Below are 288,358 nucleotides of genomic sequence, written 5' to 3' on the forward strand. Positions count from 1 at the left end.
ATTTGCTATAGAGATGCTAGGGTTTTGTGGGGGTTTCAGAACGTTGCTAAGAGGTTGCTAAGTGTTTGCTATTGCTGTATGTTTTGGTATGTGGTTGCTAAGTGTTTAGTATGATTGCTAGGGTGTTTCTATGCACTTGCTAAGTGTTTGCAACTCAAACAAGCCCACTCCTCAAGCCTATGTGCTATTAGGCTGCCTAAATATGGCTTCTCGTGTTAGCATATAGGATTTTTTTAAACAATTTATTGATAGTAAATCCGAGTGCAGTGTCGCTCTTTTAAAGTGATAGTTCACCCAAGACTTAAAATTGTGTCATCATTTACATACCCTCTTGTCATTTCAAACCTGTATGACTTTCTTCTGCAGAACACAAAATAAGATATTTTGAAACAATGTTGTTAACTTCAATTTGCTTGCATTGATTTTGTGTCCATAGAATGGGTGTCTGCGCTGTTCAGTTCCCAACTTTATTCAAAATATCTTCTTAGATGAACTATCCCTTTAACAATAATCGGATTTATCTGATCAGGTTGACGCCAGAATAATTTTTATATACAATAGTTATTCAAAGTAATTGCTTCTCACTCTTACACATGTACTTGTGCCTCAGAAAGATGTGAACGCGATAAACGAAACCAAAGGCATGTGATCAAATCAGATAAGAAGAGCAAAAGTGCAAGAAAGAGAGAAAGATTTCTGGTTGACCCCACTAGCACAACACAGAGAGCAAAGCAAAAACACACATGCATGTGCAGTTCACAGCACGACGCTGAGCTCTGGGAGCCAGAAACCAAAAAAAGCCCTCCTGGCAAAGCGTACTGTTTACATCCTTCTTTTGGACACATTTTGGGCCAATGTTAGACTGACTAACCGTCAGAGGTTGTTGCTCTTGCTGAAACAGGTTTGCAGTTGAACGGAGGACAGCTGAAACACATGACTGCTGGGCAAAGAGAGGCCACAAAAAAAAAACATTGAGGCTCATAAAACTTGCTTAAATTATTAACAATGCAAAGCAGATGTTAAGTTGTTTTTGCAAAATAAGATTGAGGTTCTCAAAGGTTCCGTTCCCAATGGGAAGGCCAAATAGGAGGTTACGCATAGCGCTGCGCAAAACCGTCTATTAATAGGACCAGCTGTAAACATTTTCCGATTTACGATATTTCTCCTCTCATTATCTGCAAGGTTGTTCAAATGATCCTTCAGCTAATTCCGGCCTGCAAATGTGGTGTTCGTTTGACAGGGTTGGAGTTAAGTTTGGCCCGCTGTTGTGCGTGTTGAGATTTGGGATTACATTTTAGCACATATCTAAGCGCTGATCTCAGAGATTAGGGCATCTGTAATTACTTGTGCATGAGCCAATGTGGCCGTGTAAATAGAGGGTAGTAAAGACGAGAGCGAAACACTAAACAATCTCCCATATCCGAAGTGAGGTCATCTCTGGCATTCATTTATTCGGTGCTGTGATATCATCCTCCCTTTTATGAGGTGCAGGGAGATACACAACTCAAGGTCAGGAGTTGAGTCGCTCACCTATCCTGCCAGCTGCACGGATAGATGTCTTAGCTGCAGCTTTTTTGTACTTCAAAAGGGCTTGGATCACTTCTCGGGGCCCATCATTTTTATTTATTTATTTATTTATTATAGCACAGATGTTTGTTAAAATCCTTAGATGGAGTTTTTTAGAAATGTTGTGCTTGTGAAGGGATTTGGCCGCACTTGCTTTGATGATACTTCTGACACTTGTCTTATAGGAACGCACAAATACATCTTTTTTTTGTCTTCCTTTAAACTCGTGTAGCATTGTGAAACAAGTTTTGTACACACACACACCTAAATTTAGGAATATAAAATAAAGTTTTAGCTTTGTAAAGCTTTTTATGTAGTAGGCCTACATATGTACACTGTGTAAAGTTTGATAAAATAAATGTATAGACTTATTTTAGATTTAGTTTTAACCCAATTAAGGTCAATTTAGCTAAAATGGTTTTTAAACGATAAGAAACCAATTGTTTCCAAACATTTTTCATATTGTATATTCTGTGTATAGACACTGCTCACATATTTACGTTAACTGTGCTTAAAAAGAATATTTTAACAAGTTTAGGAAAGACTTTATGTACCAATGCAGTCTGATTTGCACGCTAAACCTAGTATTGAAAGAGGCTCATAAAAGTTGCACCATGGAGGTTTGGTCTACAAAATATAAAATGTTTTCTTAAAATAGTAGTGGCTTCCAGAAAGTGTGTAACTACTACTGGCCATGATGCATTTAACAAGAGATAATGGCTCACCAACTAATCAGTTAAGCATGTAGCAGGTAAGGGCAAGCTTATTCATTTGTCTTGCCTTGGCAAAGTTGAAATCAGTTAAGCTATCAATTAAGTTTACTTAATTAAAGCCTCAGGATTTTTTCTTTGTTGGGTTTGATTTAAATAGGATGTGTTGCTTTGGCCAACTTTTTACCTCTAAAGGAAATCAGGAAAGATGATAAAAGAAATAATTTAGTTGGGTAACTATAATTTTAAATGAAAACCATACCGCTATCTTTGGGCACTTAATGGGCCAGTCGAGGGGATTGCCATTGGTGGTTTACATCTGTATGTGAATCCCTTTTAATATAATTACTGATTTTGTCAGCTTGCCACGGTTTTTATCAAGGCTCATGTTGTGGCATGCTGCCAGTTTAAGAGCTTGTAAAATGCAAACACTCATTGACTAGAGGTGTACAAAACAACTGTAGCATTTCTCAGAAACAGGGTTTTAGCATATTGGAAAAAAATGTTGTTTACTTTTGTGAGCTTTTTAATCAAAAGACAGATAGCTGTTTTGTAGAACAACATTTATTAGTTTTCCTTAAATACTTTTGCAAAGTTAGTGTGGTTTTGACAGTTTTTGTATAATTACAATACATGCTCTTTTATGTAAATTTAAACAAAAGATCTTAATAAAAGTCAGTTGACACGAATGCCAACCCATATTCTCTAAAAGTTTGTACACTCATTCTGTCTTCTTCATATTGTACAATTATAGTCACGTTATTAAAACTAAAGTTAGATGAAAATATGGGCATTACTGTATTTATGTTGTGACTAAAAGTCTCTAAAAATCTCAAATACACGCCTGCACACTGAGTATGCTTTATGTATTCTGGTCACACAGGGTAGTGCTGGTCTCTTATCTGCTGTCTTGACAAAAAAAGAAAGAGATTATAAATTGACACGTTTATGTTTTTCTCCAAAACCTGGACGCCATAATAAATAACGTATTCACGCACGCAAACGCACACATGTCATGTTGTTATAAACATTAGACAGCATAATCAAGAAGTGTTAATGTCTCTGCGCTTCAGCACCAAGTGCAAACTCTATTATATTATCAAGTAAACAGAGCACGAGTTGTTCAGTTAATGCACGTAAAATGCGACACTCGAGCGGTGCGCAGCTCGGGCATATGTGTGTTTCGTCATTTCATAGGCAGCCGTGATTTTCTACGAAGTCGAAGAAGGACGGGGGGGTTGAAAGATCCGTGCGCATTTAACCCTCGGGGCAAACTCACCTCTCCCTTCCCTTTCGCAAACATCAGCAAAATATCAATCTGACCAATGGCTTTATTCGGGGCTGCGATTTGCGAACAGAACACTCTGTACAAAACACACACTTACTCCAGCCCCAAGTGCGCCGAAAGCCATTCTTAGTGGCTACAGTAAGTGGTGTGTTTTTCTTAATAGTTATCTGATTGGACAAACCAAATGTCAGTATCTTGCCTTTTTTCCCCCTCTGCCTGGGACGTGTCCTTCTTTTTCTGAATCGGAGTAGGGAGAGATACGCAGGTTGTGTGTTCGGAAACGTTGCAAGCTTTGCGCGCAACTTGTTGCACGTTCAACAATAAATACAAATGGTGCACAACAATTAAAAATTATGGGAATAATTATATCATGTGTTTGTCGTAAACTATACTTTAGAAGCGTTATGTCCAATAACTTATATGCGATCACGCGCTCTTATATCTTGGTACGTATTTGAGTGAGGGCGTGTGGGTTTTCCAAACAAATTTTACACGCGCGACTAAACAAACTATAGTAGAGTTGACAAACACACACACACACACCTAAATTTTGGTTTCCAGTGATATATTTTCTTTAAATTAATGCGTATTTCGTAAACAGCTTTCCATACGGTGTATGCAGTTTAAAGCTTTTTCTGATAACAGTAGGATCAGTTAAGGTGTTTTAAAGAGTTGTGTTATTATTATTTATTTATAACTAGCATATATTCATATATATGCGATAATTTGCCATCTATAGTATATATTTTTGGTAAATATATTTAAATGAGATTTAGTGGTAGTACATACAGTATGTTACATATCATCTTATGCAAGTAATAACTTCCCTAATACCCTATTAAGTCACTAAATTATTTTCCTGTTTGTTACACATCTTTGTTCTGCCTTAAGGAGCTTGGAAATCCCTTCACTTTTGCCTGGGGCACTTTAAATTGAATAATACATGTGATGGAATTTATGTGTTTGTGTGTGCAGGTGCTTGTGTGACTATACCAGAATGCGTGGTGTCAGATTGCGGTACACGCTACACGTACAAGTGGTTTATTAATCACCACTAAATTGGTTTCTAACATTATCTTAAAACTGGTGTGGTGCAAATGATACAGGATGCAAGCATTGTATTTAAAATACACCTCAGGAGTGTATTTTAATTTATAGTGAATTTGTTAAAATTTGTAATAAAAATCAGATATGGGTGTTCATTTCATTATGGTTTAATCATCTCATTTAACAAGCAGTACACAAATCCACATCAAATTCTTTAAAGGCTCAGTTTGCAACCTTGCACAAATTTTAAAATGTGAAAAAACATGTATAAAAAGTACAGAAAATGCACAAATGCCACTTTGGATAGTCATAAACAACAAAAAGCTGGACATAAATAAGTTAGTATAATTTCCTCAGTGTTTTTTTCCTTTTCTCTTCTTTACAAAGCAGTTTGCACATGTACACTTCAAAGTTTTACACACATGCAGTGTAACGTCTTATTTTATTTTTTTCTGCTGTAGGTTTGTACATATTTTTTCATAGTGCCATGTCATGTTCAACATGAAAGCCAAATATATTGTGAAGAAACTGGCTTCATGGACTAATGATCTTAATTATATGGCCCAGTGTTAAAGAAAAAAAAAGAAAAAGTAAAAAAAATACAAATATATATTTTATATAAACAATATGCTACACAGCAATTAATAGAAATACATCAAATTGATTTAAGGAAATTAATTGGTCATTACTTTTTTGTTTTATGTATGTGTAATCAGTAGGATTTGTGGTTGATGACAACTTATAAGATTAAGCCAAAATTTCAAAAGATTTAAATAAATTAAAATAAACAAAACAAAATAAAATAAAATAAAAATAGTGGATTAACCCAGGGAAATAATAATACTGTAAAGAACTGTGAAAACCTTAATACCACATTTGGAGTCACAAACCCTTCAGAGACAAATAACCCACTACAAATGTGCTGTTATTTTGGCAGATAAAAGAATTCACTGCTTATGTTTTATGGCAAATATCAAAATTTATATTTTTGTGTCAATTTAGCCATATCAGATGAGGTGCAAAAAATACTTTTTTCAGACAGTGATACATTTATGAAAATGGTATATGGTGTTCAGCACTGAATTAGGTGTATTTTTTCTTTAAACAACCTGAGCCAGGCAAACTGCGACAATGGGGCTGTGTAACCCAATTAAAAGGTAATTGTGTGTGTGTGTGTGCGTGTGTGTGTGTGTATGTGGGTGTATTATATATTTACTTAAAAGGGAGCATTTTGGGGAGACGTTTTGAAAACTGCACAGCAATTCTTCAAGTCAAAAACGCTCCATTATAAACGATTGTGTTTTTTAATCTTAATATTACATTTAAATGTGCTACATATAAAATGAAAGTATATACATAGGTAGTAAAACAACAAATGAAGCAACTCCAATTGCACACTGCTACAATGTCTGCTTTTGAGGCAAATATATTCTGTTGAGTGCCAAAACTTTAGTGTAAAATTCAGTGCTTATACAGCCATTCCAGGGCTTAATTTATATTTTTTAACTGCTATCCCTGTTTACTTCATAAAGCTCTTGAAGTATTTGATGGAGAAATATAGGCTTCTTCATCTCTGTAAGGAAAAAGAAAACAAATATTACTTGAAAATGAAATAAAAGGATGCACGTGTGAATTTGTGCAGAAAAACACAACGCATACAATACAATATCTAGAAGACTCGTGACGAATTCAAATCAGTTTACAAAATCACATAAAACTCGTTTCAGCAAACGCCGAAGATAATAAAAAGTCAAGCAACGCACTGCGCATTAGACAGAGGAATTTTCTGCGCAAGTATATGCCTGCATTGTGAACCCGGGCCCCCTCCCACGCGCACACCCGCACGAGCCAGTACGCCCTACAAGAGACCTGCTGACGTGTTACTACAATGTTGTGCATTTGAAAGACATCTGACTTCACTGTCACCTTTGCAAAGTTAGAATGTCCAAACACTCCTTTGTTTTTACCCAACCCAATTTAAAAGTCAAACGCGAATGCCAATCGTTCATTGCAGTTAGATTGCCAAGACGTTAAGGAACAAACATTGTTTTCGGGAAGAACACGGCGATACGCTAATGCATGTCACAGGTCACAAACTAACAATTGCAATTCAACTTTTTCTTTATAGTAGGTGGTTTGTTTTGGGTAACTTTCTCGCGTAATTTGTAAGTTAGGGTTTAACTCCAGTTCGAAAAACTCACCTTTGCTTTAAAGACTTGTTTACGTTTTGGGGTCTGATTTGCTGGGCGCCTGTTCCACCGAATGTGTCGTATCTGGACAGCGGTTCGCCTCTGTTGTCTGGACGTTGGGTCTTTTACTTTGGCAAGGAGGATCTATTGAAAGAATGCATATGATGTTAGAAAGCCGAAAGGCGCAGAATTTTTATTCAGCTACTGCGTTATATATCAGTATATCAGTGGGGTGCTTAAATTCGGTCTGTCTTTACCGAGCATATTAGTTTCAGCACTGTGGCTGTGATGCGTGACTTAAAAAACAATGGTTGTCCTCTCCAGTATCACCGTATTAGATTTGTAATTTGTTATTATGCCATTATATTCGCCTGATTTTTAAACGTCTTCTGACGTAATTCGTAATGCCCGGTTGTCACGAGTTTGCAAACATTTACCCTGATCCTCTGTCGACGGTCTTTTCCTCGGTGTGGTTAGTGCTGTTCGGCAGTCCGACTCACTCCCAGTCTCTGAGTTTTCAGATTGTCCCTGTCCGTTCTCCAGGGAGGATGTTGGCAACAAATAATCGTGATTCCCGTTATGGTCCACAGTCCCGGTAGAGGTAGCCCGTTTTACGTGATGCGGTCTGGTGTAAAAATCCGGCAGATCTTTGCCATCCACCTCTTGCCACTCGTACTTGCCCAGCGCGAGCGGTTCGTTTTTGGCAAAATCGAAATTCCACTTTTCCTTGGATGCTTCCTCGATCTCCCGCATTTGCTCCCTAACATCCCTTCCGAGCTCTTCGCGGTCCGCGGACCCAAACAGATTTCTGCACACCGGAGGTCTGGTGCTGTCCGGCTGTCTCGCGTCCACCCTGTCCAGCGGCGGACTTCCATTAGAGACGCGCACTTTTGACATTTTTTCACATGAAACTTTGCCCAAGAACCGTACTTGCAATCGAGCCAAACGCACAAACTAAAAGTAATCGCTCCCAATGCCGAACGAATCACAAAGTGAACCAGATGCACGCATAACAATGGCGTAAAAATGCACGTAGAAAGGTTACGAAAGCGCGCAGGAAGAAATGCTCGCGAGCGCTCGTCAAAACAGCGCGCGGCACCGAGATGCGCTCCGATCCCGTCTCGTAGTAATTCCGAAGAAAAACAGACAAGTCATTCGAGTAGGCGAGCACCCAATATGGCGATTGCAAGTAAACGGAGAGGAAAAAAAGATTGACAGCGAAGGCTATTTAAACAGTAGACGAATTTCATTGGCTGTGGAGCGCAGGACCCCGCCCCCCGCTGAAAGAGCGCACGAAAGCCGAAGACCCGCACCGTTTGATTGACAGCAGAGGCTATTTAAACAGAACAGGCTTTTCATTGGCTGTTAGATATAGGTTCCGCCCACTAGTGGAAAAACTATACAAACAGTCGAGGCTCGAGCTCCCTGCAGTGTATGAAATACATTAACCAGACATTATTTCAAAATATCGACACTACTGGTCATTCATCCTGTTTTATACATGCATCGTTCAAAAAACGGCAAGTAATATGACAGAATATCCCGCGTCCATTCTGACGTTTCTTTAGTTGAGCTTTACACTCTGTCACTAAACCCTGGTGTGATTTGCTATCTCCCTGCCAAGTGTGAGGTCATTGTTGGCAGACGGCTTATCTCTGGCAGACTTTGGCATTAAGAATAATAAGTAGCTGAAATCTTCCACCACAGGCTGTTTCTTTTCAAGAGTCTACAATTGCGTGCACAAAGTAAATACGTTTATGATAAAAGCACTACATCTATGTGGCCTCCATTGCATTTCTTGTTACATTGTTTCAAATGCTAATTATGACATCATAATAATAAATATAATATGTTGCAGACGATACGTAAGGTTTTTTCGGTCACAAATAAATGTCACAATGTTTGCTACAGTATTTGTATTTTTAATATACGTTATATGTAATACCGGCGAGTTTTTCCCAGATGTTTATTACTGATGCATTTGCATACGTGTTCAGTTAGTTTTAGGTAATGTTGTATATTTTCTTTTTTCATTATCCGCGTGCGTCACTGAAAGTTGTAAATTTTTTTAAACAAACATGACTTTACTGCCATCTAGTGATTCCAATAAAAAAAATGTAATCCCAATGTCGAAATGAAGTACACACATTGTGCGTCTTAGTTGTTTAATAGTCACCTAAAAAGTGTTAGATGAAATGTTCACGCTTCATGCAAATATCTCATGCTAATGTCCAATAAGACGGCGTTAAGAAATTACATCTCTTTCTTTTAAATGTATAGTCATCAGTAGACAAATGTAGACAAGACTCGTCCTATTCTACCTCTGATTGGGTAATACTAGCTGCCATCATTGGTTTGATTGGTTTGTTTAACTCTATCAGGTTCAGGGCCAATCAGAGTTAGAAGAAGGCGGGTCTGTTGGCACATAGAGTCGACTCAAAACAATGGCGGAGACATAAACATACACACACACACCGTGTCTAGCTCTGAGAGTTTCGGAGCTGAAACATAAGCGGATGTAAAACGTATCTATGAAAATGGGAGGAATCAAATACTTGACTGGAAAGTGTCAACACCACAATTAGTTGGTGAGTGTTCTCTGTCATGCACGGTGGTCTGTCAGATGTGCTATGCAGAAATCAGAGTGTCTGAGTTATCCACACCCCAAGCATCTCCCGAGGCAGATCATGTAATGACAGTTAATCACCTCAATGATTTTCTGATTGATAACATTACATTTTATATGCTGCCTATTTGTTAAGAAGTGACAATAGGTTTACATTCATTTAGAGCTAAACAATAATTGTAGAATATACAAATGTTTACGAGTTATAGTATTAATTTTTTATGAAGGTTGAGGTGTACATTACAGTAAGACATTTATAAGCATTAAAGGGATTCTTCAGCCAAGAAACAAAATATCCCCAAGTTTTACTAAGCCATAAAGGCATCCTAAATATGACTTTCTTCTAGAAGAATGAGGCAGTCGGAGTTATAATAGCACATATCTTTTTTCTTCCAAGTGGTAGAATGGGGGGCATGTTTTTGAATCTTCAAAAAGTGCATCCATCGTTCAAAGAACTGCTGGACACGACTCTTAATAAAAAGGTCTTCTGAAGCGAATCGATGTGTTTGTTTAAGAGAAATATCCAGGTTGACAACGCTATAAACGATAATGTCTACCTTCCATTATCCCTTAGGCTGTGTGTGATAAAATTTTGTTTTTTGGCTGAAGTATCCCTTTAAGAGAGAGTCCCCAAAATATAGTGCTTATATGTGAAGAACTTAATCAACTTTGTGTGTTGCATAATCTAGAAATTTTCAATACTAAAGATTAACCAATAAACTATGTACAGTTGAGGTCAAAAGTTTACACCCCCCTTGCAGAATCTGGAAAAATGTAGAAAATTCTGGAATAAATTAGAGGAATTTTGAAAATTACGTTTTATTTTTAAGTTTTAGATTCTGCATGGGGGAGTAAACTTTTAACCTCAACTGTAAAAAAGTGAATAAAAACACAAATAGATGTACTCTTACCAGTAACCAAAATGGTTAATGTAAATGCATGGACGGAACTGAAATTGGTATCAAATTTTATTTAAATTTACTGAAAATATACTTTTACACGAAGCAAATTTCTTAATATTAATTATAAAATGTGTTTTAATGTCACTTTTGATAAGGATTGTATGATTTTTTAAAACTCTATCAGTCTTTTAATAAGGTATGTTTAATGTGTACCTGAAGTATACTTGCAATACTTTCTCTTTAGCACAATCAAATATACTTCAGTATTATCTTAAATTGGACCTCAGCACTACTTCTGCACAATTAAAGTGCATTAAGTACAAAGTTAGTCCAATTTAGCACAGTTTAAGTATACCAATTTATTAGGGATGCACAAGCAATTGTCGACCATATCAGTATCGGCCGATAAATGGTCATTCCTTAAGTTATCGGCATCTGCTGTTATTTAAATTTAGGCCGATATATTATAAATTATATATAATTTTCTCTGGCATAACCACTTCAGGTGTCAACCACTCCTCACAGTTAAAATCCTGTACAGCACTGTCTTTCTGTCATGATCATTCACTTACTGTTAGTAGCAAAACATTGTTGAAGTAGTATGTAGATATTTATGAATGTGTAAATTATGGTAACAAATGCATATTGTTTGAAGCCGACTGCTGTCTAAATGCTTTCTGTCTTGAGATCTGTTAGACTTGTGGCTAAAGTAAACACCTTTCTGGGTTGATTTGTGATTTTCAGAGGAAAACATTATGTTCAGTCTCAGAAAATGTTATATTAATATTTAGGTACTGTATATCGGCCAAAATATGTTATCAGTTTCCAATGTTAAAAAACGATCGGTTATCGTTCTCGGCCAAAATATACATATTGGTGCATCCATGCAAATTAGTATACCAAAAATACAATCGCATGGTGTCTTTATTAAGTATGTAAAAGCATGAAATAAATGTATTTGAGGCAGGTGTCCCTTATTTTAGAAGATGGCAACTCTACTTGTATCCCTGAACATCCTGGAAAAGTCTATTTTTCCCTTAGACTTATTCAACTGTTAAGACTAATACAACTGTCACGGTGGCAGAAAGGATCCATACGGCCAAACACCCAACTTGATTTTTTCTTATAACTATTCGTCTTATAGTTATAAAGAAAAAGTGTGGCTCAGAAATGTGAGAAGTGGCAATGAACTTGTTTGAATTTTCTGACTTTTTTTTGTGTTACAGGAGACCTGAACTGGAGGAGGAGCAGCAGCCTGTTTGAAGCAAAGGAGGTGTTGCAGCACCAAGAGGAGGAGCCTGACACCCGGGAGGCGGAGCCTGACACCAGGGAGCCGGTAAGTTGAGTCGCTAGTCGTGTGTTCGACTTCATGCGGCGTCGCAAGAACCGAAAGGCAGATGACATTACATTACTGTTGTGGTACTGATGTGTCATTTGCTGATCGGTTCGAGCGGCACCGCATGAAGACTTCAGGGGGGTAGGTAGGTTAAAAAAAATTTTTGGGTCAAATTTTTTTTTTTAGGGTCAAATTTAGAGATCTGCAGCATAACCCCCTGTTTACACGTTCGTGAATCTCGGGGAGATTCACTCTCTGGCGTCACCCCCCTTCCAGGTACCTTTAAGGCCTTTTTCCGTACTTCACACATGGTTCACCACCCCTGCGTGTTACGGCTTCCGCGTTTGATGTGCTGGTTGGCCACCTGGCCGAGAACCCTGAACCTTCTGGTTGAGGGACAGTGGTCAGACCGTCTGAGCCACTGTGACCTGCACGCTTGTGACAGTTCTCCTATTGTCTTAGTCTTTTGTTTTACATTTTTAGATAAATAGGGAAAATGCACAAGCATGCTTTCTCTCAACAACCTGGTCTTGAACCCTTTACCACCTGGTGTTTGGGGTCAAACTACCAACGTTCTATTCCTAAGCCACTGCGGCAGTGGAATGTTGCTGAAATTTTTGGGTAACAATCCCTTGTTTCATATTCCTAAAGAACCTTAAATGTAATGGGGTTTGAACCAGAACTTTCATGTTCACTGCACGAGAGTTCTACCACCAAGCCACTGTGGCAGTGGTTTTGCTGTGTTATTTTTGGTAACAATCCCTGTTTAAATTGCAAAATAAAAAAAAAGGGTTTAGAGTTCAAACTACCAAAGTTCTACCCCTAAGCCACTGCGGCAGTAGCATGTCGCTGAAATTTCTAGGTAACTATCCTTTGTTTCACATTCCTAAAGAACCTTAAATGTCCCGAGGTTTGAACCAGAACTTTCATGTTCACTGCACGAGAGTTCTACCACCAAGCCACTGTGGCAGTGGTTTTGTCGTGTTATTTTTGGTAACAATCCCTGTTTAAATTGCAAAATAAAAAAAAGGGTTTAGAGTTCATACTACCAAAGTTCTACCCCTAAGCCACTGCGGCGGTGGCATGTGTCTGAAATTTTTGGGTAACCATCCTTTGTTTCACATTCCTAAAGAACCTTAAATGTGACGGGTTTTGAACCAGAACTTTCATGTTCACTGCACGAGAGTTCTACCACCAAGCCACTGTGGCAGTGGTTTTGTCGTGTTATTTTTGGTAACAATCCCTGTTTAAATTGCAAAATAAAAAAAAGGGTTTAGAGTTCATACTACCAAAGTTCTACCCCTAAGCCACTGCGGCGGTGGCATGTGTCTGAAATTTTTGGGTAACCATCCTTTGTTTCACATTCCTAAAGAACCTTAAATGTGACGGGTTTTGAACCAGAACTTTCATGTTCACTGCACGAGAGTTCTACCACCAAGCCACTGTGGCAGTGGTTTGGCTGTGATATTTTGGGTAACAATCCCTGTTTAAATTGCAAAACAAAAAAAAATGTGTTTAGATTTCAAACTACGAGAGTTCTACCCCTAAGCCGCTGCGGCAGTGGAATGTTGCTGAAATTTTTGGGAAGGAATCCTTTGTTTCACATTCCTAAAGAACGTTAAATGTGACGGGGTTTGAACCAGAACTTTCATGTTCACTGCACGAGAGTTCTACCACCAAGCCACTGTGGCAGTGGTTTGGCTGTGATATTTTGGGTAACAATCCCTGTTTAAATTGCAAAACAAAAAAAAATGTGTTTAGATTTCAAACTACCCAAGTTCTACCCCTAAGCCACTGCGGCAGTGGCATGTGTCTGAAATTTTTGGGTAACTATCCCTTGTTTCATATTCCTAAAGAACCTTAAATGTCACAGGGTTTGAACCAGAACTTTAACGTTCACTGCATGAGAGTTCTACCACCAAGCCACTGTGGCAGTGGTGTTGCTTTGTTATTTTGTTAAACAATCCCTTTATACTATTGCTAATAAATGATTAATGTTTAGAGTTCAAACAACCAAAGTTCTACCACTAAGCCACTGCGGCAGTGGCATGTCGCTGAAATTTTTGGGTAACAATCCCTTGTTTCATATTCCTAAAGAACCTTAAATGTGACGGGGTTTGAACCAGAACTTTCAAGTTCACTGCACAAGAGTTCTACCACTAAGCCACTGTGGCAGTGGTTTGGCTTTGTTATTTTGGGTAACAATCCCTGTCTAAAGTGCAAAACTAAAAAATGTGTTAAGGGTTCAAACTACCAAAGATCTACCACTAAGCGACTGCGGCAGTTGCATGTTTGGGTAACAACCAGAACTTTCATGTTCACTGCACGAGAGTTCTACCACTAAACCACTGCGACAGTGGCATGTGGCATTTTTGGGGAACAATCCCTTGTTTAATATCCCTCAAGAACCCTTAATGTCACAGGGTTCGAATCAGAACTTTCATGTTCACTGCACGATAGTTCTAACCACTAAGCCACTGTTGACAGTGGTTTAGACTTGTTATTTTTAGAAAGAATAACTGTTTAATATTGCTAAAAAACTTTAATGTTTAGGGTTGAAACTACGAAGGTTACCAAAGGTAACAAGGTACCAAATTCCACAGGTCTAACTGCAAGACTAAACATTTTAGCAACGGGGGAATTGTTACATCATTGCAGACTAACACCTGTAGATAGGCTTGGGCTTCCAGCACACAGATTTTTTAAGTTTGGTCTTATTTTATATTCTTGCAAAGCACACAGAATAAATCAAGATTGTAGAACCATTGCCCTTTCTGTGGCCTGTTTTTTTATTTTGATTAGGTGATTTGCTGTATTTATGATATGTTAATATGTTTTGTGTATAGACTCCTAGATGACTCAAGACAGAGCCACTGTGATTGTATTTTGGATGTAAAAAACAGTGAACATCTGGATCCATCTACAAGAGCAGCCTATGGCTGTTTGATTTTCTTTTAAAATAAACCCTGTGTTTGGTGACGCTGTCATTTCCTTGTGCCCAAAATTAAAAACCAGGACGTGATGGAGCTTGTGGAAAGTATTTATAAATCTAATCTATCTGTCTATAGGAACTAGTTTAAAGATGTATTCCGATAACCTGTGTGTGCGCACGCATGTAAGGATGATGTGTACCTAAGGCAGGGTGATGTACGGTTCATTTCTTGTGCACTCTTGTTTCCATGGAGCTTGCATCCTTTTCTGCATACAGTAGCTTGTGTAACACTATTCAGTTATGTTGCAGTTCCCAGAAACCAGAAAGCCAGCAATGGAAAAATTGTGAGGAATGAACATCTAAAGAAAGGTGCACGATTCACCACGTGAAGAGAAGCGTCAGCGTTATTTCCTAAGTGTTACTCATCAGGTTTCCATTGACATTATAAAAAAATTATACCTCCGCCACTGCTGAATCTGACCCTGCAGTGAATTAGTAAGTCATTTGGTTATTTTCTGAGACTGCCTTGTTTGCTTTAGCTATTCTGCCCCGTGACTCTCCAATTACATGATAGCTGCTATTATAACATTGGATGGGCTGAAAATGTATATTTTGTAAAATTGCTTTATACGCAGTTCCTTCATGCAAATGTGTTTTATTAGGCATATTACTATGAAGTAATATATTAAGGTAGCTAACAATGAATTCTATATTTTATAGATTGTAAATTGCATTAATTGACAACCCCAACTACCAATTATTTAACAATGAAATAAAACAAGCTTGGGAATCATTTCAAGCTGTAGTTTTCTGACCGATAGTGTACAGTATGTGTCTGTCCAGTTTGTTCTGATGTTAGAGACTTATAGGAATACTACTGCAATTTTATTTAATATATTTGGTAGCTTGTGTCCCCTCTGTCTGTATAATGTGCAAACAGATAATGTAATGTAAACGGTACATAAAAGGAGAAAATTAAAACTTGACTAACAAAAACATTTACTAATATTTAAGGCGGGATGTCAGATTTCTCATAGCAGTTGTCAAAGTTCATAAACATTTCCACTAGGTCTTGTTGCTACGCATCTGCGGTCCATTATTAGCGAATAACTAACAAAATTCCATTTTATATTATTTACACTGCGTTTTTGAATGTTATCCCAAATAGTTAAATACTTAAAACAGTGTGATAAAAAATACATTTGGGAATAAAATTCTTAGCCAACAATGAAAGATTCAATTTTTTTTACCTTTTCCACAGTTTGCATATAATTGTATTTAAACCACATGTTAAATTCAAACAGCATTATTGCTCTTTGTCCAACAATGAAAAAAATATGCTCTGAAAGAAATCATACTCCGTTTCCTGGAAATGAGTTCTACCGAAACGACTCTAGAAGAAAGAATGGACATTTATTCAACGACTTATTAGTGACAAGGTGTGTATATGGTAAAATAGTTTTGGCAAAGGCCTGTCAAAAGCTCGCATCGAGAGGGTCAATTATTCCTTCACTTCCTGCCTGAAGATGAAGGCAGGGGCACAACCAACCCTGAGAATAGTTGTGGATTTGCCCCTGGAGCGGGCCAACCCGCAAACAACTGAAGAAATTTCTACCAACAGGTTTAAATTTGAGGTTCCTGAACAACGAGATTAAGAACAAAGTTGTTAGTAAGACATTTGTAAAATACACAGAGCCGTGAGTGAAGCTTGTAATACATTCATACTCTAGTAGTGAACCTTCATTGTGTGGAAGTGGGTGGTATGGTTTCTAGTAGAGGTCTAATATGAACCTCCCGTGAGGATTATAACTATTGAAGGCCACAACAGAGACGAGGCCACAACATAGAGACGAGGCCTTGAGAGGCCACAACAGAGACGAGGCCTCGAGAGGCCGCAACATAACTTTTGCATGCTGCGCAAACATTAATTCTCTGGCCAAGAGGCAACCACAGAAGACTGACCACAAGCTCAACAATGTAATGTAAAAATAGGAGACTTAAGTAAAAGTGTTTCCCCGTGTCTTGCAACAAATCTTTAATCATAATTAAACACTACAGGTAAATGGCAGGGAAGCATGACCGATTTTTCCTCCAATGAACAACATAGATTTGGAATTAATCATCATGCTATGACATTTTTGGAAAAGAGGTTTCACACTGTGATCAAGTGTCGCCACGCTGACCATTAGCTAAATGGCCGCCAAGAATGTAAATGAATGAAAGGAAGTATAACATCACCTGTTTCCAATATTATTAGCTGGTAAAAAAAACAAGCGAGAGTTATAAAACGGTTTACATTTCCCTGCGCTCCTCAGCGGTTCCGATGTAAACATGCGCTATGCGCAAGACCACTTGTGATCGTGTCCTATGCACGCTTCAAAACAAATCGAAATAAGTGTTAGCTTTAACGAACACGCTGCATATGAAGTTGGTTCATGTTAAAGATCTTCGAAACCTTTTACATATAGGCAGCATCTTCCATATAAACTCAGAGATGCGCTTTGACAGATTTTCAACACTGGTGTTGAATGAAACGTCTGCCATGCACTAGAAATCACTGAATCCCGAAAAAAATCTGGTTTAAAAAGCGGCAATATGAGCCGGATCGCAGCCGAATTAACCGAGCGTGATTTAGCAAATAGCCGTGTAGTCACAGCCATCACCTGTAACATCCTTAAATCACAACTGAACAGAGCGCGTGAATGTCGTCTGCTTCAACTGAGAACACAAACAGACTAAAGGTTAAGTGACGATCTTATATACTCCAAATGTTAGATGATGATTGGTTGGGTAATGATTGGTTAGGTCATACGTAGAAAGTGACGTATCATTGAGTCTTCCCGGCAGAACTTGCGCCGAAGCTTGATTATACAGAATATACACAAAATATAAACTCACATAGAATTGTTTTATGAATTTCATTGATTTTGGGGATAATAAATTCTAAAATATCTAAATTCTTTCTTACAGACTTGACATGGCTGAGAGTTTGTCTAACACAAGTTAAAAAACAGTTGCCTCTTTAAAACTTAGTTGAACCAAGAAAAATGTGAAAATAAACGCGAATGCGATCTATTCCATTGCTGACGTTTCCCATCGAATCGCGATTGGATTGAGAAGTGTCCGTATCTCCTGCGCTGTTCTCCCTCCTCGCCTTGTTGCAGTCGTCTTCTTCTTTTCTGGCGAATAAAGGCGCATTTCGAACAAGCTTAAACTGGCACTACAGTTTATTGTCATCGATGTGATCGAGCACGTCAGCAACTGAAGATCAAATGGTCTATTGGTGGAAGCGCTAACGTTAACCAATGCTAAAGAATAAACGTAACACTGTGGATACATTGATTTGGTTTTATTTTACAGATTTTCATGTAAATAATATAACGTAATTTTATTTATATATATAAATATGTACCTAGGTATTTCTGTACTTCTGTTTATGTACAATATATGCATTATGTGTTTGTGCAGTCCATATCTTTGTTCTCAGTGTGTGTTTTTATGTCCGTAGCTAAATTTTCGTTGTATTTAACTGTAAAATGAAAATAAAGACATTCTATTATCAAAATGTGATCCATAAATGTAAGCTTATATATAATAACTGATACAGAGAAATTCCATTCCATTTTCTACCGCTTATCCGAACTACCTCGGGTCACGGGGAGCCATACTGAGAAATTGTCAGATAAGATGCAAATACAAAAACTATTAAACACGTCAAACAAATGCTGGAGATTTAAATAAGGTTTTATATTTGAATATTGTAAAGGAATGAAAATGAATGTAAAATAATTAAAATTAATGGTCTATATGAAATTAACACAATCCACAGTAAAATGCTACTATATTAAAATATGTCCCTGTTCTTCAATGTCTCCTCTGTCATCTGATTCTGGCTGGGAGCTGAGAAAACACATACAGCACTTAGGCCTATTAAGGAATTGAAAATAAAACTCGTTACATAACAATGAGAGGTAAATGCGAACATTAACATGATAAAAAACATCAAAGTTATAATTCTTTCATTAAATTAACGTGATATAAAAACCGATTCAGTATTTAACAAATATTTATACCTTTTAAAAGCCAAGCGATGTCTGTTTTTTACAGCAATCCTGTATTTCAGAGCCACACGACAGATATAACCAAATGTGTCTTACCGGGAAATATGTTATTCATATCTGTTCAGATTCATAGAAATGTGTTATTTAAAGGTAAATGTATTTAAGTGATGAAAATCGTTGATAAACTCAGTGTCCAGTTATCCAGCTTTAACGTTACGTGCTAAATGCTAATAGCAATAGCATGCAAGCTGTACAAGTTTATTTAAACGGATAGTTTAAAGTACTTCTCAATTTTACTCGACATGAGGGCTGCTGACAGTCTCAAAATGCAGACGAACATCGTTAATCCGGCGAATTTTATGTGAGCAGCGAGTACAAATCTTAATCTTCTATTCTGTCGCGTTCACAGCTCTAGGTAGAGATGAATGACTTCCGGTCGGTCTGTCGCTTGCAGCGGATGTTTTCTCGCACCCTGAACGTAAACACGGAAGTGACATTGAATGGAGTTTTGTTGTCTGACACGAGCACAGTAGTACTAGGAATCTTGCAATGAAAGCTCACTGTAGGTGCGTATTTAAGCATTTATGGTTAATTATAATGGTGAAAAACTTGAGTGACTCAATGCTGTAAATGTGTCTGTCCAGTAGGTTACTAGATGTTTTGATATATGTATAAACATTGCAATTTCTTTTGGTGCCATATACATCCCTTTCCCCACTTTATATTTTATAAATTGTAATCTTGGAAATATAAGGTTCTATCATCATTCTGAGCAGTTTTGAGATACGGAGCCTCATGTTTTTACATTGCATGTAGCAAAAATAATATGGGGAACAAGTAAAGAGCCTCCGAGTGCCAAATGTCTTATCAAATTGGTGTTTACATCGGGCTCATATGTTTAGGTTCAGATTCTTGCAGTCTAATTGCAATGAATAGGTCCTCTTTCCCATTAAAGTTAAAACATATTTTAATATAAACATCAGAGCCAGATACAACATAATTTAGAGGATTTCAGAATGTCAGATGGCACTGAGAGTCTTTTGCTTCTGAACTCTGAGTCTCTTTCAAACTTTCATAATGTAAATAGGTTGTCACAGAAAAAGTGTGAATAACTCACTTTTGAAAAAAAAATCTGCAGAAAAATACTATTATGTGTAATAGAATTGTTGTGATAATTAATGTCATTTTTTAAATCCTACAAATATAATTAAAGTTGAAACATTTTTATTTAACATTTATAAGTGGTTATATTCAGTTGGTTGAACTTTGTTGAAACGTTGTTGCGTAGTGAAACTGGATGTTCTTCTGGACCATTGATAAACCAGCGTTGGTTAAGTCATTTGAAGTGGTCTATAGCAAACAGAGCAACTTGGCAAGCTGTAATTTTATTTGCTACGTATTGTCAGATATATTTGTGAAATTACAATGTGTAATTAGGATCTGTACAACTGTCAAGACTAATACAACCGTCACTGTGGCAGGAAAACCCTGTCACGAAAATAAAAATAAATCAAATTAATGCAATTTATGTCTATCGTCCCACTAAGGTCAAAATATACTGAAATACCTATTTATATGGAAAATTCACATCCCTGAATAATTACATTTCATATGACTATTAGGATCTATGTTGTCTAGCGATCTATTGACACATAAAACACAAATTTTCGCCACCTGCCAAAATAGTTACTGAACAAATCCATGTAGTGCCGTCGCAAGGGCGGTGCGACAGCTGCAGCTTTCATTGGGTGTCTGTATAGAAAGTGCTCTTTATCATTTCTTATAGGTTTAAAGAAAAAGTGTGGCTCAGAAATGTGAGAAGTGGCAATGAACTTGTTTGAATTTTCTGACTTTTTTTTGTGTTACAGGAGACCTGAACTGGAGGAGGAGCAGCAGCCTGTTTGAAGCAAAGGAGGTGTTGCAGCACCAAGAGGAGGAGCCTGACACCCGGGAGGCGGAGCCTGACACCAGGGAGCCGGTAAGTTGAGTCGCTAGTCGTGTGTTCGACTTCATGCGGCGTCGCAAGAACCGAAAGGCAGATGACATTACATTACTGTTGTGGTACTGATGTGTCATTTGCTGATCGGTTCGAGCGGCACCGCATGAAGACTTCAGGGGGGTAGGTAGGTTAAAAAAAATTTTTTGGGTCAAATTTTTTTTTTTTAGGGTAAAATTTAGAGATCTGCAGCATAACCCCCTGTTTACACGTTCTTGAATCTCGGGGAGATTCACTCTCTGGCGTCACCCCCCTTCCAGGTACCTTTAAGGCCTTTTTCCGTACTTCACACATGGTTCACCACCCCTGCGTGTTACGGCTTCCGCGTTTGATGTGCAGATTAGCCATCTGGCCGAGAACCCTGAACCTTCTGGTTGAGGGACAGTGCTCAGACCGTCTGAGCCACTGTGACCTGCACGCTTGTGACAGTTCTCCTATTGTCTTAGTCTTTTGTTTTACATTTTAGATAAATAGGGAAAATGCACAAGCATGCTTTCTCTCAACAATCTGGTCTTGAACCCTTTACCACCTGGTGTTTGGGGTTCAAACTACCAACGTTCTATACCTAAGCCACTGCGGCAGTGGAATGTTGCTGAAATTTTTGGGTAACAATCCTTTGTTTCACATTCCTAAAGAACCTTAAATGTCACGAGGTTTGAACCAGAACTTTCATCTACACTGCACGAGAGTTCTACCACTAGGCCACTGTGGCAGTGGTTAAGCGATGATATTTTTGGTAACAATAACTGTTTAAAATTGCTAAAAACTAATTAATGTTTAGGGTTCAAACTACGAGAGTTCTACCCCTAAGCCACTGCGGCAGTGGAATGTTGCTGAAATTTTTGGGTAACAATCCTTTGTTTCACATTCCTAAAGAACCTTAAATGTCACGAGGTTAGAACCAGAACTTTCCTCTACACTGCACGAGAGTTCTACCACTAGGCCACTGTGGCAGTGGTTTAGCACTGAAATTTTTGGTAACAATAACTGTTTAATATTGCTAAAAAAGGATTAATGTTTAGGGTTCAAACTACGAGAGTTCTACCCCTAAGCCACTGCGGTAGTGGAATGTTGCTGAAATTTTTGGGTAACAATCCTTTGTTTCACATTCCTAAAGAACCTTAAATGTCACGAGGTTTGAACCAGAACTTTCATCTACACTGCACGAGAGTTCTACCACTAGGCCACTGTGGCAGTGGTTTAGCGATGATATTTTTGGTAACAATAACTGTTTAATATTGCTAAAAACTAATTAATGTTTAGGGTTCAAACTACGAGAGTTCTACCCCTAAGCCACTGCGGCAGAGGAATGTTCCTGAAATTTTTGGGTAACAATCCTTTGTTTTACATTCCTAAAGAACCTTAAATGTCACGAGGTTAGAACCAGAACTTTCCTCTACACTGCACGAGAGTTCTACCACTAGGCCACTGTGGCAGTGGTTTAGCAAATATATTTTTGGTAACAATAACTGTTTAATATTGCTAAAAAATAATTAATGTTTAGGGTTCAAACTACGAGAGTTCTACCCCTAAGCCACTGCGGCAGAGGAACGTTCCTGAAATTTTTGGGTAACAATCCTTTGTTTCACATTCCTAAAGAACCTTAAATGTCACGAGGTTAGAACCAGAACTTTCCTCTACACTGCACGAAAGGTCTACCACTAGGGCACTGTGGCAGTGGTTTAGCACTGAAATTTTTGGTAACAATAACTGTTTAATATTGCTAAAAAATTATTAATGTTTATGGTTACAACAAGCACAGTTCTTCCCCTAAGCCACTGCGGCAGAGGAATGTTGCTGAAATTTTTGGGTAACAATCCTTTGTTTTACATTCCTAAAGAACCTTAAATGTCACAAGGTTAGAACCAGAACTTTCCTCTACACTGCACGAGAGTTCTACCACTAGGCCACTGTGGCAGTGGTTTAGCGATGATATTTTTGGTAACAATAACTGTTTAATATTGCTAAAAACTAATTAATGTTTAGGGTTCAAACTACGAGAGTTCTACCCCTAAGCCACTGCGGTAGTGGAATGTTGCTGAAATTTTTGGGTAACAATCCTTTGTTTCACATTCCTAAAGAACCTTAAATGTCACGAGGTTTGAACCAGAACTTTCATCTACACTGCACGAGAGTTCTACCACTAGGCCACTGTGGCAGTGGTTTAGCGATGATATTTTTGGTAACAATAACTGTTTAATATTGCTAAAAACTAATTAATGTTTAGGGTTCAAACTACGAGAGTTCTACCCCTAAGCCACTGCGGCAGAGGAACGTTCCTGAAATTTTTGGGTAACAATCCTTTGTTTTACATTCCTAAAGAACCTTAAATGTCACGAGGTTAGAACCAGAACTTTCCTCTACACTGCACGAGAGTTCTACCACTAGGCCACGTGGCAGTGGTTAAGCGATGATATTTTTTGTAAAAATAACTGTTTAAAATTGCTAAAAACTAATTAATGTTTAGGGTTCAAACTACGAGAGTTCTACCCCTAAGCCACTGCGGCAGAGGAATGTTCCTGAAATTTTTGGGTAACAATCCTTTGTTTTACATTCCTAAATAACCTTAAATGTCACGAGGTTAGAACCAGAACTTTCCTCTACACTGCACGAGAGTTCTACCACTAGGCCACTGTGGCAGTGGTTTAGCACAGAAATTTTTGGTAACAATAACTGTTTAATATTGCTAAAAAATGAATAATGTTTAGGGTTCAAACTACGAGAGTTCTACCCCTAAGCCACTGCGGCAGTGGAATGTTGCTGAAATTTTTGGGTAACAATCCTTTGTTTCACATTCCTAAAGAACCTTAGATGTCACGAGGTTTGAACCAGAACTTTCATCTACACTGCACAAGAGTTCTACCACTAGGCCACTGTGGCAGTGGTTTAGCACTGAAATGTTTGGTAACAATAACTGTTTAATATTGCTAAAAAATAATTAATGTTTAGGGTTCAAACTACGAGAGTTCTACCCCTAAGCCACTGCGGCAGTGGAATGTTGCTGAAATTTTTGGGTAACAATCCTTTGTTTCACATTCCTAAAGAACCTTAAATGTCACGAGGTTAGAACCAGAACTTTCCTCTACACTGCACGAGAGTTCTACCACTAGGCCACTGTGGCAGTGGTTTAGCACTGAAATTTTTGGTAACAATAACTGTTTAATATTGCTAAAAAATGAATAATGTTTAGGGTTCAAACTACGAGAGTTCTACCCCTAAGCCACTGCGGTAGTGGAATGTTGCTGAAATTTTTGGGTAACAATCCTTTGTTTCACATTCCTAAAGAACCTTAAATGTCACGAGGTTAGAACCAGAACTTTCCTCTACACTGCACGAGAGTTCTACCACTAGGCCACTGTGGCAGTGGTTTAGCGATGATATTTTTGGTAACAATAACTGTTTAATATTGCTAAAAACTAATTAATGTTTAGGGTTCAAACTACGAGAGTTCTACCCCTAAGCCACTGCGGCAGAGGAATGTTCCTGAAATTTTTGGGTAACAATCCTTTGTTTTACATTCCTAAAGAACCTTAAATGTCACGAGGTTAGAACCAGAACTTTCCTCTACACTGCACGAGAGTTCTACCACTAGGCCACTGTGGCAGTGGTTTAGCAAATATATTTTTGGTAACAATAACTGTTTAATATTGCTAAAAAATGAATAATGTTTAGGGTTCAAACTACGAGAGTTCTACCCCTAAGCCACTGCGGCAGTGGAATGTTGCTGAAATATTTGGGTAACAATCCTTTGTTTCACATTCCTAAAGAACCTTAAATGTCACGAGGTTTGAACCAGAACTTTCATCTACACTGCACGAGAGTTGTACCACTAGGCCACTGTGGCAGTGGTTTAGCACTGAAATTTTTGGTAACAATAACTGTTTAATATTGCTAAAAAATGATTAATGTTTATGGTTACAACAAGCACAGTTCTACCCCTAAGCCACTGCGGCAGTGGAATGTTGCTGAAATTTTTGGGTAACAATCCTTTGTTTTACATTCCTAAAGAACCTTAAATGTCACAAGGTTAGAACCAGAACTTTCCTCTACACTGCACGAGAGTTCTACCACTAGGCCACTGTGGCAGTGGTTTAGCACTGAAATTTTTGGTAACATGAACCGTTTAATATTGCTAAAAAATGATTAATGTTTAGGGTTCAAACTACGAGAGTTCTACCCCTAAGCCACTGCGGTAGTGGAATGTTGCTGAAATTTTTGGGTAACAATCCTTTGTTTCACATTCCTAAAGAACCTTAAATGTCACGAGGTTAGAACCAGAACTTTCCTCTACACTGCACGAGAGTTCTACCACTAGGCCACTGTGGCAGTGGTTTAGCGATGATATTTTTGGTAACAATAACTGTTTAAAATTGCTAAAAACTAATTAATGTTTAGGGTTCAAACTACGAGAGTTCTACCCCTAAGCCACTGCGGCAGTGGAATGTTGCTGAAATTTTTGGGTAACAATCCTTTGTTTCACATTCCTAAAGAACCTTAAATGTCACGAGGTTAGAACCAGAACTTTCCTCTACACTGCACGAGAGTTCTACCACTAGGCCACTGTGGCAGTGGTTTAGCACTGAAATTTTTGGTAACAATAACTGTTTAATATTGCTAAAAAAGGATTAATGTTTAGGGTTCAAACTACGAGAGTTCTACCCCTAAGCCACTGCGGTAGTGGAATGTTGCTGAAATTTTTGGGTAACAATCCTTTGTTTCACATTCCTAAAGAACCTTAAATGTCACGAGGTTTGAACCAGAACTTTCATCTACACTGCACGAGAGTTCTACCACTAGGCCACTGTGGCAGTGGTTTAGCGATGATATTTTTGGTAACAATAACTGTTTAATATTGCTAAAAACTAATTAATGTTTAGGGTTCAAACTACGAGAGTTCTACCCCTAAGCCACTGCGGCAGAGGAATGTTCCTGAAATTTTTGGGTAACAATCCTTTGTTTTACATTCCTAAAGAACCTTAAATGTCACGAGGTTAGAACCAGAACTTTCCTCTACACTGCACGAGAGTTCTACCACTAGGCCACTGTGGCAGTGGTTTAGCAAATATATTTTTGGTAACAATAACTGTTTAATATTGCTAAAAAATAATTAATGTTTAGGGTTCAAACTACGAGAGTTCTACCCCTAAGCCACTGCGGCAGAGGAACGTTCCTGAAATTTTTGGGTAACAATCCTTTGTTTCACATTCCTAAAGAACCTTAAATGTCACGAGGTTAGAACCAGAACTTTCCTCTACACTGCACGAAAGGTCTACCACTAGGGCACTGTGGCAGTGGTTTAGCACTGAAATTTTTGGTAACAATAACTGTTTAATATTGCTAAAAAATTATTAATGTTTATGGTTACAACAAGCACAGTTCTTCCCCTAAGCCACTGCGGCAGAGGAATGTTGCTGAAATTTTTGGGTAACAATCCTTTGTTTTACATTCCTAAAGAACCTTAAATGTCACAAGGTTAGAACCAGAACTTTCCTCTACACTGCACGAGAGTTCTACCACTAGGCCACTGTGGCAGTGGTTTAGCGATGATATTTTTGGTAACAATAACTGTTTAATATTGCTAAAAACTAATTAATGTTTAGGGTTCAAACTACGAGAGTTCTACCCCTAAGCCACTGCGGTAGTGGAATGTTGCTGAAATTTTTGGGTAACAATCCTTTGTTTCACATTCCTAAAGAACCTTAAATGTCACGAGGTTTGAACCAGAACTTTCATCTACACTGCACGAGAGTTCTACCACTAGGCCACTGTGGCAGTGGTTTAGCGATGATATTTTTGGTAACAATAACTGTTTAATATTGCTAAAAACTAATTAATGTTTAGGGTTCAAACTACGAGAGTTCTACCCCTAAGCCACTGCGGCAGAGGAACGTTCCTGAAATTTTTGGGTAACAATCCTTTGTTTTACATTCCTAAAGAACCTTAAATGTCACGAGGTTAGAACCAGAACTTTCCTCTACACTGCACGAGAGTTCTACCACTAGGCCACGTGGCAGTGGTTAAGCGATGATATTTTTTGTAAAAATAACTGTTTAAAATTGCTAAAAACTAATTAATGTTTAGGGTTCAAACTACGAGAGTTCTACCCCTAAGCCACTGCGGCAGAGGAATGTTCCTGAAATTTTTGGGTAACAATCCTTTGTTTTACATTCCTAAATAACCTTAAATGTCACGAGGTTAGAACCAGAACTTTCCTCTACACTGCACGAGAGTTCTACCACTAGGCCACTGTGGCAGTGGTTTAGCACAGAAATTTTTGGTAACAATAACTGTTTAATATTGCTAAAAAATGAATAATGTTTAGGGTTCAAACTACGAGAGTTCTACCCCTAAGCCACTGCGGCAGTGGAATGTTGCTGAAATTTTTGGGTAACAATCCTTTGTTTCACATTCCTAAAGAACCTTAGATGTCACGAGGTTTGAACCAGAACTTTCATCTACACTGCACAAGAGTTCTACCACTAGGCCACTGTGGCAGTGGTTTAGCACTGAAATGTTTGGTAACAATAACTGTTTAATATTGCTAAAAAATAATTAATGTTTAGGGTTCAAACTACGAGAGTTCTACCCCTAAGCCACTGCGGCAGTGGAATGTTGCTGAAATTTTTGGGTAACAATCCTTTGTTTCACATTCCTAAAGAACCTTAAATGTCACGAGGTTAGAACCAGAACTTTCCTCTACACTGCACGAGAGTTCTACCACTAGGCCACTGTGGCAGTGGTTTAGCACTGAAATTTTTGGTAACAATAACTGTTTAATATTGCTAAAAAATGAATAATGTTTAGGGTTCAAACTACGAGAGTTCTACCCCTAAGCCACTGCGGTAGTGGAATGTTGCTGAAATTTTTGGGTAACAATCCTTTGTTTCACATTCCTAAAGAACCTTAAATGTCACGAGGTTAGAACCAGAACTTTCCTCTACACTGCACGAGAGTTCTACCACTAGGCCACTGTGGCAGTGGTTTAGCGATGATATTTTTGGTAACAATAACTGTTTAATATTGCTAAAAACTAATTAATGTTTAGGGTTCAAACTACGAGAGTTCTACCCCTAAGCCACTGCGGCAGAGGAATGTTCCTGAAATTTTTGGGTAACAATCCTTTGTTTTACATTCCTAAAGAACCTTAAATGTCACGAGGTTAGAACCAGAACTTTCCTCTACACTGCACGAGAGTTCTACCACTAGGCCACTGTGGCAGTGGTTTAGCAAATATATTTTTGGTAACAATAACTGTTTAATATTGCTAAAAAATGATTAATGTTTAGGGTTCAAACTACGAGAGTTCTACCCCTAAGCCACTGCGGCAGTGGAATGTTGCTGAAATTTTTGGGTAACAATCCTTTGTTTCACATTCCTAAAGAACCTTAAATGTCACGAGGTTTGAACCAGAACTTTCATCTACACTGCACGAGAGTTGTACCACTAGGCCACTGTGGCAGTGGTTTAGCACTGAAATTTTTGGTAACAATAACTGTTTAATATTGCTAAAAAATGATTAATGTTTATGGTTACAACAAGCACAGTTCTACCCCTAAGCCACTGCGGCAGTGGAATGTTGCTGAAATTTTTGGGTAACAATCCTTTGTTTTACATTCCTAAAGAACCTTAAATGTCACAAGGTTAGAACCAGAACTTTCCTCTACACTGCACGAGAGTTCTACCACTAGGCCACTGTGGCAGTGGTTTAGCACTGAAATTTTTGGTAACATGAACCGTTTAATATTGCTAAAAAATGATTAATGTTTAGGGTTCAAACTACGAGAGTTCTACCCCTAAGCCACTGCGGTAGTGGAATGTTGCTGAAATTTTTGGGTAACAATCCTTTGTTTCACATTCCTAAAGAACCTTAAATGTCACGAGGTTAGAACCAGAACTTTCCTCTACACTGCACGAGAGTTCTACCACTAGGCCACTGTGGCAGTGGTTTAGCGATGATATTTTTGGTAACAATAACTGTTTAATATTGCTAAAAACTAATTAATGTTTAGGGTTCAAACTACGAGAGTTCTACCCCTAAGCCACTGCGGCAGTGGAATGTTGCTGAAATTTTTGGGTAACAATCCTTTGTTTCACATTCCTAAAGAACCTTAGATGTCACGAGGTTTGAACCAGAACTTTCATCTACACTGCACAAGAGTTCTACCACTAGGCCACTGTGGCAGTGGTTTAGCACTGAAATGTTTGGTAACAATAACTGTTTAATATTGCTAAAAAATAATTAATGTTTAGGGTTCAAACTACGAGAGTTCTACCCCTAAGCCACTGCGGCAGTGGAATGTTGCTGAAATTTTTGGGTAACAATCCTTTGTTTCACATTCCTAAAGAACCTTAAATGTCACGAGGTTAGAACCAGAACTTTCCTCTACACTGCACGAGAGTTCTACCACTAGGCCACTGTGGCAGTGGTTTAGCACTGAAATTTTTGGTAACAATAACTGTTTAATATTGCTAAAAAATGAATAATGTTTAGGGTTCAAACTACGAGAGTTCTACCCCTAAGCCACTGCGGTAGTGGAATGTTGCTGAAATTTTTGGGTAACAATCCTTTGTTTCACATTCCTAAAGAACCTTAAATGTCACGAGGTTAGAACCAGAACTTTCCTCTACACTGCACGAGAGTTCTACCACTAGGCCACTGTGGCAGTGGTTTAGCGATGATATTTTTGGTAACAATAACTGTTTAATATTGCTAAAAACTAATTAATGTTTAGGGTTCAAACTACGAGAGTTCTACCCCTAAGCCACTGCGGCAGAGGAATGTTCCTGAAATTTTTGGGTAACAATCCTTTGTTTTACATTCCTAAAGAACCTTAAATGTCACGAGGTTAGAACCAGAACTTTCCTCTACACTGCACGAGAGTTCTACCACTAGGCCACTGTGGCAGTGGTTTAGCAAATATATTTTTGGTAACAATAACTGTTTAATATTGCTAAAAAATGAATAATGTTTAGGGTTCAAACTACGAGAGTTCTACCCCTAAGCCACTGCGGCAGTGGAATGTTGCTGAAATTTTTGGGTAACAATCCTTTGTTTCACATTCCTAAAGAACCTTAAATGTCACGAGGTTTGAACCAGAACTTTCATCTACACTGCACGAGAGTTGTACCACTAGGCCACTGTGGCAGTGGTTTAGCACTGAAATTTTTGGTAACAATAACTGTTTAATATTGCTAAAAAATGATTAATGTTTATGGTTACAACAAGCACAGTTCTACCCCTAAGCCACTGCGGCAGTGGAATGTTGCTGAAATTTTTGGGTAACAATCCTTTGTTTTACATTCCTAAAGAACCTTAAATGTCACAAGGTTAGAACCAGAACTTTCCTCTACACTGCACGAGAGTTCTACCACTAGGCCACTGTGGCAGTGGTTTAGCACTGAAATTTTTGGTAACATGAACCGTTTAATATTGCTAAAAAATGATTAATGTTTAGGGTTCAAACTACGAGAGTTCTACCCCTAAGCCACTGCGGTAGTGGAATGTTGCTGAAATTTTTGGGTAACAATCCTTTGTTTCACATTCCTAAAGAACCTTAAATGTCACGAGGTTAGAACCAGAACTTTCCTCTACACTGCACGAGAGTTCTACCACTAGGCCACTGTGGCAGTGGTTTAGCGATGATATTTTTGGTAACAATAACTGTTTAATATTGCTAAAAACTAATTAATGTTTAGGGTTCAAACTACGAGAGTTCTACCCCTAAGCCACTGCGGCAGAGGAATGTTCCTGAAATTTTTGGGTAACAATCCTTTGTTTTACATTCCTAAAGAACCTTAAATGTCACGAGGTTAGAACCAGAACTTTCCTCTACACTGCACGAGAGTTCTACCACTAGGCCACTGTGGCAGTGGTTTAGCAAATATATTTTTGGTAACAATAACTGTTTAATATTGCTAAAAAATAATTAATGTTTAGGGTTCAAACTACGAGAGTTCTACCCCTAAGCCACTGCGGCAGAGGAATGTTGCTGAAATTTTTGGGTAACAATCCTTTGTTTCACATTCCTAAAGAACCTTAAATGTCACGAGGTTAGAACCTGAACTTTCCTCTACACTGCACGAGAGTTCTACCACTAGGGCACTGTGGCAGTGGTTTAGCACTGAAATTTTTGGTAACAATAACTGTTTAATATTGCTAAAAAATTATTAATGTTTATGGTTACAACAAGCACAGTTCTTCCCCTAAGCCACTGCGGCAGAGGAATGTTGCTGAAATTTTTGGGTAACAATCCTTTGTTTCACATTCCTAAAGAACCTTAAATGTCACGAGGTTAGAACCAGAACTTTCCTCTACACTGCACGAGAGTTCTACCACTAGGCCACTGTGGCAGTGGTTTAGCACTGAAATTTTTGGTAACAATAACTGTTTAATATTGCTAAAAAATGATTAATGTTTATGGTTACAACAAGCACAGTTCTACCCCTAAGCCACTGCGGCAGTGGAATGTTGCTGAAATTTTTGGGTAACAATCCTTTGTTTTACATTCCTAAAGAATCTTAAATGTCACAAGGTTAGAACCAGAACTTTCCTCTACACTGCACGAGAGTTCTACCACTAGGCCACTGTGGCAGTGGTTTAGCACTGAAATTTTTGGTAACATGAACCGTTTAATATTGCTAAAAAATGATTAATGTTTAGGGTTCAAACTACGAGAGTTCTACCCCTAAGCCACTGCGGTAGTGGAATGTTGCTGAAATTTTTGGGTAACAATCCTTTGTTTCACATTCCTAAAGAACCTTAAATGTCACGAGGTTAGAACCAGAACTTTCCTCTACACTGCACGAGAGTTCTACCACTAGGCCACTGTGGCAGTGGTTTAGCAAATATATTTTTGGTAACAATAACTGTTTAATATTGCTAAAAAATGAATAATGTTTAGGGTTCAAACTACGAGAGTTCTACCCCTAAGCCACTGCGGCAGTGGAATGTTGCTGAAATTTTTGGGTAACAATCCTTTGTTTCACATTCCTAAAGAACCTTAAATGTCTCGAGGTTTGAACCAGAACTTTCATCTACACTGCACGAGAGTTGTACCACTAGGCCACTGTGGCAGTGGTTTAGCACTGAAATTTTTGGTAACAATAACTGTTTAATATTGCTAAAAAATGATTAATGTTTATGGTTACAACAAGCACAGTTCTACCCCTAAGCCACTGCGGCAGTGGAATGTTGCTGAAATTTTTGGGTAACAATCCTTTGTTTTACATTCCTAAAGAACCTTAAATGTCACAAGGTTAGAACCAGAACTTTCCTCTACACTGCACGAGAGTTCTACCACTAGGCCACTGTGGCAGTGGTTTAGCACTGAAATTTTTGGTAACATGAACCGTTTAATATTGCTAAAAAATGATTAATGTTTAGGGTTCAAACTACGAGAGTTCTACCCCTAAGCCACTGCGGTAGTGGAATGTTGCTGAAATTTTTGGGTAACAATCCTTTGTTTCACATTCCTAAAGAACCTTAAATGTCACGAGGTTAGAACCAGAACTTTCCTCTACACTGCACGAGAGTTCTACCACTAGGCCACTGTGGCAGTGGTTTAGCGATGATATTTTTGGTAACAATAACTGTTTAATATTGCTAAAAACTAATTAATGTTTAGGGTTCAAACTACGAGAGTTCTATCCCTAAGCCACTGCGGCAGAGGAATGTTCCTGAAATTTTTGGGTAACAATCCTTTGTTTTACATTCCTAAAGAACCTTAAATGTCACGAGGTTAGAACCAGAACTTTCCTCTACACTGCACGAGAGTTCTACCACTAGGCCACTGTGGCAGTGGTTTAGCAAATATATTTTTGGTAACAATAACTGTTTAATATTGCTAAAAAATAATTAATGTTTAGGGTTCAAACTACGAGAGTTCTACCCCTAAGCCACTGCGGCAGAGGAATGTTGCTGAAATTTTTGGGTAACAATCCTTTGTTTCACATTCCTAAAGAACCTTAAATGTCACGAGGTTAGAACCAGAACTTTCCTCTACACTGCACGAGAGTTCTACCACTAGGGCACTGTGGCAGTGGTTTAGCACTGAAATTTTTGGTAACAATAACTGTTTAATATTGCTAAAAAATTATTAATGTTTATGGTTACAACAAGCACAGTTCTTCCCCTAAGCCACTGCGGCAGAGGAATGTTGCTGAAATTTTTGGGTAACAATCCTTTGTTTCACATTCCTAAAGAACCTTAAATGTCACGAGGATAGAACCAGAACTTTCCTCTACACTGCACGAGAGTTCTACCACTAGGCCACTGTGGCAGTGGTTTAGCACTGAAATTTTTGGTAACAATAACTGTTTAATATTGCTAAAAAATGATTAATGTTTATGGTTACAACAAGCACAGTTCTACCCCTAAGCCACTGCGGCAGTGGAATGTTGCTGAAATTTTTGGGTAACAATCCTTTGTTTTACATTCCTAAAGAATCTTAAATGTCACAAGGTTAGAACCAGAACTTTCCTCTACACTGCACGAGAGTTCTACCACTAGGCCACTGTGGCAGTGGTTTAGCACTGAAATTTTTGGTAACATGAACCGTTTAATATTGCTAAAAAATGATTAATGTTTAGGGTTCAAACTACGAGAGTTCTACCCCTAAGCCACTGCGGTAGTGGAATGTTGCTGAAATTTTTGGGTAACAATCCTTTGTTTCACATTCCTAAAGAACCTTAAATGTCACGAGGTTAGAACCAGAACTTTCCTCTACACTGCACGAGAGTTCTACCACTAGGCCACTGTGGCAGTGGTTTAGCGATGATATTTTTGGTAACAATAACTGTTTAATATTGCTAAAAACTAATTAATGTTTAGGGTTCAAACTACGAGAGTTCTACCCCTAAGCCACTGCGGCAGAGGAATGTTCCTGAAATTTTTGGGTAACAATCCTTTGTTTTACATTCCTAAAGAACCTTAAATGTCACGAGGTTAGAACCAGAACTTTCCTCTACACTGCACGAGAGTTCTACCACTAGGCCACTGTGGCAGTGGTTTAGCAAATATATTTTTGGTAACAATAACTGTTTAATATTGCTAAAAAATGAATAATGTTTAGGGTTCAAACTACGAGAGTTCTACCCCTAAGCCACTGCGGCAGTGGAATGTTGCTGAAATTTTTGGGTAACAATCCTTTGTTTCACATTCCTAAAGAACCTTAAATGTCACGAGGTTTGAACCAGAACTTTCATCTACACTGCACGAGAGTTGTACCACTAGGCCACTGTGGCAGTGGTTTAGCACTGAAATTTTTGGTAACAATAACTGTTTAATATTGCTAAAAAATGATTAATGTTTATGGTTACAACAAGCACAGTTCTACCCCTAAGCCACTGCGGCAGTGGAATGTTGCTGAAATTTTTGGGTAACAATCCTTTGTTTTACATTCCTAAAGAACCTTAAATGTCACAAGGTTAGAACCAGAACTTTCCTCTACACTGCACGAGAGTTCTACCACTAGGCCACTTTGGCAGTGGTTTAGCACTGAAATTTTTGGTAACATGAACCGTTTAATATTGCTAAAAAATGATTAATGTTTAGGGTTCAAACTACGAGAGTTCTACCCCTAAGCCACTGCGGTAGTGGAATGTTGCTGAAATTTTTGGGTAACAATCCTTTGTTTCACATTCCTAAAGAACCTTAAATGTCACGAGGTTAGAACCAGAACTTTCCTCTACACTGCACGAGAGTTCTACCACTAGGCCACTGTGGCAGTGGTTTAGCGATGATATTTTTGGTAACAATAACTGTTTAATATTGCTAAAAACTAATTAATGTTTAGGGTTCAAACTACGAGAGTTCTACCCCTAAGCCACTGCGGCAGAGGAATGTTCCTGAAATTTTTGGATAACAATCCTTTGTTTTACATTCCTAAAGAACCTTAAATGTCACGAGGTTAGAACCAGAACTTTCCTCTACACTGCACGAGAGTTCTACCACTAGGCCACTGTGGCAGTGGTTTAGCAAATATATTTTTGGTAACAATAACTGTTTAATATTGCTAAAAAATAATTAATGTTTAGGGTTCAAACTACGAGAGTTCTACCCCTAAGCCACTGCGGCAGAGGAATGTTGCTGAAATTTTTGGGTAACAATCCTTTGTTTCACATTCCTAAAGAACCTTAAATGTCACGAGGTTAGAACCAGAACTTTCACGTTCACTGCACGAGAATTCTACCACCAAGCCAATCTGGCAGAGTTTTTATATGTTATTTTTCTTAACAATCCCTGTTTAAATTGCAAAACAAAAAAATATGTTTTTATGGTTCAAACTATTAAAGTTCTACCCCTAAGCCACCGCGGCAGTGGTGTGGTGTTTTTTTTATTATTTAATTTTGCTTAAAAAAATTAATGCTATGGGGTTCCAACTAGAACTTTCATGTTTAATGCACAAGTGTTCTACCACTATGCCGCTCCCACTAAGCCTGTGGGGTTGAATTCTAGCTTTAAATTTGTTTATCCCATAATATTGGGATTAGATTAAAGTTTGCTTGTTAGTTTTTGGTAACAATCCCTTCTTTAATATTGTTAAAAAAATCTAAATGCTTTGAACATGAAACTTGCAGTTTGAACCCCAAAGCACGAAAGTTCTACCACTGCCTTAGTGACGCGTCAATGTTATTTTTTGTTTACAATCCCTTCCTTGTTTAATATTCCTAATGAATCTTAAATGTCACGGGGTTCAAAACAGAACTTTCAAGTACAACGCACAGGACTTCTACCACTAAACTACTGTGGGGTTGAATTATAGCCTTAAATTTGCAGTGCTTTGCTGAGTTTATTGCACAATGTTGGGATTAGATTAAAGTTTGCAGTTTCGTTTTTTTTTTTAATTTTGAACCAGGACTTTCAAGCATCCTGTGCACACAGTCAGTGTATATGTTTGTTCACCAACACCTTTATCACTGAGGCCTACACACAGATAACAGCTCCCCTGGGAGTAATAGGTTAAACACCACAATGTGAATTCAATGACCTTTTAATTTTACTTATGTTTTATTACAGATATCATCATTTCTTGGGGACTTTGGGAATTAACTACCAGCACTGTGCAAATAGTTGTCACGTACAAACGTGAATAGAATTTGAATCTGTTTTTTTGTGAGCCCTTTCATCACGGGTTTAATGAATCTTCTTTTTTGTAAGGGCAAGGTTATGTTATGTTATGTTATGAAAGAATCCGACTTAAATGGGAATCTTGCCACAAATTGTGGGTTTTGAACCCCTGAACCAATCAACTTGCAATGTTTTTTTTTCACCCAAGACTCAAAGCAAGACTTTAGGACAGACTGTTACAGTGTTTTCTATGCCAAACTGATAGAACTTGGAATATTGAACACCGTCTCGCATACATTCAGATCCTACTATCTATCAGTGGCAGGCTAACTGTAATATAATGAAAATATACAAATTATCCAGTTCAAAATGTCTGATTATTTTATTAGTATAGAGAATTATGAACTACATAAGGAAGACACCAAAGGCTCCCGGATGCAAAATGGAGAAACATGTTTTAGAGAAACAACATGATGTTTATATCCGGAAAAGTTTTGTTTATTAGTGTCTTTTGTTTATGTGACCAATGAGAGGCTGAACATTGTGAGGTGGTCAGGAGGACGTCTTCTGGATGGTCTTTTTCTTCGCCAGCTCAGCCTGAATCTGTTCTGGAAACTGATGGATGTTATCTCGCACACATGGCAAGCAAAAGCGTTTGGTGTAGAACAAGCTGCAGTCCTAAAAATAACAAGTGATATGAGATATGATTTGAAATGTTATATCCTATTAAACTATTAAAAAGAAAGCACATACCGCTCCAACACACACAGTCTTACTGCACAAGCTGCATTTGGATCCTAAAACCAGGAACTTTTCTCTGTCTGGACTGAAGGGGTCTTTCATGCCATAACATTCTTCCAAGAGGCTGTGTGACAAATCCAGATGATATTAAAATGAATTAAGACTTTAAAAACAATTCACAGATTATGTTGAATTGGTCGGTGTTAAACATGGGGTTTAAGACGCTGAAAATAATTAAATACATATCATGCAATATGGCAAGCAATATAAAGCTATGTTTAAATATTTCTACTTACACTATCGCTCTCGTGTTTGGTGGCTTCTGTCCGTAGAAAGTATACGGACTTGACAATTCACAGAGTTTGCATCTAAATACGCCCAGCGCCGATCCTTCGTTGAGGTCCATTCGTTTTAAATGTTCATGTCTTGCAAAAAAGCATCTAATGTTACAAAGTGTACTTTGGTTTCATTAAAGCATCATGTTTATTTTGAAAAATGACGTTTTTGTGGAAACGCCATGTTGATATAACGTCACTACGGGTCGCAAAGAAGGACAAATTTAGAACGTAACTTGTGCAATACTTACATTAGCCACAGGAGGGCGCCATCAGCGTAGTTAATTCACTCCGCACCACACATTCGTGTTAAAGACTTTTCTTTACAGACTACACACTCATTAAGTTTCATGTAACGCTACCTACTCCTATTGCAATCCACAATTACTCCACAACAATCCATGTTTTAAAAAATATAAATTTAATGAAATATAAGAAATGAAATTATTACATTATAACGATGATGATCAAAAGTGCACGTGTCAACAAGTTTGCTCTAAAGGTTAAATATGTAAGATAGTATTTTCCTTGATTCAACAACAAAGACATTCATAATCTACAGTAGTTTACCAATCAAGCAGTTTCTAAAAACAGATCTGATGTGCATGTGGTCATAGCCAAACTGTCCTGATCAAAACAAACAGTAAGAAAATGCAAACACTCATCCCAAATATAACCTTTTAGTCGTCTAAAATTAGTCTAATAAAGTAATTTTAGTTTCTAAAATACATTTTTAAGTCCATTATTGTACTATAATATTACATCAGGAGTGCTATACAGTGTACAATAATGTGTTTTATACAAAAGATTTTTACAAATGATGAGCATTTTAAATGAGGTAACAAACAATATGATTTCCATGGCTTTTTATACATCTTAAATTCTAATATTAAAATATCACATATACATTACATAACAAGCTGCACAGTTTTCAGAAAAGAAGCACTGAAAATCTCTCTATGTTTTTTCTAGCAGTTTCTAAAACCTGGTTTATTTGATAGAGGCAGTGATGTGCATGACTTTATGGCGTTAATCTTCATTAACTACACCTTAAGGGGGGCTTCCCGTGCATTATGGGATGCCGTCTAGTAGTAAATCGCGTGCAGTGTCCTTATAAACGTCAGTGCATTATTAATGAGCAGAAACCCATGAAGGTTTCCACTGTGCATGATGCAAAGCAGCTGTGCACCCCAAGGACTTCCTCACCAGACCCTCATTGTCTGAAAGCAGGTCTGTAATCCACCTACTCAAAGATTTCTTTTATCTCGTATCCCGTCGATAGAGGAGCGTTCCTGAGAACTTGAGATCGAGTCATCACCACAGGATGGGGAAGAGATCCTGTGCTCAGTACATATCTCTATAGATCTCCTGAAGCAGCGGATGAAGCGATGCATCCTCCGTATTCTTGATTTCCTGGACCAGCTCCGCGTGTTCCGTCACAAGCTGACGCAAGTCGGCCAGTTTCTGTAGCAGCTTGGGAAAGATTAAGGCATTATCAGGGTGGTTGGCCGACAAGTGGAGCTGTAGAGCGTGAACTATGCTCTCCTGTATTTTCTCGATCTGTGACACGTTGCTCAGCCCCGGACGGTCTGTAGACGAAAGACATGATGTAAATAAAAATGCTCCAAAATATGTATTAAATGTGTTTTTCTGGAGAGGGTTCTTCGCTAATAAAATCTCTCTTAAGCATAACGGTTAAGGAAAAAACAGCCCAAAAAAGCATCCCCTGGGAGCTGTGGTTTGTGGAACCATTTGAGTTTCAGGTCCCTGCAGCACAGTCTCACTTACAGCGGCTGCTGGAATCGACAGGGAAGGAAACTTTGGGTATTTTCGCAAGCCCTCAGGAGAAAAACTACCCAACTCAGTCTGACCATCATTATCTAATGTCTTTCAAAAGCTGCTGGCTCCAGGACTCCAGAGGTGGCAGACAAAGAAAAGTGGCCCGTGACTAACCTACTTAATGTCTTAAAAGGGATAGTTTGCCCAAAAATAAAAATTCATTCATCACTTATGCACCCTCATGTCATTACAAACCCATACGACTTTCTTTCTTTCTTCTTCAGGACACAAAAGAAGATATTTTGAAGAACGTTGGTCACCAAACAACACTGACCCCCATTGACCTCCATTGGTTGGACACAAATCAGCCGAAGCATTTCTCAAAATATCTTCTTTCAACAAGAGTCTTATACAGATTCTAAACAACCTGAGGGTGTATAAATGATGACAGAATTGATCTTTTTGGTTAACCCATCCCTTTAAATTCATCTCACCTCCGCAGCAGATAATAGCAGCCACAAACAGCGCCAGGTCGCTGTCGTCGAGCTCTAAAGCATTGAACTTCATGGCGAACTGAAATTTAGGCTCCATCATGTCACTGAAGGGTCTGCGCAGGCTCTTGAGAAACTCCCGAGTGACAAAGCCACCGCCACGAGCCACCAGCAGCCCATCCTTGTTCATGCAAGATGCCAACAGTGTAAAAAGTGCCTCGTACACGCCGTACTTAAGCAGCGTGACCTGGTCATTGAGGTCCAGGGCAGCAAATCCAGGCACGGCTTTGGCAAACTCGGTCAGCTCAGTGACCGTCTCTACCGAGGCGTACTGACAGAAGAGAAACAGCCGAGCTTCCACATCTCTTTCCTGCAGATCTGAGGTGTCGCCGATTGTCATGTTACCCAGCAATTGGGAGACCAGAGTCTGCTCGCCGTGCCGGAGGGTGTCTAGGTCATGGATGACAAAGGGCTTGAATGAAGGACAGAGGAAACAGAATCAGCATAAAGTTAATTACTTTTGATTTTTCAAACTACTAGAAAGCAAGGCAAAATTACTAAGTAAAAAAACGTTCAGTTCGTACTGCAAAACAAGACAGAAATACTAAGAAACTGATTTTCTTGCATGTTTCAAAACAACTTAATTAGTTTTTAGTTATTCCCCAGCATCGCTCTCACTCACCGGAGTGCTGGTCTTTCCCGTGAGATAGATACGGGCTTTGGCTTTGTTCATGTGGAAGTGTTTGAGGTAGGCTTCATGAATCAGCCTGACCAGACTCTTGGCATCAGGCTGCCGAGTCTCGTGTTCCTCCTCCCTGTCGATCACCTGCTCGGCTCTCAGCCTCTGCTTCTCTGACTGAGGCATCCGCCCGAAACGTATGGCTGCGAGACACACATAGTACTAATTTAAATCACAGACACCTAAGCTTGCGTATCCTGCCACATATAAACTGCACACGCAGATGTATGTTGCCGTCACCATTACAGGGGTATTACATCATCACACTGCCACACCATCAGCATCTGGACAAAGTTCAGGAGATGGTGGGGTGGTGTGATGTGATGTAAATCTGTCCCTCGTGTGGGGGGGAGGGGTGCAGCAGGCTACACTACCACAGACACAACACGATATTAGCTCACGCCTACAGAAAAGACTACAGGTCAAAGTCCTGGGTGTTATCAAGTTCATGTGTGTTTCAACATACAGTAGACAGGTCATGACGACATTACTTTACATTTTCCGAGAAAGCTAAAATACATATTATTTCGTTATTATTTAAATTTTGTTTCGAACAGGTTTACTGACGTTGATGCCGTCTATTAAACTAAGTGTTACAAAATATTATTGTTATGAAACAAAATATATCTTGATGACCACTAAAACAATCAAACATCTTGAATCGAGCCATAAAGTTTTTATAAAATTTCTGTTTGATGTTTTGAATACAGTGATAAACTGGCCGCACTAATGAATGTCATTGCATTGCGTAACAAAATACTGTATATCAAACCACGCAGCATTTATTTATTAAACTGTTTACACAAACATACAAATTTAGACATGTAGTGGTTAGTTAAACATTTCTATAGTTTATGTGATAAACTACGCCGTGTTTACACTGCTAGGACACTTCATACATTCACTAAAAGGACCTTGGGACCAGACGGCTAAAAGGCATTTGCTTGCATATGCCCGTTTGCTTCACATAGGCATTTTTAAGTATGACTTTCCAGATACTTTTCACGCATGCGTTACAAAGCACTTACCATTGTGGGACATGCCCACCGCAAGGCACTTATGGAAACGGCAATACTGGCACTTGTTGCGGTTCTTTTTCTGAATCCTGCACCTCCGTGCACACTTGTCGTACTCCAGTTTGAGTCGAATGGTTCTCCTGAAGAACCCCTGTGAAATATTATCAAATATTTAATCAATATCATCCCCTGTGAAACGTTCAAATAAAATGCGCCCGTTCAGTGGAGACTGTTATTATTGAAATTATAAAACATTATAATGTAAACATAAAATCAAGGACTTTAATCCCGGCAGCCTAATAGAGAGCGGAACCTTACACATCGTAGTAAGGTCGTCTTGATAAGCGTCTTTGTTAATTGCACGTTGTGATTAGATTAAGATACCACACTTGCTCTCTTGACCAACACACAGGTGTAAAAATAATATTTATTTTAGAAGAACAGTGTACATCTGCCAACAAATATAGTCATACTATGCGATGTGTAAACATCTCGTTGCAATGCTTTGTATATTTAAAGGCTCAGATATTAATGTTAAATCAGCAAAAATCTTTTCTAAATTATAAAAAGCTATAATTGTGTCATTTTTGGAGACAACATTTAAGCAACGGTTCTTGGATAAGATCGAATCAAGATAACAGTATTACATTTCTAAAAAAAATTCTGTTTACAACAACAGACTAGACCGGAGGGATTGTTAGGAGCTAGTCATGTAAGAACAACAGAAAGCGTCATTAAAATAACCTCTGCACTCTCAGGACACAGTGGACAGGGCTTGCTGCCCTGTCATCAAAGTCTGGTATGTGTGGCAGGGGTCACAGTTACAGCACAGACCGAAAATAATCCAGTGTGGACAAACCCAACACGTGACGGTCAGTGGAAACTGGTGTGAGACTACAGTTTGGTCTCATGATTTAATGTCACACAGCCCCCGCCCTAAAAAAATCTCCAATGACGCATCTCTACACACCGAACATACCAGACGATAAAACCTAAAATACCAATCAAGGACAGACAAACCTTCAAAAAATAGTGGATGGCCACATTTTACTGCCTATTAATTCCTACGTAAAATCTAGGAAAATATTTGCATGCTGCAAAATGGAAAACCAAATTTTGCACCACAAGCAGTTCTAAAAGAAATTTAGTTTATCTGTCGAAGAATGAAAATCCTATGTGATGCAACACAATCACAACCAATCAGATTACATTTATGTTTAATATAGATCTATGAGGACCAGGATTTTGGACCAATGAGATTCCGTGATGGTGGGGTTACCCATCTTAAAGCCACAGAAAAACAAACCAAGTAACTGATGTTTTGAGGTTGTCACTGGTTAAGACCAAAAGAGTAGATTTAAAATGGCGTGAAACTGGTTTTTGTTAAGGTGCGTCAGGTTAAACCAAATGAACATAAAACTTGAACCAGTGACCCAGGCAAACCGAGGTCCCGACACAACTCTGCTTTGACTTTTCAAGAATACAACAGTTTTGTAAAGTTTCAATTTAGATAAAACAATTTATAACTACCAAAACAGCCTTTGAATGTTTCAGCTGATATGTATGAAGAATAAAGTTGCCTTAGGGTCTTTATGCAAAAGCTAGCAAGCTAATCAAGGCAGCATAGCATGTGCTTTCATCTGACCCTGACGTGTGCGTTCGAGTGTTTCTTTTCCGACGTTTGCTTAAAGTGTAACTGGCAACTTTACATTCACATGCTGTGTGCACCAATGCCAAGCAGAAGAAAGGTGAGAGCGTTTTGGCAAGAAGCGAAGAATTTTCCACCGTGTGAGCGTGTGTGCTCACCTTGCACCCTTCGCAGGCATGCACTCCGTAGTGGAAACCCGAAGCACGGTCCGCGCAGACCCGACACTCGAGGGTGAGAGAGCCGGAGGTTTCATCCTGGGCAGGGTTGGTTGATAACACGACTGAGGCTGGACTGGAAGCCGGAGTTAAGACATCTAGAAGACAAATGGTTCGCATTTATACGATTAAATGAGACATTTCAAGATAAACTTACGCTACCCGTCTAGAGTTTGGACACAGGGTTATTAGTTTACTAAGACTAAATATGAAAAGATTTCAATTGATTGAAATCAAATCAAATATTGGCCCAAATATTTTCAGGAAAACCTCAACTCAATGAAAATGAGAAATGTTCCCTAAACTATACTTTAAAAATAGATTAAACGTATGAAGCAATATAAAAAAGAAATATAAAATTAATAATATAATTACAAAAGCTCATAACAAAATTGCTACAAATTAAACTAAAAAGTAATTATTTTAAATTTAATTGTAGTTATTTTTTATTAATTAATAACAATTGATCAAAACTACCAAAATAAAAAAGAAAGTTAATTTTTAGCAATATTAATAGAAACTACAATAAAACTATAAACAAAGCTATAATAACCCCGCGACACACCCCTTTTTCTGTATTATCAATATTTTTCTTCACATTTTTCAGTTGTATATTCATCAAAATTATTGAATGAGGCAAACCGAAATAATGTAAAGACAAATAAACATCATATTTTAGCTTACTTAATGTATCCATCTACAGTATTGCATTTTTTATCAAATATCTTTTTCAGATGTTTTTCACAATGAACTGAATGTGTTTGCATGTATTCTGTCCACCTGCTTTTCATTCTCAAGACATTCATGCGCCAACATCATTTCCTTTGATATGTTGGAGTATATAAAATAAATCAATAAAATAATAACTTGATGCAATTAGGCTTTAGTGTCAAGTCCAGATTGGTTTGGATTTGGGCAGTGTATGTCAACATGTAATCTACCTAGACCCGTAGAGCTGTCTAAAGCAGTGTCAGAGCTCTGGAAATCCAGTACGTGGAGTGAGCTGAGCGTATCTTCACTGAGAGACTGAGAGATCTCCTCTAGGTCCTGTATGTCACCAATGAGCTCTCCGCATAACGGGCTGTCCAGCATCGTATCGCCCAGCGGGGATAAAGGACTGTACAGACTCGGCATATCTACCATGGCGCTGGACCACGGCGAGCTTTGAATCAATCATCAGTCTGCTAAGATAAAGAATGAGGAAAGAAATTACTGATTAATTTGAAATGACTGTAATATTCCATTTCTAGATAACAGTTAGTGAAGCTTATATATAGGCCTGGTTGATAGTTTTGACATTATCTTATCGACCAATAACAGTCAGATTAACAAAAGTGGATCTCTAGCCACACCAACTGCCATGAAATAAGTGAAAATAATGATTTTTTTTATGTTCTGCTATCGGTTGAACTAACAGGGGGGAGTCCTGCCCCAAAATGGTTTAATAGCAACCGATATTATCACTGACCACCCTCTTCTATACATACCAATCTGAATCAACTAATAACACTTCAATTTGCAGTATGCACAATTTTGTATTTGGACTAGAGACTAAGCATGTATTTAGTATGCATTGCATACTCACTAAAACTGCAACCTGGACTCTGTAAAACAGTGACTAGAGGAGCTTGTTTAACACATGGCAGCATACGCTGTTGCCACGGGTGACAGGAACAGTTATCACTATGTATGCAGGCAAAAAGGCTGTTTCATGTTTTATCATGATAAAAAGATCTCCCACCATGTGAACTCTGGAGCGAGTCAAAGTGCAGGTGCCAGCAGGGGCGATATGAAAAATGGGTCTCTTTTTAACAGCAGCCATGGTGCCAAAAGCATTTAAGGATTTATTTAGAATAACACAGACTTGACTGGTCGTCAGGGTGTTGCTACGGCAAAGGGGGCGGTTTCCTGAACAGAGCTTAAGACTAGTCCTAGAGTAAAATAAATGCTAGAGCTGTCTAAACCGAAAACAGCTTACACTGACATATCTTAAAATACATAAGTGCCCTTGTTTTGTCTCAAGATGCAGAACAGTAAAGCTTTTTAGAAAGGCATGATTTTAAAAACTGCTTAAATATCCTAATTTAACTAAGGCCTAGTCCTGGCTGTAGCTAATCCCTCTCCGGGATACCAGCCAAATATGTCTGATTGGTTAAACACGCACACAGAGGCATTCATGTGCATCTTACAAACAGTGCAGTGATTCTTGCTAATAGAGCAAATCTAATAAAATTTGAAAAAATATAGATATAACCTTTGTTTATAGTCTCCATGCAAAGACTGCTCTAAAGTTACAACACGCATGCAACTTATTGGAGACATTATTGTAGCCAAATTCGAGGCAAAACAGCATCTCCCCTTGATGCAATAAGCAATCCCAGAATGCACTGCAACAAGTAAGGAATTGAATCCCAAAGGTGAACGCAAGCCAACCGGTCAGCAGATTTGTACCGATTTTTGTATTTATTCACACACATCGCCAGACATATCCACCCAGAGCACTGCTGAGCACCAGATAATGATGCTCTACAATAGAATTAACTACTCTAATGGTTTCAGCCAATCTCCGTGGAATTTTTATGGCAGCTCGAGGGGTCTTGTGGACAACGGTTCAAATGGCATTCCACTCAACCCCTTAATTTCTTACAGCGGTAACGCTAACCAATGCCAGACTCAACATTCAAAACCTTCTGCAATGGATCACTAGGTTTTGAAAGTAACCATACACTTGACCCTCAAGCAACAGCTGAGCCAAACATACCCGGTACCCCCTCTTGCTGTAATGTTAGACATCCAAAAGACAACTAAAGTTTCCGACACCAGAATTAAGTGGATCTAAAGTTTGATAAGATAAAATCCCAAAACTTATCACTGACATCAACCACTGACGGTCAACAAAGCCGCTTCTTCAGTCGCAAATCAGCTCTTGGCAGAGAAATCCCGTTTCCAACTCCGTCTGCGACGGGAATCTGTCCAGCTTTCAAAAATACCTGATCCCGATTCGCCACGGAGCAGATCGGCAGAAATCCTACCCAGCTGTTCACATCTGGCTGTCTCCAGCTGTTGAGGCTATCTGAAACATTAGCTGAAGAGATTCTTCAGTCGACCAACAACAGACTTGCTCTCAGTGCAACTCTTGAGTCTACCAGTTTCAAGACATGCACGGACAAGCATAGCAATGAGCGTTCCTATTGGAGAAATACACGGTGTGTCACTTAGTGAGTGGCTGCCAGTGGACGCATGTATGCTAAACAAACACTAAGAAACTAATATTATCATACCATCCGTGACATAGATATTGATATAATATTGTTAAGTCCCGTCTGGTTCCAATCTCTAGTATCAGAGCGAGGAGGAAACGAAGGTACTAAATTTATTCAGTGTGTAAACACATGCACACATGACTTCAGCCTTATGAAACAACACTGGGGCCAAATGAAGTGATGCTAGTTACTCATATAAAGGAAACATGCCTAGCAAAAATAAACCCCATAAACGCTTCCAAACGTATCTATGCTCTCCACTTTGGAAACACTTAACGGATACATACGATTCAGCCCCTCCCTCTTTAAAATGTACATTGTTATATAAAGCAGTCCTTTTATATATCATTGAAGAAGCAGCAATACTGACATTTAGTGTAACAGCAATGCTTCACTGTTTGGCAAATATGTCGTTAAAATAAATAATAGTGGAAATAAATAATAAGTAATAATTAAAACAAATACATTAATTTTGTTCAGTGTTATAAAAAAATGAAGTATTACACAAGCAAGAGTGCCGTTTAACTGAATACCAGTAAAAAATATTTATTAGTTTATTGGTAAATCAATAATTAAAATCAATGGTTCTTCTAAATAAATCTGTTTAAAAGCACACTCACATGATTTGAAGACTCCATTCATATTAGAAGCCTAGTCAAAGCGCAACAGTCAACAATAGCACATGAACATGAGGATTTCTTATGGAGTTCCAATAAACAAATAAAACAAGCTGTGTGTCGTTGTGCCTGGATGCGGCCTACGTGCTAAAGAAGAGAGGTTCGGTTGTGGAGGGTCACAGCTGACAACTGTGAAACTGATACAGACTGATCAGCCCCCCACATACACACACACACACCCTCCCATGTTGTTCTGGACTGACTGTCTGGACTGACCGTGAAGAAACAATGCAGCGGGGTACATCAAAAAAAACAAATGATGACAGAACACAATGCCTTAAATAAACCTGGTTAAGTGTTTAACAGAAGAACATTTCCTACCCGGACAACCCAGGACACTCAAATCGATTGGGTTACTCGTCATTATTTTCAAACTGTGCGCTAAACACAACCGGCTTGGACTGAACACAGCACTGAATAAGGAAACAGATGGAAGCACAGAGGTCTGTGTATAATACTTTTCCACTGCCTGCGAGGAATGATGAAGCGTAATAACCTCTGCACTCCCAACGGAGACAATATATCTCAAGTCGAAAGATTAATCTGTGACCACATGCCAGTTGTTTAAGAGCAGGGATGAAAAGAAATATTGAGTTCAGGGATGATAAAACAAAATACTTTTTGTCAACTTCAAATGCAAAACTGAAAGATCTTCCGCAGACCGTATGTCCGGCAAGAAAAATAAAGACAAGTCTATCAGCTCAATAGAGGCATTTGCTCACAAGTCAAGGCCAAAGGGGCGCTGGAAAAACCAGGTACAACAAAAGCGCCATAAAGCCAGTTTAATATGATAAGGAAAACCACAGAGAAATACTTCACCCCTCAAAATGGCCAATAATACATTTGGAGGCCTCCATTCGAAGCAGACAACTCAACGGCAAATGATGTTAAAATCATCACCCAAGCACGGAGCAAAGTAGAATGAAATCAATGCTTACCAGATCACGATCCACCGTTCTCTTCCACCAGCTGCCAATAAATACATGCACGCTTTCAAGGGCCAAAGTCCAAATCCACACACACACCCTGCATGCCTGCTTCTCTCCGCTGTTTTGGCATTATACCAACAAATGGACACGTGAATGGAATGCATCAGATAAGAGAACCTTAATCTTAGGATGGATAAAATTATAAACAAGACAATGGGAAGGAATTTTTTCTGCACACACCCAAGAAACATCCTGTCTGTTCATCGCAATCATCCAACAGAGAGAGAACTCTAAACTTGTCCACCTCGAAAGTTCAGGTTTTCTATAATGCACCAAAATGCGAGATGGAAACAGGTGCATCCATTGACCAGGTGTCTGTCTGTCTACCAGTGTTTGACAAGTTACTCTGAAAAAGTAATTCATTACTAGTTACTTATTACATATTCAATAGTGTAATTACATTACTGTACACATGACACTGTCTAAAAAGTATTTCATTTCTTATCACTTTCTATATCATATATCAACCTTGATTAGTTAAGTGATTCAAGGACAGACACGAAAAGACTAAAAAAGATAAAATTACACAAAGTAGTATTAGCAACTGACCAATGCATTACCAATGTGAGAATTATTTATTAAAGCACGGATTTTAACGTTAGACTTTACATTTTGAAGTCAATTCCACTATTGCACACATATATCAACAGGTAGTGGTCTAGCTTTTGTTGAAACCAGTAACTTTGTATCGGCACCTATTGTATTATTGCTACTGTATGACATATCGCTTAGTGCTCCCTCACTCTTTTTAAGCCCTTTGAATAAAAGCGTCTGCTAAATGACTAAATGTAAATATATTATACGAAGCATTTAGTTTACTTACATGAGAAGTAACTGTAATTAAATTACAGAAAAATGAGAGCAATCCCTAACTTTGCTTAACAATTAACAGTTAATAGAACGATACATATTTGAAGTAATATCCAATATTTATGTTAAATTATATCTTTTAAAGTATTTTAACCCACTCAATGACGTCATGAGTGATTAAAATAGGCGTGAACCTTTAAACAACGTTCCATACCAGGACAGAATGGACCATGAGACCCTTTGGTACGTAGGCCAACACTTTCTCATACTTTGGATGAACTAAACCTTTGAAATGTTACTTTTTGCATGTTTTTAATCGCAACCTCAGACTTAAATTCTGTATTCATTTCTTATCACCATTGAATTTTTAATATAATTTATAGATGGAACTGCATTCCTAAAAACAACACAACTATAAAATGCATTTATATAAATTACATATGCTTGACAAAATAATTGTATTATGCATTTAAAATGTATTTAACTTGATGCAACGTTGATGTTTATAGATCTTGAAAATAGCCAAATATTATTTCTCTTAGACAACACATCTTAAAATACCAAAATCACTTAAAATAAGTGGTTATATGTTTGCACCAGAATAATAAGCAACTATACTAAATTAGAAAAACAACTAAAATCCATACATGAGTATAATAAATGGAACGCAACGTTAGTGATATAAATCTGCTTTGTTAGGCCGGATAAAAGCAAAGACATCTGTCTCTTACGTGAATGTTTACTTGCTTGAGTTTAAACGACAGTACTTAAAGCCATAAACCGGACCAAACATGATTATAATACTGCACAAGCGCGTTGTTTACAAAAGTGTCGCGTCTACCTCCCAGTTCCAGGCCGCCGTGCAGGCATGCATAAACACAAGAGCTTTGACACTGTCAAGACTCAGATCTGTTGAAGTTCTCCTTAAACGTCCTATTTAAAATTCACCGCAACCACTGCTGTCAAAAAGCTCCGAGATCTCCCGTTCCGGATACGACATGACACACCCCCCGACACACCTATAGATTCAGCCAATCAGTGCAGGGTTTAGTGGGAGAGGCCACGCCCACAGTCAATTTAATATCGAGTTGCTGTGCAACGCACCTCATTGCGAAGAGCCGCGTCTTTATATTAGCGTTTGCACCTGCCTTGGTTTGTTTGTGTTGTATTTGGCAGCAGAAGGAAGGCCATATACTGTTTCCTTGTAATTATTATCAGACATATTATCCACTAACGTACCTTATTTAAGATAACAGATTGAAAATCACCTTGGTGACGGATTCATTGATTACGTGGCCCCGCTCACAATAAAATTGCGTCTGCTGCCACCTAGTGGTGACTTTCTGCTATTCACCCCTGGATTTGTTGCCCTCTGGTTGAATAAGTATATTTAAGAATTGTTATTTGATTTATCTTAAAATATTATAAACATAACATATAATAAAAATATCATTTTCTTTATAATAGCTACTTATTTAACAACATTATTATACCAAGTTCACATTTCATGTGATTGACAGTTTCTGACATGAATGATGCGTTTAACTGGAAAAATAAAGGATCTTGTGAAGTGAAATAGCTTATATTTAGTGTTACATAAAGACGTTTTATAACAACAACAGTTACTGCACTTCCTCAGTTAACACTGACATATTATACATTCATATGACCCGTCTTCAGAAACAGCTTTTTTCAAGGTGACCTTGCCAGTGTGTGTGATTCCTCACATTTTGTACTCTTCCTATGCTATTATAACTTGTAAGTACGAGTCTAGGGGCTTCTGTGGACACCTGCCAGCTTGTGCCCATAAATTGTGCAGCAGTGAAAGGCCAGTCTGCCTACAGCCTTGTAGCTCTTAACATCAGCTAATGGCTGTCTGGGGGCCGAGGTCATGTTTTATTTACAATAGAAACAACCCTGGCTTTAGTATGGGAAAGTTCTACATTGCGTCTTTAATAAATAATGTCACAAACAACACAACTACATCTTAAAGTCCAGTCGTGTTATTTTCTGCAGTATACAGGATATACTCTTTATATAATACACACAGGAATCGTAAATATGGATCAAAGAATGGAAAGCAGACAATCGTTCAGACTTCTTTATTATCAAGAACAACATTCCTGTGTTCATTTTGAATATGAAATCAAATTTGCAAGCATGTCATTATAGAAAGCTCTGGATATTTTATCTTGGAAAAAAAGGAAATCATTCAATACAGTGGATGAAGTGAAAGCGTCTGGCGGTGTTTTGCTGCCCTTCAGGGAAGGCAGTAGGTTGTATAGTTATCTCCTGATGGGGTAAAATCACAACCCTGAAACCACACAACCTACTACCTCACCCTGTACGAACATCACTGCTCAATGTGCTGTGATAAAAAAGGCCACTCATTTTTACAGCTGGAATGGGTAGCCCAAACAATTGATGCCATCAATGTCAAGTGGGTTTGAATCGAATGCATGTTAATGAATCAGCAACAAAGATTGGATTCTGTTTTAAAATCATATAAAACAGAACATTATCTATCTGAATAATACTTGCAAGCACATTTGGTTTAAAAGAATTGTAAGTTCTGTATTGATACGTAAAAAGGGCTTACACACCTGCATAATGATGCAGAAAAGTCAAGGTGAATGTGTTTGTAAAACAAATTTCATTATATTTTTTGGTAATGCATTGCAGTATAGCATTAAATGTTTTGGTGTGGGGGGGTGAGAAGAAAATAATAGTCTTTAATACTTTGCAGCAAATTTTCGCAGCATAACTAAGAAAAGCACATCTTTCCGAAATCAAGTCATAAATATGTCAATCTGGAGATGAGTGTAAACCTGTGTTTTCATCCTTTGTTGTCGATGTCTGATCATTGTGAGTGAAGGCACTACGATCACTTCAGGAAAGACAGTACGTTGTATAGTTATCTGACAGCAAGGGTTAAACCCTCAAACTATACAACCTACTACCTCACCCCAAATGACATGATTCTCTCCTCCATCTTCTTGGGTCCATGTCTTCCGTTGACAATTTTGCTTTCTGCACGCCTTATATCACAAAAGCTGCTATATATCAAACAAATCCCCATCTAACTGACATAACTGGGTGATACTATGCATCATCAAAGTCTATGATTGCACAACACAGTGTGTGTTCTCAGAACCGGAAAGCTCTATTGCCTCCGAAAGGTTAAAGATGTTGCATAAAACAGCTTTTTACAAAACTCTTTGCTTTGTACCACATACACCCACTATCACCTCTGTCTGATAGCTTCAGTCGGAGATCCTTCAAATGTAGGTAGTCACCTTCTGGGTTTGCCATCTGTTAGAGAGAGGGCGAGAGAGAGAGAGAAAAGGATAGAATTACTCAGGCAAGAAAGTCACATACGATTTGACATCTGCTGTGTTGTATGTTGTTGTTGCGTGTATACCTGAGCGCATGAGAGGATTAGGATGGGGGTGTTTGGAAACCAGCGTGTGTGGTCAGATCGGGCCGGGTATAGTGTGAATGAGTAAGACTGTGGGCAGCAGTGTGGTTTACCTCAGGCACACTCACAGTGCTGACTCACACAGGCCACGAACCTCACAAGAGTGAGTAGTTATGTACACACACACACACTCACACACACATAAACAAGCAGTTCCAACACATCACACAGTTAGATGAATTGACCACACATTCCTCCCGTCACAGGATCAGTTTGACCTCATTGCAAGAGCGTAAAAAAAGCAAAGCACCACTGATCATGCCAAACATAAAAACCTTTTGCCGGAAAAAATTATATAAAAAAAAAACTCACAACATATATTAACAGACAGAATATCAGAAGACCTCGAGTTACTCTTCCAGAAAGCTTTTAATGGAATAACCAAAAGCCAAAAGGTGGCGCTGTCCACCAGATTTACTGTTTGTGAGAGACTCATTCAGTGAGACCCATTATGCACAGAGGGCACAAAAAGTCACTTGGATTCTTATTCTCATCTTTTGATTTCAAAGTCTACAGCTCACTACCAATTTGTTTATATTTCTATTTACTTTGAGTCAACATTACAGGTACAAACGAGTGAAGACAAAGAGACCTGTTGCATGATCTTTAATGCTGAATCAGAAATGGTTGGCTGACACTTAGGCTGTTTTTGCTCCATAAGCGAATATATCTGTTGTGTTTGTATTAGGCTTTATATCTGTTAATACTAATAACAAATACAGAAAGAAAACAACTTCAGGGTAAAGATATCACAGCGTGATAATGACAGGTTGTGAACTGAATGGTTTTCATGGACTTTGACCATAAACTTTGAACCTCAGATTACATGAGTGATAAGTATCCTAATATTATTCTGCGTAGTCTTGGCCCGCAGTGGCTTTAAATTTTTTGTGCTTTCGAAAAACTTTTGTTAGAAAACAACACAAACCATTTGCTGAATATGAATACGAGACAAAAAGCACATGCAAACACACTATCACAATTGTACAGTCCGAGCGTGAGGTATTTCTTAAACCGTAAGCGCCGGCTCTTGGTCATGGCATCATTTTAGCTGAACAATTACTCGGCTCCGCCCCACCCTTTGTCACCTGCCAATCAAGTCTGGCTCCTGTTTTACCCATGGGAAACGAGTTAGTTGTGAAATGCTATCCCTAAATGACCTCAGTCCCTATAGTGTTAAGAGGAGCTTACTGGCTAAGGATCTTGATTGTAACGGAATGTATGAGAACACGCCTGTCTTGTTTCTATTTTGGGTGTAGATTTCTGCCGCTTACTTCCATCTAGAATTACTAAAATAATTGCTACGAAATTATTATACTTATTCAAAGCATCTTAATTAGTATAATTGTTTAAAACAGTATTCAGACTTGAATACTTAAAAAAAACTTATTTTTTTATATTCTGGATGCACTTGATTTTTTTATTTGGTCTATGTTTTAGATAAGGACTCTACACTTGCTGTAGGATGGCCATGCAATTCAGGGGAAATATTTGATGTTTAAATCTAACGAATCAAAAAAAAAAGTTTTATTTTTAAACATAATAAATATTTTTGGGCCTGCTTCATTTAAAAATGGAAAGTTCCTTTATGTGTGTGCAGATGTTTATCTTAAATATCTGCAAACACATGCAGTCAAAGTTTGAAATAAAGAAAATTATCTCTAAACATGCAAAAGATACCTCATCATTATAATTAATCCCTATATTCAATCCATAACTCTTTAAAATACTGTTAATTACTTTCCAGGCTTTTTCTATAAAATTTACATTTATTTAATTATTATTAATAATTGAAAAAATATAAATTATTTATTAAAGGTTGTTTATTAAATAAATTGACATCAATAATGAAGCAAACCCTGATATTTTTCACATTCACATTGTAAAGTATAGGAGATAAACTTAAACACACACACACACACAGGTATGCAAATATCTGCCATGTTTTCTATTTTCTATTAGACCCGGGTAATAAAAATAAATATGAACTGTAAGGCAAATTTCTACTGCTCACAACAAAAACTTGGCTACCACAAATTAAAATATAACCAAAGTACTAACACACACATACACACACACTTTCTGGTTTAAATATTTTAACTGGAAATTCAATAATTACATTTCCACATTCTGATTAAACTAATGGATATATTTCCAAATACACTCCTTAATATTCGAGAGTAAACAAAACATGCTTTAGGCACTTCACACTATTTTTTTATGTAAATCACAAATTAATTGGTACTGAATTTATGGGTACACATCATTAATGTTGTTATTACAAAACTGTAGTTCAATTAAATTGCCATAAGATTAAGTACTCAAGGTTCGAAAAAAGATTCAGCATTAAGACTCACTTGATTTTATAACTAAAAAAATGCATTTCAATGGCAGTTATTGCAATCTATAGGGTTGTAAATAATAAATATAATTGTTTTATAACTTCAAACTTTTTACACCCTGCATCACATTGAAATTTGCCTAAAATCAACTGATTATCAATTTCCAGTGTGTAGCTGCTAAAATGCACATAAACAGAATGGAGACATCTTTAGTCTAGACTGTGTGTGTGTCTGTGTATGTGTGAGTACACAAGTATCTTTTGAAAAGGGTGGGGGGTGGGTGGTCTACACCCTTAACTATTACAGACACACACACTGAGGCGTGGGAACTCTATTCAGGGCTGAATCAGAGGTCTTTTATGGAGCACATGGCTGCAAGTGTGTCTGGGTGTGTGTGAGAGTGTGTGTGTGTGCATGTAAGTCTGTATGTGACAGCGAGAGTGGGTGTCTCTGTTAGTGCACGCATGCTGGCTGTTCTTTGGCATGTCTGGGAATTTTTCATCTTGGTTTGAAACACATGCAATTTTATTTGGCCGATGAAATTGTAAAATGCCAAAACACACACGCATGGACACCCACAAAAGCACATTTAAAAATAATGATAACTTTTAGGTCGTCTTTTAAATGTTGCATCCTAATCTGCAAGGTGGGATTAATACTTATAATTATAACATGCGTTAAAAACATATATATTCCACAAAACAAAAAATATTCACTTACGAATGACTAAAGGAGGTAAGTTGATCCTTTAAAATGAAATCTTCATCCCAACCCCCCTCTTATTCTTAAAATGATGCCACCTGCTCTGCTCTTTATACTATACATCATCTCTGGAACACTCCATTCACAACCCAAAAAAAGGGGTGGGGGAGGGCACTGCCAACCCGATGTGTAATTTCTGTGCCAACGCACATCATCAGCACTGGCCCTGATGTTCTCACACTCGCTACCAAACAGCCTATTATAAGCCAAAATCTTTTTATGAAAGAAGCAACCAAACTGTTTAATGTAAATCCTAGTACCACAAGGCGTTATGTATTGATCGATCATACAAGATCTTATTTAATCATGCTCAAATATCACCCTGTGGTCTGCTGTGATAGTCTCAAGTACTCACTAAACTTGATTTTACTTATAAATAACTCGATTTAAAAAGCGATTTCATGTGTGTGTAAGAAAGAGTGTGTGGAAAAAAAAGGTTACTGAGATGGCAATTTTTTTAACCATGCAAGTATAAACCCCAACACTCCAATCATTAAAAATGTATGTTTTTAAAACAAATATTACTTGAATCTTATTCCACATGACAACATTGATATACAAGATCAACTGAAAACTGTTTATAAATTATTACTAATGTTGTCCGCCAAATAAAAAAAGGCCAAAATTGACCTTTTATAAAACAAAATCTAATCTTTTAAAAACGTGTAAATTTAATATAATATTTCCACACGTTTAACACCATTTTGAGTGGATTTTGCCTGTGAACATTTCCATAGACGCCACTAAAAACAACCGGGCATTGAATATTACTAAAAACACAAAATTCAATATGTAAACATAAACAGAAAACTACTCTAACATAGAGATAATGAAAATGACGCAAAATGCAATCGAGTTTCTTTACATTTTAACAAATAACTGCACAAACTGTGCGTATCAAATACAATGCTTATATCCATACAATGCTTATATCCATTACTATTCTATGGGAACAAGAATTACATAAGTGTAAAAAGAGCAACACTAAGAATCATAATTTATTGACAATTTGTAAGAGGAACAACATCATACAGTCAAAATCACGACCACGAGGCCCTATGTATTTACAGTGCAACATCCATTCACTATGATAAAAGGCACAGGCACACCAAAATGTTGATAAATGAAAGATTTATAAGTAATAATCGTTTGCAGATTACATGTTATTACAGCTTCCGAAAACGGCCCCGAAAATCTTATCAAAAGCCTTTTTAAAACCTTAACCCCTAAAACTACGCCATGTGGAAGGTGGACTTCCTTACTAATCCTAGACGCCATTTGACAAAATTATTCTATAAGCAAAAATTTTTGCGGAACAAATTTCACCGTAAATCCCAGGCAAGCGAAAAGAACGCGTCAGATTTGTTTTAATCTAGTAATAAATGCACGTATGCCACGGAACCGAACAGCAAACGAAAATCTGCACAAATACCTCGCAAATAACAACTTACCTTATATATCGACAGGCGTCAGTAGACAGAAACATTCCGGACAAGTGCTGAAGGCCTTTTCTGCTCACTTCACCAGCCCTGTGTTACAGAAGAGAGACAGAGGAAGGAAAAGAGAGAGTAGGCAGTGAGCTTTCCACAGCAGTCACAGGGATTCAAGGAGGTAGGCCAGGGGGCCAAACCAACCCTCCCACCCGAGCTTCATGTCCCCAGAACCGGGCTACACGTATGCCTACCGTCCCCCGGTCTGGGACGACCAGGCTCATGCCACAATAGCAGCCTGAGAGACGCGTGTGTCGGCCCGTCTTGCAGTTAACAAGTCTTTGAATGAGGAATGTTAGCAAACAGACAAACAGAATGTCCGCTGCATGTTAATGTCCCAGCCAGTCGGATTGCAGCGTTGGCCCAGGCCTATGAATAATTCAGGAGCTTGAAAACCGAGACCCCTCCCCTCCTCCCCCAATGACTGAAATGCCTTTAGTGGACGATCAGCTCTAGAGGAGAGAGGGAGGCAAACATAAGAAAAGTATTTCAAATCGCAGCTCTCGCACTCATTCGCTCCCCCCATGCAGATGGACGCGCGGATGCGCACATGGTCACCAACAAACTTGTTCTTACATTTGAATCGTGCAACATATTTCTTGCTTTCGTTCGAGGCATCTCTCACTCATTGCCTTTTTATGTCTTTTGTTTAAAATTGGCACCTGTCCCAGAAAAAGCTCCAACACTGCACCGCCCTTCTGCACTCCTTTTAGAGAGAGGGAAAGAGCGAGCAAGAGAAAGAAGCACTGTATGTGCATGTATGCGAGAGGGAGGGCGAGAAAGAGAGAGAGAGACAGGGTGGTGCTAAAGTGATAGGACCCTTGGCACCTCCCTTTCCAGAGAAATGCAACAAGCAGGAGAACACGGCCATTTTCAAAAGCTCGGCGACGGAAAGGATCCTTTAACCCCACCGACGACAACAACTGCCGGTGCCTCACTGTTCTACACCACTCTCGCCCTGGAAACGCTGCTTGAAAGCGTCTCGAGGTGACACAACCGCGGAGGAACATTTCAGGGAAAGTCACGCTGTAAAATACTAAAGTGCCACAAAGAGGATCTACTTGCTAGAGCGCATCGGTTGTGCTACAGGGTTAAAATCCAGAGAGAAACTGAAATCCCGCCCTCTCTTGGCACAGCCTGGGTAAGGGGGCGGAGACTGTGCTGTGGAAACAGCTTTTTTGCTTCTATCCGCACAGAGAGAGAGCGCGAGAGAGAGGGGGGGAATTAGAGAAGAGGGAAAACTAAAGTGGAGGGAAAAAAGTTGATGATGAAACCGAGAGGCAGTGGAGTACGTGAGCAAATCGGTCTCTTTTTTATCTCATCGCTTCAGCCAGTGAGCGAGGGCTCCGGTTGGGAGGGAGGGCTGTTGTGAGGAGAGAAGCATGACACAGACTTCGGTTCACCCGGAGAGTGCACACAAACATACGCTGACACCAGTTAGCAACCACTCAAACACCATTTTTACTGATCATGCAGTCTTTTTACACTATATAATTCTGTCTTTAAAGCTTTACGTGGGCTTAAATGCATTTTACAACTAAACCATGCTAATAAACACACGCAAGGAAATGTTTCTTTTTCCTGTTGTTTGTGATTTCTTTCTAAAGATTGCATAGCATTTTTTATTGCCAGTGCATTTACAATATTCGCTATTTATATTTAATAAAATACTTTTAAGCAACTAGACACATTTATATATACGATAGAATTCCTGTTAAACTAGGCTTTTATTCATTTCTGTTATACGTATGCGGATTAATAAATAAAATGTTAAACATTATAATAACATTGCCTTTATGTATGGCCGTGGAAACCTTGAAGCAAGTACCTCGAAAAATAAAATGTGGAAAAACTATAAATCTGTGCGAGCAAACCTTCAAACTGAACAGTCCAGGACGTGGTATGACGGTCGAGCAAGGAGAATTCTGGGAAAATGGAGTGCGCAAACGTTAGAAGAACCTTCTCCCTCTGCCCTGAGTTGGAGTCAAGAACCGACAGGCGTATGAAGGGTGAAACATCTGTCACAATTTGCAACGAGATTTCATCTGCAGTGACCACATACACACACACGTACACGGCCTACCTGAGAACCCGACTGGTGGGGAGAGGTGGAGTTTCGTGGAGATATTAGCCGAGCTCGCTGCCAATCATGTTTTTCAATCTTTCAGGGCATACCTCCCTGGTGCCTCCCTCCTAAAACTGATTGAGGTTTTGACCATGCTTCAACGAGCAGCATGTTTAGAATTACAAGCACTTGCAAGCCACTTTGCTACATTATCGTGGCAACGATGCAGAAAACGCACTCAGCGTCTCATTCTGCTGCTTATTTCTACCAACAAACCTTTACGCAGCTATTGCAGTTACGCATTCACGGACGCGAGCCAGTACTGTTGCATGCATTTTTCAAACGGTTTTAAACCCATTTTGCGACAAAACAAGTACAAACAAAATATCTCCTGACTATGAATGATCCCCAAAATAATACGAAATCACATACCAAAACATGCAAATGTGCGGCCTTCTTCTGCGTCTGCTCCCTGAACTGCTCCTGCTGTTGTTGCATCACGATCCGCTTGTTGTTTTGTAAGCGCTTCCATATTTAGCAAACTAAAAAGTTGATAAAAGCATGCACGACGTTCAATGAACATGGCTGCACGGAGACTCCTGCTGCTCATCAGGCATTCACACACTCACACACAAACGTGGAGGAGGGACCGAAAAACCTGTTCCGCCCAGATCTCCCCGCCACACTCACGGCCTCCTCTTTCTGGTCTCTTCCCTCATGGCATTGACCTCTCGACAAACACACACACTCTTGATTCGTAGCAACCCACACACCACACCCTCAATCCAACACCAAATCTGGGCTGAGTTGTATCCGCATAAAACCGTTCCAGCTAAATCGATTCTTAAACGCTCAACCCTCTTACTTTTTCGAGTCCGATTCGCTAATGACAACAGGTCACACTCTGGCACAAGGTGCGAAGCGGCCACGTCACATTGCGCCACGTCTATCAGCCAATCACAAGAGCCGGTTGCAAAGAAGGTTCGCTTTTACATGAGAAATACCAGCGCATGGTCGACTGTGCAAGGAAATCTGTGCTTCCCATTAAAATCCAATCCCTCCGTTAGTGTTTTTTTTCTCTCGTATGCCTCTCAATTGTTCTCAAGCTTTTTCCTGTCTCCACGTGTCAGACGGTTTGTTTCTGCGTAAATTTTTCTTTGTGTTTACTAAAAAACGTGTAAACGAGGAGTCGGATTTTGGCACGCGTGCTGTGTTGTACATTGCATTAAAGTTCATATGAGGATACAATTTTGGTTTTGGGTCGTCTGCCAACTCCCAAACACCGAGCTGTTCTGTAAGGCCCCATCCTTCACAAGGCTCTGAGACAAACGCCAAATGATCAAACGCCAATCAAAACAAACTCTTTATGGTTCTTTTCAGGGCTCAACCTCAGAGCACTTTAATGCACCATCGCTGAGATCATTTTTAAAAGACTCTCATGTGATTTTAAAAGCTTGTATGTGTTCTGGGGTTAAAGTTACAAAAGAGCAATAATGACTACAGTGCGTTTTGGGTTACCGTCTTCGAAAGGTTAAAAAGGCAGAGGCGCAAATACGACATCGGCTATTTGCACAGCCAGCCTGTTCGCTTCTGCAAATGTCAGCATTTAATAATTATACCTTCTGAAATCCCAAATTATGTTAGCGCAGCGCATCCGACACAGTTTAGAGATATTCAAATAATACTCTTTTAGAACGAAACAGATTGCACAACAGCATACATTACTGCATGTGTTCTTCCACTTACCACAACATCCTTTGGGAAATGCAGAGAATAAAAAAAATGCGTATTAACCATTTCAACCCTGAACATCATATGTCTGAATAATAAAGTAATATGACATTTGGAAAGGCAAGCTAATGTTTGTTCAGCGCGCTCTGTTTTATATCACTGAAATGACAGATCTTTCACAACATTTTCTTTTCCTTCTGACTGATCAACAGGGTCTCGAGCACAACTGACTAAAACAACTTCAAGCATCAGAAGGAATCTGCAGCCAAACGCAGCCATGTGTTGCACACGCACATCACCAAGCTGCAATTTTCGCCGATAATAATGCTTTTGTGGAGAGGGGAATGAGTGAAAACTAATAACTTAAGCTTTTAACCACCAAATTTTCATCAGTGTTATAGGAGAGCAGAAAAACTGTGCCAACTGCATTAAAAAGGCAACATGACACTCCCATGAAGCACACAAAAAAATATGACAAAAGTAGACAAGCCCGGCTGAGATGAAAGATGTGAGAAGCAGGCTCAGACCTGGCCTAGTTTATCAGTGTTTATAAATAAACTTAAGATCTTGAAAGATGATCATTACCATAAGGCCATGTCAAACTCGACTTACACAAAAATGTGTATAAAGTTTATACAAAAATATCATTAATATCCAAGAAAAAAATGTGCCCTTTGCCCCAACAAACGCATATGAAAATGTCAAAATACTAGATTTCAGCGTGCCTGTTTCGCGCACACCATTTACCTTTCACACAACGAGACGCCTAATAAAACGTCAGGGAAAGTGAGTAACAAATCAAGATAAGATCTGCACAACCTAACTTTTTTGATGTCATCCATAAGAAAACACTCCACATTTTCAAACACCTTTTTTCCTGCCGGCACAGAGGTAGCTGTGAGCTTTCAGCGGTGGTGGTCTCTCCTGGGCCCCCATGGGCACGTGTCTACAGGACTCCTCAATTACAGAGGTGAAATCTGAGGTCAGCCTCTGTAGAGAGAGGAACAAAGGGCACGACCCAGAGGTCAGAAGTGCTAGGCTGGGAGCGGGCTGGTGCCCATTGAGAGGGAGTGGGCTGTTTGCTTTGTGTAGGTAAAGAGCACTAAAACACAGACAAACAGAGATTAAGATGTGAGCCCCTTAGGACTGTCACTCACAGGGCCCCTCCATCAACCCCGATTAACTCCCCTGACCTCCGCCTGCCTTTATGAGCCGCTAAATGACCCTTGCGCTCCGACATGGCCCTGACAGAAATTACAGCAGAGTAAAAGTGACAGTCTGACAGCAATTACTGATACCATTAAAATAAATAAATACAATAATATTAATAATATCGTCTTTTTTTGTATAACAAATAAATCAGCACATTTTTGTAGACAAGAGTGAGATCTTATTCCAGACTTTAAAAACATAATTATATTTATTAAAAGCATTAAAAGCACAATAATTAATTATAATTTATTAAATCACATTAATTGTCAAGAATTGATTTTTAAAACAAGGTGAAAAAATGTATTCACTCTTCGTTGAGTCAAAATTCCTAATGACACAATTGAATATGATTAAAATAAGTCTTTCAAAAAAACACAGAATTTAATTTTAAGAATATAGGCTACAACTATTTATAATTGGCTTATTAGGAGAGATTACAGTGTACAAATCAACAAGGACAATAATTGAATTTACAACATGTTTTACCTGATTCTTGGCTACGATTAAAGTTCATCAACTTTAAATATCTCATCATTTCAAACATATACACACACCTTATTTTTTCCTCTTATCTAAAAGTTATGCCACGTGTACTGCAGCAATTTTCATGTTGTCTTGTCAGCTAATGTAAGCACATCATCACTGCCGTCACAGAATCTACCACCCCTGCTTTACCGAGTGCTAGCAAACGAAATTATATTTAATAACTTTCATGTTTCGACATAACTTCTATCACATCTCCCTTTGAAGGAGTGCAAGCAACAATATTTCACAGGCAGCAAATAATGTTTATGTCCGTGAGGAAAAGTTTGTGAACATTATTATTGCAAAAGAAATTAGTTAGGATTAGCGTCAACTATCCGGATCCGTCGGGATATGGCGGCGTGATTTTGCAAGGGTGGGGCAGCTGTGCTGCAGTTAAGGTCTGAAATCACAAAATGGAGGACAGTTATACAACATGGCGGTCATCTCGATATGAAAATGTAGGGTCAGGCATTATGGACCTTTAGCTGTGCATATATTTATATTACAAATAAGAGTAATGTGTTTTGGTCTATGAAATCGTTGTATTTTGTAATGAATAAAATACACTGCGTTGCGTTTGTTGCAGCTTTGTTAGAGTGCGGGCGTAACCTTGAACGCATGTTCAGAGAGCCAGACCATTACATCAATGGCCAGCTCAGGCACTGATTCCAGAAAAAAAGGCAATGAGAATTTTTTTAATACATCAATAAAATACAGCAAAACACATGCTGGTTAACGATAATTTATATAAATAGGAAAAGGAGATCAAAAGTAATTTTTTACATACTGTGAATTTGTAATTTGACCTGCAGTTTGGGTATAAGTGTTATGCAAGGTTTTGATTGACATAAAACATTAAAATGCCACAACATTTCAAATAAAAGTACACATGACATTAAACCTGATTTTTTGTAATGAGAGCTGGAATAAAGCAAAAAAAAGACATTACAACGATACGTTTGAGAACTCAAGAATCAGAATGCTATGAGACTAACTCTTCAAGCATTGTTTGATACAATAAAAAAAAACAATTAAAAGATTTTGTACAGAAAAAAGTTTGCCATTTACAGCATTTATTAGATATTACTTTTATTTTGGCATTCTATAATCAACAGATTTGTATCAGCTTTTAAATCTTAATGAGCAAATGAGAAGAAATTAGTTGAATCAATGAGACATTTATCCAGGCAAAGAGGCAAAGCTGGTGAAAAAACACAGTGTCAAATGAAAATGTCTAAATGTTTTGTATTCATTATTTTAAAAAAGAGGAACATTTTTCATTGATCCGAAACACTATTTGAATGACAACATCCTTTTTTCTTTTTCATCTTATTTCTTTCCCGTTTTTTCATACCTCAACTGAATTGTATACAATTTTAAAATTTATGTCTTTGCTTAAATAGTTTAACGAAAGCCTGTGAACTTGATTTGTCCTCATTTTTCTTTTCTTGGCAGTATGTGAAGATTAAACAAAGCCAGAAGCTTGTTCCTATTAGCGTTTGAAGAGAAAAGGGTATAAAAAAATTGAAAGCAGCTTTAAATCATAAGTTAAAATATTTTGTAATAGATTTCTAAATTAGAAAAAGCTTTAAAGTAACAAACAGATACAAATTTAATACAATTGAGAAAATTACACCTGAATACCTCCATATCTGCAGTGCAACTCTTTATTTCAATTATTTTCTGTTGGTTAGCATTATAAACTGTATAAATGGAATAAAAGATAAATTCAGGTTTAATAGAAATAATCAATTAATTATAAAAATGCCTAAAAAGATTAAAACATGCAAACGTTTGTTATTTATTCCTTTTCTATGTACTTTTCTTAAAAATGACAGTGTCCCTCATTTATAATATTGAATAGGAAAAAAACGTTATTTTAATGAAAACAAATTAATTTTAAAATCAGTTTTGAATTAGATACCTACAGCAACTCACATAACATAGTTTATTATTTTGAGTGCTCAGAATTTTACACACTTATATTTAAATAAAAGTCTTGATTATATGGTTACTAAAATACAGAGCTAGTGTTAAAAATAGGTTTCTATACAGTTTTTTTTAAGTTCATGACTGCCACAATTTAACATTTTAACAATATTCAGGAACAACAGCCAGCAGTTGCATACTTCGGTAACTTAAATGAATACTTATAAAGGTCTTAGTTTTACATCCAAAGATACACTTGTATGTTTGACAGCTTATCTGACCGGTAAAAACACAGCTTTTCTAAAAGTAACTCACCTTATATATTTAACTTGTGAAAAAGAAAGACAACGATTAAAAAAGAATAAAAACTTGTCCACTTGACCTAGAGCTCACTCGTCCGCGGCTGCTAGCTGCCGCATGCTGGAACCTCCAAAACTTTCTGCTGAGCACTTTGTGTTTAGAGAGAGGAGCAGGATTCTGTGGCGTTATCCCACAATTTGATTAACTCTGAAACTTCCAAACACTCTTGAACAAACATGATTCAAGTGCGGCACGACAATAAAACTCAACAGGTGGATCGTTTATTAAGAGATGCATGCAGCTCTTGAAACCAAAAGGAGTGCTTTAGGCTGCAGGGGGAAAGTGCAAGAACACAAACCAAATGACCTGTTCTTCTAACAAATGACTAGCAAATATGTACCCACAAATTAACTTCAGCCACTCAGCGGTTACACCAAAAGCTTCAAACTTTACATTATCAATTACTTCTAATGCATGACATTTTTTTGTCAAACACTAATTTTAGGTCTTTAGAGAAATTAACAATACATATCAACACTTCAACCTCAAGACCAGCATGCTGCAAAAATTAATAACTATGCCAAATATCATTCAATGCTGTTTACTTCCTTCTAAATAACCAATGCAAGCTACGTTTCTTTCGTCACTCCAAATCGCTTCAATAACCATCCATCCTGGTTTGGTTCTATTAATAGGCTATATTTTAACGGTCACCGGTCTTTCTTTACTTCCCAGAGTGCAGAAGGTGTGTGTGTGTGAGGAGAACAAGGACAGTTCTGGCACTTAAATTGTTCTGGCTCTTAAAAGCCAGAGCAGCCTACTTTTGCATGTGCCACATCATTTCACCTCGAAACGAACAAGACCTCCAGGATCTGCCCCAGCTGAGCCTTCTACGCCCAAGTCAACCCTCAGCTCAGCCACCTTCAACTGCCGGAGCGAGGGATGTGCAAGGGCGTAATTCCTCGGGTGCACACGGAGCGCTCTGACATCTACACACACTAGAGCATGACATTCCTTACATATAAAATCTGCTCATTTTTGTTGGATATCAAGTAGAGACAGAGATTCGAGGTCTTCGCAATGCCAGTCAAAGATCATCAAATAAACGTTTCAGTGTCATTTCCTGAAAACAACCTAAAAAGAGAAAGCATGCAGCTGCAAAATTTTGCAGCATCACTGGTCTCAAGAATTATTTTGGCAAGACTAGCATCTGTCGATGGTCCTGCTTCATATTTTTTTATTTAATATGTTTTTATAAATATCATTTGTCAGACATCAAAGTCTGCAAGTTGAAAAAAAATCCTTACTATTGCATATGGTCAACATTCTCTCTTGGGAACGCAAATCTCTGCTTAGGTAATCACTGTAACAATAATAAAGGGCCCAGACGTCTCCTTCCAACTCCGTAATAACATTCACACATTTTTTCAGAAGTGCACAGAATGTGGCACTTGTCATTGCTGATATTCAAGGACGTTATTCTGGTTAAATTCATTTTAAAAGGATGATTATAGGTCAGCCGAGGCTCATTATCACAAACGTATTATCTTGTCACCTTTTTTTTCTTATTATTTTTCTGTTCCATTAATTGTCTGTGCGTGAGTGTTCCCCCGATGGGAATCCCACCCTTTAATAGGCTAAGGTGAACATGGTGCAATATCAGCCCGGTGGCTGCAAGGCGAGGTCTGCTTGATTTAGATCTAAGGCCTGTGTCTGTTGAAGCACGGCTGATGTAGAGTCGTTTAGATTTTCAGTTTTTACCTGGAATAATTACATTGCAAAAGATCTGTTTCGACTTATGCTGCATTACAAATGCAGAGGAATTCTATCTGATTCTCCTTAGGTACAACTATAGCTAAGAATTAAATAATGAATCTCAAACCAGACAGATTCACTTAAATCTGATCCAGAGTGAAACAAGATAAGACTTTATTGACCCCCAAGGGTACATAAGGAGGAAAAGGAGCTTTTGGGCTCATTTATTTATTTTGCTTTAAACTTTTATGGTTGTCAGCGTACAAGATTGAAATGAACTGTCCGTTCTCTCCGTAGGGGGGTTTCTCTACACAGCCCGGTAGTTTTAGGTTGGTTGGGGGTGGGGGGCTATAGATGCCAGCAGTCATGAGCGTGCAGGCCGTAACAAAAGCTGTCTTTATGTAGTATGCATGCTGATCCAGCAGCCTAGGTTTTGTGCTGTGTTTCACACGTCCAGCTCAGTGGGGAAGAGAACAGGCCGCATGGAGAGATGCAGAGATACTACTGCCTTCCTGCGGCCACGCTAAAAACACACTCACAAGAATGCAAATGCATACAGAGAAATGTGTCTTATGCCGTACCGTCTAAATGAACTGATTTGAATCCAGTTCAAAATATTGTTCAAATTAAACCAAATATATTTTTATAGATGAGGTAGTAAAAAGTATGGTTTTATATTTTACTGTGGAGACATGTGCGGGTTATTTGTATCCAACAAGCAACATTTAGTTCTTGGACAAAAGTTACTGTCCAAAATCACATTTCAAATTTAGATGTCTACAAAACATTTGAAGCACACATGCCTATAACAAAGCATTGCCATACGAATTAGTGTACTAACATAAAAAAATGACAATTTATATAAATATAAATATACAGTATGAGAGGTAATCCGCATCGCATAAGAAGGCAGAGGGAATGTAAACTAGATAAGCTGCTGAAAAAATTCACTGCATGAAACTTTAGTCAAGTAATCTAAAACATATCTTTAATATTTTCCTTGTTTCGTTTAAATCAGAAATATTATTTAATACAACAAAATGCATTACTACATTGCATTATGACACCATTTTTAAAGATTCAGTTATTAAAAATAAATGGTGCCTTTAGGTACTTTCCATTTTTTGTACTTTTTAAAGTGCAATAATTGCATTTAAAATCAAAATAAATTGAAAGTGACTACACTGGTACTCAGTAGTACCTATACATACATAAACATTGATTTTAATAGGGGAAGAAAGGCCACATACGTAGATGCGCGAAACTTTCTGGCTTAGTCCGGGGTCTATCCGTCCCGTCCTGTACGTGTGCATGTTCGCAGCAGTGTGACCAAGGGCATATGGAGAGTAGAGAGTTAAAGCTCTGAGGATTGGGTCGTGAGCTCACTCTGGGATTAATTATGAAGACCTGCTGCTTGCGATTCTGTGTATGTGTGCGCGACAAAGAAGATACGTGTCAGCAGCGCAGCCATTCAAACTTCTCCCAAACAATGGCCCTGAATGGGCTTCGTTCAATCAGGTACGCTGTATCGTCTTCTGCCTATATACACACGCACGCATGACCACGCACAGGCTAAACAAGCATGTTCGAGTGTGATAATCAAATTATTGTTGAAGCTAGCTTGAGTGCTACCAGGGGCCTCACTTTTGTCTTATTCCCAGCGAAGAATTAATCACTCGCCAGACATCTGAGGTGTTGCTACGCACTTACGCACATACGCACACATGCATGCACAAACACATTCCCGGGGAGACGGGCAGAGTTTATCATGACAACCAAGGAAGGGCAAAAGAAGGTTGAGAAACAGGAGAGAATAGAGAATAAGAGCAGAGAGCGTTCCTCTGCATGTTAGCTTGGTCTCTATTGACCTGTAAACCTTTGTGACTGGAACAAATGCAAATGGCGCTGACTTGCTCACACAAAATACTAAAGGGCTATTCAAATGAGCCACTGTCAACAATGCAACAGTGGTCTACCCACGGAGCAGCTCTCGTCTGGAGCTCAGAAACACAGTCAACAGCTTGGACCTTCAAAATGAACACTAATAAAATATAGATGATAAATTACAAAAAATGTCTTGACTTACAAATTATTATTTTCTTAATACAAACTTAATACAAAATATATCTGAAGAATTTTTAGGAGAGAATTTTTCATTGGAAAAATATGTTTTTTTAATATGAGTAGCCCAATAAAAGCTGATTTCTTGTACATGGATGCTCCAGTTACATTTCTGATTTACAAGTCATGGACGCTGCTGTGATGATGAGGTCACATGACCATTTATCTATTATCATCTCTGCTATTGGAAAATCAGTGCATATACCTCTTTTCTACAAAGTTAAGACCGAAAATTGCATTATGCTGTCTCTGTGCCACTAAGCTTCAGGATACGTCTAAGACGACTGCAATATCTTCCAAAGCAACAGAGACAGCTAAATACACCTTTCAAAATATCTGTTCTTTGCTATTCTGTGGCTTCGGAATATTACTTTATACAGCCATCTGAAAGTATTTTGTCTTGAATGCAATGTGGAGGAAACATATATGGCAATCCATCACACGACAACAAGAGGAACTGCTTAAGGCCAAGACAACAGTCACTTGGCAATGTCGCAAAAAAGTTCCTTACAAAAAATAACCTGAAACATCTTTACATAGTCATGCAAATCGAAGAGAAAACTATGTGATTAATTCATGACACGAACCAGGTCATACAATGAGATTTAATATCCAATACAAAAAGGCATTTTTCGACCTTTTCTACAATAGCTGACCTATCTGGACTGAGATCTCAAATAATTAAACATCTTCATTATATTAATGCAGTACGTACTACTCGGTAGTGCAAACTCTCTTACTCTAGTTACATTATGCCTTTATACTGGTTTATATAGGGATAATGCTGTCACGTTTGTACATACATTCTTTTTTTAAATCCTGTTTTAAAATGTTTCTATTTACTTATAGATAAAAACAAGATTTTAATTTTCTGCAATATCTATTACAAGGCCACTTTCTTAAAAACGTGAAAACTCATGCTTCTCTTTTTATTAAGCCTTTGAGAGCATGATTGTTTTTGCTAGACACTAGGAACATTTCTGTTCCTTGCTCGATCTACCAAAAAAGACATTAAGTGCTAGCAGAGGGAGCATCAGAACATGCAAGAAAACATCTGGATGACACCTGCAAACGGCACATGACCTGAGAGCACATCCACACAGCAGGAGACAAGGAAATGGGACTAATGTGTGAAAAAGACTGTTAGATGACAAGTGTCATCTCTCTATTTTCCTCTGCTATACCATGTATGCAATGAATATGTCCTTTTACAGTAGGGGAACACTGTAAACAAATCAGCTGGGATACTTTGCAAAACCAAAGACAATTTTTTTTTATGTCATTGGATTTCATGCACACAGAAAGCCGATTAACATCTCACATGTCAACATACACGACTACAAACGGATTTGGATAAAGAGATAAAGTCACCACATGAACAACTTTACAACTAAAGTACAAATAATGTTTGATCCGGATGGTTATGAGTACAGCGATACTAAAGTGATCATATTCATACAGCCTGTATATTGCAAACCATTCCTCTTAAATCTGCCTGTAATTTCAGTCAAGATGATGCAACGGGAGACTAACAGGTTGATTCTCATCATTTTTCTGCTCTGCCCACCATAGAAACAAGCTTTCAGAGACATGGCCTAGATTCTGAACAACGCCACAGCCCGGAGTAAAGTTGATCTCTGTCGCATCAGAACATTTGGGATTACGTAATACATCTATTCTAATATGGACAGAACATAAATATTACACCAGAGATCCTCTCTATAGAAATCAACATGAACAGCAATATCATGAGAAGAAATAGAAAGCTACCCATACATATCACAAGAGTAAATAGGCCAGAGAAAAAAAATGGGTTCAAGACGCAATCTAGACTTTATTAAAAAGAGTGCATCCGTTATAAATAAAATTAAATAATCATTACAACTTTAAAACTGTAAGTGTCTGACGGTGCAGTTAAGTGTCAAAGACGCACATAACATCAAATTGTTTACTAGCTGTGATTTTAAAAAGGGTCAATAATAAAAGGAAAGTAACATGTGACTTTTATATTAAGAATACATTTCAATTATTTACATATTTGTAAATAAAATAATTTCATTCAGATGGACAAAGAAAATGGTGGTGTGTCTGTGAAGTGCATCAAAAATAGAAATGGGGTCTAGGGACGTCGAATTGGATGCTTCTGATGTAGACAATTTATTAAATAAATTGTTTTTGTAAAAAATTATGCATTCATAATTCACCTAATATCTTTGAAATCATAAATACTTTAGATTACAGTATATACGCAATATTAAATAAATGAACATCCAGACCATTTACAAATAAATGAATCTGACTTTCTACCGTAAATGCCTAATGTTGCTTGTCCTAAAACCTGTATGTTATTCCAAAATAAAAGCTTTTTGCAATAACTCAAAATGTAATAACTTATTCTCTAAAACATTCTGATCCGACGTTGGTCGCATGGGATAATAGTAAATGAAAGCCAAATAGCTTTTAAGATCAATCTTCCATTTCTGCTTGACTATATTCTGGTATCAGACACACACTTTTCACAAGCCAGTCAATTCACAATACATAAAATGAAATGCTGCATTACCCTATATTATAGCATAACATTAGATGTGAACTGAGATTTATACTGTGACATGATTGAAAAAAATGTCTCCTTATTATGAACATGCTTTACAAACTGGATTGTTTTGATATGGATTTACCCCATGTGTTGAGGGTCAGTTTAGTTTTCAACATAGTCTCTCACCTGTATTCCTGTAAAACTCGAGTCTTAAAGCCCTTCTCGGTCTCTCCAATAGCTCCACGAACCTGTGAACAAAAAAATACATAAATCACAAACCCTTTCTCAAACTTAAAACAAGCGAGAACCCGGTAATTCATTTCAATAAGACCCAAGTTATTTCGATTCCGCATAAACTAGTCCCACCCCAGCATTTTCTGAGGTCACAACCCAGTCACCTGAATCTGAAATGTCCCACAGATTCATTTGCTTGCCGGATTAATTAACTTGTTTTTGACTTGAAATTTCAGATCTTGAAATTGTCTCTCGAGTAGTTTCATCTGAAATAAACAGAAAACCCAGCAGTATAAGGAGTCTAAAAACAAATGCCAGATTGCAGAAGGGCGATTCAGGGCCCTTGGCTTGTCTCCCCCCTCCAGAACGATCTACAGTGGAAAGAAAAGCCTTTTCCCTGTCCTCAAGTGAACTCAAACATGAGCTTCCTGTTAGACCCTGGGAGGAAACCCCCAGCACAGCAACCTCACACTAACAGAGGAAGGCCTTCACTACTGAATTCTTCTCTGCCTGCGAAATTAGGTCAAGTACTTAAGAGCTCCCTGCTTATACCCACAAAATCTCTCTCTAAAACTAATGCACACACACACTGTAACATACTTACACACAATCAAATAAAAACACACATGACCTCGGTCCTCCAATTCACACTCGCACAAAACAAACACGCGCAGATGCGCACACAATGTGTCACCTGATGTCTTCATGCATCATAGGTAACCGCAATCACCAGACTGCAGAATTTGTGTGTTTTTTTCTGGTTGTCCTTTGTTGCACCCTGATTCACAGAAGATTAACCTGCAAGCTAACTCTCTGCGATGCTCCCACAGGACAAGCATCTTCTAACGGCTCTCCTCCACATCTGTGCAACCTTTTAGTGCCAGTTTCAGACAGGCAACAGGCTAAAAGCTCGGGACACGCCCCTGACCTCAGCTGACACCACCGTCCACTCAAATCATCGGGCTGCTTCTGTCTTCGAGAGCCACACAACAGCGAGCGATTGATTGTGCGATTGCGTCAGATTAGAGGAGGCGCTTCTCCTCCCCTGGGACTCTTCATTTTTAATTTTGAATAATGTGTGCTTTTTTGGAGGGTTAACTGAGGTAAACCTGCCTGGATGCGGGCCAGAAGACGTAGGACTGTTTGCCTTATTGTAATCTCCGAGCGCTTGGTATGCTTTGCTTAATTATCTTGTGCTCTTCAAAGCGTTTCCAGCCAAAGATGGCGGCTGTCATTATAACAAAACGGACGAACCGAAACGCTCAGATTACAGAACTCAGGCCAGGTCATGTTGACACATTACAAGCTTGGCTTTAGGTCTTGCAGAGAAGGGGAGAAAGTCGAGAGCAAGCACAAAAGCAGAGGAGGGATAAAGCAAAGTTTGAGTGAAAAGAAAGGGCGAAAGAGAGAGAGCATATGACAATACCATACGCCAAATTTCTGTCATCTGTTGCAGAGGGTTTGGGGAGACATTCCTGTGGGATTGACAGTTTGGCGTGGCTATAGCACCAGGGGCCAGTCATGGAAAGACACTTCCAGTGTGCACACACACCGTACGAACATAGCCAGACGTGCCGCATGCGATCTGGTCTCGCTATCTGCATCGGCCTGGACCGAACGTTTGCGCCGGTTGCTTCGCTCTATGTTCAATGGCGGTTCAGTTATTTTCCCCGACGGGAGATGTCATTTGACGAGATAAATCCAGTGCTGAGTAACAACATTAAGACAAGTGGAAACAGATTGCCGAAAAGTCTGATGTCTTTTCTTGTTTTAATTGTTTTGAAAATATGACATCATCTGTGTTTAAATATCCGGCCTTTGTGAGGAGGCATGTTTAGAAAACTGATTGTGATAAAAGGAAAAGCACCTGTAAACAACATTGGCCGTTGTTTATCATAAGCGTGGGGTCACGGTTACAGGCAAAAAAAAATGCAAAACAGCTGAGCAAGCCATTATGTAAAACCTTAAAGTGACCTAAAACCTCACAATTTCCATATTCAAAAACCCTTTTCATTTTTTTTTTTATTTTACACAACAAAAGGATGACTAAAGTTATGCTTCTGGATTTTTCTAATGTACTGTGGCCGTGTTATTGGTACCTACTACCTAGCACAGTTACGAGTCTTTTACTCATTTACCACGATGACACACAAAGCACACTACTAAATCACAACCCTCAACAATCCGCCGTGCCTGCCAAAAAATACCACCAAACAGACTGACAAAGAATTCAAAACACACATTTTACAAATAACCATGGGCCAATAAATTAGGCAGTGAGAAAACAGCATTTCAAACTATGTTGAAGTTGTTTATGTTCCTTTTGAGTGAAAAAGTGGGAAAAGCTTCTTTCATTGTTTAGCAGAACGTTTGATTCATAAAAGGAAGTTAAGCAGGCCCGACTTGGTAATTGCACAATCAGCATAACAAATCTCATGGGTTAACATGTTATAGCATGTAAGCTATAATACGCAGAAGTGCTTGCCTGGTCAACAACCAAATGCAAACCTTTTAAAAATGCTTGAATATGTGCACTCTATATATATTCGTACAAAACGATTTATTTTTACTGCAAATATCCACCGATAGAAAGCAATACATATAGCTTGTTTTTCAGAAGGATTAATATTTCTGAAAGATGGTATTATTTTTTGCTCAATGCAACCAAAGTCTAAAGTACATGTAAATCTCAGTTCCATCATAGAAAAGATTATCATCATAAAATATGATAAGGACAAATATATTGAAATATATTTAAGGGCAAAATCCTACCCGGTAAAAGGTGGATGTACATTTCATCTCTGGGCCGACTCCGAGAGAAATGTTCACCATGTCAAGCAACACTGCAACACACAGACACACACACCGCATAACATTTCAGAAACAGCTCTCTTTTCTGCTGACTATTTGAGTCGCCTACAACAAAAGCAATGTGCATTTTAAGTAGACAATCCTGGTAAAATTACTTGTTTCTACATGAGTTGACTCTATGGCATTTACTTGAATAACTGTGTTATAATCTAGTGTAAACACCCTCTAAAAAAGGCATATTCTCTAGGGACATTCCAAGGATATCTCTATGTAGGCTATGCATATCAAGAAAAGATATCAGATATCAGTGCATGAAATGTCAACACAGCACGAGAAAAAAATATATATCATAACAATATCAGTTTACAATTCATTACGTTTTTGATTGTATCACTGCCTCACTTCAGTGATAAAATGGGGAAATTGCCGGTCTGCCTTTAAAAAAGACATAAAATGTCCTACACAAATAATTTAGTGAGGCAGGCCTATTCCAGTTATGAAATACACCATATTAATTTTGATGATAAGATAAGGCCAGATAAGACTCGGTGCTTTCAGTGTGCCTGCAAGAGAGGTGAATCTATAAAAAACCAACAGAGCAACACGGTCGATTATTAGAAAAGCGTGAACAAAACCGTCTGGCCATGAGAAACTGACCTCTTTTTCTTCGTCGAATGTGCCTATTACTCTCTTTCTCTTCAAACTGCACTAATAAAAAGAGCTAGTCCTCGTTTAACTCAATGACATCCGGTACGTGCGCGAGTTATTTTATACCCGATGCCAGGAAAATAACCCGTGAAAACTAGGCTATACGTCTCTGCCCGGCTCGACGCCGTCGCATATGCCAGCTCCATATGTTTATCGCATATAATTTCAAGTTTAGGCAAAGCCAAATGGCGAACTAAAAAGAAAGAATACGACAAAGACTGCCAACCTAAACGAAAACTTACGTGAAATAGCCCCGTTTTTCGTCCACGTCTCTTCATCTGGATCCGTAGTGCTGCCTTTAGTTCTCGTCAGACACGGAAAACGTCAAAGACAAACAAAGAAAGGAGAGAAACTTATCGGTGAGTAACTTTAAGCCGTAATGACCGTTTTTCTTATTATATAAGTTGCCGTTAAAGTGAAGGGATGTCAGGCGGACGCCTGTCGCGCGGATACTTCAGCGAGGTTCAAATAATACAAACGACCGTTACGTTCCTCCGCTTCACGCGCACAGACGAGCGCAACTGTCACAATCTTCCCATCTAAAAAGAAACGCGACGGTACACCGCGTCTTTTAACGCAGTTTCGTTTTTTTATGGTCAAGAATAACCGTTAATCCTCCCTACAGCCAGCGGACCGGACCTGCAGCCTCTCACTGCCGTGAACTAGATCACACAAGTTCAAGTAAGGTGAACTGTGATTCTCACACACACTGACACACAGCGACCGTTACAAAAGAGCCAGACAGCAGCCGCTGACCTATTTAATAGCAGCTCTAAATAACACACTGTTTGCTCATGTACAGATTATATATAATGGTGTCGGCTGGTGTTGAGTTCTTATTTTATTATTCGCAGTCCGTCGAGCTCGACCCGTTCGGCAGGTTTTACCCCAGGCTTATAGTAACTAACGTTAGTCTTACATAACGACGAATATTTAATCCGTTTTTTAAACCGACGAAAACAAAACGATTCGTCGCGTTGCATGGCGATCTGTACGGCGTTGGTATCCACATACGTTATAAATCTGAGGTGTTAGTTTCGAATTCGGTCTGGTCGAATTGATCAGCACACCGTGTGTAAAAAACACAGGAAATAAAAGCCACAATAAATGAACGGTGGCATCAGAAGCATATTGATCAATTAAATCAACATTTTAGAAGAGTATACATGGTGTTTGAAATTATGTTTGATCATTTTCTGGGTGATAAAAGATAAAAGAGACAAGACTACCTGTTGCTTTGCCGGGAGTTCAAGCAATTTTACTTACAGTGGACTACGTTCGTACTCATATGCATAACTGTGCAAAAGCATACCGGATGCTTAGCTAAAAAAATTGATCAAACAATTTTGCTTTAATGTGTCAGTAGGAAATGTCAAAATATTAGTATAAAGGTGTAATCCATACGAGTAGTGGCAGCACGTCCTGCATTTTTTGGTGAAGCATCTAATGTGTAAACTTTTGCACAGTATTATATTTAATATTTAAACGTGTTTTGCATTGATTTTTGTAGGTGTCAAGCGATGTAATTTAAAAGGCCATTTTTATCTGTTGGCTAGGCTATTTGTTTAACAATGACTGCATCATATTAAAAAATTTATTTTCGGATGCCTTTATTGTTATTGTTATATTAACACAGGGAAATAACTATTATCGAGGTTATTGTAAACTTTGTTACAAGAAATAAAGATAAGAATTACGGTACTGCTAATAACAGGTAAATCTGTTTTACCATAAGGCTCTATTAGAGTGAACTTCTTTAGTTTAAGGGATTTAAATAGTTCACAGTCAAGAGCAATGTCCCAAAAAAGAGTTTAAAAGCATTGCTTTGAAAAAGCACAAATATCCTTCACATTCTACTTATAACAGGCAAAATACAAATTAAACGTTTTTTTCAGGAATGCAAATAAAGTATTTGTAAAAAGTTCAATATTAATAACTGTAGTTCAGCCCCCAAAAAGGGGGAAATATTACAGAACACCCTCAGTAACTTATTTATTATTTATAAAAATACAAATAAAAGTGATGTTACTAATATTGAGTAGTCCTAATAAATATTGTCAGTGCATATTCATGAATATCTTCTGAACATTAAAGGAAAATATTAGTTCTGATACAAGATTGACTCGACCTGCAAAAATGTATTTCCGAGCTACCTTCTACTTTTTTCTCTGGATCTTGACATACAAAGTCAAATTTATATTCCTCTTCCTCCAAATACTGTACCACTGCTTCACCACTTAAAGAATGTTGATGTGTGACGTGTCGAAGAACCGAAACACGCCTGATGAACCCATAGGTTTATCCATACACACAGAGCTAATCAGATTAAAGGGCCGAATTGTGTCCTATGTGTGAACGCGCGTGTGTTTACGCCCTACACAAAGCGGCCTCATGGGACTTAACGGGAGTTGGTGGCAAGCAGATTATTAGCGAAAGGTTGTTGAGTTCACATGGCATCACATGTTTACATGAAGCTTACTCTGAAGCTTTTTTATCCACTGCATTACATGTCTCTCTGATAAATAAATGCAAACATACATAAAAAAATGAAACTAGGGCAAACATTTATGCCTGCAAGGGCTTCATACAGCAGCAAGCGAAGGGAAGATATGATTATATGACATTTAATATAGCATTTACGGCCTTGTACCGCATGGTTAGAAATTGCTTCCTAAGGCAACCGATTACCTCAAAGACAATTACATTTGGCCAGAACGGATTTAGGTCAAACGGTCTCATGGTTACGCTCGCATTCCCAACACGAAGGCAGCAAATTCTCACGCCAAATAGAGTCATCACATACAAGTTGCGTGCGATCTCCTGACGCGTGTCAATCACCCCGAAACGCGCCGAGAGGCCCACTCATAGAGTCCTGCGGTGCACCGGCTGCACCCTTTGTCTTACAGCTAATCAGAAATTCAGACTCACCCTCACTTGCATACTAAACTACCCCGAACGTCTCGGTCATACACAAGTCAGTTAAGAAAAAGCTGGCTGCTAATTATTTTTTTCTGTCCCTGACTGAAATGTGGCACTATTCAATAGAACTAAAAGGCGTAATGATCTTCAGCGGTGTTTAATGCCGAACTTTCTCCACGCCTCACACCGCCGGAGCGAGCGTGAGTGAGCGTACAGAGCATTGAGCCCTGGGCTGTGCTAATTTGCAATCAGACACTCTCTTTGAGTTCGCTCTCTATGCCCCCAGACAGTGTAAATGGCAGCTGAGACAAAGCTCCCATTCTCTCTGCGCAGGCCCTCGTAGTTTCATTTCAGGCCAGTGCTCTCAGACAGAGGGCATTCTGGGAAAGCCAAGAGATGGCAGTGGCAAAGGGGGCGGGATTTCGGGAGAGAAAGACACGCTGCAACAGCCCCCTCCGTCTGTGACCGGCGACCATGGGCATGCTGCAGTACCACACCCACAAGACTTGCACTCCGTCTCACCATTATTAGAACAAACATCAATTTGATTGAATAGATTTCGAATTATGTATAGTTTCTACAGTGATTAAACAAGAATTATTGCCACAATCTTAAAAAAGACGCCACTGCCTTGGAATCAAACGTGTTTTTCTCATCTCCCATTCTCTCTCCATTGCTAACAAATAATGTTTTCTTTTACACAAAGTCACGACATGTCTGTCTATCTATACCTACATGAAAACATTCCAGACTCATGGGTTTTGAAGTAACCACTCAGACATGGCAGGGTTTCTATAATTCAAGTCTATTATGCGAGATATTACTTTCTTCAAGAGTCAAGACAATGCCTGTCACAGGCGCATGGCCCAAGGCTACTAGTGAATGATTACTCAGGAACAAGCCATGTCCTCACACAGGGGTCACAATCTCAAGGTAACTATGGTACGATAAAACCCAGTGCGCAGCTGAAGGTACGGTACACCTATTACTTTATCAATAGGCCAGATAACATCCATTACACAGTCTGAATGGTGATGCCCATTTCTGCATAGTAAATCAAGTGCCCGGAGTAAAAAATCTGCCCGTCGGCTCTGTAAGGCCTCTTTGTTCGAGGTGAGAAATGGTGAGCCCAGCTCACCCGGACAGCTGTGTGTATCACTTTACATTAAGAGTGATTTCTTCAGTTTCTGGTGCTTTGATATGCTGTCTGTAGCGCTCTTAAAAATTCCTGAATCCCTCTTTGATTTGACAGGCGCTAAAAAGATGTCTCTTTTCCAACTGCTTATACTGCACACAAACCAACGTAATCACATGAAACAGTTTAGAATGAGTTCATATTTGCATCATCCTGGTCTGCTTCCCAGAAACAGATTAACCTTAGTCCTGTACTAAACTGCATTATCAACAGCGATTTTCCATGGAAAATCCATTTTATTCTGAGATTAGACTTAATCTGTGGCCAAGAAATCACATGTGTATGACATATGAGGCTCCCGGTCCATTCAGACTCTTTTGAAAGATTTACTTCCATGTACAGTGCATAGTTGCCCTAGAGACCTTTATTTCAAACCCACAAAATCTATAAATTATAAAAGTGAAAACATGGACACATGGTTAAAACATTCACATTACGATGGAGGCTACAGCAAATTCCAAGTGTAAGCCTGTCAATCTTTCTTTGCCTCCAATCTTATTACGGTACAATTCTTGGAAGTCCTTTTAGTCTTTTGGAGAAATCGTTTGATCCTGTTCACAAAACTGAATCGGAGGGATTCATTTAAGAATCATTTAAACTCACTGACTCGATTCGATCACAGCAGTTAACAAAACACTTTGGAGATGAAAATGATAAAATATTTTTGCTACCGGCAAAAAGCTAAAGTGAGATGGAATATAAAGTAGATACAATTTATATGCAGTGTTGGGTAAATTACTCTGAAAAAGTAATTCATTACTAGTTACTAATTACATTTTCAATAGTGTAACTAGATTACTGTACAAATTACTCTCTACAAATCTACAATATCAACCTTGATTAGTTAACTGATTCAAAGATAGACACGGAACGACTCTTCATTCATTCAAATCTTTATATAAAACTACATAAAATACTCTTAATAACTGACTAAAGTATTACAAAGTGGTAAAGATACATTTATTCGTGCATTTAAAAGTTAGACTTTGAATTGTAATGTCAATTCCACTATTGCATACATTACACAGTATTTAGTTCAATTATATCCAAGTAACTTAATAAATTACAGAAGAAATAAGAGTGATCCCTTACTTTACTTTTTATGGGAAAAGAAATTAAATTGCAGTATTTAACTACTCCGTAACTAGTTACACCTAACACTGTTTATATGTACTACTTTAGGATAAGCTCGTGTTTTTTGCTGTTATTTTTATGGGAGCATGCAAAGCATTCTTCAAAAATAGGTCATATGGGTTATGAGGGTTAATAGATTTTTCATTTTTTGCTAAACTTATCCCACATAAAATCTTGCTTTCCCATGTCAGCAAAATTCACTTGGAATAACGAAAGCTGAATGCTTGTCTCTGTAGGTTTTGTTGAAGTTAAAACTGTCAACGCGAAAAAGGTTATCATATTGTGGTAATTGCCACACACACACTGAGGAAAAGACAAGGGAATACATGGTGTGACAGGGAGTACTTTGGCCTTGGTGTGACCCTGCTGGGAAAGTGTAGTGCTGGCAGTACTGAAGTGCAGTTACTGTGTGTTCTGGCCTGTCTCTTTCTGGCTCCACACGATGACAAACAGCTATTGTCACGGCATACCGCAAGAACAATTGACTTGTTATGCCTCTCAGAGAGAGGCAGAAGACAGAGGCAAAAGTTTAACATTACAACCACAATTAAATCAGATACTCGCTCGGTCAGTGATCTATTACTGAAAGATAGTTGTGTGCAATGTGGCGTATGGGGACAGTGGGGTATGGAAAGGTAAATACCCTAGAGATGCACTCTCTGAACGGAGAGAGGCCGTTAGTGGTTGGCTGAGAAGTGTTGACCTTCACAGGTACAAGTAAGGCACAGAATTACAATACCACTCGTTCATGTCACAAATTGCACAGGCTCAGAGGTGAGGATCAAAACGCAGTATTATTAAGGGGGTAATCCACAGGCAAATCAGAGAGTACAGAGAGTATGGCACAGGTCATAACCAGAGAGACAGTCCAAACAATATAAAAATCCAGACCGAAACCAAGCAATGAATGACTGACAAAACCGAACTGAACAGATAACAAGAAACAGGTGTGAATGATTAAACAATGAGTCCAGGCAATGACTTATGGGAAGTATAGCGAATGAAAGTCCGGGTGATGTGGAGAGTGGCCTCTTTTGAATTTTAGAGAGCAGTGAAGCTGGTGACTGTGACACCCCCTCTAAAGGCAGAGTACAGACGCCCTTAAATGACAGTCCAGGAGGGTGGAGGAGCTGAGGCGGAACAGGGGGCATGATGGAGGGCCAGGCCCGTGAAGGGGAACAGGACCTGAGCTGTGGAGCAGAGGCGGACCTGGGCCCTGGTGCAGAGGCACAGACTTGACAGGCGGCCAGGGAGGTGCAGGCTAGGTAGGCGGCCAGAGAGGCGCATGCTAGGTAGGCGACCAGAGAGGCTCAGGCTGGTCAGGTGGCCAGGGAGGCGCATGCTGGGGAGGCGCAGGTCGAGTAGGCGGTTAGGGAGGCACTGGCTGGTCAGGCAGCCAGGGAGGAACAAGCTGGTCTGGAGGCCAGGGAGTGGCAGGCAGGGCTGTAAACCTGGACGAGCAGGAAGGGCTGTAAACCTGGACGTGGCAGGCAGGCAGGCAGGTAGGGATCTCTGAAAGATCATAGATGGCCATCTTGACCGAGGAAGGGATCTCAAGAAGATCATCGGCAGCCATCTTGACTTTTAACATGGAATTCGAGAAGATCATAGATGGCCATCTTGACCGAGGAAGGGATTCAAGAAGATCATAGGCAGCCATCTTGACTGAGGCAGGGATCTATACAAGATCTTCGGTGGCCATCTAAACTGAAATAGGGATCTCAGGAAGATCTTGCCAGCCATCCTCTCAATGGCCTCTGGAACGGGAGAGCAATGCACAGCCCAGAGACACTCAAATGCAGCAACCACCACCAGCAGAGCAGATTCAAAAGGAAGAGCTTCAATACCAGCTACTTCCGGCACCACCGGACTCTGGGCCTTGGGGACACCGGCCCTCCGAACAGACGACAGATGGGCTTCAGCCGGGCTTGAAACCAGACACCTGGACCTTGAAACCGCCATCTTACGAGTAGTCATTGGACTGGCAACCATCTTGCAAGCGGCCTCTGGACTGACGACGATCTTGCGAGCGGCCTCTGAACTGACGACGATCTTGCGAGCAGCCTCTGGACTGACAGCCATCTTGCGAGCAGGCTCTGGACTGGCGGCCATCTTGGGAGCGGGCTCTGGACTGGCAGCCATCATGGGAGCAGGCTCTGGACTGGCGGCCATCTTGCGAGTGGGCTCTGGATTGGTGGCCATCTTACGAGTGGGCTCTGGGCTGGCGGTCCCCTTGATGATCGGGCTGGCCACCATCAGCGTGGGGATGGAGGCTGCCATCCTGGGTCTGGCCAGTGGAGCCTGAGGCCAACTGCCCCCTCACGAAAAAAATGTAGGGGAAACTTCCTCCTCCACCTTGCGCCCGGTAAAGGGGGAGCCAAAGGACATAAGAGCAGCTCTATTAATATACAGTCCGGATATTTAGTATAATTGGTATAAAAGCCTGTACATGGTCCTCGAGGGAAACGTTACCTTGGTGGAGTCAGGGCCAAAAAGACTGCTGGATCCATTAGTGGCTTGGTTTTCTGTCACGAATTTCACAGGCTCAGAGGTGAAGATCCAAACTCAGTTTTATTGAAGGGGAGAAACAGGTGTGAATGATTAAACAATGAGTCCAGGCAATGACTTATGGGAAATGTAGTGATTGAAAGTCCGGGTGATATGGAGATTGGCCTCTTGTTAATTTAGAGGGCACTGCAGCTGGTGACTGTGACAGTTCAGCACCTAACACAAGCAACATTTTGCCAGCATATCCAGTGCTGGGTGTAACTAGTTACTTAGTAATTAGTTACTGTAAATTAATTACTTTTCCCTTGAAAAAGTAAAGTAAGGGATTTTTCTGTTATTTAATTACAGTTACTTCTGAGGTAATCATATACTTTTTGGAGGGAGTAATTTTTAAGGCCATCTAATTACACTGTAAAGTAATTCATCTAGTTACTAATCAAATATTCATACAGAGTAGGAAAGTAAGGTCTTGCACATACAGTCCGAAATTTTCATATGCGTTTTTTCGAATTTGGTGCTCGTTTGTACGGAGTCTCTGAATGGTCAAAATGCCTTTCAAAATGCTTGCTATGGATGCGAAAACAAGGGAAAATCTAACCCAGTCTGAAATTTTTATGACATATGAAAATATAGGAGGTAGTGTGTAAATGTGATTGACAACAACGTGAGGTCGTATTTATTTTTTAACGTGTAGAAATTTTGGACCCAAATTTCGCACTTAATGTGCAATGGCCTAACTTACAAAACAGTATAACTATAAGGGTCGGCAATACAATGCACAGTTTAAAGGGATAGTTCACCCAAGAATAAAAGTTATTTCCTCATTTACTCTGCAGGACACAAAAGAAAATACTTTTGAAAAAGTTGGTAACCAAACAACATTGGATCACATTGTGTGAAACTACAAGCACCGAGAATTTTTTCAAAATATCTTCTTTTTGAAAGACATGAAGGTGAATTTTTGTTCTGTGAACTATCCCTGTAGCTTTACTTCAGAAAAATCTGTCACGTTTCGTGTCTTCTAACGATTTTTACATCAGTTAGATGTACACATCAGTTAGATTTTATATCAGTTACATCAGAAAATTTACAGTGAGAAGTTTATCCAGGATAAAACTTTTTCTTAAATGCCACGTGGTGATACATATGCACATTATTCTTCGGTTTGAGCCAAGGAATGAATTAAAGATGTGTCTTCTACGTGTTACTGTGATGGGGGCCGTTTTACAAAGAAACAGAGACTTGCCTGGTATATGATGCTGTGAGTTAGACATTGGCCTGCACCATTAATATCACCAGAAAAATATCTATTTTGTCCCAATTCGCATGCTATCCGTCCTATATAGTATTAAAAAAAAATGAGTATGTCCCAAATCATAGTATGGTGAAATGAGTGTTCTCAAAGTACCCGAATGGTCTACTGTTTCTGGTTAAAATTTAAATGGTAAATCCATGGACACTCAACGGCTGCTATTAAAAACAACTCACTGTGAGAGGGTGGAGTTTAGTGATGCTACACTGCATTAATACAATTAAATAAATAGAATAAATAATTAAATTAATACATTTAATGCAGTAAACATTGCATACAATATAATGAGTGAATGAATACTTTAATGCAAGGAAGAGCTGTATTTTGATGTTCGTGAAAGTTAAGGATCACAGTGTCAACAAAGGCCACTTCAGTTTCGCGTTAGTATGTCCTAGTGCGTTCATACAGTTTTGCATAACAAAAGCAGTACATAGGTTACTTTGAGAGCATAGTATAAGTGGGCGGATTGGGACGCATCATAAATCTTACAAAAAAGTAAATTAAAAAAAGTAAAACAAATTCATGTTTTTTTTTTAAATATAATCCAAATATATTCTTATGATAAATACTCTTAAGTATAAAAGTGAAAAGTAAAAAAACATAACATTATAAAATGTGTCTAGTAATTTTTCCTAGTTGACTAGCCACTAGATGTGGAAAAACAGCGACAGTAAATTTATCCGAATGCTTAAGTCATTTACAGATAACATTTTTTTATGTATTTATTTCTTGAAGATGAAAATACTTAAGAACCTAGAAATCCGTATAGGTCATTTATTAAACAACAACTACAAAAAGAGCATGACTCACAATTTACACCATACAGACCAGAGAAGCTAATAAGGGCTCACAGGCCTGTCAGGAGTCAAGAGCCCAGTAATACCCCACCCTCCATCTTCCCTCTTATTGCTGGAATGAGTGCACTTTCCTAATGCTCCTCCCCATACACACACACATACACACAAAATGACATCACCACACATCTGTTGTCCCAACAGGCATTCATCACATGGGCAACAAAACGACAAGCCTCTCTTTTTTCTACCCATCTCTCCAGCTTTTTATCTTGCCTTCACTCCCCATCTTTCTCTCTCGACCAGTTTCTCCACTGTTCTATACGCGTCCTCTCAGTTCGTCTTATTTCTAAGTTTTTCAACAAAATAGAAAATATTTTAGTCATTCTTTGTAGGTAACAATCACAGACGACACCATGCGATAACTTCATGAATTCTGTTCAAGGTCAGTTCAACTTAGACTCCTACCAAACGTCCTTTCTTATCACATCACATTCATTGCTTTAGTAATACAATACTGATAACATCTTTCACAAAACCCAAAAGTTTTGAATGAAAATAGAATCTCAATATTAAATGACAGTATACTGACAGTAAATACAGTGTTAACAGCTCATGCATCATGATTTTTACGCCTTTGTCTTCTAAAAAATGGCGGCCTTGTGTCTGACCCAAGCCGTTTTGTTTCAGATCTAATCGACAGTAGATAAGTTTATACTTCGGAGGGCGGGAAACAAGATGGCGGGTGCAGTGAGGTTCGGATCCCATTTGGGTTCTTCATCTTCTGCAGAATAGGCTGTCAAGTAGAGCCCCCTTGTGGAGGTTTTTAGAAACAGCTTTAAGGAGGGCGTAGAGGGAGCAGGGAAGGGAATGCATAAGCTAAACCTGACATAGGGCATTTACCTCGATGGAGGGAGAGATAGGGTGGATATCCTTACACCAGTGAGGGGTGAAAGCCTGGTCAGGACATTGGGAGTGCAGGGGATCACTTGGTAGAACTCTGTCTCCCTCTTTTGGATAGTTTGAATACTGCACTTTCCATAAAAGTAATAATGCAATCATCACTTTTAAACTTTGATTTAATTCTTTACACTTAATTTCTACAAGCACGAAAACTATTTTAATATAAAGTTTATATAATGATATTAATAAATGTGGCCCGCATAAATACTCCATTCTGCACTCCATTTCAAAGGGGTGCACGCTCTATAATATAATATAATTTGGAGCGATTTGGACAGTTTTAGGATTATTAGCATGTGGCAAAATGTCATGTGGAATGTTTTATATATTAAATTACGCTGTCACTGCTTGCATGTCTCCAGCTGTTTCTGTGTCTGTTTGTGGGTAGCTGTACCAGCATCTGTTTTATGTTTTGGGAGAGAGAGAGAGAGAGAGAGAAACAGGGAGAGAATAAAAGGATAAATTCTTGAATAATTTACATCATGTGATTTACACAGACATTTATAAGCAATACATTAATGAAAGTACGCTGTTTAATTCTTTTCATTTGCTTGCATCTATTTGCAAGAAACTTACAAAAATAAGCACAGTAATCGAGGAGACATGTTTCTAAAAAAATATCCCCGCTAAATCCCCAGAGCTGGCAAAAGAAAATTGTATCCTTATGCACAGAGCATCATAATCATGATCGAATCAAACTTTGATTTACCAACTTGTTGATCGTGCACGCAGTTGGGCTCTGAGATGTCACAGGGTGCAAGGAGGGAGAAAACTATTCCAAAAGTAATTGCAGATGAAGAACTAAAGCTAATAGCACTGAAGGGGGGTTGAGGGTGTTCATGTCCATTCCTTGTAAGTCAGAACAAGATCGCTAAACAAGCCTGTTCTATCTGCTGTTTTCTGCTAGCTTAATAAAGGGCTCTCAAGCAAGGGGGTCATTGATAAAATTCAATGAGACAATAGGATATTCCCCCCAGACTCTTAAGAAAATTGTCCTCTTTTTCCCCCTGCAATCTTGAAGAAGCAAATGAAAAGAAACAGATTCCATTCGTGTACCCTTCCAAATAATGAGAGCGCAGCTAAAGTGCAGTTTTGGCTATGAGCTCCGTGGTCAAAAACACTAACAAAGACATTTGAAGGGATTTTTTCCCCTTTTTGCTTCCTACAGTATTGCGAATTTCGCTCTACCTCTTAGGGTCCTGAATGACGATCATCTATAATTGTATTAGTAGTTTGACAATGCCATGAACCTACAACCGGGTTAACTCCCTGACATACAGGCAAAAATCTCTTTTGGAGAGAGAGGGAGTCTTTGTTTAAATGGAAGATTTCAATTAGGTCTTTACACGTTGTCAGGCATATGTCACAGACATATTTCACATTTGACCTTCGAGGTAACTCAAATATGATTATGTTCTCAACTGACAGACTCCGACACATGATCCTCAACATATATTTATAAAGCCAGGTTTGCTTAATCAAACTTCTTAAACGTATAAGCTAGAGGTCATATGTAAATGTGGGCGGACTTGACTACTTTTGTAAGGATTTACCCTGAAAACAATTCAACAAAGCAAAGGGCAATTTATAGGCAGGATTTATGACAGTTTAAGGGGGCAGATTATTTATGAAAATAATCCATTATACTATCTTTAAGTAGAGCCTGGGATCCATTACATACACAAACAGAAGCAGATATTCAGAATAGGCTGTGCACTTTGATCTATGCACTAGCGAGGGACACAGGCTCATAAACATGTTTATCCTTTGAAGCTTTATGATGTTGTACAACCAAGTCTCCTCCTTCTACCCTGTCCATGCTGCCCTGCCTAAAGGCAAACAAACTGATGTTTGCTGAGAGCATCTTTACAAGTGACAGTACATTTGTTGGGTTTCGTTCGCAGACCTAGCCCAATTGCGGGGAATTTGTTCATTTGCTAATGCATTCCAGTTCGAAATCACACGTTTTTACATGTTCTCTGTCTTTTTTTTTTAACACGCAATCGAGTGCGGGCACATTTCTGAACCGCTGTTTTTGGCAGCGCGATTACATCACGTGCCACTAGAGGGCGCTTTTAACATCATTTGTCTATGGATGCGCGTCTACAGCGTTCATAGGTATAACTATTTGCTCTTTTGTAAGATCACAACTTTGGTTTGACAGTTGTGCACTGTAAGAAATGTCTATTAAATTTAAATTTAACGAAACTAGTAACATGTTTATCGTGCGTGCTGCTCTCATTTTTTTGGTTAGTTAGCATATTTGATAAGTGACCCATACCTGCCTTTAAAAGTGATGAGAGAAGCTACATGCATCATTTACAGAGAGGAATTGCGGTTTTACCTGCATAGTACACTTTATAAATCCTTGGTATTCACTTGCATTACATGTTTTTTTTCTGCACCTGACAACTTAACCAATATAAGCTATAGTGAAATAAAAAGTTTCAAGTCAATGATGCACCAAACTCTACAGCACAGAAAGGCGGAGATGTCACTCAACCGTGCCCGTAGAGGTGGGCGGACTGGAGCGTCCCCCACTCTGCCAATGGCAAAGCACCGAAATCCCTAAAATCAGCCATCAGCCCGCGGCGGGGAGCACACACTCTGAATCAGCCCGTATCGCGCAGGAGATGACGGATCGTGTCTCCGCGCCCGCAGCTCACGCACGGTCCGCGGCGCGCCGAGCAGCAGCGTAAACTTCAGCACGCGGTGGGAATTTACTCGTTCATTCGCGATCTCTTCAATGTCACCATGCGCAGCATCTCATCCTGCGGTGCGCTGCTGTCAATCTACTACCCCCAGATCTTCCTCATCCTCACCAGCGGCAGCTACCTGTAGGTTTGAACTACTGATTTTTTTATTCCTTGATCTTTAGTCTTCATCGGGGGTTGTTATTGAGAAATTACAGCATTTTCTTGAAAGCAAGTTGTTGGAGTGGCGTGTATTTTAAGATTGCATCTTTATTTCCACGTGTTGGAGATGACATAAATGCACCTGTGTGTATAAAGAGGGGATATGATGTTTGTGTGTTTAATAACATTTTCAGGGGACCGCACACAGGTATAACTTGAATGCACGTTTAAAAGCGCATGCCACGTGTGTAAATGTAAATGTAAATGTAATGCAATTTATAGAAGGCTACATATTGTTGGAAAATGTTCTAGACGGAGGACCAACAGTTGAAAAAGCGATCATGAATGTATAAATATGGATAATGTAAAAAATCTTTCTAATTCAATGAAGCAAGAACAAAAAATGTACTATGCATGCATTAACATTACATTTAGGCACCAAGAAGAAACTTTTATTTAAAGTGAGTTAGTAAACAGGTCAGGAAAACAGCAAATATCACTATTTATGTGTGTGTTTGTCGAAATAAAGTAGTTTTTAGTGACATTGAGGAAAGTGTCGTAAAACATACATTTGCAATGAAGTGTGGAGCATAAACATGCTTTTATATATAAAGACTCCGGTCACAGTTTCATGGAAACTATTATATAAAGCATTGAGTAACAGTTCAGAATATGAACATATTTTTCTGATTTGGTTGCGTTCCTTTTGTTATTGCTTTGGTATATTTAAGCATTTCAATTTAAGCGTAAACACGTCTCATGGATTTATATATAGAAATGTACTTATTGCTGCTCTGCTCTGAGATGGGACTTCATTTGGTCATCTGTGCATTAGCATCTCCCTCTTTGGCAGGGACATTTTAAACCATGTAAATACAACAGGTTTCTGGATTTTATAAGATCTACGAGATACTCTGCTGGGAACTTGGTTGAGAACCAGAGCAGACTAGACAGCTTGATTTAATGGAGTAATCCGTGTTTTATGCGTGTGGTTTCTTTTTAATTGGGCCGTATATCCTATGATCACATTGTTGCATAATGTCGTTGTCTGTAAAATAGCAGAGTTTTGCTTCGCTAATCTGTTTCGACATTGCTGGGGACCCCCATCCTTTTTAAATCAAGTTCAGGTCCACGTTTGCATGTACAGTAAAACCTTCATGAGAAGCTTCGTTTGTTGTTCTGTTTCATGAGATGCTCTTAAATTTTCTTTTTAGCAAACGCAATCATTCAAATGTGAAATTTCAGCATGTTTCCTGCGGCATAATATAAAGATGGAAATCTCAGTGAGGAAACCTTCTGGTAAAGTTTAACTTCTGTAAGAATCATGAGAGATGTCTGGAAATTTAGTGGTTCCATACAGACAGGGCAGTTAGAGGCCTTGTACATATATCTTAAAAATCTTTAACAGGTTTGTGCATTTCCTGTATACCTGGTCTACATCTGCTGCTGATGTCAGTGTGTATGGTCTCCTCCAAAGGGCTTTGTCTTCAGTTGTGGCGTTGGGTGCGAACATCATCTGCAACAAGATCCCCGGTCTGGCCCCCCGACAGCGTGCCATCTGTCAGAGCCGCCCGGATGCCATCATCATCATCGGGGAGGGCGCTCAGTTGGGCATCAACGAGTGCCAGTATCAGTTTCGCTACGGACGCTGGAACTGCTCTGCCCTCGGTGAGAGGACGGTCTTTGGGCAAGAGCTGAGAGTAGGTCAGTCCAATGCAGCCCAATGGGCTGTGCTTTGGTGCCATTGTTGTGTGTGTTGATTTGTAAGCACAACTGAGTTTTGGTTCCCATGGAAGTAAAGTCCTGTAAAACGGGAGACGAGAAAGAGGTTAATAAGCGCAGAACGCAGTTGCTTTGGGTAACAAATTCTATCTTGAGTAAAAGCTATTTTGATTTTGTCACTAGCAATTGCACTTAATTTGAAAAATCTCTTTTAGCAAAACATTGAGACAGTTCCAAACACATCCACAAATAACACAAGCGATCTAGTGTGGACCACAACCAGGGGGAGCCCGCAGTAATATGGGTTTAATATAGTATTCCATATAAATTGCCTTTCAGTCAGAAATGTTTTGTTTCGGTCGGAGTGCATTGCAGGGCTGTGTTTAATCCAATGGTCCTGGTAACAATCACTCTTTTGAGAGCTGGTAGGATCGACACAACACGCTCCATCTTATTTGATTCATTTTAGAAAACGGCCCCACTAGGTGTGTGTCAGGATTTAAATGTCTGTGAACTGCTTTCATGTTTGGTTGGGTAAATAGTGTGTTATTTGTGTGTCTTAGTGGATGTTCTATGGATAGTTCACCCAAAAATTATAATTATGTAATCATTTACTCACCCTCACGTCATTTTTAACCTGTATGACTTTAATATCTGCTGAACATAAAAGAAGATATTTTGAAGAATGTTGGTAACCGAGCAATGGCGGTACTCATTCGTGTCTATTGTAGAATTACAAAACCAATGCAAGTTAATGGGTACCGCCGTTGCTCAGTACCAAATCTTCAAATGATGATCTTTCGTCCTCTGTAAAAGAAAGAAAATCACACAAGTTTAAAATGATGTCAGAATTTCATTTTTGGGTGAACTATGCCTTTAACATTGTTCGAAAGATCAAAAAAATCTGTGGGAATAAATGGTAATGAATTTCATCGATAAGTCCAGGCATGCATTGCTGGTCCAAGAATATAAAGGCTTTGAGAAGACGGATCACAGTTTCTTTTTCTGGATTCTGTGCATTAATGCTCTGCCAGCCCAGTACAGACCGCCACGTATATTATCAAGCTTATTTAAGACAACAGAAATTTCAATACTTATTTACATTTTAAGGTAAATTCTTGTCAATTTATACTTAATTATTGGCATGAACAAAAAGTGTGAACGCCTCACTAAATGGTCGATTGAAATATTGTTGTAATAGCATACATGTAGAATGACAGAAGAATGACCAAGTATGTATACATCTCACTAAAATAGAAAATAACTACACAAACATGTTGTTTATAAAGAAAGATTTAACATAAATGCAAAGTTCAACACCATATTTTATGAACAAATTGAATTATTTGGTTGTTATCATTAAAACTGGTAATGTTGTACTTGGTAATGCATTAACTGTGAATGTCTCCATAAAAACGGTAAAGTATTGAGATCTTGGTAGTGGGTCATTCATTCCTACTAACCTCGGTGGTCTTTCCATAAAGGTCCACCAGCAGGGGTCAGTTTAGTCTCCTTGTATTATTCTTGAGATCAAGATGATGATGCAAGATTTACCTTCGTCCGCTTCAGCTTCATCACTACTCAAAGAAACCTGAAACAGCTTCTATGGTTAAATAAAAAATACAGTTTTCAATTGTAATTCACTCAGCAAACGCATACAGTATGAGTGTTATATTATATGGCCAGAGTTTACCATAATCCAATGGGTTGTCAATGATTTTAGATCATCTCAAATGATCTTGTCCTTTCTCCCTAGGCAGCAAGGAGGCTGCATTTACCTACGCCATCACCGCGGCAGGTGTCGCCCATGCTGTGACAGCAGCCTGCAGCCAGGGCAACATGAGCCACTGCGGTTGCGACAGAGAAAAGCAAGGCTACCATGACGAGGAAGAGGGCTGGAAATGGGGCGGCTGTTCAGCGGACATCAAATACGGAGTGGACTTCTCCAGGCGCTTTGTGGACGCCAGAGAGATTAAAAAAAATGCAAGGAGACTGATGAACCTGCACAACAATGAGGCTGGAAGAAAGGTATAGAAGCCGACTAAACTAATGCAGATGTGTATAAATATTTTAAACAATTTCATTGAACATGGAAATTATCCTAACATTTAATTTCTTACTTAACCACACCCCTTTTCCCCAAAACCCCGCACTAGTAACACTACAAAGATTGCGGCAACCAGAGCTGCAGCATGTTATGTAAATATTTTGAAAAACAAAACTATACATCACAACAAACTAACAGCAGCTCATCATGCCAAACATGAGTTTGTCAGCTTCCTGCTAGCCATATATGGGCTGTCCTGTTAATACACAAAATGACCTACGTAACTTGTTAATAAAAAAATTGCATCATTCACCGATTTAAACTGATGGACCAAACACTATATAAAAATAATAACTTCAGATATAACTACTTACAATTATTACCCATCGAAGGGAAACACTGGACTAAATGGGTTCAAGTCAACTGTCAAGTATGGCTGTCTGTTAAACATATCAGTAACACATCAAACAGCCGAACAGAACTGCCTCGAACTTAAATGTAACCATATACACAAATGGGTACTTGAGAATTACGGACATTTCTCTCGTTCTTTGATGTGGTCCTTCGGAAGGTAGAGAAAATTACAGGGTACGACTTGGCTGAAACATCTTTTTTCCTCTCAGGTTTGACAGATATCTGGCATTACACATCGCAACAGTGCGCAGGACCCATTGAATAATGGGGTATGGTTCAAATAGCTGAAAACAGTCGAAATAAAATGTCAAGAATTTCCCTTACGCATCAGCTGCGTGGATTCATAACCACAGAATGCGATGCCACTGATGAAGACATGCCGTAAAAGACTAGTTTTTGGGTTTTATTAAGGGGAAGGCTGAATAACATTCATTGTAATGTTGAACTTGCAAATTAGGATTCCCACAATTTAACTTTTCCAGTCCCTTTTGGTTACTGGAAAAGGAGTAACAAATTCCTTGCATTTTTTGTATCTTGGAAGAAATTACATTTCCAGGTGTGATCCTCAATTTTAAAGTTCCCCATTTTATTGGGAATATTGACAAATATTTGCTTCATTGACTTTAAAAGTCTAATAAAAACTTTGTGTCTAATGCACTATTTGGTAACACTAGGCTCTTCCAACCCCTGCAGGTTCTAGAGGAGAGCATGAAGCTGGAATGCAAATGTCACGGCGTCTCCGGCTCTTGCACCACAAAGACGTGCTGGACGACTCTTCCCAAATTCCGTGAGATCGGTTACGTATTAAAAGAACGCTATGCCGCCGCTGTTGAGGTGGAGGCCGTGCGAGCCACGCGATTCCGGCAGCCCTCTTTCCTGCGTCTCAAACAGTCTCGTGGGTTCATCAAGCCCACAGACACGGACTTGGTGTACTTGGAGCGTTCCCCCAACTATTGCGAGGAAGATGCTGCAACGGGAAGCGCAGGCACACGGGGACGGCTTTGTAACCACACGTCACCTCACACGGACGGCTGCAACCTCATGTGCTGCGGTCGGGGCCACAACACCCACCAATACACGCGCGTGTGGCAGTGCAATTGCAAGTTCCAGTGGTGCTGCTTCGTAAAGTGCAACACTTGCAGCGAAAAGACAGAGGTTTTCACCTGCAAATGAGCAAGTCGAAGAATAAAAAGGACAAGGAGAGCCAATGGAGATTGAAGCCAATGAAGAGTTGATCCAGAGGGTCTCATTTTCACACAGCTTCTTTTGCACATCAGGGAGTCTTAACATGAGAAGAGGCTGTTGGGTTGGGGATGAGGAAACTTAAGAGGAAAATGCATATGCAGCATTCAGACTTTGTTGTTTTCGGTTTCTTAAGACTTAAGGAAGGTCGCTTGAGGCCTATCCTGACTCAGAACTTGTATTAGCCCCTATGGGAGTTCAAGGGGAAAGACGTGCTGCGATTTTGCAACCCTGGATTCACACTGTATTTGTTTGAACACTGAAAATGACTTTTTTCCTTTTCTTTGGAGAAATAAGCTTGAAAATGCTACTGATATGTTGCTTCCAAAATTTGACCACATACGCTACATCATGCATGTAAAAACTGATTCCTCCCCTTAATTTTGTCTTATTCTGGAATACATTAGAGAATGCAAAATCCACAACAGTAAATCAAGAGAGAATCCATCATTTTGGTGAACACTGCCAATTGTTGCATGCAGACACAAAGCTTTACGGGATTTCTGTTGGGAAAAGCTTTGTTAGTCAGTTTAACCTGCTCATGGTATGCTGCATTGTTTTGTCTTGTAGATCTTTTGCGTCTAAATGAGCATGGGAGAAAGAACAAAAGCGTTTTTAGGCACCTCATTGAAATGCAACGTGACCGAACCAGGCACATTGTACTCCCATGAATTCCAGAAACGTGGAATTCCACATTACTGGTCCGGCATGCACAAGGTTTACTCGTCTAGATATATTCTGCTTAGCCAATGGAATTCACCTAACCAGAGCTGGGTCCGAATCGGTAAAAGGTCATTGGAGTTATTTTGAGCAGCAACCATTTTTCCATCTAAAGTGTTTATACAAGTTACATGGCTGGAAAATGTGTTAAAGTATATTTTTTTATGTAGAGAATATGGCACTTTATGTCAGGTATATCCAAAAAGAGTAATTATTGATACTATTTTCCATGTCATTCTTCTTTAGCATTTAATTGTTGGACTTTAATTTGTGTTTATTATGTACAGTTTATTGTTTTCTGAGCAGACTTATTATTTTCCAAGACATGAAACCAACTCATCTTTTTGTAGCCTGGTTGTATTTATACTTTCTGGCAAACCACTAGCGAAATAAATGAATCGAACAGTTTGGATCAAAACCATCAAACACTCACATGCGTAACAAATAACAACAAGACTCCAATTCAATAACAGCAGCGTATGTATTTAATAAAAAAATGTACAAATGCAGGTAACGCTAACAAGGATGGCAAACGTTCAAACAATTCACATCCCTTAAAATTTCTTCCCAGATGCGCTGACCGGCACACAGGCGTGGGTGCAGATATAGCGAAACGCTGATCTCAGAGTGACGGCAGAGATTCTCCAGCCCGCGTTTGAATAGGCTGCCTCATTTATTGGTCCGCCGTAGGCTCCCCGGTCTTTTTCCTGTGTGTGAAAAGCATAGCAGGCACCCATCGGAGCAGAAGTAAATGGGACCTGTTTTGTTAGCTGTCTGAACCGCTGGGTGCCGGAACCGTGTAAGCTCCCAACACTATACCCCGGATTGAGAGAAAAGTCAACCAGGATTGTTTCGCGCAAACATTTTGTCATTAAAAAATATGAGGCAGAGAAAACAGGGTGTGGCGGGGAGAGCAGAGGCCTCCGAAGAGGGGTATTAATGGAAGGGGGGCGGACCACTCAGCTCATTCCGGGACAGGATGGGGCGTGATCTGATTCCGCAAGCTAATACTTCTGGTCTGATTCACTTGGGACAAACTGACCCCCTTGAGAACTAGACGGGTACAAGAGGAAAAAAAGGATATGAAATTGAGAAAGAATAAGAGACATGATGACTGGTGTTTGGTAAGCCATTGAGAAGTTCCTCTAATGTAGATTAGGTTGGACAGCAAGCAAAGAAACCAGGCGATACATCATAACCAAGTGTCATCTACGCTGTAATCTCCATTTCCAGAAACATGTAAATGAGTTGGTTTGGTCAAAAAAATGTGCAGAAAACCTTTCCCATGCTTTGCTTACCCTCATGTCGTTCCAAGCCTGTATGATCTTACACAGGATGTTCATGGTGATCCTTTCCATGTGATGAAAGTGTGCAGTGACCGTGAACCAACATTTTTCACTTCCAAAAACGAAAACCATAAAGCAAGGCCGATGATGACAAGATTTGCATTTTTGGGCGAACTTTTCTTTTAGAGGGCTAATTCATCCAAAAACTCAAATTATTTCATTATTTGTTCACCCTCGTGTCTTTCCGAACTTGTATGACTTTTGTATGACTTTGAAGCGCATTGGTGACCAAACAACACTGGCCCCCATTGACTTCCATTGTACAGACACAAAACCACTGAGACGTCTCAAAATCTGTTCTTCTGCTTTCTGGTTTGAGGGTAAATAACACAATTTCTACTTTTGGGAAATTGCACAGCTCTGTTAAGAAATCGGAATTTAAAGCGAAGTCTCGCGGGTATTGAGACAAACTTTACACGCAAAGATCAAGAGGGCAGTCGGTCTCTATAAAACGCACTGAATTAGGGATTAACCTCTACTCCCCATTGGTCACCAGAGTCTCTTCAGCAGCTGAAAAGCCAGGAAGACACGGTTCTGCTTGTTTCATAGGATTTGAATTCCACATGGGGGGGGGCACAATCAAAGAGCACTAAATGCATCACAGATACCAGCATGGGTCCTTCTCAGATTAGCTCCTATGATTGATTTCCTCTTGTGTGGACGGCACAAAAGCACAGACCGGCCCCTTGTGTTCCCAAGCACTGATTGGAAAATGAAATGACCCCAGTGTGTTCTGTGGGCGTTTGAAGCCATTTTCAGAGCATATTATAACACAGTCAAGGAGTGTGGGGATGGGTTAGGGGAATCTTAGGATAGTGTCTCCTGGCCTAAAAATCCACTATGGGTCTTTCTTTAAGGGCCTGAGAAGACTACTGCCATCCCGTTCCTCCACTCTGAAGCCCATCTCTCTGAGCATCGTGTCGTCTGCCACACCTTGACTTCGAAGGTCTTGTATGAGCTTCTGATTCTCAGGGTTGTGTTCCAGAATGTTCCGGATGGCAAAAACAGCCCATTGGCTTATAACTGAAGAGTCAATGTTTAGGAAAAGTTTAAACCGAACATACTGCATGTGGAAAGCTATGAAGCCAAAGGTGGTTGCCAGGGTGTTGTTATCTGGTTGCTAGGGTGTTTTGCTTTGGTTGCTAACTGGCAAAAAAAAATCAAAGCTTGTCCCTAGGTCTGTTTAGACCGTTTCATCGGACACGTGCGCGCCTGACTCCCCAGTTAACTCACGTTTGTGTTTGGCTAGTGTCTAATTATGTAACTATTTATATTTTATTTTATTTTACATTTTTATTGTATAATAATTGTGTTAAATAAAACGATTTGTTGAATTTTGTTGTACATTCATTTTATTAAATCAAAACATTTTTGAACGGGTCCTGTAGTTCTGACGCATTTAAGAAAACCGTATGGTACATTGAAATCTAGCGGATGAGCTTGGTATAAATTCTAAATATTGGAGAGACAAGTTTAGTTTCAGTTGGGGTCACAAAAGTGCACAATGCGCAGTAACGTTTCTTTATGTTGTGAAGATGAAACCGTCTATTAACTTCCTTACATAAGAATTGTGTCCAAAATAATATTTTTGGACTTCCTTACTGTATCCCTTCTCAGAGCTGATCACTTACGAAAGTAACTTATAAGACATCTCACACGCTCAATGCTTACATCAGCATCCTCCACTAAAATCTTCAAACCATGGGAAATGTACATTCTGTAACTAGACTACGTAAACATTTATAATCCAAAACAATAAGCGAGTTAGTAGCGTCAAGGTGGACACAAGCTCAGCTTAGTGACTCATCCCCCATTAATAAAAGAGAAGCTGGCAATATGCCCCGCCTCTTCTATTACGGACCGGCAATTTTTGCGAGAACTGGATCGTTTTTTCAATCAAGGGCAAAAACAGTGCCAGCATCAATCATGGACGCTTTGGCATCACAGCTGAAACATATGAGAATGTCACATGATCAATGAACCATTTCATACCGACTTGGCAGGATCCGGGTCAACACCGTCGAAATGCGAGACGTCACTCGATTTCATTGAAGTGGTAACATCCCACCCAGTTTTTCAATCACGTTTGAAATTAAATGAATACATTTTTGTAAAACTCTGTCCACACCATAAAATTACTCATGTGAGCCATACCCACATTTAGCTTCATAAACTTTTACGACTAGATATTTTACACAATAAGAGCGGTGGCTCAGGGTTAGAAAATGATCTCCAGTCAGCTCCGAGGTTCCTCCTCTCAGCAGGGGACGCCGTTCATTTGGCCTCTGCCTTATTAAATGCAGGGAAGTGAAATCATTCAGCAAGACGTTGGTTTTGGTCTAATAACGTTTAAACTGACTTTTCGATTCCGAAATACCACAAATCTTTCAAACATCAAACAGTGCGGTAAACCCTTGATTAGTAATGGAAGCTATTACGATGCTATTTACACTTAAGACAGCAATATATTTGCGTTTCTCGTGGTGTATGCTAGTATTGCGATCATTATGAACGCCCCAAAAGCTTTGCGTGATGGAGGACGGAAGGAATCAGGACCAAGGATACAAGGGTTGTTGCTATCAAGGCTGCAGTTGTCCAGAATGAGCGCTATACCATCCAGTTCTCGTACCTATAGAAGACATATGAGGGAAAAATGAGGAGAAATAAAGGATATAAGCTGTAATAGAGACATCATATGCTAGACAGCTTGGGTCAACAAACTATTCCTTTCCATTGAGCCATGTCCATGTGGTTGAGCTATGGTTTGGATCAGTCATCTGGGTTTGAGCGGGGTTTTGTCACACAGTTCCTAACTATACGTTTCCCCAAGTGTGTGTTGGTTGGCCGTTAATCCCCTTGGTTGATTTAAGTACTAAAGCACTAAATAAAAAATGAGTCACAAGGTGATTGATTGATCGTCATTCTAGCAATGAAACTAAAAATGGGAGACTTATGTAACTGTGCGCTTCTGCCAGACACATGAAGAGGAGTTTCTCCACATACAGAACACTACTGTCCTATTACAAAATACAGTCATTTTAGAGCATCTTGAGCTTTTAAACGAACTTAATATAAGACGATAATGTAGTTATCATAATATCCCAATCCAATAACGCACGGCACAGAGCATAGTGGAAAAAATCCAAGATGGTGGAAAAAGTGACTAATAACAAATAATAATGATTGATGGCAAAAAGAATTACAAAACGGAGATACAAGGTTTTAGAAGGATAGCAACGTTATAAAAAAAAACTAAAATGTACATGAATTTAAATCCTAATTTCCCATATTTATGCATCTATATATATTTTTATTGAATTTATAATAATGATTTATGAGACAATATGGAGATAGGTTATAAGGTTTCAGAAGGACAGCAGTGATTTTGTTTATTAATAATTCATCTTTTTATTAATAACTGATGAATAAGTTCTTCTAATTCTTCTATATTAATAATTATTGTAATAAATTTGGGTTTGTGAATTATTTAGGCGATGAAAATCTGATATTGTGACTGCACTAGTGTGATTCACTGGCCAAAAAATAAAAAATAAACTAGACAAATTCATTTTAAAATGATATGTATTATAAACCAAAGCTATAAATACCGTTATAATATAAGAAAAGTGAATTATTTAGGCCATGATAACACTGTAGTGAAATTCTGATATTATGACAACACTAGTGTGATTCATTGGCCAAAAAAAGAGAAACCACAAAACAAAAAAACTACAAAATATAAAATATATCTTTAATTGTATTTATAGAAAAAAAGTTACTGTGATAATGTAGGTGTTGTGTAGTGAATATCCTATATCGTGACAGCCCTAGTAGGCACCAGGATTTAGGGATCTAACTAGATTTTGGAACAGAGTTTATATAGTAAAAAATAAAAGCGAGCTTGCAGGCTGTGGGAGACGTGCTATTGTTTTTCGACCTCTGACCTCTCTATGTTGCACGGATTGACCCTATTTAAAAAGGCTGGTACTAGATTCACTTCTCTGCTGATTGAAGGGGACCAACCTGAAAAGCTGAAAATCCCATCGCAGGAGGCTGCTTACAAGGAAATTCATTAAAAGAAATAAAGGAGACGGAACAAAGTGGAAAAAGATTTGCGCAAGAAATGAGATGATACAACCATGAAATTCTGATTGGTTCTCGAGTCTTTATCCAGCACCGTTAATCCCCTGATTAGTTTTCAAGGAGGCGGCTTCCACAAACAAAAAACCCCGGTAGACAGCAAGCGGGGCTCTAAACCACAGCATTGTTAATGTGTTTTGCACTACTGGTGGTTTACACCATCTGCCGATCGGTAGATTTTGGGAGTTGGCTGCAAACTCTATGGTGTCCCTTTCTTCTACGTTGCCAAAATTCCTTCACATTCCGACCATTGCAGAAATCACAGTAGAGAAAGCAAAATACTTCCTTCCCTTCGAAACCATAGTGACAGTTTAAGTGTCTCTTCACAGATCCCTCAACTATACAACTGGTCATCTTTTTGTCTCAATGTGCCAAAAATGGTGCTCTTTGGTGCCAAGAGTTTTTCGTGAGCCGTACCTTGTCCTGGTTGACACAGTGGCTATGACAAAGATTCCCGATGAGTCGGATGAGATGAGCTTTGAAACTGAGTGCGGGGTGGTCGTCGGCGCCCCCTGGCCTTTTCAAGGAGAAATCCTGTGCTGCGGTGAACACATTTTTACTCGTCTTGCCCAATAAATGGACCTCTTTCAAGAGAACTGTGGATAAGAGAGAGAAAATCCATGAATTTGACACAAGATTTAGGAGAGAGAATCTGTGCTGGCATTACAAGCATGTTTAAGGTGTGACATCATGATGGGAGATGACAGAAAAGTCTTTAAAGAATGTAGATGGTGTCTCTTTGCAGTGAGCTGTGACGTGTTGGGGGTGTCGGTTTCATACGGCGCCCCACTGAAACGCCTGCTTTGTGTTTTAAATGGGAAAGAGGGGGAAATCCTATAGGGGTCTGTGATAGATTTCTTGGTTTAGTTAATCGTCTGCAAAATACAGTATGAGGGATGATGAGTTGCGTTTTTACCGAGCGAGCATGCAGTTCGACCAATACAAATATTTTGCAACTCAAGCTCATGGCAAAGGCTTTGATGGTTTCCCGTGGCTTTTGTGTGTACGATACATTAAAAACACATTGAGATCTCCAATAAAAGCAAAAGCGTTGCGCAAGTAAGCTACATTTACCGACTGTTGAGCTCAGAAGGTCAGGGTGATCCTGCAGGGCCATGAACTTCTTCCGGTCCGAGGTCATCTCGCAAAGGATCTCCAAAAGTCTGATCACGACCACGGCACCCTGATCACACCAAACAAACATCATGTGTTGAGTATATGCTCTTTATAGGAGAGATGCTGTACAGGTAGGGGGAATAAAAGTTGACCTGGTTATCAGCTGAGGATTGAGTGGCGAGGGTAAGAACGGCTCTGCAGCGATCAGTGAAGCAGGAGGCCAGAAACACAGCTAGACTCAGAGGTATTAAAGAGTCTTTCTCCTCTTCACCAACAGCAAGATGCGCTAATATCAGCTCCAATAGTGTTAGTCTGTTCATAAAATCAAAAACACACAATGTCAAAATGCATCTGGATGTGATTTTTATTCATTTTACTATTCAGAGATTTCAAGCACCATACCCTAACAAGCTTGCTCCGCCAAACTGACAAATACAGATTTAGTATAAATCTTGCATATTTTTGTGAATACAGATATATTTATTCAAGACTTACAGACTAGAGTAACAAATAGAGATTGACTAAAAAGTTGATGCTCAAATAAACAATTAATCGCATCCAGAATAAAAGTTTCTTGTGTATTGCGCATATTCATTTTGTATTTATAAAAACACACACATACATATATGCATATTTAGGAAATATTTACATCTATTTATATATATTTACCCATAATTATAATATATATATATAGATATTTATTCATTTTTAGATTTTTCTTAAATAATGCATGTATGTATATGTTTTTAGAAATACATAAATGAATATGCACAGTACACAGACATATATTATGTAAACACAAACTTTTATTTTGGAAGCAAATTATTAAGTATAAGATTTAATAGTAGCAAAGCATTGTGTGAAAAATCTAGTAAATAATTTAACTAAAGTCAACTTGTTTTTCAATTCGTACTCTCCAGGATTAGATTGCAATTGTGTTAAATATGTTGCAATGCATGCTGGGAGTTAGCCATGAAGCAATATGTGCTGCTGTCTTAAAAGATACCAACTTTTGACCCAATTTTAGGCCTCAGGGCTTCTATGTGTAACATCCGTCGAATCAAAAGCGTGCATTCTGTCTAGATAGGCAGTTCAGTAGGATGTGCATTTCCAACACAAAACTTAAGAAAACTCCGGCCTGTGCTTCACCTACAGGCTTGCAATATAACTAAGATTATTTTTGTTTGTTTTTTACCTTTCTTCATTGGTCATTTCTGTGTACATCTTGCTGATGATCTCTGAAGACTTGAGGAAATGCTGTGTGGCGATCAAGACCCTGTAAAAGATAAAACGTTTAAAGATTGTATTGGAATTATGAAGTAGATCTGAAAGACAGATTTTCCAATGCGTTGTGTATTTTTGTTGAAAAGAAAAGGGATTTCGTTTTCAGTGCTTTGTCCTAAACACAGCATGAATGTGAAAGAATAAAAGTTTGCCTTCTATTCTTTTACGCTGTGCTGGCTTACCCCACCCATTGTGAAATCTCATTGGTTAAAAATCCCACACCTCACGCCCGTACATTAAACAGGAAACAACTGTAATCATCACACAGCAGAACTTTTCATTTAAACTAACACATTTGGGTTTCACAACCGAGGTATTTTTCGCTTTTTCAACACTGACTCACGTCCAGTCCACATCAGGTAAAGTCCTGCACAAGTCCATGATCTTCAGAGACACTTTAAGCTGCTGTGTGTCTTGAGCTAGCTTTTCTGTCTTGTGTTCATCGAGGCAAGTGTGAAGTACCATGCATGTGTATGAAACAGCTTTCTCGTCCGGTAGCTCCAACATGTTCCTTTAAGAAAAACTGAGCTTAGCTATACAGATAAATGTCCTCTGTCAAATCACAATAAGAAAAAGTGAACCGGCTTTTGAGTGACATAATGAAAAATGCACTTGTGGTCACCTGACCATAAAATCACTCACCAAAAGATGTGCGGAAAACCAAGCTTCCAGATGTCATCTTTACAGAGCTGGTTTCCAACAGCGATGTTACCAAGAAACTGAATACCACATCGGATCGCTGCCAAAGCAGAAAGCAGTGCATGATTTATCTTCCTCTTACTCTCCATCTTAAACTGAATATTCTTTTAATGTAGCTGTGCCGTTCAAGAGCAACTTACCATCATAGACAACATTTGATCCTCCTGATGTAAACTTAATGAGTTCGCCCAAAATCTCAAAAGATACCTTGATAGAACCAAGATTTCTGTGACGACAAACCAAGGCCAGAACAACTTTTTTAAAACCACATATAAAATGTTGCTATTATCTTACAGATATCAATGATACATGTGACTTCTCTGCGATAGCACTAGAGTCATAGTACATTTAAGAAATGTTGTATTTGCTTTCTGTTAGTCTTTGGTTGTCGGGGTTTTGGTGATGGGTCATTGAAGAGCAGGGTATCATCAAAATGACTGCAATCATTTAAAGGGATTTTAATCATGAATGTATGTTGTGTAATACTGTATCCTACCTCAGACTGCATTGGTTTGGAGTGCACTGCACACAAGCATTCCTATGTGCTCTGAAACACTCCGCGGTGAGTTTAAGGCACAATGACACACTTTCATCCTCTGGATCCACATCATCACCCATGCTCTTAATTTCCACAAAGCGTCTTGAAAGCACGGCATGGAGGTTTTCAATAACATCTTTATCAACACTAGCTCTGAAACAAAACAAACTGTTATCAATTTTCTGATTTTATGACTGGGTACGCACCTGTCAGGATGTGTCAGAATACTGATTTATCTGTAAAGATCTGTATAGAGAAATAAATGTGAAATCGAGTTGAAGAGATATTTTGTTTGTTGACGAAGTGCGTTAATGCATTTCAAACACACACCCTGACAACCTCCTGTCATCATAACACGTGGATGACATAAACGGAAGTGTTTATTTCGTGACCCAAAAGGTTTGTCGTACCTGAACTGGTCATCCCGTAAAGCTTTTGTCAACGTTTGTAAAGTTGTGAGATGCGTGTTTATAAGGTTTTCCAGGGATATTTCACGCAGCGCTGGATTTATGCGCTGCATGATTTTCCTGCTAGACGCCGTCAACACACGCGCACAAGCAACAGACTTCCGTCTACCGGCAACACGGGATTTCAAAATAAAAGCCTCAAAGTAATTTAAGGTATTAAGGAAAAAAAGTCCAGGTAACTTACACATCATAATGTCTTTAAAACATTGATTGCTGGAATGTTGAAAGTGTAAATTATTTGTTGTGATTGTTCTTTATGTTCATTAGAATATATTTAATTCGTAACATAAAATATCAAATAGTTTGCGATAGAATAAAAACAGACAAAATATTGAGTCACACAATTTATTCTATTTAGATAGAGTAGTTAAAAAACAAATTGCTTGTGATTGCTGCTTTGAAGGCGCATTTCAAGTTAATACAAAATATTCATATATGTAATATTATGTAATATTCACACTCATTTGTGGGTGGTTCCAAGGCGATAAATGAGACATTTGCTTATTTTAGACACTGGCTGAATGTGATCTTGAAAGGATGGAGCAAATGTTTGTGATAATGCCTTAGCATTACATGATGTAACCTGATGTCCCAGTTAAAGAATGAGATCATCCCAACCATTATAAACCAGGCCATCTGACACCCATTCATCTGAATCAAACGTTCAAAAGACTTCAACATCAATCGTTGCGATTTTTTCATAAACAAGCAAGCTGCGGGGACAAGTGTTCCAGCTGAAACAACAAAAGGCCCAAGTTCCCCTTTGAATCCTCATAAACGCCAGAGTATTTTGGGTGGTTGGCTTTCCATTCTGTGGTTCATCTCGTGTTTCTTCTGGCCTACGAAATGCTCTAAAGGAAGTTGGTTGTGCATGCAGAACATAATTACAGGTGGTTTCGTATCAGACATATATCCTCCGGCTAAGGGAGGGCCCGCTGTTAATACATAAATGGGGCCGTGCTGCTATACCAAACCCTAAAACAGTCATTGATCATGAGGAGCAGAAGCCAAATGAAAGCATCTAGTGTACTTAATGGCTTACAGGACTGGCTGAAAATATTCCTCGTACCGCTCCAAATATATCTGGTGTCCTTGAGCAGATTAGGAGAGTAAATACGTGCTAAATCAATGATCGCTTTTGCACGGCAGTTAAATGTTTGCAGAAATGTTATATATGTGTGTTTCTAATATGGTTCTCATTAAAGACTTCCTCGTGGGAAGCAACTGAATGTGGTAAAGTACGGCTTTCGCGCTGACAACCATGCAGGACATATATTATAATAAATCTAGCCATGGTTTCCATCTATGGAAGACCCCTGTGCAAACTCATACAAATTAGATTTTTACTGTTGAATAGGTTATATTGTTCACATAATTGCACGAACCAGGAAAGAAACAGTATTTGTCATTCCATAAAAACATTATAAGATGGTCCACAGCACAAAAATGTTTTGTTGCATTCAATGTTAATGCAACAGTTAGACGTTCTAATAAACAACGATAATTTTCGAAAGTACTTATATTATTATCAGAACAGCTAGTAAATGTTTCTCAGCTATAGGCACTTTAAATATACAAACGACAATTTTATGAAATCTAAATCTTGGCATTTCACACCTTTAATCTAAATACAGCCTGTTATCTCTCCATACCCAAAAAACCAACAAGCAAGAGTGTTTATACACATTCAAATTTTCCAATTGTAACTCACTTTTACCAAAAGTGTCAACAAAATAACATATATCATAACCAAACAGGGAGTCTGCTTAAAGAAGAAGTCCCTACATTTGTTTGTTTCTAGAACATTGAGAGTGCATTCAGGTTTTCAGTATTATTGGCTACTGCATAATGGTGATGCTTGTCTAAATATGTCTAGCTGTCAGCGCTTTGCTTAAATTTTCTTTAAAATGGTGCAAATTACACATAATATGCCAATTAGATCGTAACATGCCAGACGTTACTATAATATACCCATATATGCTATTACAGTAGCAGTAAAGTGATGGATTAAGTATCGCATTTTATCATTCCTGATCTCTGGACCTGACAATGCAATTCCTCTCGCCACAGACTTAAATCTCTAGACACACAGGTAGAAACACTCCAAACCATAAGGGGAAGAGATTTGTATCTGGAAAAATCACTGCCGCAACTTTTCTTCAAAAAATATCATTTACAGTCAGTCTGTTGATAACCACCCAAAACTAACAGTGCGAAGCATTATTCATCCTGAATAAAAGCCCCAAAACCACAAACTGAACCGTGCTAGCCGGACTCCACGGATCTAAAAATAGACTGTGATTATTTCCACCTATTAGCACTAGAAAGGGGTCATCCCCGCTTAATTTTCTCAAATTAGACAAATTAAAACATTATGAGTAAAACGAATCAATATGCTGATTTGATTAAATAACGTCTCTTTCAAAACCATCCAGTGTTTATAACTTCCCCGGGTACCTGTGATCTGTACAGTTGGGGGCCAGAAAAGTTATTGATATATGAGTGGTTAGTTTCACTGAGAAATGTGAAACTTCATCCAGATCAAGTGCCCCCTCTATTGACCACATATAATACTACGCATATAAATCCAAACTACAAAATAATATATTCAGATCATGTAAAAGAGTACTTTAAAAATGACATTATTAGGGGTGATTTCGGTCCGTTGGCGTCAACACTACAATGCCTCCTAAAACAATTCTTAGTATTCACATTATGCATATTACATATTACATAGTAAAAAAAGGTTTATCTGGAAGACGACTTTGTACATATATCATAAACGGCTTTGTCCTTTGAGTAATAGCTAAAATAACAGGGATGACAGGAGAGCCTGCCGTACACAAGAGGCACTTTCTATTGGCAATATATATGGACAGATATTGAAACCCTATTCTTCCTCTTCTTGGAGCGGTGATGGGTTATAACCATTTCCCTTTTCATGAGGAATTCCTGTTTGAACCTTAGAAATGAACTCTGTGCTGATAAGCGCCTGACCCTGCCTGGGACAACTGGGCTTTATTGGCAGATGCTCAACTTTGTCTGTAAACAATCAGAGGAAACAGAAAACAACATGTATCATTCTGTAGATACGATCAAATGAAATAAAAAAGTGTGCTTGAGATGTCACCTCCTGGTGTGATAGGCTTCATGAGACGGTTAAGTTGTATCTTCCAGTGCTTCAGCATGAGATTGTTAGTAGATTGAGTCCCAAGCTCCTTCTGTGCACAAATTTGAAGAGAAAGAGTTGAGATATGTCAATGTCATAGTATGAATCGACTGATCTTTCCTACATCTTTTAACGCTCTTTATATTATCTAGTATACCAAGTCTGCTATCTTCTTGTCTCTTACCTCCATTTGGTGTGGACTATTCTCTTCTGCTGGCTGGTTGTCGGGTGGTGTTGGGGTAGAAACTACGGGTGGGTCGTGGGCCTCCTTTAACAAAAAATAGGTGCGTGTTATTTACATTTACATTACTGAACGTTCATTTCATTTTCATCAAATCTAACTTAAAGGAATGGTTCACCCAAATAACATTTCTGTTATTTCTGTTATCCTGTTATAATACCGTTTCTGGATTTTTAAACTTGCAATGACATGATCAGTCAAAAAAAACACATGACAATCAATCAATATTTATAAAATGTATTAAATACATATTTTAATAAAAATATATTAAGAGATACTTGACTGCAAAATGGAGCCATTTTCAGCAAATTAAATTTAAGTAGGTTTGACACACAGAGCTATTGCATGGTTTTAAAAAACCTGGATAAAACACATTTTTAGTCTTTTTTGAGTAAATTATGGGAAATTTTGTGTAGCACATTTTTGTGTGCTATTTATTGGTTACACTTTACAATCAGGCTGTATTTGTTAACAATAGTAAATGCATTATCTAACCTGAACTAACAATGAGAAATTTAGTTTCCAGGATCTATTATTACCTTTGGTTATTTTTTTTAATGTTAATACAATTGTTCATGTTAGTCATGGTGCATCAACTAACTAAAGTGGTTTTAAAAGTGTATTACTAAAAGCTTAAATTATATATGAACAAAGATTAATAAATGCTGTATTGTTTAATTTGCTAGAGCCTGTTATACGTTAACCAATTATTAAAAATGTCACCTTATTGTATAAAATAACCAATTTATTTGATTAAACCAAATGAGAAAAATACAAAAGGTATTTTCATCTATTTATATTCATTCAAACTTTATAACTCCACTCTTTCAAGGCCTCTCACCTCTGCATCCTCCCGGCTGCTCTCTTCTAGTTCCCGAATGCTAGGTGATGTTGAAACTGAAGAAGAATCGTTGTGTAACACCTCCTCCTGACTCCTCACAGCTAGAGTCTCTCTCTGGCTATGAAGGAGCAAAAGTCCAGCCAGTTTCATCTGCTCTTCTGCGAGTTGCCTGCATATACAGTATAAATGAGCAATGCAATGATGCTACGTTTATCCTCCTAACATGAGGAAAAGAGACAAGGATTACCTCTCCAGTTCCTGACGGATTCGGTCTTCCTCTAACCGGGCGTGAATCTGAGTATTGAGGGCTTCCTCTAGTTTTTGTTGTGTGAGCTCCAGCTCCTGGATCCTCTTCTTCTGCTGATGGACTTCCTTCTCCATGTCTGTCAACGCAGTAGCCATTCTCTCCCTGTCCTACAGAACCACCAACAGCTAAGAAACTGTTCAGAAACTACCTTTCCTATGTATTTCCTTCATAAGGATTGCATTAAATGATGTTCTACATCTTAAAGCAAACCAACCAGCATAGAGATTAATTAAAGCAGTTCAACATTACATGTAACCATCCTAAATGTATTCAAAGGAACCAGTGTTTGATATGATTTGTTTTTTATGTGCCATTTATTTATCTGAAATAGTAAACTGAATTTATTTCTATCTATTTCTCACCTCATTGGCCTCTTCAAGCTGTCTTCTCAGATCTTTCTGAACTCCCTGCTGTTCCTCTCTCTCTTGCCTTTCTTCCTCTTTACGTTTTGCTTCCACCTCCCTCTGTGTCTGAAAACACAAATACACATCCTTTTATTTTTTTACAACAAAGCTGGGTGTATTCAAAATAAAATCCTACCTACTACAGCAAGCATTGCACATTGGATTGTGGGATTTCTACACAGTGTGCTCTGTTGAACGTAGCAGATTAAAGCAAATCTATTAGTTTATTATAGTATTAAATTCTCATATTACTTACTTGAATGATGCTCTCAATGTGTTGTTCCAAGTTATGCTGTTCAGGAGAAGGGTGTTGCTTCTCGTCTGCTATGGGTTCATTTTGGCTGCTCTGGTTGCTATGGCTTCTTTGAAACGCCTCTCTCTGTTTGCGTCTGGTCAATTTCAGGTCCTGATGCAGTGAGCTCTTGCCCTCAGCCCTCAGTCTGAAAGCCATCTGAATAGCTGCATACAAGTACAAGACATGAGATCCTGAAGAACAAGTTCATCCCAAAATAACATATTCATAATAAACACTTGAGTAGTAGTATAGGTAAGTTTTTCTACAGTTCAACTGATTTCTAATGGTCTTATGAACACAACAAGCAGATTTTGAACAGATGTCAAAATGTTAACTCCTTGAACCTTTTAGGTGGTAAGTTTTAGAACATCTGCATGAAACTCTTTAAAGAGAACTTGTTTAGGGAAAAAGTCAGATGTGTTTTGGGTAAATGACACTATTTTAACTGATATCAGTTTACGATGACATTTCTTTTTTGGGTGTACTGTTCCTTTAAAAACATCACATAGTAATGCATTACTTACAAAAATAGCTTATGAAAGCATCCAAATGTATAGGACGTGTCATACAAAGAGAACTCTCCATCCTTACCCTGTATCCAGTCTACTCTCTGCTTCATGTTTGAAGCGCACATCTCATACATTCTCATTGGAGTTTGCACACAGAATAGACAGCGTCTGCCTTCCTTATCAGGAAGATTCTGAATTTGATGACAGAAATGAGAAAACATTGGAATTACGAAGACCATGCATGAATAACAGACTTTTTTTTTCCTTCACACAACACGAACGAAGATATTTTAAAGAAAGTTGGTAACCGAACAACAGTGGTTCCCATTGACTTCCATTGTATGGACACCAAACCAATGCAAGTGAATAAGTGCCGATTAAACAACATTCTTCAAAATATCTTCTTATGGGTTCTGTGAAGAAAGAAAGTTATACAGGCTCGAAAGGACAAAAAGGTGAGTAAATGATGACAGAATTTTCATTTGTTGGTGAACCGTCCCTTTAAAATGAAGACAATGCAGATGTACCTCCACCACACAGTTTTCATCCAGTGCGATCTCTCCTTTCTTTTCCTTCAGCTCCTCACTGACAAAGTACGTCAGGCTGCTGGGTTTTAAAACAAACCAGCGCTCCTGCCAATTCCTGCGAACATGGCCCTTCTTTAACAGGTAACCCTGATAAATAAGACAAACAAGAGACAGGTGGAGATATTTAGCAATACATAACTTTTTTATTTTTATCATAGAATTTTTATTGTTGCAAATTGCATTTTATATTTTGAATCACAGTCCTACCCAGCCCCAACTGAGCAATCCCCAATTAAAACAAAACAATTTAAAACTTTAAAAAGTTTTCAAAAGAAGGCCAAATGCAATACATAACTTTAGAGCAAACCATTGTCAATGATTGTGACATAAAATATCATCTGTGACACAATGCAGGAAGTGAAGGTCATGTTGTTGAAGAGACACACACACAAAGAAATGAACATACATACATGCTCATGCATCAAACATTCAACATATATTGCGTCATAAAAAAATACAGTATAATCACCTTCTTGATGATGTTATGATACATCTCTGTAAAAACATCATCCAAGGCCAGACCGAAAGACTCTTTACTCTCAACATGCAAAAGCCGACCTGCGCTAAGATGTTCCAGGAACTCCCACACGGACATGCCATCCTGAAGAGCAGCATTCTGGGACAGAAGTTCGTCAAGTAACGACCCGTCCCACTCCGGGCTCATTGCACAGGAGATTTTCTTCAATAGATACTCCAACTAGATTAAAATAATGACTTGGTTTGGCGTTTGAAAGGCATTTGAAATAAGAAGAAGAATCAGAAATAATCCTAGTTTTAAGACCATCAAGTTTTTTTATCGCTACATGATCATGACTGTTGATCACATTCCCCCCAAATCATTTTCACAGTCACGTTAAAACAAATAATAAAAACTTGATAAATACTCAATATATTTCATTCATTAAAAGAAAGGTTTTGTACAATATATTGAGACAGACTGCAAGTTTAATCCCCTCAAATGTAGCCGCCTGATTAAAATCTATTTTGGTGGGTGTCGTTATAAAAACTTTCCTATTGCTGTGTCACTTCCTTTCTTAAAACGGAAAAAGCAACACCGTGGCCTTACTCTAACACTGAATAATACACTATAATATAATATTCTTGCCTTCACAATCCTGTTTCAAGCACCAGCTCTTAAAAAGCTAGCTAAATTCACTCTGAAGTAATGCTCACATTACAAGGTATTATTAGTTACAGAGCTTTTTTTTATCATTTCATCTCTTTGGTTTACGTGTCACTCACCTCCGGATGAATGATGACTAATGGGTATCGGTCTTCAGAAAGCAGGTTGAACAGGCAGAAGAGTTTGAAGCAGTCCCTCTGTGAACACAGCCCCTGATAAACGCTGGCTTTGCAATTTTTCTTCGAACTCATCATCCAGCACAGCTCATCAAAGATTTCCTTGTTGAACGTCCCCTCGGTGGCCTAAAAACATCCGAATGTTCTTAAATTCAACTTTCAATGCATTCATTTTGTTCATGTTAACACACAGTCTAAACGTAGATGTCTAATGGTTTTGGAGAGTTACTGTACCTTTGCCAGGATATATTGGTTGATGTAGGGCATGTACCCCTGGCTAGACACCGGCCCATTGTTATTGTCTTTAAAGTGCTCCTCCAATGCAACGGGATCATGAGGAATATTCAGAGCTGTGTAGAGGTTGTGTGAGAGAACCTGTTTTGGAAAAACACACATTTGATCGATGAGAAGGCTGATATGAAATGATATGAGGGAAAACAGTCATAAACATGTTGAAACATTATCATTGACAGTAGCAGAATTGTCTTAAAAAAATGAGTTCCAATTAAACCCAGCTAAAAGTAAAAATATAAATCAATGATTTAACCGCAAAGGGTGTTTTCAAATAAAAAATACATTTTGCCAAAAGTCTCATTGGTTTTGTGTCTATACAACGGAAGTCAATGTTGCAGAGTGGCATCAAAAGAACAAACTTGCATGTGTTAATCTTGTGCTTTGGAAACGGACGACGTGTTATTATTACGCATTAAATATCTACTGTTAATGCGCCTCATAGATGCCTAGAAACTTCATAACCCATGCACATGTGATCGAGTTATTCAAAAAAGAATGAGATGGATGTAAAAGCTGGTTTATTGATGCTATAATGACATTCTGTCATATGACATGATTTAGGACTGACCTATATGACATAATGTGCAATAACAGACGCATCATCACGGTTTGACACAGCAAAGAGGGAGAGAACCCAGCAGAGATCAGCAAAATCTCCCATCTGACGTGTCTGGACCCATGTCTGTCTGTTTGTGTGTAGGGTTTTTAACCAAATGGCCGATGTGGGACGTGTTTAAACACGACAGACTGTCAAAGCTATCTGCATGCTTTGGTATTTCATGCGTATACAATCAAAACTGCACATTAATAGCCTAACTATTCAACAAAGCTATAAAGGGACCTAGTTCATTTATAGATGCTTGATACAAAGATGTTTTCAAATGACGTAATATTGTAACAACATTGTTCCTTCGCAGCATTCTTTGTTTCTCTATCACACAAAATGTGCCGTCCACAATAACACAACGACATTGAACGGAAAACACAGTTACAATGTGTAAAACAATATCAAAGACCACAAAGAAACAATGTCAACGAAAACGTCATGTCAAGGTAAACAAGTTACCTTAAGTTGCGATTTGGAGACTTTCCCGCACTGCTCCACATCCAAAGACGTAAACGCGTACCAGATGGACTTGAGCAGCTCGCTTTTTAGATCCATAACGCTAATAACGACACGCAAACAGCGCACATTCTGACACACATAACGCTTTACTTTGCGGAACTGAGATACGGGACGCGTATTAAAACCGAGCGAGCCGCCTACACAGATAGTGAGCGCAAAGTTTCGGGCACTGCGTCCAAGTCAGGTGAGCGCGCAACGACGTCTAGCGTGCCCGACATGCTGTCTAGTTAGGAAGCGCTTTAAGTTTTAAGACGCGACCAGTAAAGCCAATGCATCAGCAGGGAGGGGGAGGTTGCAGAACATTAAACATCAGTTGAGGTGAATGTCGAAGAAAATCCTCAGCTGTGTTAAAGCAACAAGCATTGAAACGTGTAAACTTTGACCTGATCATGTGAAGGGAAAACAACTAAATTAGTTACCAGGTGAACACTTTTAAGCGTAGGACTGCAATACGTGGCTGGCGCGCGTGTATGCTTTGGGGTTACAAATGCTGACGTGGGCGTTGCAAATGGCCAGAGCAAAGACCTTTATCTCTGGACAAGGTTCACTGAGCTCAGGTGGCTCGGAAAATGATGTTTGTTTCGTTTTAACACTTTCCAGCTACACCCGCTTGTGTTTATAAATATTCAGATGTTGTTTGGACTCGCATCTAACAACATAGAGAAGTAACAAAACAATGTTGCGATGAGAAACATCAACAGCCAGAGAACAATAAAAGTGCATGATCCAAGTCTTATCTTTCTATGATGTCATTCGGCTGACGTCAGAGGACGTCAGCAGGCTACAGTGTCGGTCAACCGATGGCGGATGCTGGAAATATTATGTTGCAACATAAAAAGGATAATAAAACACTGGACAACAAATAACAATATCGTGATAAATACACATTAAGCATATGGGGATAGCTGATGCTGGTTGGCAAGCACAATGTATATATAATTTGTGAACCTGGACAACAAAACCAGTCTTATGGGTCAATCGAAATTGAGATTTTTACATAATCTGAAGGCTGAATAGTTAAGCTTTCTAATGATGTTAGGGTTGTCAGGATAAGACAATATTTTGTGGAGATACAACAGCTTAAAACTCTGGAATCTGAGGGAGCAAAAATACTGAGAAAATCACCTTAGAAGTTGATAATCAGAGATGCTGTAGCAGGCCATCCCCTCGCAAAAATAAGGTTTTTACATATTTAAGGTAGGAGATTTTCTAAATATCTTCGTGGAACATGATCTTTACTGAGTATTCTAATGATTTTTGCTATAAAAGAAAAATCGATCAATTTGACCCATACAATGTTTTTTTGTCTTTTACTCAAAATGTTCCCGTGCTACTTAAGACTCTTTTGTGATCCAGCATAAGCATATATGTGACCCTGGACTACAAAACAAGTCTTAAGTAGCACAGGAACATTTTTACTAATCGCCAAATATACATTATAGGGGTAAACATTTTTTATTTTTGCCAAATATCATTAGGATATTAAGTAAAGATCATGTTCCATGAAGGTACTTTATACATATCCTAACGTAAATGTATAAAAACTTTATTTTTGTGAGTGGATGGCCTGCTACAGTGCCCCAGATGGACAATTTCAAAGTCGATTTTCTCAATATTTTGCTTTTTTGCACCCTCAGATTCCAGCTTTGTAAACAGTCGTTGTTCCGCCAGATAGTTTCCTATCTTAACAAGCCATATATCAATAGGAAGCTTATTTCTTCAGCTTTCAGATGATGATAAAATCTCAATTTTAATTTTTTTAAATGAATTAGTGAGCTTATTACTTAAATAAACTACATGTTGTTATATAAATATGTTATTTTAACTCAATTCTATTTTTGTGCAAAATGGAATAAAGACGTTTTACTTGTATATCAGAAACATATGCTTGCGCTATGTCTAGATATTTCATTGAATGCTGCAAGTCATTTGTTCTGCAGTATGCTTTCTGTAAAGCTACTTTGCAAAAGTAGCGCACAATGTTTGTGAATTGTGTGAGTATTGTGTTTTAGAAATGAATCTGAAATGAATATGTAAAGTGACTCAAGGGCTCTGCCGGAGACTGAAGAATGGTTTAATGGAGAAGACTATATTGTGAGGAACCAAAGTATTCCGATCTGAATTAGGGTACTGACACGCTTCATGTAGTCGTCTAGAGAAGTGTGGAAACACACTGACTTCGTTTTTTCTAACTCCAGTACCCAAACACACATAATGGGCAAGAAAGAGGAAACAAACCCATCCTTCTTCAATATGTTGTGGCTAAAATAAATTAATAAACACAATTCTCACTCTTAAAGGGACAGTTCACCCAAAAATGAAAATGCTGTCATCATTTATTTGTTCTGAATCTGTATGAATTTTCTGGTTCTGATAAACACAGAGAAAGATATTCGAAAGAATGCTTGTGTAACCAAACAGTGGGCACCATTGACTACCACAGTACGAAAAATTACAATGTTAATAAAAAGTGCCCGAGAACTGCTTGCTTTGTGCATTCTTCAAAATATCTTATTTTGTGTTTAACAGAACATTTACAAAGCAATTTTTCCTACTACGGAAGAACATAAAATATCTCTTAGCAAACTGGTTCACCATGAAAGCAAGTCTCAGCAGACTAACAATCCAATAACTCCAACACCTTGACAACTGAAAAAGAATCGCATGATCTTAAAAAAGATCGGTGGTGCTTGATGCTAATATCATTATTATCAATTATTACCATTCTCCTTTTTAAACCGATCAATCTGAGTCATTTCAGACTTACTCCTTTATCAAGGAGCCGGCTCATGTTCTGAGGAGAAAATCTGGGCTATAATATCTAGACATTCTGTACTGACAGGATGAGGTCAAGTCGTGCACAGATCATATTGTTCTGTCTAGAGCGTTCAATCCCACCTGAATAGTCAACATGTTCATACACAAGCACTTGCAGGGTCGACCTTTGACGTATTACAGAATCTTGTATCCACACACCCCACACACAAATAGAAACAAATGTTTTTTTACATAATTGGGGAGGGACGGTCGGCACTGGCGGGATGCTTGTTGTCAGGCCACTGTTGTAATTCCCCTTCGCTTCCTTTGGGTGTCTGATAGTCCTCCTACACAACAGCTCTGCTTATAAATACAAAACAGAGGGATGCCGGTGTCATTAAGAAAAGAGCAACGTCACATTTGCAACCTCCTTGACATGGACAGTATGCATTGTTAAGCGGATAACTTGCATGGACTTTCTCGAATCTTATTAGGACAGTGCAAAGTAGAATTGGCAGGTAAGACTTAATTGTCAACTAATAGTTTCTCAGTGAAGAATCATAGTAAAAATGTTAAGAAAGGTGACTTTTTTAAAGTGCAGTTGAATAGATGTGGGGTTTGTGTAACATCAATGTCATTTGATGTTATAAAGAAACTGATTGAGACTAAGAAAGTTTGAGACAGGTACCACATTTTCATTGTAAATAAGGGTAAATATTTTAATCTTTAATGTGAGCGAGAGAGCTTTGCTGGAGACACAAGCTCCCTTATTCAAAGTGTGGCTTTGTGCTCCCCACCCACCCCACTATCTTTAGTTGATCTCTGAAGGGTTTCTTATGTCAAAAGGCTCATTGATCTTAGGGGAAACCTGGGAGAGTGCCGGTCTATTGAACAGGGAGATAACGGCAGAGAATGGGATAAGGGTTCTTTTGGGCAGGTTGACCAGATTGTTCTGACACAGGCGAGCCAAGAACCTTAAAGTATTTGTTTACTGTATTTGTTTGCTGGACCGGCAATCATAGAAAAAGACGAAGGAAAATTTAAAAATGATGGTTTTGCCAAAAATACTAGATTTTCATTACTAGGTTAAAAGGTTCGTAATCAGGTTTTTGTCATTTTTTTATGATTGAAAGGTTTGTTCATTTTTTTACTTAGTGAGTACATTACCAAATGTTTTAATGTTTAAATCTTAAATCAAACAAAATTTTAATTCATAACAAGGCAAAACAATTAATTAACAATTGTTAAAAATATGAATTGCATTATTTATAGTATGACTATTTGTTAATGTAAATTGAGGCTCAATAATATTTTTTTTAACCAGGTTCATTAAATCAGAACACATACTTCATTACATAATGGACCATCTATTCATCTTAAATCCAATGCTACATCTCACTTTTTCTTTTACAAAACCACAACACCACCCACATTCTTTTATCAGACAAAAAGACATTCAACGGGGGACATGATGGATGTCTGCCACCATTTAAACGACTACCACGTGTCACGACCTATCTACTCAAACCGTGTTTTTGATGAGGTCCATCAGAGAAAAGACAGAGAGACCAGAAGCTTACAAGAAAGACTGAAGGGAACCTGTGGGTGAGTCTAAATAACAGCATCTAGTGTGAATTTTTATTCCTCCATTCTGACGTACAATTAAAATGCTTCAGATGCAATGACAAGTGGGCTGTTCGGAAGATTAAGGGGATTCTCCCGATACTGGATTGGCTCCCTAAATACCCAGTCAAACAGTGGTTACCCGGCGATCTCATGTCTGGGGTCACCACAGGTGTGGTATGCTGTTTACAAGGTAAATTACAGTGTGAACGACACCTCGCAATGTTGCTATGGTGACGTGGTGCTTTAAGGTTGTCATGGTTTTGCTGTGTGTTACAGGTGTGGCTTATGCATTGCTAGTTTCTGTGGCACCTGTGTACGGACTCTACTCGGCGTTCTTTCCTATTCTTACTTACTTTGTGTTGGGCACCTCGAGACACATCTCCGTGGGTACGTCCCCTGTTAGTGTGTTTTAAAAAAAAGACATTATATTTTTAAGCTTTAGTCTGCTGTGGGTTAATAACCAAGAACAAAGAATAACATAAAATGTGACATTTGTAATGTGTTCACTTTAGGTCCATTTCCAGTCACCTGTTTGATGGTGGGCTCTGTAGTTTTGACCTTTGCCCCCGACGAGCACTTTCTACGGCCAGCGAACGTGACGGGTGCGAACGAGACATTGACGGAAACGTGGATGGAGGTGGACGTGGAAGCAAGAGAGGCCCAGAGAATCACATTGGCTTGCACCATGACCGTGCTGATCGGATTCTTCCAGGTAAAGCTGGAGACAGAACTAAAAAAAACATAAATCAGTTTCATTTAGGTTATTAAATTACTGTCATTTATTTATTACGCTACATCGCGTCAAAACTAAATCTAAATACACACATCGCTATTGTCTATAATAATACAGCTAGTGTGCCATAACTAAAACTTTTGTTTTTCACTTCATTCTAGGTAGCAATGGGGCTGATGCGGGCGGGCTTTCTAGTACAGTATCTGTCAGACCCCCTGGTAGGGGGTTTCACTACTGCTGCAGCCATTCACGTCTTTATTTCCCAGATTAAAACCATCCTGTCTATTCCTACCCAGAACCATAATGGCTTCTTCTCCATCGCTTATGCAAGGCTCCGATATTATTAGTATCGTTACATTTTTCTTTTAAAACAGAACTAAGTACAGCGGTGTTGTTTTGGCAAATTATTATTCCCTTATGTATAAATCTGAATAAGCGGCATCATATTGGAACAATATAGATTGGGGAGCTATAAAAATTAAAAATCTATAAATTTGATCTTCTTCCTTTTGTTTTGAATCTAGACTCTCTTTGATGTAGGTAAGAACATTAACCAGACAAATATTGCAGACCTGGTTGCCGGATTAATGACAATCTTTATAGTTATGGCGGTGAAAGAGGTCAACACGAGATTTCAGCACAAGATCCAGGTGTCCATCCCTATAGAAGTCATTGTGGTATGGACTTCATTTCTATTAAACTCAATTACAAACTCTCATGTGGCTTTCAAACTATTTATTAGCTTTAAATATTAATAATTCATATAAAAATAATATTAATAATACTCCTTGTACCAGATGAACACTTAAAATAAAGTAAAAAAACAGATATTTAGCATTTAAATATTTAGATTCTTGTCCAATCATATACTCTCAAGAATGATAATGTCCCTCCCCTAAACCACTTACAACAAGTAGAGAATTATGATTTATTCACCGTCTCTGATGTATCTAAAGCCTATTGTAAAAATTCACAATGAAAACTGTGTTTAGTTTCATTGGGTCTCTAAGTAAGAACATATATGATTTTCTCAAGAGCTGATTTCCTTTCACTCTTCCCTTTTGACAGACAGTGATCGCTTCTGCAGTCTCTCATGTGATGGACTTGAACTCCCAGTATGGTGCTAGCATTGTGCACAGCCTCCCCAGGGGGTAAGATCACTTCCTGTTGCCATTCCTGCATCCCAATAATTGGACATCCAGTCTCTTTATAAAGTATTTATTCTGTTATTGTTCCTGGAAAGTTATTCAAAAGACGCCACTAGAGTGTAGCAGTTATCTCTAGAACAAGGACAGACAGATTGTTACAAAGTCTTGAGCAATAATAATAATTGATATGGAACAAATATTGCAACATTAGGAAACATCAAGTTTAATAAAAAGTATATAATAATTATAAGAACTTGTGAGTCTTTTGTACTCTTGTCATCTTGACAAGGGCGGTTCATTGCCATTTTAATTAAATATATTTTTTTAAACAATATTTATTTCAATAAATATTTCAAAGAAAATTTATGAGCATTGCTAAAAAAAATTATTTCATAATTTTGATGTATTAACTGTTCATCCAAAATAGTCCAAAATCTTTTTTTAACCGGTTGTGTGTCTGTGTTCCAAAGGTTTGCTCCGCCCCAGCCACCAAATCTAGCACTTATTGGAAATATGTTGGGTTCAAGTTTTTCCACAGCGTTTGTTGGTTATGCAGTCGCAGCCTCTGTAGCAAAAGTCTATGCAGCAAAACATGACTACATAATTGATGGCAACCAGGTATGTGTCTTGTATTGTATGTACGCATCAGCCAGTACAAACATGTGTCTTACCCTAGTGAAAAATAAATATACTAAAATTGATTTGAAATACATTTATTTCATGCTAAGTATACTGCAAATCCATTTACATCTTATGTACTTAATGAAAATACACTGCGATTGTATTTGTGATATACTAAATTGGTATACATATAGTCTGCAAAATTTGAACAACTAATTGTGTAATTTAATTGTGCAGAAATAGAGCTGAAGTCCAATTTAAGATACATTTAAGTGTATTTGAACTATTGCAAGTATGCTTCAGGTACACTTAAAATTTCTTCCATTGAAAGAATGATTTTATTAAATGAATCATAAAATCCTTATCAAAAGTGACCTTAGAACACACTTTTATTTAAACACAGGCTTAAGATTTATACTCATATATCTAAATATATGATTGTGTTTAAATAGTTCAAGTAAACTATACTTAGCATGAAATAAATACATTTTATATGAATTGTTTCTAACTACGGTATTTACTGGGCAAATGAACTAAGCGTCCTCCAAGGGCGTGTGAAGTACTTTCTGAGATAGAATAAAGGTCAAACGAAGCCTCCCACAGATAAAGAAATGACTGTAATGTAAGGGAGAGACAGAAAGAGCTACTTGACCTTTCAAGGTCACCTTCACCTGCCAAGTCAAAGCAAATGTGAGAGCTCACAAGTAGTATAACGTCTAAACTAGCCAATGGCTGCGTTATTATGCAAGTTTCCAGTTCCTCAACAATTCAATGGAGAAAACACACAAAACAAATAAATAACTTAACGAAGACAGAGATTTTGTACAGGTAATATGATTCGAAGGGTGTCATTATTTGTAACATTTCTCATTAAATTCTATTAACTGCCAATAATAATGCTAAACAGTACCAGATTAGTATATTATTAAAATGAATAATGACCATTTTTGCAATAGAAGAATATAGAAAACTATATTGATCTAAGCATGGTTTTCATGTAATTACATACTGTAGGGGTCGCACTGCATGTATTTGAACAAAATAATACATATTAACCAAAAAACGGAAATAAAAATGACCGTGGCCACAGTGACTGAAACTTCACTTTTACATCCAGGAGCTGATAGCTTTTGGTGTCAGCAATATTTTTGGAGGATGTTTCTCAAGCTTTGTGGCCAGTACTGCCCTCTCACGGACCGCCATTCAAGAAAGCACAGGGGGGAAGAGCCAGGTAAAATGCATACACTGTCACTTTAACACTTTGGCATCTTTGTGTGTGTAAATGTAACCTAGATTAACCTGCGTTCTGTTGATGCTTTTTTAGGTTGCTGGAATAATCTCGGCTTTAATGGTGATGATAGTGATCCTGGCTCTCGGGCCCTTTCTTCAGCCTCTGCAGAAGGTGTGGTAAAGAAATTGTGTGTGTGTTAATGTTTAGGCAGATATAATCATTTAATAGTGCTTCTAAAAATAGAGGGCTTAATAGCTCCGGTGAGGCTGATGACCTCGAACACATCTGTTTAATAGGGGCTTTATGGACCTTTGATATTGTTATCTCGCATCCGAAACAACTCCGAGATATTAATGTCAATAAAGGTCAATAAACCCTGTTTTCCTTAGTGAGAAATTAATCAGATATTAAACATTAAATATTACACGAATACTTAATTAGTATATTAATATATTACTAAAGTGCGTCGTACGTTACCTTCGTTATTAGTAAAAACAGTATCAGATTCTCTACCAGTGGCTAATGTGTCACGTTTAGTCGAATACCAACAGGATAAAAATTCTTATTATAAACTACTAATCATAAAATACAATGCAGTCATTAGTCATCATGTATCAAAGAACAGATACTTATCGTGATGCTTTCTTTCTCTGTCCCACAGTCAGTGTTGGCTGGTATTGTTGTAGCCAACTTGAAAGGAATGTTCATGCAGATGTCCGAGGTGCCTGTACTCTGGAAACAAAACAGGACAGACTGTGTAAGTATAACAAAACTAAAAACAATTAACATTGTGAGATAAGACTTGTGTCAGATATTTATAAAAAAAAGCAATCAGAATGTGACAAACTGTCTTCAAAATACTGTAACATTGTTACTTTCAGGCTGAAACCTTGTATATCCGTATTTCGTGATTTTTCATTTCTTAAACACAGATTTTTGTCAGCATTCATGTTTTTCCTGTAGGTTTGGCAAATATTAAATACAAAAAATTCTCCCTCTGCAGCTCATTTGGATAGCAACATGCCTGGCATGTATCGTATTTGGTTTAGATGTGGGTCTGCTGGCAGGCCTGGTATTTGAAATGGGCACAGTGGTGGTCCGAACGCAGTTGTAAGTATCAGTGTCTTATCAGTATCCATTTTTCTATAAACACATTTTTTTGCTGTTACGAAATGAAAGCACTTCATTTGAAGTACAAGCAGACGATTGTTCACATGATGTTATTATGAGGCCATCAAACAAGGCAATCAATGAGAGGTGTTATTTTACTGTATTAATGGCACCATAAAATCACTTGATATGCGATGTGTAACAATCAATTATAATCTCTGTAAGATATAAAACAGGAAATGATGTAAGCATGGAAATTGACGGGTGACTTTATACGCCTCTTTTGTTATTAAAATCCCGTTTTTACTTATTTCGTTCAGCCCGTCCTGTTCTACCCTTGGACATATTCCAGACACTGATATCTACAAAAACATGAAAGACTACAAAAACGTAAGACGTTAATTCTGTGTTGTCAGTTATAATATTTTTTCTACAATACACCCCTTCGCCAAAAAGGCATACTTTCAAACCACCGTTAGCTCAAAAGGAACAAACCAAACTGATGGATTAAATTATCATATAGAAAATGTTTATTTTGGACCCAACGATGGTTTAAAACCACCCAGCGTGGGTTAATCCGTACCCCAACAGCTGGGTTTGTTCCACTGGGTTAAAATAACCCAGGAGTGCATGCTCCTTTAAAAATCTGATCTCGATTCATTTCCACGAGTGCTCTATTCCATCTATTTTATCTATTTTTTCAGATCAGAGAAATACCTGGGATAAAGATTTTCAAATGCAACTCTCCAATTTACTTTGCAAACATTGATTATTTCAAAGAGAAATTAAGGGATGAGGTGAGTTTACTATCCTTTAAAATAATTCAAATAACATGACATGAAGTCTGAAATGATCAAATGTGTTTGTATATTGTTCACTATTAGTAAAGATTATATAACATAAAAAATGTACATGATTTATAGTAAAAGTAACCATTTTAAATGAGTAATATTCATATATTGTCAGAATAAATTTTTTCCAGTAACGATTTATGAAAATAATACAAAATCATGGCAATATATGATATAGATAAAATACATTCATATATAATATTAATTAGTTGAATGACTACGAAATAAATTCCCACAGGTGGGCTTTGATGCCGTACGAGTGTTCAAGAAAAGAAACAAAGCCTTGAAGAAGATTCACAAACTCATTAAAAAAGGAGAATTACAAATGACAGAGGTACTTTGTATACTCAATAAATTTGAAATATTTGCAATGCATTTGTGTATTTCTTCTTGTTAATATAATCAATGCTTTGACAGAATGAACTAAGACCACAACGGTACGCAGATCACTGACCTGACATGAATTTCTTCACAGGATGGTTTGGCCCCTGTGGCCTCAATGGGAGTAGATAACAAAGCCTTTGAGAGAGAACAGGGTCCTGAAGCAGTAAATAAGACGGTACAGGCAGATGTGAAGGTCCAGGTAGACTGGACATCAGAGCTGCCGGTCAGTGTGTCAGTACCAAAGGTCCATATCCACAGCCTGGTGCTGGATTTCTCTGCAGTCTCTTTTCTGGATGTTGTATCTGCAAAGTCTCTAAAGCTGGTGAGCGTCTTGCTGTGTCATTATAGTACTGTTATAAAAATGTATAGCCACAGTAAGACCATTCTGTTGCATTATATTACAAGAAAACAGTGAGTAGACATGCAAATACTATTCTAAGACACTAAATTGTAATCTCATAACATGACCTCATTTGGAGGTAACCTAAAATACTTGGTTATTCTTAGTTTGACTCCCTGAAAATGTGTAAATACTGTTACTCTGTGGTGCTATAAAAACATTTCTGAGCATCTTGACATCTTGGCAATCTGGCTCATTCAATGCGGTATGTTTGGGGGCGGGGTCAACCTGTTTGTCAAGATTGAGGAGGGGTTTAGAAAACCTATTTATAAATACTATTTTGTTTTTTGGTAATAGTAGTAAACAAAGTTTTCCCTTCAAAGAATAATAAAAAGAAGTTTCTAATGCACAAAAGTGCAAATTAGCGTATAAGATCAATGTTTTGGTAAGCCTGTTTATATTCAAATAGTCCTGTACAACGAGTGTTGTAATAAGCAGGCTATTTATCTCTCATCTTCATAGGTCGTAAAAGAATTTATACGAATTGGTGTCAGCGTCTACATCGCAGGCTGTGACGGTAAGATCTGGTTGGGTGAAACATCGCTGTTATAAACTGCACTCAGAACGAGTAAATAACCTCAAGGCTCCTCATGTCACAGGTGAGCTTGTCAGAAGAATGGAGGCCTTGTCCTTCTTCGATGAGGAAGTCACCAGAGATCTGCTCTTCGTCTCTGTCCATGATGCCATTATCTACATCCAACTCGAATCATCTAGTGGAAACGCAGATGATCTGTTTGCTGAAAAGGTAAAAAATGTATTCCATCAATCGGCATTCAACTAAAATGTAAAGAAAATGCAACAAAACCCTATTTTTATAACAACTACCCTATTTATTTAGGTTTCCCAAGATGACAAAGAACCACCTCTTTTCACAGACGATGAGGACCTGATTGAGACCTACGACAACCAGCACTTGGTGAGCTTACATCATTTTGTTATTTTATGGTTTCAGTCAGCATTATTCTTCTTATCAGATACCAGATTAAACAAGTCATCAAACAATAATTTTTGTCCTGTTTAACTCCAGGCTATTCATGGACTTTCAAACTGAGGATGAACTTGAATCAAACTCTTTCCTTTGGCTGGACTCATTGGAAAACAAAAACTCCTCCAAATCATCTTCCAATAGAGTCAACGGTGGTCTTACTGCACCTTTATCCTTGGAAAATTTGAACTTTGAGCCAGAAAGATGCACTGAAAAGAAAGAAAGTGGTTTTGATTATGTCTCTTCACATCTGAATTGAAACATTACAGAAAATGCAGCTTTTTTAGTTACAAAGAAATATTGTCAGCATTTTTACGGCCTCATTTTTGAGGCACTTTAGAATCATGCAGGAGTTTTACCTTTTGATGTCTAGACCTATAAATAGACAGTTTCCCTCTTTGCTATATATTTTTAAGATGAATTTAGTGATGAAGGAAGTAAATCTTCTACATGCGTCATGTTTTTTTTCCCACTGGATATTTGGAAATAAATGATCTATGTAATGTGTTGTTGTGTTTCTGCATTTGTCATCAGTCTGCTGACACTGACTTGTCACTGTGGTCAGAAACACAAATGGCTGTTATCTAATTTTCACTGATTAGTACAAGTAGTGTACTAAAACTGAGTTACTCAAGTAAGAGATACTGTAATTTACATTTAGCTGTGAAGGATTGTTCACCCTAAGATAAATATTTAATTCACCCTCATGCTGTTAAAAACCTGTATCACCCATTCTTCTGTGGAACACAAAAATATATAGTTTGAGAAATGTCTCATTGGTTTTGTCTCCATACAATAGAAGTCAATGGGGGCCATTGTAGTCGGCTACCAACATTCTTCAAAATATCATCTTTTGTATTCTGTAGAAGAAAGTCACACAGGTTTGGAATGGCATAAATAATGATTTTTTTTTTAGGAAGAACAATAACTTTAATAGTTCAGAATTAAGTAACCGAAAGTATAGAAAGTGTCATTACATTTAAGGAAAAGTGTAGAGCAGTAAAAATAGCTGTTATAAATAATAACTTGTGGGGACATCTTGCAACATCTGTCATTCCCAATTACAGCCAAACCCGTACACACATTTTAAAACATGACAGAACGAGACCTTGCTCTTAAGATGAAACAAATTACATGCTCAAACAATAAAGCCCTTGTTTAATTTTTGTTGACATTCCTGCGTTGCTCTATCTGGAGGTCTTTTGTGTACTTAACACATTTAGCAACAGTAACTGAGCGTATTAAACACACAAGAAAATGTGTGCCTTATTCATACACACACCACTGACCTCTCACTGGGTGACTCTCGATTTCTAAGGTAAGTTGTATTGAGTCTTTTCTCGTCTAGGATCTTTAAATCCTCCAAAAGCTAAGATTAAAAATGCACAGGGTTACCAAAACGAAGATTGTGCAATTGACTGGTTATAGCTTCAACCAGAGCAAGTACTTTTTGGCACCTTTTCAAAGAATATTGCAAAATTGTATTTCTTAATGGAAAATATGATGTAATATGTGGCACTGGATGGCTTGTCAATATGGAATTTAAGAGTTAAGAGATCTGAAAATGCCGCCCACTTTATTGTCACTGAGGTCATCATTCAAGCCATAAGTGTTTATTTTAGATTAAATACTGTTGTTAGCATTGACACCTTATCTATTTGTATTGCTCTAAGTGTAAAGTCTATGCTATAAAGCTAGACTTCAGCAATGGAAAATTGTATTTTTAAATAAATGTAAATAGAAAATAATTTGAAAAAAAAGGAAATTGACCACAAAAAGTATCATATAGCATTAAATATCTTATAAAAATTATTGAATCTTTTGTGACATATATGTCGAATGAACGACAAGTTAATTAGTAGTTATAATATAGTAGTAAGTATAATATGTAAATGTATTTTACGTATATAAATATTTTATTTAACACGTTAGCTATTAGGATGTATATTTTATTTAAGTATAAAAGCTAGAACATAATCAGAGATATCAAGCGTTATCTTCAACCTGTTATAAAACGATCATCTTCTCTCACATATTATTTGTGTTAGTGATTCTAAATGAGCTCATATATACTTAGATTTCTGAGAAACCATTTACAATCTAACAGACGCATCTCAAAGCCCCCTATCAAAGAGCTAGAGAAAACAGAAACGTAAACTAATTTAATGATAAAAGCTCCAGGTTTAGATTTAAGAGAAGGTCTGGATCTACTCATTCACAAATTAGATTTAAAGGACATGTTGACCACATATCTTCTTCTGGGGAAAAAAATGCCAACACAAAATACAACTAATAAGAAAGGGCAATGTCTAAAACTGTAAAGTTAGGCTACATGAAATAGCTCAAAGGCAATATAATATTAAAGGAACAGTTCACCCAAAAATGAAAATTCTCAACCTTAAGTTGTTCTATACATGTATACGTTTTTGTTTGGTCGAACACAAATAAAGATATTTTGAAAAATGTCAGCAAACTGAGATTTCTGTGGCACCATTGACTACCATTAAAATGGATGTCAAGGATACCCTAAAACATTTTATTTATTTATTTTGTGTTTCACATTTGTTTCTACTATGGTCAATGGGGCCCCAGAAATCTCCGCTGCCAACATTCCTCCTAATAAATTTATTTCTGTTCCACCAAACAAATAAACACAGGTTTGGAACAAATTGAGAGCGAGCACTTAATTCCAGAATTGTTTATTTTTGGGCGAACTATCCCTTGAATTTGTTTTTCAATAAAGGTAGTTTTAAAGTATATAGTCATAAAAGCATAAATATATCTCTATATAAATATATTCACAGGTATTTACTTTAATATTTAAAAAGGTATGTTCTCACACAAACATCGCAACTAAGCACGTTTCTGATTACAACTCTTTCAAATGACAAGAATAGGAGGGCGATAAACAAAAATGTTTCAAAATAAAATATGGAATCTAGGTAATAAAGAATAAATGTCATCGTCATTTAAATAATGGTCATGTTTTTCCAAGAATCACATGATAGTAAAGAACTGTATTTCAAAGGGACTCAATGAATTATGTGTCATCATAGAAAAGCATCAAACATTTTGTCAACACGCTAAACAGTACCGTTAGTTTACAAGGCCATGCTAAAGAGGATTAAAGCCCGAGTAAGCAAGGGAACGAATGAACAACAATTTTTAAAAAATTGGACACAAGACATAAACGGTCAAATAAGTGCAAAACAGGTATGTTTTGAGTTGTTTTTTGAAGTTCTGAAGGATGCTGCAGTTCGGGTGGAGGCTGGCAGTTCATTCCAGCACAGGGGCACCGAGTAAAGGTTTTTGCAAGCGATTTGGTGCCTCGCTGTGATGGAACAACCTGGCGTCGCTCATTTTCAGACTGATGATGACGGGAGGGGATGTAGACCTGGAGCAGTGAGTTAAGGTAAAGGGGCGAAATTGCCGTTACCGTTCTGAAGGCCAGTGTCAGAGATTTAAACTTGATGCGGGTGGCAACTGGCAGCCAGTGAAGTGAAAGGAGGTTATTTTAAGCTGATTGAAAACTAGATGTGCGGCTGCATTCTGAATCATTTGCAGGGGTTTGACTGCATCGGTTGGAAGGCCGGCCAGTAGTCCAGTATTGATATGACCAGAGCTTGGACTAGCAGCTAAGAGGCATGCGCCGACAGGAACGGCGTGATTTTCCTGATATTGTAGAGCACATACTTGAAAGTTCGAGTGGTTGCTAGGATGTGAGAGGTGAATTTCAGCCGATCGTCAAACATCACCCCCAGGTTCCCTTTAGACTGAAAGGAAAGAAAGTCATGCTGTGAGAGATCGGCAGAAAGTTGGTTGAATACTACCCTTTCGAGGGCTTTGGAAAAGAAGGACAGGTGTGAAATTGGAAATAATTTGATGAACGAATTCTGATTAATTCTGAAAAACTTTTCAAATGTAGGTGTAGCTCAAGACATTATTTACATCATTCACCATATGAGCCATAACAGAACGATATCTGGTGAGATAACAGCAGAGTGCCTTAAACCCTTCTTTACAATATTCACAATATATTATGATATCTCGTACCTTGAGAAATCAATGATCTGAGCAAATACTATGGTCCATATATCCGCAGTGCCAAAAGATTTGCCAACTGAAAACTGATGGGGTGATTGTTTATCGGAGAGAGGAAGCCAGCGATAGTGTGTGAGTATGGGTCTTCTGCCAGGTGTTTATCTGTAAGAACAATGGTCAGGGATAAGAGGTGATGTGGCTGGTAAGATGAAGAAGATATCTTGATAACTGTTAATTATTACAGACATGATAAGTCCACCAATGGAATTTATAAATGTACAGTATGTACTGTGAAAGGTCTTGAGTTCATATAGATGAACTCAAATTATTAGGCGAACGGTATCAACACAGAGACTGGGATTTTTTTCTTTATCGACACCTCAGGTAGGATTAGAACATTTAAACTACTATATGTTATCTTTCTATACACATCATTTATGCATACACCTTTAACTTTTGATAAATAAAATAAGAAAGGTCTAACAATAGACAATTTATAAATATACTAAACTAATTGTAAACTAAAATTAACCAAGAGATTGATAGTTAACATTTTAACTATTGTTTTATCTAGTTTTAACTACACAACATTAGTACTAGAATACAACATTGTGTATATGCATTACTTTCGCTCGGTTGGTAAGCCCAGATATTTAATGGCTTTGTTCGCTGAACTTAGCAACCAGTCCTGTCTTTACGGACATATCTGGTATTTAACACAAAATCCATAAACAAGATTAGCTAGAGCTACTCGCCAGCACCTGTTGTGTATTATTAAAATGATTTAACATCTGCTAAAAAAACAGTTTATCCAGCACGTATACAAAGATGTGAAACCTTTAAGATAACAGATCTAAATCTGCTGGTAGACAGACATGGAAACCATCAAACACTCATTGATATGAATGTCCCCTTCTAATACATGCATGAGTTTTACTCATAGTGCATTAAATTAAACACCTGATTGTCAATATAAATAAGACATACTGTCTATTACAGTAGCCAGCGTTGGAGATGATATTGATAGATGAATGTTATTTGGATGCTGTGTTCTCTCACCACACATAGATCAGAAGGACTTCTTCCAGCAGCTGTGTTGGTGCACAATGCTCCGACCCTCATTGCAGAAGTATGTGGTGACCAGACCGCTGTACTCGGAGGACGGCTTTGAAGAAGAACATGCAAAAGTCTATAGAAAACACAAGAATCTGCTGGATCATATCAAAGAGTACTTCACGTAAGCCTTTTTCACCTTTTAACATTTATTAAGAAGCAAAGAGAAAGTAAGTACAATGATCACTTTTGATAAAGTAAAAATTTCATATCATTTCTTGCTATAAAAACAATGTATTCTCTTTAATGGCTCAATTGTTTCTCTTATTAAAGCGTAATAAGATTAAAGGAGTAGTTCACCTTAAGAAAGAAAATGATGTCATCATTTACATGTCATTTCAAACCTGTAGGACTTTTTTTCTTTCGCAGAACACAGAAGAAGATATTTTGAAGAATGTTGTTCACAGCCCCCCATTCACTTGCATTGGTTACAATAGGAATGAATGGGGGGCTGTTCTGTTCTGTTACCAACATTTTTCAAAATATCTTATTTTGTGTTCTGCAGAAAAAAGAAAGCCGTACTGGATTGAAATGACAAGAGTATGGAAATTATGACATCCTTTTCTTTTTTAAGGTGAACTACTGAACTTTTTGCAGTTCTACACAAATACTGTATATCACTAGTATCAATAGAAACAGTTTGGGTTCATATGAAAGTTTAGGAAAATCATTTAAGACATGGTTGATATAAAAGTTTGAAAAGTAACTGCTGTAACATCTGGACATTAAAATTACTTCTTGCTTTTATTTTCTTCATTTTCTTTTTCATTTTTTAATTATTTATACGACTTTCTTAGTTATTTATTGCGTAACTTATATTAAAACTATGATTTGGCAAAACTTTTTCTTTTGGACCTCATTTGCTCTGTGAAAAAAAAAAAATGTAAAAATAAACAGGCCCCCCAAATACAGAAATTCTTTAATAATTTACTCAACGTTCGTCATTTAATATATCCAAACAAGTTTGGAATGACTTGATGAACGCCCTGAAGTTAAAAGACTTGCCATAAAAATAACGTCATGGCCTTTCTTGTTTTTTAAGTTGTAATTCGAAACGCGCGAAGAACGCTGCCTTGTCCTTGCTACCTATCATCGGATGGATCAAGATCTACTCAATCAAAGAATGGCTGTTAAATGACATTGTGTCTGGCGTCAGTACTGGACTAGTAGCTGTCCTCCAAGGTAACCCACAACCCGAGACATCTAACAATTGCAGTAGATGCAACATCCACCATTTAGTTTCTTAAGGTTATATTATACAACATAAGAGCAGAGAAAGAAATAATCACATTGTTGCCCACTGTTGATTATACAATCCCCATATTCTTAAATTTTTTATGGTATTACATTAAACAAGACATGGCTTCATGAATGTAAAAAAGATATGGTCACACTTTATTATAAGGTCCAGTTCTCGATTTTAGTAAACTATTAACTTTTGCTTAGTTAACTTCTAATTTGGTGCTTATTAATAGTTAGTAAGGTAGTCGTTAGGTTTAGGTATTGGGTAGGATCAGGGATGTAGAATATGGTCATGCAGAATATGTGCTTTAAGATCCTTATAAACTAATATGTGATTAGTTGTCACATTTGCAACATGACTTTGCTATGATAAAATGTGTCAAAATGACTGAAAATGCACAACAAAGTGAGGATAAAAAAGTGTAGCACACACCAAGCAAAGCATGTAGATTTAACACTTGGCCCACATTTCCTCATGCTTTCAAATTTTTTTTGAAGCCTTTGGCCGGGAATTTTGTTTAAACTATTTTTGCTTATCTCTGAAACAGATTAAGGGGGTCGCCACAAATCGGACCACTCTGATCATATGTAAATAAAGTATAAAACTGTATGTAACCACGGTAGCAATTTGGATGTTATTTAATATTTATTTAATTTATGAATTATTAAAATTTTCCTTTAGGACTAGCCTACAGTTTACTTGCATCCATCTCTCCCTGGTATGGATTATATACAGCATTTTTTCCAGTCATCATTTATTTTTTCCTTGGCACCTCTCGACACATTTCTGTGGGTAAGTTGCATTTTTCATTTAGCTAGACCAATGCAAATAAATGTATCGAAATAAACATACATTTGGGTGGGGTGGGGGCACTGTATCTTTAAGATAAATCACCATACGCAGTTGTGTTGTCAACTGTTTAACTGATCTTTAATTTGCATTATTTTATCGTCGGTTATTGTGGCAGGCATACACTAATATCAGGTGTTTTGGCAATTCCACAAATAAAATAACTCAAACATTTGAGGATTTTGTATTATGGTATTTAAATGTTGTTACTATACTTGTTTTCACCAGGAGCTTTCCCTGTGTTGAGTCTCATGGTGGGGGCCGTAGTGACCAGACTGGTGCCAGATGAAGGTCCACCACTCAACATCACCGGCTTCGAGGGCCTGTCAAAAGATGAACAGAGAGCAATAGTGTCTGCCTCCGTTACTATCCTAATGGGCTTATTCCAGGTGCACCAACTATAACCTAAGAATATTTAGAAGGACTTTAATGATCCTTACAAAGAGCTGTCCTTCTGTGTATCTACAATAGCTGGAGATCATTCAGATGTGTTGCGTTTTTCAAAAAGATGACAATAATGACTATTTTTGTAATTTCCAGCTTGGAATGGGTCTGCTACAGGTGGGCTTCATAGTCATGTATCTATCAGACACTTTGATATCAGGATTCACCACTGCAGCTGCCGTTCACATTCTGGTTTCTCAACTCAAGTTCATATTTGGGCTGAAAGTGGCAGGTTACAGTGGACCCCTTGCAATTATATACGTAAGTCATATCAAATACTGTCTTTAAGGGTTGTTAAAAATCTGAATCTGCACTAAATATCTGGAATTCAAAACCATTGTTTTTTTATCAGACTCTCATACTTAAAATTGTCCCATCCTGATTCATTATCTTTGTTTTAACCCCAGACGCTCAAGGACATATTTGGCCAGATCACCTCAACTAATATTCATGATCTGGTCACTGCGATTGTGGTGATGGTGGTGGTGCTGGTGGTAAAAGAGATCAATGATAGATTTAAATCGAAGTTACCAGTGCCCATCCCTATCGAGGTGATAATGGTAAGTGAAAACCATCTGTTTCTGTACCGCATAGTGATGTGGCATAATAAATGTGAATCATTATCATAACACGATAATTCTTCTTAACACATATTAATTTTCACATGTACTGTCAACCATCAAGCAATGTACGTGTTAATATTTGCTTAAGTCTTTGTCTGATTTTCTTTCATGATCAGTGTAAATATTACAGGTCATGTGACGCAGCAAAAATTTTAAATACAGTACTACATTTATGCCGTGCAGTTATAAAGTCATGTTGTCCACAGACCATCATAGCATGTGGAGTCTCCTACGCATTCAACTTCAAGGAAAACCATGCGGTGGATGTGGTGGGGACAATTCCAAACTCGTAAGCAGCAAGATCTACACAACATTTTATTAATACTAATTTCATAATGTATGATTTTGGACACCATGACAATGTGTGATCAGCACCGTTTCCTTTCCTGTGTATTCTATGTATTTCTATGTAAACAGGAAGTTGTGGTAGGACATACTGTATCCTGCTTGCTACTCCAATGCGTAGCCAATACATGTCCAATTTATCATAGCCGTTGTTGATGTTCAAATCACCAAAACAGACACACCCCTACCCCCATCTTTCGCTTTCATCAGCGCTCGGCTCCACTAATGTCCATCCTGTGCACTGTGCACCATACTGCTGATTGACTACAAGGTTGTTTTGGTTCGGCACGATTTTGTCTAAACAAGCGTAATTCAGAAATCGGACACCCCGCCTTTAATGGCGCTGCCATTTTGGGGAGGGCAAGATTGCCCCGTAAACACATACAAATAATTGTGAGAGCTTTCACAACTCCTAGAAATAACTTCAATCTATAAAAGACAGACCATTTGTACTCATCGTAGACATAAAAACCGGGTCAGAAATGTAAACATTATTAGGCTTTTTATCCAGAAAAACTCCTGTTCAATTGTGTGTTTATATCAGACTTTCCCTTTCTCAATATGGTAGCTCCATTGAAATACGTCTCAGCTGCCAATGTGGAATCAATGATTAAAATGTTTGTCCCTTTTTTAAAAAGCCAGTAGACTTGAATTACAGAGATGTGAATCATTGCTATTGCCAGTCACAAGTTGGTGGTAATAGGTGAAGGTACATGTTCATTCCAGAAAAAAAGTAGCATTCCTGTTAATTCAGCATGCGTCATCAGTATTTGTGTTTGTTTAACTGAAAGCAAAAGGCTACACATCTGTCAATTTTATCAAGTTGTAGGTACACCAGCATACAGTTCAAAAATTGCCAAAATTATGATCTTTTGGGGTCTGTTATAAGCAATACAATGCTTTGGACTGTTCGTATGCTTTAAATCACAAAACTGACAGAACAGCCAAAGTGACAAAAAATAAACATGTTTCCATCTGTTTAAGTTTCGAGCCCCCATTGGCTCCTGACCTGCAGGTTTTCCAGATGACGGCGATGGACGCTTTCCCAATGGCTATTGTGGGATTTGCTGTGGCCTATGCAGTGGCTAAAGTCTATTCTGTTAAACACGACTACCTCATTGATGGAAATCAAGTCAGTTCCACATACAATTATATCATTTAATCAACATAACTTACCTTTCAAAAGACAAATAGTCTTGTGCATAAATGTTCCTTGAAATACAAAGATTGTGGCTTTGATTCCAAGGAACACAAAAATTGCTAAAGATTTGTCTGTTGAATACACTGCAAGCCTCTTTGAATAAAAGCATCTGCTAAATACATAATTATGTAATGATGTACGTGTATCTCACAGGAACTCATTGCCTTTGGGGCGAGCAACATCTTTGGAGGTGCCTTCAAGTCTCTGGCAGCCAGCACAGCTCTCTCTAGAACTGCAGTTCAAGAAAGCACAGGAGGAAAAACACAGGTAAACATATCCATGGATCACGCGCACTGCTGTAAATCTGTTTACAAGCAACCTTCAGTGGCTCTAACACAAAAGATGACTTTGCATCTGTGGCATCTAAGTTAGGGAGTTTGTTTTCCAGCCACAGAGAAACACTTACCTCTAGTGGTCACAATGAGTTAAATGGTTGATCTAAATAACAATAGCTTTTACTTATAATTTATATATATGTATGTATATATATATATATATATATATATATATATAAAATATTTATGCCACTTTTAACCTGTTCTTCAGTTCAAAAAACTGTTGTTGACAGTTATCGGCTTACAATACAACTCTTTAGGGGCATTTCTGTTAACAGGTTTTATTTGTTTTCTACAAAGATGAAAGATTTATTTAAATATGAGTCAAAATATTTTTTTTAACTAAACCATTTTAATAACAGTGTAAATATACAAATATAACATAATAATATAGTTACATGTTATTCATACTTATATATTTAACATATATAATTTTAATTGCTTACACCTTACTGCTATTTCGCTTAACCTACACTGAATATGTCTATAATAAGTGTCAAAAATATTTTTTATGTCACATAAAATTACATGACAACAACTATGTGTTTATGTTGCAGATAGCTGGTCTTCTCTCTGCCATTATTGTGCTGGTAGTTATATTAGGGATAGGGTTCTTGTTGGAACCCCTACCAAAGGTTGGGCTTCAAAACAAATTCAAAACATTACTTTAAAACATACTGGTTTTTGTGGTGAATGTATGGTAAGCAGTTGTCTGGTGTTGTGTGTTACAGTCAGTGCTGGGAGCTGTGGTAATTGTGAACCTGAAGGGAATGTTGATGCAGGTGGTTAGTGTCCCATACCTGTGGAAGAAAGATCGGCCCGACTGTGTACGAACCATTGACTCTCTGTCTGTCTCTCTTTCTGAAAACAGGGGAATGCTTTTACTTTGAAATCCTACATAGACAATCAAAAGTTTTAATTTCTTAAGTTACTAGAATGATGAATCGAATTGTTGTATTTGTCATAGACAACAATATTCCAAAAATGGATTTTACATTTTAATAATTAAGTGGGATATCCAGTACTTACTGAGTGTTTAATGTTCTTCAGATTGTTTGGGTGGGTACATGTTTGGCTTCTATATTACTGGGGCTTGACTTGGGTCTTGCTGTAGGACTTGGAGTGGAGCTGGTCACGGTGGTCTTCAGGGTTCAGTTGTAAGTATGAGGTGATCCAATTACCTGGATTTCAGTTACTGGGACAGAAGAGAAGACAGAATATTTGATTTAACATTATTTGATATTCCCAAAATAAAAATGAACCCGGACAGAAATAAATGTGACAGACAAAAATCAACTGTGTAGCAGTGATGTCTTTTTTTGTAAACATTATTTTTTTTACTTTATTTTAGAAGCTGACTTACAGTGATATTTATTATAATATAACCAGAATAATATAACCAAAATAAATAAATAAATAACTTGTGCTCACTCAAAATAAAAACATCGTACTCAGTATACTTAGTCTCAGTATACGTGTCTTGTTGGATTCCTAGATAAAACAAAGAAAAGAAACAGTAAGAGTGTATTTGTAAGACTGCATTTACCTTTTTCTGACCTCTAGCCCACGCTGCAGTATCCTAGCTAATGTCATAGGGACGGATATCTACAGAGATCGCAAAGCCTATGTTAGCGTAAGTCTGCCAAAGATATGTCAACATAATCATCCATAGTATTATCTGAATGATTCATGACTTGATGTGTCAACGTTCATAATACAAGTGTAGAGAATGAATGGTTTCTCTGATTTTATTATAGATCTATGAACCAGAGGGAATAAAGATTTTCAGGATTCCATCTCCCATTTTCTTTGCCAATATTGACTTTTTCAGAGACAAACTGAATGACGCCGTAAGTGCAGTAGTTTCAGTTTAATGACCTCGGGCTTGACTACCATCATATGTTATTTCTAGACCTGATAACAGTATATACTGTTTAAAGATAACAGCCAAAGATACCTTTGTGCGCTAACACCTGATGCTGAAGTAGCTAAACTGATACATGTAACTGAAATACACAGATTGCTGTGGCCATGTAACCATATCATTTAATGTATTACAGGTGGGCTTTAATCCAATGAGAATACTAAGGAAGAGAAACAAGGCTGTGAGGAAGATTAAGAAACTGATAAAGAAAGGGGAGTTGATCTTAACATCCGTAAGTCTCTGCAATTTTACATTGACATTTTTTACCTTTAGTCCATTAGCACACGCTTTTATCCAAAGCGACTAACAAACGATGTAAACATAAGGAAGCATTTTAAAATGATTACAATGAACTGAATGATTGTTTAATGTTACGCAATGCGGTCATAAATAAGTTTTAATCTCAGATATCTATAGTACATAATATTTAAGTCAGCTTTGATATTGATTGGCTACAGAAAGGACTACAGGCCACATGCTCAATGCCCATTGAAGAATCAGAAGATGAAAGCAACATGGAGGATCTGGATCAGCCCATGGACTATTCTGATCTGCCCGTCCAGGTAAACTGGAACACAGAACTTCCTGCCAATATCCGGGTGCCTCCCGTGAACATCCACAGCTTGGTCCTGGACTTTACTGCGGTCTCATTTCTGGATATATCTGCACTCAACGGTCTTAAAACGGTACAGCACTATAGCGTTTAAAATGATCTGAGCCCTCCTTTACTTTGAAAGCAAAATGCTGGATTTTTATTTAATTTGTTAGTTACAAACAACTTCAGGTCAGTTTTGGGCTGTACATGTTTAGAGCTTTAGAAGTGCAATGAACATCTTGTTTTCCTGTTCACTGTTTACAGGCCTTAAAGGAATTTATACGCATCAACGTTGACGTTTATATTGTCGGCTGTGATCGTAAGTTGACATTACTTTCCCTTCCATTGGAATCTGCACTTTTTTTGGATAAACTATTTGTAGCATGTTTTACAAGGTTTTTGTTCTCTACATCTACAGCTATTATAAAGCACAATAATAAAACGGCATGTAATAATAAACTGTGCTGTATCTCTCCATGTTGCTTGTAGCATACATCATAGAGAAGCTGAGGAAATGTAAATTCTTCGATGATGAAATAAAGACGTCCATCTTCTTTTTGACCATTCATGATGCAATGCTCTGCATTCATGAGTCCCATCCATCAATAACTGTGAGCGGGAAGGTAAATAAAGACATAACAATTAATACAAAAGAATAATTGCATTTATCACAAGTAAGAGTGTCTAATTTGTATTCATGAAAACAGGTTTGCGGAAATGGCATCAACAAAAAGTCTTACATTGAGGGAATCCAATATAATGAGGTGACTCAATAAACACACAAGCTTAAATGTGTGAACGGCAAAGAAACTTGAAACATTCTCTTTTATCATATAAGATCATTCTGATTTCAAGTTCTGCTTTTCTTCTTTAGGATAGCACAGTGGAGGTTGAAGCAGATGCTAAACCAGAAACACGGCTGTAGAGGGAACTCAACCCATGCAGTCCACCCCATCACCCCACATGTGCTCACAATACAAATGAATGTACATAAGCATTAACTTAATTTTTTTGTATTTTATGTATTATACGCAAAATGAATGATTAAATGTGTTATTATTAGATTTCAGGTAAACTAAGAACTCTCAGTTTACTGTCATTGGCTTTTATACACGTGACTTCTTTTTCGTTTTTAAAAGTATGTATTTTATTGTGTTCTGTTTTCATCCTACAATAAATAAATAAACATTTTTTAAAAAAATACATTGTCCCCCAACTCAAGTGACCTACCCAATGTTGTTGCACGTCTTTTACTTTTACTATAGAGCACTGCATGTTATAAATCTACTTCCTGGCTGTAAACAAATAATTATATGTACGAAAAAGCCTTGAGGACATTGAGAGAAGTGTGTAAAATACATGGTATAAATGGTGAGTAAAATGGCACTATTTCTTGAGAAAGGCCTTCAGAATATACAATGGATGTGTAACATAATACAGACAAAAAAACACACAGATTTGGTTAGGCCTAAATGGAACGCAGGCAGGCATAACACCGAGTGACGCAAATCTGACACGGAACTGAAATTAAAACGACTTGTTTGCGTGATTCAGAGATATTCGTTCACTATCGGCTTTACAATTTAGAAGACTGCTTACATTCACACTCAACATTAAAGACTTTATTAAAGTGTAATTTTAAGGACATTGAATAGTGTCAACCTAGTAGTGTTTTTATTGACACTATTTGTCAAGAAAAGGGAAGTAAATCTTCTTTTCATTCTAGGTGGGTTTTAGTCCTCTCAAAGTTTTGAAGAAATGAAACAAAGCTCTGAGAAAAATCTGAAAAATGTTGAGCAAAGGGGAAATGGAGGTGTCTGATGTAGGTTCTTTATATTGTTATATTTTTATAAAATAGACAAATAAGAGCACATCTCTCTGTGTCAATATGGACCCCTCTAAACATAGTGTTTACATCTTTTCCTAATGTAGAGAGGCCTTCAGAAAAGACATCAATCATCTACTGACACATCAGAAGATGAAAACGAGGAAGGTCTGGAACAGCCCACCGATTTCTGAGACCTTCCAATCCAGGTGAACTGGAATGCAGATCTCCCTCTCTGTCCCTTCCGTGGATATCCACTGTTTAGTCCTGGATTTCTCTGCGGTCTCATTCCTAGATATATCAGCACTTTTCTATCTTACACACTCTGATGGAGTTTATACGAATCGACGTGGACTATTGTTTCCTATGATGGTAAAATAATCTCCTTTAATCTGATTCCAAAATGCCCACAATTCTACAGTAAGCAAAACTCTTGACTTGCTCTCTTTACAGTGTACAGGAGAAACTTCATCAATGAAAGTTTTTTGATGACGAGATCAAACATCCATCTTTTACCCCACTTTTAAGCTTTGATGCACATTTTGGAGATTCATCCAGATCACAGTCAAGTAGAAAAGGTATATCGGACGTTTTGTTCTGTAAGATTCACGCTGACATAGTGCGATAAATATTTGATGAAAAATGGAAATATGCTTGACTGGGATAATTCACAGATATTCCAATGCAAATGTGTTTACAATCGCTATTAACCATCTGCTGTCATGATTATTCTGTCATCGGTGCTGTTTTTTTTCTTGTTATGTTTACTTGACATATACACAACCTATAGGAACATTCAGAGAGGCAGCGTTACTGTGTGACAGACTGAATACTTAGTCTTAAACCCAGTTACTTCACAGATGTCTTAAATCATCCCGGAAAGTTGCAATAAAAGTTTTATGAGCTGTAATGACAGAGGGATTTCAATGCTGTCACAACAATTAATATTGTTTCATCTAGACAACCCAGGTGTCTTTGAGTCAATCTGCTGCTAAAATATACAGCACACATTCATTATTGATTATTGATAATAAATTATGGCCTCAGTACACAAACTAGTCTGTTGTTTGGTAAACTATGTGGACAGATTGATAAACACTCAGCAAAGTAAATTATATGTAGTTTATAATACAAAACAGAATTAAATCAAAAGGCTCTTTTAAGCTTTAAGGTTGAAAAGCAATGAATGAAAACAATGCATACGTTACCTTTCATTATTTTCATGAAAACCAGACGCCCAGAACGTCTTTCCACGTTCTTCGATGGAACCGTCGTGACGCACGTCGTCCTACGTAGACCAATTAAAGATCGCGTTTTATGCGTCGCCTTAGTAGGCTAGGATTTAAATGTGAACTTAGCGAAATAATAATTTTAACGGTTGATTTATTTTTGTTTATCTGGTCAGATGGTGTTACGAATTAAACTGATTTGTTCCTGTGGAGTTTTTGCTAAGTTACGTTAGATCTGAACGTAACATCCAGACCTATGCTGCGTTCCCGACACCTCGGACCGGAAGTGATTTTTGTAACGGCGCTCTTTACATGTTAATTAAACTTGCAATGTCAATCATTAATAACAATTATGTTTTAATATTATTAAATGCTTTTATTTATACTAAATTCAGACGTTACTTCTGGGTTTGAGGTGAGACATAACGTTACCCCAATCCGAGGTGTCTGGAACGCAGCACTGCTCCTGCTTCAACAACAATATTTTTGTAAATATTTTGTAGCATACATGTCAAACACTGTTGTTGAATTTTATACATGTTTAGGTCATTAATTTAATTAAATAAACTTCAAGAACTACAAATTGTCCACCACTAATTTATGATAATATAGAAAAGCAATTTTTATTTCAAGAAAATGTGGGTGTCATACACGTGTTCTTTACAAGCTTACCCTCAATAACCTGTGGTATTAAATATAACTTTTATAACAACCACAATTTATTGAATAATATGAAATAAAACAAAAGAGTCTGATATGATTAGTACATTTAATTTTGATTACATTCAAGAAACAACACATTCAAAAATCAATACAAGCCCCTAGAATGCAGCATGTATGGGCTTTTATTAAAAAGTAAATGTTCAAATATCTGACAGTGACAGCCACAAGATTTTAAAACACTGATCCCCACTATACAGTGAATAACTTTAGACCATAAATGACCATTCAAATCCCTGCCAGTTTAAGGAATCACTTTATAAAAAAAAAAAAAATAGACACTTTATTACTGGTAATACGGTCTATAGCGACCCTGATCAGGGTGATGTGGCCCAGGCATCTGTCCCTGTGGGGGACCCTGCAATCGGGGAGGGGGACCCCTGGGAGCTGGCCACATCCCTGGACTCAACCCCCCAGGCTGGTTAAATGGTGGACTGAGAGTGCTCTTGTCCTCGGGAAACTGGGGATTGTAATGATGGGGGGGTGGGGCATTCACAGGGGGGCCACCATGTTGAGGAGGCGGCCCCGGTGGAGGATGGTTCATAAATGGGGGCATCTGGCCAAGGAGGTGTCCGGGAGGTGGGGTGATGGGAGGAGGAACTGATGACAGAGGAGGGGGCGCTTGGTTAAAAACCATGTGAGGTGTGTTAGAACCCTGCCCTGGGTGAGGCATGGGGTGACTGATAGGTGGAGGAGGTGGAGGCCCGTAGTGTTGCTGAGGCGGACCCATCATGTGATGTGGATGGCCTGGATAGTCTCCAGGGTGATGGTGAGGAGGCGGGGCATTGCCAGGCTGGGGAAGCGGCTCACGCGAGGGGCCGGAGCTTCCCGAATCGTCGTGGATTGGAACCGTAATGAGGTTGCTGTGCTTCCGTGTTGTAACCGTTGAGATGCGGAAGGTCTCCTGAGAAAGAGAGCGGGGTGGTCCCATGTCTCCAGCCGGAGGCTGGCCCGGTGGAGGTCGATGATCATCATGGGAGGAAGGGGGAGGCTGGCTGTACGGGTCATGTCCACCATGAGACATTGGGGGTGGGCCAACATGGGGCTTGGCCAGGTGGGGTGGGGGCAGGTGAGGAGGTGGCACACGGAAACGCTCGGGCACCTCCGAGCTGGGAGGGAGATGAAGAGAGTCAGAGCGGCTGCTGGAGGCCTTGCCCGCTCTAATGTGTCTGTGGTTAATGTGGGCCTGCAGGTCTCTCTGAGAGAGATAGGTGCGTTTACATCCCTGAACAATACTACACATGTAGAGAGAGCCACGCAGGCATTGTTCAATCCGCTGCACCGGATCTGTACAGCTGTACATGTTGAGACTGAAGAAAGAAATAGAAGGTCAGATTTTTCAAATGAAGATATTATTTAATTGTCAAGCCCATGACCTGTGGGTTTGGGTTTCTACTGAGGGGGCCAGAGTAATTTTTTAGCAAGTCTAAAAATTATAGAACAAATATCGATTAGTTCAAACGAAAAAGAGGTTAAACAACTTACCCAGGGCACATCTTATCACCCTTCCTTTCATGATGCAGTGCACACTCGTGACAGAAAACATGCTTACATGGGATCTGCAAAAAAAGATTCACAGTGTTCGGTTACAGAATAGCTCATTTAAACACATTCACTATATATACTCCCAACTATTCTTACCATACGGCCGTATGTTTTAATTGGTAATCCACATTTGTCACAGAAATGAACTGGGATATCATCCTTTTCACCAATCAAGCGCAGCTGGATGAAACGAGAGACAGAGCAACCATGTAGATATCATACATTGACAGCTAAATGATTAGTTATTCACCGTTTTATGTATTATGTGATTTACCTTAAAGTCCCAGAAGAGCTGCTGGGGGAACCGTCGTTGGCTTGCAAACGCATCTCCTGATTTGGTGCCACTGTCAAATCTTTCTTCTTGCTTGTAGTTAAAGCCTTCTGGCAGAAACATATGTCAGAAAATAACTTGCGAACATTACTTGTGATCACATGCTATATAAAACAGAAGAGTGCGTTTTTAAGTGTATGGGCTTAATACCTTCATCTACAGAATGGGTTTTGGAAGGTAAACGTCCAGCTGGTCTCTGTGGTCGAGGGGCAGGTTTATTCCTGGCCTGTTTGGGAAGAAGTTTGATGGGGATCCTTCTTCTGACATCAGGACCACATAAGGTACCCTCCGTCCCCTGCATATCATTGTCTGTGTCCAAGAAATGACAAAATGAACACATTTGAACAACGGCTTTAAGAAAAGCCTCTTTATCATGCATAAATACGAGAGAGCGATCTGAATTTAAACAGCGATCATTTAATCCATCTTAAATTTATTAGGCGTACACGCAGTTTGCATTGGTCAGTGTGCATATTATTATGACTCCTGTTTATTTGTTGTGCCAAATTGGAGGAAGTATTTACTAGGTAACGACACGTTACACCCATTTGAACAAACTTATGTAATGCTGAGCGCAAAACATGAGATGCATATGATCGTGTTATACTAACGTTACAACTTTCGATAAGGCATAACATGTGTTAACTACGTTTGTATTTAATTAATGCAATTTTGATTTAGATATGATTTATACAGGATTAGATTCTCTCACTTAAACTCCGTTAAGTTAACGTTACTGGAATAACGCTAACGTACATTGACATAGAGGCCACAACCCACGGTTTTGAAAGAAAATACATTAAATTTAACATAAAAATGACTGAGATCTTCTATTTGTGCACAAACGTATGAATAATCACAATATAGCGATATTGTGTTTTAGCTAATACGTTTAATTTAAGATAAACCTTGAAATGAAAACTAAAAAATTCCCTCCTTACCACTGTGGTCCATAGCTGTGTGAAGCCAAGATTAAGCAGAATTTCCGGTTTACGCCTTTCAAAACAAAAGTCCTCATCGCAAAAGATACTTTTTTTTAACAATTCCCGTTTATAATATCTATATATTATTTACATAACTTTGTCATTAGTTAAAAAATAAAACCATAACAATATAAATTGTTTGCTGTGGGTTCATTTTTAAATCCAAGCGTTTTAATTTTGTAATACATGCTGTTCCCTCTGTATTACATAATACAATGTGTCACAGGCTCAAACATTTTTTACTTAAAATCATAAATATAAATATATATATTTGTTAGCCTTCATATAAGAAGCAAATAATAAAGAATAAATGAGAACAGTGGACTCTTTAGGGACCTCTATTGGTCTGAAATTGAACCGACACCCTGAGCTGCTTCCTGACTGTAAACCGCAGGTGTGGCTCTAGGTGATCAGTTTATTGAGACACATCCAACGGAGACAGCAAGATTAAAGGACGCTGCTGTAAGTAATATAAAACACAATTTTTATTGTTATTCATAAAAAATTACTAAATTCAATCGTTCCTTACCTGTAAAATGTATCTAAATGTTGCAGGGCGGCGTCCATTTTAATCTACAAACAAGGTATGATATATTTTCCATTATGCACCTGTCCTTTGTTTTCGGATGAGTCAAGCTGGGGCATTTTGAATGGTGTCAACAAAGTAATGTAAACTTATCTCGTTTAAAAACACAGCCGTATAAATCTAAAATGTATTTTAAATATATAGGATACTTTTAAAAATATTTAGCAGCATGCCTACAGACTAATAGCAGTAATATATAAGAATATTTTCTTTTTAAGAAAAACACAAATAACTACTTCATAAGTTCAAAATAAATGGTTGGACATTAAGGAAATATGATTCTTTTATGTCTTGGTATTTTACAATGAATTAGGTCTCTAAACATCTACATGTCAAACTGTATTTTTACATATTAATGGCATTATTATACAAAAACTACAGTTATCTTTTTTAGATGTAGATATCATATCATCAAACAATGTCGTTGTTAAGAAAAATATTTACGTTTTGTTAAGCTTTTAAGCAGTTTGCCTAATTTGAATGTGCATTTGCATTACACCTGATGTTTTCGAGTTTTCGACAGTCACACAAAGGAGAATGAAAACATGTCTGTTCTTCTTTTACTAGATCCACACAAATAAAATATGTGTTTTATATATATATATATATATATATATATATGTGTGTGTGTGTGTGTGTGTGTGTGTGTGTGAAGCATATACTACTAAAATCAAATTGCATTTATACCCCATACTCTTCTAATTTATGACAGTGAAAGTAATGCTGATAAACTCCAGGTTTTAACTCTATGGTGCTTTATGAACTGTGTACATCTGTAGTCTACCATTTGATATAACAAAGGAGATCTCCAGTGTCGCAGGAAGCGATGTTTATGGCTGGAGATGTTTTTCAATACTCAATTGTATTGGCAATGATGTCATCTACACACACTATGGCAGCAATAGAAAGGGACACACCCAATGTTCTTAGTTCAAATGCCCTGTGTTTACAGAGGGATACTAGTTTGTTGAAAGCAATAGCTACAGGTTTAAGTCACGTGAGACCACAAAGGGCAGGGCGAAATAACAAAGTGCTCTTTCCCCACATAAACAACCTGAGGAAAAAGCAGATAAACGAAAGGAGTCACTCTTGAAAATGGAATTTAGGCAAATCTGTGGTTAAATGGGTAGATTGTGTGATGTGGTTGAATTATTAAACATGATAACACCCTTTTAGAACACTATGGTGGAAGATACAAGACAGCCGAAAACTGCAGCATCCCTCCAGGCTGGACCTGTTGAGGTTGACCAAAACACCCTTTATGCCATCAATATGAGGTAATCGTGAAGTATTAACTGTTCAGAATATGATGTTGGTTGTGACCCAGAAGAACAAAAACAATGCAAAATATATATTATTAATATAGGATGCAAGTTTCTAAACTATTTGTTTTTCTGTTAGAAAAAGAATAAAGTACAGATAACTTTATATACGTGTTACAAGATACTGTATGCAATGATGTTTTTGGTACTTCTGGGTCATGGGAGGAAACCATTTGAAAACCATCATTTAACATTAACGCGGTGTGTTGACCCTGTTGAGACCAGATTCATGATCAGATTTTCCCAATACCTTCTTATGCATAAATAACAGAGTTACCCAGCGTATTGGACGACAGCTGGCTCAGATAGGGGATGAATTGGACAATAGATGGCGTGAACAACTGTCCCTCCAACGGCAACATTTGAATATGGGGATATACACTTATGTCTGGACCAGGAGAGCTTTCTCTGGGTGAGTTGTGTATTTTTTGCATAAAAACCTGAAAACTATATAGTATTTACGTATACTTACGTTGTCGCAAAAATTATGTATTTTTCTACTGTGGGACACAAAATATGTTAGGCAGAATGTTGGGAAAGCTGAGGCAACCAATTCCTAAGACAGAATTTTTATATTTTGGTGAACTGTACCTTTAATAAACATAAATAGATTGTGTTAAAGTTTAAAAAATGGTTTAAATCAGGATCCTTGGAAACATTTGGGGGTCTAAGATTAAACCAATGCTGAAAACCTCCTGGCTGATTCCACAGCTTCATTCTGGCTGTCAGGAGGCTAGGAAGTGGACGGCACAGTGGGTAAGGACAGTATATTCACCGCATATTTTTATGATTCTTTTCTAAAGACTTAATTTTTTTTGTTGAAGTAGAATTAAAGTAGTTAAGTTTTATACATCTTGTTAAACTTGGTTTGCTTTTGAATCAAATGATATTCAAATGATTTTTTAAAGACATTTTCGTATAAATAGTCTATTTGGGTAACATATATTGGGTTAAATATATACATTTATGTCAGGGCTTCTGGATAACAGATTTAACACAATTTTACTTCCCTTAGGTCTCCAACTTGCACATTTCCGATTGGTCCCGCAAGACTTCACTCATGCTGGCCTCTGCTTTCCTATTGGTCACTGTGTCTATGTTTCTGGCGGCTTGGAATTAACCTTATGGCTGAAAGACATTAGTGGGTGGGTCATCTGGATATGGGCAAAAAGCTGGTCTTTGGCCTCAGTGGTCAAATATAACCAAATTTGTTTGAAGGCACTGCTTTTCTTTCTCTTTTATAATGATTTTGACTATTAAAGTGCTGGTTCACACACATATATGTTCATATATGTGCCGTTCTTGGCCGAACGTTTTTGTGTTCTGTTGCTGGACAATTGGGCTAATGAATTGTAACCTCTTCCTCTGAAAGCATTTCTATATTAGTAAAGGAAGCTGGACTTTCCAAACCAGAAATTTTGCGCAATAAAAATTTCAAAATAAAAGTTTCAGATGTCTCCTGTTTTTTTATTGCACATTACAATGATCAGTCCTCAGGCAGCACAACATCTACATGCGTGTAATTCTTAAATGCTTTCATGTTGCACTTTTGAAGTATCGAGCCTAACTGTCTATTGGGTCCCACCTCAAAGGTATGAGGAAACTCTCGCCCCTGGGCTCTTTCATAAATCTCATGCAGCGTCTGCTCCCACTTCACCGGAGATACCAGTTGTTTGGCCAGCTGTTTCTGTATGTGCTTGTCGTGCATGTAACGCTTTCCGTCCACATTGGAGTGTACGGCGATCTCTGGGCGCCGTATCTCTATCTGTCTGAGGACGTCTCTCAGGGGCTCCATCGCAGACTCCATTAGGGGGGTGTGAAAGGCACCACTAACAGGAAGCATTCGCGTTCTTGTGAACATCAGCTTTCTGGAATGCTCTTGAAGGAAATCCAAAGCCTAAGAAAAGGACTGATTTTTAAAAGGATGATAATGAAACTAGGTAATGAATCTGCAGTCTTGTCTGGTCAAGATAGATTTTGGTCAATATTCTACTAAGAACGAAACCTCGTCTCAGCCCTTGCAGCCCTCCTGATTTATTGACAAACACTTGCCAATTGCATTTTTGGATTTTTTATTAGTGAATAAATAAGTCATTTTTTTAAAAATGACCTTACCTTACGGCAAGCAAACATACTAAAGTCTGGCTCTATGAAACTAAACAAAACCGGACAATTCCCTATATCTTTTGCTGACCTTTAGGGACCAATAAACTAATAAAAATCCCAATGAGTGATCTTACCTCTTTGTGGCCGGCTATTACTCTTCCATCTGGAAAGAGGTAGTTTGCAATGGCACATACAGGCTCTTGGATACCAAGAGAAAGACAGTGCTCTCTAGCCTGGAGACAGGCATGTTTGTAGTTTGTCTGGTGTTTGCCAATCACGGACAGCATGCCACTCGCCACTTGGTCAGAGGCGTTCTGCATTGCCTCCGCCCTCACCTTTATAGCAAACATAGCTGACAGACATACAACAGAGACAATGAGATAATTAGGATAAATTAACTTTGAAGAACACATCTGGGTAATATTTCATTTAGACTCAAAAGACATAAATAAGAATGTTTCCTTTTTATATCTTGCTTATTAAAATTATTAAAGTATAGCCTATTTTTAGGGCTATGATAATTGAAATGATTTGTTGTATTGACTTTTATAAGACATTAACACGCATTTACTATCCAAATTCACATTACTGTAATGAAAGAAAATCTCATTCTTCCCTTTAAAATGAACAGTGGTTTAACTTGTAGACAATATTTTTTGGTGTTATTTGCATTTATTTTACAATAAAATCCTATAAAATATAGTAACAAAAAAGCTTAAGTGGCTTTGTGGTTTACCACTTTCACACAAAATGCTAGCATATAGTATATTCTTACATTAACGGTGGTTTAAATGGCAATTTTAATGAAATTCCCAGCTGAAAAAAATAAATTAAACAAAATGTCTGGACACATAAAACAATTGGGGTAAAATTACAAAATTAATAAGGCATTGATTAGACATTAACTAATAGATATAAATAATAGATATAATTAAAATAATAATATAGTCATAATAATCATATAATATTAATTATAAAATAAAAAAATCATAGAAAATTGACCTTGAACATTTTTTTAAAATAAAAAAGCTTTTCATAAAGCATAGGGGGTCAGTTTTACCTTCAGCAAAATCCATTGCACCAGAGAAAACCAAAGCACTAAACTCTCCAACACTGAACCCTGCTGCGGCCACACAGCTCTCAATAGCCTGAGGGAGTCAAATGAGTTTTATATTAGTATTGACCACTAGACTGCATTTATATTTAAATAAAACATTCATGCCATGGCCAATGTCCAGAATGACCGTCCAAGTCAATACGTTCTGGGCGTGCATGACTTACAGCAGGATTCTCGTGGTTCAGTCTTTCAACAGCAGCCAGAGAGCAGACAAACACAGCAGGCTGACAGTGTACCGTCTTCATCAGATCTTTCTCGGGTCCATTTAAACACAGAGATAGCAGATCATAGCCAAGCACCTTTTGCGCTACAGAAAACATCTCTTTCACATTTCCATATTTCAACAGTCCCCTCCCCATGCCGACGAACTGACTGCCCTGCCCGGGGAACAGAAAGACAGATGCTGTATGTGGTGCTCTCCGTGGTCGTCTAGGCTGCTCTTGGATCTCTTCTGATACAATGTGATCGGACTTACTTTGATCAGATGTGTGAATATCGTTTGACAGTCCTCTAGAATGCAATAGAGCCGCCGTATTCCGAACAGACGAACTCTACCGCAACACTTGACAGTTATGCTTAGATTCATGTTTATAAATAGTTTATGTTGAAACGGAAAAATCAGATTATAATAAAATCAAACAGTCCTGTTTGCATCCACCATGCTGTCGAAAATGATGTGTGAAAAGACCCAGAACATACTTCATTGCGGAGGTCAAATGCACAGAAGGTTCTTGTATCCAGGCTTCGGAGCAAAGTACCGCACTATCCTCACATCTCACTGTTTGATAGAAGTCTCCATTCTAGCATATCATTTAAGGACATCGCGGTAAATCTTTTCTGTAACTTTAAAACCAGCGTTTTATTTCACATGTCGTGTGTATATTTCGTCGCTTGGTAACGATTGGTATGTGAAAGTTGCACATCGCCACCTAGTGTACTGGAGGTTATGGTTGACGTTGACACGCCCCGTGTAGCTTAGCATCTTTGTAACACTTGTTATTATACAATATATTATTCTACTACAAATATATATGTGTGTTATATTTATATACACAATACATATTATTACATAGAGGATAACTGAGAATGCGCTATGGCAGTAACTCAAAACGTTTAACAAATGACTTCTTTGTTTTACACGGTGAAACCTGGGTGTTTCAGTATATTATTTCCTCCAAATAAACGATCTCAAAATATTCTCATGTTTTTTTGTAACTTTCTCATGTTTTATAAACAATGTCCTATTTATTTATTTCAAGTGTTTAATGTTTTCTAATAAAACAGTAAATAGCCTATAGTACTGGCTATTTAATGGGAGGTCACTATTGTGACATCCACACACCAAACTTTTCACAAAATTCACTTGTTTTTTTTCTAATCATCGGTCTTTTACAGACTTTAGACAGAAAATGCTATTTAATAGTCTATTATCCTTTAATCCCAACAACATTCACTTTAAGTTTAACTTAACAGACCCATCATTCATGTACTTTGAAATGCACGAATCAAGATTTAATTACATCTTAACTATTTGAATCTACATTGATAATCTGCTGAGCATTAATAATGTTAATAAATTAATAGATCCATTGTAAAGTGATATTGAGTGATGTAGGCTACAGTCTCCGAAGAGATGTGAGCAAACAAAAGCATATAAAACATAGAAATCAATAATTTGATATCATTAATCTGTAGTGTGACCTGTAGCTCAGTGGTTCGAGCATGGCTCTAGCAACGCCAAGGTCATGGGTTTGATTCCAGGGATTGCGCGTACTCTGATACAAATGTATAATATAATGCAATGTATGTCGCTTTGGATAAAAGCGTCTGGTAAATGTAAAATGTAGTGAAACACACTTCCAGATTACAAAATTGGTCTATTTTCTAATCGACCCTTCTCAGATATTAATAACTAATGCAAATGTGTCATAGTACAGAGTAAGTTAAACTTTTGCTTTTTTATTTGACCGACAGAAAATGCTGAAACAATCTACACAAAACATTCAAGTGGCAAAAACTGGCTTCATGAGCCCTTGCATGGCAATCCAATTTATTAAACTACATATGCTCGGTTATACAAAATTGCACCACTTTAGTTAAGGCTTTTAAGTTGACATTTGGCCACATCCACCCTTCCCTCCCTCCCTCGAATCCCCATCCCACCCATCAGAAGCATATGATGTTGCATTTGAAATACTGTGCCTCTTCCTCAGGTCCACATGTCAAGGAGTATTACATTTATTTCCTTTCTAAGCTCAAAAAGCAACAAGGCATTTGAGTGTAGTAATCCGAACACACAATTTATGTTTACCTGTGTCCACTGCAGCTTGGACACTCTGCGTTCTTCACTTTACCTAGTGCAAATCCTCAAAGCATTCATAAAGAATTCATTGTGAACATACTGCATGCTGGACCCTGCCAAGAGCTGTTTGATGTTTAAAGAGACAGTACAAGTACGTTTCCAGGCGAGCGAATACTTGCCGAGTACTAGCGCACAACTGCTTTACAGATCACGTTCGGTCCTTTTATGAATCCCCTCTAGGACTGCACTCCATGTGCGATGTAAATTTTCTTAAAATCAATTTTTCCCATTTTTTCCTTAACACAAAGTTTCCACATCCCAACATTCAGTTAACCCCGACAGATACAAAGACAAAACACAGGCCAAATTATTACAAAGTTGAAACAGTCACTAACAGACATCTTCAGTCTTGACTCGCAGGTTCCAATATTTGGTTTTCATATCCTCAGTTTAAACCAGATGCATCAGCAAGCAGGGAGGGGGGGGACTGCGTTCAAACTTGTGACATCACTGAAGTTCATTTGTTCTTTTTCCATTTTTATCTTGTAATAAACCCCCAAGTTTTTTTAAATATATACCACCTGCAGTTATATTTTGATCAGGAACATTATCATGAAGAGGGATTTGAATATTTACTAGAAGACCACCCAAAAAAAGACCTTTGGATAGATGCACACTATGAGACTCACCGGTGAAGCCTAAACCTAAATTGTCAAAACCCATTTTTATAATACCCCCTTTCTTAAAAAAAGCCTGCTGTACAAACTCGAAAAAGAAAACGAAGAAACCTTGGATGGCCTATGAGATGGAAATGATATTTGATGGAGGAAGAAAGAGACGAGGAAAGGTCTTAACACGTATTCGAAGGCAACATCTGAGGACAATATGATAGTAACAGAAAAATTATATTTTTGAACTTTTTACATATACAACAATGTATCCACAGGTTGTTTTTCCTAAGGTAAAACTCAAACAGTATCAATAGCTGTTGCGAATATAACATCTCCATAGAGCAAAAAATCTAGTAATTTTATAAAAGAGAAAAGGCAGGGGAGAAAATGTTTAGAATAAAAGCAAAAGTTACAAAAAAAATCAACAAAATTATGCAAAGAAATCAAAGAGTGATAGTTAGCTGTAAGAATGGTTTATATAGAGCTCTTTGGACTTCCTCTCCTTTCTGGCTAAAATAGTGGTGCTTATAAATATCATTGTAATTGCCATGGCAACGTGCACAGCCTTGTTAGACATTCCCTCCTCACATTTACAACGGCGGCTGTTTCCGTTAGCAATAACACTGCGTGTAGGCTCTGTATGTTTTAAAATTCTTTTGTCTAGCACTTTATTCATTTACTCGTTTAAATCGTTTAACTCAGTTGCACACAGTTAGAATATATATTTATATAATTATATGTAAAAATCTCTTGCGTGCGGCATTGGAAAGTGATGACTGTTATCGATGTGCAAAAAACTGACATAGCACTGTAGCCTTGAATCCGTTTGTTTGTTGGTTGGTTGGTTTGTTAAAGGGGGATCACCACACAGGAAAGTCCATTCGATGTTAGGTTTTAGTAACGTCGGAATGCTGGCACTGCTGTGGACACAGCAGCAAATCAGACCTACAAAAAGAAAATATGAATTAAGACACAGCTTTCCCTAAACCCCCCTAAGAAGTATTTTATCCTATTTTAAGTACTGGTTAATAGTTTTCTACACAAACACTTTAGATCAGTTTTGTATATATGTCATTCTAAAGCTTTGGAAAGAGGAATAAGGGATCATTTCTGATCAGCAAATGACAGTTAAGCTCCTACCTGGCTCAGAGCAAAAGAACAGCTGTTTATTAGAGCAGCTGGCAGGTGGACTTTTTGCGTGGCTTTCCAGGTGGTGGAGTTTTCCTGTTGATTTGCCGGACCAGGTCATAGAAGATCTGCAGAGGAAAAAAGATTTCAGAGTAGAACACAGGTACATTTTCGTCTGCACAAATTAAAATGAAAGATGTAAACTGGAAAAACTTTTGTAATGCAAACCACAGGTATTTGATATTTAATGACTAGTTATGAGAAGGGATTTGGACCAATGAGATTTCAGAGTGGGTGTGCCATCCCGCACAGCACATTTATATCATTGTCATCCCCCAAATTTGATGGACATCCAAACTTGCAAACAAAAAAAATGCGTCAACTCGACTCATGAATTGGCTATGGCCGAGTACAACTGTTTCAGACGGAAACATATGCAGCACAGTGGAATCACTCATTTTGGAGGTGTGGACGCTTTACACCACAGATGTTCAGCTCCCAATGAGGAAAATATCATCAATCAGTTCCATTAAACATCTAAAGCCTTAACAGCTGTACATGTCGCAAACAACCCAATAATATTATTATTATGTGCTTTGTGCTTTATAAGATCTCAAAAATTATCCACCAAAACAGAACATTTCAGTGAAAAATGAAAAATTTGGGATCGAACCCATGACCTTGGCGTTGCTAGCTCAAGCTCTAACCAATGTATAGATGATAATCCTACTCGCAAGCAAGACAGACAGCATATACAAGGTTAATATATGTAATGTACCCCTGTTAAATCACATTTATGAAAAAAGGTCCTATTTGTTTTTATTTTATTATAAAGTTGATCTTTAATGCTTAAAAAAAAAATCTATAAAACACTTTTTTGGTAAACGTTGAAAAGGGTTCACAAATACCCAAATACCACTCAAGGGATAAAGACCTAAAAAGGCTCTACAGAATTAAGAGAAGCTCAATGAAAGTTCAGAACAGCGGTCAAACAATATTGACTTTTTTAATGGACTGTTCCGATTTTTGAAAGCATCTCATAATTGTAAGCTGAACACAAACAGCTCTTGCCATAAACGATTATCCTCAAAAGAAAAAGTACATGCAAGCGCTGTGCATTTCACTGGTAACATCACACGTTAAAGGTAGCAAGGAAGTCTCTGAATTAACGCTGTTCAAGGACTCCTAGATTAGTTTTTTGGAGTTTCACTGTCAAAGTCATAGAAAAATTAAGCATTCACTTTGACTGCGGTCAAGTACAGCTACAGTTCTCCATTATCTTATTAAAAGAGCTCTAGGAGAAGATCCATTAAACCTGTATCTTAGTTTCACTTAGGAGACAGCGGAGTCCGTCACTGGACTTTATTGACGCTGCGGTTCTCCGCTTTGACACAATAAACAAATAATCCTGAAACAAAGCTAAAGCTTGTGAAAAAAACTTTGTATCTCAAATCGTCACCCATTGCCCTGCCGTTATCCCCGTATTGTGTAAATCAATCGACGACGGAACAGCAATTTCAGCTTGTGAGGACAACCAAGCAACCGTAGTCATGCTACAAACCAGACTTTCTAACTCACTGAATTCAAAGCGGCTCTATGTCATATAGTCAGGGTTCATGGCATGGAGTCATGCTGCTCACAATAGGACGCTCTGTGTCCGAACACCGCAGCTGACTGGCTTTCTCGCTAATGTGTGACTACGCATTGGTGGAGGGATATCACTAGCTGACAACGGCACTGGTTTGAGATCCCAGCACAGAAGAGCAACTCCATAGTGACGCCACAACAGACATGTTTAAGACAAAAGAGGCGTGACGTGATTTGAAAAGGTTGAGGAAATATCATAACCGTACACAGCTTCAGTAGCTACTTACAAGATGTTAGTAATGAATTTCAAGGAGCCTTGCTGGATGGTCTGGTCAAATCAAATATAATGTGTTCCCTTTGCAAAGTATTATGGGTTTCAGGGTTGGACGGGGTAGTTTTGATAAGGTCTATAAGGTTCGTATCTCCATTTACGCTCACCTCGTTGACGTTAATCTTGGACTTTGCAGAAGACTCCAGGAAAGCGCAGCTGTTCCACTGGCGGGCCAGATTCTGGCCTTGTTCTTTCCCGACCACCCTCTCGTCTTCCAGATCGCACTTATTACCCACCAGGATCATCGGCACCTGGAACACAAAGGTTCTCATTTTAATCTCAGATCGGATTGGCAAAAAGAGCATCATTTTTCCATTAAAAATAAACGAGGATGTTTCCAACAATAAAAATTTAAGAAATAAAAAAGCTCCTAAAAGGAATTTACATCAACAGGTCTGATTAAAGACGTAAATTAAAGTAAAACTGTCATCTTTTATTTAGTCTCATATTTTTGCAAACCAGCATGATGCTTGCAAGCTCAAGTCCCCATTGTAACTGCATGAAACCGAACAACCAGTACACGGTTTCAAAAATGAAAATTACAGTAATTAAACAAATAAATCACCTTTTTATGTTCGACAGGAGAAAGTCACAGAGGGTTGGAACTACATGAAAGTGAGTGAATTAAATTTTTGGGTACGCTATTCCTTTAAGGATACCTCAAAGGTTTTAATTATATGGTTTAGGAACTATTGAAGTAAAAAGGTGAAATAAAATCTCAAATTAAAAACTGAAATTTTAAATGTACCAGAAAAATTAAGGAAAAATTATACAGGTTCAGCAGAGACAACATAAACATTATGAGGCCAAATTTAACTTCCGGTAGACCTCCACAAACCAGAACTATGCCTTAAACTAGTAAATTTAAGTCACTTTTTTAAAAAAGCCTTAAAAAACATTACTTATTTGTGTCTTAAGACATAAACATGGGCACTGACAATTTTTTAGCATATGTCGGTGTGAGTTATTGCCCGTTTAGTCAGCTCAAAGATTCTTTTTAGTCTGGGACTAATCTTGAGCCTTGTTTTTGAAACCGGGCCAACAACTGTTAAGTAGTTTTAACTTAATTCAATACAAGTGATATACAATAAAACATTAATTCAAATGAATATCATATAACAATTAACATTTAATTTATATTTATAAGCAAACACAGACCGGAGGTTAACTTCAGTCCAGCACATGTGTCAGATAAAATGGTCTATAAAAAAAGTTGAATAGATTACTAAAGAAAAATGAAACTCTTTATTCTTGAGTGGCCACAGGTTGCAAGCAACAAATATTGACAAAAGAAAAAAAGAGAATTATGAACCACACTGAGGCTTTACACAATTCCTCTGTTCTTTCGAAAGCACACCCACTTTCAGCTCTCGACAGATACCATCAGAAGTGAAACTACATGATGCTGCATTTACATTCTAGGCAGACACAAAGTGATGAGGAAGCGAATAACCCATACATAATAAAGCAGCTAGCAACAAATAACAAACGGGCAACAAGATAAGATCAGTGGAACAGCAAAACCGACTGCATGTCACCTGACTGTCACTGTGCATCATCGTACTGTATTAACTGTAGTCTCACGACTTAAATCAACACGGATTAACTCCTTCACAAGCAGAAAGGTCACCCGTATTGACACCAGCACCTGTGAGGGCTCAGGGTGTGAAGTTGCTGTTTAGAGATGCTGGTGCGACCATTAAATAAAAGCGTAAGAGGAAAGCAACAGGTAGACCTGCAGAAAGAAGATGAAAAAAGAGCAGCTTACGTCATCCGTGTCTTTGACCCTCAGTATCTGTTCTCTCAGGTCCTGCAGGTCATTGAAGGTGGACTGTGCTGTTATGGAGTATACTAGTGCAAAGCCCTGGCCGTTCTTCATGTACAGGTCCCTCATGGCTGTGAATTGTTCCTGAGTGGAGAAGAAACATGTCAGACCAAAATATCCTCATATCGACATCTAATGCTGTATTCAGACAGGCAGCAAAAATCCACATTTTGGCATATGCGACTTAGATTGGTTTAGTTTTCGAGACTGGAAGGCAAATACAAAACCGAGAAAATGAAACCAGATGCAAATCACATAAATGGAGGTCTGAAATAGGATTGAAATCTCATTTTTGGAAATGCTTTCAGCCCAAACAGTCAGTGGGGGGGGGGGTTTATTTATCTCTAAATGTACTTGACATACAAAAACGGCATCATTTTTTGCTCACATGTGGCACTCACTATGCTATTATGGAGTTCTTGTACACATGAATTTATAAATGCAGTCTATAGTGTGCAAAATGTCATCATGGGAAACCTTTAAGTTTCTGTTGTCACCACAATGACAGTTGCTGTATCGCATCCCTGGTGGTGTTTGCTGACCAATAATATAGATATACAAGATATGACTCATATATATTTAAAGTATTCACGCACAGTGTAAATAAAGTATTTTTTTCAGTCTGTGGTTTTCTATGAGCGTTTCGCTCAGACACACATCCTCTATGCTCTGAGGTCAGTTCCTGTCGTCTATGACCTAAAGCCAATTTGACCCAAAGGTGTGAAGGCAATGAGGACAGAAACTTTCAGTTTCCTGGGTCAGTGGGACAAATGTTCTCAGAGGTGCTGAAGAAGACAGGGAACTAAAAATAATTGTCAAAGGAAACTTCTTTTACTGTATGGGTGAGGAGAAGCCATCGAAGAAAAATAATGATCTCGCTCGACGATGTCACACTTATTAAATGTGCTAGTGAGTGGGCATGGACGGAGGACTTGTTGAGAAAAAAATCCATGAATGCGACACACATTCAGACACGCTCGAATCAAAGCTTTGTATGAAATAGTACAATTTTATAATGGTAAAAAATGATACAGTTTTACAAATGTTAAGTAGAGACCCAACATAAATTAGTATTAAAATGATCAGAAAAAGTAAACATTGCAATGTATTAATATAAACCTAATAGTCAAAGATATTAGCAGTCATTTATTGTGTTATTGCGTCATTCCCTTTATAGTGTGTTTGGTTTTATAACATCAAATTCGTTCTCAACAGCCAATACTAAAACAAAACCGTGTTTATAAAGGGCGTGTAATAAAACCTGTTCCTGTTGGCTTGATATCAACATCGAAAGTTAAGGAAAGAGTTTTCACCTCCTCTTTAGTTGATAAGGTTATTTATTTTTCTATACTTACTAGCCATTGTTATACGTTCAGTAGCATATTCTTATTTGTCTTTCCAAGCTGTCCATAAGATTATTAAAACATACGTGTGAAGTTTTTTAAGGTCAGATTAAGCATCAATTCAGAATTTATCTTCATTTTAATGAACTCATGAAACTGGGTCGGCTTAAACCAAATCACCAAATAAAGTCAAGAGTGTGAGCTAAGAGCTATAAGACCATGACGTACCCTTCACTTTTATTTTTTCATTTCTTGAATAATTATGCAGCATTAGAGCCAAGCGACGGGTACAGTTTACATACAGTAGCTAGAGAACATTCGCCCATTTGTCAGCTACTTTGGTTCGGTTTCATTTGACCGTGTCTCGTGGACATCCACATACCATCTGTCACCACGACTCAGAGTTGTAACACAGAGGGATTGCGGAAGTGTAGTACGTCCTTATCCTCTAAGGGGTCAAAATGGCTTTTTAACCTCAAGCACTTGCACAGCTATTTGTTATTTTTAAGCAGACGCCCGGTTCAGGGAAAGTGTAACATGACTGGATCCATGAAATTCTTGGTGGGCAGGGCTTCCAGTGTGCAATACTAAACAGACATCAAGTGGTTTTTGCAGCCTTACCGTTCCGGCGGTATCCAGAATTTCCAACATACATTGCTGTCCGTCCACTTCCACTTGCTGCAAAGAAAGAGAAACAGACCGTCAATATAAAACTTAGGTTCTGTTGTCAATTGCATCATGTAAAACACAGCTTTAATGAAGTACTGTAAGTGCATGTGGTGTTTATGAACACACTCATTACAGTCACCTTCCACTGTGCTCTCTATGGTACATTACAGCACTGCTAACTTCCTGCTGTCTTTAATTGAGGTCCCGGCACACTTCCTGTGTGAATCGCTATTTTAAAGTACGGCAGCAAGAGTGAAATTGCACAAAAATGACAGTTTGAGATTTTCCTTTGTGACATCATTTAGACATTTAAACCACTAGCAACCTGTCCAGATATGATCGTTTCCTGTTCTGGTGTGTCATATGACCTTAAACGATACTGATGGTTTTCTCAGAACAAATTTCACACTTATTTGCAGATGACACTTGATATTTATCATCGAAGCAATTCATTTTATACACTAAGACAATGGAGGGCAACATGGAAGCACTTCATTTTCACCTACATGAGTGATATAATGCTGTCTGTCAACACCGATAAACACCACCTACAAGAAGTGCCCATGAGACCCCAGCAAAACCAACAGTGAGGACGGGAAGCGCTGGTTATGGACTTCCTTTCAGTGTTTAAATGAAGATTCATTTTTAGCCCCAGTTTTTGTCTCAGGTCCTTGGACAAAGGCAAATAAAATATAAACATCATCGAACGCAGCGTTCCTAGCACAGGGTCGATCAAACATCCTACAAACCCACATACGCTCTGTTTCTGTGACATGCGTGTGGGGCTGCGCGTATCAGATGTACACATCATACAGACGGTGCGACTGAATTGATTTGAATGATTATTTGAGGCCTAAAGGGTATTTGATGATATTTGAATGTCATTTATATCAGTCTTTTTTACTTTTATCGCACGTAGCAACTTTGCAGTAGAATAGAGTACAGCTTAGCTGTGACACAGATGTAAAGCTAATGTTGTACATTAACTGTACTTGCGTCTAAGGATAAAAGGAATCACTTTACAAAACATGCCATTAAAGAATATTTCTTAAACATATAGTCTCTGAAAACCAAACATCAGTGTTTACTTAAATAGCCTATTATTAGATTGATGTTTAATCATGTTGCCTTTGCTTTATAGCTTACGAAATTAAATAATTCTGTTTACATTGCTTATTTAATTTAAGTCTTATATTTAATTTATACACTTTTTATGTATTATTAGTTATTATATTATTATATGTCGTAGTTAGTATTTTTCATTGTGTGTGATTTTATATATTATTGTTGTTGTTTTTTGCCGTTTAAAAAAGCCTCCCGTGGACAGGTGTTGAAAATTAGCATGTATGGTAAACCACTCGAATAAAGCATAGGGTTTGTCCAATGTAATTTTGATGTCCATGTCACATAAAACAAACAAACAATATCTAATGATTTTTTCTTAAAATAATTTAAATGTAATCGACTGACTTGATATGCAAGTGCCATGTACTTAAAAATTTGAACAAACAAGATTGTGAATGTCTTAATATGTTAATGCAGAAAGTGTGCTTTGATGATGCAAAACTGGACTTGCCTTTCTGTATGAGTCTTCTATTGTGGGGTCGTACTTTTCCACAAAGATTCCTTGGACAAACTGAACAGTCTGGAGACAGAAAAGGAAGGCAGAAGAGAGAGGGGGGTAGAAACAAAGAGAGATGTCCATTAAATGTTTACGATACTCAAACAGGAGCATGTTTACATTGTACACAATGACTTTCACTTTCAGTGGTTGATGGGGAATTCCATTATAAGGACCTTTAAAGGATTCCCATGTGCTACTGACAAGAAGTCTATGCAAAAAGCTACAAATTTATGCATACAGGAAAAAAACGGAAACTATGAAACGCAAGTATAACTATAAATAAAGTAATTTGACAATTTCTTTTTTTCAGATTTTTCACGTGTAATGTCCCAAAAACTGTAATTTCTTGTACACGTGTTTTTTGTATTTCACAGTTTTTACTTTATTTCAAAAATATGTAATTTTATGGGTGAAAAAAAAATGACATTTTTACTGTATATCTCTGGCGCCCAGCTGTCGGAAAATCTCTGTGTTTCTTTACATCATTTTTTACATAATTTTCCACAGTCTATTCTTGAAACAAAAAAATTGACAGTGGTAATAAATGGTAGTTAACTTTTGTATAAACCTATAAATACCCCCACCAAAAGTTTTATTTCATGTCACAATTTTTACATCATTTCTTTATTAGTACACAAACAATAAGCAAATCAATAAGTACATATTACGGTCATTGTACATGAACTTTAAAAGTTAAGAATACTATGCATCAGCATTACTCATGTTAATAAAAGTACATTTTAATGTTTGATTTTAAGGACAGTTGTGACTTTTGTTTCTATATACAAAATTAAAACGGTCAAACATCACTTCTAAATCTTTTGAGGTACTTGAGAAACACTGAAGTAGGTGCTTACACCAAACTGCAAAGGACAAAGGAAAGCCACAGAACCGGCACTTCACATAAAGAGAACAGGTGTGAACCTGCTCTCGCTGCTCAAAGGCATTGCGATGTTGCTTGGAAACCAGTTACCTGGCAATAAAACAGGACTTTATATATATATATATATATATATATATATATATATATATATAGAAAGATTTATAGGTGACAAACGATATGTTGCAGGTATATAACAGGGGGTTGGAGAATGAGCCTCCAGAAACAAGGAACGGAATTAAGGCAGGTCAACTCGGCTATGACCTCACAGGAAGCTCCGTGGTTGCGAATACAAATCATGAGATGCAGCCCACAGGTGCATGGGCTCTTCAGCATCTGAGGTGACCTTTGATCATTCGCTTTGATTCTCACTCCACCCACAATAGACCTTAGCCTAGATTCATTAATGAGAGCTTTGTTTGGACGAAAACACGCCATTAAGATGCTGATCACCTGTGGATGGAGGACAATCAACTGGGACAATAAAAGGATAAAAAGAAAGAAAAATTAGGGAGAGGGACGTGATGTCAATCACGGGGTATGAGCGAATGAGTTCGTTTGTTGCCATACACGGGAGGCGTCGTCATGGTGAACTAGAGGTAATTTGTTTACCTAGAAGCAAGAGCGACGCTAAACAAACATAGGCATAGATGAGTGAAGAAATAATGATCTGTGCTTGTGGGCTACCAATAATGAGAACCAAGTGTGACCTGCTTCTCAAATCTGATTTTATTTAAGTAAATCAAAAAAGCATAGCATATCTGGACCATAAAGACTCCTTGTGAGGCCTAGTTGTAAATATATGCGCGTATAAAATGTGTGTAGTTTATAGACATCGGCAACATGCTTATAAAAATTTGTCAAGTGGAAAATGGCTTAATAAATTAATATGAAGTCTAAAAATAGAAACAAGAATCAATGCTATGTCTCCGTAGTAAGAATAAAGTGTGTTTGTGTGTAATATGGTCTCTGATGCTTCCTCGGCTTTAAATGATGACATACAGCCACAGCTGAATGCTGGGCTGCTATTTCACCCGGTTAAATCTTAAACATCGATCAAGCGTAGTACCGTTTCATGTCAGCAAATAATCACGGTGTCTGTAAATCATGCTAGTCGTGTTGGCGAATGCTTAACTAAACATCATCTCTAACAGACAAACATGGTCTAGTTATACTATAGCAGGTGATTAATATATTATGATTTCCATAAGCTTCTTTCTTCTGAATCGACTGAGCATTTGCAGTAAGTCTAAACAACATAGGTTATTATGTGCCTGTGTTTTAAAGTCGTAGGGCATGCAGAGGATGCTGCTGTACGCTGCAGATCACCTGCAGGGAGATGTGCGTGTTTGCGTTGGTGGGGTTCGGACATCATGTCAGTAAGGCTGACTAGTAACCCCGGGGAGGTGCTGTGTGCTGATGTAGCAGAGCTTAACTGATGTGCCTGAGACAGACCACACCATGTGCATCATTGCCAGTGTGTGTGTGTGTGTGTGTGTGTGTGTGTGTGTGTGTCAGCTGGCACATATGGTATGAAGTTTAGCCTCTCTTGCTTTTATCCTGCAGCTTTGTTCCTTAGGGTGTTGGTGTACATTAGAGAGGCACTAGTGTAACCATCCAGCTTCGCGAACACACACAGATGCACTTTCTGGCTCTGTTTCTTACAGTAACTCAGCACTACAACCTGCTGTGCACACACACACACACACAGCTTAAAATATTCCCTATATGGGAAGAAAGATGTGAAAAGAAGGAATCTAAATTCAAAGGAGGCCACTGGTTACAAATAGCAGTGTGTGCGTGTGTGTGTACATTCCTGTCATTGCTCTCTTCTCAGAAATTAGATCAAATCCCTGATTTCAGCACACTGATATCCCATCAGCCACTTTGACCAAAAGATGACTTGAACACCAAAAGGTCATTACTGTTTTAAAAGAAGTTCATGTTCTCTTTTAAAAAGATTTTAAAAGATTGGATTTACTGTTGCATTACTGGGATTTTTTTTTTTTCCGTAACCCTTTAGAACAAGGTAATGCATTAGCTAACATTAACTAAAAATAAACCATATTTCTAAGTCTTGTTTATGTTTTTTTAATGTTATTAATATAATTAATACAAATGTTCACAGTTCGTTCATATTAATCCATTCTGCGTTAACTAATTGTACATTAACACATGCAAACATTTAAACTGTAATTGTATAAAACACTACACTTTGAAATTGTTAAAATTAACAAAGACACATACTGTAGAAATGATGTGCTAATATTAACTAACATTAAAAATATCTCCCATTATCGTAGTGTTATCATTTTGCCTTTGAGACTTCGTGTGGTCCTACGATCTTGTAGACCAAGCCTTATAACAAGACAGTTCACCCAAAAATGAAGCCTCCTGTAGAGGCTATCAAAGGCTTTAAAGGAGCAAAAGCACATTAGTATCTTCTATCTCACTCAGGCGTGCAGAAGTCAGCTCTATGCCACCGCCATCTCATTGGATATCGGTCCTGCTCGCAGGCAGATGGGATCTCTGTGTAAGCTCGGCAGTCCATCATCCCATCACAAGCGCTGAGCCTGTTGCTCCTGTAAAAACTCCCCCAGACTACTTCAACTCTCAGACGTGTGTGGTTCAAATTAACGTTTGTGAATGGTCCTGTCATTTTTTCTTGTTGTCGAGTAGTAAACAGTGCAGTTAGAGACACTAAATCACATCCAGTCAGCTATATACAGGGAGCACATAATGACTAACCCCAGAACCAGACCACAGAAATCAAAGTCCATCACTCAAAGTGGACACGACAGACATCATCTTCCACCTCAGTGGCTCGTGGTCTAGGTAACACCACCGGGCTATAAACATCATCCTTATAGCCGTCTTTTAAGCCACAAACACGTGACCTGACCACACTGTGTTTTTTTCCTATTGGCTTAAATTACTAAACTGCGAGTGTTATTTCAACATCATTTATAAGAAAAAAAATATAAGAATTTCAGACTATGCCCACAATTACAAATGAAGATACACCAAACTAAAGAGACACCGTTACCATTGGCAACCACAGCAAGGCATGTAGGCTAGCATTATAATGAATGTTAGCTTGAAATTCAGCTATTGTTGGTTAAAATTGTCATGTTGTGCCTTAAAAGGGCAGTAGGTATGATTTCTAAAGAAAAAAAGCTAAAAACAAAGTGATCTGAATAGATTTGCGACTATTTATGAGTAGTCCTTTCCTTCCCATAACCCAGATTTAAATATTGTAATGACTCATCTGTAAAGTTCAATAAAGGGATAAAACCAATCACTTGAAAGCAGAACGTAAGAAAATCATTTGTAAAATAATTCCACGACACAAAGCAACTTAAAGTTGCAATCTGTAACTTTCGCCTCTGTCGCCATCTCTGTTTGAAACATAAAACTGCAGTTATGTTAAAGTCAAATGACATCAAACAGACATTGTTTATTGTCTTAGTGTTGCGAATCAGCATAAGGTCCGGACACAAGACATTTCTGCTTTTAAAAAGTTACAGGTAGCATTTTAATAAAAGTGGGTGGTCACGCAGTCTACACGGTCCCCTTGCAAGACACCAGGTTGACTCCATATTTTAATGAACTGATTTTACAGACCCCTCTCTCATCTCTCCCTCTCTGCGTGAAACAGGAGAGAGGCTTAAAGTGAATGCGTTTACAACACGATTAACTCTGCGTGGGCATTTCAACCAGACCCATACATAGTGCTCCAATTAGAGCTAATGGACAATAAAAGTCTATATGCTTTACTCTGAAAGAGTTCAGTGCCGGGAGAAAAGTGGATGGAGGCGGATGGTTCTCACACCCCATGGCACACATACAGCCAATGGGCTTGTTGTCGGGCTCTGAAGAGAGGGTCGGGCCATTGTGGCCACTCTCCAATGGGGGAGCCATTTGAGTTCACTGGGGTGGAACAAACTAGGTCAAAGTGTTGTCGGCTGAACGTTTGGCATTACTAGCGCGCTAACAAGGCAAGGATTCTAAAGGAGGGCAACTTGCTAACACGAACACGAGTGACTAATGACATCAAATAGTTCATGGGGAAACTACGCATTACTGTTCTGCTTATCGACTTGATGGTAAATGTGGAATTCTGTGCCTCTGCGTTTTAGCATTTCATGCTAATGTTCACGGTTTACAATGCAAAAAGTTTATAGAGCACTGTGCTTTGGTGTTTCGACCCACTGAATGTTACAAAACCGAAAACTATTTGTGGTTTTGCGATGCAATACGATATACTGACTGAATGGCAAATGGCAACTTACCAAGGCGCAGATGAGCTTTGCAGCCATTCTGCTGTATCTGTGACTCAGCTATGTTATGTCTGAGCGGCTCAGAAAGGGCAGGACTAACAGACCAAAGGCCAGTTTAGTTCTCAGAACCTTTACCGACCTGCTCGAGGACATTGCTTCTCAAGGGACGTGTTTGACTCCTGAATGGCTGGAAAGCTCAGCCGTTTTAGATAGGGAAAACCAGCTATGCCACGATTAAATGATGCATGTGTGTTTATCCCCCGTATGGAATTTGATATATAGAGAATGTAGATGTCATAAGCACATGGTGAATATGGAAGTGTCCAAAAAACACAAAGCCAACAAAAGATGCTTGAATTTGAGCCAACACAAAAAAATGACGTCACTAGATTTCCAAAAAGGGAAGCAACATGTGCAAGACACAACCATGATGCTATTGCATTGCTATGGGTGTTCGGAGTGTTTATAATCTTGATCCAGACGAGTTTACAAAGCAATAATAATAACATAATTTTTGTTTGTGTAGATAAAGGAAAGAAATCAAGACAACGTGGGTTGTGGGGATGATAACCATTGAGTTACTTACCAGCGCAGACTTGCCGACACCTCCTGATCCAAGGACTACTAACTTGTATTCACGCATTGTGCAGTGTGTCCGTTAACTACCTGCGGAAAGGGAGAAAGACTGTTAGTCTAATTATTTTCTCAATGACATGTACAATCACATACAGTAACAAAGACACAAAGGGTATTTAGAAAGTTCGAAAGAAGGCTAGTAGCATGAAATTGCTTTAAAGGTTTTTCATCTACATTCCAATCAGAAGTCTCATTATTATACATAATTAGATCATTTTATAAAGTTTCTTTTGACATCGCAATTTTGCATCTTCCCCCACATTCACAGCTAAATGGTCACGCTTTCGCATGTCATGCTCTATACACCTCAAAAGGACTGTCAATCAACAGAAACAAAGCTGTATGGCCCATGAAGGTGTTTGGTTGAGGTAACGTGGCATAAACTCGCACTTATTTCCTTTTTTGCATAAAAAGCGTAGAGGAAATCACTGTGGTTGACACAGATCACAGATAAATGTGACACGCACACACGGACAGATGTGAAATGCTCCACACCCTGTCTCTTGGGGTCTTCAGTCTCACTCTCTCTCTATCTTCGGCTGCCTCATGCAACTCTTACTAATGAAATCATTCACAGACAATGTTACCGACTTCACAAGTACACAAATGCAGATTTACAAACACTTCACAAGCATTTAAGCCAAAAACAACTAATGGGATACTTCACCCAAAAAATGTACTCACATTCCAGTCGTTTCAAATCTGTATAAATTTCTTTCTGTTTAACACGGAGAAAGATATTTGGAAGAATGCTTATAAACATACAGATTTTGCCCCCCATTGACTACCATAGTAGGAAAAAATACAATGGTAGTCAAAAGTGCCCCAGAACGGTTTTCTGTCCTACAAATACATTCTTTAAAATGCCTTTGAAAATGATAAAGTATATTTTCCTACTATGGGAGTCAATGGGAGTCAAGATCTGTATTCTTCCAAATATCTTTCTCCGTGTTCATCAGAACAATGATTTGGAACAACTATAAGGTGAATAAATAAAGACAGAACTTTCATTTTTGGGTGAAGTATCCCTTTAAGTGGTCAAGAATGGGGTCATTCAAAACAAAACCCATCCTCGAGTTTACCTACCGTACTGTATATTTACTTACGAGTCCATAACTACACTCTAAAAAATGCTGGGTTATTTGTTTAACCCAACAGCTGGGTTGAGCCTGTTGGGTCATTTTGTTGGGTTATTTTCTTAGTGTTGGGTCATTTTTTGAGTAACCCAAACGCTGGGTTACCAGTCTGGTCCAATTGAGTGACAGTTGAGAGAGTAAACCCCTCCCACTCCTCTACGCATCAGACAAACTTTACCTTCGCGGGCATTTTGATCCACTTCATCTCGGAAAGCTGTTATTCGGAGAATAAAAGGTATGTTTTACGAGTTTTTAATGTATAAAACTATTACTGTAAAAAAAATGCAAGAGTATGCAAAATTCGGCTGTTCGCATTAGGTTTGAAAGTAACGTTACAATCTAGCTTCGTTAGCTTTGTATAGCTAGTCTGTAACGTTATGCCCACGTTGTTCTAATTTACAGCTTTTTAATCATTTAAACTTCCTTTTTGGTGAACATTTCCTCTGAAATGTGTGACTTGTGTGAGGAATTTAGTTCAGTAACTTACGCAACTTGATATTAGTTTAAGGTCGACAAGAGAGCGTCGTGTCAAAAGCAAACATCCAGCTCATTTTTTTTATAAATACCACTAATGTTCAGTGACGGAACTTAGTTTTAATAGTCTTTTAGACGAAAATGTTGTTGTTAAGAACTCAAATACGTGATTTATATATAAACATAACGCCTCTTTGAGATTTTGTTAAGACGCTGCCGGAGGTGTGAGCTTCAGGCTGTCAGCGGTCGTGTCTCCGTGGAGAGCAGCTCTATCTCGGCCATTGCTTCGGGAATAGCCGCTGGCTCTTATAAAGTTAGTGGTTAACAATGCGATATAGTTAATTTTGGGTATATGAGACGAACAATTGTTGCTCTTTTTAGACTTATACTTATTCCCGAGTGTGTCGAATTAGTGAAGGGTTGTTTTAACGTTTATAATATATTTTTTTTAAGACTGTATTTCGCTTTCTGTACTAGATCCCACTCTTCTTTTTTCCCCCACTGACAGGTTGCAGAATAACAGCTAATATTAATGGATCATTCTATTCAAGAGAAAGTCAACTGGAACGTGGATGTTTTCAAAACAGGCTTAAAGGTAAACATTATTTAGGTAAAATGTTAATGTACTTCTTTATATGTTTATTATAATCCATTGTGCTCTGGGTAGGCCAGTTTCCTTACATTCTTCTCTTGTCTCTTTTCTTGTCTCTTTATAGATGAACAAATTGATAAAGAAACCCTCCTGCTGGACATCCACTTCCAAAAGTGCACACCACACTGTTGTCTACAACTCCTAGGAAAAGAATCCTCTTTAGTAAGACTGCTCCGTGGATATTTTAGGTTAAGCAGTGCTGAAACCGAAAGAACTAACCCTATTTAAAATGTTTTGTGAGTTTATATGAAGAGGAAAGTTACGGTGTCCCTTTTTCACATCCATAACGCTTGTTTATTTCTTTTTTTATAGAAAACTTGTGCATAGACTTATATTTTATCATATAAATGCGGTTCTATCAACAAGGGTTTAGTAAAATACTTTTTATAGTGTTTTGAAGTGTTAAGTTGTCTAACTATTTACATTTACTTGTGCCACTTTAATAACCTTGTTAAATGTATATGTTAAAATCTAAACTAATGTAATTTATTGAAGTTAATTTTCTTTAAATATGTATAAACATACATTTCATCAAAGTGTTTTATATGCCATTTTATTGTTCATTGAGCATAACATATTGCATGTTTTTATGAATTCCTTTTGTCTTGCATTTTGATCCTTAATAAAACTATTGATTCTTACTGATGCTCGAGTATTTCTCTGTGATTTTGTTATTATTATTTTTAAACATTTCGGGTTTGTTTTAAACCATCAATGTAATTTTTAAGCAAAAGTTGATTTAAATAAAACAACCCAGCATGTTGGGTCAAAGATTTAACCCAACTGGCTGGGTTAAAATAACCCAACGCTGGGTTTGTCCATATTTGACCCAATGTTGGGTTACCAAAATAACCCAAATTGGGTTGTTTTAACCCAGCCTTTTTTTAGAGTGTATGCAATAAATGCAAACATCTGTTTCCCACTTTTCCCACCTTCCACCCGAGCCTGAAACCTCAGAGAGAAATGAGCTTCACAGTGGAAGGCAAGACGCTTGTATTAGATCCACCACGCTGGGTTTTAGTAGGCATGACGGGCTGAAGTCTGGAGCCAGAATGACTCCGAGACTGCGCTCAGATAGAGGCGATTACCACTTACTCGCTTCTAATGCAATACACACAAGAGGCTCCGACACAGGCAACTTCTGCGTTCCATCAAAGCAAGAGATCAGCGGCAAGAGAGAAATCCGGTGCCGGAGAACAAATCCACTGCTGTCATCTAGCGCTTTGCTTTCCATTTACATTGGCAAAGAGAAGCGGGAGAATCAGGGAAAGAGCAGGAGGGAGAGAGAGGAATCGTACGGAAACAAAGCGATATAAGATGTAATATGATTGGAAAACATTCGGCATATGTGTGGATGTTGCGTCTGATGGAAAATGCCTCTGCCTCACAAGAAGACCACGTTTTTCCAAATATCAGAGTTTTCCATAGCATCTTTACATATGGTGCATAAATCAATAACAAAATATTTTTTATTCTGAATGTGTGAAAATGTTCCTAGTACAAGGGCTGTATATACATTTTTAAATTTTATTAGCTGTGCTGAACTATAAATTCTCAAAAAAAAACCGGTCTTCATTTGCACATGATTTGCAAGGAACAATCTGATCAGAAATAGCACATAGACGACAAGCGTAATTAAATGATCTGGTTAGAGATTTCTGACCTTTATTCGCTGCAGGGACTTTGTTAATAATAATCGGAGCTCGAATCATAAAGTTTAACACACTGCTCAGGAACTGTGATGTTGTATCATGATGCAGCAAACAAATACTGTAGGCCGTTCAGGGCTGTGGTTTATGTTGCAAGCACTGTGAGAGATTGAGGTTGGTAGTCAAGCAGTTTTCAATGGTCATTTTTTACACAAGAGTGTGGTACACATGACAGGGTGGATTATGACAGGAAATCATACGTGGTTTGCTCATCCCATCCCCTTTGACACACCACGCCTCTTCAGGGCTATAAAGTCAAGCAGTAACAAGTTTGTCTCAAAATATCTCGGAGCGGTTCAGCACAGTACATGTTGATTTGTAAGCATGTAACTTATGCCCTTATATCCTAATCTCCGTTTGAAACGTTTCAGGTTACTTGGGTTGAAGTCAAATAACATCAAACTGATATTTCCTATCAAATCAGGGTGAGATTAGTTTTGATCATTGTCTTGTTATGCACTTACTCAACTGATTTGTGTTTATTTTTAACCAAAAAGTTATCTATTGCAAGGATAACAAGATAACTTAAAACCCACATTTCATTTAAGGGTCTACTATTAATTTGCAAAATTAGAACAAGAATCATACATGTATGTGTGGGTGTGGGAAACTCAAAGCTGCATGTAAATGAGTTTTTGTATGTGGTTTGAAAGCCTAGTTCTATCTGTGAAAGGAAGTATGTTTACACCCAAGCGAACTATGCTCAGCATGACCACAAACAAACTCTTTACTTCAGGATACCTGCTTCCCTTATAGCCTTGAAAAGCACATACAAGCCAATATTACCATCAGTAAAAGGCAAACCGAAGAGCACTGGACAAGGAAAAATGATGAAAATATGTCAAGGCCATGGCTTACAACAGGTTATTGCTGGCAAAAGAAAGCTCATTTTCTAACTGAATGATTGCATTTCTCAATTTTAGTCATGTGCTCCTTCAAGCTGGTGGTACTTAACAGATGAAGTGATATCATAAGTAGATGCTCTCAAAGTTTTCAAAAGACTCCGTGAAGCCACTTATCATCTGGTCACCTGCCATCACAGAGTCGAACCTGCACAATATTTTAAGCACGTGTCCTATAAAACGAAGAAAGAGTTGTGCTCTCTTTGTCAACTCTTCCAACTGAGTGTATATTAGAAGTCAACCAAAATATGGATTGTATAGAACTATCGATTAATCCATAGTAGCGTTTATCTTTAGCACTTGTGCTGATAGCAGCTTCAATTTTCACTCCCTCGGGTCATCCTGAAAGAAGGTCAACAGGGTGAGAAGGTCTCGACAGCATGACAATAAAAGATCATTCGGTGGCGAGTGGTAACAGGATTCTGCATGCAGGGAAAATGCTTAAACACTGTGTTGAGCCTTTCAAGCCATTGAACAAGCACAACCTTTTGACTCGCACACAAACTTGATGAAATACAAAGAGAACACTAAAGCATACATGTAGCATGATGCCCCAAAAGACCTGTTGAATAAAAAAGAGGGTCAGGTGTCCAAAGGAAACCCTGGATCCCTTAGATCTGACCTGTTTGGAGACCAGCATACCGTGTACGGAGTCTGACAACCAGGGTTGTGACTACAACTTAGGCCTGGACACCTTTTTAATGAAGTCACATGAGGAATATTACATAGAGGACCATAGTGGGCCCCCATTTGTCACAGGGCACTATTACAACACGCAGTGATGTTCCTTCTGAGCCCCGCTACGCTGATAAATTAACCAACTGGGCACATCAAAGCACTACTTAATCACCAAGAAAGAGATTTATTGATAAAAGAATGATATTATTATGCTGTACTACACCACTATATTTTGATTAAAGTGCTAAAATTGTCATACGATATGTGAATTTGTTTCCAAGTACACTGCATACTATCTTACAGGCTGACAAAGTAATACACAGAGCGTAACAGCATCACTGTAAAATATTTCGCATCAGATACTTTTCACTTCATCTCAGATTATTTCAACAAAAAATTTCCATTTGTATTTACCAAAAGCAAACAAAATAATCTTAAACTAATAGTTTCACAAACCTGGCAAAGCAAAATTATGAAGGAAAATGACATTTTTAAAACATCAGCAGAGAAATCGGCCCATGTGACAAATATTTTGGCGTCACAGTTCACTTATCGTAAACGTGTCCTGTCGGTTGTCTGGGCTAGATTCAGCTGATCACCGCGTGAAGGCAGACTGCGAACAACTATATCAGCATTACAACATGCTGCTGTTAGACTTCTTAAGCCTGGCACACAAGCCTATTGGAATCAGAGCGAGATAGGACTGTAAAACCCGAACACAGGCCAACCGCAAGGGTACATCAAAGCAGAAAACATCAATGTAAAACAAAAAAGGAAAGATTATAAAATACTGTGGCTATTAAACCGTGCCGGGTGCCACCTGTTAGCTTGTGTAAAATTGTGTAAAGAGATATTTTACAGAGTAAATATGAATTTTTCTCTTCAGGAAGAAACAAATCATGAAAATTATTATGATTACTCATCCTGCACTAGACATTACTGTCCAATCAAAGGAAGACTGAGAATGAGACTGTCCCTCCCTCAATAGCACCTACCACTGACTACCAAGTTGCAAACCATAATTCGCAAATGATATAACGAAAGCCTATTCCTCATTTAAAAAAATGAACTAAATTCATTTGAGTTCCCACAAACTAAAAATAAAACAAAAAAGGGAAAGAAAACTGCTTGCCAACCATTTTTTCAAATGGGTCAGTAAAGAGAAAACTTTAAAGTCTGGTCACATGATACTGCCTACATTAACTTTATAACCACACTAGAGTCACAAGATAAACGATTTCCCAACATAAAGGAAAAATCAGTGCTTATTCCTGTAGGAAGTTCATAGGTCAAAGAGGTAATGAACCAGATTACAATCTAGAAAGTACCTAACAAACATGAGAAACACAACACCGATTTCTTCTCCGGAAAGATGAAGTCTTTTACCTGGAGGTAGTACTAGGCGTGAACATGAACTGACAGCCTATAGAAACCAGAAGTCATCGAGAAGAATAAAACATCTTTCTGCAGCTGTGAGGAACAGACAGTAAGAATCAGAGCGAAGCACCAGTGATGGTTGTGAAAGTGAAGCTGAACAGTGCGAGGATGTGGGGGGAAGAGGAGGTTTGGGTTCTCACATTTCAAACCTCAAAGAGTTTTCCATCTCAGCCAAATTCATTTCGGCATGTGAGCACGGAGATGGAAAAAGTCGCAGCGAGCCAAACTTAATCTGTGTCACGTCTGGAGACTGGAGAAAGGCTAACACTTGAGTATTCATGCACATACATCTACAAGTGCTAAGACCAAAATCTATTCCAATAGTCCACAAGCAGCAATAGTGCTGGTTTTGACACTATGACTGATGGTTGAAACCAAATGTAGAAAATGCACAAGACCACAACAAAGCCACCAACAAAGTCTGCAATTACTTCGTGTTCCCACCAGAAGTGCAATAAAACAACTTCCAAGTTAATCAGAGCTCTGTCTAAACCATCTACTACCATGACAAGTAAAAAAGACTATTGCTGCCTTCATGTCAGAATGATCGTTTTTAAGAGATAAATTCACATTAATTTCAGCACCAAAACGATCAAGTAATGAATGTAATTACACATCTCGTGAGGATATATTGCCCCTCTTTTTTCTGGTATTCTCAAGAACGAAATTGAAAGAAATTGGCCTCTTCATTTATTTAATCTATTTTTTTACCTTTTTTACAAGCCTGTGATGGCGCGTTCAACGGTCGTAAATCTTTCAAAGTTTATATTTTCCTTTCTTATAAATGCACGAGTGTTTATAAAACTATACTTTGTATTAGATTACCTTTGCATCAAATTAAAAAAATGTTTTTACATTTATGCGAGGATGTCTTATACAGCGACTATGGAGGTAGCGGTAAATTTTACTTTTGCCGATATCAGACGTTTTTTGTTTTGTTGAAAGTAGTGAAAACACTATCGTTGAGTTTTACTTTTGCGATTGAAGTATAATATGGCGCACTGTGCATCCTTATTTTACATTTATAAACAATTACATGCACATATATGTATCATATTTAGGATATAGTTACATGCATTTATTTATATTTACCAATGACATAAATGTTTTATTAAAATGTATATATGTTATATTATTCTTAAATATATACACGTGTGTTGGCACTCCATCCAGGGTGTATCCTGCCTTGATGCCCGATGACTCCTGAGATAGGCACAGGCTCCCCGTGACCCGAGGTAGTTCGGATAAGCGGTAGAAAATGGATGGATGGATGGATATACACGTGTGTTTTTATGAATACAAAATGAATATGCACAATACACACATTTATATTGTGTACACAAACTTTTATTCTGAATGTGTTTAATTGCGATAAATCGTTTGACAGCCCTAAAAATGTGTCTTGTCACTACTGTTAAGGACGTTGTTTCACTGGTTTTCCATGGACGTGTGAAATATCCGTAGCTGCATTGCAAATGTCTCTCGTGATCTTGCTAAACAGATTTCCATTTAAGAAAATTTTTGAATGACATTTGTTACACAATGCTGAGTGATGCACCAGTCTTTGCAAAGCAGACATGCTGGCACACGTAATGATTCACCGCACAGCTTTCTACAAACCTCAACACTTCGAGTAGAGATAAGATACATTGATAAATCTCTGGCATCATTGAAATAGACAGCATAATACACAAATGCAGCCCAACAGTGGCTAAAGCAGGATTCAGCAATAGAGTCAGAGCTCAGGCTAAGCTTAATAACACCCTGAAAATGCCCTCCACCCTGATCCCAAATCAATAATGGCCTGGCACTCTCTTTCTGCCCCTGCATCAGCAGCTCAGGTTAGTCCATTTTTATCAGCACCGCCGTTCCATTTTTGTCCGACTTCTCAAGTTCCTCGTGTCTCTTTCGGGTACTGAGGTAGCAATTAGTCAAAATGAATCCCCGGTGGGAGCAGAGATACACAAGAGCCACCGCCAGATAGTCCATTTCAGCCAAGTGGCACGTGAGCGTAAATCCCATACCGTGCCATCCGGGGCTATTAACCCTCTCGCCCGCTCTTGTAAAGGATTACAGAACGCCTCTTTAATGAAAGATGGGAAACCCCAGCTGTTCAATTAACACAGCTGCTACCCCCAGGTGTGATGGCACGGCCTCTGGAATACACTAGAAATCACTGTCATCAGGCAGAAAGAAGGGTCTCGTAATGTGACAGGCAGTTTTAAAAGCCATTCGTTAGAAGGGCGGGAGGAGGAAATTAAATCACAGTGCCAAAAAGAAGCTGTTGAATGGGCATTTTAGGCTGTAAGTGCGACAATGAGTCCAACAATTCAAGGTTGTATCCATCACCTACAAAGTCCATTCTCTGATTTGTGGCCGATGTCCTGACCTCTGTGGTCCCCAATGCGTATCATGGATGCGACATGAATCAAACGCTTTGGAACTAAATGGTGGATGGATCAAGCTGGTGTCAGGGTGAGATATTACACTCGACTCATCCGGACACAAACAGATGGCTCAAGACTACTAGGTCTGGGGAGTTTCATTGACCTGTGGGCCCATTACCCCAACCGGTCGTACCCCGGACACGCGTCAAACTCTCGTCTATCATTTGTCATTCCAAGCCAAACCAGGATCAGGCTACGAAGATCCTGGCATAATTCCCTGATCCATAGAAAAGAGCAGGAATGTGCAGAAACCATAAATCACACGCTAAGACAATAGCATCTCTGACAGAGGGAAGACTAATTTCCGACTAAATGCCAAGAAGGGAGGAGAATTTAGGCAGTACACTGGTATAGTGTGGTCATTTAAAAACACTGTGAGGATGTGCATGTGACATTCAAAAAGGTCATGACACCAACAAAGATTAAACCGTCAGAGGTTGCTGTAAAGATGTAGACGATAACAATTAGCATTTAGTTAAAACGATGCTACTGGATTAAAAGCTATAATTGTTTTGCAATGAATAACCAATGAGAGCTAAACAGAATGTAAAACTTCCAATTTGTTGCTGCAAATCTCCATCAGTCTGAACGTTCCAAAGGATTAAAAATGGATGGGCACACAGCATTTTAATACGTCTAGTAGTGAGCCAACCCATGAGTCCTCTGTCTGCGTTCTCTTGGATAACCATTCTGATGATTACTCCAACGATTCTAACAAGATTAAGACCAACACTTCATTGTTTGCGGACACTAACAGATGATTGAACAAACTGAGCTGGATCTTGAAGTCAGACCCAGTGGCACATCCATACCCTGCATGTCAGGACGCATGCAGTGAGATGCTCAGAGTTAGTAATAATGAGTATTCATCTCTGCATAAACGCCAGGGGTTCTCGCATTCAAGAATCATTATATCGAGTCATGGGGAGACAGCATTGCTTTAGTTTGAGTGGATCAGATGTTAAATGACATTAAAATGAGCAGTTAAAAAGTTTTACAGAAGGTCATTTTGATCCTCAAAGTATTTTTTTTACATTTTCCTTGCAAGTCGTGCTGATATCTGACATTTTTCAGTAAGCAATTGCCAACATATTGCACACCTCTGATGGGAGAATATTCCACTATATGCATTTAAAACCCCACACACACTAACCCAAAAGGGCCTGTAACAGAAAGCAATGAATCCCATTAACGTAAGTGTGATTAATTGATGCTATATAGACAGATGACAGAGTAGCCACCACATGCAGACCAATACATGCTGGTAACGATTTATCATCCAATGCATCTCTGTGTATTTTTTAAGGCTGGGCCATAAATCTTTAAGTTATGGATATAAAATTAAATTCACAGATTTATTCGCTGTTGCTTAATTTTATGAGTATGAAAGCAGTAATGCATAAGAGTGGAGAAAATTTTGAAGAGTCCTCCTGAAGCAAAAATGCAGATATACTGCAGTATATGTAAAATTTCTGCAAATGTCCTTTTCAATAGATTTATGATGGACGAAATAACATATTTAAGATGTTCATTTTTAAAATGTTTTTTGAAGGAAATCTGTGATGACGTCATAATATTTTATTTTATAGTATTTTTAACATGTATTCATTAATGTAGTTGGCAGACACTTTTATCCAAAGTGATTTATCTTACGGTGCATTAAATCTGTACATTTTTATCAGCATCTGTGCGCTTTGCTGCCAACGCAATGCCCAACCGAGTTACAGGATCTTAAACAACATTTGTTACAAATAAAAATATTCTGTGATTCTTTACGAGAGCGTTTTACATAGACTATTACTGTACATCACATCTTGCATAAAAAGAACATCCAACATAATAATGAGCAAATAACAAACAATAAAGCGAAGACGGTGTGCCAAAGAGATGAAATGTATTTGATCTTGGCTGCACAGTTAAAACCTCCCACACGATAAAGCCACAGTATTCCCAAAGCTCAAATAAACAAATCTACGCCAACCTCACGCCTTGAAAAAATATAATAGCTTTTCAAATCCTCAGTTACTATGATACACTCCAAAATGTCCGATATTCAACATCTTTCAATCCTGTGCAATGTGAGCATATCCTTCCCCAATGGTTCATTAAAGCAGAGCGCAAAGATGCCTAAGAGACGAGCTGGATATATTTCTCTCCTCTCTGTTTCATCTGGAATGCGGCCATTTACAAAAGACTGTTCGGTCAGCCCGCTATCTTGTATCAAAAGTCCCTGCGCCCGAAGCGGAAGTGAAGGGTGGAAATGGAATTCTGTGCACTTCCACATTGGAATGTGGAGGATCTCTTTTGTCCCACACTGGATCTCCATGAACAGTCATTCAGAGAGATATAGTAAGGCAGCCCCCAGGGGATCCCCCACAAACGGGAGCTTGGGCGTTGCCGGTTTCGGCTTGAGGAAGTTGTGAAAAACTCCTGAATGTTCTGGGTGTTTTTCCGTCACACCAGAATAAAATTTAAATAGGGAGGGTTGGAATCGGAAATGCCTTGATTGTTGAGAAAGTTTGTTGAGAAAGGCTTCTTAATCTGAATATGTAGTCTTGTCGCCTCAAAAATTAAACCCATTTCCTCGAAGATTGAATGTTTAAAAATAAAGTTTACATAAATTAAGGGAAAATTTCAAAGTGTAAGAACTTTACCAAAGCTATAGACTTGAACATTTCCCACAGGATTATAAGGTCATTCCTGGCATGTGTCAATATAATGTTTATATAGTTTTTGAATTTCATACCATAAACCATAAAAAAGGTTTTATACATATTTACTACTTTGCATCACGCAAACCATTACTTACTAACTTAATTGCGTTTTGTAGATATGTTTCCATAGTTAAGTACGAATATGGTAATGACATCACTAAAGGAAGAGTCCACCCAAAAATGTGATAACCAATGAGATTCATTTTATCAGCATGAGTCCGTGTGTGCTGGACTACACAAGCAACAATAATGAACGGTAAATATCTTAAACATTTTCATTATAGTATCACTATAAGACCTACATTAAACCCTGAGGGTTGGGTTAGATAGATAGATGCTATTTCTCTTCCTTCAACACAGATGGCCGCATTAAATGTTTATTAGATAGTATGAGGCCGGGTGAGTAAATGATGGATTATGGACTAAATTCCATTTTTGGGTGAACTTTTAACTTTAACATCATTCAAATATACAATGTCAAATTTAAATCTTACATTTCCTAACCTGAAAATAAAAAGCAACACATTTTTGAATTTCAATGCATCAAAACGCCCGTCAGAGGAAAGAGTTCTTCATTCAGTTTTACACTCATTCCAGACAGACAACAAGGATGTGCTGCCACCATTCACTGACATGCAGTTATCAGAGAGTTGGTGCTTACTGACTAACAAGTCAAGGCATCAACAGAACAGATAAGGATACAGATAACTTTTGGGGCAAAAACCATGAAAAGAACTCTCTGAATTGAATGGTTTAAAAACCCAGTTCAACTGAAATGAATCAAAAATCCCAAGTGTAATGCAGCGTTGCTACTAAAGTGTAAATTATAGACACATTTGTAAATAGCAAGATAGGGCAGGATTGTGAAACTTGTCCAATGACATGATCTGAATTATGAATTATTATACTGAAAATACATCATTCACGACAATAAAGCACCACGCTAAATCCGCTACAGATTTCTGCTATGAGGAATTTGAGCATTACATTTCTGGCCCCTTCTTTAAGGCCTCTAACCAAAAGCATGGGGTGGCCAGATGTGATGGCCCAATCACAAACTATACAGCATTGACTCTAACAGTCTCACAACCACATGCAGAAGAACAAAAAGAAGGTAGTGGTTAGGTGCAAGTCACTAAACACACACACACACACGCTCAATTTACGAGTGTGAGGAAAGCAGCAGCTGGACTGAAGTCTATTTAAGGCCTTCATCCAATTCTGACAGGAGAAGTTGCTCTGCACGTTTTTTGACGTAGACGAGGGGGGCCAGGAAGTTCTTGCTGGTTGTGATTAGGCAGCAGGCCCTTCCATCTCCCAGGCTTCCCTGCAGCGACGGAAACCAGATAGTGGAGTCTAATAAACCACAAGCTGCGCCCACTAAGAACAGAGGGGAGGCACCGTGCAACTGCTGTCTTGTGTCTTTATAAGGAAATTGATGGTCGCCGATGTGTGATGTCAGCAGCCTGCACCCGCAGCTTGCATCAGATAATGCATCTGCTATCAACAGACAGTCTGTGTGGTTCGTCATCATTTTGGGCTTCATTCTGCCCCAAATAATTTGTAGAGGTTGCCCACCAGGCATGCTTAGTTTGAAAAGGGCCACATTTTCCTCCTCCGGGAAATAATGTCAGTCAAGGTTTCCTCTTCCCTTCGCCAAAAAGCGCTATATTAATTTAGTTTCACATTTCCATTTTATACATTTCTCTGACCCCTGGAATTGAAGCTTTAACCCACTCAAAAAAGAAATGTCTGTTATCATTTCCTCTCCCCTAAGGTCCAGCATTGTGGAATGAACTCAAATGTTGTGCACTATTCACAGAAAAGTCCCTTCAAATCTAATTTCAAATAAATGAATATCCTCAATATTATATTAAAATGTCGACTCAAAATGCTGAAGGTCTGTGAGGCGCATACAATCATAATTTAAGAAATGCAAATGAGTTTAAAGAAGCTAATGTCTTCTGTAGCTTAAAGAGAGGTTTGTGAGAAAGATTTCAATTTCGATCTTGTGCAAAATATTAAACCTATTTAGCGATAACAAAACCAAAACGGGCAGATCGGAACACTCATTTTAAACGTTGATAACTTCAACCAATTGCAGTAGATAAAGTTATCAACAAGATACCATATTTGAAATAATGTCAGTTTCACAGAATAAAGGGGTAGTTTGCCCAAAAATAAAAATTGTGTCATTATTTACTCAATAGAATGCTGGTAAACGAACAACAGTGGGACCCATGACTTGTATTGTTTTTGAGTCCATACAAAAGAGATAAATGTGTACCGCCATCTTCTTTTGTGTTCTGGAGTAATAAGTCATGTAGTTTTGATATAACAAAAGGGTGAGTAAATTGACAGAATTTTCATCACACTACAAGACTTTTAAAATCTGGACAGATTTTTTTTTAACTAAACATATACTTGCAGACTTTTTGAAAAAGTTTCAGATAGAAACGCTGATAAAATCTGCAGACTGGCACAGACTTTCTGCAACAAGTCCAGACTGAAAATCTACGCTAAAGTATTTAGCCTTAAGAGAGCAAACTTTTCAATGTAAAGATTAGTTTACGTCTACAATTACCTGTAATTGTAAAATAGTTGTAATACCTCAAAAGATAAGGCAAAATGCTGTTTTCCATTTTATGCCACCCTTAAATTCCTCGGCAGGAGCAACCTAGTAGTCTGCAGCGCTTGGGTTACAAATGAAATTGACACAGTAGTGAGAAAATTTGGGGCAGTTAAAGTGTGGTTATTGTGTTTATTCTTCCCATTCCAGACTGCGAGAGCAGATCTATGACTCTTTAGCTCCTGGCTGCAGGCCAGCCAATCTAACACACTGACAGACTAAAGAGTATGTGACAAAGAAATAAGGAATGCAGTGATTAAAAAGGATAGTGATAAAACAAGGAAACCTTACTGACATTGCGTTGTGTGCAAAGGGTCAAAAATGCGCTATATCGAAATGCAGAATTTTCTATATGCGTGTGCGCGTGGGACAGTGAGTGCCAAACATAGCAGAGCATGTGCATGCATGACTCCCGCAAGTGATGTCATGAGTGTAGACATGACTGCACATGAGATCGGTGCTGATTCACTGCCAGCACCTCTCGATTCTTTACATAAAAAAGCTCTGGCAAACACAGATCAACTTTTGGACCTGTGGTCTTGTAATCTAACTCTGCTCAGAAATGAGATAAGGTGTGTAAGTGATCCTCCACCAGTGGGCTGGCACACTTTGTAGGCCCACGATAGGAACACAAATAAGGCTCGATGGAGTGCGTTTATGTGTAGGTGGACGATATAAAGATTGCGAAATAATGTTGAAGAGTTGATAATGTCGGGCTTTAAATGTCCGTCCGCAACCACTGTGATTGGCCTGTTTGAAGCCCACCCTACAGTCAAGAAACGCCGTGATAGATATTCATTCGGAACACACTCAGAAAACATGACCAAGTAAATTATTTGTGATTCTGTATTTAGTATCTCCAATCTGCAAAAAAAGTGACGTTTACCTGCCGCTATCACTGCTAATGCTTCTCATACGAGCCGCTTCTTCTTCGGCTATTGTCTTGGTAACACGTGCATGGACACTGACGCCTAGTGGTCAACACGGACAACGGCGTAGAGGCTACCGCATACAGTCTGACGCAGAAGTAGAAATCGGGCTTGACATTATCGAATCTCTAGACACAGTTTGAGACGTCAGACATCTAATGGCTTGTACGAGAATCAAGTAGTACAAGCGTATCACTGGACGGAAGCTTTTGAATAAGCTGCCATATTCTCTGTACAAACACCAGTTCCTGGGCAACATCACAAATCTAACACAGCAGAGGGGAATATCCAAGCTGATCGCATGGGCATTCGTAACTATTTTACTAGGTGCCCAATTCAAATGAATTCGTAAAATGTGAATCATGTAAAAAAGTATGATTATTAAAATAAAACTAGGGATGCACTGTTGTGTCAATTTTGGCCGATAACGATAATTCCGATACCGATATCTGGCCGATATACAGTGTCTTAATATTAATAGAAAATTCCGTAAGACTGAAAGAAAAGGGAAAACATGGACAACTGCTTTTATTTGAAAACATCGACTGCAGAAAACAAGGTAACCATTGGTTCTCTTTCCCCCCCTGAAAATCATGTACCAAGCCTACTTTACCCTACTAGTTAAAGATTCTTTAACCTTCAAACTTTTCTAATATATTTTTTTATTAAACAATTTATGCATGTTCTTCCAGATTAACCCCCCAAAAAATATTTGAAACAAATTAGATTTTATGAAATCGTACAATTTGTCAACATCGTTAAATTGCTAGAAACTCACGTAAGATTGTTTTGGAATAAACTCTGCAAATAAACCGTCTCTGGTGGCCATAGTACTTGAGAGGATATGCAATATAAAGGATAAAAACAGCACCCACTCCATTTTAGAACAAACACAAACTCCACCCACCTCTGACCGCACAGATCACAGCCACCCAATCTCGTAACACACACAGACCACGCCCACACAATCACCTAACACCCATAACACACCAGCCCATCTCAGAAGAGTGACATTCTGCTGTGACATTTTCTGGGCTTTGATGATCTCCTACTGTGCAAGATGATGAAAAGATTTCTGAGCCAGACTAAGAGGTTTGAACTTTTTTTACCCTGCCCGTTTATAAAAATAAGATGGCATCTAAACTTAACGGGTGACTTAGCCTCGCGCACACACAGAGCACCAATAAGCAGAAACTCATTTACAGAACAAAAGAAAGTGATCACGCCACCATATGTCCAGAGCACATGAAATACTGATGAAAGCCTTCTGGTATAAATAAGTTCGTTTTTGACGGTAGAAACTGATACTTGAACTTCCCCAATGAGAAAGAGAAACGCGTTTCAAGTTTCTCATCTTTTCTTATCAGCCATGTGTTACTGTTCAAAGGATAATGCAGTACTCTGCAAAATTCCCTCTTCCTGATTTCCAGAAACAGCTACATTGTATGAAAAGAAGGCCTCAACATGACTAAGTAGGTGGAGGCAAAGCAATAGCTCTCAACAAGGCCCTCATAGCCTTAAAAAACAAACAAACAAACAAACAAACAAACAAACAAAACCAACACATCCAATGCTACAGATCAACCATCATGTGACTACAATCCGATCATTATATCTTGACATGCTTAATTTTAGCCTTGACGTCATTTATGACAAACCAAGAAATCCTATTAAGAAAAGAGTCCAAAACTCACACATTCAAAGGAAATCCCCCAATACAAATGAAGTGTGGTGTCACCTTCAGTCAAAAACACAGTAATAAACACACAGTAATAAACACCAATCTTGAAGCTTATTACAGTCAAACTGACGAACCAGATCAATTCCATTTATGGTACAAAGTAAATGGATAATTTAAGTATAATTGCTTTGTTTGAATAAGTCAAGCTTTGATTTGAAACAAAACAGGTTTATTGCAAACATAGTCCAATCCAGAGCGAACTGAATTAGGATGACAGCAAAGGAAAGATGGTTAAACCTTCTGGGATTGCTCGTGCCTGCCGGTGTCTGGTGGATTTCTTTTCCCGGCGCTGAACAGACTGTTGGGATCTGCAGGGGCGGTTAGCTTTGCTATTCTGAGGAGCATAGAGAGAAGCATCATGCTCTCCCACGAGACCCATCGGAGGGAGTCTGAACGTGTCACTCCGCAAAAAGTCAACTGATATTTTGATACGACATTCAGACGGGTCACGGGAGGTAAAACGAGGTGGGCGGTATCTCGTACAAATAGATGAAGACTCGTATGTAAATATACGTTTGCGAACGCACGTCTCCAGAGAGATAAGTGCGCTTATCATTGGAGCCAAAAAATACATCTTAAAACATGAAAGAGATTGCTTTTCAAAAGATGTGCAAATGTGCAAACAAGAGCGAATGATATACACATGAATGGGTCACGCAAATACAAACGCGCACATGGATGATACATGAGAGCTCTCTACGGTGGCACATTAAAGCAGAGTCGGAGTCTATCTGATTTATTTTAAATACACAGAAGAGTTTATTTAGAGGTCCACACAGTCAACAACAACTGGCTTAACTGACGGCTACATCCGAGTAACCGACTGATAAACAAAGTAGACAGTCCACAAGCGAGTGGGTTCGAAAAATATTAAAAACAACATTTTTGCAATGTTGTTAGATTTAACACAGTGTTTAAATACTTTCTTGAAATGCAAAATATTAGAAACTGGATTGCGAGATTCTAAAGTCGAAAAGAAGTCACGCAATTAATGTGTTTTCATGATCGATCACCACTGTGATCATAAGTGGTACTTGAGTACTCGTGCACATCCCTAATGGTATCATGTCTGTACAGCTTGAAGGTTTTAATTTACGCTCTTAAAATGGCTTAAATCCCTTTCTGAAGAGCAATAAACCAGCTTTCAACTTGGGAATCATCAACCTTCATTTTAGATTTTCAACAATTTATTACTTTTATGAGGTTGTGTAGCTCTATGGGTCACTAATGTGACCTGTAACCCTATAAACACAGAAGGCCCAAAGTCTGACCTCTGACCCTGACTCTGCTCGCCTTACACAAGCGTAGGCCAGCGATAAGACCAAAAGCCTCCTTAAACTGCCATAAGAAACATGAATGCTGAGACATCAGTCGATATCCACTGTGATTAAAGGCCCTTTTAGATCCTTTTTTGTGCCAGTGTGCGTTTCCCACATCTCTGAAGACATCCCTTCCAGCGATCATACGGTCCGCTTTCTCTTCTCTCAATAGTCTGCTTCTCAGAGTAAAATCTCTGCACAGTGTGGCGGCATAAATAAAACAAACTCTTGAAGCTTTAGCAGGGTTTGCAGTAGGAGTCACTTATCTCTCCAAGTGGTAACACACAATGCAACTTGTGTTTTGATGTCCGTTTAAACATTTAACTTTGCAAATCTCTACTTAACAATATAGTAGGCGCAAGGGATCTTAGAGCACCAAGACGATCACGGCTGCTCATAACAAATCCTGCAAGGAAAAAATATATATACATGCATCTTATTCAAGGTGAGTGGGGTAAACCTACAAGGCCTCACAGGAGCTAAACCCACTAAAATAACATTACACACAATAACGTCTCATGGGGTTTAGATCCTGTATGCTACAATAAACCAAGTATATCAATCACGCTGCGAAACATCCCGATGCAGGATTGAACCCCAGTAGGACTCCGATGAACAGGTGAGAGATTCGCCAACCTTTGGAAGCTCCAAAAGCCAAAAAGCTTGAACTCACGATTGAGCCCACCAGCCAACTTATTAGCACCTCAGCTGGCGCCCGACTACATCCACACCATCAAAGCTATCGTCATTTTACATGGTTACTCATAGCCTGCGGTAAACTTGTGTCAAAGCAACACAATCTAGTGGTAATGAGTGCATAAAATGGTCTCTTGCCTGTTATTAACACAAACCACAGCGGGGATGCAAACAAATGACTTAACGTTGTGTTTTTATTCAAATTCCCACATGAAACCATATAATCAACTGCAGCACAAGGAAACAAGCACAAGGGCCATCATATCAGAGTTAGACTGTGAATAAAAGGTAATGTCATTGGAGCTACCGAACAAGGTGAACTTGAAGCAGTTTGGCTCATTGTTTGCCTTCAAGTGATCGTTCGTTGTGAACAACACGCACAAATGAAACCTAATCATGTCATAATCTATTCGAATTTACACCCACCTATGCACAAATGGCTCATTAAACAAACGGCATTATGAATCACAAAACTCTAGAGCAGTTGAGATCGAAAACAGCCCATGTAAGGGTTTACAAAGCAAGTATGCTTTAAAGATAAGTTAGCTCAGATCGCATTTGTTTAAAAGACAACTTGAAAGATCTGATGACACCAAGGGTCATGTGATGAATAGAAAAACAGGCATTCATTGTATGTAGTGGTGTAGTGTTAACTGCCCCCATCCAAATGAGTGTTGAAACCCAACATGTTATTTGCAAGTCAATCAACTCACCTAGGTTACAGGTTGCCAAGAAGGATGCGGTAATAACAAACACGGGGTAGCAAGGATGATTTCACAATCTGGCGTTTCCTTCTGATGCAGTGAATCATGTGGGATTTGAAGAAAAGGTCTCTAATAAGATTTATCAAAGTGTGCTTCTGGTGTTTCTCTCACTTCATCTCAACCTGTGGCACTGTTGTATCATTCTGTTCATCAAGTACTAGGGAGTGGGGTAAGATGAGTCAGGGTGCCAAGTGAGTGAATGAGTGAGGATCCATACAGTTGCCTGTGACTGAGAAATGTTAAAGTAATTTAAACTGTGAACTTCTCTAAACCATGCAAATTAGCGAACTTCCTTTTTATAGAATCATATAAAAGAAAGAATACAGACGAACCATTAATTATTTAATGAAGCAATTTTCTCAAACGGTAGCCGTAGGGTAACAGGGCGGCAAAAAAGCATGTGTGTTCCAATAATGATTTCACAAAGTTTGTGAAAGACTTTTGTAAAAAATAATAATGTATACAGTAAAATCATCCTTGCTTACCAAAGCACTGAAAATAAATATCTGAATTTGTTTTACTCTAACCAAAACGAAAAGAATGCGCTGCAATGCAATAACACAAGGGGCACCAACCTTGCCCATCAACACCTACTTCAGATCTGATTTCCCTAAACTACAATTACGAACAGGGCAAGGTGTCAAACATCTCGTCAAAACAACGACAAGGCGGTAATCGCACGATTTCCATTGCTAGAAACTGTAAGCGGCTTACAGACTGGAAAACAACAGTTGGGAAGCAGATTAAGGAAGGAAAAGGAGCAACGGGAGATGAGATCAATGAGATCTCAGCCCAACCTCAAGTGTCAAATGTCAACGCATGGCAGGGCATCTGACGTCTAACTGACTGACTGCAGCATATAGGCCCCAGGGATGCGTTGACGCACCCATAATTCACAGCAGACAAATGAGCAATTGGGCTTCGTCATGTACTTGTTGCATTTTGATGCGACTCTTTATATCTGAGACTGAAATTATTAATAACAGCTTTCCATGTAGTTCAATAGGCAGTCGAGCTAGCAACATCAAGGTTCTGAGTTTAAGTCCCAGAATGCATATACTGCTCAAATGTATAGCCTGAAGTATATAAAAGCCTGAAGTATGAAAGTAGAAAATCCACATGCTTTCATTATTTACTCATGTTCATGTCATTCCAAACCTGTATTCTACTGCAGAACACAAAATACAACAACAACATCGGAGCCCATTGACTTCCATTGTATGGCACAAACAACTAAGACATTTCTTAAATATCTTCTTTTGTATTCCACGGAAGAAATAGTCATATACAGGTTTTGAACGACAAGAAACTAAATATATATTTTGAGTGATTATCCCTTTAAATCCAACGTTCAATCCCAATCCATGTACTGAAAATGGAAGAAAGATGATGATTTGACCATAAAAAATGATATCTAAATATAGGCTATATGAAATTAAAGCATAAGCTTCGTTCTAATGTCTATTTCTAGTACACGGCTTGAGAAAGGTCTCTGTCTTGCAAGTCACAAATAGCTGCCACAGTCATCAGTCATCACAGCTTACACGCCTATGAGGGCAAAATGTGTGGGAATATATTGGGGAATTGCTTTGGGATCAAACCGACAGACAACATGTGCTCACACTAGCTCTGGTAACATCTTGAGAGCCTCTACATCTGGAGTTTTCTACATTGAGAGCCAGTAAATAAATACACCTGCTGAACTGTTAGAAAACAAGAGTACATTAACAGCATGCAGAACAAACCCACAGATATAGCTCAGCAAACATCAGCTATCTATACACCCTGGAAGCAGCTCGCACAATAATCACATGACTAAAAGGAGGAAGGAAAGCGTGACAGGGCCACCAGGTTTCACGGGGCCCTTTGGCCTAAAGAGGAAGCGGTCAAATTCACTGAGGGCCGCCAGCAGCCTTCTTTTCCCCACACTGTCCTGTTCTTCCTCTCCAGAGCATCTCCTTTCCTCTCTGCTTGGTCGGTTCCTCTTGAAGCCTCAAACTTCCTCCAGAAACCTCAAAAGCTTATCGACAGCCGGCAGTTGATGTTTTGGCATCCCATTGCCCACTATCTCAAAAGTTGTATTCCATTTCCAAGTTGCAGCCTTGGTGCGAAACTACACTACACAACATCTTTAGCTGATATATTATTGCTGTTCTGTAAGCTTTGGCACAGTAAGGATGTCAGCAAATATTCAACATCGCACCAAAGGTAAACATTTGAGGATCTGTCACTAACCATGTTCACATGCACATGATTTAATAGTTGAGGTCTGTAGCCTGGTTTAAGTGATAGTTTACCCAAATATGAAAATTCTGTCATAATTTACTCACCTCGTTGTCATTTCAAACCTATAGGACTTTCTCTCTTCCGCAGAACACAAAAGAAGATATTTTCAAGAATGCTGTTAACTGGCACCCATTCATTTGAATTGGTTTTGAGTTCATACAGTACAAGTGAAGGGGTGCCGCCGGTGCTGTTCGGTTACAGACGTTCTTCAAAATATCTTATAAGAATAAAGAAAGAAAGTCATACAGGTTTGAAATGACAAGAGGGGCGAGTAAATGATGACAGAGTTTTTATTTAGGGTGATCTATGTCTTTTAGCATTTATTGGAGATGCTTGTAGATCTCCTCTAAGTCATTTTGCAAACTAATTAAATCAACATAATAACTCTCATTTATGTCTCGGACAGCAGCTCACAAGATTACAAAATTTAGCTCTTGAGACTATAACAGTGCTTTCATCTGTGTGTTTTTCAAGGTTGTAAAAACACACTTAGTGGCCAGAAATGTTGACATTAAGTTAAAACACTGAATTTTCAGGTGCATGTAAACAGACATTTGTTATTGTTAGGTTTGAGTTCAATTGTAAGGTTGGCGGTTACGGCCCTCTAATACAGTGTCTCTGGGTGGATACTATGAATGATTCAGGCTAGCAGACTGGTCATTTTGAATCAGCCTTTGAGGAATCGGTCCAGACAGCTGTATTAAAAACCACCCTTTACAAAGTCATAGAGACAGACCCTGCATTTGTTTGCATGCAGCTTGACTCCCACAAGTGCTGTGTACTAGTTCCTATACAGCTCAAAGTAAGACCACACTTTTACAACCACAACACAACCGTGACTACTACTACACATGACAACAAGGAATTTCGAACATAAAATGACAGGCACGTGATACACACAATATCAAAGCATCACAGCATATATGAGTCTAAATATAGACGTTTTATACAGGCCCAACCCAGATTTTAAAGGGTCTTCGAATAGTGGGCGTCTTTTTGAGACCAAATCTCTTCATTTTGTTATGTTAAACACAGCTTTCAGACCGGCATTCCTCTGTGCCCAGGAGGACACACTATCACTGGGATTTCCTTCCTCTTGCTCCAGGAGGGACCGGATCGGGGTCAGACCCCAGTAGGGTGAGGTCGCCCAGACCTACCACTTGCAGAGATCCTTTTTAAGTGTTCGCCGTGTGGTAATGAGCAGAATGACATTTCAAAGGCGTATTAATTACTTGTGCATACATATATAGGAATTTACAAAGCATTTTCGATGAAATACCATCTTTACTTTAGGAAGACTTTATTAGAAGTCCCAGAAGTGTAACAAAAACATACACATTACCTTGTAAACCTGAAATTGCTTAAGAACCACCCAAGTTAGTACAGACTTGACAGCTGATCTTAGTTCTAACACTGGAACTGTAATGGTACCACAAACGTATCTGTCATGGGCAGTGACAGATATATTACTGGCATTTTTCCTCGATCGGGAATGACACATGTTTGCTCCAGACTGTTTAAGAACAGGAAACAGTATTCACTCGGTCAATGCTTACACATTTTATCATAAATATCGTGACACACAACACATACAATCACAAATACAGTGCTGGAGGAGGAGTTGCTATAATCTGACAGCAGTCTCATAGGCAGTAAATCCATCATTAAAGATGAATTAAAAATGCATGAAGAAGCAACAGGAGCTTCTTTAACAACCTCATACATCTCTGGTTTAGATGACTGCGGCTCTCAAACACGTCGTGAACCATCTAGTCATATTCAAAATGCCGAACTATTTTAGGTCGTAAAGGCCCTGTAACGGTGGTGGTCTGGAAAGTGGGAACGCACCGTGCATGACAATCTGGGCTCGATTTCTTTCCACGACCCTGAAAAGCACGAATGCATTGAAAACTATTCCCTCCAGTGTGTAATATATATCTCAGCCTGATCCCATTTTCTCACATTCCTCTTGTATAAACTAGTCATCTTTTCTCGACTGAGGAGTCAGGAACAGAACTAGGCGGGGTCGGCGATCAGTCAAATCTAGAAGGAAAGACTGCACTACACAATACGTTACAAAGCAATAACGACAACGTAAACAGCCGTCGTGACCCTTTCTAAACGAGACATTCCGCCGACATATGTGTACGAAAACGACAATCCGCGCTTCGTAAAACTACTCATTCGTACAACTTTTCCATTTCCGCTATAACTTCCACGGCGCCGTAGATAGGATGAAACAACAAAAAACGCCATTCTTCTCGCCACCCAACCCTGCGTGCCCTCGTGAATTACTACGCAAACTTACGACGACACGCTAATGTTATTCCCTACCCAAGCTTACCCTGCTTATATGTGAGGAGTTACATTGTTTCACTCCGCCATATTCTAGACACCCGACCTGCTCTTCCGCAAACCCTGTGCCGTGCATTTCTAACCGGTCTCCTTCGCAACCCTCTAACGCCGCTTCGAATACCCAGAAACGATCCGTGATCCCGCGAAAACCCGATGGTTCCGGCACAATACACCCACCGTTACAAGCGTAACGCCATTGAATCTCCCGCAAACGAGTTACTTACAGCAATCCGCTACAGCTCCAGCCAGCCAGTCAGTCAGTCAGTCTGCGCCTGTGAAAAAGCTGCTCGCGTCTGAGAGGGTGGGTGAGGTTGCGAGCATGACGTGACAGCCTCGGTTTCGACACCGCACGCTCTGCCTACAATTCGGCGTAACGGGAAACGGAGCCTTTTAAAGCGCGAGCACGAGCGACTGCTAAATGTGGCACGTGAAACCGACGCTGTGGATGGAATGCATTTACAGTACAGTACAGAACAGGCTGGTATAGGGACTAAAAACATGAAGAAACGCAGTTCCCTCAAGAGATAAGAGCTATGACACATGTCCAGAAAACTGTCTCTAAAAAATAACCTTTTATAGAAAATAACCAAGGTTTTACTACAGTAGCCACAGTTTAACTATATGTAGTAAAACCATGGTGACGACAAATGTACCTTAGTTTACCAAATTGTTTGAAGTCTGTTTATTTTCCTACATGTTTATTTTACATTTCACGTGTATTTGACAGAGATGATCTCACATGAAATCAAAATCCAATTAAATCAGTTTCAAACAGCCATGTGAATCCATTCGAACAGTTCCTCTCCCATCCACACTGAATTTAGACATACCATTTCTTCTGTTCCCCACAGTGCGCACTACGTTTCAATGGCATCATTCTAGTCCCTGTATGGTATGAATAGTGCCCTATTCTCCCGAGCTGCAACGCTCATCCATCGAGGCTGACTCTGCCACTCCGGGGGGAAAAAAAACCTCAGTGCTAGTCAAATGGCTCATTGAGAGCCACCAGGGGAAGCCAGGAATGCCAAGTATGGTTACTGGCATCAGGAATGCAGGCCCACTCCCTGCTGTGGACCACCCCCCCCCATCCCCTCTGCCGGCAGTCATGTGGCCCCAAACTACATCATTGGTGGAAGTCTGCTTGTCCGATCAGAGTGGTGTTTTTAAGTGTTCTTACGAAATGCAATTAACACGTGTAACATACGTGAGAGATAAATGTGTTATATGTGAAGTGTGTGACATATGAGATGTACATCTTTTACTTGACATGGTGAAATGGAAACCAGTGTGTAAGACAAGTTTCATTAACCAATGAAGTAGATAAGGAACAGAGGAATTTGAGCTTTATATTTGCATTCAGAATCAAAGTCAAACAGACTTTAGTCAAGGAACACTATATTTAATACAAATAATGTGATGGAAAGACAAACAATCCCTTTAATGGGTGGAACAATTTTAATGTAGTCGTAATATTTTTATCTAAAGTTTGACACAAAATGAGGCATGGCGCACTCTGACCATGTATGTTAACTTTAACTAATAAAGACCAGATTTGAATGTAAGCTATTTGAGAGTTATTTTTAGTGCAACCTGTTATAACTCAATTTGCATGCAATTCCTGTAACTATATAGTGCTAATTTTAAGGTTTATATTTGCATACAATTTTACTCATTTAAGTGGTACCAGGGTCCCGAATCATTTTACTGATGCCAACATTTTCTTATCGGTTAGATGACATTAACATTGCGAATGTGAAATTTTGACCTAGATCGTTTTCATTTTCAATCACCAAACTATCAACACAAACTCTCTATGTATCTGTAATTTAATAATAAAATGTAATTTATGGTTAGTTTGTTCATTTTATTTTATTTGAGCATTTTTAGGACCACTACACTTGTTAGTTAGTTATTTCAAACATCATGTTACAAAGCAGGGGGGAAGTTAATGCAATGCCTGTATGAATATACATTGTATCTTGTTTTCTATAAAATATGGAATCAATTTTTTGAGGTGGGGCCTATGGACACATTTCCTTGCAAGTTGCAAATAATCTTCCTCAAACCACATATGTAAACATGTCAGGACAGTACAAAACAGAGCTGACCATCCGCGAGACACCGTGTCTTCCAGATCACATAGAGGAACTCCTGTCTTTGAGGGTGGGTGGAAACTTTAGCTCTTGCTATTCTTAGCTTTGTCTTCCTGTCGGTTGGATGTTTAAAGTTTCTCCATGACATTTACAGTATACAAACCGTGCACTTCTTTGTAGTTTTCGTGAAATACAGCTAAAATCAGGAACAATAAAAAATGATGATGAATATAGCAAGAAACATTCAGAAAGTGTTTAGCATACTTGTTTATGAAGTGTACAATGGGCGTGTACTTCTGCTAATGTATTAGCCTAAATAGGACACTGTTGGTACATTCAGCCAACAGCCAGAACAAATATTTTCAGTATACATCATAGCTTGTATGATCATTACATTCATCATAAGCAAATAATACTCCATTTACATTTTAAGGAGTTGTAAGCTCACTATACGGTACTTTGTTTATTTGAGCTGTTGAAATCTTACAAATTTAAGGTAGTCTTCATGGAATGGGAGAAAGTCACTGAATGTTACTGATACACTTTCATAGGATGTGAGTTGATGATGGCACTGTCTAAGTCATAATTCTGTTGCAAGTACAGTCTTGCTAAAAAGACTGCCCTGAGATTTGATTAAAAAACCCAAGATGAAGCGAGAGAGCCTCTTCAGGAAATGATTTTCACTTGTGCAAATACATGTGTTATGGAACATTTTCGTGTGAATCTGGCATAGCTACCATTCCAAAGTCAAACCCACAGAATCAGACGTGAAAAACAGAAATTAGTTTGGGTTTTGTAAAAGGAGAAAAAGATCAACATTTTATCGAATAACTAACTGACTTTACAAAAAAAACACGTGCTCACTTTGTCTCCTTTAACTGACCTTAATGATTTCCATCAACCTACGCAATATTTTTGCAGGAACTGTGGGTGTGACTTGATCATACATTATATTGCACAATAAAACAGCTTACGTTAAGGTACTTTTGCTGCCAACTTGTGCCGTTAGTGATGCAATGACAAGTTACTTTCGGTTGAAAAAGTCTTAGTAAACAGAAAGCATAAATCACTATTTCACACCTGACCACATTTCTTTGAAATGAAGAGTGGTTTTGATGCTTTTTATCAGTTGTTTGTAAAACAATGAGCAGTAACAGAGCATTTGTTTTGGCCAGTTGGAATGTTGTTATCTTTCAGACATCATTGAAAATGTGTGGAACAGACAAAACAATTAATCAATGTGTTTAGTAGTTTATCAACAAATAACAAAAACATGTGCTTAAGGGTTTCTTATGGTATCATAACACGTAAATGTATAAACATTACTTATTTGAATGTTCTTGAGTGTCAGACAATGTATAAAGTACGAAACATACTTAGTTACTTATTTACTTTAGTAAATACAAAACAAAACCTAAAATCATATATCGTTCTTGAAAGCTTACCTTAACATGTTGAAAATATGTATGGTATTTGGTATGATTTGATGCTGGTTTAAGCTGGTGATGTGCTGGTCCATAGCTAGTTAAACCAGCATGGGAACATACCTAACCTTGCATATGCAGTTTTTTTCAACAGGGAATTTGGAGTAAGTTAAGGACACCTAATTTTAACAACTACATTTTCGTCATTTTTACAACAAAAATTGCAATTTGCAAGATTAAAACACTGTTACAAAAATGTCATCATTTTACAGTATTGTTCATGCAGCATGTTTGTTGTGTGTTTATCCTTAAAGCAAGTAAATATCTTTCATTTCCTTTGTACAGCTGCCAGTGTATTTTCTGTCAAGTCAGCCAAAATGTATAAATCTGATATATTTGTACCAGTATATCCCATTGCTGTTCTTCATAAGCATCCCACAATTTGATGCATACAAGTGCACAAAGACAAACGACGGGTCAGGAAGTCATTCCACGAAAATGTACTTAGTGCAATGAAATGAACGTCCACACATCGGATCATCCTGAGCCCGTGCGCTGCGTGATGGCATCGTTAGCGGTCCAAGATGGAGAAACTGGAGCATGTTTCCCTGCGTGGCTATCGTTTGCCAAAGCAGATCCTTGAGGGTACATCAGACCTCCGACAGAGTCAACCAATCCAAACAGAGCCACCAGAAGCGATAACACTGTCCCGATAAAGTAGAGCTTGAGGATGCCAGACATAATTCAATGCGTATGGCCGGTAATTACTACGAAATAAAGCACACATATTACCCACGCGTTCATCATGAAAGCCGGAAGTTAATTATTTGTACGGGATTAATAGAAGAATAGGTTTAATACAGATTTTAAATAATAAAACAACAAAAGAAACAAAGTAAGTAACTTTAATGAGAAGGATGACATCCTTAATATAGCGTAAGAACAACACGCAAGACAACAGAAGTAACAAGATGCGCGAGACACATGTATCTGTAAATACGTTTAATATTTTATGTCGTTCTTACCAGGAAAGATGTCCGTGAAGCTAATTTATAGGGTTAGATGCAACTGTTCCTCAGTTTATGTGTGTCGCTTTGATTCTGTAGGCTACTGGCACACTTTGCATGAAGATCAGACCCACATAATGCTTCTGTGGGAGTTTCCAAAATGATCCAGCCTGTAAAAATTCCCTGTCCGTTGCTATTTTCATCTATGCAGGAAACTACATTGACTTCAGATATAGTTCTGTGATGTATTAATAAACGTAACCGGTTTTTATTGTCTGACGTTTAGTATATTTTTTTATAACCAGTCAATAGAAAAACGAATTGGTCATTCCTGTGAAACAGGATGTTCTCATTAGTCATCAAAAAGTGCTAAGGGCAACCACTGTATTGTGCAACACAAGTGCATTACACTCACATTTACATTTAGCATTTGCAGACTCATTTATCCGAAGCGACTTACATTGCTTTATCCCATACATGTTACATAGGTATTTGCAATCCCCTGGAATCGAACCCACAACCTTGCGTTGTTACCGCAATGCTCTTGCCACTTAGCTACAGGAAAGCTGTAAATCATTACAAGTCATACAAATGTCATTGAACCCAATATTAAGAATTCAAAAAAAATAAAATAATGAAAAAGTCCAGGCCTTTGGATAGCGCAACGTGGGTGACACACAACAAGGCGGAGTTGTGTCTTCTAAAAGGAAGAGATCAAAAAAGGGGTCTTTGCTGTCCTCGTGTGGTCAAAAGGAAAATAAGATGAAGACAATTACCAAGAAAAAGCGCAAGGGGGGGACAAATTTTATGAAATATATAGGCAAATGAAATAACATTTACTACAGACAAAAATAGACGAGTCATTTTCGTGAGCACAAATCTTGATGCGACAGCATATTATTTAACAAAATTCGGGAGGAGCATAATGTAATCCAACCAATCAGCGTGAAGGAGACGCTATATAAAGCCATCCCTCCATCCTATATGACAGATGTCATCGCTTCACTCGCTGCTGGAGTATGTTGGGTTCGGGGCTCTGGGGCCCTCCTCTCCGGAAAGCATGCTTCTAATTTTATTGCTACAGTTGGGCATGTTCCTGTCTATTCCAGTATGGTTTGAAATAAACAATTGATTCAGTCTAATGTGAAAGAACTTGACTGGCCTGCCCATACCTAGCTGAACAAACATCAAGGACTGTTTAATCATCACCCAAACCCATCAATGACTTGTACACATGTGGGGGTACAGTCATTTGGGAATTAAAAAGGCCCTAAAACGGTTGCAACAAATATTGCAACAAAGTTCTTTAATATGGTATTGTATGGTTGAGCAGATTGATTTAAATAACTGTAATAGATAAACATGTTTGTAAGAAGGGGGGTTCCAATAATTTTGTGCATATAGTGTGTCAACGTTAATTATGGTATTTTTCAAAGTACCAAGGTACCAAAGAATTGTTTTTCAAAGGCTTCACACAGACGTTCAAAACACAGGCAGAACTTTTTCACAGAATAAAATCACCTTTACAGTACTTGTCTAGTAAAGAAAAGCTTTTTATATAAGTTACCAAACTGAGGTCATTTGAAGAACATGAAGAATCAGTTTTACACGTTTTATTACGTTTGTGAGCACGTGAGACACACACTCAAGCAACAAAGTCAGGGGTCTTATGTCATGCGCCTGTGTCTGTCACACTCTGGTAAATGAGACCCCCCTGAGACTCATTAACACGGTCATGGCAACCACAGAACGAGAAAAAGATGTTTGCTTAATCCAACTAGAAAACAATTAATGTTTAAAGAGGTATGTACAGTACCTTGCAGGCCTGTTGCATGCCAAGTTATGTTTAATTGTAGTAAGACAAAGATAGGCTTTCTATAAGGCCAAAGAGGATTTTAGCTTAAGCCACTGTCTCCAACCCTCAACCATCTGTTAAGCTTATTACAAAAAGTAAAGAAGATTCAGTTATTAGTATTCAGCCAAATATACGTATCAGCTACTTGGTGACACTGTTTTGACCTACGCTTATTTATAGAGCTATGTTAAACTACATTTTATTATAATGTTTAGGAGTTGAACAGTGGACAGTGAACTTCATATCTTAGGGAAATCTTTTGTAAATATGTTTACTAATGCAAGCATTACTTAATCTTAGGTTATAGATTTGAACAAACAAGACTGTAGGTTTGAAATGTCAGCTTGTAACCCGCCCCACGTTGTAACTACTGTTACATTGCAAATATTTCATTTAGCAACTGGTACTGTGTTAACATTCACAACCATAATCTGAGTCTGTAAAGTGTAAAGCTTTCCTCTTAATGTTCCCCAGGTCTTATTCTCCTATCCTCTTTGTACGAGTGACGTGTGCTCTATGCTTGGGCCACAAAGAGAGAAAGAGTGCTCAAAACATTTCTTTTTATCTCCTTTTCATTCTCTGCGTCCTAGTCCGTATCTCCCTCAGGCTTGAACTCTCATTTGCTGTTTCTCTCTCGCTTTTCCCTTTTATCTGGTTTATTTGTCAATCCCTCCATTTCTCTGTCCACCTATTGACACACGCGTAGGCCAGAGGGATTCAGAGGTGGGACCATCTCCACGGCGACACCCCGGTCTCCATGTGAGCAGGTACGTAGAGAATGGATCCACAATTCCTGGGAACTCACTCACGCTGGCTGTGAGGTAAGTCAAAGCAATCCTGTCTCCTCATCTCACTGGATAATAGGTTAGGTAGGTTAGATCTGGATTTACATGGAGATAATTGAGACTTCAGTTCTGGCTCATTTCAACACATGTATTTTTTGTTTTAGATTGTCATTCTGGGACATATGATCGTGGCACTTTGAATAGGATTCAAAGAGAATCATTTGCATTTGCACTGACGCATGAGTCGGGCTTCGACTGGTCAGAAGGCTGTTTGTTTTGGACATGAGTTCATCGCAGGATTTATCCACAAACTGGGCAGATATGGAAGAAATCCCGGACCATCCCCAAGAACAGGTGACCCATGAGATGTCGGACAACACCGACTCTTGGTCCAATGCTTTCCCAGGGGTGTCTCATGTGCGTGGACACGAGTCTGCAGCCCAGCGCTACAACGTGACACGCTTACAAGCAGGTTTTCCAAACAGGTGAGTGACAGGACACAATGTCACATAAAACCCAGTCTAAGTTAAGTCCCCCCTGTCATTTCCTTACATTGATGCATTTCTTTCTCAACATATTTAACTTTGAAGATCAGTCCTTATACAGTAATTAATGTATAAATCATTTTAATCCCCAATCTTTAGAACCACCAAGATTAAGGGTTAAAACAAGCTTGGATAATTACATGGCTTAAAAATAGATTCCGGGTCAATAAAAGTTGGCTTTTAAAAGAGCACAGAACTATTCTGGGAACAGAAGATCAGGTCGTCTCCTTCAGCTACGCGGGACACACTGTAGAGTCCTGGCAAAGTCCAAATGGGTCAAAAATTGTTGTCTAAAATAGCCGCTGGTACGGGAGGATATTCTGACCCACTTATGGAAAGGTACACAGAACCGCTATGTGACCATTTTTTTCTCTGGTGAAAAAGTGTTCGAGAAAAAAACTAAAGTCCGAGGTTAAGATTACTGTTGCTAATGGAGAGCAGGTTGTGCATTTTAAACACACGCTGTGCTTTACACAAATAAATTTCACAAACCCGCATGCTGGTTGAAGACCCACAGGGAATCATGGGATAGCTTCTTTAATAAATCTGCACTATTTACATTTAGACATTTAGCAGACGCTTTTATCCAAAGAGTTTAGGAGCAATAAGCGATAGTTCATACAGGAGCCATAATACATTAGTTGCCAATACAAAGTTACTGGTTTCAACAAAAGCTAGACCACTACCTGTTGAGAGAAAGGGTTAGTGTATTTTTTTTTTCATTTGTTTGTCAAGTATTCACAGAAGAGATGGGTTTTAAGTTGTTTTTTAAGCACTAATACTGATTCCGCCTTGGAATAGCAGGAATGTTGGATATTAATAGGGATTTTTAAAGAGAAAATCCTAATTTGAGGTGTGATTTATTGAAGGAATAACCCTAACGCACATTGTATTCAAAGTTGTTGGGTGTGTTATGGTCAGCTGCCCATGTTTATCAGTGGAATGCAAAACCAAAGCAAACAACAAAGTGCAAGGGTGATTTAGGACAATTTTGTCAATGAAACTGAACTACAATTCACCTCTTTAATGATTTATTTAACATAGATCTACATTATATTTTCCAAAGGATAGGAAAGCTGACACAAATTGTTTATTGTAACTTTCAGATGGTTGAAGAACCTCAAACTCAATATCAGATGACTTTGCATTTTGCAACTGAATTTATTTCACTATTTATGCACTATTTTTTTTGCAAATGGTACGAATAAATGGGCACGTTAAGCAACTTTATTCAATTCTGATATCTTCATGGTAAGGAGGCACCATGGCCAGTCTGGCCAATCAGCGAAGAGGATCTTTGATTTTCTTAAGAACAGTCATACTTTAGCAATTGGCTTTGGAAATTGGTTGTGACTGACTCCATCTCCATCAGTGGTGCTAAACAATTACAAAGGCCATCACGTGTCCTTACTTTGGATATAACATTGTGCAAATGAAGTTTTAGCGGAAACAAAGAAAATATCTTCATGCCCATAACATGTCTTACCAATGCAACATGAATTGCATTGGTTTTAATGGAGGGTGTCTGTGGGTCTCTGGTAGTGTACATTTGTTGGATGTTATCTGGCAGCACCTACAGAAATAGACCCTAAAACACATAACATATCACATTTTAGTGGGTTTTAATGATACACAGATGGTGGTTCATAGTGAAATAATAGAAACCATTGTGTTGTATTGTTGTTTTCAGCATGAATGTTACAAGTCAAAAGTCCATACCAGGAAGTAAGGCCTATACTAAGAAGAACTGGGGGTGTTTTTAAAGGAAATACCCAATATTATTACAGTGTACCTACCGAGGTGTGAGAGATATTAAATCATACCCGTGTGTAAGGAAGGAAAGAGTTAACCATGCCGTCACCACGTGGATGTAACAGCGAGGATATGACGCGGGCTCCCTGTGTCTGCCTCGTTCTCTACATAAACCCACACTCATCACAAGACCCCGATACAAAAGAGATATTTTCAAGTATTGGAAGCCAGCAAGGAAAGTACGATTAGGGGCGTAAATTAAACCGATTTCAGACCACTTGCAGCGTTGTAGGTCTAACGTAGATTGTGTGATTCAATTCTGACGCGCACCAGCTCATCCGCTTCAGATAAACGCGTGCTCGTCTAAAAAGAAACAGGTTTGGTTTTTTCATTATTCAGTTTGAAAGTGTAGCATTGTGGCATTAGGAGCTTGAATGTGGGAAACGTGGATTTCATGCAGGTGTTGACGTGTGTGTGTGTGTGTGTAGAAAAGAGAACAACCATTTTTTTTACTGCGTGGCGACTATGGTCATCGTTTTCTTAACATTTCCAACAGCGAAAGAATAACCTTCATTACGTGCATGGACACAATAGTTTTGTAATACTTTTGTTGCTTGCTGACGAACGCATTATTTCATGAAATGTATTGTTATAATCACTGTTAATAATGTGTAATAGACGCATTTCCGTTTAGTCTCGTGTCAAAACCGACATGCTATGGTCAATGTGTATTGCTAAGGTTCGGAAGTTTATTAACTCAAAACCTATTTTAATGTGTAGGTGTGAGCTTCCCTGCCTTACATTTGATTTAGCAAATGTAGGTCACCGGGCCAGTAGTGTGTGTATTACCCGCTCAAAGCAATATAGTAAAGAAACTGTATTGCAGACCTTTCCACCCTCGTCTGTTTGTATGCAACATCTGCTCTTCTATTTTTATGTGACGCGTGAAGACAGAATAATATTATAAGGTCACGGAGCTAACGTCATATTTATTGTGGCTTCAGAATGTATACAGGCTGTAGTCTAAATCCGTGTTTATTTCTATCACTAACCTAAACACGTTTTAGTCCAAAGCACGCATGGTTTAAACAGAAAATGCATGTGCATAAGATAGATTTGTTGAAGTAAATAGGACTTCTTGCAAAGCAGCGAAAGATTATTGTTAAAATATTGTGTAATGGTAGAAAAGTTATTTACATACATATGGATTTGGGGAGAAAGCAAAGAAAGAATGTACATATAAGTAATGTAACTGCTATGTTTTGTTAAGATGCCAGCATTTTGAGAGACATTTTAAGATTTACCTTTAAAATCTGACATTGTTAGAAAGGACAGTAAGCTAGTGTTTCCCAACCATGTTCCACCAGCACCCCTGCACATGTTCAATATGAATTCGTATTTTGAATATGTAACTGATTTCTGGTCTTGAAGGTCTTTGCTCCGAAATGTGTACTGGTGTGCCTCTAGGAACAGTGTTGGGAGCTGCTGAATTGCAGACTCTGTGTAGCATTGCAATTCAAAAATGCAGAGATAGTCGGACTTTAGAATCAAAAGTAAAAGGCCAGACTGCTAGTGAAGTCAGCTGTATGTTATTGACAGGCTTGTGTTTGTGTATTTCTTACTCCAGTATGGCAGACTATCTTATAAGTGGAGGTACGGGCTATATCCCAGAGGATGGCTTGACTGCCCAGCAGCTTTTTTCTGTCGGAGATGGTCTCACCTACAAGTAAGTACCTTTCAATGGGCTCCTCTCCTTGCAGTGATACTCCGTGCGTATGTAACGGGCATCCACATTACAGATCAGGACAGAAGTCTGCCCGAGACGGGCTCACGGCTGAAGAGCTTTGCTCTATGGGGGACGGTATGACTTACAAGTGAGTAACATGGTACTTCACATAAAGCCGTCATATTATAACCGCAATCTCCTTGTGAGATCAATAAAGGAAGTACATCATTTCGGCCAAACATTAGCTCTGATAAATCCTTTGCCCCACACACATTCAACCAAACTGCCCTGGAGCAGCAGCATGCAGTCCTGCATGAGTATTTGTATGATGCGTTTCAATGTGATCTCTGTATCTCTTTGAACATGAAGTTCTTCCGAGATTATCTTAATTGAAATACATGCCAAATTCATTAATACAGAACAGAACAAACTTGATTGACAAACTAACAAAGCTAAACTTGGGTCAGCATTCTGCATTTAATCCACAGAATTGGCAGAAAGTTGGTTTGAAACTCTATGGATGTATGTATTTGTCTGCGTCTTAGCAGCTTTGAAAAACAATAGATAAGGGTTTGGTTTTAACGCTTTATTGTTTTAACAACTACCAACATGTTTATAAATCAGTCCGTGTTTGTTTATTTGGCGGTTTGTTACACAATAACCTTAAGGCTGGTTTTTTTTTCTTCTAACAAATCATTCCTGGGTGCTTTTGAACTTCATAGTTCAACTTGAATGATCTGTCAACCTTGTTTAATGTTATGAACATACAGGTTTACATAACAAGATCAGTTAAAGCTCGCTGGCCTGATGAATCGATTATGTCACCTTAGTGAATGAATGAATGAGGCATTTATTTAGCGGTTTATTGTGTATTGCTTTACACCCAAACGCGTTTTTTTTTTACAATCTTATGAGGGGGTCTCTCCTCACACACCACCAGTGTGCAGCATCCACTTGGTATGCGTTAGGAGGTTGTAAATCACTAACAGTGTTGTCTTATTAGCAAAGCTTGTAAGGTTGAATGTCTACTGTGTGATCTTTAATGAAAGAGATGTGGTGCAGACCACATGACTGTCCTCATGCTGGCATCATGTGATTGCTTCTGTACAATGGTACAAAGGTATAGAAAGCAGGCTTGTATGTCACAGGCTCATATGTGTTAAATCAATTAACTAAATTCATATTAGCAAATGAGGCTTATATGCTGGTTTTAAGTTGTTCTTTACTCTTTTTGGGAAGATGACAATGGGCTGTACTATTGTATTGCTTCCCTTTTTATAATGAGATGTTATTTTATCACAGTAATGGAAATTATCCATTAGGAGATCCGTCAATTCAGTTCACATTTATTTGTATCGTCAAACGCTTTTTAAAACACATTAAGGACCTTTGCAGAAAATGAAAGCATACTTTCAGGTTTTATTACATCATTAGCTAAACTTGATTTGCTGAGTGTTATGGACCTTAAAAATTATATAATGAGTAATATCAACGCTTAAAAAGGTATATTTCTTTGGTCAGTGAAACATTTATATTACGATATAAAATATATATAAAACATACACAGTTTAAACAAATGTTTTTAAATGTAATCCATTATGCTTTATTGCTTTGAATAAATGATAGAATGACTGGGACTTCTTATGTTTCTGAAACGGATGAGATATATAAAACGCCACTGCATTATTAAATACATTTCAGACTAGAGTAATTGCTTAAAATCGTTCACAAATTATTGATAATGTTAAATTTCCTTGCAGCATTTTTCTCCTTTATTTTAAAAGTCATCCATTACATAACATCATCATTTATTAAACGATTATTACATAAATGTAATGGAGTTGCATTTGCAAGTTTATGAAGCCAGATCAAAGCAATAGAAAATACAGGACTTAATGTATGCAAATCAGAACAGCTTTTACATTAACTATACTTTTTAAATCATGCATATATTTAGATGAAACTGTGAATATTTGTTGAATCCATCTCTGCTAAAAGGCGTGTTTTCTCCCTGATGAAGGAATGATTGAATGTACCCACAAGCAGAGCGAGGCAGAATGGCTTTTTAATAATGTTATTTGCATAAAAAGAAATAGGAGCTGTGTGGTGAATTATTCAGTGAAATGTCCCTCGAAGAGAATGAACTATTATGAGATATTATACTTGGAATGAATCTATTGTCAGATAATGAAATACTTAAGATCAAATCTTATTACACCAAGTCGCAAATAAAGTTTGTCTGTAATGATCATTGGCAACGTGGATGGCATCTGCATGGTTGGTGGGCATCTGTAGATCAGTCGGTCATGTCGGATTTAGTGTTTTTCTCACCACGGCCTCATTAAGAAGGAACTAACGGAACTCAGGAACAGATATTCTGGCTTTTCTTGACGTTCCCACCCCGTGTTGTGGATGTTAGGTTTGTGTGACTGCTGCATGTGGGTGCAGAGGAGCCCCGCCCTGTCTCAGCAGACACAGTCTCCTTGTTTAGACGACTCACCGCAAACGGAGGATAGACAACTATCAGATGTTTTTCATTGCCCTGACTTTTCCCTTCATTGGTTCACATGCAATATTCAGGACCTTTCTCATTTCCTGTCCTTCTGCTAGGTAATGGCACTACCAAACAAAAACAGCAACATTTTGTCTGTATAAGGAGATTCCTCTCTTTCTCTTTTTCTCTGTCTGCGTACAGAAGTAAAACAATATACAGCACATCCAGAAAGATTTTTGTGGGTTGGTTAAAGTTTATTTGGAGAACAGATTCGTCAGCATCACCTCATTCCTTTTCCACTGTTTTTTTGCCTTTTAAAAAAGCTACACTTTTGGTGATTTATGGTTTTTGGAGTTTATTATGCTTGACTTTTTGTCTAGACAAAAAATCATTTGGCTAAAGTCTTCTGAATAACTTTGCAAATCTGTAACTTGCATACCTTGAAGGTCTGTTGAGGTCTATTAAAATTACAATAAATAATTTTTAGTATGCCATTATTATAATGATGATAAACTTGTCTACAATAATATTCACAAATAGCATCCTAATGCATATGAAAAATGATTGAATTAAGGTTTGTTCATTTGAAATGGACTGTGTTATTTGTTGTTTTGCCTTGGAAGTATTTTTTATTTTAAGGAATTTTACTGTATTTCACTATAGGTGGCCTTTCTCATGACATTTTTGTTTTGCTGTGAGACACAATTGGCAGATCATTGACTGTCATCTGTGCTCTGTGTGTCTCCTACAGTGATTTTCTGATCCTGCCCGGCTTCATTGACTTCACCTCAGAGGAAGTGGTGAGTCTTCTCGCTGGCCCTCATCCACACGTTCATTTACTGACTCTATTTGTTTTCATAATGACAGTGTACGTTTCAAAATCCCGTCTGCATTTTCTCTTCTCACTATTTTTAGCTAAACGTCTGCTTCTTAGGCCAGACCTTTGAGATTTAGAAAAGAGGCAGTTATGTGTGTCTGTTCTCTCCAGTTCTCATTGTTTTCATTCTCAACATATTTAAATAAGAAAGTACATACGTGAACGCTTAAATTATAGTATTTTACTTTACTTTTCGGAGCGTGTTTGTTTCTTTTTGTGTCACTTAATTCAGCCGTAATTTAGCAAAATGTATTATGTTTTCATAACCAGCTGCACTTTCTCAATCGTTATAATTTTCATCTAATACCTCTACCCACACACATTAGAATGTGCACATTTCACACTATTGTCTTTTGTTTTCAGTTTTATTTTTATTGCCTTGGGCACACTCTGGCAACTTACAGATAAAATAAATGAAACCATAACTCAAAAATGTAATAATATTGCTTGTGTGAATAAGATTGAAACTGAAACACTGTATTGGAAGGTTTGGTGGTGTAATAACAACTTAAATGCCTTTGTGTCCGTCGCTTTGAAACTTTGCTAATAAAACCAGCTTTGACTGAACTGTGAGTTTGGGAAATTTCCCACCATGGTGTGTGTTGTCTCACGGGACCGCTCTTCCCCCACCTGTGTGAATGCGAGAGCGTATTTTGGGAATTTGGCTTGTGGTGGTGTGACATGACGGTTGTTAGGTGAATGTTTGTGAGCTTATCTGCGTACGAGGAATAATTCTCTGCTCTGGCGTATAAGACAAGGTCACAGCCTTCATGGTCAAATTGTATCGGCCCGTTCTTCTCCTACTAGTGTTTGGATCACATGCTCTTTAACAGATACTTATTATATACGATTATCTTTGAATTAGAGTTCAAAATGTTTTGGTCCAGAACATCTAAATCAAAAGTCTTTATCAGATCAATGCTCCATGTGTCAGTTTTCAAGTTGACAGTTGGTGTACTTCTGCCCCTTGTGGCTAAACATGAAACTAACTATAAAAACTATTCATTTTTTATGTTTAGGACTTGACTTCAGCATTGACCAAAAAGATCACATTAAAGACCCCACTTATCTCCTCTCCCATGGATACCGTCACCGAATCCGCAATGGCCATCGCCATGGCAGTAAGTATTTCTCCACCACTTCCACTTTAATCTGATTGGTCAAGACATCTGTCAATCATTCTTATAAATGTCTCTGACTGTCTAATCTAGCTCATGGGAGGGATTGGAATTATTCATCATAACTGCACCCCAGAGTTTCAAGCCAACGAGGTGCGCAAGGTCAAGGTAAGAGTACAGCTATCTTCATGAATTTGTAGTTGATGCCATCTTTGTGTACGAAAGCCTTAAGATCTCGGCTTAATAAGATGTCTGTGTATGTGTGCAGAGGTTCGAGCAGGGTTTCATCACCGACCCAGTGGTGCTTACCCCACGTCATACTGTTGGTGACGTGCTTGAAGCAAAAGTCAGACACGGGTTCTCAGGAATCCCAATAACCGAGACTGGCAAGATGGGCAGCAAATTGGTCGGCATCGTCACGTCACGAGACATCGACTTCCTGTCTGAGAAGGATAATAACAAACCTCTGGAAGAGGTGATTTCTGTTTTTTTGTCATCTTAAAAAATGTTTTAAGTTATGATCCTGTTTTAAGTTTCGTAAAGACTTCAGTGATTTGTTTGGTAATATAGTAACTGCATCAATCCAGTGAATATTTTTTTTTTCTTATTTCTCTAATTGTTTTTATAGGCCATGACTAAAAGAGAGGATTTGGTAGTTGCTCATGCTGGCGTCGCACTGAAAGAAGCCAACGACATCCTGCAGCGCAGCAAAAAAGGTGAGATCACATCCAGCCACGCTAGATACTTCATGTGTCATCATGGTTATTACAGCGTGATTTGAATTTTGTACACTATTAATATTGAATAAATTGAATAATTGCTTTAATTATACTTAAAAAGATTCCCACAAAAAGCTGTTTGATATTGACAGACGTACGTCTTCTCTTGAACAGGTAAACTGCCAATTGTGAATGACAAAGACGAGCTGGTGGCTATTATCGCCCGTACGGATCTGAAGAAGAACAGGGACTACCCGCTCGCCTCCAAAGACTCGCGCAAACAGCTGCTGTGCGGCGCCGCCATCGGAACCCGTGAAGATGACAAATACCGACTGGATCTGCTCGTGCAGGCAGGGGTGGATGTAGTGGTCCTGGTAGGTCACAGGAATAAAATCTTTTTATAAAATAATTTCATAGTAAGCAGAGAGTAAACACATTTGGACATGGTCTGCGAAGTTGTGATATTGAGATAATAGGTGTTTGTTTGTCAACAGGATTCATCACAAGGCAACTCTGTATACCAGATAAATATCATCCATTACATCAAGCAGAAGTACCCAGAGCTGCAGGTTGTGGGTGGAAACGGTAAATTTCAAACTGAAATGCTATCGTTATTCATCCTTTATATCTTATACATTCTTAACAGTTTAATTCTTTTTGAAGTGGTTACAGCTGCTCAGACCAAAAACCTGATCGATGCAGGTGTGGACGCATTGAGAGTTGGAATGGGGTGTGGTTCGATCTGCATTACCCAGGAAGGTTGGCAATGCTTTCTTAGATTTTTTTCTTCACAAGCATTTAATTTCCCACGTACTGCATAATACAGATTAAGCATTGAATTCATTGTTGAATTTCAAAGTAGTCTTAAAGTCTTTATTTGACCTCATTTCACATGCTAGCCAATCATAAAGCCTGTTTATACTTGTGCAGTAATTTCAAGAACATTAAAGGTAAAACTGCAATGAAAGATATGTTTTTCTGTTTCTGCTCTAGTCATGGCTTGTGGCCGGCCTCAAGGCACCTCTGTGTATAAAGTGGCAGAATATGCTCGCAGATTCGGTGTGCCAGTCATAGCAGATGGAGGAATCCAGACGGTCGGTCACGTGGTGAAGGCCCTTTCCCTGGGCGCATCTACAGGTTTACAAATTCGTTTTGTTGATTCATTTACAATTTCACAATCATTTCAAGGAGCTTTACCATGTAGAATAGTGTCTTAAGTAAACCAAAGTCCTGATTTCTATAAATCAAGCATAATTTAAATATTTCTAGTGTAGTTTTATTTACACAACTCATTTCACTGGAAATCTGAAACGAATCCAGCTTGACTTCAAGTATGTTTTGTCTGCAGTTATGATGGGTTCTCTGCTGGCTGCCACCACAGAAGCTCCAGGCGAGTATTTCTTCTCTGATGGGGTGAGGTTGAAGAAATACAGAGGCATGGGATCTCTAGATGCCATGGAGAAGAATACCAGCAGTCAGAAACGTTACTTTAGGTGTGTGCGTTTGTTAACCCTAGATGTAAAAGAGTACCTTTCAATACATTTACTTGAATTTTCAAGCATTAGATCTGACTGTGTTTTTTGTGTGCTGGTTGGCTGTTTGGCAGTGAGGGGGACACGGTAAAGGTGGCTCAGGGTGTGTCCGGTTCGGTGCAGGACAAAGGCTCCATCCATAAGTTTATCCCGTACCTTATCGCTGGGATCCAGCACGGATGCCAGGACATCGGCGCAAAAAGCCTCTCGGTTCTTCGGTGAGTTCAATACATGTATTTATTTGTTTGTTCTGTTTTGTTTTTTGAAAATCTTCATACTATGTTTACACTCTTTAGCTCCATGATGTATTCCGGAGAGCTGAAGTTTGAGAAGAGAACAATGTCTGCTCAGGTTGAAGGAGGCGTGCATGGACTTCACTCGTAAGTCACCAGGGGGCGTCAGTACTCAACTTATATTACGTTAACAGTAACTATTTTTAGATGAATTTTAATACTTTTGATGATTTTCTCCTGTCTTTATAGTTACGAGAAACGTCTTTACTAATGGTAGAGGTGGAGCGAGGATGAGAAGTAGTGACCAAACACCTGAAAAATCTTATACCAACAAACGTAACCCAATCACCCTTTCTCCAATCTTCACAACAGTGGGAAATGGAGAAGAAAAGTATTAATAGTTTGAGAGCAGGACCTCAAACAAAACCAGTCATCCATACAATACCAGTTGCACCCAGTGGAGTATCAGGGTTGCCAAAAAGCTGGCTATTCACTAGCAGAACAGCAAGACCAAAAAGGCATTGGAGCTATTGTTCTTGAAAGCCTTTTTACTTCCCAAAATGATGCTGCGGCCGCGTCGACGCATTTAAAGTTTCACATCATTGCAGCATCTAAGTCAATCTCTTTCTATTTGCAAACTGACGACTGCCATGAGACCAAGTGCTCGAATTATACTTGAGGCAATCTTTTCTGTAGTCCATTTGTAACTACTGAAGATGCTATATGATATATTTTTGTTTTAGAAGGAAGAGAGCAGGGGTACTTAAAATGGTTGTATTTATGATGGTGAAATGTCTAAATGTGGGACAAGTCTGTTTATCTTAGCGTTCTCCTGTCCAGGATACGTGTTCTGTATCTGTGTGTACGATTCATGCCGAACACAAATATATCAAATCTTATATCTGTAAATACACACCATTGCTCTAAGAGTCTCATTGTTGTCCTGATATTTTTGACCAAAAGCTGGAACTTATATTTGAAGGGTTTGCGATTAAGTCAACTGAGGCTGACTTTTTAATACAGTCTTGACTGGAATTGTAACAAAGAATTATAAATGCAATTGAAGCTCTGGTGAAAAGGTGTAAAGAGTTTTAATGTGCATGCTGTCGTGTTTTTTAAGTTGTAACATGGCGACGTTTATACTATTTTCATTACTGCCAAGCACATTTTGTTTTTTGTTTATCGTTTGACTATATCGAATCTTTTACAAAAGCCAAATAAATGCTTTTAGTTCCTGCTCGGTCTTCTTATAGTCACCAAAATGTCCCACGGCTTTGTGTGTTGGGAGAACCAGTGAAATGCCTTTGTGTCATAAATTAAGGATACTGCCAAGGGAAGCATGTCATCCGTGTGAATTTAGTTTTTTAACAACAGTACTATGAATTGCTTTTTATTCTGTTCCCAATGGAGTTTCTTATGTAGAAATCGTGCACTCTGTACCTCGGAATATGTGGACACAATCATATACACAGCAAGTTAAATCTGCATAATGATGTACAAAGACATGGTTTGCATCCTTTTGTCTACTGGATGTTGCTTGTTTGCTGTTCCGTTAAACTCAAAAGCCAACTTTGTTTCCTGCTGTTTACTCGACCGATGTTGCTGATCCTGTTCAATATTGTTGGAAATAAATAAACGTAATAAATCTGTTATACAGTGATCTGTTGCTGTATGAATTACAATTTGTGTACATTACACTTGTCAGCATTTTTGGTATATATTTTATTTAAAATCTCCAGTTTCTCACAGTTCATGTTTTCAAAACATGCACGCTACAAAATGTACAAAGTCTTCTTTATCTTGATTTTTAAAATGGATTGTTAACAGTGTATTGAGTAGTTGAAACGTGGTGCAAGACTTAAATAAATTATTAATTGTACTTATTAATAATACATTAAGATAAATGTAATGGCAGGCTAAAGCTCCATTCTTGAAGTGCTAGGTGTCCGTTTTTTACATTACCAGTAGATGGCACTACATCGGCCCTTTTGATTTTCTCCCTTTGAATAAACTGATTAAATCGATTTGCCTATTCAACATTTATATTGCATATTCTTTCAACTCACAGGAAACCCAAAAGCACAAGTTGATTTTCAACTTGCGTTGGCAGGATATTGTTATAATATATAATTGTAAGAATAGGTTTAACAGTATGGTTATCAGTAGTTCTCACTCTCACATTAATAATCATATAGACAACAAAGGGATTTTGTACAAATGCCTATATAAACGTCACTGTTAGCATTATATAAATGTCAAAACATCAAATGCTTCACGATTACAAATTTGTTTACCAATAAGTATTGAGAAGTTTTGTACAAAACCTGCCTCGGATTCTGACAGTCGGTGGCACTTAATCCTTTCCAAGAAAAAAAGACTTTATCTATCTCTTTGGGTGACTTACCTCCGAGACATTCAACCCACACTCGTATAAAACGTAACATTTGGCACAGTTCTAGTCTACAAAACATTTGCCCGTCTACATTAAATACAGAGCAAATCTGTTTTGGCACCGTGCCTGTCAAATGACATAGTTTGCCTGTGCGTCCATCATTCTTTGTGTGGAAGTAGTCTACCTATAGGTCAATAGTCTCACTGCAGATGCTGAGAGAATCAATCTGTCTGCACACACTGATAAACTCTTCTTGGACAGACTGGTCAAACTCTGACTGCTGGTCCAGACTCTCTTGTGAGTTTAATGTTCTGTAGGGTCTCTGTATACCGCCCTCTTGATGGAGAAAAGTGGTAGTGCAATTTGAACTACCACTCAGAGTAGAGGGTGGAGCATGGCGATATCTCTCTGGACTAGAGCACAAAACCAGAGAGGAACCAGCCAGCGACTGCCTGTAGATGGACGAGGTACTGGAGCTGCCTAACCAGCGTTCTGACGATGAGCAGCAAGTGGAGGATGACAGGGAGGGAGATGGGGATGGAGGAAAGCCTAACGAAGGACCACCTTGTTGGGCTTGAGAAGGGAGAGGGCCCAGGGGTAGGACCTCCACACAGGAAGATGTTCTGTATAGGCCTGGATCTGGCGTCAGAGTGTCTCTGAGTGTGGAGTTGGTCTCCCTACCATCCAGTGAACGGTCGCTAGTGGCGAAGGGCCGCAGGGGACTGAAAAGACTCATAGGAAATAGAGACTCGCTGAACAGTGCTTCATCGATGCTTCGGCGCAGATTTATTGGCGATGGAGGGCGCAGATCTGCCGTGGAGTCGCTGGTGCAGGAGGACCCTCCGGAGGGGGCGCCGGTGTTAGGCTGATTGTTGGGCAAGTCTAGGTCAAGGTCACGATAGGCCAAAGCTCGGTTACTATGATATAAAAGATCAATGCCATTTAAGCTCCCCAGACGTTCATCCACAAGTGTGTACAAGGGTAGGCACTCTGTTTCTCCATGCGCGATTGGATCACAGATGGCCAGCTTCTCCTGCTGGGATAGAGTCCACTGATAGCTCCCGGGAAAGATGGGGGACTTTGCTGCAAGAAGTCCTGTCCAGCATCCGCCTGGCTGGGGAAGGTGGTCTGAACAGTAAACTGGCTGAGCAACTACAAGCACCAGTGTGAGGCAGACCACAGCTTCACACACTCGACAGCTGAACTGAAAAGTCCACCATGGCCACGGTCGAAAGGCTTCAGCTCTTCCCGCAAGGCCAAGGGCGTGCAGCATGGCGTAGAGCTGCAACCCTGCACAAGCGAGAGAGAAGACTGCGGATAGCAGCACCGCGCCTGCTGCCCGGTCCCAATCTCTGCTTTCTGCAAATGGGCAACGGTTAAACCGCTCAGCTGGCGTTGGCGACGTGTTGTTCAGATGATAAATATGCTTGGAGTCGGCACGGACATAGCAATAAAACACAAAATATGCAACTGATAGGAAAGTCGCCAGAGCCACGAAGGCGCCTCTGGAGATCAAGGACAAAAATAGGTAGAGCGCCCCCTGCTGGTCATTGTGTAGCAGTGCAACAGGGCCAAATGCAGCAGCGAAGTGCAGCAGCACTAAGCAGGCCAGGATGCAGGGTCTTTGAAAGGCTGAGTAAGACAGCTGCATGCGGGATCGCATTGACAGGAGCAGGAACACCAGACCAAATGCTGCAGTCATGCAGGGATATGGTGCTTCATAAAGTAACAGTGAAGCTTCGGTAGATGCCATGCGGTCCTGGTATCCGTATGCGTCATAGATCAGGGCGAATGCCCTAGAGCAGCCAGCAGCCACTAGGGAGAGACTGACTAAAGCGAAGTAGCCACAGCCTGATGGATATTGTAGGGGCAAACAGAGGAGGTTTAGGGTGGAGGCCAAGGCGACTAAACAGAATACAGTGCCCAGTCCGTAAATGTGCGCTTCCCACGCTGAACCCCACGTTGCCAGGGCACTGTTCCAGTCAGAATGCAGTGCCACAAGCATAGGTGGCATCGGAAGCAGGATGGGATTCTGAGAGTTGTTGGTGGAGGGTGAGAGTGTGCTGTCATTTCTGCTCGGTAGAGTGGTGGGCCATGTGTCACTTGAACTGCATATTCCGGAACGTTCTGCATTGCAGTCTGGCAGTGCAGATTCTTGGGAGAAATCTGTCAGCCAGTCCTCAGATGGCGTGGTGGGCATTTCTGAAAGAAAAGGGATGGATTGCAATGTTAGTCACAAATCTCAGAATATGCCCTTATAAACCTCAAAACATTTATAAAGTAAATAAAACCAATCAAAAAAACAAAACCTTAGCTAATATGCCCTTATATAAAATAAATACAAAATACTTAGCATTAGCTGATATGCTTTAAAGAAATAAAATAAATAAATGAAATAAAATAAAATACTAAACATTAACTGATATGCTTTAAACAAAATAAAATAAGTGAATTAAATGAAAACACTAAACATTAGCTGACGTGCTTTAAATAAATAAGTAAATAAAATAAAAACACTTAACATTAGCTGGCATGCTTAAAAAAAGGAAATAAAAAAATAAACATGAACCGATATGCTTTAAGTAAACAAAATAAATAAACAAAATAATAATGCTAAAAATGAGGTGATATGCTTTTTAGATATGTTTCTTTAAATCTTTAAAGTAATGAGTGTGTGGCCTTGTTCTCAAAATGATCAAATTAGTCTCAGACATCCAAGGCACTCATTACTGGCATCTACATCTTTGATAACCTGTGGTTTGTTTTCTGTAACAAACACCACCACTGGAGGGCATATTTGAGGCTCATTTTACAGTGGAAAACATAGATTAGCCATGGTTTAGACTAGTGATTCCCATATCTGGGAATGCATTGTGTTAAACAATTTAATCATGTTTAATGTAACTGATAAAAATAGAACAATTGGAAATGAATGTAAGGGAAGATTTTCTAAGCAGCAGTGATCAGAAGGGTGGGCTGCCACAAAAGGCGGAGTCGGAGACATGACATCTGTTGTTTCTATATAAATGTAATTGTGATCGTATCGGCTGTTTCGCAGAATGTTGTCGGAGGAGGTTACTGTTTTAGATTTGGGATTTTGTGGCTTGGCTCTGATGCTTGAAGAGTGTTACATTCATCAGCTGCCTAGCACTGGGTTGGAACGGCATGTGAAGTGCCATGTGACAGCCATCCTGTGTCATTTTCCAGGTCTGAGAAATGCTCCCTACAGATTTTATTTTGGAGTGGTCATGAAAAGAGTCTTTAGATGACATCATTGCACAGCGCACGCATTATTGAAACCCACACATGTGTGTCTGTGGTTTATAACGTGCCCCTGCAAAATACAAAGAGACATTTAATGTTTAAAAAAAATAAATCTGCCAGTATTTCCCTGAACATAAATTGATTTGCAAATCCATCGAAGATGGAGAACATTAGCTACTACTGTCATATCTGAGCTGTACATAAGAGCGTAGAGATGTGCGTCAGCTCTTCAGAGACTGACACATCTAATTATACCCTTTCGTAGCAGATCAGAACCATAACTCATCTGAACTGCTACTATCAGCCATCCTAAAAGAGCCAGTGTGCTTATTGTACCCCTGAGACGGAAACCATGGAGCTTTAAAGGGGATATGCCACAAGAAAACATCGCTACTCCACCAGCATCGTTAAAAGCCACAAAATGCAATTCACTCTTTGTTAAAAAGTGATGTTAGCTGACAGTCTTTACTACGTTTGTATTTGACGGACGCTCTGAAAAAAACTGTATTTACGACCTTCCTCCTTAGAACCAGCAAGACTATGTGTAGACATGGGTCACTCCCAAAGGTGGGTCTGGTTTTTGCGCTGGTTTTAACAGGCCCGGCTGATGACCACCACTTTGGCTAAATATACTCATGGTGCCCACTCAATGGTGAGCATTGGTTTAGAATATGAAATAAAATGATGCTGTGTTTATTCTGATGGTGTCGGTGAATAGGCAGCATTGATTATTGGTGGCGTGCACACTGCACATTACACATTTCTCTTTAATCAAGTTAACCACAACACAAACCAATATAGCACATTAGACCTGTAGGCTGACATCGGGACAGCTGTTTACCCACTTTATGTCACATTAAATATAGGTTATAGTAAAGTATTTCTGTTCACCTCAAACATTTCTTACTCCTTCAAACTTTGGCTTGTCTGAGTACACTGGCCTGATTTGTTTACAATGAAACTGTCTGAACAGATTTTGAGTTTTGGAAATAAAAAGGGAAGCATATCATGCTTTATTGACATTTTGTAAAACAGTGTTGAAAAGTGGAAACAAAATACTATAAAAAATCTATAATTCTGACTTTTTACATGTTTAATTAAAAAAAGAATTACAATTTAAATGTATATAAAACCGATTTATTTATATTGAATGTATTTATTTATATACATTTTTTTATATTTATATTACAATTAGCCTATTATATACACTAATATTAAATTAATATATGTTAAAATAAATTGCTTCATTTTGACAAATTAAATGGTTTTAAAGGAATGTTTCACCAACATATTAAATGAATATACTAAACTAATAAATTACTTGATTTTGACAAATTAGATGGAGTTAAAGGGACATTTCACCATCATAGGCTTTTTAAACCGAAAGACATGTTTGGAAGAAGGTTGCTGCCTGGCAGTCTCAGTCACTATTTACTTTCATTGTAATTAAAATACAATGGCATCAACATTCTCCAAATTTCACATTTCCTTTATTTATTTGTGTTTGACAGAAAGTAAGTTTGGAAGGACATGTGAAGGATAGTAAATTGTTTTCATTTTGGGTGAACTATCATTTTCGTATTATAAATTATATTTTCTGCATAGAAGATGTTTGCACTTTAAAAAGAAAACTTAAAAAAAACTTCCAAACTTCCAATCCAATCATATGTTTTCTGACTGCACATACATGTAAAGATAGTATACAGATCATTTAAAGACTTGACAAAAAATAATTACAATTCTGTCAATAACGTTCTCTACATACACTGTTAAATTGTCTACTTTGATGAAAAGTGTCTGGTGGGCAGACGTAGGAAGTGGGCGTTAAGGCCGGGAACTGATAAGAGGTTTATTGTGGCAGTTGCTTCATGCATCCTCCCTCTTCGTTTCCTTCTGTACGCTTGTGCCGTCCAGCCGCAGGGGTGTGGAAATCTGACCGATATCTGGACATTAGCCAAAGTTTCAGTCCAGGAATCAATCAAATGTCAATGACCCCAATCCCTGTCACAACACTGCCACACTGAATGACACTCAATTCCTGGAATTTTTGTGTGCATACTTTCAAAAAACAGACACAAGTGGCTCTAGAGACCAATGGTATTTAACATAGGAGTTCATGGCATGTTTTGTAATATCACCCAGGCTTTCACTTTCCATAGGGGTTTATGGTAGTGCATTGCAATTGTTTTGACAGGAAGTTCAGCGGGAGGGGACAGGAAGCAGACCAAAGGCAAACGTCTCGACTGATCCACATGGGGTAAATGGAAATCCCTCTCTAACGTTAGGCAGGGTCTATTGTTGATGGTGCCACCCTGGGCGAGTCTACATAGACTTACAGTATTGTGTTATGACTTCATTTATGGTTCGAATTAAGTTTAGTACTTCAAGACACACAAAGTCTGTAAAGTCGTGTTGCCCACTCAACTTCTTGAAATTTAGTCGCTGATGAAGTTTTGACCAAACGTCTGGTTTATGGCTTTATTGTCTATGAAATACTACTCTAGATAAACTACGTGTACTAATTTTGTCCCAATGGTCAGCAAACTATTTCGAATCAGATTTCCTGATCTACAACAGCATCCTGTGCTAAACAGGACCACCGTGCTCAACTATCATATCCTTTAGATTTCATCCCCACATTCTCACTTTCACATCAGCCCTCTCTAATAATAAATGAATGGACAGCAGGCTAGAACGGGCCTATACATATTGATGAAGCCTGTGTAGGCAGATTTTAGACAAGAGGGCAGTGTGAAGAAAGGAAGACCATCTGATCCTCCTCCTTTCCACAGGTCATTCAGATTCTAAATCCTTCTGCATCTTTAATTTGAGATACGCCAGTACAGTGGGTCGAAGCTCTGCGTGCTGTTTACCCACAAACACTCACATATTCTCGCAACCTGGTTCTTAGATCTCCATGTCTATTAATGGAATTTAGGTTAGTCCACTAAACGTGACGGAGAGAATGTGGGTTAGGTGCTTCTGAAAAGTATCCGTGACCTCGTGATCAACAAGAAAGGTGGTATTTTTAACAACTCCCATGTGTTGATAAATCTGCTCTAGTGATGTGTGTTTTGAATTTCTACAGTATTTAACTTTATTGATGCCAAATGCATCAATGTAAATGTGTAACTATAGTCTCTTGGGCAGGTAAACGAATGGCTTGTTTTGTAGGACGAGCTAATACTGAGAGAAAAAGTTCATCCCACCCTTGGAAACAATTACAGACAGGTTGCAGATGGGTATTTGGATGTCGACCATATCACACACACACAAACACTCTAAATGGGACACACACAAACACAGACAAGTATGTTAGAATCCGTTCGCTATCTATATTTAATGTAAAGCTGCTAAAATAACAAAGTGAGCCATTTGTAGGTTGGTTCCTTGGACACTAAGGCTCTGAGGTGCTATCAAAATATCCTGACCAAACCGAAAAAGCAAAATTATCTCGACCAATGAAGTGACCATCTAGTTAGGTTACTCTTCAATTTCTACCCAATAGAGCTTGGCATTAACTATGAATATATATGTTGTTCAATTCGATATATATAGCGCTTTTTACAATGTGCATTGTTCCAAAGCAGCTTTGCATGAGAAAATAAGAAAAACTGAAAAACACAAAAAGGTAAAACACAGCACAGTGCATGGTGTTTAAAGAACAAGCAAGATTATTCTAGTAAATAATATCTAATAAATGGAGTCTCTAGATTTAATCTAGATTAAAATTGGGAGAGCTTGTCTGACCCTCGAATATCATGAAGGCTATTCCAGAGTTTAGGTGCTACGTATTAGAGAAAGCTCTACCCCCTTTGGTGGATTTAGTTATTCTAGGTGTTATCAAAAGTGTCGTGTTGTAATGCTTGTTATCAAAATGTTGTATTGTAATGCTTGTCTTATTTTAAATAATTTCAAGTCATCTTGAGCCTCTTTGAAAGTTTGTAAAGGTCCCATAGTAAGCCTCGCCCCCCCCAGTTGAAAAACACTTAGATGAAGGGAGTGTTGAGGAAAAGTATTTCACATAATAAACTCCACACTTTAGTTTTAATTGCTTTTATTTATTTGGGTGCCAAGTCCAAATTCGTATTTTTACTACTTCCGAATATCTCGTATGTGGTATATTTGGATATTCTTGACGTTTAAGGGTCAAAGTGTCGTCTAGGCAACAATGCTCACTTCTGTTACCTGTTGGTACGCTCCAGTGCATGCATACAGTTTTTCCACACACTGAAATGAATAGACTTCTCCACAACAAAAATAGCACATACTTTAAGGGCATCGTATAGTAGAATAAAAACGAATGCCAAGTGTTGTTCAACCTTTACAAGTTGGGCTGCTGTGGTGCTATATACTCAGGTCAGTCATCCTTTCATTATATTGATAACAAAAACTGGTTCATATCCTGTCATGTTATGATTCAAAACAAATATCATAGGTGTACAGACACTTAATTACCTGTGTTCCTGCGGGTTGTTGTGCTAGATGATGTTGTCTGCTCAAGTGGCTCCTGGGTTGCCAGATCAGCACTCTTCCGCATTCCCGAATCTCCTTCCTCCCGTGCAAGGCCTGATGGGAAAACAGATCAGAAAGAAAATGTATAGCTTCCCCAAATTCGCACAATATCCATCCTAAATAGTATTTGCTAAAATAATTAGTATGTCCCAAATCATAGTGTGCTGAAATGAGTATTCTCAAAGTACTCGGTACTGTTTCCGGTGAAAATTTGAACACTTAACGGCTCATATTATCCACGAGAAGCCGGAGTTTAGTGACGCTGCACTGCATTAATAAAATTAATTAAAAGATGCTTCGCTAAATGAATAAGTGTAAGTATACAGTAAACATTACACACCAAATAATAAATGAATAAATACTTAAATGTAAGAGCTGTATTTTGATGTTGGTGACGCTTAAGGGCAGGGGTGTCCAATGTCGGTCCTGGAGGGCCACAGTCCTGCAGAGTTTAGCTGCAACTTGGTTTAACACACCTGTTTAGAAGTTTCTAGTCTGCTTTGTGAGACCTTGATTAGCTGTTCAGGTGTGTTTGATTAGGGTCGAAGCTAAACTTTAGAGGACACAGGCCCACCAGGACTGACTTTGGACACCCCTGATTAAGGGTCACAGTGTCGTCTAGGCAGCAAAGTCCCACTTCCATTTCCATTTAGTACTTCCCAGTGCGTGCATACAGTTTTTCTACGCACTAAAATGTACAGTGTAGACTTCTCCATAACATTGTTAGTATAGTAGGTGAACTGGGACGCAGCCTCTCTAAACGTAGATTGTAGAGTTTTTGCAACTGAAAAGTTGACGTAGGAATATTTCTTAACCCAGTTATGTCAAGCGGACCCCTGCGATGCGAACCCAAGCGAATTACAATGATTTCAGAAATTCTATGCACCAGAAACCTAATCTGTTTTGGATTAGTTTAGAAAAGCTTCAAACATACAATATACTAGGTTGCCGGTGCCTGTGAAGTACACACCTTACAGAGACTCAAGAGGCCTGACGCAATGAGGGCAGAGTGTTTAACATCAGCGTATAATGATTCCCAAAGATCTCATAGAAATAACTTGTTCTAAGTCTAAAAAGAATGCCTCGTGTAGTATACTCTTTATTAAGTGTATGGAAGCATACGTGTATGGATATATAGCATCAATGTATTTAAAAAGGAAGTATGGAGATTTTTCTGCACCTCACAATCTACTGTGAATGATCATTGCAGATCTTCTTTCGAATGCTGTTAGTATCTACGTTAGCTCTCATTCACATGAATAATAAGATCTGCACTGAACCAAGCAGGGAGTCTACAAGAAGAGCATGTGTGATTGTGTGACAGCTCTACTCATCCCCTCCTGGCGGGGTCTCAAACAAGCTTACCATGAAGCCACCACTTGCTTCCATATTTCAACATGCTTAAACCAGATCACGTGACCCCACACATGCTGGATCAACCAGCAAGGAAGGATATTGTAGATGCTGTACACGAATATATTGGGTCGAATGCTGCATTTCCATAAGATTGACTGATTCACTTCTGTCTCCACATGGCTGATTTAGAGATTCTGTCTAATTTATAAATGGAGTTCAGATTATCTTCCACCAGCCGGCTTCAAATGAGGCGTCAAACGTCCTCCATCACTCTCTGTCAGAGCCACCTAAACCACTAGCCTTTATTAGATGATGAGGGATGTTCTCTTTCAGTAAGATTTCACCATCTTTCTTTCTCGTTCGCCTCCGTCGACCTTTTACTGCGCTACACCCCCTCCTCTCTCTCTCTCTCTCGTGCTCACACCCGCATTTCATTCCTCTCTCTATTAATAAAGATGGAATTAGATCAGAATTTGTTCTATAAACACCATGCACTGTGCTGTGTTTTACCTTTTCTGTATTTCCTGTTTGCTCCTGTAAAGCTGCTTTGGAACAATGCACATTGTGAAAAGCGCTATATAAATAAACTTGAATTGAATTGATTTGAATTCAATTTGTAATTTTGACCCATGCGCTGTGTGAGATCCATCACTGAATGTTTCTCACAGGAGCCGAGTGTCTGAGTAAGTGTGTGTACGGCTGTTTGGGGGCACAGGTTGCGGGGAACAAATGACCCCACATGGGTTGTATAATGCAAAATCACCTATTTGACTAGCCAATGGTCCCCATGAGGAAAAAGACTTATTACAAATATTTAATATTGCAGAGAGGTTTGTGTGGGGTAAGGAGTGGGAATAGAAAATATCATTAACTTGGTATTAAAATAATAAATTTCCTCAGATTAAAGAAAAATAAATGTGTGTAGGGGGAGGGTTGTTTGAGAGATTATAAATATATTCCAATAGATTCTGGATAAAAAGTCAAATCTCGATTTTATTAAAAGAGGATCTAAATTTAGAAAGAAAGCCAATAATGAGTTAAGTCTAGACGCTCCTAAATAAGCGGAACATTAATATTAACCTTATATTAAATGACAAATGTGTAGGCTACTGTGTCCTCCTCAGTTTACCCAAAACTGAGGTGCTTTTTTCCTGACAATTACATCATCTGACGAAGCCGTAACCTTGCAAACCATTTTGGTCTTGATCTGATCCCCCCCTGACATAAACAGTAAGTCAGAAGGAGTGTGCGCAATGATATAATGAAATGTTGATTTTTTTACCAAAGTAGAAGCGTGTCAAATACATATTCAGCGTGACAAATGAATTCAGGGCAGACTGCTTTCACATGGTTGCCCTGCCATTTAACCGACCAATTATCCGCACTTTCAAATATGTGTAACTAATAGGCATTTATGAAATGATTTGATGGTGGTTATGCATGTGTATATGTGCCGGCTACGCTTATTTCAGCCAAAAAGGAAATTCGGTCATTATTTACTTACTCTAATATTACTTCAACCGTATGATGTCATTCTTTCCATGGAAAATATTACAAGAATGTCTGCAGCATTTTTTTCATAGTGACCATTTGAATGAAGTATAAAAACACATTAAGAATACTAGTCCGTGTGATTTATTTGCTAATGTATATTTTATTGTTATGATGTTATTAATTGCTTCAAAATGATGTCATCATTTACACGCCCTCTTGTCATTTCAAACCTGTATAACTTTCTTTCTTCTGCAGAACACACAAAACAAATATTTGGGAAAATGATGGTAACAGAACAGTACAGACCCACATTAACTTCTCTTGTAACCAAATCCAAGTGGACGGGTGGCTGTTAACAACTTTCTTCAAAATATCTTCTTTTGTGTTCTACTAAAGAAGTCACACAGGTTCGAAATGACACAAAAGGGAGTAAATGATGACAGAATTTTCATTTCGAAAGTGAACAACTGTTTTAAGAAACACAATAAACAAATATGACTATGGCAAACGTGATTCCTAAAAAATCTCCTATTGTGTTCCACAAAAAAAATTGGTTTAAATATTGGTTTAAAGCTACAGTTTGTAAAAAACGCCGCTAGAGGGTGCACAATCAAAACAACAACAATGGTGTAGCTTGATGACGCTGTGAAGAAGTGTGGAATGATGGGATATGTTGTCTTCAACTTTGGGACATACCCTTGATGGCCATCAATTAGATGGGAACGAGAAATCCTTTTAGCGGATAAAGTAAATTAATGAAGTTTTATCAATTTTGCTTATGATTGTTGTCCGTAAAAAAGTGACTGCTCGAAACAAGCTAGTGGCTTTCTAGACGCTAGACACTACATCTACATTTGGTCACGACACTTTCATGGGGTTTCTACGTCAGCAAAGGCGGCCGGTTACAAAGGGTAACGCGGATAAGACGCCATTGACAGATGACTGCACAGCCCCGTGTCACCGTTTAGAATGCCGATTTTCGTGTGATTTACAAGTAGTTGGAAACATTTGAGAAATTGTAAGTATAGTGGTTTTTGGATATTTAACTGCAAAATTGTTACAAACTGTACCTTTAACTATTCCTTTATAAACCATCAGAGAGTGTCAAAATTCTGTGTTTTTACGAGTAGGTTTCATTTCTCCCAGTCACAGCGCTAAACAACCTCTTTTCCCTTCCAGTCTGTCACTATTTCAACACTCATTTTTTCGATCCCCAATGTTCTCCTCATCCATTATATCCCCTCCTCCTCTCAGATCCAGTGTTGTAATTGACCTTGCTCTCTGCTCCAGTGTGTTTTTAGGGGTGGGGGATAAGCAATTTGTGGCTGCTTGCACCTCCAGAAGACAAGGTGACCCAAACATTAGTCAATAATTTGCTGTTTCACGAGCACACACTAAGAGACTGCAATGTTTCCTGTATAGAAAGAGCCATGTTTCTGTAGCCACCCAGATGGATGGCATATCCTTGTGTGATATCTGTCATTGCTGAATTTTTTTAATTTTATAGTATCACATTGAGTTAGACTGTTTAGACTTATTTACCGCAGCATCAAGTCTGTCAAGATATTTGAAATTGATGGAAATTTTAATTCGTGCATATGGCTTTGTTGTAACACACTTCTCTTTCAAAACACCATATTTTCGGTTTCCTGGCTCAGCCACACTCCCTCAACTAAGTTCAGACAGAGAGGAAAAGAACAGGACACAAAAAATGCATCTCTAGAAGCCAGTAGAGGATGCAGGACTGCAGGCCTAAAGGAGACGTATGGGTTGAAAAAAAGAAAAATCCAGTAAACATCACGAAAGGGCTGTTACTGAAAGAGAGAAATAGAATGATAGAGGGAATTCAGAAAAGAAGGAGACTAAATGTTGAGAACAGCATGCTCAGCATCCATGAACAGGCGGTGCGGAAAAACATCGTCCCAGAGGATCGGCCGACACTGCCTTTGGAATACTGATCAATTGCCGCCCAGTTAGATGCTTCTTTGGTACAAATCCCATGCTTACTTTACACACACACCTGCCTTACTCCTCCCCTGGCTGTAGATACCAAACAGAGCCATGTCAACACTGGTTAACACAGCTTGACTACATTACAGAAGACCACAGGTAGGTCCATGTAACGTTATTTACAGAAGTATCTAGATAGATTTTGGACGTTCTAGCTATATTTATATTTTCTTTACATGTCGGCAGGTCTAGAAGTCATTTGGATGAGCAAACTGCATATAGTAATCTCTAGCATTGCATTGCGAGATACAATTTTCCTCAGTGTGTTCTGCGTATTTACCAGATTTTGTAGGTCATCTACGTGATGCTGAAAATTGCGTATTGTGCACAGTACATATTTTGCCAAGTATGCTTTTACAACTATTATCAGTGTATGTTAAATGGGAAAAAGCTTTATAAGATGCATAAGATGGTTCCACTGTCATGACAGCATGTTCTTAATAGGACAATACTCAATCTTTTCATTATATATGGGCAACACTTTGCATGTTTTAGTGACTCATCAACATCAACAACATCAATAATCAATTCATCAGCCTTACAGTGATACGCCTCGATTGGTAATCAATAAGTGCAGAATTTCTTATTTAAAGGGATAATCTTCTTTAAGGGATAGTTCACCCAAAAATAAAAACGGTGTCATCATTTATTCACCCACGTGTTGTTCAAAACCTGTTTATGACTCTTTCTTTTGTGGGGCACAAAAGAAGATATTTTGAGAATTGTCTGAAAATCAATAGGGGCCAATGTTGGTTACCACATATCCACAAAGTTAAGACTGCGCCTTAACAACGAGTCTCACCGACTAGCAGTTGGTTAGGACTAATCTGTCTTTTCAGATTTCAATTAGAAACAAAAAGAAACAAATGAGATGACTAACTTGTAAGACTAGTCTAAGCAGTTTTTGCCACCGGTCCCAACATTCTTTAAAATATATATAAAATAGTTGAATCTGAAGAATTTTCATTTTTGTGTGAACTATCCCTGTATAAATAATAAAAAAAGATAAAAGATAATATATCAAGGGCAGGGGATGAGTGCTCAAATTGTATATTTGATTATTTCGAGTGTGAACAGATATGATGGAGCCGACTTACCTCCTGTTGGCAGGGTGGAAGACAATTCTGGTCCAATGCTTTGGAATTTCTCCTCTTCTCTTGGGCCCGTGGTTTGTTCTGCCAATTTAAATCCATCTAGAGCTTTGTCAGTGGGCTTAAATTGTGTCCAGTTTGGCTCTCTGGTAATTAGTTTTGTCCCCAGTATGTTTTGTTCAGGGCTGGTGGTGGTCAGAGGTTCAGTAGATAGCTCTGGCTTTGGGTTTGCTGATGTTATTAAAGGTGTTGTCTGAAATGAAGTTGTCAGTAATTTGTGTTCTGCTGTTGTTGGTGGAGTTTCTGTAGTTATGGTTTGGTGACTGTAAATGTTCCTTGTGTCTGCAGTAAATCTCGATGTGCTCATCTGAGCAGTTGATGTTTGGGGTTGAGTTATCAGCAGAGATGATGTTTGTGGTGTCTTCTCTGTGCTCGGGGCATTGTTGGGGGGCCAGAGATCAAGATCATAGTTAGAAATAGATGTAGGTCTTTTTAGTCCCTGTGTGTTCCTGAGTGGTTCATTTGTCGCCAGTTGTGCTGATTTTAAGGTCAGCGGGGTGCTGAACTGAACAATGTTGCTTTGAACTCTTTCAGTGGTGGTTGTGGTTACCGGATATCTGGGGCTGGTAGACCCCTCTAATAAACCCGTTTGCCTACCGAAAAAGCTCCATGATCCCAAACCAAGTGATGGGAATTTTCCAACGAAGGGTATGTTCCATCCTTTTGCTTGTCCCTGGGGGGTTGGTTTCGGCCAAATCCCGCTGAAAAATCCATTTGCAGTGCCAGAGAGACACAGGAGGGCAACAACTGCAAGGGTCCCACGCAGAAGCGGCATTCTGCCTCACTGATGTTGACAAGGACCGGTGCTCACATGGTGTCTGACTTGACGTGGACAATCTAGCAGATTCTTAGGCCCTAAAAACATAGAAAAGATAGATCACTCGTGAGATCTTGTTGGTCAAGCTAACCAAACTGAGATCTCCCAGAACAATGGAAAGCACCAAAATCTTCTTGCATAGTTTGTGAGAAGTCAAAGAATCTTATCAACTACTCTAGACACCACAATGTAATGTTTTTGAAACCTTGCGTGTCTTTGTGAGAACTTTACATGCTGTAAGTTAGTGAGTGTTGTAGCCACATACCAACCTCCCCGCTTTCTGTTTTCAAAGGGGTGGCCTCAGCTCTCCTTTGACAGAGCAATTATAGAGGCAGCGATCTTAAGAATACTAATCGGAGATCTTATTTTGGGTGTGTATGCATATATGGGGGCGGTGCAGAACATATAGAGGCCCGGGTTCTTTGTGGAGCTGTGGGCTAATTTTGGAGGATAAAGCTTATGCTCTGTAACCCCAGTGAGAGGAGTCGAATTTGCTGGTATTTCTCTCCGAGGGAGACCTGCTTGTACTGAGCCTCAGACACTTTTCTCTTCTCCACCCCCACATCACTCTCTCGCTGTTTCTGTCTTTCTTTCTCTCCCCCACACACAATTGATTTGTTCTTAAAACTGAAATAAACTCACCACTCATCCACTGGGAAAATATCAGTTAGTCAGTAAACAAAGGCATTACCATTTAGATTTTGTTCACGTCGTGTTTTTTTACCTTGTTGTGTCTCAACGCCATCTGAATCTCAGAAATGACCCCTCTCTTTTGATTTTGAAGACGCAACTCCTGCTCACAGCTTAATGTGGTTTGCTCACTAGATTAAACCAACAAGCTCTTGGCTAATGGGCTTTAAAAAAGATTGATGGATCTCAGTTTTGTATTGGTGAGAAAATGCTTAACATCATCTGTGACCTATGGATACAGAATGACATTTGCAATTGATTATTCACATATTAGCAAACCATTTCGCCATTTTTTTGCCATTTAATTTGGTGCCACTTGTGTAAAAATCTTACACTCTAAGCTTAAAAAAATGCCACAACGTTGAAAACTCCACCAAGTACTACATTTTGTCATAAAGCTGTATATCGTTTTAAATTGTAATGCACATGTTAACATCCCTCAAATCCGGACTACATTAGATTCCAAGCAGTCTCAAGGCGGAAGTAGGCGAAGCTACAGGTGAATATGACATCGTCATGAGACTTGCTCACAAGCATGACTCTACAGATGTCTCCTCAGGTCTGGCTTTCAAATGTATTATTTCTTCTCAGAAGCCGCTGCTGGATCTCAACTGCCTGGCTGAGTCACAGACATTACCGTCATTATTGACCAGACTACACTTCGCACCACCTGTTTTGCCCTATAAGCGTCCCATGTCCCGCAACCTCCTTATTAAAAACGCCATCACTGCCGGTCAGATATATAAAAACCATTCTCACCTTATGTGTGAAGAACAGTTTGGTCTGTGCTAAATGCCTGTGTAAGTCAGACCCCACCGGAGCTTGATACACAGTATAACAAATACGGTGTATGTGTATGTGTCAGAGGCTGTGCCAAACAGGAAACCTTAATGACTGTATAGCTTTGAGCTTTACTACTATACCCCCTCCTTTTTTCGTTCTCTATCCATTTATCTCTCTCTCTCTCTCTCTCTCTCTCTCATTGTTATGTAGTTCCACTGTGTCTGGCAAAGAAAGGTCTTGCCAGTACAGGATGTAATCACTCAAGCAGAAAAAAGGGAAAAAAAGAGAGCATTCGAGAGCTACTTATGATTTAACATCACACATTTATTCTTTGCCGAATCCCTCCCTCCCTTTGATATTGTGAAAGTCGTCCTTCTGTCTACCGTGCCTGTTACCCACAATTCCCTTTTTTCTTACAATCACCTTACAGACCATAACTGTATAAATACAGATTGTCATCCGAAGTACACGTTTAGTCCTTTTCTCTTTTAAGCAACCTAGCATAGCATCAGAATTGCTCGATATCCAAAATGCTCTTAGCAACCAATAATTCACTGTGCAAAACATAGATTTCGACACAAGCAATGACACCGCTTGCATGATTATGCAATAGATTCCTATTTAAAAGGATAGTTCACCCAAAAAGTAAATATAAAGTCTGTAAATATAACATATTGGAAGTGCTCCCATTCAATTTTTTTATAACCGTGTTAATTTTGCAATCCAAATTATATACAACTGTATATCATTTTATGGATTTTATTATGAACACTTAGCGTTGTTTTTCCACGCTGTTCCCTGCGGCAAATAAATTCAGAATACGCTGAACCTTTTCAGTTGCAGACGCTATTTGTCAACAAGGTTCAATTGAATTCTTGATTCAAAATAATAATTTAACACTGAGGGCCAATAAAAGGTAATTCCATTATATTTAAGAAGTGGTAGAGAACCTGATTGAAAACCTTCAGGGAGCTAAGAGAAGGCCGTAAGATCATAGACGGGGTGAAAATGTTCTTCTCTCAATACATGTGCTCTTGACAGCATTTCTAGAAACGAGGACCTTCTTAAGTGGTGATGGATTGACTCGTCATGGTATCAATTATTTTAACAGGCCTCCAGACGTGCATGACTGCTGTGGGAATCATTGGATCACCCCTTGAAGAAACTGACTGATTTATTCACGGCGGCTTTCTGCTTTCTCTCTTACAGACGCCGTGGGGGAGGGGATGTTTATGACCTGCAGCCATAAAAAGACACACCCCTAAATGGGGGTCTTCCTTTAAACCCAGTCTTAAGCCTTTAGTCCAACCTTAACCCAAGATTAACCCAATCAACTGGTGCTATGGTCAGAATATGGATTCTATTTGGCTCAAAATGACGAGTTTAGGAATTCTGCTAGAAATAGACAGAATTTAAACGTGTTTGTTGATAGCAATCGTCTACACATCTGAAATCAAGAGTCCAGCGTCCAGTTTGAGGCAACCTCCACTAAATCACTTCAATCGATCAGTTTGACAGATCATTGAATGGCCCTGTATTTTATACAGTGTTTTCCCCACCCATTCCCCCAGACTGTAAAACACCGGACTGAGTACTGTTAACTATATGTACACAATCATTTTCCACACCATCGGCTTTCTGTGTCCCAATGGTTTTGTTATTTAACAGGGCTTTATATTACCCCATGCGGTCCTATGCCAGGATCGATTCCTTTCAATTGAGTTCCTTCCTGCACACATATCCAAAGACCATTGAATGTTCTTGTATTTTACTGTATGGGCAATTCAAGCATTAAAATATAGATTTTGGAAAATGCATTTATTACCAATATATTGAATCATTTGTTTATATTTGACTAATCCCCGGAGATCCAGACATCAGAAAAATATCAGTCTATACACAAGTTTCTATTCTAAAAGACTTAAAAATGCATGTGTTATGTGACGTTTTTGAAAGACAACATACTTTGTAGGTTTTCTGCGAATGAAATGTGCAAACCAGAAGCAGTAATACCCAACAAATGAAGGAGTGGCACTTTATAAAACCTATAATAGTTCCTACATTTTAATATCCGTATGCAGATTTATGAGAAATATGGACCATTATAGATGTGACCATGGAAAACTATATGCATTAAAAACAAAAACTTTGAGACTTCACATGGGCATTTAAACCACCAAATACTGACATCTGACCTATCAGAAAGCTGAAAAACCTATGGTAAAACCCTGATTTTTTTCATCTCAAGGTTGACATTTGCATAGAATTGCCTGTATCCAGAAACAAACAGTCTATTCTAGATGTTTCCCGGCTGCAATGTCACTCTACAACATCACATGTAGAGTTTACAGTCTCACAAACTACAACATATGATGTGCATACCAATCAAATGATTCTCAGAATCTAAATGAAGATGCCATCAGTGTGGTCTGACCAACCTGTTCACCTATATCATAACCGTAACTGCCCATCAACCACATGTTTTTAAATGCACGTTATTTTAAACATTTCAACATCCCTGTTTTCCAGAATTCAAAAATCACACACAACCAGAACAACGCACCTCAATGGAGTCAATTACACTTTAAATGCATGATAAATGACCTGTCATACGAATGTTTTCGTGAGCTTTTCTCTCCAAGCATCCGGATCATCTGATTATCTCAAACGCACCGTTCCCAGCGCAGGCGGCTACGTCGACTGCCTTTGCCATGGTAACCAGAAGAGCAGAATATATCTGAAATGAGAGCTTTACCCACACCGCACATATGTGTGTGAGAAGAGGTCTGTGATATTATTCCGTGTAGCTGAGCAGCGTTCAAGAGAAATTGCAGATGTTTACATGACATGTCACTAGCACAACACGTACCCGCACAAATATTTCAAGGTTGTTATTCTTCATATGGAAGCAAAGAGAAGAGATTCAGCCACCCTTCCTGAATCACCTGCAGCGAGGCTGTAGCCTCAAACAAACATGTTAAGCATTGAGATGAACGAGAGCAGGAGAAACTCACCGTTCCTCCAGAGGAGGAGAGGAAATAGAGAATCCAGAGGCACCAGCAGCACTCCACTGCAGGAGAGAGAGTGAGCGATCTTTCTCCCTGCGCGTGTGGGAGAGAAATTGTTTTCTGCTGCACTCGCTCTCTCCCTTGCTCTCTCTCTCTCTCCTCCCCGCACTCGCTGCATCAGTAGTCCAGTGTAGGATTCGGATGCACTGGATCTGCTCACACCTCGCTGAGCAGATTGTTAGAGAGCAGAGAGCAAGCACTGTACACCAGGCAACAAACATCAGGGAATTAAGAATCTCAAGTGAATGAAAACATACAAACAGGGAAGACATATGCATGCGCATGAAGAGATGGAAACCACAGCATATCTCTTTTACCATTTCGCTCATTTTATTTACATATGAGCTTTTTTTTAAAGTTAATTTAAAGGTGAGGTGAAAGGTTTTGTTTTTCCCATGATAGATTGATAGATCAAACAGGGTTCCACATCTTGAGGCTATTTTGGTTGACACGTCATGGTAGTCAACCTACAAATGCCTTATTCCAAATTCATACATTTTATTAGTAAAAAGCAATAAACAAAAAAAATCGGAAATCCTAAAATCTAGACTCATGTTTGTTATTTACCAGCTGCCTTAAGGTTCACCCAAAAATGAAATTTCTGTCATAATTTGCTCACCCTCATGTCATTTCATACATGTATAAATTATGAACATTATGTGATCTGATGAACACGGAGAAATATATTTGGAAGAATGTTAGCAATTTTCAATTCTTAGACAACATTGTTGTCATGACTGTCTGACTGTCATAGTAGGAAAATGTGATTGTAGTCTACAGGGCCCCAGATCTGTTTGTGTTCCTAAATTTATCAAAATATCTCACTTTTGGAGAAAGGTAGCAGACTTCCAGGAAACTCTTTGAAGGATCTACCAAGTATAGCTACAGTACGCCCGAACAATACGTAATACGTTCGAGTTGAATTTTGCCACACTTTTGTCAATAGACTCGCTTATCTCGGATCCCAGTGTTCTTTACAATAATAATCTATTCTCAATATGTTTCTGGGACAGAGGGCATTCTGGGATTCTCTGATCCCCAGGAATTCTCCACATTTAGAAACAATCAGATTTGTCCCATCCCAAGGAAATCATTTCCTGATGAAAAGCCCAGCTTTGTCCGAATGGACGGAGCCAGTAAGTCTCAATGCCGGTCTTATACACACATTCACGCACAACTATTTTTACCATTTCACTTTTGCTCTACAGTAGATCGGTATCTCTCACGAGAGCAATCACACAAGGCTCCATTTTCGAGGACAGCGTGTGTTACAGGGAACTCTTGAGTGTAATGCGTGGGAGCTTCTGGAGGGCATGGGTGTGCATAGTAGTTTCGTAGGTGTTCATTATCAGACAATGATTTATTTGTGTTTTTTTATTAAATTTATGTATTTCAAAGCTTTTGAAGCATTTTAAGTGAGTTTTTGGTTACGTGTATATGAGGACTACAGGTTTATGTATATTTTACAGTTTACTATGAGGGTTAAGACAATATTTGAAGTCGACTGTTGGTTATGAATATATTTGACTATATTTGAGTTCCGTTTTACATTTGCAGGCTAGTTATGGCAAGTTACAATGTAGACCATGATTTAAAATGACATTATTTGATAACCTATTGAGAAAAATCTTGTTTTTTGCTAAAGTGCATTTATTATAACATAACTATGAAACCTCTTCTTTCCCATATGAGGTTTTATAATAAAATAAATTGCATTATTATTATCTGGCCAGAAGCAAGACACAAGTCCACTATTTATTGCCGCTTAAAACCACTTCTGGAGCCGTCCCGAATAAAATCCACCCTAAAATGAGACATAAGATCAATTCATAACCCTCCAGCACAAATGAAAATTGTTTGGTCATTAAGCTCACAGTTCTGCAGATACAGAAAAAAAATCATTCTTTTCTGTTGTAAATGTACGAACAACCACTGAAAATCGAAAGTGATCACATTAAACTCCTCATTTAATGAGAAACTACATCTCTGTTGGGCAAAAACACACTTATGCTATCTGTATGACATACACACATTACACCTGCATAAATATAAACGTATAAGAGGTTTTTTTAAATACAGTATCCAACTATGTACGATGAAGTTCATGAGCATCCATTATTCTCGGACTTCATATTGTTTTGCACACTGACTGACTAGTGTAAGGTGGGCAGGGTTTCCCCTCCTGACACCACAGCCCTCTATGCTCACCCACCCCCAGCATCCGGATGAGAGCACAAAGGCTGCCTGTGATATAGATAAGTACCTCTGTCTCCAGGGAACAATGAACTCTAACGGTCTGTTTTAACAAGCAAAAAAACACAAGTTGTCGTTAATTTGCCATTTTTCTTCCAAGGCTGTCTTGCTAAGGAATGGATGGGGCTTTGAACAGGTGACACGTACAACCAGATATGATGTAATGCACACGTTTCTGTAAGCAATCATGTGAACTGAAACAACTCCAGACTGTGGTGAACATTAAATTGTGATAAAATGGAGATTTCCTCACAGACAAAAGCACATGGAAGAGGACAGTTTACAGTTTAAGTTAATGGCAGCACTTTAATAACTGTGTGTCATCTCTTCATATTTTTAGAAGATGTTAAAAAAAGGTCTCTAAAAAATACGGTCTATATAAATATAAATAAATATGCACTGATTGTCATCACTAATCAGATCAAAAGGCCTTATACAATTGGTGCAGATAAACTAGTAACAATGACTTCCTTATCAGAAAGTATGTTTTGTTTAAAAAGTGGTTAAGATGCTTGTTCAACTGAAGTTTAGCTATCTGTGCTTTAAACAGTAAACCTGTCAGCAATAGTCGTTCTGTTTTCATTTAGTAATTCACCTATACGTGTTTATTAAGCATGGTGTAACATTATGAACATATTGAGAAACGGTGTATTATATATTTGGTTCAAATAAACACTGGTTGCTGGCAGGCAGATCATGCTAGATCAATGTGCACATGTTTAATGCATCAACCCCTGTGTCTACCCAATTAAGGGGCAAAACACACACACACACACACACAGTGACATTACACCAAAACAGTAAAACAGTACAGTGCTACAGAGGAGGAACAGATAAGAAAACTGTTGAAATCTTTTAACCTTGTATAGAGGAATGTCAACCCTGTCTCAATGGCCACAACTCTGCCTACAGAGACACAATAGAGAGGGAGGGGACAACTGGACACAAAGCGACAACATATCAACCCATTTTGCCACCCTAACTTTATTTAGTTCTGGATGAGATGTTTATCTCCAGCAGTACATTAGGCCTACTTATTTTCTGTAATTTAGAGAGACACTAAACTGAGACATAAAATCCAAACAACAATGCCAAAACATTTAAAAACAACAATGGCAGCGTTTTTGGTCAGAGAAAAACAAAGATCATGTTATTCATCTAACATGGATTTAAAACGAGGACATTTTTCAAGCTGGCTGTTGAGATACATTACATCAGCTCAAAAGGAAGCGGCTTACAAAAACTTGCAGCAAATGAGCTTTTGCTGCCCTCAGGTGGCACAGAATTAAACATGCAATAGAAAGAGAAATCCTCATTTTTAACAAATTTGTGGCAAATGTCATTGTAAATACCAAAATACCACTGAAACAGTTGACCTCCCCAACAACCACCAAGCACATATCTGGGTACAAAAGGCTTCCCAGCTTATTGCAAACCGATTGACCCATTTTGTGACAACATATCCCAACATCAACTACAAACATATAAAACTAAACAATAGTCCAACACATCCCTTTTGTAAATACTCTTCGTGGGAAAATAGTTGCCTTATAGGTTAAAATAGAGATTTGTTTCATAATTTCAAGTTTTATTGTGTTCACATCTATTTATAAATAAGATATTGTATTTCCCACTAACATTTAAAAAAAAAAAACATTTATCTTTCAAGTTCCTTGATTATCTTAATGAATAAACAAACAAACAAATGGAGTTTGAATCGGAATTCCATATCTGGACTGAACAAGCTCCACATTTTCATAATTTGGCTTATTGATAGTTGTTTCGTGTGCCTGAAAATTGCCTCTTTAAAAAGCAGGCTTTGTTGAGAAAGGCAACAATTTAAATTAAGAAACAAATTGTATTGGATTTCCCCCATTTTTTACTATTATGTGCTTTTTGGACTTTTAAAAGTATGCATAGTACAAAGGCCACGTAATGGGGTAGCCGCAACAAAAATACACTCTTGAGAAAAACACAGATATGTATATCACGAAATATTTAAATAGCACCGTTATATGGTAGCAGCCATAAAACATAAGCGTCATGTCAACTATGTTAATGTGATAAGGGATGCTGTTAACGTGTAAACGTTACACGATTAACGTTAGCTTGAGAGCCGGTGTCGACGTTTACAATTAAACGTACGTTAAGTCTTTAAGAAGGTAGTTCAATTTTAAACTCAATGTTAGTACATCTGACAACAAGTAAATTGAGTTTCTTATGAAATAGTTTAGCTAACAACTTCACACTCAATTTCTTTTGCGATTCTCAGGTCTTACAAGACTTTCTTCTTAACATTGCCGCTTTGAATGCGCCTTTTATAAACTCGGTCCATAGGACAAAGCCTAATTGACAGGTGAGTAGCATCACAACAAATTAACATCACATTACCTCACATTACCAGCTAATGAGTTCGTTTAAGGTCAAGTTGTTTCTACTAAACATTTTTGCTATCAAACCAAATAAAGTCTTGAAAACAATAACAATACATGTAGAGTGTCTTTGACATCACATTGCATTCTTAGGAGTATAAAAAGCAGATTAAAACTTAAATTAAAAAGCTTCATTACATTTTTAAGTTAAATGAAATTAGCTTCATGAGTCAATTCAACTTAAATGATACTGAACATAAAAAATCTAGTTGTACTTTACATCCCGATGTTTTAAGTTCAATTGACTCATAAAGCTAATTTCATTTAACTTGCAAGCTTAAGGAATCTGAAATAGTTTTTTTTTTACATGGGCTACTTTGAACAAAACCAAATCTTTTTCATTTATCCCATATTTTAAATGAGAAAAAGAACTGCACTCCCTTTTTAAAGAACTAATCAATTCTAATAAATTAAAAAAATAATTTTGAGGACTAATTTGCATAGTTTCGTGATGCATAGAAGTAGTTACACATGGCTTACGCATTTCAGAACGCAAGTGTCTCGGCCACATCTGTGTCTTTGCATTGTTTTAGTTTCTCCATGTTCAGGCAGAGTTTATCCAGGAACCTTTGGAGCTCCATGAGGTACAGGTAGTTGAAGGTGAACGGGAAAGCCGTTTCAGCTTTATGCACCAGGGTCTCTTGGTTGGGAAGGGGACATCCGTGTGATATGGCTAGTCCCTCTAATGTGCTAAGGAGAGTTTCCAGGTCCACTTGAACCTGACGCAAATGCTGGGCTGGGGGCCCTTGGAGCCTTAGTTGCAGGTATCTCAGGTGAATAATGACAGAAGTGAGACAGTCAATGGGCGTGTCAATGTCAGGACCAGGAAAGTAAATTTCAGGAGACATCCGGAAGTGCTGTGGAGACATGCAGTTACAGTTGCACAGTTACAGTATCAAGTGATGCCACATTGAAACTGAGATACAGAATAATTTTAAGCTTTTCTGCATCTGGTTAGTTTCCCTTATAAATGTTAATATTAAATGTAATATTTTATTCAATAATTGTTTTATAAACAGTCCATATTGTTGCTGTTGTTGCAAATAAATTACAGATGATTGTAAATTTCCTCACCTGTACTTTCCACCCAATACTGTATCTTACCCCAAAATAGCAATATTTAATGCAACATTATATCAGTAGCACAATTCTACGCTACGATTCATAACTGTGATGTATTGTTGAAAATGCATTCATAATGTCATTGCTTATAGAGTTACTTTTGTAGAAATCAAGAACATTTACCTCATCTTTAATTTTTTTAATTCTGTTGATGGTGGTTCGACCCATGATCCGGATCATGTCCAGCGTTGCTGTGGGTCGGCTCACAGTGAGGGCCACCAGGGCTGCCATTAAGATTGAGCAAAAGATCAGCGACGAGTGCATCTTCTGCAAAAGAACAAGTCATATTGAAGGCGAAATTAATACTTTGTTTTGAAATCAGTCCATTTGTATTGTCATGTTTGGAAAATCCAAACTTTTTCTCCAAACTTATGCTGAAATGAAACAAAACTGAATACCTACAGTACAGTAAAAAAGTGCATTGTAATAAAAAATCAAGTAACAATGATATTATGTCTGTGCACATATAAGCGTCTGTAAAAAGCGAGTGCTTACCTCTGGTGTGTTGATGTTCACAGTGAGAAACTCAAGCAGGAATTTTCCTTTTATTGTAGTACATGATTGACTCATTGTTCCGATGAATCACCCTCCGCTGGTCTAGTCTGGTTATCATGTTGTCCACCACGATCAATTTCTGTGGAAGTCCCGTTCCATACCTTCTGGTCCAAAATGAATCCATGGGCTCCACGTAAGGCCACAACCATATATGAATATAATATTCTTTGGTGTCAAGCAGAATTGGACTGATTAACTTATGTGGCCATGATGGATGTAATGTGTCTGAGACCCATTAATCAATGTTCTCTAAGGACACACAAAAACAATGTTGTTTGAAAAAGCTATATTGTATTTTTTTATAAAATGGCTTTGAATGTGAAATAGTTTGCTTGATTTATTACTTGAAAATAGATATGCTATTTCTACGTATTTCCATTTACTCATTAATTATTTTTATTTTATTGAGTTTTTTTGCCTTTAATTTGTGAGTACAGTGAAGATATGACAGGAAGTGTAGTGGGAGAGAGAATGGGGGTGGTTTTGGGAAATGACCAAGAGCCGGGATTTGAACTCGGGCTGAAATACAAAAGCGTCATATGCACACTGTCCACTAAGCCATCGGCTCTGACTATTGTATTGATATTACCTCTATATTATTATACTTGATATTAATTTCATAAACATTTAATTTATTCCAAGTCAGTTTTTCGGAAAAAAAAGTATTAAGCGTTAATCCATATTTTACAGCAAAATTTTAATTTATGATATAAAATATATCTATACAATTTTTTTTATTGAAGGACATATATTAAAGGTGTGTATTATATCTTTGTCTATTGTTTTGATGTGGATACAATAAAGACATTGTATTGATAGTGGAAACATGGCGAATTGAAGAGTTGAGCTTTGTAATAATTAATAGTAACTTTGCTATTCAGTTCCATGGAGGTATTATATTATTATGTCTGCAAAACATTGTGTAAGCACTGTGTGATGTAACCTTGAGCAGAACAACAATAAAATATTGGAGATCAAAAATAATTCAAATAATATATAATTATCAAAAACTAACTTTTTATATTTTGGACAAACTTGTTGACATACATAACCCTACAATTGATTTGGTTTATATTTTATTTATTAATAATTTATATAAATATATTTTATAAATATGTTATATATATATATATATATATATATATATATTATGAACCAGTATAGGTTGTTTGTGTTTCTATGTCACTGTTTGCAAACATATTCATTACGCAGTAACATTTCGTTATTATGTCATATAACGTTTTATACATTATACAAAAAAAACCTGGTCTGTTCTGGAATACTCATATTCACATTTCTTTGAACGTACTGATCTGTGTTTGCATGCTCCTGCATGTTTCCTCTCCTCATGTGTGCATATATGTGTCTACTTTTACATGTGTGTGTGTACGATGCTTTAGGGTTCAGGGAAGTTCCTGGAAATGACGTGTGTTGGATTTTTTTTGTCGAGTTTCACATTCTTTGCTTTAGCTGAATGTTGGTTTCGAATTGTCCTGCTTTTCTAGGAAGAGTACAATACAGAGCGGATGCAGACTTACAAAATCAACACTTAAATAAAAGCAACAGGATTAGTTATTGTAATAGTAATTTGGCATTTGATGTTTACATATCGCCTTCAGGGAGTCGAAGGTCAATGGGTGGTAAATATTAGATGTACAGCCAAATACAGTTTGAATGTAGCCTTTAAGTTTATAGGTGGACTAAACAACGTCATTTACATCTCGTCACCTAGACTGGAATGAAAAAGGACAGGATGACTGTAAAATGTATGTCTTTTTCTTTATTGAACAAATGACAAAATTCTCTTCACATTATTCTAGTGTCTGTTATCAAAACCAGACTATAATTAAGGTTTGGATTGCAACATGTGGTCTTGGTTGTATTTAGTTTGTATCCTGTTCTAATGCTTTTTGTTAGGAGCTATGCAATAGCATTATCACGCCAGAGCGCCCTTGATAATGACACATTGTGTAATTCAGCTGGTCATCTTCAACAGAAAACAGACTTGACAAATTTTTCTGTGAAAAAAAAGACTTGGGGCCATTTTCCACATTGCTAACGTAAACCGTAATCGCTTTTGTTCATTGCTTTTGCTCTTCGAATCTAGTTACTGATAAAATATGCAAGTAACTGTTTTGTCTGCCATATTTCCTCTATAAAAAATAATTTTACGTAACATGTTCCTTGTTTTTTGGAGTCTGTGTATGCTTTAATGAACTGATCATCTTTTTTTCCCGTTTGGCACATTGTGCTCTCAGACACTTGGTTGGTTTAGTTGAGCGTTATTTCATGCTCCATTGAGACTCAGTAATGTGTAAGAGTTGAATGTGAGAGGATGTGCAGACAGGCATGATTCATTTCTATTGGAGAATGTGTGTGTGTTCCTTACATTTTTAATTGAATTGACCAGACATTTCATATTGAAATCTAATTGTAAGTATGGGAACTGCAATATAAAAAAATCACAATCACACAGACGTTTTGAAATAAAACATATTCGCATAGATTTTGACTGATTATTTCTTGAGATGTAAAACTACATATTAAACATAATTGATTTGATCAATTTCTTTAAATTAAGTTTAATACTGTAAAATGATATTTTAACAGATGGTAATTTTGCAAAACACAACCAACAAAATGTGCATACATGTTTATAACATGGAAAATTCTTCAAAATAAAGTGTTACTCAACCTATTCCACATTCTTCTGATAGTAACTGATATATATAAAATAATAACTGATAGTAATCCTCTGCTCTTCTAGTAATCTGACTGTTCATAAATCCTTAGCGTTTTTTTGTTCTGACGCATATTCTCTTCCTGTCCTTTTTCTCAGTTTACAGTCAGAGGTTAGAGTTTAAATCCAGGTCCAATCTGATTGGATTGCAGGAGATTGGCGCCGATTTATAGCTTCATTCATAAAATCCAGAGAATTTTAATAATTTGTTACAGATTTTCTCATTCATTTGTCACAGCTTTCCTTTTGAATATGAGCCAGCAAAAACAGTGGGCAAACAAGAATTCCTGGAATTAAAAGCCTGCCTTTAATGAGATGAAGTTGAAGAAAATCATCAGAATGGTATTCATATAAAATCAACTGATTCACGTTTTCCCCTTCACTCTGTCTCAGGAGTGTTCCTTGATTTCCTTGTGTCATTGGACAAAAATATAAACGTTATCCCTAACAATGACACATCAGTTTTTTTATAAATCATTTGGGCTTTTGGGTCATAGGTCTTCGTATATTAAAAATTAAGATTCTGTTTAGGTGTCTCATTCGGTCTGATTCTGCTTAGTTTAGATACGACTATTCTGTTACTCGCATTTGCTCCGTGGCGATTTCCATCTGTTTATGATTATGAGCTAGACATTATTATCACAGATGTCTCATGTGGTGTTCTCATGTGGTGGTCTTAGCACTGCTGTGAGATCATGCAGAATGGGTTCCAACTTGCTTTTGTCCAAACCAAATCTTGTAAATGCTGCATACTGCTGGGGGTGGGGAGTGAAGGAGGGTCCTGTCTGGAAACCACATGGTGTTGTAATCGACGCAGGACATGTCTCTCCAAATATGGACACCTTTAACAGTCAAGAAGGGTTTTAGAATGCCTAGATTTGTCTTCACAGAGAAACTTCACATTTTTATCACCGATGGTCTGTTTCACAAAGCTGTTATAGTTAGTGCCTATGACTCTTTGGGTGTGGTTGAACAGGTAGAGGTCCATGTAGTAAGTTTAGTAAGTATTGTAGAAAAATGTAAGTAACAAACTGCCGAGTGCAGTTCTCGGTTTGAACAGCTGGAGGTTTCACTGAGTCAACTTTCAGATACTAAAAAGAAACAACAAGATTATAGGTTTTATATAAACGGACCAGGAGGAAAAAAATAATAGAGGAAAAACATATTCGTTCAAAAATCTGTGGATCACAGGTAATCTTCAGAATGATCGGACACAATTACACAATTATTAGTAAAAAAGCACATTTTCTGCATTGGTTTGATGACATGCAACAAGTGTGTGTAACTAGTTACCAAGTAATTAGTCACTGTAATTTAATTACATTTCCCTTGGAAAGTAAAGTCAGGGATTACTCTTGTTTTTGCTGTCATTTAATTACAGTTATTTTTGTTGTAATTACACTAAATACATTGTGTAACATGTGTGTGCAATGTTGGAATTGACATCAAAGTTCAAAGTCTAACTTTAAAATCTGTGCTTTAATGTATAATTCTCACATTTGTAATACTTAAGTCACTTAATACTACTTTATGCAGTTTAATAATAATAATATTTGCTACTATGACTCTTTGGGTGTGGTTGAACAGGTAGAGGTCCATGTAGTAAGTTTAGTAAGTATTGTAGAAAAATGTACGTAACATTGTACGTAATATTTTGAATTAATTAAATAAGCCGTTTCATGTCCATCCTTGAATCACTTAACTAATCAGGTTAAAAAGGTTGATTAAGGATATAGAAAGTAATTAGTAATAAGTAACAGATACTTTTTGGAGAGTAATTTGTACAGTAATCTAACTACACCATTGAATTTGTAATCAGTAACTAGTAATTGATTACTTTTTCAGAGTAACTTACCCAACACTGCATCCAACTGCATTATTCTGTTGTCCTATTTTTTATATTTAAGATCGATTTACTACATTTTATCTAATATATTTAGTACCTGATTTCTAAAAGTCTTGGTGGCCCCAAAAACAGTTTCCTGGCAGCATTGTTGAAGTATTTGGCACTTCTCTGTCATATACAGTATCATGCCATACTGCACATACAATGATTTTTAACAAATAAATAAAAAGGTGCAGATACACTGAGATCACAAATGACGTGTCATGCTTGAAAAGGATCTGTGTAAAATCATGTCTAGAAAGACAAAACATTAGGCTGAACATCTCTTTTAGAAAATGAAAGATACACCAACAGTGTGAATTGGCATTCTGGGTAAACTCCTGATGTTTCAGGAATGAATGGTTTCTGATGTGTTGTCTATATATGAATGGGAATTTATTTATTATAAGAATATGTGTATTTAATAATAGTGTTTGCTTTAATGAACCAGTCTGACATGAAACTTATTCAATTTCAGAATGCTGGACATTGTTAAATTGTGCTTAAAAATGTTATGCAGAGGATAGATGCAGGAAAGACACACCGCATGGAAATGCACCAATCGTTAACGTTTTTAATGAGAAGAATGATATCATATGCTGTAACATTACAATATATTCATTTATGATAATTCCATGTTAAACATTTGTGTCTGAATAAATTAACAAAAGATGACTTACAGGTCTTAGCCCCTATCAACGCTGATCTAAAGTAGCGACTTTATTAGGTCCGTTACAACATTGAGACCCAAAAAGTGGTGCCACAATAATGCATCCTGCTGATGACATCGGCAGAGCACTGTTCTATTTCCCAAGGCTACAGGGTGACACAAATTGTGTCCCATGTCCATGGATCATAATTCAAAGAGACTAACCCTTTTTCACACATTAAGTTTTGGTACAGGATGGATTATGCATTTAAAAAATATTTAAATTACAATCAATACGATGCGGGGCCATGTGATGTAATGATATGATGTGGAAACTCATACAATTCTTTCTATTCGTAAACCTGATAGATTTTTTTCATAATTTAAGGGAACCTTATTTATACATTTTGTCAAGCATATGGGCTTGCATGTGTTGAAGATCTCTCTGGGAAGAACTGGGCAAACGTGAATGCCTGCGGACATTATAGAGTAACATGACCAAAATACTCAGCTGTTGGATCAGTGAATGGGGAGGAGGTTATGGGGATATATGCTCTGGGCAAAAGAGCACAATCGCAAGATTGCCATAGAGCTGGCTGAATATTCAACTCTTGTATCTTACGGGTGTCATCTGCACAACAACACAGACTCTTTGACATTCATTAAGGTTCTTTATGACCCATTTAAGACTTTTTTCAGTATGCTTTTCTGTATTTTGTTAAGTAATAATTATTGCGTTAAATGAATTGAACTCTGTGTGATGTTTAGTGATATTTTAAACACATTGGAAATGTGTTGTGTTCTGCAATTTTTCTGCCTTTGAACACGTTATGTACAAAAACGTTAAAGAGAAAACAGGTATTAGTCTTTTTAGGTTAATTAATGGACAGCTATTTAACATAGACCAACTAACACTAAACGATTAGATTTTTGTATATGGGCCCCATCGTGTGAACTGCCTTGTTACACAGTTTGTTTCGTTGCTTTCATATATTTTAGAGGGCGTTTTAATGCTTACTGTCTTTACACCAAATGTTATCATATTCAGCAGAATCAATCAAGTAGGCAGAGAAGTTTTAAGTTATGATCTATTTTAGGTGTGTGCATGGTCACTCTTCATCCATGGTGTCCGGTTCGTGGCCAAAGATGATCCTTATATTCTCAACAGATAACAATGACTATTATGCTTTTGTTGTCCTTCAGTTGTCAGGTTTTAGTCAAATTATATTAAAAGGTATAAAATGTAATTAAATGTGAATGATTTATTCTATGCAAAATAATGTGAAATAATCAATTTTAGGCTTAATTTTAATTTTGTAAGTAAACTTGGATTCTCTAAATTTGTTATATACATCTAGATCATTAAGGATGAAGAAGATTTATTTTTTTAAAGTGAGAGGATACAGAGGTCTTGGTGGTGATGTTGAGAGCTTTATATGTTTGTTCTGATGTTGTGGTCCTCTGCAGATACTTTTTGGGGTAAGGGCTTCCTGGCTAGTGGTTTAAGGAACAGCAAGCCCAGACCGCAAAAAGACCTGAAATGGACAAAGAGGATCACAGAATTCAGCTTCTTCTGTCTAGACAGAGAAAGGGAAAAAGAGAACCAGTGAGAATTTGTTTATTAAAAATAACATATTTGAAGAAATACAGTTTTACACAAACACAGATTTGTGAGACCCAACGATCTGGAAAAGTTAGCATAGACACACAAAAAGAAACTTACACTGTACGTGTAACTGATTAATGACACATTATAAACATCAATATTTTACTTTTCTTTTACTCGTAGATGGTGCTTAAATCTGTTGGTTTTATCCTGCTAAAATAATCTACAGGTTTTGTTTCTGTATAATAGTATGAGGGTAGTCAATCTAAGCCAATCATGCAGCTTTTTCTGGCGCAAAGTGTGAGAATCATAGGCCACGTCCTGGACAGCGTCAGCGTCAGATACCTATTTGCGCAAATCCAAATATTATTTTAACTGTGGAACTGCTCAGATGCATCCCAAGACTCGACAGGTTGCGGATGTGAAATGGCCCTTTATGCGTTCCTTTTTGTTATTTATTACCCGGGCCGAAGATGCTTGAGGTCCGGCAGAGTAGATGACGTAGGCACCCGTTGGGCTTACCTCACTAAATGCGTCATATGTGTAAAAAGTGTCGCCCTCCCTTGCGCTACCCCCTCCCTTTTCTGATTGCGTTGGGGCCACGATTCCTTTTACGACTATAGCGGATTTTCTGTATTTCTTGTCAACCATCAAAATGTAATGTTGCTGTAAGTTTATATATTTTAAACGTATTTTCCTCTATGTCCAGATGTAACGTGTCTTTATATAAATGATTTTTGGTGCTGTCCATGGTGCTGTCCATGGTGCTTAACGGGTTGCTGTCCACGGTCCTGAAACCCCACCCGCCGCGGTGAACGCCCAGTACTGCACACACCCACAGTTTGTGGAGGAGAGGGGGAAGGAAGGTGTTTTCTTCACACCGATAACAAGTTAAATAGGGAGGCTTGTAGTCTGGAACATAAAATTAAATGAATACAATAGATTACAATAGATTATCACTTTTGTGATTAGATGTGCTTTTGAAGCACTCCCTTTCTTTCACTCTCTCCTTCTGTGTGTGTGTGTTTAAGTGTCATTGTTTCAGGGGTGTGTGCATTTTTGTCCTCTGATATTGCCAAGATGTTTGCTTTGAATTCATGTATGGAAGTTTGATCAAGCAAAATGTTTCAATTTCTCACGTTAACACGAAATTCGCACTTTACAATCCATTCAGTACTTGTTGCTAATGCTTTTACGATGCCCAGTCGGATTTTTGCTGGCTATACATCGTGTTACGGTCTATGGAATTATAAATTGCTGTCTTATTATTTCAGTTCTGTACATGCCATTGGCCCAGACCTTCAAATGTCTTTAATGTCACGTAAAACCACTAACATATCAGACGGTTAACATGTAATGTGTTTGTCTTGGCGTACTAGTAGGGCTTTACGCTTGTTCCACACCACGAAGTTAATACCAGTCACGAGTCATTATTTTAGAACGTAATCAAATATTTAAAGGCAATTTTAAGATGATTACAGGTACAAATGCGTCGGAACTACAAAATGGAGTACATTTCAACAGTTGTAACGACACTAAATGGCTTTTTAAAAGAGCGCAAAGGGACGCAGGGCGAAGCACGCGCGTTATAGCTCATTTATAGACGCTTATAACCGCTTCTCACCTACCCGCTCCACGGAGACCAGCCGATCAGGGTGTTTTCTCCGTGTGTTGAGTTCAGAGATGAAGACAGAACATGCATCAGGACTGTCTGTCAGAAACTCCTAAATACATTTCTAAACGCGTAAAGCCCTTTTACAAGCGGACGACACGAGACAACGCACTTCTAGCCTTTAAATGGAAATACATGTCAGACTTACCGTTTAAGTGGTGCTTCAAGGATGCCGAGATGTTTTTTCTTTGGTTTTTCGCAATGATAATTCCCCCAAATTCGGATCTTCACATTTTTCGAACGCGCGCATTTTTTCGCCTCCATGATCATTATGTTTAGAAAATCGCAATCTGCTATTTTTAACTATATTTTATAATAATCCATTTCGTCCTTTCCGCGTTTCTGGAAAATACTGCAAAATCTAATGGAAGCGCTCAATTCCTCCAGTCTGCTGTTGACCTGCATTGACGTCATTGCGTCATTAGGTTTCCCCTGGAAACACAGGCGTTCCAAAAATAGTAACACATTAATTCAACTCTGGCTGAGGGTTGGCGCGAGCGACTATTTGTATCAATCCATAATATTCTGATTCGCACCCCTCCCCTACATTGTCTTCTTTTTATTTTCGTTCTTCCTCTTCTTTTTCCCATTCCTCCTCTTTTTTCTTCAGAGGGTTAAAGATCTCTTGGCGCACGAGCAGGCGCGACTTTTCGACTATTTTAAGGAGCAGGCACGGTTACATGAATATCAAAGTGAGGGACAGAGCAGATGAGAGTGTTCTCCGGTTTGTTTTATTCCCGCCCGCAATCAAAAACGGTAGTAAGAGCAGAAACAGCGCCACGGGGACAAAAATAGAAAGTGCCGAGCGCGAGCAGTCATGAACGGGAGGAGCTCGTGATTGCTCGTGTGTTTAGCGGGGGCTCTACTAAAGAAAGCATTCAAAACAGAAAAAAGGAAACTAGTGGGTCTATCATGTACGTTTTGTGCTGTTGTGAGCCACATTCATATTAATCAGATTAGCAAAAAATATTTTGCGCAATTACTAACGCTAACGCATCCATTGACTTTATTCCAAGTGTTTTCATTCATTGTCATCATGCCATTCTCATTCATTCTTATATCCACACAACTGCCTTATTGTGATATCTAAATAAGTCGATGTACATTCACCAGTTCTCACGAGATCGAATAAAACGTATACAAAATCAGTTTCCTCTTTATTTTAGAGGCATTTTGCCGCGGCACTCTGCGCTGCCTCGTGACTGAAACGCAGCAGACGGCACGTGAGCGCTGTGATTGCAGCACCACGACTGAAAAACGCCACCATCAACAAAACATTAATTCATAAGATAAATACAAATCGGCTTCTCTCTTTATCAAATAATACACAGCCTGTACGTTTTGACGTTGACAAAATCCATGAGGCCGTACACCACGGCTAGTCTTTTTTGGACGGAGAGATTGAGAACTGCCTGCACAGGCGCCGTAAGTCTTGGGTTCTATTTCACTGCAAACGACTAATCGCACACACGCTGGCCTTGAACATCATCATATCTTAAAATGGATTCTATGTGTATTTGACTAATAGCTGTTAACCTAAAATGCAAACATTCATTCATTGAATTTTTCATTCATTCATTCTATCCTTCATTTTCTTGTTTAGTGTGAAAACACAAAAGTAAATACGAATAAATGCAAATATTCTACTCTACTCACCCAAGTTCTAGCTGATCTTTAATGTATGGGTAAATGTGGATTTGTAAATGAAGGTATCAAAATCTATTTTGTCCACATGCACATCTGGGTGATGCTTACAAATACATTTTCTGTTTAGAAAAATAAAAAAACAGAGGATTTAGTGATAATGTACAAATGTGTGCACAGTAAAACAGCTCTTTGTTTGTATAGATACACAAACATAAAAATACTATGTTGTTTCATTTGCTCTGCACAGGTCAGTTTATAACCCAACTTCTGTGTCTGTCCATATTTTACCCAAGCCATGTGTTTAAAACACCCAGCATTTATTTAATCCATCGGTTGGGTTTGACAATACGTACATAAATACACACATGCACGCAGAGGTCAGACTTAAAAATAAACGTCAAAGTCAAACAGTAAAGTAAAATGATTCTGCTCAGAATTGGAGAGAGTACATTTTGATTATCAAATGTTAATAGCTTACTTAAGACTTCAAAATTTCATATCTGACTTGAGTAAAATGGCTTTGGCAGCAGTTGGTTAAAGGTAATTACAATAATAGGAAAAACAGGCAATTTTGAAAGATTACAAAAGGCGCTTGGTTTGATATTTGCTATCTGATGCAATGGCATTAATACATTTTTAAGTTTTTCTTATAATCCCAAATAATTTTTAGAGGCAGTTTATGTCAGAGAAAATCAGTTTATGTATTTGCACAAGGACACAGCTAAATCTTGTATTATGATTTATATATTCAGCGACATTTAAAAAAACAGTTACGGCTGTTTACAAACTGCCTACATTCTGTTAGATAACTTGCAGGACATACTGTATAGTATTGTGTTCAGCTTTACTTATGTGTGTATAAAATATTAGATATAGAGTAAAAGTAAGCAGTATTTCTTTTTCTGGATAGCATGTTGTCTTTTGCTACTAAAAATCATGCATGAAGTCCGCTTTAATCTGGAAAGACAGAACACACAAATTCTTTACCTTTTGTTGTAAGTGAATTTTAGTTTATGAAGGATGAAATTGAGTTATTAAGATTAACATAGCACTTTCATCTGGGCAAAAACCAATCTTAAGGTTCAAAATCACACATAGAGAAGGAATAATGACATGCCTACAATATTTTCATAATTGATAGAGAAATAGAGAGAGTGATGGATATTATAGGAGTCCATTGCATGGTTTCTACTAGTTTGTACTCTTTACATGGCAGCAAAATAGTGTGAGGAGGTTCTTCTCTTTTAACTTTTGATGCCATCTACTGGTAAAATTGAACAACTGCTAATGCCAAAGCCTGCAAACACACAACACAGTGACATTAAATTTTTTTTTTGACATTTCAGCTCTCAAAGTTTTAATCTATCAGAGGCCTCCGAATGACTCAGAGCATAAAGAGTTTAAAAACTGACAAAGATTAATAATAAGAAATACTCAACATATGTGAGGTAACGTAGCAGCTGGATGCATTTGACGTACATTTGCATAAAAGTGTAACTACCGAGTAGAATTGTTGTTTTTATAACTTGTTAATTCATTAGCTTTGTGTTGGAATGCTACAAATCATATAAGATATCGACTGGATTAGATATCACAATAAACTATAATATGTATATGATATACAGTATGTGAATATGTGTATATGTGTACATGGATAGTTAAATCCCATGCCACAGTGATTTATTCATGTTTTTTTAACTATTCTAAATGATATATTATTTGTTTTGGCCAGCTGGATAAAAACCTTGGTTTCATATTTTTTTTATCAATCTTTAATATGTCAAAAATGTTTCAGTTTCAGGGCATACCAACACATGCATATGATGCAGTTCCATTGACTGGCTCAAAACATTCTCACACTGACCGTCCTTTTTGTTAATTGATGAAGCAAATTCTCTAGGATGAGATGGATAATGTCTATTTCCTATATCTGCTTTGGCTTGGACAAGAAATATAGATGCTTTTTTAGGGAACAGAGTACAGTATTCCCATAGCGATCCCACTCAATGACTTAACTCTGTAAAGTATTTCAGTATAATCTGAGATATCGATCATTAAACAATGTCTGATTATAGGAATGGTTATTCAGTACATTATTTTTCAACGTATTAATATATTACAACATCTTTGTTATTGTATATCAATTTTAATATCATTTTAAATAAGCTTGGGAATGTTTAGCTATTTTTCTTTATTGTGGCCCCACATCAGTAAAAGACATTTACCTTGTCATATTGTAAAATACTTGAAAAGTCAGCTCAATCATGTAGCTGTAGCTGGAGGAAAAAGATGGATCATCATGTTTCCCAATTTTAAAATATGCCCAAATTTAATGTAAAAAGGGGAAATGAGAATAAATTAAGTTCATAAGAGTTTGGATAGCGTATTTGGGAATATTATAATATTGAATTAGTTGAAAGCGACTCTGGGCTGAACTCCAGCTGAAACTGGTCAAAATTTTATATTCATCCAGTAGATGCATTTAAATTAAGGACGCATGCCAAAAATATGAACATGCTGCATCCATTAGGTTTTAAAAACGGGTGTACTTCCCCTTTAAAATAGCATCTCTGTTCAGTGAATTTCCAGCAGTCAAATTATATTTGAACACCAGGGGGCAGAAGAGGTCATTAAGCAATAAGGCTCCTGTTTTTTACTGACTCTTCTCAACTTGGTCTACTCTTGACTGACCCTGCTCTTTTTCTGCTTAAGTGCACGGAGGCATGAGCGAGTGTGTATGCAATAGACAGAGATAAAGAGAGAGATAGATATGCAACAGTGTTGAAGATTTATAATCAACAATAAAAAAAAATGTTATAGTTTCTGTCGGTGTACTTTTAAAAAGATATCAAATAGAATGATTTAAAATCTCGAGTCGGAGTTCCTTTAGTGATGATTTATGAGAATATTAAAAGAATAGGAATAAGAGAGATAAAGAAGGGTGGACCAAAGGACCGAGAGAGAGAGAGAGATCAAGCTTATCAAAGTTCTTTTCTTCTAGTGTTCCTCAGCTCAGATCTTTAGGAGGTGAATGACCTTGACAACCTTGAGACGAGAACTGAATGCTTGCAAGGCAGGACTACATCTTCAAGGCTCACAGTTTTGGTCTCCTTTTGATAACTAATTAATTCGTGTTAATTGCTGGATTAGAATGAAAAGGTCTCGGGGAACCGAGGACCGCAGAGCATCCGCCCTTGACATGACGTGGAAGAATGTTTCTGATGCTTATAGCATGATGCAATGCATGAATTATCCACGTTTATATAACAAAGGATATAAAACCAGGGGGCTCCAAAATAACTATTTACTCCCCTGCATGTTCTTGACAGAATGAGAGATTCACAATGAGGACAATACTGGACATTATTGAGTCTGTTATACAGTAATTGGTTGTGAATAATTGACATTAAGTGTTATTCATTGTCGAGCAGGGTGATGTTTGGTGTTGTGTCATTACAAATGTATTACATTCATAATTATTTACTATTAACATGACTAACAAATGAATCAGTATTGATTACACAGCACATGTGTGTTACAAGGACACAAAAGCTCATCTCTGCCTCATCATCCAAGCCTCTTGGGAAAGGGGAAAGTGCGTGTGTGCACGTGTTTTATAAGCATCTTCCATTCTGTGCAACACACACTGAATAACGCACCCACTGCAACCTTTCTATGAAACCTGTCATAGCATATTTGCGAGCAAAGACAGCAAATGATTTGTGTGTGTGTGTGTGTGGTTGTGTGTTTATGAATCTGGATGATGTAGACAAGCAGGGTGTAGTCTGTATATGTGTGTGTGTGTGTGTGTGTGGATAGAATGGGAATCTATGATTGAAGCTTAAATGGATGGGTCTGTCTGTGTGTGATGGAGAGGTAGATTGTTTCAGACAGGTATTAAAGTGTAATAGGTTATGTCACATCGACTGCTCTGTCTCCTGTTGTTAGCTTCAGCGTTCAGCCGTGCCCTCGTCGTTGGCGGTCGTCGCGGGCAACCCTGTCTCCCCTGCGGGCCTTTTGAAAAAGTGCACATCCAAAAGAAATGTCAGTGTGTGCCCTGACTGCCACTCCAAAAACAAAACAACCTCTCTTTACCAACATACTGTACACACCCCTGCTGCCAGCTCTCTCTCTTTGTCTTGTATGATATTTACAGTAGCATCCCAGCTTTCTCCTAAAGTCTTGACACAAACATTTTGATGTTTAAAATTCATTATTTTCTGTGCTTTCTTACTGAGGCACCCCCTATTTTGGTTGAAAAGTGATGTTGAGGGGAATAGAAATTAAAGGTATTTTTCACCCAAAAATCATTAACACACCCTCAAATTTTTCCGAATTTTATTGGTTCTGCTGAACACAACATTTGTTTCTGACCAAACAGCCCAGAGGCACCAATGAAAAAACTGCTATGGAAGTCAATGGTGCCCTAGAACTGTTTCGTATCCCACATTTTTCAAAACATACAGCAAGAAATTCTTCAAAACTATGTGTTTAACAGAACAAATACACATATATACTGTGGATTTTAATCATTTTGAGAGTATGCAAATGATGATGGAATTTTTATTTTGGGTAAACTATTCATTTAAAGGTCCAGTATATGTAATGTAGCGACCTCTAGCGGTGAGGTTCCGAATGGCAAACAATTCATAATGTAAGGTCTTTATACACCTCTGAAGACATAGTTATGTCTATTATTTTACATTTCTGTTATTAGATCCTACAAAAAAATTCGCACTGGATCTTAGAAGTCTCTTAAAAATATATAAAAAATCCTATTTCACAGTCATAGTGAAGTCTTCTGTGTTATATGGTCATAGTCACATTTCTATACTGTATTGCCACATCACAAAGACATTTGTTGACATGGTAACGACAGCAATGGCATTTCATAGCACAGTTGACACTCCTCTGTATTTTTTAGCATGTTCATCAGTCTTTTTATAGCTTATTTTTAGTGTTCATAGAGAAGAAGGAATATCACAGTACTCTCTGCAGAGAAACATTCATATTGGTTCATTCATCACTTATTTTCTCTCTTTCCTTCGGTTTCTTTTTCAAAGGTTAATGACAGTGATTATAGCAGAGGTGCTTAATACAGCTCCTGTTGAGATCTGTCATCCTGCTGCATTTAATTCCAGCTGTAATCAAACAGGCCCGAACCAGCTCATCAGCCTCTATTGGGATCACTTGTTCATTTCTGACAGGTGTGTAAGCATAAGTTTGGACGTAAAGTCTGCGTCCAAACTCTGAAAGTTACATTTCTAAAAACACGTTTAAGACTTTTCAGATGCAAATTTAATAAAAAAATCTCTTAAGAAATGTCTGTTAAGAAATGTTTGTTGAAACGTAAAAATGATGAAGCAATAGTGTGAGATTTAATCTAGGGCAGAGATGGATATCTGATTTGTCGAAGTACATAACAGGCTCAGAATAAAAAAACAGTGGCATTTAGATTCTAAATCTAAAAGCCTCGAGCCTTCATTCGCTTCATCTGCATTCATACTCATTGCTTAGCGGGACTGTATCTCTCTTTCACATATGGGCAGGCATTAGCTGTATCTATACAGTGAAGATATGTCAAATTTTTCTAAAACTGAGCATTTCACAAATTCCCCAGACCATAATGAGCAGCAGTGAGTCCTGTGAAATAACACCTAGAGAACTGAAATCATGAGCCTTACATACACCATAAATTTATGGCTTAAAAGACTTGTTGAACCAAAGTGTTACATCTGAAGATTGCGAAAAAGGTGTTTTTTTAGGTTTGTGCAGTTGGTAATATATCATTCAGGTAAGATCTTACATTTGCAGAGTATTTTCATATGACTTTGCCATTGGGCTCCATTAATGTATACATTTGGTAGGTTCTTCATCTAAACCAACTTGAATAGTATTCATTTTGGTGTTGCAAAGTAATTAAACCCAAGGTCAAAAACTTTTTTTGACTAATGACAAGATGATTTTATGGCGAGCTGGTGAAATGTTATCACTCCATGAATAGACTGATAACTATACCAAAATTCATATAATAATACCATATTCCACATACGTAGAAGCAGACGGCTAAGAATAGATATAAAAGTGAGTATATAATCAAAGAGAAAGTTCTGCTCCTCTAGTTTAGCTCTAATGATCAATAGTTTGTAAAGTCCCAGATTTGCACATCTGCTGAAGACGCTTTTCTCTTATCGCTCCTCTTTAATGGGAAAACATAATTATAGCAGGGAGAGAAAAAAATGAAGAGCTTTACCTTCGATTAGCCACGGCCTCACTCAAACCAAGAGCAGGGCAGGGCAGAGCGAGAGGTTGGTAGTAAGCTGTGCTTGCACATCTTTCACTTTTCATGTTTGGTGGCAGATGAAATGTTGAGTTGTGTGCTGCTCCACCTCTTTTCAAATGATTTTCAACTTTTTTTTTTTTTTGACATTATTCATTTTAATAGTGGGTTCTTATTAAACTGTTCTTAAGAGAATATTTTACATTTAATCAAAGTAAATCATCCTGAAAAAGTTTATCATATCTCATATTCATTTTGTATTGATTTTCAGTTTGAAAATTCACTCTAAGTATTTGTTATGAATATTTTTTTCATTAAATTTGAAAAAACGCAAGATTGAAAAAAATGCTAAATTTTAAATAGTGGTCTTACTTCTCTGTATTCGTCACATCATCCAAACTTGATTGATCCAAAATCAAAAGATATGTTTTACAGAATTTACTTTACAGGAGTTTTTTGTATTGTTTTTTATGCATAATGCCAAAAAGCTGTAAGATTACAGAATTTCATGTATTTTAAAACATGGTGTAAAACCTAAAATTAAAGAAAAAGACTGCAAATTTACAGGAAAAACTGAGATAACATGCTGTCTGACAAAAATAAAGTTATTTTATGGTTTATTTCTGCCACCCCAGCTGCCGGAAAGTTTTTGTTTTTCACAGGACTTTTTACATCTTATTTTTGAAATACAGAATTTTTGAAATTACAGAATAAGACCACAAATTTACAAGAAAAACATGGAAATTTGTAATATTATTTTTAAGGTTTATTACTGGTGCAACAACTGCCATTTAGGAAAGTTTTATTTTTTACAGTGCACCCTAATATTTTCCGCAGTATAATATGTAATGAAATTTTTTTGTGTTAAATTAGAAAAATGCTAAATGGAAAAAATGCTAAATTTCACTAGTGGTCTAACTCCCACCACATTCATTCCATATTCCACCCTAACAGTAATGGGACAAGACTGATTACACTTTTTTTCTAAGGCTTATAGCTAAACCTCCTACAATGATTTAAAACATGCCATATAATTATGATACACTTTATGCAGCTATTATACAGCTAGATTTTTAACAAGATGAGCTGGGCACATTAGTGTAATGGTGTTGCTGCGTTAAGTTATGGGCGGAATATATTTGCAAGATATTTATTGCTAATTCCGAAGCAGTTCAGATGCACACATTCATTTCAATCTATATGCAAACAGTTAGCACATAAGTGAGCCAGTCCCCGTTTCTATGGCAACCCACAATGTCACAGTCCATGGTCTCTGCAGTGGGTCCATTTCTGAAGTCTAAAGTCAGTCTCTCTCTCTTTCTCTCTCTCTCTCTCTCTCTCTCTCGCTGCGCTTTATTTCTGTAGCTAAGCCAGTATCCTTCACATTGCATTTCTTTATAAGGAGGTTTTCTATCTCTTGGGTTTTAGATGTGTACTCTTCATCCCCCTCTCTCTCCCCCTCTCTCATTTTAGCTGTAAGCATAAATATTTTGGGCCTTTGCAGTCAGATATAATGTTAGTCTGTCAGCTGAATCATTTCAATGCTAATTTTCTTGGCATCTGTGATAAGTAAATTCTCTGTGGCATACACATTGTCATCAGCTTTTGAGGACTGTACTGTATTTTTTCACCACTGTGCGCAAAAGCACAAGGATCTTAGCCTGGCACTTGATTAACACACACACAGGATCTGAAGGATAAACACACAAGCTTGCTTGACACATTCGCACACACTGAAAAGGCACACACGCAGTGTGAAAGCTCTGATTTTAATTCGCATGTTATATAAGATGGATATCCGTATACTTCTGCGCATCCAGATTTTGACAGTTTTATGCAGTTATTTTTTATTCATGTATGCGGATATGAAGAGACTGTAAAGCGCTATGCAGTCTTGCTGTAAAGCAGAGGGTCCCACGTGCACATCAACACACACATAGAAAATATAAATCTGGCTACATCCTTTGTTTTCGATCCGAGCTAAACTGATGCTGTACCAGTAAAGAATGCTAGGTTACTCAGTGATCTGGAAAATCAAGATATCGGCGTGTTGCCACCGTTCCTGCAGGGACAGACTCACCGGTCCATATCGCACAACCATAGCCCTGAACTCCACACGGGAAGGACATATCCAAGCGTAGCCGAGGCATTCTGCAACAGACGTGGTGTAGCACACATGCATATATTTAACTAACATCTGCTCGCTCGCTATCTGATGCCAAACAGCTTTGCATAGTGAGAAGTATTAAACATGCATGTACAGTCACCTTGGCCATTGCGTCTACTGTACCTACACATGTGATAGTTACCTGTGCGTGGAGGTCAGGTCCAGTTGTCGGTGCAGGGATCATGTAAAACCAACAGGCCAGCGCAGCTCTTATGCTGACCAGATGATGGCAGACACATAGGGGAGAAGATCTGAGCTCCAGTTGTCCCCTTTCATTAACCGGCCATTGCACTGACCACTTGGTGAGACTGTGTGGATATCTGTACTTAAGAATATGCACTGAATTCGATAACAAAAAAAACTGTTGAAAAAGTAGATCGTCACAGAATTTAAAATGGATTTAATGGTTCTAATGAGAATTGCGAGTCTGTATTGGTAATGTGTTGGTATCTATTGGTAGGATGTTATATGGAAGATACGAACCAATGGAGAACCATGTATTGCTACTGGAATAAGGCAAAAAACACACCTCATAAAATAATTTTGTAATGGTTTTAATGAGGGAAATGCTGATGGTTTAATGGTATTTGTAATGGAAGCCATTAGAATTTGTAGTGTTTTTTTACAACTTAACCAAAAGAAACGTTTTTATTCGGTACCAAAGGATTTTTCCTTGTCAACATTTATCTTAAGTTTATTACTTCTAGGAAATGTTTCACAGATGAGGCCAGTTCCAGATAAAAATGAATGTTTGAGTTGTCTTGAAAATAACTTGCCCTGACATATTTTAAAATATGTGCCGTTGTTTTGTCTCAAGGTTCCCTTAATGTTTTTTCAGAGGCAAATTATCCTTATTTAACCAAGGCATAGTCCTGGCTTGAGCTAAACCTTGTCTGTTAAACCCGGCCTTAATGTTTAAAAAATCTCCTTGGCACAGATTGCAAGCTGTCCACTGGGTGCGTACTTCTGAATCTTTGCAAACGGAGAGTACAATCCAGGTTTTGTTTGTCTACTGTTTCATGAAAACTCAATTCAGACATCCTTTTCTCTTGACATTTTTTCTGTAGCACATACGGTATGGGATAAATAACAAGCCAGCATTGGGGATTTGTTAAATTTGAGCATTAGCATACACCACAAATTACGAAACAGATACCGTCAAATTTCGCCAGTCGTACACTGGCCTCAGTTTTGTTCCTCAATGTGAACTCATTAAAATCTTGTTTAGATGAGTCTTTCAGACCGATTGGAGTGGAGCTAATTCTGCGACGAGCTCAGACTACTTAGAATTAATTGAGAGTTTTTGACACAGTGTTTTGGAAACAGCTGTCTGTTTTGTTCTCCCTCTCAGCTGTCTGGTTTTGTCAGAATTCCTTAGGGGTGCAGCATTGCCAGCGCCTCTAATCCTTAAAGGTGGTTACTTTGCTGAGTGCCCTCTTATGCCTCCGCTCTCTGTGTTTGTGTACGAGCCTGCGTCTGCGTGAGCTCTTAGTGTTGTTCTACTTGTCTAAGCCACTGTGAAGCTGCAGGACGTAACCACTGGCCAGAAAACTGCTGCAGGCTTTCAGTGCCAAGCCATATCAGTGTCAGAGAGAGTAACACACACTTAATCCAGGACTTTAGTCTACAACGTCCCTAAACTGAAATCTTCGGTCAAACACTTCGGTCAAAGTTCAGCTTTGAAAAGCATTTTGTTCAAATTGCTCACGAACGTTTATTCTGCGATTCTGCTTATAGCGGAAACATTTCGTTTCAAAGGTATCATTAAGGGTGTCACTCAAACCCAAATATTTCATATAGTGTAATGTTCTTTCACAAATCCGGGTAAATTTCTCTTTATGTGGAAATTGTTATACAAAACTGCATCTCTTTAAGTGATGACTAAGATTTTGTTTTTCTGAATTATAATAGGTTCGGTAAGGACACATATCTCTGTTGCTGCGTGCACCTGTTTAAACCTTGTTTTCTCAAATCTCTGATGTTACATTTGGCACAGTGTGTGCAGAATTGACTCAACGTTGCACTTGTTTACCCAGAGTGCATCTGTGTTCTATCTATTTAAAGACGAAAATGAGAACGGCAAATAACAAAAAGCAGCAGGAGTCGAACAGTTTGATGAGATGATGTGCGGTTTGATTCAATTGCACTATTCTTATCAGACATGCCCGCCTAGGGGTGGGGAAAGGAAACTGCTGACTGCAGACTTGGAGCTATACGCAGCGATTTCTGTATGAAAAATGTGTTTAATGAGCCACTTTAACTCTGCACATTATCAGCCTCTGTGAATCTGCAGTCCTACAGAGCCAGTTGGAAAGAAACACCACGGAAGGAAAGAGATCGCATTCATTTGGAAACAGAGTAATGCGAAAGATGAATAAAGACGTGATGGAGAAAATCCAGTAACTAGAAGGCTGATTCTTATCTTAATCCCACAGTTATTGGCCTCAGGATGTCGGCTCTGATCTTGGGATTCTTTAACGGCTCCTTTGATCCGCCGTCCCGGGCACGTTCCACGGTTGCCTTGGTTTTACCTGCCGGCACAAATGGACAAGGAAGCAGCTCATCAAACGTGCAACCGTGGGCTCCTGGTGCGATCTGATTACAGAGGCAAAGCGATCATGCAGAAGCGGTATTCGCAAACATATGTGAGGGTTTATATCCATCCCGTTGAGTTTCCCAAAGTGAGGCTTGCGCCTTGGTAGGCCGAGAACATAGATTAGCATCGTGGAAGATGGCAAAACACCGGCTGTACCTGGTTCAGATGATAGGGTTATTCTGATTCACGCAAGTTTCCGTTTGTTGGTTTGAGTTCACTTCATCCATTTGGAAGCAAATCAGATGTGAGGGTTCTCTGCGGCATTCTCCATTAAGAAGCCCTGTGGGGTCACACAGGAGGTGTGGAAGGGTTGACGTGTGGAGAAATGCAGGGAGATAAGAGCCCCCGGAGTCACAGGAGGGTGAATAATGAACTCATTGAAAACTAAGACGGCAGCACAGCTAATAGAACCAGACACATCATTAAAGCCCTACCTCACAGTGTGCACTTTAGGAGTGTGTGTGTGTGCCGGGACTCAATATCAAGCAAGAGTGTGGTCGTCTTCTTTCTTGTGATATTGAGTCATAAGAAATTGAGAAGGGGTGGAACAACAACTGAATAGGATCACAAAGATGTCTGGGAAAAGATGACAGTGATAGAGGCGATAGAAGTGGCGAGGGGATGAATGGAGATGCGAAATAATATGAAACAAAAAGAAAACGGCTTTGAGAAGTGGTGAAAAAATGTGTTGTCGTGTGGCGTCTGGGAATGAAAAAGGTTCAAAGACGGATTTATCTGAAAGAGAGACGCCGATTCAGACTTCTTTGTCAGGCTTGTAGTCTTTTAAATGAATTTAACTGAACTCAAGACGTTCAACCTTTTTCATTCACACCTTACCATACATTTCTATGCAGTTAGCATCACCAGGATGGGAACTGTCGATTATGGCTGTTTTTACCCAGTTTCTAGGATGTCATTAATCAAGTGAAACCTTTCACTTAAACGACTCAAAACGAGATTGTGGGGTGAGGGATTTAGTGTATGAATGTAATGATCAAAAAGAATGTATTTTAACAAAGAAAAACTGAGACGCATTGCATCATCTGCAAGAATGACAGACCAAGAGGAACTCGAACTAAAGAAGAAATCATTTGAAACTCTTTGCAGTCTTCTTCCTCAGCCCAGCGAGTCGACAAAAGATGACATGGGCTCACATCACAAGAATGTAGCAACAAAGAAAGAGGGGAAAATGCGGTGGGTGAGGGTTTTTGAGGTATGTGGGTAAAACACTTCCTGTAGAGCAAGCCTGGGGATATTGAAACAACCGAAGCTCTCCGTCTCTGGCGCAATTTCTATTTTCTTCTCTTTCTTTCTCAGAAGATTACTAAAATCAACAAACAAACAGATGTTCCTCCTATACTGCTATATCTTCCCAGACAAATTGTAATTTGGGCAATGTTTTGGTTTTGTAATGTGTCTTAGCCGTGTTATTTCTGTATACGTTGAGGTGCTGTGTGGCATGTGTACTGTATATTTATGATAATTAATATGACTTGCACAGATTATTTTTAATCCTGAAAACCAGATTGCCTGTGTTTGGTTTACTGCAAAAATATTCCCCGAGGTCCATTGTTAGACCACTGGGAATTCTAGGATTGAGGTTTTTTTTGGAAAGGAGAGAGATCACAGCTTTGCCTGAGGTGTTCCGGGAAAAGATGTGGGGAGTTTACAAAGGAAGAGTTTGTGTGTGTGTGGTGAGTGGTTTACATGTGAGTGGAAGGGTGTTTGGTGGGACGGGGCATTGCACATCTGGTAAAGAGGTTTGGGAAAGTTCATGCAGCTGTCTCATAGGACACACACACACATAAAGACACACTCAGCTGATTAATCAGAAATGCATCAGTACTTCTCAGCGCTGACCTCCTTATGTAATCTAGATAATGGAAGGCAATGTGCCATGTCAGTCAGCTCATAATGAGCAAGTACAGTAACTTTACAAACACACTCTCGCTCATCTCTGAGTCAAGGGGATCAGGAACCCGTGTGACAGTTTAAGTAGGACTGTGAGATGGGATGGCGTTGAAGAGACAGCAAAGGCTTCTTGAGTGCGTTTTGACATGATTCACGTCAGTTCTTCAAGGCACTTCTCAGCCCAAGCATAATGCACTTTGACCTGCACTTTATATGTGTTGCAGAAGGGCACTTGATAGGTGTCAAAAAGGAACAATTTTATAAGGTTAGCTAGCAAGATGCCGGAAATGTAAAACAGTAAAAAGTGTACTGGAGATTCATGTGTGTCATTGTTTATTACATCATTTAAAATAGTAATTTCACCAAAAGGAAGGGAGAAGATATTTAATCCCTCTTATGAAAGTCATAAGCATAAGCAACCATGTTTCTTTTGTATCATAATGACGTTGCCAATCTTTATTTTATAAAAGACACCAAAAATTTATCATACTTATTTATAGTAAAAAGGAGAAACAATTATTCAGCAATATTTTTGCTTTATTAGTGGAATATTTGTGGCTGCCAAACAAAATAGCAACTTTGTACATTATATCCTATCAGATTTTAGATTTGGTTTTCAGTTTTTTTTAAACTTATTTTATATTTTGTTCTATTTTGTTTTTGACCTACAATCTTAAGGTCAATGTTGTGTATGTAGATGGGTAAAATTGCTTTTTCTTCCATTATGTTTTCATTTATGTGCCAGCATTGTCCATAAAGATGCATCATGAAAACTGCCCCGTAAAAATCTGTTGCACTCCAAAAGTTGCTAGAAATGGTACTATAGATGCTTCACTCTATAGATTTCAATGGATTGGGGGCTCGTAAAAGGGTCTTTAGTCATCTGGAGAAGAACATGGTTTCCATGTGCATTATACTAATTCCAGAAGCTCAGCCGATCAGAGCTGATGTCCTTTAGATTTCTCTGTTTCTCTCTCAACTTTGTGTCCTTTAAGTTTGTTTTTCTCAACTTCTAATATTTGTCCTTTTGGGTTGTTCTCTCCATCTGACTTTCTTTATTGCCTTCCCATCTTTATGTCTCTCTCTCTCTTTCTCTCTCTCTCTCTCTCGCTCTCATTGTCACATCTCTCTCTTTGTATCAGATCTCTCTTTCCCTCCGTGCCTCACAGTCCCCCTAACAAAGAAAAATGAACAGCATAATGCTGACAAATTAGAGCACAACCTTAGTAAACAAACACTGCTACAGTTGAGTGAGTAATATACTACAGCTTTGCTTCTTATCATTAGCACCGAGCCGCTAATCGCTAATGTGCTGTTTTCATATTAAAGATAATGTATCTGATCACACAGCGGCTTATGGGAAATGAGGTTAATAATCTAAACTCTGTGTGTGTGTGTATGTGTGCCCGCTTGTGTGTGCCTTCTGGTGTATTGGAAAAGCTTTTGTTGTATTTGTTCTTTTCCTGTTTTTCTTTCCTGTATGTTTGTATGACATCTGTTTCACATGGCCTATATACAGTATATGCCTTTTAATGTCCAGTCATATATCTGTCAGCCATGTGTATCAAAGAAAAGCCAATGTGATGGAATTTGACTCACAATACCATTTCGACACTAGATGCAACACTTTTAATGTTGCATGGACGTTATGTAACCAAACCTCAAAACTTCAAAATAAGGATTTAAATGCAAGATTAGAAAACTGAGAAAAAACGGAATAAAAGGAAAAACGTGACTCGTCAGATCTGCTGAAGTGTAGCAGCATTTAAAAAGCAAACGCAGCAGCCGTCACTGTGAACGCATCAAACGAATCATCACACAAGCCTTTAATACGAGCTGAAAAAGCCACTCCGGCACATGCGTGAGCCTCAGCGGGGCTTCTCACTGCTCAGAACATTTAGACCAAATAACGTTGTCAGAAAATACATAGATCTGTGTTATACAGATTAACATTGTAGCCATGATATCCAAGAGTGTCGTAGGTGGTTGACAAGGTGTATGCAACTGCTAAGATGGCTTGGGGGTTATAGCGATGTGCTATGCTTGCATATTGGTTCAGGACTTGCATTCAGGCAAATTGTATAAAAATAATAATTAATAATACATTTGCTAACAAGCCCCATGGTGCTTTACACAAATCTGTTTGAGGAAAGAGAGAGAGAGTTTGTGTGGATGGTTCGTGAGAGCTGACAATGGGGAGGGTAAAACCCATTGGCTTCTACCTAAAATTGTTTCTATTCTTAAGCCGTTTTGCTCATCCTCCTCCATGCCTTCTTTTCTGTCTCTTTCTCCTATATCTCTGTAGTCTGTCTCACTGCAGTCAGAAGGCTCTGTGCTCTCGGTGTGACACTGAACAGTAGGTGGGCTCACTCTGTATTACCAAATAAAAGACGGACAGGATGAACACCCGTGTTGGCTGGAGAGGGTGAGTGGAAGAGAGTTAAAAAGATTGAGAAGGGGAGAGAGATAAAAAAAAAAGATGGAGAAGTGAGAGTAAGTTCCTCGCAGTTTCATGTTCTCGCCTGAGAGGGGCAGCAGAGATACAGCTCTGTTGCAGATACGGACAGACAGGCAGGACTGCAGTGAAATGTGCTCATAGAAATAAGTGTGGATGTGATAAAAACATCTAACATGTATTTAACATGTTATTTTCTTTAGATTTAAAGGGATAGTTACCCAAAAAAGAATGTCACCCTCTTGGCATTTCAAACCACTATGACAGAACACAAAAGAAGATATTTTCAATAAAGTTGGTAACAAAACGGCGCAGGCGTATATTAACACCTATTGAATGGACACCAAACCAATGCAAGCAAATTGGTATATATATAAAGATATATTTGCATGGATTTGGATACAAGATAAATTGATGGATTATTGCGTTAGCAGAAAGACCATAGATTTGATTCCTAGGGTACACAAAACTGATCAAATATACAGTACACCCTGAATGTACGGTATGTCTCTTTTGATAAAGGCGTCTGCCAAATGTACAAATGTATACAGCATATACCATTCCAAGAGAAAACAAGAGAAAATTGTTATTACATTGTTAGTTAATTGTTTTAATCCAACAAAACACTTTAATCTTCATTGTAAGTGTTGTTTTCAGCTTCTCACAATGTATTTCAACTTTCAGTCTAATTCAGTGTTTAGCACCCGGTATAGGTAAACATCATCAGAGCTGCAACAACTAAAAATTGGTGCCAAAGAAAGCTAGACACATTCATAACACTCACAATGTAATAAGTGCTAAAATCTGCAAACATAACTAGCACTCTGAGAAGCTAACACTATCTAAAACACTAATCTTGTGAATTCTTTTCCCCCATGTCTGCCAGAGGTGTATTGGTTGCTACATATAAATTAAACCACCTGCATCTACACATTGCTTCTCCAATTGGACCTCTCTCTTGAGCTGTTATTGAGACACGAGAGAGCAGCATTAGTTTGATTGTTCTAGTTTATATCCAAATTGTTTCTGCACTCAGCGTGTAGAAGTGTCTGTACCTTATTCAGAAGCAGCGAAGCGTGAACAATCACATTCATTTGTAGAGAGTTGGAAAAGATGTTTGATGTAATGATGAACTAGGCGATCACCTTGTTACATTAAGCTTTCCATTTTATTTTCAAGGTTAGCTATACACGTGCGCACTACGTACATTCTCACAATTCGTAAAAATAAAGTTTGTTGAAGTTCAGGGTTTACGGTAAAATTATTTGTAGTGGAAGAGGGTTTCACAGACAATAAAAAGCTACGAAAGAAATGTTTATTTTAAGAGAGATTTTGAATCTTAAACATGAAGGTGACTCATGATGCCAAAGAAGAACGATTTTGGCTGAATGGTCCAAAGAAGCTTTCTGTTTCACAAAAGATTCTTTAGGCTATAAAATAGTATGAAGGAGATGATACTTATACAAACCTTTGAGTGAATGCTTCTTTGGGAATCAAAAATGGTTCCTTGATGGCATAGATGTGAAGAACCTTTTGTAACACCTTTTAAAAGTGTTACAACGTTTCATTCAACCATTTAAATTTAAGGGATACGTTTACAGTTTGTGTAAAGTTTTAAGCTTACACACTAAAAACGTTTGTTTTAAAAAACATTTTTTTTGTCCTTAACTGAACACATCACTGTGTTATTCAACACATTTAAATAACAAATATGGTTACTTTTAACACACAAAATCAACACAAATTGTGTTAAAATAATGCACAGTTGAATAGCAAAACACAAACATTGTGTTAATAAGTATTTAACAAGAGGGATAATAAATATGTACAAGAAGTTTAGGCGCTTGTTTGCTATTGTTATACACATTTAATTTCCCTGTGATTTTAGGGATTGGCTTTTTCTACAAAAATATTATTCCATGGTGTGTTGCTTTAATTACATTACTCACTTTTCAAAATCAGTTTACGCCTATTATTTTTGAAAATAGTAGGTACTGTACAGTACACAGCTATTTACTTTTATACACACATTGCTTTTTGGGTGATTTTTTTGAAGTCAGGCCACACCTTTAATATACACCTTTAAAAATAATTATTGAATTGACTATGTTTCTCTTATAGACGGTTTCAAAGCAACAACATAAACAAACGTTACTGAGTATGCATGAGTTCGTGGACTGCCCTTAACTTCCGGTAACATTCGCAAACAATAGAGTGCCTGTAGATTATTTATGATATCAAGCAAAAGAAACCGTGAAGAATCGTTATTTGGCTAAAATTGCCTCTCAAATATTTTGAATTTAGACTGCGACACCAAGCTCAACCACTAGATGTCAATGGCCCATAGGGTTTCTTTAAATGCGACAAAAGATACACGCATTCAACAAATTGTTTATTTAAAACACTTATTATACAATAAAATAATTAATATTATTGAATTAAATTATATATTATATTATTAGACACTAGCAAGACAGATGAACAAACACAGACCGGAACTTAACAGCAGTCCAGATGCACGCTTGTCAATACCTATACGATATTTATTTAAACTTTTACAGGAAAACAAAAGAAAAATATTAATTAAGAAAATCAGAAAGTTGCAGTGTGACATAAAACAGAATTAAGTGCATTTAAACCATTCGTTTTATGTAAAAGAAGCTCATAGCATTATATTGGCCTGAAACTAATATTGCATATGGAAGAAATGACCAAAGGATATGATATATCTTCGTTAGCATGTTCCAGATGTTGCCAGTGGTTATTGGTATGGCAGGTTGAAATGTTATTAATCTTGTGCACACAAGAGAAAACACATACACACACATCGCCTGAGTGTACCTTTGCCATTTGTAAAAGGTCTTTGTAACTTTGACACATTTCAGAGTAGACATGTTGGGCCTTGGAGACAGTTTGCGTGTGGTATGGTATGTGTATGACTGACTCACCGTCCTGAACCTCATGACGCATGAAGGTTTGTTTCCGTCCCCAAGATGCTTGTACTGCTGGCCCATCTGATCGTACACACTCTTCATAGCCTGCAGCGAAACACAATCTCACTCCGGTCAGGTGTTCAGATTCAGCATTCTGATCAAGTCTCCAACCGAACATGACATGAAGGCAATCACTGCCCACTCACCATCACGACCAATTCAGATTGTACACCCAACCTGATCTTTCAGCCCTCTCTGGTGCTCACACATTCAGCTCAACACACCTGGACACACACACACGCTCGCCAACACACCTGCTCAAGCTCAGCGAATGACATGGTTGTGACTATTTCAGATCACGCATTTGAATTTTGAGATTCAGTTGTATTTTTCAGGTTTTAACGTTTATGACACTCGTACAAATCTATTACAGCAAACTCCCTGTCAGAGGGCCTTAGGTAAATCTGATTCGTCAGACGCTTGTCTGAATCAACATAACAAACAGCCTGGAATTCGCTGAATCGTCAATTTTGCCGTGCCGAAAAAGATTCAAAAGATTTATTGGGTCTTTCACACAAAGGACAAAAGAATTCTTACTTAAGCAGTTTTCGTGTTCCAGGCCGAAAAACAAATTGAGAATTGACAAATACTGTTGGGACCTTGTGCTGTAAGATACAATAGCATGTATTACCGCACAATACTGTTGATCCAGAGATAGGACTGCGCGGTTGATCCCCACAGGTTTGACCAATGTGAATTGCTGGTGTGATTCTAGCTTGTGCTGATTTGGTGCCATGATGCATCGGAAAAGGCACGAGCAAACCTTGATGGTTACCCAAGACAATCTTTCTAGTTAAGTAAAAGGGATGGTTCACCTAAAAATGAAAATTCGGTCATCTTTTCCTTTCAAACCTGTATGAACATTCTTCCAAATATCTTTTTCATTCTTCAGAAGAAAGAAAGTCATACAGGTGGTAGCTGACAAGATGGTCAGTGAACGATGACAGAATTTGTATTTTTGGGTGAACTAACACTTTATGATCATAAGGGTCAGTTGCTAAACTATGCTGTTTTTTTCAGCGGAGGGATGAATTTCACAAAACCTGTATATCCTAGTCATTTATAACCCCCAAATTGTAACTTTCTCGAAAATACTATATCACAATAACAAAACTGAATAATAAAAACTAAAACTATAGTAAAACATCCAGACATGCTGTATGGCAGTATAATAAATATCAATTTGAGAGGAATAAAACTTTCATGAAGCTAAATAATTTAAAGGCTTCAAATGTATTTAAACATACAAATACCATTAACTGTAAAACTTAAATAGATAAACACCTTATAAAGACCACATCTCTACAGAAAGTTTATTTTAGTTAGTGTGAAAATTAATTGCTCGTTTTTTCAACTCAGCTTGACTTTTGCGTCTCGTCGGCAACTTCCTCATATGATTCTGGAGAGAACGTGACAAGCCTTAACAAGCACTGTTTCTGCCACCCACAGTGCTTTAAACATTAAAAAGCAAGCACTCAAACACTCAAATAGCCACAATGTGAGAGTTTTCTTGACTTATTTTCAGTGTTTCCGTCGCATGTGAGCATTTTCGGGATAGATGCCGTACTCTTGTTCCCAGCAATCCACGGCTGCATGAATAAATTATGCAGATTACTGTGAAGCGTTTATTGTTTTACTGTTTGCGCTTTTATTTATGCTTGTGTTGTGGTATTTGGTGCCACAAGTTTTGGCATGTGGTGATTATTCAGGGTTCATGGGTGGGTTTGGATGTGAAGTGCTGAGGTCCATTCTGGTCTAAGGGGAGTCGTGAGGTAAAACTTAATCACTTCAGTGTTTATTGGATGGATTTAGATTGTTTGGATTAGTTTGGGCATTATGCGCTGCTTTCTTACAGTGTACAGGGGAAGAGAATCAGTCTCAAGTCAGAGCCCTGTTGAAAAAAACTGCATATGCTGGTTAGGTAGGCTTCGAAGAATGGCAGCTGGTTTGTGCTGGTTCAAGCTGGTCATGTGCTGGTTCAGGCTGGTCATTTGCTGGTCCTAAGCTTGTCATGTGCTGGTTTAAAATGGTCCTGAGCTATTTTAGGACCAGTTTAAACCAGTTCAGAACCATCATAAACCAGCACAAACCAGTTCCCATTCTTCAAAGTCTACCTAACCAGCATATGCTTTCATTTTCAACTGGGAGTGTCCAGATTTATCCCTTCTATTTTTCACAAAATGTACTGTCCCTATGTGCATCCCATGTGTGATACACTTGTGCTTTTTACAGACTCGTCTCACTTGAGAGATTAGAGAAGTGAACGAGAGAGCACACGTTCATAAAAACACTCATGACCTACATAAAGATCGCCAGCTCCGTGATGCAGTTTTAATGTCTCTATCTTTCTGCATGTGTCAGCTCACTTGTGATATTTCATCATGCTGTTATTTCAGATGAGTCCACTGTCCAACAGGCTTTGAACAGGTTGATGTTTGTTGTTGGTCTGCTGGGAGATTTGTATCGGATGGCGGTTTGCCCACCAGCGGATTTGTGTTTTATCTAAACGGACTGATCAGCGCTGTGCGAGTTGGATGAACTTTCTTGTCGGTCTTTGGTTGAAATCAGTCGATAACTTCTTGCACTGCTGGTGCACAGCTTACCCTAAACCTGTCCACATTAAGTGAATCTGTTTACTGTCTGAGCGATTTACATACCCCGTGACGCCTATTTGTTTGGATCCGGATCTCTGAGACGGAGCGTGTGTTTTTGCTCAAGCTTGCGTATTGGCACCGTCTCTTTATCCTCTGGCCCACACATTCACAACATCTTTCCTTCACCTTTAGCTTTAAAATTCTTTTCATACTACTTTTCACATTTTTGCACCCTAAATATCCCAAAATGCATTTCAACAGCTCCGGGCCCTCCGGGTTCAGGTCGGTTCTGGCAGTTCGGAGTTGAGCGTCAATGAGCAGACAGCAGAAGTGGGCAGTGTGTGAGTGTATGTGTGTGTGTTCCCCAGCTGGTGTGTTAATTGATGGTGGAGTGCTGAGCTGCCAGATGGAGTTGGGAAGGTGCAAATTGATTCCTTGCATTCGTCTTCATTAAGGCAACAGACTCAGGGGCCTCCGTGTATTATACTTGGTACGGAGGAGAAAGAAAGACAAGTGTTGTGTATCTTTTGGTTTGAAGGAACTGTATGCTCCTCTATGGCCTTAGATGGACCATGTACCTTTGATGGCCTTGGCTTTCTGGATCTTACTGTTTGTGTTTGTAAAGGAGGAATAAGTGAGAGTTTGTGTGATCATGTTTGTTGGGTTGAAAGAGAGAGAAGGACAGCGAGAATGGTCAAGGACAAGAGGAGGTTGTCTGCAGTATGTGAAGTTACCTGAAGTTTTGTTTCAAACAGAGATGGTGATAAAGAGATTTAAGTTTGCAGCTTTACAGGGATACAGAAATTCACCCAAAAATGAAAATTCTGTCATTTCCTCACTCTCTTGGCATTTCAAACCTGTATGACTTTCGTTCTTTTGCAAAACTGAAAAGAAGATATTTTGAGGAATTATTGGTAACAGAACAGCGGCGGTGCCCATTGACATGCATTGGGTTTGTGTCCGCTATTGTTCGGTTACCAACATTCTTCAAAATATCTTCTTTTGTGTATCCCTTTAAGGTTAGAAATGACTGCTGTCCTTCTGAAACCTTAAATCTGCAAATGTCTTGCTTTTTTGCCATAAATCATTATTATTAGTAAGTCTTTATGTTTTTCACTGGGTTTGAAACATCTATGCAATAAAAGTATTAAAAAATGCATTTCAACGTTGAGAACACAGTATTAAAAAAATACAATGTTTTTTCCATTTCCTGTAACATGCCGAATCTGGACAACCGAAGTTTCAGAAGGACATCAATGAAATAACAGTTACGTCAATGTTAAACATTGTTAGGTCTTCAGTTACTTTTACAAAATTTTTTGGACAATACAACAGGAAAAAGAATTCCAGAGACGTTGCTTCTGGTGACCAGAATATTTAATACCACCCAACCACCTAGCAACTGTCCGAAAGCCCTTAGCAACCACACAGCAAAGCCCTGGCTTGAACCATAAGATTTAAGCAAGAAAACTGAATAGTTTTGTTCACTCTACTCATGATGTCGTGATGTTTGCAGGTACAGAAACGTATGATGGAGCGGTTTGTTTCAACCCAGTTTTTCCAACCTTCAAGGCCGCCAGGTTGCCGTTCCATTCAAAGCGTTATGATAAATGGCTGAACGGGTAAACAAGCTAATTAATCAACGAATTAATTAAACAAACAGGAATTCTTGCACATCCCCTGCATATTAATGGGGGATTTGTTTACACAGATGAGGTTTTAGAGGTGGGTCACATGATCCTCGCACTATGGGAGAACGCTTGATTGGGTTTAAGTTGGCAGGCGACTGCGCAGATGTTTGATGTCTTGAGGTTCATTCACGTCATGTTAAAAGGATTACACGCAGAGCAGGTAGATGGACGGCGAGCCCTTTAATTACCCTCATGACAAGATTGGAGGAGAAAAGTCAAAGAGCCGCCCCTCCTCCTCAACCGCCCCATCATTCTTTTTCTCCACTGCCTTTTTCCTTCTTTCCTTTTGCAGGGGAAGCTTACACTGCATTATTTCACTGGATGCTTACATTCGCCTCAGACCCTGGAGAGTGCTACATTGCCTCTCCAAATATAGCGCATGTTTATCTGATTCATTCACTTCACCATGGCTGTGTGTGTGTGTGCTTTTGCCAGGTTACAACTCTCTTTCTAAACACCAGGCCTGTCTTCAAAGACCTAGTGAACTGCCTTGCTTTCTTGCCCATCTAGGCATCTGCCTTCTAAGACAGCATCCTTATCCAATCTGAAATGGAACATAAGAAGCAGCATTGTAAAGGATCTCTACTTGGAGACGTCTTTGCCATGCAATGTTAATTTCTTATATTGACTATACAGAACAGCTTAAAGGGATAGTTCACCCAAAAAGGAAAATTCTTTCATTGTTTACTCAACCTCATGTCATACCAAACCTATATAACTTTCTTCTGCAGAACACGAATGAAGAACATTGGCCCGCTTTGACTTCCTTTGTATGGACACAAAACGTATATTTAGTGTTCCATAAGATCCATATACCGGTTTTGAACAACATAAGGGTGAATAAGTGATGACACCTTTTTTATTTTGGGTAAACTAATCAACATGATGCCTTATAAATAGGTCATGAATTAGGACAGAACCTAAGAGCAGGCAGACACGAGTTAACAAAGAGACTTTAAATGATAAAACAAAAACCCACAATGGGGCAAAACAGAGAATCTTAATACAAAAACAAAGAAAAACTTTCCACAAGGGGGACAAAGCAAACTAGGTGAAAATCCAAATAATAATCCAAAACGTGAACAGGGGAAATGCTAAACAAGAACACAGTCTTTTTCAGACGCCACGGACACGGCAATCGGGTGAACAAACACACACAATGAACCGACGCGGGACAGAGGGGATTGGGACAAGATATTGGGGAACACTAACAAGGGATAATTGCACAGAGCTAGTGACGATCAGGTGACGGGACTCAAACACCAATGGGTACGGTAAGGACAGGTGAAACAGATGACACACTAATGGACGCTAACAGATAACAGGGGGCGGGGCTAGAGGACGCGACACCGGAGAGAGAGCATGACATTACAAAATCAAAACAATGCAATGCACTTTTTCCACATAAAACACATATGTCATGATCCTGCCACAAGACCTGAAAATCATGACGTGGAAGGCAGAATCATGACAAAATAAGCTAAAATAAGGTTTTTGTAAAGCATATTACTGCATATCTGTGAGTACACAAACATGTTACTGTGAAACTGTGCTTTGGTTCAATTAAAATTTCAATGCATGCGATTGGTCAATCACATCACAAATCTCTTATTAGCAAATCTCTTCCTGGTCTCTGCTTCCTTTTGTTTTTGTTTATAATACAGCATAATATAGCTTTTTTGGATTCTAATTCATCTGATCAGGTATCCCAGGGTTGTAAGGGAAGGAGAACATTATTACTCTTTAGCTCTGTTTGCCAATGTTCTTTCTGTGCTCATTACAGCAGTTCATGCAGCCGGCCGCTGTTGGGTCACATTGGCTCTTTGGTTGCCTCTGTTTTTGAAGGATTTTGATCTAAACGTTGGGAGGGACTGCATCTTTTGATGTGTGCACTCAGTGTTCATCCTCTGCGACGTGGAACTTCAAGAAATCTCAAGTTCAAGTGAAGGCATGAAACGTTAATGAGGAGCTTATGAACTCATGACCTGGCTCTACATACACACACACATGCTTCATAGGGAGCAATTCAGAGTGTGTTGCCTATTGACAGACCTAGTTGTGGAAAAATTCTAAGGCAACATCCCATGTTTGGGGTACATTACTGTGGGACGCCGGTTAGGTTGAGGTATAAGAAGCTAGCTGTCCATGTTGACAGTAGATAGCAAGGCACCACACCACGTTTTGGAACTGAGCTGGTTTAATGCCTTTAAGCCTCCATGAATGGCCACATCAATCATATACTTCAATCATAAAGTATTCTAGGAGATTTAGCTGCTTGTCAGCATGATCCATAAATATGACAACTGACTTCCTTTAAATTGAAAGAAAATTCACAGTTTTGGTTGACGTGTATGGAGATAAAACTCCTCTTTAGTTTTATTAAAACTAAAAAAAAGATCCAAAGCAGAGCCTATCAGCATGTAAGTGGACCTCATTTGCTAAGCGCTTTATGTAAATCTGCTATTGAGCATTTTAGCAATCAAAGTCAAATGAAACCATATGCTTTTGCATTAGTCGTCTGGATCTTTGAAATCTTCTGGTGGCATAAAAATATTTTTTTGAAAGTTTAAGTTGTCTAGAAGCAGATCATGATTTAAACTGTTAATCAATGGTACTTGCTAAGGAAACCATCAATCCAAAGTATTAAACTTTAAAGAGGGAACATCCTGTGCTTTTTCTTCTGCAGACATGAATGATCCTTCATCTTGTAGAAGAAAGTCATTATATTACTTTTCTATGTGATCTAACTCAATTTTTTATATAGCAAGACTAAAAACAGGAAAATAAATCCTATCCACTAACATTGAAACATGGACCTGAGCCATGTAAGGACAAGATGAAACATTATTGGTTCCACAAAGAACCATTCAGCCCAAGGTTCTTTAAGGAACCATCTCATACTTTTTTGTAGTCTAAAGAACCCCTTTTAACCACAAAGAACACCTTTGTGAAACAGAAAATGTTCTTCAGATGGTAAAGGTTCTTTATGGGACCAAAAGGTTTCTTATATGGCATCGAAGAACCCTTTGAAGCACCAGTTGTTTTTATATTTATTGTATATTCAATTATATTAAAACTACTCAACAGTTATGGATTCTTTACGGAGGTCTACCGGAAGTTCAATTTGGAACAAATAACTTTTTTTTATGTTGTTGCCACTGAAACCATCTATAGGATCTGGCAACCAGCTACCAGCATCACAGCAACTTTACATTATATGAGCACCATTGACATTTTCTAGGAAAAGGTCAAAATCTACTTTAATAATTAAAGTTCTAAAAGCGAAGCAAGATACAGCACTTTTATAAGCTGATATTCACATTTCGCTGTCCATAAGCGAACATATTCTTGTACATCTGTTGGTATTTTAATTGTCTGTAAGCTTTGGTCAAAGACTACATCAAATGGCTTATCGCTTAGACATGTGGTGATTGTGTAAAATATTTACATTTGTGAAAGAGCTGATGGGGTAATTAAAACAGGTTTATACTAAAGTATACTCATTACACTAGCACTTGTAAGTGTTTGTTTTGTAGATTAGATGAACTAAATCACAGCGTTAGGAGAAAATGTACACAGACAAGTGATTTTTATCCTTTCAGCCAAATATACAGCTACTTTTATAAAGTCTAAAACTGACTGACATAATCCTGGCGTGAATGTTAACGCTGTTAAACGGTCTTCTCTCTGTCATGGGCGCTAAATCATTAACAAAGCTACAGAACGGAAGGGACAGATATGTCACGTTCCCCATTTTGGAACCAAAAAAAAAAAACTTAAGCCTTTGTGGTGTATGTGCCCTCTATAATGGTTTGCTGCATTACACTTTTGTTCTAGTTTTCCTAAACAGGCAACTATTATTCATTTATTATATTATTTATTATTTTTTAATTTATCAGATATTTAATTGAACAAAATATTACTTTGAATCAGACATGTTGAACACTATTCAATAGCTATAAAGAAGGTGTCATGGAACCCATCTTCGAGGTACTTCCAAAATACATAATATATGTAATGAGGCATGCAAGAGTACAACAGCAAATAGCCAGGACAAACCAGCAGTAAACGTAACAATTAAGACTAGACAACGGACAAAGAAACAGTATTTATAGTCCATGGGTGATGAAGCTGATGGAGGTCAGGTGTGGGGATTGCAAACGAGGAACTGGTGCAGGAACATGGAGGATGATGGGAATTGGAGTCCTATAGGGGAAACACTAGTAGAGACAGAGGAAAACTGTGACATGTGGGTTGTTAAATCGATTCATTGCGATTAATTGATTAAAAATACTAAATTGTGTGGTGGGTAAATATGTGTAATGTGTTATATTTATTTTATATATTATAAATTACATTTAAATATATGTTTTATGTCACTACTATCCTTCTGAAACCTTGTATCTCCATATTTCGTGATTTTTATTTCTTGCCATAAATCATTATTAGTCACATATCTAACCGATAAAAAGTACAGAAAAGTGCATGTCAACATTGACGAACACAGTATGTCATCATTTATGAAGAACATACAAGGTTTCAGAAGGACAGTGAGGATTTTAAAGTAAATATTTGAAAGGGTTATGTATATAAATATACATGGCACACACATATATTTTAAGTGAACAAGTTTTATTTTTGTGGATTTGACAGCCCTTGTACAAACATGAAAGAACATGAAAGAGTTTTTTTATTCTGTGTAACGTTTGGAAAGAGCTGAATGGAGCATTAGACATCTGCGAGGAAATGCTTCATACGGAAAAATGAGAGTAACTCAAATTGTATAGAATAATAGTTAAAAGGGAGAAAATGTGTTAGCGAGGGTGGTCTTCCTAGAATAAGAGAGAACATTCTGGACAGCCTAATGGACAACCTTCCCATCGTCCCTTTAATTGCAAGAAAGGGAAAATTGCCAGAGCCTTCAATGCAGGGGACTGATCACAGTGTTTGTCAGCAGGCTGCGACAGTGACATATTTTCCCACATCTGTTATTTCCATCTTCTCCGAATTCCGTCTTATCAAAGGTCACGCTGACTTCAATACCACAGACGGTTAACATTGTGATGGACCTCATGTGCCTCGGTAGGTTGAGGCAGTTTAAAAGCGTTTTAAGAGTTTTCATCACTTTCATGTTGTGAGAACATACATCACTGTGGGGTGGTCTGTTTGAAGGCTGCATTGTGCCAGAGTCTGTGGTTGGTCTGTGATCTGCTAGGCTTTATAGAACAAGACTGCTCGCGTGTGGCTAAGACCACATCCTGCATCTAGTTTATTGTAGACCCCTAAGCTGCCCACAATGATCAAGATGGCCATCTGTCTGTCTGTCCGTCCATCCGTCTTTCAGTCTGTCTTACAACTGTGATTCTGTCCATTTAAATATTATTTGTTAGTAGTTCTTTCTCTACTATAAGCGTTGAGCTGTATGTACTGCCTGCAGTTCTACATGTAACACACAAGCAGATCAAAGTGTTTACAGTGTGTGCTTGTTTTTTTGTGAAGAACACTTAGAGATGACTGGACATAAAAGCACAAATCATAGGTCTTTGTTACACACCTGTTGTTTTACACCTTTACTTATTCTTAACCTTGTTTCGGTCAAGACGAGCGTGACAAAATCAAAGACCTCCCGTTTCCTTGGACACACACACTAGATCAAAAGCAGTCTACTGACATTTTGGGGTTTCTGTCTGTGCACATGTGCTGGTATGTGTACCTGTGACTTTCTGTCGCTGTGTCTCTGCCCTTCTGAATAATTTGACAAGGTGAGCTGTCGCACTCGCCTCTTGCTTTTATCCATTATCGAACATCTGTGAGGAAAATAAAAAAAGAGTATAACCTTTTCTGCACGGTGGTGATTAGTCAACATCTATTGATTTTTATTTAACCAAGCAGATTTTTTAAATGTCACATTAAAACTTTTTAAAATGCCTTTATTTTTCTTGTGTATTTTTCAGAATTAAGTATTTAAAGTGTTATTATATATTTCATCTCAAGAGTTGTGATTACGGCTTTTGTCTTCTTCGTATCAAGTACATACACTTTCCATTTACTTCAAGGAAGAAAAAATAACTTGTGTGGTGTGAAGAAAATAGTGAAAAAAGCGAGTTTTGTGAACAGAATTTTTTTATATCGCGTTTTTTTTAAAATGTCAACTTGTTTTCAATTACATGTATGTCCATGTTTGAGCTTTGGTAATGCCCAATAAACCTGTTTTAAAACTGTTTGATTTCTAAAAGTCCTCAGGGCGTTCTAGCATCTGTGCCAGTTTTATCACACCTTGTTTATAAAATGATTAATTTGATCCTTTTATGCTGATTGCCGGCTCAATGGCGTGCCATAAAAAAGCCGTAAGTAAATTCTAATCGTGTTGATGTGCCCTGGTAACTGTGCATCTTTCCATTGATCTGATGTGATTGATAGCAGGTTTGAATATGGTCTCAAATGATTGCCTATCCACCTCTGTGCCTGGTCTCGGTTCATGCGGGCTTTATGAGTCCGACCCTCTGAATGTAATGAGATGCATTTGTCTCTGCCATGTTAGCTGGGCTTTAACTGTAGCCCACAGAAGAGCCAGAATATGATGAGAAACTTAAACCACAGCATCCGGTCTGCTATATATCAGTGATACTATTAACATTTGGACAGTCTATAAATATAGTCCGTTTGTTATGAATTTAGTTTGTTTACACAGTGTCAAATAGACTATATTTAACACTTCACAGTGTTGTGTGGCACCAGGTGAGCATTAAGGTTTAGGCTATGTGGTAACTGTTTTAAACTAACTGTTGAAGGTTTTCTTATCTGTGAGTATAATAACAAAAGACAGAGTTAAATAAATGTGAGTTTGTGTCTGACAAGGATATTATAGTTTAATAACACTATTAAAACATTTCTGTTAATTGTCAAATAAAATATCTGGCCAAATATTATTTGAAAATACTTAAATAAAATAAAAATGTTGTCTAAAACTGAAATAAGTCTAAGTTGAGGTATTAAAATGATTAAATCAAAATAAATTAAACCTAAACTAAATCTAAAACGTAGTTTAGAAGGATGTTAATAAATTTTACTTATACAACAATATAATATTGTAAATTAACCAATGAATTATAAAATTGCCATAGAACAATTTTTTATCTGTTTATCCACTTGAAACTTTTTAGAACAATTAAGTTAGCTGTTGTTGATAAATAAACCAAAAATTGACAAGTACACGAAAAATATCAAAATAAAAGCCAATTCAAAATATTAATAAAACTACAATAAATCAGAAAACTGAACTACAATATCTCGTCTTATCCATTCAAGTATAGAGGTGGGGCGAAGGGTACTTGAGAACATGCCCTTGCCCCTTTGCCCAAAGTGCCCTTTTTGTTGCCCAAAGTGCCCTTTTCACGAGCGGATGAAAAAGCTCATGGGCGAAACGCCTTCCCGGGCCAAAGGTCTTTGCATGGCACTGGTCTTAACTAGTAACCACTTTTTTTTCACCAACGTTGCTTTGGGTAGCCCCGCCCACTGTGAAATCTCATTGTTCAGCATGTTTATATTTTATATGTGGACATTACTGAGACATGGCAGGTTATGGTGCTAAACCTGCATACCCGTTATCTGGCCTAAATACAACTCTCAGCCATGAGCACAATATAATAGTTTTGTATAATAGATAAACGTATTTTATATAAACATACACTGAAAATCTGTTTCAAAATCTAGAGAGCCTCATAAGTGACCTCATAAGGTCATTCAATGACCTCATAAGTGACTGTTTTGTAATGCTTTTCAAACTTAGGCAGCAACTGATTTCAATAGGCCTTGACGTTAGAATGTTGCTAAAATAATGATGTGATTTTCTAATAGTCATACAAATACATAGCATGCATGATATATTGGATAAAATTATTAATTTTTAATTACAAAACTTTTATCAATACTGAAAAGTACAACTTGAATTATAAACTATTTTTGTATCCCACAATTTTTTCAGTGAGCTTAGCTCAATCGATTCTAGGATTGCTTTGTCGATGTGATGCTGCCCATGTTTGGAATATGCCTATGATGCCTTCAAATGCACCCTCAGTAGGCAGCTTTTTGGAACAGAGCGATAAACGTGTCTAGGATTAACTACCTCGCTTGCCTACATAAATTCTTTTGTACAAGCTTTGATTGCATTAGAAGTGTCAAGACTTAACCAGCTTCCTAGGATGGAAATAATGTGCAGGATGAATGCACAGCCACATCCGTTGATAGCCCTTTCCTGACAATCCCACTCATAGATTCATTTTTAACATAACCCCAACTAAAATGTGTACTTGTGGTTTCCAATACAGCTATAGGTGTGAGACTTGGCGTCAGTTAACCAGATTATAGCACCTGCTGGAAACAGGCCCTGGCAGCTCTTAAAGTCCAATTCAATTTCACACAAGGAGCAGTGAAAAGACCTCCGTGCCGCTGCCAAAAGGAGGCAGACGAAATCACTGCTGTAATCCCATTGAAAATCATGCTGAATACACCCTCTCTCTCTCCTTCTCTACAGAAGCTGTCCATTCTCTCAATCCCAGGAGAGGAGGATTTGGATTTTTGGAGAAAGAAAAATGAGTTTTATAAAAAGTTTCAAAGTTTTATAGATCGATGTCAGGTCAAGATCAAAGTCTTACAACAAACTTGTTCAATATTAATCCTAGCCTGTTCAAATATAAAGCACTTCCCTATACGACTGATTAGTCATTTACACTTCCCAGCGACTATTTGATTGAATTTGATTTGTATTGCCCATCCCTATTAGAAATAGAAAGGATGAGAGAGAGAGAGCTTTAAGATGTCAGGTGTATGATGGCTGTTGTGTTTAGATGCGTCAGTAAATATCCCACCTGGTTTGAGCGTCTCGGGGATGATTGATGGCAATTTCTGGTCCATAACAGACAGGCGGGGGTTGATAAAGTGACCAGAGAGCTTTAGGTCATCTGTATTTCTGTGCGAGTGTGTGTGTGTTAGAGAGAGATCCATCAGGAAACGGTACAAGATGGCCTTCTGGACATTCATTACTCAACATATTTGTCTTCTGCCACGCTGCGGTCTATGTAGGTTTATGTGTGTCAGTTTGTGTTTGTTTTTAGAGCTCTGATCATAATAAGCTGCCTACCAGGACAGAATTTTAAGGGCAGTGAAGGCACATGCAGATGCCAAGGCTGTTCCAGAAGGTAGGCAGTAACTTTGTACTGCCTTCCAAGATGCCTAATTTAGGGCATGGCAACCAAAGGAAAGAATCCCAGACTGCATTGCAACAAGATTAGTCCAAGTTACTTTTTTGGCAATTTAGGAATACGAAAGCTTTTAATATTTGTCAATGACACTGAAGCACAACAGCAGAAGAAAGTTCTGTATTTTCTGTATTGTCCTGTATTAACTAGAGGATTCCTTTGGGGAGTTCATTTGTTCCTAAAAAACAGAAGGAAGACTTGTTCTGTTGTATGCAACTGCACACTCGCATGCATGCCTTCCCGTGTGTGTTGAAGTGAAACTATTCCTGCAGCACCCATAGCTTTTTCAATCGTGTGTCATTGTCAGACGAGAGCTGAGTCACCCAGCCGCACCTTCAAGGTTCTGCTGACAAGATTCCTGGAAGAAGATGAGAACCGTGTGCATGAGGATTAGAGAGAGAGAGTTTCTCCGTCTTCTGAGAAGCCAGAACAAAGTAAAGCAACAATGACCTGAGGTTGGTTATTTGACCTTTTCAACAGGTTGTGTGTGTCTTGTGGTCTTACAACAGAATTGTATCACCGCTGAGTATTCTCTCACAAGCTTTCACACATTTTACTTTAGCCATTTTGATTTATTTTTCATCATATGACCTTATTTGCTTGGTTGATGTGAGCCGCACGTGAGTTGTCTAATTTGGGCGTATCTGTTGAGGAACTCTCGCCTAACCTCTTTGAAGGACAGACACACACACAACTCTATTCACAAAGCTCGTCCATAACTCCAGCAAAGCAGAGGACAAACCTTCACTGCCAAATTACAGCACACCGGGATCGATGAGGCTTTATATCAGGGGCAAACCGTGTACTAGGCTGTTGTGCTGCTTTTCTCGCGCTTTCTTTCGGTGAGCTCTCGGATACAGGTAAACCAGCTTTTCTGAGCTCTGAGTTTTGTGGGTATTGGGTTAAAAAGCATCACAGGACCAAAGAGTACTGTGTGTAATATCTTTTATTATTTATTTTTATTTTATGACCAAAATAGAGTGATGCTGTCTATGGTCTGTATAGAGAGCTACAATTTACAACAACTATGACAATAAAATGCAAATTCCATGCGAATGTAAAAAACTACATTTTAAGTGAATTGTCCCACAACCATAACAGTTCACACTCATAAATGGGCACATGATTAATAAAATAAAATAAATATTTTATGTTCTATAAAGATCTGTATAACTTGTTAGTTCATGTTATACAGTGTTTATAAGCACTATGATGAATACTCATTATCCTCTCTGTCAGCAGCAAACTGTATAACAGCAAATACTCTATACATGGTAGAGATTCAAGCACTAAGGTCTGCAATTTTTTTTCTTACCACTTATTGAACTGTCAGATAAGTTTCAACACGACTGGATTCCAGACCTCAGTTCCTAATAGAGATGAAGGCAATTACACGTTCTACTTTTGAGTGTGTGTTATTGTAGATTTCAATTATATTGTGGAATGCAAATCGCCCTTATCATCCATTGCCACACTGTTGCATTGTAACGCAGTTTAATGACCTCTGACCCCTGAATGTTGAATGTTAAGAATCTGCAGTGTTGATACCAACAGCTCACAGCTATATAATTAGTGAGAAATTTACATTGTCTAGCTAGCCTACGCCAGGTTGCAAAACTCATCGCATCCTTGTTTGTAACAATTCCTGTTTCCATGGTAACAGCATCTCGGTTTAAGATTGTGGGTAGTGTAGTACTTCACTGGGAATTTAAAAATGAAATTAAAACCACAATGAGCTATACAGATTTTTTTATACATATATATATTTTTTATGGAATATCATACACAAAAATGTCCTCACCATGAAAGATATAAGTTATATACAAGTCTTGAAACATCACACTTGTACACAAAAAAAGACTGCAAAGAAGATGTGGCCATGGTCAGGGTCTTTGCAATCGGAACATGTTGATGATCTTTGTGCTAAAATTAATGGTAAATTAATTCCTTTTTCACAATGATGTAATAAATATACAAGGTCATGGCAACTCACTGTTTGGTTTTATAAATTTTTTGTTTAGTGTTAACATTGAGGTGACGCTCTGCTGCATTGTGACTAACAAACAACTTTTCTTTGATGCTTTTGAATGCGATTTCTCTTCTTCAGAAATGTGTTGGTGTTGGATTTAGACACAATAAAAAAAGATGCATCCGCCTGAACTAATCACTCCAGATGCCTCGCACAGAGAGTCTGCGTGTCTTCTGCTCTTTTCTACAAAAATAAACATTAAAATTACATAACAGATTTGATATTCTGAGTAGTTAAAACTTTTACTTTTGTTACACTGTCTAATTCCTGCTGTGGTACAAAGTGATTTAGGTTTAAATAGTGTATTATGTGAATATATGAAAGAGTTTCAATGAACTAATCTTTTATTTGATATATAATGGAATTAAACAAAAACAAAAAAAGATTTGCAATGTCGCAAGCTCAGTCAAGCGGAGTACTCAGATTATTACCACTAATTGAAGGCATTTATTATGATTAGAATTTGCATTTATAAATTTAATCTTATGAGGAAATGTCCAAGTCATATTTCAACCCTGAAAAAAACAGAATATTTCATAACGATGCTATTATAAAAAACTATTGGAGTCCATTTTAGGACCATTAAGCTTTTTATACATTGTGACATTTTTTCTAAACTGCTTAATTCCACCTCAAGCAACTGTTAAAACAGATTTTTCAAGAGATTAATACCGCACAGCATCGACTACTTTGATGTTGATACTTACAATGTATGAATTTTGTACAATGTAAGCTCACATACAGTCTAATCAACTGCAACCGTTTTCTGATGATTTGGTCGATTTGGGTTAATGGTTCATTTAAAAAAATCATATTATTTAATATTAATATAATTAACCCTATTCACAATAACAATATAATGATACGATAGGATAGGATATGTGACATGGCTTTTTGACATGTCTGTGTAACTAACACATACATGCAGGGCCCAGCTAGGGCACATAACTGTCCTGAGAACCAGGTAAAGGCGTGTACTCCAATCAAACACATCATTACAGACACTAGTATAAAATCTCACAGGACAAAAGGACAGATGTGGAACGAGGAGTACAAGAGAAAACTGTGCTGGTGAATCGATCCAAACACAGAGTCCAGAACACGAGTTGTAACCCGTGAAATGTGTGCACGTCCCGTGGGTCTGCAGCAGTCTTAACTCAAAGCTGAGCTGAGATCCACACTGAGGAACTTTTGCAGCTCCCGGGGTATTAACAGAGAGTTTAAGCGCCATTTCTGTGATATGTCTACTTTACGTTTTGTTGTCATATTGTTTGCTTGCCCGCAGACATACTAGTCTTATTACATTATGATATTTAATTTTGTATTCACACATTAACATTTAATATGTTTAATAATGCATTCGTGACAACGTCTTGGAGATTCTATAATTTATTCATGAATTGCATCCAGTAAGATATTAAATGGCCTCGTGGTAAAAAAATCCAATTACATTGCATCCAGCGTGGAGGACTTTCTGAGTCACAAATTTTTTTAGACAAATCACATAAAACCAACAATTTTCAGCTCACAAATAGCTAATAACGGAATTGTCTGCACAAACAATTTTCTTTTGAACAATGTTGCCAGTTCGTAAATGTTTCCAAACTCCCAGCATACACTGCTGCATGAATAAATTATGCATAACTGCTATATATGTCTTGTTTTGTTATTTGTTATTGAGCATATTTATGTTGTTATTGTTTTTTGCTGTCAGTGTCAGCTGTTTATTGTGGGTTGATGCTAAGAGCTCTAGTTATTGAGGTATTTTTTGTCACCGTTAATGAGGTTTATGCGTTAAGTTTTATCGTTAAATATTGTATAATATAAGCTGTATTTTATATTGTAGTATTGTAAATAATTAATTTACAAAATGTTGCCTTTCTAAAGGGAAAGATTGCAGAGCTAGCATAATATTAAGAGTCATAAAAATGTAGACTTATTTTTTGTGATACTAACATAAATTGAGTGAACCTGGATCACAAAACCAGTCATAAGTGCCTGGGTATATTTGTAGCAATAGCCAACAAAACAACATTTTTCATTAATGTCCAAAATAATTAGGATATTAAGTAAAGCTCAAGTTCCATGAAGACATTTTGTGACTTTGCTACTGTAAATATATCAAAACGAAATTTTGGATGCAGCAACATCGCGAACAAAAATCGCTCACTGCTGCCCCCTTTGTTGTCTATGTAAATCTTAGAATTTCTGCTTTTAGGTTAATCTACTCTCCACAGCATCATTATAGCAGTAAGCCAATAAAAAGCGTTAAAACAAACCTTTTTCTTCTTAGCAACGGCCTGCTACACCGCTTCTGATGGACAACTTTAATGGCGATATATTGTTTGCACCCTCAGATTACAGATTTTCAAAAAGTTGCATCCATAAAAATTCTCAATATCAAAAATTGACCCTTTTGGACGTCTTGTTTATGCTTTTGACAAACAAGTTTTTTCCAAAGGGACTTACATCAGGATAAACTGTATACATTAAATGTGCCGTATCTATCCCTTTAAAACCCCAAAACCATGGTGTTGCTCTACTAATTGAGCAACAAAAATCTGTAAAGCAAACTATGTTTTTTTATTTGTGACCAAATTAATAACCCTAATTAATTTAGAATTTTTGTTGTATAATTCTAGAAAAAAAACGTACAAAAAACTTCTTCTCACAAAAAACTGTGTGCACTTTCTTTAACACAAAGCCATGTACTTTTCCAAAACATAATTTGTGCTCCTGCCTAGGTGTGAAAGAAAGTTTTCTTTTGTGTTGCCACTGGAACACCCTTGAGGGAAGCTGATTGAAAGGGTGTGTAATTTTCATCTGACAAGGACTCCATGAATAAGTCATTCCACCAAGACGTGCTATAAAACCTAATAATTGACTTCTGGCTGAAGTTTGTGTGGCTGTGGGTGGTGTGACACTCATATTAATGTAGTAATGGAGATGCAGGTGTGTGCGAGTAAAGAACGTCAGGTGTCTCAGAGAGACATTTGACTAGTGGGAAGATTGGCACATACTGTAACTGGTTTGATTCCTGCAGTGGTTTCTAAAACCGTCTTTTGGTTCCATTTCTCTTAAAAGTCAATGCAATGAGCATTTTTATTTTTCAATCAATTAAGGTGAATCGTCATGGGGGAACAAACAGTAGGTGAAGGTATAAGCTCTCGGCTCTGTGAAATGTATTATTCTCGGAGCTGTCAGCACTTTCACCTCCGCCTGCTTATACTTTTTCAAATCATTGTTTCGTAGGAATTACACTTACAATGCCTGAATGATTTTATTCCGTGCTTTATCATTGAAATAAACTCAGGTAGAAAAGAGAAAGGGATATGAATGGATGGAGAGGGAGAGCAGAAATGAGATCGAAAAGGGAAGGTGTGCGATGATATGGGCACTCATAAATATTGTAATTGTTCAGAGGTGGGTGGCGGGAGGCAGGTGGACAGTAATTGATTGACACAAAGCTGTCTGACCCTTTAGATGGAAGAAACATGAGAGAGTATGACAAAAGCCTTTTTGTTCCATACATTTCCTACGGCACTAAAAGTAGAGACGTGACATCTGTATTATGCCTAAAACTGACAATCTACTTGTCTCAGGAGTAAATGTCGTTTTTTTTCCAGTTGACGTACTCTTTTACTTACTCTGACAGGTGTTAAGGAAATAATTCACCCAAAGATGAAAATTCTGTCATAGTTTATTTACTCATGTGTCGTTATAAAGCCATATGCTGTTATTTTGTCAGTGTTACAAAAAGGAGAATTTCGGGCAGCTGTTTCCACACAATAACATGTGCAGATTTACACAATAGCACAGGACTTTGATACAGAATTGGTTCACAAGTTGATTTTAGTGTCCTTAGTCAATGAGAAGCTCATGGACAAAAAGACATAAAATATAAGATTCACATTAGTCTGTGAGTACAATGATCTACAAAACAGTCAAGTATGTCAAAATGCTGCTCCCTATATGAATTACTTGATAGCGTTATAAAACAATATTTTGTTATTTAATATTTTTTTTTGGAACTACTTTATTTCCACATTTACTCCATTGTTTACAGCATCATTTGCACCCTTGCGTCACCTCCTTTCCACTATCTACATGCTCCGTGTCCAACCTAAAGCCGTGAACATTCGTCATACGAGATCCCTGGCCACAATCTTGGAGGTAATGAATGGAACTGTCTGCGGACTTTGATTCAAGTTAGAATCCCGGTTGTGAATTGTTTGTGTCTGACCCAAGGTTATTTGTGACAGGGCTTCAGACCATGTACGAGCAGAAACCAGAGAGAGACGAGAGAAATCGTGTTTTTGCTCTCCCCACTGGCCACGGTCTTAATTGGGATGATGGTTGGAGTGTTTGGCCGCGTGTCTGCAGGATAGAGAGCTTCAGGCTCGGGTGAACAGGTGAGTGAGTTTAATCTCAGCTCAGATCCTGCAGAAATAGGACCGTGAGATGAGTGGCACTCGAACTTGTTCCCGAGCACGGATTTAAAATGTTTGAATGGGTTTTTTTCTGTATCTTTTTTCTTGCTATTCGTTCTGTTGTTCTCAGACTGGAGGAAATGTTTGTTTGGGATGCCAGTCTTCCACACACTTAAAATATGGATTAGCTTCAGAAAGGGGGATTTTGATTTTAGATACACATTTTTCCTTTTATATACAAAAGTCAAGCCTTATCCAGCACATCAATAGGAATGCGGTTGTAGAAAGGGATCGAGATTAGCAAAACGATTGAGTGCATACATAGAGAAGCAGTGACTCTAGGAGATGAAGCGATGTGTTGACTGCGTTGAAATGCATCATAGGAGTCTTTTTCGAGGACTAGGAAATAGGTTGAGTTATGTCTTCTAAATAGACTTTGCAAGCACTTAGCACGTATGTTTAATATCGGCAGCCATGTGCAATTCTCTTTGCGCTCCGAGCTCATTTACGTCTCTTCTCTAGTGGTAGCGTATCTCCTTTCATGTTAATTACAGGATCTGATCTATAATCAATGGCGCTCGTATGCCGCAAATGAGAGCTCGCCGGTGAATCAGAGCATCGGATTAGTATTTAAAAACAGAAAAGCCATTTCACCCAGTAAGACCGATCCCTAGCTGTTGAGTTTTTACGCCGTGACTTTGAAACCACAAAGCTTCGTGCTGTCTAAATCTCTAATGGGATGCTGGGTCGCGTATGATGTAGTGTGTGACACGTGGACGGCTTGCACACAACCGAGCAGTTCGTAGCGTTTAATTCGCCGCTAATGAATCGATATATTGGTAGCAGGTCTCCAAACACACATCTGCTTGAGTTTTACAACTGGAGTCACTGCCTCCTTCCATTATTTATGTTTACGTTGCGTCCCATAAATTTTGTTCCATTTTTCCTAATTAGAGCTGTTCTAATGATTATTAATTGCTGCTTGCGCAGAAGATGCTTCATGAGACAAACCTCAGCAATAAAAATGAAAGCAAAAGTGCACTCAAAAATGGAAATGCTGTTATTATTTACTAACACTTATATTGTTCCAGATCCGAAGGTGTTGTGGTGAATAATAATTTAAAGAGTAGTTCACACAAAAATAGACAAAAAAATTACTTAATCAGACTTCATTAGCCAGATCTACTGTAGTACCTTGTTGGTAAATCAAGGTTTGTTGATGCTTTTATTTTTGGAACATTTGTGTTTGCACAGGGCCTCTTGCTGTGGGCTTCAACGGTTTTTATGAAATTTTTGTGGTGCCGTATGGACCTGTGGAACTCTATAACCATTTCCACCTTTCACCCCTACTACAGCCCTGGGTGTTGGTCTCAGCATTGACTACCGACTATCAAAAACTCCTCTATGACTATTCAGATCTGTTTCCCAGTTTCGATTCACCTTACCTCTTGGAGAGACAAAGACGGATTTTGTTTTACAGTACCTTTTCTTGTGAGCACAAAGAAACATGATGACCGCTGCAGTGGAACCGATGTGTTGTCAGGCTCCGACCCAAATCCCTTAAGCTCCTCTTGAGATGTTAGGGGTTCTTTAAAAATATTCCTCTCTAGCACTGTTACACAATTACTCAAGGACTTTCCCGAAGAGACTCCTGGGATTTTTCTGTGTGAATTCAGGACAGTGCCTGTATTTAAGTAGTTAAATAGATGCCATTGGGGTTCTGCTTGAATTGCGGTTTGTTTTCTTTGCTTGTGTTCATTCACCTTGCTTGTAGCTTGTTCCTTGTTAAAGCCTACAATAAAAGCACGATCAATAGATCAACTTCACTCTGCTCAACAGATTTGGGTTTGGAAATAGTCTTTGTTTTTTCAACTTCATCATTTTTGATCAGGATTGTGTGTATGTGTGCTTGTTTTGTAACTGTAACTTTTGTAAATGTTTTATCTCAGAACATAAATGATCTGTTTCATCTGTTTCTGATGTCCATAGATTAGCTTGATTTGATATTTTTGTATTTCAAGAAAAGGAAATGTTGTTTTAATAAGATAGTAACTAATTTAATACACGCTGGGAAACAATATTTTAAATCTGAACATGATATACATTTACATAGCAAAACTGTTTTAAATAATTAAGCAAGGCAGCAATGTATTCAATTCCTTATAGCTTCTTGTTTTTCTTTTTCTACAACTTTTTCAATTAATAATCAGTTTAGAAACGTTTTCAGTTTATTCTTTATTCTTCCATTGACTATTTACATGTTATAAAAAAATAAAAAAAATAAACAGCAATAGAGTACAACAGCGATGACATTG

At 38.2% G+C, this 288,358-nt stretch overlaps 16 protein-coding genes and 3 long non-coding RNA genes across 43 annotated transcripts; 6 read left to right on the top strand and 13 right to left on the bottom strand.

Moving 5' to 3' along the window:
- Positions 1 to 4,762: 4,762 nt before the first annotated feature.
- Positions 4,763 to 8,000, bottom strand: cdkn1ba (cyclin dependent kinase inhibitor 1Ba). The gene is made up of 3 exons (XM_056747496.1): positions 7,238 to 8,000; positions 6,813 to 6,944; positions 4,763 to 6,184 (listed from the first exon to the last, which is right to left on the bottom strand). The coding sequence occupies exons 1-2, from the start codon at positions 7,695 to 7,697 to the stop codon at positions 6,832 to 6,834; spliced, it is 573 nt and encodes a 190-aa protein (XP_056603474.1). The 5' UTR covers positions 7,698 to 8,000; the 3' UTR covers positions 4,763 to 6,184; positions 6,813 to 6,831.
- Positions 8,001 to 9,249: 1,249 nt separating this feature from the next.
- LOC130420310 (uncharacterized) lies at positions 9,250 to 35,949 on the top strand. The gene is made up of 4 exons (XR_008906624.1): positions 9,250 to 9,388; positions 11,555 to 11,664; positions 20,526 to 20,635; positions 35,670 to 35,949. It is a non-coding gene; the product is annotated as an uncharacterized LOC130420310 (long non-coding RNA).
- A 134-nt stretch (positions 35,950 to 36,083) lies between these two features.
- On the bottom strand, positions 36,084 to 37,057 carry cdpf1 (cysteine rich DPF motif domain containing 1). The gene is made up of 3 exons (XM_056747497.1): positions 36,758 to 37,057; positions 36,474 to 36,585; positions 36,084 to 36,398 (listed from the first exon to the last, which is right to left on the bottom strand). The coding sequence occupies exons 1-3, from the start codon at positions 36,865 to 36,867 to the stop codon at positions 36,273 to 36,275; spliced, it is 348 nt and encodes a 115-aa protein (XP_056603475.1). The 5' UTR covers positions 36,868 to 37,057; the 3' UTR covers positions 36,084 to 36,272.
- Positions 37,058 to 37,194: 137 nt separating this feature from the next.
- Positions 37,195 to 75,939, bottom strand: pparaa (peroxisome proliferator-activated receptor alpha a). 15 transcript variants are annotated; one of them, XM_056747479.1, is made up of 11 exons: positions 74,668 to 75,939; positions 73,679 to 73,749; positions 70,859 to 70,920; positions 56,457 to 56,534; positions 51,672 to 51,735; positions 43,626 to 43,865; positions 42,628 to 42,782; positions 40,834 to 40,972; positions 39,749 to 39,948; positions 39,070 to 39,538; positions 37,195 to 38,385 (listed from the first exon to the last, which is right to left on the bottom strand). In XM_056747479.1, exons 6-11 carry the CDS (start codon positions 43,825 to 43,827, stop codon positions 38,141 to 38,143), a joined length of 1,410 nt encoding a protein of 469 aa, XP_056603457.1. In that variant the 5' UTR covers positions 43,828 to 43,865; positions 51,672 to 51,735; positions 56,457 to 56,534; positions 70,859 to 70,920; positions 73,679 to 73,749; positions 74,668 to 75,939; the 3' UTR covers positions 37,195 to 38,140. The 15 variants fall into 15 exon arrangements, with proteins under 15 accessions (XP_056603457.1, XP_056603458.1, XP_056603460.1 ...); XM_056747480.1 differs by having other exon boundaries at positions 43,626 to 43,868; XM_056747482.1 differs by lacking the exons at positions 51,672 to 51,735; positions 56,457 to 56,534; positions 70,859 to 70,920; positions 73,679 to 73,749; positions 74,668 to 75,939 and adding exons at positions 47,563 to 47,959; positions 49,265 to 49,794 and having other exon boundaries at positions 43,626 to 43,868.
- Positions 75,940 to 79,540: 3,601 nt separating this feature from the next.
- On the bottom strand, positions 79,541 to 87,727 carry LOC130420305 (nematocyst expressed protein 3-like). 2 transcript variants are annotated; one of them, XM_056747495.1, is made up of 2 exons: positions 87,595 to 87,727; positions 79,541 to 85,650 (listed from the first exon to the last, which is right to left on the bottom strand). In XM_056747495.1, exon 2 carries the CDS (start codon positions 81,951 to 81,953, stop codon positions 81,279 to 81,281), a length of 675 nt encoding a protein of 224 aa, XP_056603473.1. In that variant the 5' UTR covers positions 81,954 to 85,650; positions 87,595 to 87,727; the 3' UTR covers positions 79,541 to 81,278. The 2 variants fall into 2 exon arrangements, with proteins under 2 accessions (XP_056603473.1, XP_056603472.1); XM_056747494.1 differs by lacking the exon at positions 87,595 to 87,727 and adding an exon at positions 85,960 to 86,078.
- Positions 86,068 to 94,570, top strand: wnt7ba (wingless-type MMTV integration site family, member 7Ba). The gene is made up of 4 exons (XM_056747493.1): positions 86,068 to 88,087; positions 89,583 to 89,809; positions 91,584 to 91,855; positions 92,982 to 94,570. Exons 1-4 carry the CDS (start codon positions 88,005 to 88,007, stop codon positions 93,459 to 93,461), a joined length of 1,062 nt encoding a protein of 353 aa, XP_056603471.1. The 5' UTR covers positions 86,068 to 88,004; the 3' UTR covers positions 93,462 to 94,570.
- Positions 94,571 to 94,712: 142 nt separating this feature from the next.
- atxn10 (ataxin 10) lies at positions 94,713 to 103,938 on the bottom strand. The gene is made up of 11 exons (XM_056747477.1): positions 103,784 to 103,938; positions 103,332 to 103,526; positions 102,976 to 103,061; positions 102,779 to 102,875; positions 102,480 to 102,647; positions 102,048 to 102,128; positions 101,005 to 101,164; positions 100,811 to 100,919; positions 100,154 to 100,332; positions 98,162 to 98,225; positions 94,713 to 96,619 (listed from the first exon to the last, which is right to left on the bottom strand). Exons 1-11 carry the CDS (start codon positions 103,891 to 103,893, stop codon positions 96,435 to 96,437), a joined length of 1,434 nt encoding a protein of 477 aa, XP_056603455.1. The 5' UTR covers positions 103,894 to 103,938; the 3' UTR covers positions 94,713 to 96,434.
- A 233-nt stretch (positions 103,939 to 104,171) lies between these two features.
- Positions 104,172 to 113,358, bottom strand: def6c (DEF6 guanine nucleotide exchange factor c). The gene is made up of 13 exons (XM_056748891.1): positions 112,853 to 113,358; positions 111,727 to 111,867; positions 111,436 to 111,618; positions 110,663 to 110,890; positions 110,134 to 110,280; positions 109,689 to 109,797; positions 109,059 to 109,261; positions 108,761 to 108,868; positions 108,339 to 108,505; positions 108,092 to 108,260; positions 107,194 to 107,277; positions 106,971 to 107,061; positions 104,172 to 106,882 (listed from the first exon to the last, which is right to left on the bottom strand). Exons 1-13 carry the CDS (start codon positions 112,946 to 112,948, stop codon positions 106,731 to 106,733), a joined length of 1,878 nt encoding a protein of 625 aa, XP_056604869.1. The 5' UTR covers positions 112,949 to 113,358; the 3' UTR covers positions 104,172 to 106,730.
- Positions 113,359 to 116,001: 2,643 nt separating this feature from the next.
- Positions 116,002 to 125,261, top strand: slc26a4 (solute carrier family 26 member 4). Of its 3 annotated transcripts, none has more exons than XM_056748377.1 (21): positions 116,002 to 116,187; positions 117,114 to 117,274; positions 117,346 to 117,485; positions 117,572 to 117,682; positions 117,808 to 118,007; positions 118,190 to 118,246; positions 118,553 to 118,705; positions 119,097 to 119,179; positions 119,647 to 119,794; positions 120,915 to 121,028; positions 121,122 to 121,199; positions 121,690 to 121,785; positions 122,032 to 122,138; positions 122,459 to 122,528; positions 122,843 to 122,935; positions 123,228 to 123,323; positions 123,465 to 123,695; positions 124,236 to 124,290; positions 124,373 to 124,518; positions 124,612 to 124,689; positions 124,801 to 125,261. In XM_056748377.1, exons 2-21 carry the CDS (start codon positions 117,138 to 117,140, stop codon positions 124,822 to 124,824), a joined length of 2,217 nt encoding a protein of 738 aa, XP_056604355.1. In that variant the 5' UTR covers positions 116,002 to 116,187; positions 117,114 to 117,137; the 3' UTR covers positions 124,825 to 125,261. The 3 variants fall into 3 exon arrangements, with proteins under 3 accessions (XP_056604355.1, XP_056604356.1, XP_056604354.1); XM_056748376.1 differs by having other exon boundaries at positions 116,003 to 116,187; positions 118,190 to 118,354; XM_056748378.1 differs by lacking the exon at positions 118,190 to 118,246.
- A 3,132-nt stretch (positions 125,262 to 128,393) lies between these two features.
- Positions 128,394 to 136,560, bottom strand: LOC130420871 (uncharacterized). Its single transcript, XR_008906722.1, has 7 exons — positions 136,499 to 136,560; positions 135,982 to 136,147; positions 135,753 to 135,813; positions 132,220 to 132,327; positions 129,859 to 129,988; positions 128,812 to 128,961; positions 128,394 to 128,531 (listed from the first exon to the last, which is right to left on the bottom strand). It is a non-coding gene; the product is annotated as an uncharacterized LOC130420871 (long non-coding RNA).
- Positions 129,904 to 138,666, top strand: LOC130420869 (chloride anion exchanger-like). Its single transcript, XM_056748379.1, has 20 exons — positions 129,904 to 130,036; positions 130,955 to 131,094; positions 131,837 to 131,947; positions 132,233 to 132,393; positions 132,545 to 132,709; positions 132,856 to 133,008; positions 133,278 to 133,360; positions 134,401 to 134,548; positions 134,771 to 134,884; positions 135,510 to 135,587; positions 135,684 to 135,779; positions 136,003 to 136,109; positions 136,516 to 136,585; positions 136,710 to 136,802; positions 137,013 to 137,108; positions 137,335 to 137,562; positions 137,736 to 137,790; positions 137,961 to 138,094; positions 138,179 to 138,235; positions 138,346 to 138,666. The coding sequence occupies exons 1-20, from the start codon at positions 129,906 to 129,908 to the stop codon at positions 138,394 to 138,396; spliced, it is 2,271 nt and encodes a 756-aa protein (XP_056604357.1). The 5' UTR covers positions 129,904 to 129,905; the 3' UTR covers positions 138,397 to 138,666.
- Positions 138,667 to 141,280: 2,614 nt separating this feature from the next.
- cbll1 (Cbl proto-oncogene-like 1, E3 ubiquitin protein ligase) lies at positions 141,281 to 144,092 on the bottom strand. Of its 2 annotated transcripts, none has more exons than XM_056748530.1 (6): positions 144,063 to 144,092; positions 143,272 to 143,430; positions 143,065 to 143,168; positions 142,887 to 142,970; positions 142,731 to 142,804; positions 141,281 to 142,555 (listed from the first exon to the last, which is right to left on the bottom strand). In XM_056748530.1, exons 1-6 carry the CDS (start codon positions 144,073 to 144,075, stop codon positions 141,532 to 141,534), a joined length of 1,458 nt encoding a protein of 485 aa, XP_056604508.1. In that variant the 5' UTR covers positions 144,076 to 144,092; the 3' UTR covers positions 141,281 to 141,531. The 2 variants fall into 2 exon arrangements, with proteins under 2 accessions (XP_056604508.1, XP_056604507.1); XM_056748529.1 differs by having other exon boundaries at positions 143,065 to 143,171.
- A 366-nt stretch (positions 144,093 to 144,458) lies between these two features.
- bik (BCL2 interacting killer) lies at positions 144,459 to 147,463 on the top strand. Its single transcript, XM_056747606.1, has 6 exons — positions 144,459 to 144,566; positions 144,660 to 144,688; positions 145,867 to 145,967; positions 146,284 to 146,424; positions 146,657 to 146,768; positions 147,028 to 147,463. Exons 3-6 carry the CDS (start codon positions 145,873 to 145,875, stop codon positions 147,130 to 147,132), a joined length of 453 nt encoding a protein of 150 aa, XP_056603584.1. The 5' UTR covers positions 144,459 to 144,566; positions 144,660 to 144,688; positions 145,867 to 145,872; the 3' UTR covers positions 147,133 to 147,463.
- A 1-nt stretch (position 147,464) lies between these two features.
- On the bottom strand, positions 147,465 to 150,187 carry mcat (malonyl CoA:ACP acyltransferase (mitochondrial)). Its single transcript, XM_056747603.1, has 5 exons — positions 149,711 to 150,187; positions 149,400 to 149,612; positions 149,179 to 149,266; positions 148,253 to 148,470; positions 147,465 to 147,909 (listed from the first exon to the last, which is right to left on the bottom strand). Exons 1-5 carry the CDS (start codon positions 149,819 to 149,821, stop codon positions 147,499 to 147,501), a joined length of 1,041 nt encoding a protein of 346 aa, XP_056603581.1. The 5' UTR covers positions 149,822 to 150,187; the 3' UTR covers positions 147,465 to 147,498.
- Positions 150,188 to 152,423: 2,236 nt separating this feature from the next.
- Positions 152,424 to 192,227, bottom strand: rap1b (RAP1B, member of RAS oncogene family). Of its 2 annotated transcripts, none has more exons than XM_056747605.1 (8): positions 192,210 to 192,227; positions 166,462 to 166,541; positions 160,668 to 160,736; positions 159,044 to 159,100; positions 157,023 to 157,163; positions 155,362 to 155,505; positions 153,349 to 153,464; positions 152,424 to 153,153 (listed from the first exon to the last, which is right to left on the bottom strand). In XM_056747605.1, exons 2-7 carry the CDS (start codon positions 166,516 to 166,518, stop codon positions 153,378 to 153,380), a joined length of 555 nt encoding a protein of 184 aa, XP_056603583.1. In that variant the 5' UTR covers positions 166,519 to 166,541; positions 192,210 to 192,227; the 3' UTR covers positions 152,424 to 153,153; positions 153,349 to 153,377. The 2 variants fall into 2 exon arrangements, with proteins under 2 accessions (XP_056603583.1, XP_056603582.1); XM_056747604.1 differs by lacking the exon at positions 192,210 to 192,227 and adding an exon at positions 191,604 to 191,756.
- A 2,620-nt stretch (positions 192,228 to 194,847) lies between these two features.
- On the bottom strand, positions 194,848 to 196,264 carry LOC130421071 (uncharacterized). Its single transcript, XR_008906757.1, has 2 exons — positions 195,922 to 196,264; positions 194,848 to 195,663 (listed from the first exon to the last, which is right to left on the bottom strand). It is a non-coding gene; the product is annotated as an uncharacterized LOC130421071 (long non-coding RNA).
- A 2,073-nt stretch (positions 196,265 to 198,337) lies between these two features.
- Positions 198,338 to 211,199, top strand: impdh1b (IMP (inosine 5'-monophosphate) dehydrogenase 1b). 6 transcript variants are annotated; one of them, XM_056747984.1, is made up of 17 exons: positions 198,338 to 198,579; positions 198,708 to 199,028; positions 202,468 to 202,566; positions 202,640 to 202,714; positions 205,812 to 205,860; positions 206,957 to 207,058; positions 207,149 to 207,223; positions 207,324 to 207,530; positions 207,684 to 207,771; positions 207,949 to 208,148; positions 208,269 to 208,359; positions 208,438 to 208,533; positions 208,768 to 208,911; positions 209,123 to 209,267; positions 209,381 to 209,524; positions 209,603 to 209,686; positions 209,789 to 211,199. In XM_056747984.1, exons 2-17 carry the CDS (start codon positions 198,826 to 198,828, stop codon positions 209,808 to 209,810), a joined length of 1,824 nt encoding a protein of 607 aa, XP_056603962.1. In that variant the 5' UTR covers positions 198,338 to 198,579; positions 198,708 to 198,825; the 3' UTR covers positions 209,811 to 211,199. The 6 variants fall into 6 exon arrangements, with proteins under 6 accessions (XP_056603962.1, XP_056603964.1, XP_056603961.1 ...); XM_056747986.1 differs by having other exon boundaries at positions 198,338 to 198,525; XM_056747983.1 differs by having other exon boundaries at positions 198,338 to 199,028.
- A 105-nt stretch (positions 211,200 to 211,304) lies between these two features.
- prrt4b (proline rich transmembrane protein 4b) lies at positions 211,305 to 231,148 on the bottom strand. Its single transcript, XM_056747982.1, has 4 exons — positions 231,026 to 231,148; positions 225,668 to 226,576; positions 219,654 to 219,764; positions 211,305 to 214,133 (listed from the first exon to the last, which is right to left on the bottom strand). The coding sequence occupies exons 2-4, from the start codon at positions 226,494 to 226,496 to the stop codon at positions 212,116 to 212,118; spliced, it is 2,958 nt and encodes a 985-aa protein (XP_056603960.1). The 5' UTR covers positions 226,497 to 226,576; positions 231,026 to 231,148; the 3' UTR covers positions 211,305 to 212,115.
- Positions 231,149 to 236,249: 5,101 nt separating this feature from the next.
- lepb (leptin b) lies at positions 236,250 to 237,150 on the bottom strand. Its single transcript, XM_056749093.1, has 2 exons — positions 237,010 to 237,150; positions 236,250 to 236,621 (listed from the first exon to the last, which is right to left on the bottom strand). The coding sequence occupies exons 1-2, from the start codon at positions 237,148 to 237,150 to the stop codon at positions 236,250 to 236,252; spliced, it is 513 nt and encodes a 170-aa protein (XP_056605071.1).
- Between the last annotated feature and the right edge of the window lie 51,208 nt (positions 237,151 to 288,358).

This window comes from Triplophysa dalaica, chromosome 5 (genome assembly GCF_015846415.1).
Source record: "Triplophysa dalaica isolate WHDGS20190420 chromosome 5, ASM1584641v1, whole genome shotgun sequence".
Classification (NCBI taxonomy): domain Eukaryota; kingdom Metazoa; phylum Chordata; class Actinopteri; order Cypriniformes; family Nemacheilidae; genus Triplophysa; species Triplophysa dalaica.

Coding starts and splice junctions, on each gene's coding strand:
- prrt4b (XM_056747982.1), bottom strand. CDS start 226,496: ATGCCGCTTCTGCGTGGGACCCTTGCAGTTGTTGCCCTCCTGTGTCTC. Junction 219,765..225,667: donor TTCCACCCTGCCAACAGGAG/GTAAGTCGGCTC, acceptor TTTTCCCATCAG/GCCTTGCACGGGAGGAAGGA. Junction 214,134..219,653: donor AACAACCCGCAGGAACACAG/GTAATTAAGTGT, acceptor CTTTTCTTTCAG/AAATGCCCACCACGCCATCT.
- cdkn1ba (XM_056747496.1), bottom strand. CDS start 7,697: ATGTCAAAAGTGCGCGTCTCTAATGGAAGTCCGCCGCTGGACAGGGTG. Junction 6,945..7,237: donor ACCGTCGACAGAGGATCAGG/GTAAATGTTTGC, acceptor TTCTTTCAATAG/ATCCTCCTTGCCAAAGTAAA.
- pparaa (XM_056747479.1), bottom strand. CDS start 43,827: ATGGTAGATATGCCGAGTCTGTACAGTCCTTTATCCCCGCTGGGCGAT. Junction 40,973..42,627: donor ATGCCTGCGAAGGGTGCAAG/GTGAGCACACAC, acceptor AATATTTCACAG/GGGTTCTTCAGGAGAACCAT. Junction 39,949..40,833: donor GGTGGGCATGTCCCACAATG/GTAAGTGCTTTG, acceptor TGTGTCTCGCAG/CCATACGTTTCGGGCGGATG.
- bik (XM_056747606.1), top strand. CDS start 145,873: ATGGTGGAAGATACAAGACAGCCGAAAACTGCAGCATCCCTCCAGGCT. Junction 145,968..146,283: donor CTTTATGCCATCAATATGAG/GTAATCGTGAAG, acceptor CATAAATAACAG/AGTTACCCAGCGTATTGGAC. Junction 146,769..147,027: donor GGAAGTGGACGGCACAGTGG/GTAAGGACAGTA, acceptor TACTTCCCTTAG/GTCTCCAACTTGCACATTTC.
- slc26a4 (XM_056748376.1), top strand. CDS start 117,138: ATGATGGATGTCTGCCACCATTTAAACGACTACCACGTGTCACGACCT. Junction 121,200..121,689: donor TTCTTCAGCCTCTGCAGAAG/GTGTGGTAAAGA, acceptor TCTGTCCCACAG/TCAGTGTTGGCTGGTATTGT. Junction 123,696..124,235: donor CTGCAAAGTCTCTAAAGCTG/GTGAGCGTCTTG, acceptor TCATCTTCATAG/GTCGTAAAAGAATTTATACG.
- cdpf1 (XM_056747497.1), bottom strand. CDS start 36,867: ATGGACCTCAACGAAGGATCGGCGCTGGGCGTATTTAGATGCAAACTC. Junction 36,586..36,757: donor CCAAACACGAGAGCGATAGT/GTAAGTAGAAAT, acceptor TTTGTCACACAG/CCTCTTGGAAGAATGTTATG. Junction 36,399..36,473: donor AGACTGTGTGTGTTGGAGCG/GTATGTGCTTTC, acceptor TGTTATTTTTAG/GACTGCAGCTTGTTCTACAC.
- LOC130420869 (XM_056748379.1), top strand. CDS start 129,906: ATGCTCCGACCCTCATTGCAGAAGTATGTGGTGACCAGACCGCTGTAC. Junction 135,588..135,683: donor TGTTGGAACCCCTACCAAAG/GTTGGGCTTCAA, acceptor TGTGTGTTACAG/TCAGTGCTGGGAGCTGTGGT. Junction 137,563..137,735: donor CACTCAACGGTCTTAAAACG/GTACAGCACTAT, acceptor CACTGTTTACAG/GCCTTAAAGGAATTTATACG.
- wnt7ba (XM_056747493.1), top strand. CDS start 88,005: ATGCGCAGCATCTCATCCTGCGGTGCGCTGCTGTCAATCTACTACCCC. Junction 88,088..89,582: donor CTCACCAGCGGCAGCTACCT/GTAGGTTTGAAC, acceptor TCTCCTCCAAAG/GGCTTTGTCTTCAGTTGTGG. Junction 91,856..92,981: donor ACAATGAGGCTGGAAGAAAG/GTATAGAAGCCG, acceptor CAACCCCTGCAG/GTTCTAGAGGAGAGCATGAA.
- impdh1b (XM_056747983.1), top strand. CDS start 198,826: ATGAGTTCATCGCAGGATTTATCCACAAACTGGGCAGATATGGAAGAA. Junction 202,715..205,811: donor GGGGACGGTATGACTTACAA/GTGAGTAACATG, acceptor TGTCTCCTACAG/TGATTTTCTGATCCTGCCCG. Junction 207,224..207,323: donor ACGAGGTGCGCAAGGTCAAG/GTAAGAGTACAG, acceptor GTATGTGTGCAG/AGGTTCGAGCAGGGTTTCAT.
- rap1b (XM_056747605.1), bottom strand. CDS start 166,518: ATGCGTGAATACAAGTTAGTAGTCCTTGGATCAGGAGGTGTCGGCAAG. Junction 159,101..160,667: donor TAGAAGACTCATACAGAAAG/GCAAGTCCAGTT, acceptor CTTTCTTTGCAG/CAAGTGGAAGTGGACGGACA. Junction 155,506..157,022: donor GGGTCAAAGACACGGATGAC/GTAAGCTGCTCT, acceptor TTTGTGTTCCAG/GTGCCGATGATCCTGGTGGG.
- mcat (XM_056747603.1), bottom strand. CDS start 149,821: ATGAATCTAAGCATAACTGTCAAGTGTTGCGGTAGAGTTCGTCTGTTC. Junction 149,613..149,710: donor TATTCACACATCTGATCAAA/GTAAGTCCGATC, acceptor TTCCCCGGGCAG/GGCAGTCAGTTCGTCGGCAT. Junction 149,267..149,399: donor TGAACCACGAGAATCCTGCT/GTAAGTCATGCA, acceptor TGACTCCCTCAG/GCTATTGAGAGCTGTGTGGC.
- LOC130420305 (XM_056747495.1), bottom strand. CDS start 81,953: ATGGCAGCCTCCATCCCCACGCTGATGGTGGCCAGCCCGATCATCAAG.
- atxn10 (XM_056747477.1), bottom strand. CDS start 103,893: ATGCAGCGCATAAATCCAGCGCTGCGTGAAATATCCCTGGAAAACCTT. Junction 103,527..103,783: donor TTACGGGATGACCAGTTCAG/GTACGACAAACC, acceptor GTTTTGTTTCAG/AGCTAGTGTTGATAAAGATG. Junction 96,620..98,161: donor CCTTGATAGCAACAACCCTT/GTATCCTTGGTC, acceptor TTGACTCTTCAG/TTATAAGCCAATGGGCTGTT.
- cbll1 (XM_056748529.1), bottom strand. Junction 143,172..143,271: donor AACCCATTCTGTAGATGAAG/GTATTAAGCCCA, acceptor TGTTTCTGCCAG/AAGGCTTTAACTACAAGCAA. Junction 142,805..142,886: donor TTAAAACATACGGCCGTATG/GTAAGAATAGTT, acceptor CTTTTTTTGCAG/ATCCCATGTAAGCATGTTTT.
- lepb (XM_056749093.1), bottom strand. CDS start 237,150: ATGCACTCGTCGCTGATCTTTTGCTCAATCTTAATGGCAGCCCTGGTG. Junction 236,622..237,009: donor TTAAAAAAATTAAAGATGAG/GTAAATGTTCTT, acceptor ATGTCTCCACAG/CACTTCCGGATGTCTCCTGA.
- def6c (XM_056748891.1), bottom strand. CDS start 112,948: ATGGATCTAAAAAGCGAGCTGCTCAAGTCCATCTGGTACGCGTTTACG. Junction 110,281..110,662: donor ATCATAACATCATCAAGAAG/GTGATTATACTG, acceptor CTTATTTATCAG/GGTTACCTGTTAAAGAAGGG. Junction 109,798..110,133: donor ATGAAAACTGTGTGGTGGAG/GTACATCTGCAT, acceptor CATCAAATTCAG/AATCTTCCTGATAAGGAAGG.